Here is a 278,934-nt window from a genome sequence, read left to right as displayed (position 1 = left end):
TGAAGATGGCCGTTGAATCTTGAAGTATTTAGATTTAGATTTTGTTTTCGTTAAACAATGTTTCTCATTTCATGAGAACTTGGTTTTTATTTTATGCTTTTATTTATTTGGTTTTCTTTTTATAAGTAAATATGTTTACTTTTCGTTTGATTTTGAATGATCACGGTTGATGTTCCTTATTTTTGAATCGATTTTTACTTAAGTTTTAGTTACAAAATAGGTACAAATCATGTATTTTAAAATTGAAGAACAAATTTTACTCATGTTTTGGTTATAAAATAGGTAAAAATCAGGTACTTTTAAACCAAAAAACCGATTGGGACCCGAACCCGAAACTATATTGGGTTGTACCGGTTCTTTGAAGATTTACTAACCCCGACCCGAACCCGATAAAACCCGAACCGGTCCGGAACCGAACTTTCATATAATCCGAATGGGGCTGATTTTGATAAACCCGAAACCCGATTGGATAAAACCGAAACCCGTTTGGGACCCCGAATGCCCAGGCCTACTGAAATCCATTAAAATAATTATATATCACATATATGCTCAAATTAATTTATAAGAACAAGCTTATCAAAACCCAAAATGACATCTAACCAATGTTTTTAAATTCGACTCGGACACTGAACCAAACAATTTACCAGATCGCTGGGTCACTGGGTCGACCACGGGTGAACTGCGTGTTAATAAATGATTCTAAACTTGAATAATGGTACCAACAAAGTGATAAACATGAAAATTCCCATAAAACCATTTCAAGCTAACCTTTCTGCTTTTACTCCAATATATTTTTATAATATATTTTTTTTTTTTTTAGAAAAATAGAAAATGTTATTTTTATTCCTATATATATAGATAAAAATAATATTTTCTATATATATTCTTTTAAAAACTTTCCATTGTATACAATAATTGGAGCAATACTTCTATAATATATTTTTCTATTTTATAGAAATATTTATAGATATATACTAGAAATGCTTGGAAACCTCTGCTAAAAAGTTATTTAACAACACTCCTAGAAAACACATGAACACAAAATCACACAACAAAAAGTAGCACCACAAATGCCCTTAGGTCCAAACAGTATTAGTCAGCCCAAATCCACATTTTCACATCTAAAGGTGGTTTAAGTGGGGGATAAACGGTGTGACTTTCATAGGTCCAATATGATGTTCCCTGCATTTGAGTCTAGTTTAAAATATATATATATATATATATATATATATATATATATATATATATATATATATATATATATATATGTAGTTTTATAAATAAAAAAAAAGGTACAAAAATATTTTATTTGAATATATTTTTTGTTTTCATCACATAATTTTCACCAAATATTTTTTGTTTAAATATATTTTTATTCAAAATTTTAAAGTAATATTAGTTTAAAGGTCTTAAAAATTCTTTTGCCCGAAGGTCCACAAAACTATTGATCCAGTCTTATTCATATTCAAATTTCAAATAGAGCTAATCATCCAACTACAATAACAAACCTAAGACAATACTGCGGATAACACCATGGCTCAATGCCACTCTCAAAGCTTCAAGGTATGCATAGGGAAATTTAAGTAGAGATCATTTCACGAGTGGCATTGGTTTTGGGAACAAGTTCGTGGATCATCATGGAGAGAAATTCGGGTTTTGAAAAAGCCACAACAGATCTTCGCGTCTACAAGAAAATCAAACCACAACCACTGCCAGTGAGTCCACTGCATCGCTCACAAGTACAACGACCTTATGGAACGATGTTTTGCTAATGATAACTTGGAGACACGTTGACAAAAGAAAAAAACTTGGAAACACATTACATACGAGGAATACAACAATATCTTCATAAAATCAGCATCGACAAAAGTCTCATATATCTTCACATAGCAGCTGAAGGTTTGTATGATAATGTTATTTAGCTTTATAGTTAAATCATGTTAGGAAAAAAAGAACTAGAGATCGGTAACCCAATGTTGGATTCTCTCGGATGGAATATCAACAATGGCCAGGAGGACAATTTCTTGAAGGCATAAAAAATTCACAAAGTTAGAGTCACTAGACTTAATTGTTACTTGGAAAACAACAACACCACGAGAGGAACTATAACCTTTGACTTATACAACATTTACAAATACAACATTTACAATCAATATGACACATTTTAGTGTTACAAGTAAATGATCAATTTTTTTTTTTGAAAAGGTGTAAATGCTCAAATTTGTTTTCTTCATTTGAGTAGAGTATGTATCCTCACTACAACAAATATGGCTTTTCATAGCATACGGATAACGCTATTATATGGTTTTTATAGCGGTTTTATAAATGCTATTATAGTTGACGCTATAATAGGGTACCTATATACGATAGCGTTTTGAAATGATGCTATTGTAGAGTGACCTATAATAGCGTTACGGTTATGCTGTATTAATGCAATTTATGACACATTACTCGTGTTATAAGAAATTATATAACAGCTGTTCTCTAACGCTGTATTAATTATATTTATAACACGTTATCCGTGTTATAGGAAATGATATAACAACTGTTATTTTTTGCTGTATTAAACTTAATAATAACATCTAATTCGTGTTATATATAATTGTATAATAACATTTTTTTGCTGTTATGTATATTTGTAAAATAGATATATGATGTAGCCATGAATTACGTTGTAGTAGCTCTGCATAGATGCTATTTGGTGATGTGGTTTTGATTATGTATATATGAATTGTAGCTTCTATTTTGGATACAGTTTCAGACAATAAATCCATCACATGTTACAGCAAATTCTCATAAAGAAATAAACAAAGTCTGAATCCATTTTCATTTCTCCATAATAGAAATACAATGTCATAATTAAGTTTGAAAGAAAAAACACAAATACCATAGGTTCATTAGTAATACTAAAGGAAAGAAAGTAGAAGACCATACAGTTCTTATTCCACCTCAAACGATGACAACTTTATCTTCAGGCCATGCTACAGTAGTGCCGACAGCATCCTCCATACACTCAACTGCAGACGTTGGCCTCCAAATCTTGGCATCATTCACCTTCACTACATCAACCCACACACGAACTGCATTATTCCCCAACGGAACGAAATGGACTAACTGTTCAGGGTTGTTCGAAGACCAGCGTCCTTCTGCAACAACTACTTTTCACCGGTAATATCCAACAGTTTGCACTTCTGACCCTCTTTCACAATCTGTATAAAAGAACGATGTCAAATAGTGTAAGTAATATGTAACCATTAGCAACTTTATCAGGTCAACGATCACTACCTACTAATACACTTACACTTACCTTCTGAGAACTTGAAGGAGGTTGTGCAAATGATTTTGAAATCTTAGCAGGAGCTGGTGGAGTGTGAACTTGTGAGTGCGTATGAGGAGTAGCTGTAGTTGGTGACTCTGTGTCTGAATTCTCGAATAAAACTCTGCTCACTGGCCATGCTACAAACGTCTTCAAACAGTCGCGAAGGTTTGAGTGTTTTTCTGTTGGCCGCCAAAGAAATGTCTCTGTTACCGTTACCACATCCACATATACTTTAACAGCATTTGGTCCAAGAGGAAGGCCATCCACCAAGGCTTCGGGATCACGACTCTCCCAACGACCTTCAGCAACTGTTTCTTCATCATCTGTTAGCCAATGTAGCAGTTTGCACTTGTTCATTTCTTTTTTCTCTGGGCTCTGACAAACAAACAAATCCATCATTGGAAACACATTAATAGATATTAGAAAAAAAACTTAAGATCAAAATGAGATGAGTAATGAAAACCTTACATTACTTGGAATGTCATTTGAAGAGAACTCATCGTCAAGAACTAGAACCTCATCCTGAGGCCACGCTACTGTTTCTCCTACAGCCTGACCAATAGTATACATTTTCGGCGCCGGTCTCCAAAGAAATGCATCTTTTTCAAAAGCCGTCTCAACTACCACCTTAGCTGAATTAAGGCCCAAGGGTACATTGTTAACAAACTCCATCACATCAGAAGACAGAAAACGACCGTCTGCTACTTTGGATTCCTTGTCACACCAATCGTATAGAATACACTTAGGCTGTGGAAACCTTTTGTTTACACTCTACAAATATTAATCAACAAAACTGTTACATTCCGTTCAAGTTCAGCAAAAAATAGTTAACCTAGAAGAACTTACTGATGGTGGTGAATTTTCACCCACTTCCGAGTCTGACCGCTGCAAATAGACATAAAAATTAGGTTACCATTTTGCAAAAAACAATAACCAAAGGACAGTTAATCTTTAACACTTACTCGACTATTCATTTTTGCAAGAGCCTCTTGTAATTCGTGGACCTGCTGCTTCAACTGAACTTGTGTATGTTGCATTTCAGTCATTTGCTTGCTCTTCAAGCCGAACAACGCAAGTCTGCTCACACTCATTCCTCTACCCATTGCCCTTTAAAATCAAAGAGCCGCTTAAAGAATGTGTGTTTCTCTGACTTTGACAAAGACCATGGAGCTGCTGGGAGTAATGTCCTTTTACCCTGAGCTTTTGTATGCAAATCCTTCCTGATACCAAGACTTTCAAGATCCTTTCTAGCCTTTAGACCATCCTTTGAATTGCCACAATGTAATAATGTGGCAATCAAGCTTGCAGCCACATTCCGCTCCACATGCGTAACGTCTAGATTATGTCGAACAGGTAGCTCCTGCTCATGTGAAAGCAAATAAGGAAATCAATCAGAACAAGTGTTATAGAATTAAACATCTTGTAAATCGAATTTTTATCCATACCTCCCAATAAGGAAATGAGAAAAAAATCGAACGTTTCTTCCATCTAGACAATTCCTCTTCGTCTTTCTCTCCTATATCTTCATCTTCATCAGATTCACTTAGTTCCTCCTCGTTATCAGATGGTATGTCAACTCGAGTAGCTCTCTTTTTCCCAGACTGTTTTCTATTACCAAACACATTATTGTAATTTCTCAGGACAAATGAGACATTCCTACCCGTCAGTATCCTTCCCTTTGTCCCGTGTTCAGTTTTCCCATCAAACCAAGTCTTCTTTCCTCTGAAACTATGTAAGGGAGGCAAACATTTCCGGTGGCCCATAAATACAAATTTCCTACTATTACTCAGACACAAACTATATGTGTGCTTCCCGCATATAGGACAACCCATCTTACCCTTCACTTTACAACCAGCAAGATTCCCATATGCGGGGAAATCACTAATAGTCCAAAGAAGCATTGCCTTAAGCGTAAAGGTTGTCTTACTAACTGCATCGTATGTTAACTCGCCTATGCACCACATATGTTTTAAATCTTCTATCAGAGGTTCTAAGTATACATCAATACTATTACCCGGTTGATGGGGTCCTGGAATCAGCAGACTGAGCATTATGTTCTCCTCCTTCATACATAGGTGAGGAGCCATGTTGTAATTCACCAGTAATACAGGCCAACAACTGTATCGGCTGTTCTTCATACTGAATGGATTAAACCCATCTGTTGAAAGCCCAAGTCGCAAGTTCCTCTCCTCCGCTGCGAACGCCGGATACTTGTCATTCATTGACTGCCAAGTAACAGAATCTACTGGATGACGCAGTTTCCCATCTGTGCTCTTTTTATTGAAATGCCATCGTAAATCCATTGCAAGTTGCTCCGATCTGAACATCCTTTTCAAGCGAGGTATTACTAGAAAGTATCTCAAAACCTTCTGTGGAACACCCTTCTTGATTTCACCAGTATGCATGTTGGTCTTCCATCTAGACGCCTTGCATTTTGGGCAACTCTCAGCCGTCTTCAGCTTCTTTCTAAATAAGCAGCAGTCGTTCACACAAGCATGAATTTTTTGATATCCCATATCAAAAGATTTCAAAAACTTCTTGACATCATAAGTTGATGTGTGCAGCACATGGTCTTCAGGTAACATGTTCGGCAAAGTTTGCAGTAAGTCATCAAAGCTATTGTCTGACCACCCATTCCGAGACTTAATCCTGAACAATGAAACTACAGCTGATAGCTTGCTATGACTCGAACAAGTTGGATACAAGGGGGTTTCAGCCTCTGCAAGTTTTGCTAAAAACTCATCTTCTTTCCTATCCTCACCCTCAACTGACTTATGCAACTCTGACCCCCGAATGGCTAAATCCTCAGCTAAGCAGTTTGCGGCTTCATATAAACTAAGGATCTCAGCATTCCAGCATCTATCTTTAACTTCCACTACATCAACTGAGTTACCATCTCCATGGTGAAACCAATCCGACCGTACCTTGTAAGCATCATCCATTCCATTTATAACCAAATGAGAGACAACCTCCTCACTTGTATGGCGATCTAGATTACGACATCGGGCGCATGGACATACAATCTTCTCATTAACTCATAACTTAGCCGTAACATCATTGACAAAACTCCTCGCACCTCTCTCATATGCAGAATCAACTCTTAAGCTCATGTCAAAAAAAAAAATAGTTATGATAAGAGGAAATGCATAAACTGAACACTTAAACAAATGTACATACCTACATAAATGCACCCATGACTTGTCCAACATTGTTAAGACCCTTGCCACAGTTCAAACAAGCGTACATGGTTCAAGCAGCAATGACAATATAAATTACACTTCAAAGTGGTAACCGCAAACAACAAACGCAATGTCTACAAAGTCTACAAATGATTACAAAATGAGAATAAGTTAATAGATGTGTCTAACCTCCACAGAAGATAGAAGACGCAAGATTGTGAAGACACGAACCCACATCTCCAAAAAAAAAAACTGTGATTAATGGAAACAAATATGAACCCAGAACCTAACTAATTATCACAGCATTGAGCAGCCAAAACCTATCTACTTTCAGAACATGAATCAATCGACAACATCATAACCTAACTAATCACAGCATTAAGGATTCACTTTCAATTTAGAATATCGGATTTGAAATTGGAGATGATGATGGCTGAATCGAATTGGAGACTCGGTTAGGATTAATGGAAACAAATATGAACTAAGAACCTAACTAATTATCACAGCATTGAGCAGCCAAAACCTATCTACTTTCAGAACTTGAATCAATCGACAAAATCAAAACCTAACTAATCACAGCATTAAGGATTCACTTTGAATTCGGAGATGATGATGGCTGAATCGAATTGGAGACTCGGTTAGGATGAGCGAAGAGATTAATGTTGGTGAGCGACGAGGAATCGAGTTGGAGATGGTGGAGAGAGCGTTGAGCTCGATCTTTTTTTTTCTAATGCTATGAAAAGTAAATTGAGAAATGTTGGCCGCGAAAACCCCCTTTATTTTCTAAGTGTTGCCGCTAAGTGTATAAACTTGGGTGATTACTAAGTTTTTAATCTCGTTTAACTGATTTTCGGCATAGCATAAGTAAAATGCTATATATTTCTTATCCAGGCTTCTAATTACCTTTCCATAGCAGTTACGAAATTTGTGCTATTATAATCTGCTATCAATACCTATATTTGTTGTAGTGCCTCATCTTCTCTGTTTTCTATTTTAAGTTTTATAATAAATTTTAGTCATGAATATTGTTAGACAATAAACCAAAAAAAAAAAAATAGAAGGTACATTTACTGTGTTTGATATTAGTAACTTAACTGAGGCTAAGAATAAATATAAACCACTTCAAGCAGGAAAAAACTCAATATCTAGATCAACATATGCGAGAACTCAAGTTTCTAATTCCTCCAAAAAATACACACTGATATGAAGATCATGTCCAAAGCAAACAATAAATCTACTCCAAACACGAACACACAATCTCACAAATAAACTTATAAGTGTGTATATGTTGAATTTCTAATTCCTCCAAACAATTTGATGTTCCCTGCATTTGGGTCTAGTCTTTTTTTAAATATATTTAGTTTATAAAAAAAAAATAAAGGTACAAAAATATTTTCTTTGAATATATTTTTGTTTTCATCAAAAAATTTCACCAAATATTTTTCTTTTAAATATATTTTTACTCAAAACTTTAAATTAATATTAATTTAAAGGTCCTAAAAATTCTTTTGCCCGAAGGTCTACAAAATTATTGATCCAGTTTTATTCACATCCCACTTTCAAATAGAGCTACTCCTCCAACCATACTAACAAATCTAAGACAATACTGCACATAACACCATGGCTCAATGCCACTCTCAAAGCTTCAAGGTATGCATAGGGGAACCCAAGTAGAGATCATTTCACGAGTGGCATAGGGAAGTTTGTTCAACGAGGTGTGCTGGTGTTGATACGTGATGCCACAAACCAATTAAAGATAATGTATAATATTTTACAAAAAAATATTATACTTAATAAAAAAATAAATATATATTTCAAGAGAATTTATATGTTTTATGCCCTTGACCATGGTTCGTAAACTTCCTAGTATTAATTTTAGACAATTTGCTTTTCCATACCATTTATTATGTTTCTGTTCTCTTAAAAATCTCATAAGGATCTAATCAAATGTTAAAAATGAATTTTGTAATTTCTAGTTTTTCATATATACCATATTTTCCATATGTAATCTTGATTTATGAAAAGCCGCCAAATTATATAGTCCAAATTTCAAAAGACAGATGTGATATGATTTATTTTTGAGTTCGAAAACATAAAAAATGATCCTTGTTTGTATAGATGTATTACACAAAAACTAATATATGACTAGGTTAAGATCCACATCTTGTGCGGGATGAACATTATGTATACAAATGATTTTTACATATTATTACTAGGGGCTACCTGCGCTTCGCGCGGGATATGCTTCACGTATGATATGTTTATATTACTATATTTTTCATTGCAGTTGTGCAATTCTAGGATCTGGAAGAGAAGTATATAAATCGGTTATGCGTCATAGATGATCAACATGTGGTGTACATTCTGCTAAAACTCAGTGGTTTTATAGTGAATCCATTTTTTGGACTCGTAAGAGTTAATTTATATGTTTTTAATCTGACTTGTACTATGTATAATGATGGTTGATCTTAATTTGTATCTTTTGTTATTTTTATTATAGATTATGTTTATCTTAATATTAAAAAAAATGGATTCCAATTTCGTGGTTATGTTTTTTCTTAAATTCAATTAATTTATTTGCCAATGAGCGAATAGTATACATACAACCACTGTGGTCTAAATATTTCAAGTTACAATTATAATACAAAAATTTTAATTATTTATGTAATTCAGAAACTAAAAATTACAATTAAATACTTTGCTAGTATTTTTTTTTTTGTAGTGTACTTTGTAAGTTGTAAAAATACGACCACTTCTGCTCTTACTTTTTTTAGGAAGTTTGTTTCCTATACAATATGTAATTCACTTATGACTACTTTTTATTTTTTAGAATAATTTATGTGTTTTTATTTAAAATATAATAAATTTGTATCGTAAACATGTATTGATTTTGCCCTATTTTTAAAGATGTAAATATATTTGATATGCTTTTGTAAGTATACTCTTAGTTATTTGTGACTGTGCGTGACGTTTATCTGTGGACTTTTGTGATGTTTATTGGTGGATTTTTATTTTGTGTTTGTTTTTATGTGTATAGAACTATATGTTGTCAGTTCATTTTAATATATATATATATATATATATATATATATAGCTTTATTATGGGTTCAAAGATTCATATTTCAATGAACGCCTGCCCATTTGTAACAATTGGTTACAAACTGGTTGTTAAAATGTTAGGTTGTCATATGTATCCTAACTTCGTATATGATATAAATAGTGAAAGTCATTGCCTAAATTTTTATTTTGGAGCTGGAATTGATATTAAAGTGCACGTTTTTTAAATTTTCATTTGGGTTTTACGCAGTTTCAGTTGTATTGTTGATTCTTATAGATATTCTTCTGAATTTATGCTCAGACTTCAAGTCTTTTTTTTTTCTATAAAAATAAGGAAATATTTATGGAATTCATTTTTTCTAGGAGAAAATAAAACAATCTTCAGCGAGCAATTACATATCATAATTAATTAAGCTCATTAGATCCTCAAACTTACAACACCACAAAATACTAAAAAAACACAACAATACAGAATGATCATAAGATGATTAAAACAATTCTGACAACAAAACGGAAGGAAAAAAAATGCAGATAATATAAATAAAAAAAAAGGCAAGGTTTGATAGATATTCACTCTCATGCACTACAAGAAAAAAAGATTTTGATAGCAGTAGAGTATAACGTTTTTTTGCCTTTGTGTTATGGTTGACATACCTCTTTACTTTAGATAGCGTTTGTATATTTGGAAACTCTATGATAGAGTATTTGAAAATGCTATAATAGCGTATTTTTAATAGCACATAATTAAAAACACTATATTTTCCTTTTTAAATCCCTAAACCTAAACAAATTTTCAAATCCTAAATTTAAACACAAACATTAAACTCTAGTATTCTAACATCAAATCTTAAATTTAACATAAAATATTAAATATAAACTCAAAAGTTATTTCTTTAGAAAAAATTAAGTGCAAATCTCAATACCCTAAACCTTTATCCATATATTAAACCTCTATTCTAAACTCATAACTTTAAAACTAGGCTCTAAATAAAAACTTTTCAAAATTAAATATAATTCTTAAAATAATTTATTTTCAAAATTTAACTTAAAATCTTAAATCAATACTCCAAACCTTTAACCCTCAAACACTATATATATCATACTCCAAATTAATCATATACCCTAAACTCTAACTAAAATATTAAAACTCTAATATTTTCTGTTATTTAACTTTAAGTTTTAAATTGCTTATAAAAGTGAAATCTAATCATTTTATTAATCATAGTTTTTTGCCTACTTTATTAATCTTAATTTCCTTTGACATAAATTGCTTATAAAAAGTGAAATCAAATCATTTTGTAATCTTCTATCATTGGTTTTTTAAGCTCTATATATGAATGTTAAATTTATATTTTTAAAAATTTAAGCAAATCTTAAACCCACAATTATAACATGAACTAAATTATCAACCACAAAATAAAATAACTATTAAATATACTAAATATTAAAAAAAAAAACAGAGTACAACAAAGAAAAAAAATAAAGAGAAAAAACCTTGACCAATAGGGTGCGGATAACAAAACTATTAATCTTGACCATTGATAGATCTCAATCTAACGGATATTATTATTCTTTTCTCTCATTATCTCTTTATTATTTTTGTTTCTCACGGAACAAATGTTGATATAGACCACTTGGCATAGAAAAAAAATCTAAAAAAGACCCCTTGTATTTTGATTTTTATTTTGAATTAGTTTTAAATAGAAAAATAGTCAAAAAGTCCTCAAAACCCAAAAACTTCTATTTATTTACCAACCCAACCACTACCTATCGAAACCCAATAATCCGACCCAACCCATTCCGGATCCTTAGATCCCCAAATCTCTCCTTCTTCTCCAACATCATTTTGACGCTCTTCATCTCCATTTTTCGTCACCATTTCTTAAAAATCAAACTCAAACTCAAAGTTAAGTGCCATACATCTAATCCCTTCCATATTATTCAGTTTTAATTTACTTCATCCCGATTCACAACCTTTAAAAGCCCAGATTTAAAATCTCCATTTTAACAAATTTCTCCATTCCATAATCAAAAAAAAAACTCTTCGAACCTTACAAATTTTCGTTCTTATCCCAAATCGGTCAATTCTTCATCATTCCCAATCTATTTTATCTCATATAAAATCAAATCTAAGTTCTAAATACAAAATTTCGACAATGAAGAACGCAAAGTGCTACTAGTACACATAGTACAACTGAAACTAGTATAACTAGTACAACTACAACGAGTATAATTATTATAATTAGAAAACCTACAACTAGTACAATTTTATAACTAATATGGCTATATTATGGTTTTTGTTTTCAGCGAATAATGTTATAGAAGAGGATAATGTAGAACCAATGAAAATGTTGGTCTAATTTTCCCATGCATGAATTTATCAATATATATTAAAATTTTGTTTTATATAATAATTATTTGAATAATTAGTTGTTTTAACAGTTGTACTAGTTTTACTATTTACAGAAAAAAATCATTTTTTATCTTTTTTGCTCTCGTAACCAAAGAAGACAATTGTCAAGCCGAAAAATGTTACAGTAGTAAAGGATTAGTAGAATATATTCCAGAAGAAGACACAAAAACCATCAAGAGTTCAAAAGGATGTATAAACATTCATGTTTGGTGTTTGGATTACGATAATAATAGTCTGACTGATACAACTGGTTTAACTACAATAATAGGATTACTAGTTTAATTTTGGCAACATTTGAGTTGCGTTGTTTTAACATCGGATGGTAGGTTTCTCTTCCCAAGATCTATTAAAACTTATGTTTCTTATGAAATAAATTATGTTTAGTTTATATATATATATATATATATATATTAGTATAACTAATACAACATATTCAACTACACAATAATATTTACAAATGGTACAACTAGTACAACTACGACATTAGTAACCACATAATTTAAAACATGATACATATTTAAAAATTGAAGCACATTTAAAACAATATTAAATAAAATAACAAGTAGTTGTTGTACTAGTTTTCTAGTTGTACCAACTCTATATAGTTGTACTAGTTTTTGAGTTGTACTAATTTGTGTATAGTTGTACTAGTTGAAGTTTCATTAACTTACCTTAGTTGTACCATTTCTTTATGTGTACATGTCTTTGCCCCAATAAAATGAAATCATCCATTTTGTTAAAGTACATTTCATATATGTTTTCCAAAAATTATATGGACAAAGAAGTTAACAAACCTTAAAAGTATAAGGTAGATCATGCAAACATATGTGATAGTGTTATAATTGCCAAAAAACATTTTTTTTTAAAAAGAACGTATCTAAACACTTACCAATTTGGCCAGCTGATTGTTTTTTCATATGCAGTACCCAATTGAATATTTAAATTTCAGAACTTGAATAGTTGTTTATACCAGTATTACTAATGTGTTCAACCCCAATGTTTAAAATATGATACACATTTAAAACTGGTCAACATTTAAAACAATATTAAATAAAATAACAAGTAGTTGTACCAGTTTTTTAGTTGTACCTTCTGTACATAGTTGTACTAGTTTTTGACTTATACTAGTTTGTGCATAGTTGTACTTTGACAGTGAAATCGAAAAATATTAGTTGTACCACATAACAAATATATTTACATCAGTTGTACAATTTATTTATGTGTACATAGTTTTTCCTAGTTACAATGAAATCATCAATTTCGTAAAAATACATTCCATGTATGTTTTCCATAAATTATGTAGACAGACAAGTTAACAAACTTTAAAAGTATAAGGTAGATCATGTTCATTACCCGATCTCCCATGTCCAATGGAAGAATACGAAGAAACAATGTCATTTCAAATGGATTTGCTATATAAATTATTTTGTCTGATAAGAAAACAAATATATCAGCTGGCCGAAATGGTTAGATAACTTGCAAAATTTATTTAAGGTTCAAGGTTTGAACCCTCTGTATTTGTATGCATTTAAAGTTTATATTGCGGGTTGACTCGTATTTATTGGATTGACCCTGTGGATTTTCGAGATTGTGGATAAAGTTGCAAAATCACATTGAGGATATTGTTTTGCAGAAACTCTATTTTTCTACTCCTAACACTTCCAAGTAAAACTTGCTAGATGAAATTTATGATTTTTGGTGGATACTTTCATCTCCACGGGAAAGCCTAGACATATAGAACAAAATATTAGATAAGTATGAGAATGAGCCTGTTAAAACTTATATCAAAGGTACTTCCTTTGGCTGAAGCTTTAGCTATTAGAGCAGCCATCTCTTATGCTCACCACCTTGACATCTCCAAAATCTGGCTTTTCTCAGACTCACAAGAGCTCATCCAAGCCAGCAATTCGATCACCAAACCGAAGAATCTCCACAGGGTACTCTCGGATATCAAATCACCATCTTCCTCTTTTGATTTCTTCATGTGTTTCTTTTCTGTCAAGAGATCAAAATGTGCATGATGATTGTTTGGCAAAGGTCTACCTATCAAACTATACCTCTTCTTGGGCATATATAGGAGCCTTCAAATTTGGATTTTCGGTAGTATGCTTATAAGTCAAATAAGAAAATACATTAGTAGTTAGTTATGTTGATTATTTCATTACTTAGAAAATGAAAAAGGAAAAGGAAAGGAAAGACTTACAATGAAAGTTTGCCACCACTTATCTTTCCGCTCATTTGGAAGAAATTTCCAGCTGGACTACTGCCCCCAGAAGTATGCCTGCCATGTTACTCGGATGAAACCATGTACCAAGGTATCTACACCGAAACTGAAAAAGAGACAGAAGCACAATACAATACAAGATGGATACATGAGTGCAGACAAGGCATAGGTATTCGGTGTCCCGTTTGGGTTCGGTTTGGTTGATTCTAATTTTTGGTAGTATGCTCATAAGTCTCATTCGGGTTTTACTAATTTTTAGATCAGATTTGTCCGCTTCCTTCCGGGTTCACTTCAGATCGGGTTGTAAACTATGTTTGAACTCCTAAAAATATTTTAAAACTAACGAAACTGAAAAATACTCAAAACATATAAACTATTCAAAAATATAATTAAAATAGTTAATATTTTAAACTAACAAAAAAAGTATTCAAAGTAACAAAAAAATACAAAATTTCTAAATTACCTTAATATATGTAAAAATTCATAGATTAATCGGATGTTTTCATATCTTAATACCAATTTTGGTTCAATTAGAATTGTACCCAAACCTTAATATACCTAGCTCTTAGTCTCCATACAGGTATCTTTATAACGATTCTGATTTGGTTTCGTTTTTTTTTTGTTTGCATTCATTTCGGTTTTCAGATTTTGTTAAAATGCTCAGGCTTAATGCAGACTTTAGAAAGGTACTTGCGATAACTCCATTGATTTTCCTTGAAAATTTGAAATTAACATAAGACATATTCAAAAAAACATAATATAACTAAAGTGAACAGAAGACACTGAAAAAGAAACAGACCGAATTTAGACGGACACTTTAGACGGACATATGACCGGATTTACCAAAGTAAATGTCAATAATTGCTATATTAAATGATTAAATTAATGGAAATGGTAAATATTCTAACTATAGAAAACAAAAGGGAGTGATGAACAATCCAGTGTAACGGAAACACGAGTAATATAGTCCATCTGAAACGTTAAATCCAAATCAAAATCCTAATTAACATAATACAATAATCAACTTAAACTCTTACTGTGTAAATTTAATACATGTAAATAATAAACCCCAAATTTATAATAAGTATAATAAAGAGATGAAAATAAAATATTAACCTAACTTTCATGATTCAATTATATTGTACAAATTCATTTGTTCAGATAAATGTGGAATTTGTTTAGATAGGTGCGGCAGCCCGGCAGATGAATCACTTACTTATATATTTTAAATAAAAATATTAGACATTGTATTATATATTTATATTGAACAACAAAAATCTTATACATAAAATTTATATATATACCAAACTAAAATAAAGTTCAAAGTGAACAAAATTTGTAACTATTGCTTGAAATCTTTTGATCTATGTTAATTATATTCTCACTAGATATGGAACCGTGCAACTTTATGGAAAAATTGTCAAAAATGACTCAAATTTTGATTTTGAATACAAAAATGTACCCAAATTTAATTAAATTCAAAAATAAAAAAAAACTAGTGAAATTACAACAACATCATTATGACCAAATAAATAACATGTATTGAGTTTTACCATTATAACCCTCTGCGTGAGAAGACTTACAAAAAAGTCTTCTCTTCTCCTTGTTCGGTCGATTTTAAATATATTATAATTTATTTTTATTTTTTTTTTAAATATTTTGATGGGAAAAAAATGATATCATGTAATAATAAACATTTTTAAACGATGTAAATTTAGTTTTACTAAAATTGAATTATTTTCAACATAGTTGAGTGAATGTTGAGTCATGATAGTCTTTGGTTTAGTGTTGGTAACAAATATTGTAGTATTGTTAGTATTTTTAGGGTAGATTTTGAAATCTTATCCTTTTTTTTTTAATTTGACCACTACCTGTTAGTGACTAATAACTAGATTTAAACACTTTCTAAGTATCTTTTAAGTTTAAAGAAGTATTTTTTGCTTCTGGCATATCTTGTCTAAATTTTAGTAGAATTTAGGGTTTCTGCCTAAATTTTAGAATTATTTAGGTTTCCCACCTAAATCGAAGTCTTCTAGAAGTCTTCTCATGTATTAGATCTTAAAAGTAATTAATAAATTTTATAAAAAATATTTTGAAAAGGAAAAAAATCAAAATCATGTATTAATAAACATTTCTAAATTATGGAAATTTAATTTTCCTAAAATTGAATTATTTTTAACATAGATGAGTGAATGAAGATCAAGTCATGATAGCCTTTGGTTTATGATTTGGTAACATATGTTATAGTATTGTTGATGTTTTCATGGTTAGATTTGAAATATTATCTTTTGATTTTTTTAAAAAATTTGACATATATGTGTTTAGTGACGATCTAATAATTTGATTTAAACATTTTCTAAGTTTCTTTTAAGTTTAAGGAAATATTTTTTGTTTACTTATTTGATTATAGGGTGTGGAAGACTCCCAGAAGACTTTGGTTTAGGGTTTGGTAACATATGTTATAGTATTGTATATGTTATAGTATTGTTTGTATTTAGGGTTAGATTTTGGACTCTTAACTCAAATTTTTTTACTTACATGTGTTTAGTTTTGTGTATATTAAACACTTTATATAAGATGATTTTAAGTTTAATGAATTGTGCTTTGCTATTTATTTAGTTATTTGATTAGGTTAGGGTTTGGAAGACTTCTACAAGACTTCCCAAAAAGTCTTCTGACATATTCCCGCCCGAATTTTTGTAGTAGGTAGGTGTCCTATCTAAAATTTAGTAGAATTTATGTTTTCCGCCAAAAACAAAGTTTTCCAGAAGTCTTTTCATGTATTAGATCTTAAAAGTAATTTATAAAATATATTTTGATAGGGAGAAAAATCTAAATCATGTAAATATAAACATTTCTAAATGGTGTAAATTTAATTTTACTAAATTGAATTATTTTTAACATAGATGAGTGAATATAGATTGAGTCATGATATTTTTTGGTTTAGGGTTTGATAACATATGTTATAGTATTGTTGATTTTTTTACGGATAGATTTGAAAATCTTAACTTAAAAGAAAACAATTAAATTTGGCATATATGTATTTAGTTTTGTGTATATTAAATACTTTAAATTTTGATTTTAAGTTTAATGAAGTGTTTTTTGCTATTTAGTTAGTTATTTGATTTTAGGCTCTTAGAAGACTTTCCAAAAAGTCTTATGTATCGAAAATATTTAACTTAATTGGAATTTTTGTTTCCATATATAAAGAAAATTTACATATTCTATTTTTCCTCTCAAATAGCTGCAAAGAAAAATGTAATGTTTCTCAGTTTAAAACTCTCTAACCTCTCTTTAATCTCTTTGAACGTCAAAACACCAAACTTTAAATCTATTTCTCATTTTTTTTCTTATGTCTTCTCACTAATTTATCTTCTTTTTGCAAGTTTTTCATTATATGGTTCTCATCTTTCACTCCTTCAAAGTAGATCTATAAATTTTGGATATGTATTTTTGTGTGTTTTACATATTAGATTCTAAAAAGCTATAGATTCAACCTAATATTACTGTTTTGTTTATTATTTAAACATAAAAATTATATTTTTGAAGTTTGTATGTATTTTGAAGCTATTCGAATATTTTTGAATTTGCAGGTTTTTCAGATCTAGACAGACTTTAAAAGATTTCTCAGAAGATTTCTCGGAAGATTCCTTGGAAAGTTTTCTAATGCATTTTATGCTAGAAGACTTTCCACGAAGTCTTCGGGAAGTCTTCCGCCCAAAGTGGTACAATGTTTTGATATATATTTTTGTGTGTTTATATATTAGATTCTAAAAAGTTATAGGTTCAACCAAATGTAATTGTTTTGTTTATTATTTAAGCATAAAAAAATTATTTTTTGAGTTTTCTCTGTTTTGAAGCCATTTGAATACTTTTGAATATGCAGATTTTTCGGATCTGAATCAGATTTTGAAAAACTTCTAGGAATACTCTCAGAAGACTATTGGAACACTTAGTGGGAAGTCTTCTAATTTATTTTATGCTAGAGACTTTCCACGAAGTCTTCAGGAAGTCTTCCGAAGTCTTCTACCGAAAGTGGTGCAAAGAGATGATGTTAAATGGATTCCAATATTATCTATGTTGAGGAATGATATCTAGCTCCATGTGTAATATTTTTGTTTATGGTTTGTTTTATGATTTGTGCAAATTATAAAAATCATATCTAGCTCCTTGGTCACTATGCATACCCTAAATTTGTGCAAATTATAAAAATCAAAAATGTAAAATAGCCGGGTTTTGCATATGGTTAATAGTTCGGTTTAATCTATTTTACAAAAAAAAAATTATGTTAGTTCCAGTCGGTGAAAAGTTATGTAACCAAACACATAATTCAAAGTCATAGTTTATGTGAACAAAAAAATAATTTAAATCAAAATAATTAAAACGTATTACATTTCTTGTCACTTAATGTTTCACTCCGTATAACTATTTTACTAAATAAAAAATTCTTTTTATTTCCTTTATTTTAGCCAAATATATAGAAAGAGTTTTTAAAAAAATTTATTTACAGAATCAGAAGATATGGACATTCAAGTATTCATTCAGGTACAAGTTGTTTCTTGCGGGATCAATTTTCTTGGGTTTTGAAATTAGGCTCCGCTTGTATATTATAAATTTATGTGTGGGGTTCGAGTTAGGTCATCCGGGTCTGATATTACGTGTATACCCACACCAATTAACCTAATGTGCACACTACCACAATCGAATGGTATGTCGATGTAGCACTTTAGGATCGAATCCACATAGACCAACAATTACACTTTATCCTTATGGGATCAATACTTAGCTAAAACAATAATGGGGTTTTGATTTGTGGGTAACGTGCAAAACAAGTAAATAATGTAAATGTGAATTCAACTTAAAAGAAGCCAGCCTAGGGTTACTTCATCAGGTGCTAATACTTGTGAGATAAACAATTATTCAAGCGCTATAAGAACAGGTCCAGAACTCGGATCACTCAAGTAGAACAGCCCCCTATGCTGATCGATCTTGATACCTAAACTCTCGTTTGGGTCAAGCCGCGACAGCAAGCAATAGAGATCAAGTCCGATAGGTTCACCAAACACCCTAATATCTACTTTCGCTGATTATGGATGCTAGGCTCATTCATAACAGATCTAGCAACCTATTACACGGTTAATAAACAGGTTAAACCTAGGATCTAGCATTAAGCGGCCAGATTAATGCAAGCAGTAAGGATGGATATGAGTGAAGACAATAATATGATTCACTTATCTATGTTTAGCTCACATGATTAACACCCTAGAACCCTAGACTAGCTAGCCGACTACTCAGCCATGACACAAGAAAACACAAACATCAATATTGAATAATACTGCATAAGAATAACAGAAACAAAAAGAGGGTTCAAGATAATCTTCTCTAGGCGAGAGAGATGGAGCCTTCTCCCTTTACAAAGTAGCAAATCCTCAAATCCTAAAGTCTCCAGTGGTTTCGTGGGTCAACTCTAGTTTATCTTATTATCTATGATATATTTCAAACATGTCACCATTTCAAAATTTTAAGTGCACTGTGTAGTGATAGTGTTAATTATTAATTTTAAAGAACTAACCTTTTATATAATAAGATATGTTACTAACTTTAGGAGAGAGAGAGAGAGAGAGAGAGAGAGAGAGAGATAGAGAGAGAGAGAGAGAGAGAGAGAGAGAGAGAGAGAGAGAGAGAGAGAGAGAGAGAGAATCTTGTTAGATCTGTTTTTACTGTAAGCAACCGATTTTAGGACAAAACTTGTTGATGAGAGGAAAACACTGGATCTTGACATCTTCTAATCTATATTTTTATCCCTGAAATTTTGTTTAACCATAACGGGTAATCAGTTAACTAAGTATTTTCTTAACAGTCGGTATTAGTTAGTTTTTGTTGTGAGCATTACACATTTATTTAAACCCATTCCATCATCCCAATAATTCCATCATCCACAAGAACCAAAGTTCATTTTCCATTTTCATACTCTCTTCTATTAATTAATTTCATTGTCTTGCAATCATAGTGAAGACGATGAGTTCCTCTGGAATAGAGAAAGGTGTTGTCACTGCAGAAGCCGAGGCGCCGAGGGGGAATAGAAGCCGGTTTGCTTTTGCATGTGCAATCTTAGCCTCCATGACTTCAATCATCCTTGGTTACGGTACGATTTTATTCTAACGATCCATGTCATAGTTGGTTTCTGTAATCGTCCTTACATATCTATGGATGTTGCAGACATTGGAGTGATGAGTGGAGCTGCAATTTTTATAAAAGAAGATTTGAAACTGTCAGACGTACAGCTTGAGATTCTCATGGGAATTTTAAACATCTACTCCCTGGTAGGTTCAGGCGCCGCGGGGAGAACTTCTGATTGGATCGGGAGACGATACACCATAGTGTTGGCAGGAGCCTTCTTCTTTTGTGGTGCCCTTCTCATGGGGTTTGCCACAAATTATCCTTTCATTATGGTTGGCCGTTTTGTAGCTGGTATTGGCGTCGGTTATGCTATGATGATCGCACCGGTTTACACGGCTGAAGTTGCTCCTGCTACTTCTCGTGGTTTTCTCAGCTCTTTCCCTGAGGTCTAATAGATCTGACCTTTCTAATTTTAGATATAATAAAAAGCACATTTTAAATGAAACTTAGTGCTTGTATGTTCTTTTGTATGCAGATATTTATCAACATTGGTATACTTCTTGGGTACGTATCGAACTACTTTTTCGCCAAGCTTCCCGTGCATATTGGGTGGAGATTCATGTTAGGTGTCGGAGCGATTCCCTCAGTGTGCCTAGCCATCGGAGTGTTGGCAATGCCCGAGTCTCCGAGATGGCTAGTCCTCCAGGGTCGCCTTGGGGATGCTTTTAAAGTCCTCGACAAAACCTCAAACACCAAAGAAGAAGCCATCTCTAGACTTAATGACATCAAACGGGCTGCCGGAATTCCCGAGGACATGACAGACGATGTTATAGTTGTTCCCAACAGGAAGAGTGCCGGAAAAGGCGTGTGGAAGGATCTTCTTGTCCGGCCAACCCCTGCTGTCCGACATATCCTAATAGCATGTCTCGGTATCCATTTCGCTCAGCAAGCCTCCGGAATTGACGCGGTCGTCCTTTACTCTCCGACCATCTTCCAAAAGGCTGGACTGAAATCCAAGAATGACCAGCTCTTGGCAACTGTCGCTGTTGGAATTGTCAAAACACTCTTTATCGTTGTAGGGACTTGCGTGGTCGACCGGTTTGGACGCCGTGCCTTGTTGCTCACGAGTATGGGCGGAATGTTTCTTTCATTGACCGCGCTTGGGACTAGTCTTACAGTCATCGACAGAAACCCAGGACACACGCTCAAGTGGGCTATTGTGCTTAGCGTTACAATGGTAATGACGTTTGTAGCAACATTCTCAATAGGTGCCGGCCCAGTGACGTGGGTCTACTGCTCAGAGATATTCCCTGTGAGGCTAAGAGCTCAAGGGGCAAGTTTGGGAGTGATGTTGAATAGATTAATGAGTGGTATTATCGGAATGACATTCCTATCGCTTTCTAAAGGTCTAACCATCGGTGGTGCATTCCTTCTCTTTGCCGGAGTTGCTGCTGCTGCATGGGTCTTCTTCTTTACTTTCCTTCCAGAGACACGAGGTATACCTTTGGAAGAGATGGAGAGTCTTTTCGGGAGCTACACTGCAAACAAGAAGAAGAATGTTACAAAGGAAGGTAAAGAAGTGGTTGAGAAACACTGATAAGAAATAATGAAATATGTTGTCGTGAATTGGGGAAATTTCATTAGAAAGAAAAGAAAATTGCTTTAATAATGTAAGTTTCCATCTAGCTCAACTTGTTAACTAAGCTCAACTTTATTTTGATGAGAATGTGAATTCAACCTACCTGATGCTATTTCTTTAATTGACAAGAACGTAAAAACCTTACAAAGATATATTCATGGAAATTGCACTGTATAGCACACAAAAAATTATAATTAACTGTATGACGAATTGACCTACCTCTCACCTATATATTGCATATTTTATATAATATTGTTGTTATACCCTTTCATATGACCGGTTCAACCTGCAAAGAAAACAAAATACATTATTAATTAGTTACTGTGAAAAGTATCGAACACATAAACATTATCTTCTTTTTTCTTTTCTATCTTGATTTTTCGTTGATAACTACACATAAATCGTTGGTTACTCTGCCTTAATCACCACCGATCGATACAATGGGAACCACCATCACCATTGAGCTTTCCATTTTCACCACCATATTCGTTTTCATCGGAATCACCCCGTCTTCACCTCACATCTCACACCTCTGCTTATTCTTCTCTTCCATCTACTGTACCAACAGCAAAATTATTTCCTCTATCGCATGATAAATGTACCATCTCTACTGTTACAGCCACATACACTAATTTTCTGTCTCTGTGAGGTACCAGAAATTGATAAAAGAAGATGAACAATTTATTGTGTTCTATACTATTATATACATATAGAATAGAACGGGTTTAGTAATCAACAAATAGAACCAGTATTAAATTGTGTGTCCTTAACAAGAACATGTTCGGACAGCAGCTGAGAACCACAAAATTGAAACATTGGATATGTGTCATGCAGTCGCACCCACTGATGAAGAGTAGTCACCATATAACTGTGATTATAATTTCATTTATATGTAATGGTGCAATATATATATAATTGGAATAAATCATGTGAATATGTAAATGGAAAGATTATACATCAACAATGGAATATCATATTTTTATCTACCACTATAACAAAATTAAAAATAACTGAAAATTTTATTTTTATATATCTATCTTATTAAAACTCAAGTACAAAATTGGAGTGTTTGGAGACTTGAATAGGACTATTAAAAAAATTTAGAGTGTTTGGAAACATAAATTGTAGTCTTTTAAAAAAAAATTAATTTTGTTTGGAAACAAGGATAATAGTATTAAGAAAAAAAAGTAATGGGCTTATGTTTTTAAGAAAAATTAAAAGTCCATCATATTATAAAAAACTATCTATCTGGACGAGATTTAAAATATACGAAAACGGGTCAATCTAATCGCCTAAAACTTTTTCTTATCTAAACTAACCATAAAAAAAAATTTAAACTTTATACACATATTTCAAATCAAAATAATAATTTAAAGTTGATTTATATCAAAAATTGATTAAAAACTAATATATATATTCAAAAATGGATTTTTACTAAACTATTTTTCAATAACCATTATACAAAAATGTTGTCAATATATATAATAAAAATACAATACAAAGCCCAATTTGAAATACCAACTCAAATTATCGTTTTTATATTTCCTATTAAGTTTTATAAATATAATATATATAATTATTTATATGATGGTACGTATAAAATACTATTAATTATATGATTACTTATATGATGGTAAATATAAAATACAATTAATTATATGATGACAGTATACGATATATAATAATGAATAGGGATGAGATTTCGGGCACCCATACGGGTTTGGTTCTGATCGGTTTGTGTTTCGGGTTTTCGGAGTCAAAGATTTAAGCCATGTTAGGATGTTTCTAAATTTTGGTTTGAGTTTGATTCGGATCTTTGCGGGTTTGGTTCGCGTTTGGATAACCCATTTAAATTATTTTTAAAGTTTTAAATCATTATCTATTTTAAATTTCTCAAAATCTATAAATAAAATAATATATTACCTATAAATTTGAATAACATATGTCAGAATACCTAAGCTTAACATATCAATTGGTTTGATTTAAAATTTTGGATACGGAATCAATAATTATTTTAAGTATTTTTGGTGATTTGAGTATACTTTAACTATTGCATATATTTACTTTTGACTATCTATATATATATTTTCAAGTATTTAAACCAATTTAAAAGTATCATTCTTAATGTTTTATATACGTTAAATCTAAAAATAATTAATATATATATAAGTATATAAATCTATTTTTAGATAAATTCGAGTACCCGAATACTTCGGTTCGGATCAGATTTGGTTCTCTAAATAATAAAATTTTGAATAATTCGAATATTTAATCAATTTATGTTCGGGTTTGGTACTATATTTTCGGATCGGTATCGGTTATGTTCTTTGGATTCATTTTGTAAAACCTTAATAATTACATGAAAAACAAATATCAACATATTTTTCAAAATGTACACCCGCGCGCCTGCACAGGTCAAAATCTAGTTATAGTTTATATTTGAGTTTGGGTTTACTGATTCTGGTTTAGGGTTTAGTATTTTGAAGTTGGGGTTGAGTTTGATATTTAGAGGTTGTAAGTGAGGTTTGGATTCTATACTATTTTGGTGATGTAGAATACTTTATTGAAAATTCTTCTATTTCTATTCACTTTACTACTACAGTGATTAAGTATATATGTGGTAAATAATGTTGTAACGTTGGTTTCTTTATATTTACATGTAATATTAAATAGCAGGCATTCATTTATGTCCATCACAAAACATTGATGTCATCCACTCTTCTTAAATGTAACCGGATACTTATTACAACTGAGGGCATAACCGGTTCAAAATGGTGTTAAATGTTAATTTATTAATTATGTCAAAATCAATGTTAGTTTCTTATATTCATCACACCTAGGGGAAAACGTTCTTCAATAGACTCGTCGCTTTTTATTTTCTCATAAACAAACATATGTACATATAATGAGTGTTTTTCATCAAATGGTTATTCTATTACTCAACTTGAGCTGGTCTGGAGAACTAGACCGGAATAGAATAATCAATGTAGTACAAATCCCTATGAAATGATCTTGCTATCTCACCTCCTTTAATTTTAGCCTCTCAGCAACTCCTTTAATTTTTTGAAAAGCATGGCCATGCTCTTGGGCCTTGAATCATTGAGATTAGATCCTTACAATCGGTATAAAAAAACTGACATGTTGCTACTTGTAGAACACCTTCCGTTGCCTAAGAAATCGTCTCAAGCTCCACAGGTAAGGATGAAACTCTTCTCCTTTGGTTTCTGGCTCCTTTTGTGTCCATCCATAACCACTGAAGAATAAGTCATGTGTCCATGAACTTTTTTTTAAGAAAAAAAATTTCAATTCGAATATTTTTTCAATTTTTTATTTTCAATTTTTTCAATTATTTTTTAAATTTTCTTTTTTTGTATTTTTTTTTTGAAATCCAATTTTTTTAACTATTTTTAAAAATATATTTTAAATTTTAATTAATGGTTTATTAATCTTAAACCCATCATCCAACCTTCAAATCTAAATTCTAAGTCTATATTAATTAACCGTTGGGGTGTAAGTAATTTGTTTTTTTTTTTATCTTTTCATTGAAACCTATTTTCGTCGTTTTGACCCTTGTCTGTTATTTTTTGATAACATATTTTAGAGTTATTTTATGGTATTTCTCTATAATTTATTTCTCAGCATCTTATTTTTTGGGTTTTCTGAGTTTCTCTTTTGCAACTTTATATGCAATCACGAAAATAGGATTCAACCCGCAATATTAAATTGGGGTTTTTGCCAAAACTAACCCACAACTTGATTTTAACCCTAAACCTATACCCAAACTTGAATCAAATGCAAAACTAACCTAAAAGCCTAGTGAAATTACAGCTCAGCCCCTTGTGACATACAAAAAAACAGAAGCCATTTTTACGAATATAGCCCCAATAAATCGTCTGAGTCGTCTGAGATGTTGGAAGTCGTCTGGACGACTGAAGTGTAAGTCGTCTGGTACCAGTTTATTTTAAAAATAATTTATAAATCTTGTAAAATAATATTTTAATGCGTGAAAAATAAAAATCAAGTAATTATAAACAGTTTTAAGTGATATAAATTAAGATATGATAAAATTGATTTGTTTTGAAGATAGATGAGTGGAAGTAGTGAATCATAATATTCTTTGGTTTAGGAGTTTGGCAAACATATGTTGTAGTATTGTATGTATTGTTAGGGTTAGATTTTGGAAAACTAAAATGTTTTTTTCAAAAATTAGTTTTCACCTATATGTGTTTATTTATGTGTATAGTAAACACTTTTCAAGTTTGATTTGATTTTATGAAGTGTTTAATTAGATAATTAAGTTTAGGGGTTATGTTTAGGGTGTGGACGACTTATATTTCAGTCGTCTGTTGAATAATTTACTCGGACGACGTATATTTCAGTCGTCTACATCGTACCGAACCTTTAATTTTACCAATGTACGTTTTAACCTAACCGGATCATTTACCGGACATATAAAAGCTAATTTAAGGGTTATGTTTAGGGTCTAGACGACTTACATTTCAGTCGTCTGGTGAAGAAATTAAAACAGACGACTTACATGTAAGTCGTCCAAATATTCCAGCCTAAATTTTTTTTAAAAATTATTTTCTCGCTTAAATAATTTAAACCAGACGACTTACTTGTAAGTCGTCTGGAAAGTCTTCTATTTTAGTTTCCCGCTAAAAATATTTAATTTCCCGCTAAAAATATTAAACTCTTCTGGACGACTTACATGTAAGTCGTCTCGTCTGTTTTAGTTTCTTCACCAGACGACTGAAATGTAAGTTGTCCAGGAAGTCGTCTGAGTCAAAAATATTTAACCTAATTGGATTTTTTGTCTCCCTATATAACGAAAAATTTACACATTCTCTCTCCTCCTCTCAAATGGCTGCAACAAAATTGTAATATTCATCATTCTAAAACTCTCCAACCTCTCTCTAATCTCTTTGACTTGAAAACACCAAACTTTATATGAATTTTTCAGTTTTGTCCCATGTATTTCTTACTAATCTATCTCTTTTGCAGGTTTTTAATCAAATGGTACTCATATTCCACTAATTTAAAGGTAGATCAATTAATTTTAGATATGTATTTTTGTGTGTTCTATAAATGTAGATTTATCTAATCTTCCACTCATTTTCTCTATTTTTAAGTCATTTGAACGTTTTTGGATATGCAGGTTTTTCAGATCTGGATTTGATATGCAGGTTTTTCAGATCTGGAAGACTTCTGGGACGACTTACCTGTTAGTCGTCTGGAAGTCGTCTGGACTTCTTCGAAGTCTTCTGACAAAGTCGTCTGGACTTCCAGGAAGTCGTCTGGACTTCCTGGAAGTCATCTGCACTTCATGGAAGTCTTCTCACGAAGTCTCCCTTTCATAATAGATCTGAGCATTTTGGTAAGTTCTTATGTCTGATTTTTCTTCATTTGGTAACTTCTTGTTGTATAAAGTTCTTACTTTTTTCCCAAACTAAAACTCTCCAAACCCACTCTAATCTCTTTGACTTGAAAACACCAAACTTTATATGAATTTTTTAGTTTTGTCTCATGTATTTCTTACTGATCTATCTTTTTTGCAGGTTTTTAATTAGATGGTACTCATCTTCCACTAATTTAAAGGTAGATCTATTATTTTTAGATATGTATTTTTGTGTGTTCTGTAAAGGTAGATTTATCTAATCTTCCACTCATTTTTTCTGTTTTTAAGCCATTTGAACGTTTTTGGATATGCAGGTTTTTCAGATCTGGATTTAATATGCAGGTTTTTCAGATCTGGAAGACTTCTGGGACGACATACCTGTTAGTCGTCTGCACTTCTTGGAAGTCTTCTGACAAAGTTGTCTGGACTTCCTGGAAGTCGCCTGGACTTCCTAAAAGTCGTCTGGACTTCCTGTAAAGTCGTCTGGACTTCCTAAAAGTCTTCTGACAAAGTCGTCTGAACTTCTTGGAAGTCGTCTGGACTTCTTAAAAGTCGTCTGGACTTCCTGGAAGTCTTCTGACAAAGTTTTCTTCCATATCAAGTGGACTCCAAGCTTGTCTTTGTAGAGGAATGATCTATAATAGTTTTGTTTGTGGTATGTTTTGTGAATTGCATGTCTACTCTTTTAGTTGTGAATTTTTTGTAAAATCAGTAATAATGTTTTCCAAGATGTATTAAATGTGCTAACAATGTGTTTACACATTTACAAATCAATGAAATAATAGATTTCAGTAGTTTTTTTTCTTATCTTTGGATCTCTTATATGCAATAATAAACTCCAATGGCCTTTTTCTCATCTTAATAAACAAGAATGTTGGTAGCTTCATATTGATACAACATTTTAAGAAGCATTTTAACCCTTCTTCCAACTCATAATAATAGTCATCATTATTGTCTATAACAATAATACTTAAGAGATGGAAACAAACAATGGTAACTAGTCAAAGCATATCATATTTTTTATAAGTTTGCGTTGAAAAACTTAGTCAAATTTAGTAAAACTAAGGAAGATAACATATTTTGTAAATATGAGTTTTACATATCTTGAAGTTACTTATCACTCTTAAAAATACAAGTTATTCAAAAACTAACGTAGAAGACTTAAAAACTAGCGGAGAAGACTTCCATGGAAGTTTTCTCGGATCAGTTAGAAACTTTAACTAACGTGAATATTGGTAACCTCATAAATATCACCAATTAAGTTATAAATTTCATTCAGTAGCCCAAATATTCATTAATAAACATGAATTAACAAGAAAATATTAAAAAGTCTTTATAGTTTTAGAAAAAATGCAAGTTTATTAAACATTGACGAAGACGACATCCACGGAGGTCATCTAGTAGACTTCCAGAGACGTTGTCCATTTAGGACGACGCGGACGACTTCAATCTAAGTATTCCAGATGACTAAAATATAAGTCGTCTGGTCAACGCAGAGGTTATTTTCAATTGACTTTGAAATCTGTTATTTCAGACGACTGAAAAATAAGTCGTCTACTATTGTTTGGTTAAAAAAAAAACTCCAAAAAAGCTAGACGACTTACATTTCAGTCGTCATAGGTTAGTTTTGCATTTGACTGGATTATTTCAGAAGTTTGACTTTCCTGGACGACTTACATTTCAGTCGTCTAGTGAAAATTAAAATAATAATATTTTTTAAAAGTAGACGACTTACAGTTAAGTCGTCATAGATTAGTTTTGCAACTGAAAAAAAAACTTCAAGATTTAATTATATACAGACGACTTATAATTCAGTTGTCCACGAGACGACTTACATGTAAGTCGTCTAGGATTTACGAGGTTTGACCAGAATCTCGGAAAAAAATCCTGGACGACTTACAAGTAAGTCGTCTCGTGGACGACTGAATTATAAGTCGTCTGTGTATAATTAAATCTTGAAGTTTTTTTTTTCAATTGCAAAACTAACCTATGACTACTTAATTGTAAGTCGTTTACTTTTTAAAAAATATTATTATTTTAATTTTCGCCAGACGACTGAAATGTAAGTCGTCTGGGGAAGTCATACTTCTGAAATTATCCAGTCAAATGCAAAACTAACCTATGACGACTGAAATGTAAGTAGTCTAGGTTCTTTGGAGATTTTTTTGAAACCAAACAAAAACAGATGACTTAACTTTCAGTCGTCTCAGGTTACAGATTTCAAAGTCAATTGCAAAAATAACCTATGCGCTGACCAGACGACTTCCAGGTAAGTCGTCTACAGCCAGACGACTTCCCAAGTAAGTCGTCTGACGAACAGATCTGGAAAAAAACTCGATGTCATACCTTAAATTGGTGAGATAAGTTCCTTAGCATACATAAGGCTTCTCCAAGCACACAGAATCACAAACGAAAGTGACCCACCCAGAAACGTTAGCTTCTATGACTCTATGAACCATAAAAAATTTAGAATCAAAATCTTGGTTTTTTTTAGCTCATTGTGGAGAGAAAGTGAGAGATATGTTGTGTTTAGTTCACAAGAATGGAAAAAGAAGAAGGGTAAATCGATTTTGGGAGAATTAAGAGCTTCAAATTTCTTGTTCATGGTGGTTGTGGTATTGATGACAATGGCAATCTTGTAATTACTTGAAGATGATGAGGGTGAGAGAGTAAAAATGTCATTTTCGAAAAAAAAAAAAATTATGGTATTTTCGTAAATTATATAAACTTGTGGGGTGAATAGGACAAAACCAATTTTCAAAAAAAAGGGAGGTTAGTTTTGTGTTTGACTTTAAGTTGTAGGTCAATTCTGCAAAAAGCCCTATTAAATTTGGCTGTATATATGTGTGTTTGACTTTGTATAATTTTAACATTGTTCAATACAACATCGTTTCGGCATTATTTTATAATATAATATGTAGTTGAAATAGAAGGCTCGAACCTTGAACCTTAAACACATTTTGAAGCTATCTAACCATGTCGGCCGCTGATATATAATTATTAAACGAAATTAATTATATAGCAAAGCCATTCCGAAATGACCTTGTTTCTTATTTGTCCCTTGGACATGGGAGCTTGAGCAATGAATGTGGGATGACCCTTTGGAGTGCAGCATATCTTTCTTCTTTGATATCACCACAGGAGCATACCATATCTTTTGTTTTTGTTCTCGCCACGATACACTCGAAGAAGGTGGAGCTGAGCCAGAAACGATAATTTGATTCAAATTGTTGTTCAAATCATGTGAGATAATAACTATAAGTAAAGAAAATCGAAAAGAGTAGATGCTTGAGTAAAAATCAAAGGATCGTATTCATTACCCAAGCTCTCATGTCCAAGGGATTTAGAAGAAGAACCAAAGTCATTTTGGAATGGGTTTGCTATATAAATAATTTCGTATGATAAGAAAACAAATATATCAGCTGGCCGAAATGCTTAGATAACCTGAAAAATGTGTTTAAGGTTCAAGGTTCGAACACTATTTATGTGTATACAATCAAAGATTATACTGCGGGTTAACTCGTATTTATTGGATTGACCTGTGGATTTTCGAGATTGAGGATAAAGTTGCAAAAAAATCACATTGAGGGTTTTTTTTCCAGAAACCCATATTTTGTTTTCTACTAGTAACCCAGTAATTCCTAGATGAAATTGATGTTTTTGGGGGACACTTTCATCTCCACGAGAAAGCCTAGAAATATACAAAAAAAAATTATTAGATCAGTATTAGAATGAGCCTGTTAAAACTTATATCATAGGTACTTCCCTTGGCTGAAGCTTTAGCTATTAGAGAAGCCCTCTCTCATGCTCACCACCTTGGAATCTCCAAAATATGGCTTTTCTCATACTCACAAGAGCTCATCCGAGCCATCAATTCGATCTCCAAACTGAAGAATCTAAATAGGGTAATATCAGATATCGAATCGCTCTCTTCCTCTTTTGATTTCTTCATATTCTAGTTTCTGTCCAGAGATCAAAATGTGTGCATTCTGACTGTTTGGCAAAGGTCTACCTATCAAACTCTATATCTTCTTGGCATAAGAGCCTTCAAAATTGGATTTTCAGTAGTATGCTTATAAGTCAAATAAGAGAAGACATTAGTAGTTACTTATGATGATTATTTCATTACTTAGAAAATGAAAATGAAATGGAAAGGAAAGACGTACAATGAAAGCTTGCCACCACTTATCTTTCTGCTCATTTGGAACAAATTTTCAGCAGGACTACTGCCCCCAGAAGTATGCCTACCATGTTACTCGGATAAAATCATGTACAAAGGAATCTACACTGAAACTGAAAAAGAAACAGACAAACAAGACAATACAAGATGGACACATGAATGCAGGCTAGGCATGGCCATTTGGTGTCCCGTTCGGGTTGGTTGATTCTAATTTTTGGATTTTCGGTAGTATGATCTCCCATTCGGGTTTTACTAATTTTTAGATCAGATTCATTTTTTTCCTTCCGGGTTCCGGTTGTAACCTATGTTTGAACTCCCAAAAATCTATTACTAATGAAACTGAAAACAATTCTCAAAATGTATAAATTATACAAAAATCTAATTAAAATTAGTTAATCTAGTTAAAATAACTAAAGAGTATTCAAAATAAACAAAAAATAGAATTTTTTTAAAATATATAAATTACCTTAATATATGTAAAAATTAATAGGTTTAACTAAGTTCGGATGTTTTCAGATCTTAATTCGGATTTTGGTTTAGTTCGAGTTGTATCCAAACCTTAATATACTTAAATCTCATTCCCTATCCAGGAATCATAATAACGATTCAGATTTAGTTTTGTTCTGTTTTTTGCATTCGGTTCGGTTTTCGGATTTGGTTAAAAAAGGTATGGCCTAATGCAGACTTTAGAAAGGTACTTGCGATAACGCTCCATTGATTTTCCTTATAAATGTGAAATTAACATGACATATTGAAAAAAACTAACATAACTAAACATAAGACACTGAAAAATAAATAAATCACTTTGACGGACACACATGACCGAATTTACCAAAGTAAATGTCAATAAATGCTAAATTAAGCGAGTAAATTAATGAAAATGGTAAATATGATTTTCAAATACAGTAAAAACTCTGTAAATTAACAATGTTGGGATTTTGATATTTTATTAATTATAGAGTTATTAATTTGCAAATAGTTTTACTTTTTAGATTTTTCTATTTTAGAGGATATCTTTTATATAAAATAACAAAATAATTAATTTTACCATATATACATTGATTAAGTTTTTGAAATTCAACTTCATATTATTTTTCTTATATTGTTTTGTGTGTGTGAAATATGTTCTATAGAATTTAATTGCAGTTTTAGATATAATTTACTAAATATTATAAAAATATATTAAATGTTAAGAAAAAACAGAGCTAATATTATTTGAATATGGAAAAAAAAATTTCTTGTTTGTACATATAGAAAATTTATTTACATATAAATTATTAATTTATGTTTTTAATGGGACTATACATTTACACACAGTTTTCTAGAATATATTATTTTATCGATTTGGGTCATATTTTGAACATGACCAACTGAGGACCGAAAGAATTTATTAATTTATTGTGTTATTAATTGATTGAGTATTATTTAAAAGAGTTTCTACTGTATATACAACAAAACGTAATGATGAACAATCGAGTGTAATAAAAAAATGAGTAATATAGTCCATCTGAAATGTTAAATCCGAATCATAATCCTAATTAACTTCATACAATAATCAACTAAAGCTCTTTCTATGTAAATTTAATACATGTAAATGATAAACCTTAAAATTATAATAAATAAATGAAATAAAATATCAACCTAACTTTCATGACTCAATTATATTGTACAAATTCATTTATTCAGATAAATGTAGAATTTGTTCAGATAGGTGCGGCGGCGCGGCGGGACGAAGTTATATATTTCAAATAAAAATATTAGATATTGTATGATATATTTATGTATCTATAAAAAAAAAATTGATAACCGTGGGAATCCTAAAGGCTTTCTAGGTCCAAATACTATTTATATATATTTATATTCAACAACACAAATGTTATACATAAAAATTACATTTATCAAACTAAAATAAAGTTCCAAGTGAACAAAACTTGTAACTATTGCTTGAAATCTTTAGATTTATGTTAATTATATTCTCGTATGTTTCTAACTTCAGGATAGGAAAAAACAAAGAGAGAGAAACGAATCTTGTTAGATCTGGTTTTACTGTAAACAACTGATTTTAGGACAAAACTTGTTGATGAGAGGAAAACACTGGATCTTGACATCTTCTAATCTATATTTTTATCCCTGAAATTTTGTTTAACCATAACGGGTAATCAGTTAACTAAGTATTTTCTTAACAGTCGGTATTAGTTAGTTTTTGTTGTGAGCATTACACATTTATTTAAACCCATTCCATCATCCCAATAATTCCATCATCCACAAGAACCAAAGTTCATTTTCCATTTTCATACTCTCTTCTATTAATTAATTTCATTGTCTTGCAATCATAGTGAAGACGATGAGTTCCTCTGGAATAGAGAAAGGTGTTGTCACTGCAGAAGCCGAGGCGCCGAGGGGGAATAGAAGCCGGTTTGCTTTTGCATGTGCAATCTTAGCCTCCATGACTTCAATCATCCTTGGTTACGGTACGATTTTATTCTAACGATCCATGTCATAGTTGGTTTCTGTAATCGTCCTTACATATCTATGGATGTTGCAGACATTGGAGTGATGAGTGGAGCTGCAATTTTTATAAAAGAAGATTTGAAACTGTCAGACGTACAGCTTGAGATTCTCATGGGAATTTTAAACATCTACTCCCTGGTAGGTTCAGGCGCCGCGGGGAGAACTTCTGATTGGATCGGGAGACGATACACCATAGTGTTGGCAGGAGCCTTCTTCTTTTGTGGTGCCCTTCTCATGGGGTTTGCCATAAATTATCCTTTCATTATGGTTGGCCGTTTTGTAGCTGGTATTGGCGTCGGTTATGCTATGATGATCGCACCGGTTTACACGGCTGAAGTTGCTCCTGCTACTTCTCGTGGTTTTCTCAGCTCTTTCCCTGAGGTCTAATAGATCTGACCTTTCTAATTTTAGATATAATAAAAAGCACATTTTAAATGAAACTTAGTGCTTGTATGTTCTTTTGTATGCAGATATTTATCAACATTGGTATACTTCTTGGGTACGTATCGAACTACTTTTTCGCCAAGCTTCCCGTGCATATTGGGTGGAGATTCATGTTAGGTGTCGGAGCGATTCCCTCAGTGTGCCTAGCCATCGGAGTGTTGGCAATGCCCGAGTCTCCGAGATGGCTAGTCCTCCAGGGTCGCCTTGGGGATGCTTTTAAAGTCCTCGACAAAACCTCAAACACCAAAGAAGAAGCCATCTCTAGACTCAATGACATCAAACGGGCTGCCGGAATTCCCGAGGACATGACAGACGATGTTATAGTTGTTCCCAACAGGAAGAGTGCCGGAAAAGGCGTGTGGAAGGATCTTCTTGTCCGGCCAACCCCTGCTGTCCGACATATCCTAATAGCATGTCTCGGTATCCATTTCGCTCAGCAAGCCTCCGGAATTGACGCGGTCGTCCTTTACTCTCCGACCATCTTCCAAAAGGCTGGACTGAAATCCAAGAATGACCAGCTCTTGGCAACTGTCGCTGTTGGAATTGTCAAAACACTCTTTATCGTTGTAGGGACTTGCGTGGTCGACCGGTTTGGACGCCGTGCCTTGTTGCTCACGAGTATGGGCGGAATGTTTCTTTCATTGACCGCGCTTGGGACTAGTCTTACAGTCATCGACAGAAACCCAGGACACACGCTCAAGTGGGCTATTGTGCTTAGCGTTACAATGGTAATGACGTTTGTAGCAACATTCTCAATAGGTGCCGGCCCAGTGACGTGGGTCTACTGCTCAGAGATATTCCCTGTGAGGCTAAGAGCTCAAGGGGCAAGTTTGGGAGTGATGTTGAATAGATTAATGAGTGGTATTATCGGAATGACATTCCTATCGCTTTCTAAAGGTCTAACCATCGGTGGTGCATTCCTTCTCTTTGCCGGAGTTGCTGCTGCTGCATGGGTCTTCTTCTTTACTTTCCTTCCAGAGACACGAGGTATACCTTTGGAAGAGATGGAGAGTCTTTTCGGGAGCTACACTGCAAACAAGAAGAAGAATGTTACAAAGGAAGGTAAAGAAGTGGTTGAGAAACACTGATAAGAAATAATGAAATATGTTGTCGTGAATTGGGGAAATTTCATTAGAAAGAAAAGAAAATTGCTTTAATAATGTAAGTTTCCATCTAGCTCAACTTGTTAACTAAGCTCAACTTTATTTTGATGAGAATGTGAATTCAACCTACCTGATGCTATTTCTTTAATTGACAAGAACGTAAAAACCTTACAAAGATATATTCATGGAAATTGCACTGTATAGCACACAAAAAAATTATAATTAACTGTATGACGAATTGACCTACCTCTCACGTATATATTGCATATTTTATATAATATTGTTGTTATACCCTTTCATATGACCGGTTCAACCTGCAAAGAAAACAAAATACATTATTAATTAGTTACTGTGAAAAGTATCGAACACATAAACATTATCTTCTTTTTTCTTTTCTATCTTGATTTTTCGTTGATAACTACACATAAATCGTTGGTTACTCTGCCTTAATCACCACCGATCGATACAATGGGAACCACCATCACCATTGAGCTTTCCATTGTCACCACCATATTCGTTTTCATCGGAATCACCCCGTCCTCACCTCACATCTCACACCTCTGCTTATTCTTCTCTTCCATCTACTGTACCAACAGCAAAATTATTTCCTCTATCGCATGATAAATGTACCATCTCTACTGTTACAGCCACATACACTAATTTTCTGTCTCTGTGAGGTACCAAAATTGATAAAAGAAGATGAACAATTTATTGTGTTCTATACTATTATATACATATAGAATAGAACGGGTTTAGTAATCAACAAATAGAACCAGTATTGAATTGTGTGTCCTTAACTAGAACATGTTCGGACAGCAGCTGAGAACCACACAATTGAAACATTGGATATGTGTCATGCAGTCGCACCCACTGATGAAGAGTAGTCACCATATAACTGTGATTATAATTTCATTTATATGTAATGGTGCAATATATATATAAAATTGGAATAGATCATGTGAATATGTAAATGGAAAGATTATACATCAACAATGGAATATCATATTTTTATCTACCACTATAACAAAATTAAAAATAACTGAAAATTTTATTTTTTTATATTATAGTTTATATTTGAGTTTGGTTTTACTGATTATGGTTTAGGGTTTAGTATTTTGAAGTTGGGGTTGAGTTTGATATTTAGAGATTGTAAGTGAGGTTTGGATTCTATACTATTTTGGTGATGTAGAATACTTTATTGAAAATTCTTCTATTTCTATTCACTTTACTACTACAGTGATTAAGTATATATGTGGTAAATAATGTTGTAACGTTGGTTTCTTTATATTTACATGTAATATTAAATAGCAGGCATTCATTTATGTCCATCACAAAACATTGATGTCATCCACTCTTCTTAAATGTAACCGGATACTTATTACAACTGAGGGCATAACCGGTTCAAAATGTTGTTAAATGTTAATTTATTCATTATGTCAAAATCAATGTTAGTTTCTTATATTCATCACACCTAGGGGAAAACGTTCTTCAATAGACTCGTCGCTTTTTATTTTCTCATAAACAAACATATGTACATATAATGAGTGTTTTTCATCAAACGGTTATTCTATTACTCAACTTGAGCTGATCTGGAGAACTAGACCGGAATAGAATAATCAATGTAGTACAAATCCCTATGAAATGATCTTGCTATCTCACCTCCTTTAATTTTAGCCTCTCAGCAACTCCTTTAATTTTTTGAAAAGCATGGCCATGCTCTTGGGCCTTGAATCATTGAGATTAGATCCTTACAATCGGTATAAAAAAACTGACATGTTGCTACTTGTAGAACACCTTCCGTTGCCTAAGAAATCGTCTCAAGCTCCACAGGTAAGGATGAAACTCTTCTCCTTTGGTTTCTGGCTCCTTTTGTGTACATCCATAACCATTGAAGAATAAGTCATGTGTCCATGAACTTTGTTTTTGAGAAAAAAAATTCCAATTCGAATATTTTTTCAATTTTTTATTTTCAATTTTTTCAATTATTTTTTAAATTTTCTTTTTTTGTATTTTTTTTTTGAAATCCAATTTTTTAAACTATTTTTAAAAATATATTCTAAATTTTAATTAATGGTTTATTAATCTTAAACCCATCATCCAACTTTCAAATCTAAATTCTAAGTCTATATTAATTAACCGTTGGGGTGTAAGTAATTTGTTTTTTTTTTTATCTTTTCAATGAAATCTATTTTCGTCGTTTTGACCCTTGTCTGTTATTTTTTTTATAACAAATTTTAGAGTTATTTTATGGTATTTCTCTATAATTTATTTCTCAGCATCTTATTTTTTGGGTTTTCTGAGTTTCTCTTTTGCAACTTTATATGCAATCACGAAAATAGGATTCAACCCACAATATTAAATTTGGCTGTATATATGTGTGTTTGACTTTGTATAATTTTAACATTGTTCAATACTACATCGTTTCGGCATTATTTTATAATATAATAAGTAGTTGAAATAGAAGGCTCGAACCTTGAACCTTAAACACATTTTGAAGCTAGCTAACCATGTCGGCCGCTGATATATAATTATTAAACGAAATTAATTATATAGGAAAGCCATTCCGAAATGACCTTGTTTCTTATTTGTCCCTTGGACATGGGAGCTTGAGCAATGAATGTGGGATGACCCTTTGGAGTGCAGCATATCTTTCTTCTTTGATATCACCACAGGAGCATACCATATCTTTTTTTTTTGTTCTCGCCACGATACACTCGAAAAAGGTGGAGCTGAGCCAGAAACGATAATTTGATTCAAATTGTTGTTCAAATCATGTGAGATAATAACTATAAGTAAAGAAAATCGAAAAGAGTAGATGCTTGAGTAAAAATCAAAGGATCATATTCATTACCCAAGCTCTCATGTCCAAGGGAATAAGAAGAAGAACCAAAGTCATTTTGGAATGGGTTTGCTATATAAATAATTTCGTATGATAAGAAAACAAATATATCAGCTGGCCGAAATGCTTAGATAACCTGAAAAATGTGTTTAAGGTTCAAGGTTCGAACACTATTTATGTGTATACAATCAAAGATTATACTGCGGGTTAACTCGTATTTATTGGATTGACCTGTGGATTTTCGAGATTGCGGATAAAGTTGCAAAAAAATCACATTGAGGGTTTTTTTTCCAGAAACCCATATTTTCTTTTCTACTAGTAACCCAGTAATTCCTAGATGAAATTGATGTTTTTGGGGGACACTTTCATCTCCACGAGAAAGCCTAGAAATATACAAAAAAAAATTATTAGATCAGTATTAGAATGAGCCTGTTAAAACTTATATCATAGGTACTTCCCTTGGCTGAAGCTTTAGCTATTAGAGAAGCCCTCTCTCATGCTCACCACCTTGGAATCTCCAAAATATGGCTTTTCTCATACTCACAAGAGCTCATCCGAGCCATCAATTCGATCTCCAAACTGAAGAATCTAAATAGGGTAATATCAGATATCGAATCGCTCTCTTCCTCTTTTGATTTCTTCATATTCTAGTTTCTGTCCAGAGATCAAAATGTGTGCATTCTGACTGTTTGGCAAAGGTCTACCTATCAAACTCTATATCTTCTTGGCATAAGAGCCTTCAAAATTGGATTTTCAGTAGTATGCTTATAAGTCAAATAAGAGAAGACATTAGTAGTTACTTATGATGATTATTTCATTACTTAGAAAATGAAAATGAAATGGAAAGGAAAGACGTACAATGAAAGCTTGCCACCACTTATCTTTCTGCTCATTTGGAACAAATTTTCAGCAGGACTACTGCCCCCAGAAGTATGCCTACCATGTTACTCGGATAAAATCATGTACAAAGGAATCTACACTGAAACTGAAAAAGAAACAGACAAACAAGACAATACAAGATGGACACATGAATGCAGGCTAGGCATGGCCATTTGGTGTCCCGTTCGGGTTGGTTGATTCTAATTTTTGGATTTTCGGTAGTATGATCTCCCATTCGGGTTTTACTAATTTTTAGATCAGATTCATTTTTTTCCTTCCGGGTTCCGGTTGTAACCTATGTTTGAACTCCCAAAAATCTATTACTAATGAAACTGAAAACAATTCTCAAAATGTATAAATTATACAAAAATCTAATTAAAATTAGTTAATCTAGTTAAAATAACTAAAGAGTATTCAAAATAAACAAAAAATAGAATTTTTTTAAAATATATAAATTACCTTAATATATGTAAAAATTAATAGGTTTAACTAAGTTCGGATGTTTTCAGATCTTAATTCGGATTTTGGTTTAGTTCGAGTTGTATCCAAACCTTAATATACTTAAATCTCATTCCCTATCCAGGAATCATAATAACGATTCAGATTTAGTTTTGTTCTGTTTTTTGCATTCGGTTCGGTTTTCGGATTTGGTTAAAAAGGTATGGCCTAATGCAGACTTTAGAAAGGTACTTGCGATAACGCTCCATTGATTTTCCTTATAAATGTGAAATTAACATGACATATTGAAAAAAACTAACATAACTAAACATAAGACACTGAAAAATAAATAAATCACTTTGACGGACACACATGACCGAATTTACCAAAGTAAATGTCAATAAATGCTAAATTAAGCGAGTAAATTAATGAAAATGGTAAATATGATTTTCAAATACAGTAAAAACTCTGTAAATTAACAATGTTGGGATTTTGATATTTTATTAATTATAGAGTTATTAATTTGCAAATAGTTTTACTTTTTAGATTTTTCTATTTTAGAGGATATCTTTTATATAAAATAACAAAATAATTAATTTTACCATATATACATTGATTAAGTTTTTGAAATTCAACTTCATATTATTTTTCTTATATTGTTTTGTGTGTGTGAAATATGTTCTATAGAATTTAATTGCAGTTTTAGATATAATTTACTAAATATTATAAAAATATATTAAATGTTAAGAAAAAACAGAGCTAATATTATTTGAATATGGAAAAAAAAAATTTCTTGTTTGTACATATAGAAAATTTATTTACATATAAATTATTAATTTATGTTTTTAATGGGACTATACATTTACACACAGTTTTCTAGAATATATTATTTTATCGATTTGGGTCATATTTTGAACATGACCAACTGAGGACCGAAAGAATTTATTAATTTATTGTGTTATTAATTGATTGAGTATTATTTAAAAGAGTTTCTACTGTATATACAACAAAACGTAATGATGAACAATCGAGTGTAATAAAAAAATGAGTAATATAGTCCATCTGAAATGTTAAATCCGAATCATAATCCTAATTAACTTCATACAATAATCAACTAAAGCTCTTTCTATGTAAATTTAATACATGTAAATGATAAACCTTAAAATTATAATAAATAAATGAAATAAAATATCAACCTAACTTTCATGACTCAATTATATTGTACAAATTCATTTATTCAGATAAATGTAGAATTTGTTCAGATAGGTGCAGCGGCGCGGCGGGACGAAGTTATATATTTCAAATAAAAATATTAGATATTGTATGATATATTTATGTATCTATAAAAAAAAAAAATTGATAGCCGTGGGAATCCTAAAGGCTTTCTAGGTCCAAAGACTATTTATATATATTTATATTGAACAACACAAATGTTATACATAAAAATTACATTTATCAAACTAAAATAAAGTTCCAAGTGAACAAAACTTGTAACTATTGCTTGAAATCTTTAGATTTATGTTAATTATATTCTCGTATGTTTCTAACTTCAGGATAGGAAAAAACAAAGAGAGAGAAACGAATCTTGTTAGATCTGTTTTTACTGTAAACAACTGATTTTAGGACAAAACTTGTTGATGAGAGGAAAACACTGGATCTTGACATCTTCTAATCTATATTTTTATCCCTGAAATTTTGTTTAACCATAACGGGTAATCAGTTAACTAAGTATTTTCTTAACAGTCGGTATTAGTTAGTTTTTGTTGTGAGCATTACACATTTATTTAAACCCATTCCATCATCCCAATAATTCCATCATCCACAAGAACCAAAGTTCATTTTCCAGTTTCATACTCTCTTCTATTAATTAATTTCATTGTCTTGCAATCATAGTGAAGACGATGAGTTCCTCTGGAATAGAGAAAGGTGTTGTCACTGCAGAAGCCGAGGCGCCGAGGGGGAATAGAAGCCGGTTTGCTTTTGCATGTGCAATCTTAGCCTCCATGACTTCAATCATCCTTGGTTACGGTACGATTTTATTCTAACGATCCATGTCATAGTTGGTTTCTGTAATCGTCCTTACATATCTATGGATGTTGCAGACATTGGAGTGATGAGTGGAGCTGCAATTTTTATAAAAGAAGATTTGAAACTGTCAGACGTACAGCTTGAGATTCTCATGGGAATTTTAAACATCTACTCCCTGGTAGGTTCAGGCGCCGCGGGGAGAACTTCTGATTGGATCGGGAGACGATACACCATAGTGTTGGCAGGAGCCTTCTTCTTTTGTGGTGCCCTTCTCATGGGGTTTGCCACAAATTATCCTTTCATTATGGTTGGCCGTTTTGTAGCTGGTATTGGCGTCGGTTATGCTATGATGATCGCACCGGTTTACACGGCTGAAGTTGCTCCTGCTACTTCTCGTGGTTTTCTCAGCTCTTTCCCTGAGGTCTAATAGATCTGACCTTTCTAATTTTAGATATAATAAAAAGCACATTTTAAATGAAACTTAGTGCTTGTATGTTCTTTTGTATGCAGATATTTATCAACATTGGTATACTTCTTGGGTACGTATCGAACTACTTTTTCGCCAAGCTTCCCGTGCATATTGGGTGGAGATTCATGTTAGGTGTCGGAGCGATTCCCTCAGTGTGCCTAGCCATCGGAGTGTTGGCAATGCCCGAGTCTCCGAGATGGCTAGTCCTCCAGGGTCGCCTTGGGGATGCTTTTAAAGTCCTCGACAAAACCTCAAACACCAAAGAAGAAGCCATCTCTAGACTCAATGACATCAAACGGGCTGCCGGAATTCCCGAGGACATGACAGACGATGTTATAGTTGTTCCCAACAGGAAGAGTGCCGGAAAAGGCGTGTGGAAGGATCTTCTTGTCCGGCCAACCCCTGCTGTCCGACATATCCTAATAGCATGTCTCGGTATCCATTTCGCTCAGCAAGCCTCCGGAATTGACGCGGTCGTCCTTTACTCTCCGACCATCTTCCAAAAGGCTGGACTGAAATCCAAGAATGACCAGCTCTTGGCAACTGTCGCTGTTGGAATTGTCAAAACACTCTTTATCGTTGTAGGGACTTGCGTGGTCGACCGGTTTGGACGCCGTGCCTTGTTGCTCACGAGTATGGGCGGAATGTTTCTTTCATTGACCGCGCTTGGGACTAGTCTTACAGTCATCGACAGAAACCCAGGACACACGCTCAAGTGGGCTATTGTGCTTAGCGTTACAATGGTAATGACGTTTGTAGCAACATTCTCAATAGGTGCCGGCCCAGTGACGTGGGTCTACTGCTCAGAGATATTCCCTGTGAGGCTAAGAGCTCAAGGGGCAAGTTTGGGAGTGATGTTGAATAGATTAATGAGTGGTATTATCGGAATGACATTCCTATCGCTTTCTAAAGGTCTAACCATCGGTGGTGCATTCCTTCTCTTTGCCGGAGTTGCTGCTGCTGCATGGGTCTTCTTCTTTACTTTCCTTCCAGAGACACGAGGTATACCTTTGGAAGAGATGGAGAGTCTTTTCGGGAGCTACACTGCAAACAAGAAGAAGAATGTTACAAAGGAAGGTAAAGAAGTGGTTGAGAAACACTGATAAGAAATAATGAAATATATTGTTGTGAATTGGGGAAATTTCATTACAAAGAAAAGAAAATTGCTTTAATAATGTAAGTTTCCATCTAGCTCAACTTGTTAACTAAGCTCAACTTTATTTTGATGAGAATGTCAATTCAACCTACCTGATGCTATTTCTTTAATTGACAAGAACGTAAAAACCTTACAAAGATATATTCATCACACCTAGGGGAAAACGTTCTTCAATAGACTCGTCGCTTTTTATTTTCTAATAAACAAACATATGTATATATAATGAATTTTTTCATGAAACGGTTATTCTATTATTCAACTTGAGCTGGTCTGGAGAAGTAGACCAGAATAGAACAATCAATTTTGAAAAAAATCCCTATGAAATGATCTTGTTATCTCACCTCCTTTAATTTTAGCCTCTCGGCAACTCCTTTATTTTTTTGAAAAAGCATGGCCATGCTCTTGGGCCCTGAATCATTGAGATTAGATCCTTACAATCGGTATCAAAAAACTGACATTTTGCTACTTGTAGAACACCTTCCGTTGTCTAAGAAAGCGTCTCAAGCTCCACAGGTAAGGATGAAACTCTTCTCCTTTGGTTCCTTGCTCCCATAAGTTAGATTTTCTCTGAGCAGTTCTTTTGTGTCCATCCATAACCATTGAAGAATAAGTCCTGTGTCCATGAACTTTGTTTTTGAAAAAAACTTTTCCAATTCGAGTATTTTTTTCAATTTTTTGTTTTCAATTTTTTTTTGTTTTCAATTTTCTTTTTGAATTTTCTTTTTTGAATTTATTTTTTTTGAATTTTTTTTTTGAAATCCAATTTTTTTAACTATTTTAAAAATATATTTTAAATTTTAATTAATGGTTTATTAATCTTAATCTCATCCTCCAACCCTCAAATCTAAATCCTAAGTCTATATTAATTAACCGTAGGGGTATAAATTTTTTTTTTATCTTCTTAATGAAACCTATTTTCGTCGTTTTGACCCTTGTATGATATTTTTTTGATAACAAATTTCAGAGTTATTTTATGGTATTTCTCTATAATTTATTTCTCAGCATCTTATTTTTTTGGGTTTTCTGAGTTTCTCTTTTGCAACTTTATATGCAATCATAAATATAGGATTCAACCCGCAATATAAAATTCAGCTGTATATATGTGTGTTTGACTTTGTATAATTTTAACATTTTTGAATACTACATCGTTTCAGCATTATTTTATAATATAAAAAGTAGTTGAAATAGAAGGCTCGAACCTTGAACCTTAAACACATTTTCAAGCTATCTAACCACGTCGGGCGCTGATATATAATTATTAAACAAAATTAATTATATAGCAAGGCCATTCCGAAATGACCTTGTTTCTTATTTGTCCCTTGGACATGGGAGCTTGAGCAATGAATGTGGGATGACCCTTTGGAGTGCAGCATATCTTTCTTCTTTGATATCACCACAGGAGCATATCATATCATATCTTTCTTTTTTTGTTCTGGCCACGGCACACTCGAAGAAGGTGGAGCTGAGCCGGAAACTATAATTTGATAATTCGGATTGTTGTTCAAATCATGTGAGATAATAACTATAAGTAAAGAAAATCGAAAAGAGTAGATGCTTGAGTAAAAATCAAAGGATCGTATTCATTACCCAAGCTCTCATGTCCAAGGGAATAAGAAGAAGAACCAAAGTCATTTTGGAATGCGTTTGCTATATAAATAATTTTGTCTGATAAGAAAACAAATATATCAGCTGGACGAAATGCTTATATAACCAGCAAACTGTAGTTAAGGTTCAAGGTTCAAACACTCTTTATGTGTATACAGTCAAAGATTATACTGCGGGTTAATTCGTATTTATTGGATTGACCTGTGGATTTTCGAAATTGCGGATAATGTTGCAAAAAAAATCACATTGACGGTTTTTTTTTTTGCAGAAACCCATATTTTGTTTTCTAGTGGCAACCCAGTAAATATTTCTAGATGAAATTGATGTTTTTGGGGGGGACACTTTCATCTCCACGAGAAAGCCTAGACATATACAGAAAAATTATTAGATCGGTTTTAGAATGAGCCTGTTAAAACTTATTTCATAGGTACTTCCCTTGGCTGAAGCTTTAGCTATTAGAGCAGCCCTCTCTCATGATCACCACCTTGGCATGTCCAAAATATGGCTTTTCTCAGACTCACAAGAGCTCATCCGAGCCATCAATTCGATCTCCAAACCGAAGAATCTAAATAGGGTAATATCAGATATCGAATCGCTGTCTTCCTCTTTTGATTTCTTCATATTCTATTTTCTGTCAAGAGATCAAGATGTATGCATTTTGATTGTTTGGCAAAGGTCTACCTATCAAACTCTCTATCTTCTTTGGCATAAGAGCCTTAAAAATTGGATTTTCAGTAGTATGCTTATAATTCAAATAAGAGAAGACATTAGTAGTTACTTATGATGATTATTTCATTACTTAGAAAATGAAAATGAAATGGAAAGGAAAGACATACAATGAAAGCTTGCCACCACTTATCTTTCTGCTCATTTGGAACAAATTTCCAGGAGGACTACTGCCCCCAGAAGTATGCCTGCCATGTAACTCGGATAAAAGCATGTACAAAGGAATCTACACCGAAACTGAAAAAGAGACAGACGCACAAGACAATACAAGATGGACACATGAATGCCGGCTAGGAATGGGCATTTGGTGTCTTGTTCGGTTCGGTTTGGCTGATTCTAATTTTTGGATTTTTGATAGTATGATCATAAGTCCCATTCGGATTTTACCAATTTTTAGATCAGATTCATTTTCTTCCTTCCGGGTTCAATTTAGATCGGGTTGTAACCTATGTTTGAACTCCCAAAAATCTATTAAAACTAATGAAACTGAAAAAAATACTCAAAATATATAAATTATTCAAAAGTCTAATTAAAATTAGTTAATCTATTTAATGTAACTAAAGAATATTCAAAATGACAAAAAATAGACAAAACTTAAAATATCTAAATTACCTTAATATATGTAAAAATTAATAGGTTTAACTAAGTTCAGATGTTTTCGGATCTTAATTCGAATTTTGGTTCAGTTCGATTTGTATCCAAACCTTAATATACCTAAATCTCATTCTCCATACAGGAATCATAATAACGATTCAGATTTAGCTTTGTTCTGTTTTCCGCATTCAGTTTGGTCTTCGGATTTCGTCAAAAAAGGTATGGCCTAATGCATATTTTAAAAAGGTACTTACGATAACGCTCCACTGATTTTCCTTATAAAGGTGAAATTAACATGACATTTGAAAAAAACTAACATACTAAATATAAGACACTGAAAAATAAATAAATCACTTTGACAGACACACATGACCGAATTTACCAAAGTAAATGTCAATAAATGCTAAATTAAGCGAGTAAATTAATGAAAATGGTAAATATGATTTTGAAATACACTAAGAACTCTATAAATTAACAATGTTGGGATTGTGATATGTTATTAATTATGGAGTTATTAATTTACAAAAAGTTTTATTTTTTATATTTTTCTATTTTAGAGTATATCTCTTATATAAAATAACAAAATAATTAATTTTACCATATATACATTGATTAATTTTTTGAAATTCAACTTCATATTATTTTTCTTATATTGTTTTGTCTGTGTGAAATATGTTTTATAGAATTTAATTGCAGTTTTAGATATAATTTACTAAATATTGTAAAAATATATTAAATGTTCAGAAAAAATAGAGCTAATATTATTTGAATATGAAAAACAATAAAATGTTTTGTTTGTACATATAGAAAATGTATATACATATAAATTATTAATTTATGAATGAGACCATACATTTACACATGGTTTTCTAGAATATTTTTTTTAATTATTTTATCGATTTGGGTCATATTCTGAACATGTACAACTCACGACCAAAAGAATTTATTAACTTATTGTGTTTATTAATTTATTGAGTATTATTTAATAGAGTTTCTACTCTATATACAACAAAACGTAATGATGAACAATCCAATGTAACGAAAAAAATGAGTAATATAGTCCATCTGAAATTTTAAAATCCAAATCATAATCCTAATTAACGTCATACAATAATCAACTAAAATTCTTTCTATGTAAATTTAATACATGTAAATAATAAACCTTAAAATCATAATAAATAGATGAAAATAAAATATCAACCTAACTTTCATGATTCAATTATATTGTACAAATTCATTTGTTCAGATAAATGTAGAATTTGTTCAGATAGGTGCGGCGGCGCGGCGGGACGAACCACTTGGTTATATATTTCAAATAAAAAATATTAGACATTGTATGATATATTTATATATCCATAAAAAAATTGATAATTGTGGGAATCCAAAGGTTTTCTAGGTCCAAAAACTACTTATATATATTTATATTCAACAACACAATTCTTATACATAAAAATTTACATTTATCAAACTAAAATAATGTTCCAAGTGAACAAAACTTGTAACTATTGCTTGAAATCTTTAGATTTATGTTAATTATATTCTCGTATGTTTCTAACTTTAGGATAGGAAAAAACTGAGAGAGAGAGAGACGAATCTTGTTAGAACTGTTTTACTGTTTAGGACAAAACTTGTAGATGATAGGAAAACACTGACTCTTGACATCTTCTAATCTAATTTTTATCCTTGAAAATTTTGTTTTAACCATAACAGGTAATCAGTTAGCTAAGTAGTTTTTGCAGTCGATATTAGATAGTTTCTGTTGTGAGCATTAATTACACAATTATTTAAACCATTTCCATCATCCCAATGATTCCATCATCCACAAGAACCAAAGTTCATCCGTCAGTTTCATACTCTATTCTATTAATTAATTTCATTGTCTTGCAATCATAGCGAAAACGATGAGTTCCTCTGCAGAAGTCGAGAAAGGTGTTGTCACTGCAGAAGTCGAGGCGCCGAGGGGGAATAGAAGCCGGTTTGCTTTTGCTTGTGCAATCTTAGCCTCCATGACCTCAATCATCCTTGGTTACGGTACGATTTATTCTAATGATCCATGTCATAGTTGGTTTCTGTAACCATCCTTACATATCTATGGATGTTGCAGACATTGGAGTGATGAGTGGAGCTGCAATTTTTATAAAAGAAGATTTGAAACTGTCAGACGTACAGCTTGAGATCCTCATGGGAATTTTAAACATCTACTCCCTGGTAGGTTCAGGCGCCGCGGGTAGAACTTCTGATTGGATCGGGAGACGATACACCATAGTGTTGGCAGGAGCCTTCTTCTTTTGTGGTGCCCTTCTCATGGGGTTTGCCACAAATTATCCTTTCATTATGGTTGGTCGTTTTGTAGCTGGTATTGGCGTCGGTTATGCTATGATGATCGCACCGGTTTACACAGCTGAAGTTGCTCCTGCTACTTCTCGTGGTTTTCTCAGCTCTTTCCCTGAGGTATAATAGATCTGATTTTTCTAATTTTAGATATAATAAAAAAAAATTGTATATGAAACGTAGTGCTTATATGTTCTTTTGAATGCAGATATTTATCAACATTGGTATACTTCTTGGGTACGTATCAAATTACTTTTTCTCCAAGCTTCCGGTGCATCTTGGGTGGCGGTTCATGTTAGGTGTCGGAGCGATTCCCTCAGTGTGCCTAGCCATCGGAGTGTTGGCAATGCCCGAGTCTCCGAGATGGCTAGTCCTCCAGGGTCGCCTTGGGGATGCTTTTAAAGTTCTTGACAAAACCTCAAACACCAAAGAAGAGGCCATCTCTAGACTCAATGACATCAAACGGGCTGCTGGAATCCCCGAGGACATGACAGACGATGTTATTGTTGTTCCCAACAGGAAGAGTGCCGGAAAAGGCGTGTGGAAGGATCTTCTTGTCCGGCCAACCCCTGCTGTCCGACATATCCTAATAGCATGTCTCGGTATCCATTTCTCTCAGCAAGCCTCCGGAATTGATGCGGTCGTCCTCTACTCTCCGACCATCTTCCAAAAGGCTGGACTGAAATCCAAGAATGACCAGCTCTTGGCAACTGTCGCTGTTGGAATTGTCAAAACACTCTTTATCGTGGTAGGGACTTGCGTGGTCGACCGGTTTGGACGCCGTGCCTTGTTGCTCACGAGTATGGGCGGAATGTTTCTTTCATTGACCGCGCTTGGGACTAGTCTTACAGTCATCGACAGAAACCCAGGACACACGCTCAAGTGGGCTATTGGGCTTAGCGTTACAACGGTAATGACGTTTGTAGCAACATTCTCAATAGGTGCAGGACCAGTGACGTGGGTCTACTGCTCAGAGATATTCCCTGTGAGGCTAAGAGCTCAAGGGGCAAGTTTGGGAGTGATGTTGAATAGATTAATGAGTGGTATTATCGGAATGACATTCCTATCGCTTTCTAAAGGTCTAACCATTGGTGGTGCATTCCTTCTCTTTGCCGGAGTTGCTGCTGCTGCATGGGTCTTCTTCTTTACTTTCCTTCCAGAGACACGAGGTATGCCTTTGGAAGAGATGGAGAGTCTTTTCGGGAGCTACACTGCAAACAAGAAGAAGAATGTTACAAAGGAAGGTAAAGAAGTGGTCGAGGAACACTGATAAGAAATAATGAAATAAGTTGTTGTGAATTGGGGAAATTTCATTAAAAAGAAAAGAAAATTGGGGGCGAGTCACAAAATAAATACATAAATAATATGTGTAAATAATGTATGTATCCATATAGCTCAACTTGTTAACTAAGCTCAACTTTATTTTCATGAGAATATGAGTTTAACCCAACTGCTGCTATTTTTTTTAATTGACAAGCACATAAATACCTTACAAAGATATATTCATCACGCCTGAGGAAAAATGATCTTCATTAGACTCGTTGTTTTTTAATTTTTTTCATAAACAAACATATGTACATATAATATTTTTTTTCATCAAACAGTTATTTTATTGTTCAAACTTGAGATAGTCTGGAAAACTAGACCAGAATATAACAGCTAGTGTAGTACATATCCCTATGAAATACTTTTGTTATCTCACCTAATGAATCTGACTTAACATTTTAAAAACAAGAATGAAACACGATAGAAAAATCAGTAAATTTACTCTTCAATCTCGACAAATTCTTTAAATTTATGGAAAAACTTGGCCATGTTCATGGGTCTTGAATTATTAAGATTAGATCTTTACAATCGGTACTAAAAGGCTGACATGTCGACAGTTGTAGCATGCATTCCATAGTCTAAAAAGCGTCTCAAGCTCCACATGTAAGAATTAAACTCTTTTCCTTTGGTTTCTTTCTCTCATAAGTTATATTTTCCATGTGGAGTTCTTCCATTTCAATTCACAACTACTGAAGAATGAGTTATGTTCTATGACCCATCAATAATACATATGTAAGAACCCATCCCGTGGACACCGGCTGGCCCTGAAGAGCATCGATCTTAACCTCCACATGTGAGCCCCTCACGGCCATACATATAGGTTATTGGTGTGTTTGGTGTCACTCGAATCAAAGACCTCACCCTTAAACAACTCTCCCATAAAACAAGTTGTCACCAATTGATTATTATGTAACAATCCGTCATGTGGACCCTGGCTGGCCTTGCAAAGCATCGACCCTAACCCCTCACATGTGAGCCCCTCACGGCCATACATATAGGTTATTGGTGTGCTTGACGTTCCTCTAACCCGTTCCTCTAACCCAAGACCTCACCCTTTAACAAGATCAATTGGTGATAGATTGTCCTGTGGGAGAGTTATTAAAGGGTGAGGTCTTGGGTTCAAGGAACGCTAAGTGCACCAATAACCTATATGTATGGCCGTGAGGGGCTCACAAGTGAGGGGTTAGGATCGATGCTCTGCAGTGCCAGATGGTCCATGGGACATGTTGGTACAACATATCTATGAGGTTACAGTTTGGCTAGGAGATTTGTCGTTCCACATGTATTTCCTCTTTTGTACTATTATGCTCAAACCAAGCATAGCATTTTAATTCGGCTTGTCTAACCGTTTCCAAAGAGTTTGTTTTTTTCTTTGAACAATTATGACATAATAGCTAAAACACCATAAAATTATGATTTTTGTTCGGGTCAAAATCGGTTATCTCGAAATAAACGTCTGTGAGAACCGAAATTGGCACTGTCGATTTTCGTTTAAATAAGAAAAGTAGGAGAACCCTAATTTCCCACAGGTTTCAGATATCTGCTAATACCACACGCCAAGCAATCAGAACATGAAATAAAGACGAGAAAAAATAATAAATCGAAAAGGGAGCAAAGTAGATCTTATTCCGAATTCGCGTTTGAGCGTTACAACAAGGTAAGAGCCTGGGCTACGGGAGTTGTCGGCGAGATTCCTAGTTCTAAAACCTTAAAGCTGCTAAACCTAATTGAGTCACAGCTCGAATAACAAAAACGAAAAATTGCCTAAATTGCTCTAACTGCTAAGTTTGCTGTGTATCGCGGATCTCCCTTGTGCCTCTCGCCTAGGACTCCTTATATACTCCTCCAAAGTTGGTTTTAGCTTTTCCCCTTCTGCCCTTAAGCCGTCATAGCTCAAAAATGAAGATATTCTGATTTTCCCGATCTTCGTGATTATCTTCAGAAATTTCACATTTATCCGCGGAAACTTAACATTTATCTTGCCTTACGAACCAAGCATAAACTGTCATAAGGCTTATGGGCTTTCGGTTAGGAAATCGTAAGTGGGCTTCGAGCTGCGTTTTAGGTCTCTTTGGGCCGTCTTTGACTCGAAACGTTTATTACGGTTTCTTCGATAAAAACGAATTTCCCGTGGTTTTTATCGTAAATTTTGACTGATAACTTTGAGTGATGAGTAACTAAGAATGATTTAGCCATGGATTACGGGAGATAGCATTAAAGAGTAGACGAGAATGCATGGATTCGTGTCGTATCGACGTTTTGGAAGAGTTCGGTCGCTACGTAGCGATCGAGCCGTGTGCACGTTCATTGATATAAAACACTCATCTAATTGTTTTATACGTTAGCCAAATAAACAATCGTATTAAGCTACTAAATTATAAGCTATTGCTGCAATAACAAGCAGATTTATTTCAGCATTTACAAAACGAGTGAATAGCAAAACGAGTCAAAATGAGAAAGTACGTTTTTCTTCGTATGTTATTTAAAACGTTAGGTACAAAGACTCAATTCAAATAAGAAAAAAAGTGATAGCTAGAATCAGTTGCAACTTACAGTCGAATCAAGGAATCAAGGACGACATTGCAACTGAAGTCCACCTATTCAATACTATATAAGACAGAGAAATGGAACAATTAGTAGAAAATATATCATTATGATCTAGACTGTGGTATCTTTATTTTAAAACTATAAATAACGAGTCATCTTATGAAGTAACATGCAAATACAGAAAAATATAAACTTGAACACTGTTTCAGAAATTGTCCATAACAAACTACAAAGCAAAGACTCAATTGAAATAAGAAGAAAAGACCCATGTTTCTACAGTACCTGATCATCTTAATCATATCGTTTCTATGATTATTCCATGTGTAGATCGGCCAAATCACAGTTCATTCTGCAGTTACAGTATTTGTATAGACCTTAAAAGGAGAATGAAACTAAATGACTCAGTAAAACTAATTTTATATTTTTTGTATGGTATACTAAGTCTTGACAAAAAAAGGTACGGTATAATAAGTCATAATTCTCTATTTCTTCATATTTTTAATTAATAATTTATTTATAGATCTGATAAAAAAATTAATTATATAAATTTTGAATTTGTTTATATGATACCGAATATCGGTTATACATTAGATGGTTTAAACACAAAAAAATGACTCATTCATAATACTACAAAACATTACAAATATATTTTAGCACAAGTTGAAAGACTAAAAGAATAAAATAAATATCCGCGCGGTTGTTCGGGTCAAGCTCTAGTATATCTTATTCGATAAGCCATCTATATGCCTAGTTTAGTTAATGAGCTTTACTGGTTTGTAAATTTCCTAGTATTTAACTTAGTCACTTTCCCTTTCCATATCATTGATTATGTTTCTGTTGTCTTAAAAATCTCATAAATAATTGTTTTTTTTTAAGTTTTTTTTATTGATAATGATTTTCACCTATTATTATGTAGAAGACGAATACGACAATATAATAATTTAAAACTAATGGAATTCGAGCACCAGAACCTAACAAAAGCAACATCAATGATGCCATGTTAGCAATAACAAACTAATCTTATTTCGAAATAAGATAAATTAGGGGAAAATCCGCTAATTCCTACATCAACAAGGGCCAACGGTCCCGATCAGTACATAAACATGTTACATGTGCGAAAACATACATCAACTAGTACAAAATTTAATTTTCATACACGAACTTTCAAAATTTAGTCTTATCATACATTGACCTAATTTGTGTTAGTCAAACGTTGAGTTGTCGTTAACCAATAGCAGAAAATCGGCTAATTCCAACATCAACAAGGACCAATGGTCCAGATCAATACATAAACACTTCACCTGTGTAAAAACATACATCAACTAATAAAAAAATTAAATTCAATACATGAACTTTCGAAATCTGGTTTAAACATATACTAAAGCTTGACATGTGCGTCCGCGCGGATATACAATAAAAACTTTACTTAATCAATACGTGACATAAAATTTAGCTTCGATATTATTTTAGTGGAAATTAAGTAAATATCAAGTTTTAGCATATGTTAAAACCAGATTTCAAAAGTTCATGTAGTGAAGTTAAATTTTGTATTAGTTGATGTATGTTTTTGCACAGGTGAAGTGTTCATGTATTGATCCGTACCATTGGTCCTTGTTGATGTAGGAATGAGCTGATTTTCTATTACCGGTTAACGACAACTCAACGTTTGACTAACGGAAATTATGTCAATGTATGATAAAACCAAATTTTGAAAGTTCATGTATGAAAATTAAATTTTGTACTAGTTAATGTATGTTTTTGCACAGGTAACATGTTTATGTACTGATCGGGACCGTTGACCCTTGTTGATGTAGGAATTGGCCGATCCAGCAGAAGCAAACAGACTTGTAATACCTTTAACGGAAACAAGAACATAATTCTCATATTGTAGATAAGTATTTTTCTTCGATTGCTTTTTCTTTTAATTTTGTTTCGAGCTAGCTTCAGTTAAGCTACCGTTGAACAAATTTGAACTGCAAAGTACATATCATATAGATAGTCGATCACATCAATTAACACCACATTTAGAACATGTCCATAAAGACAATGAAAACGTGATATCAACCACTATCTGCGACATGACACGTCCCCACCATAGAACGCAATAGAATGAATAAAAACCTGACCACCACTATCCACCATGCGCCACCACCCGGAAGAAACCAAAGCAGTTAAGAAACATAGAAACAAATCTAGTAAACCATCACACTGGTAAACACCGAGTCTTTGACCAATGAAAATGCCGCCTCTAAAAACAGAGACATGTGCCTGGAAAAAGGAGGACGCAAACTTTGCACGCCGCCAAACCACAGAGAAACCCAAAATCTAACCCAAAAATCTCACTGATGTGACGTAGCAGAGCCTTTGTCCCACCGAGACAAAGACAGGGACCACCAAAGAGAGAACAGAGACGATATGGAGAAGGTAGGGAACGCCTCTGACGACCTCGAGAAGACGAGGCAGCCACCGGAGCAAAACAAAGTTGACGGCTGACTATGAACACCCTAGTTTAGTCTCGTTCATCAACCTCATAAGGATATAATCAAATGTTACAATGAATTTTGTAATTTCTAATTTTTCATGTATACCATATTTCCCATATGTTATCTTAATTTATGAAAGAAGTTTCCAAATTATATAATCCAAAGTTCAAAAGACATATATGATATGATATTTTGAGTTCAAGGAAACATAAAAAATGATCCATGTTTGTATAAATGTATGACACGAAAATAATATATGATTAATTGATTCATTATTTTAACTCAATAGACACATTTCATATTACAATTTTGAGCAAACCTTCCAAAAGAGTCTAAAGAAATATTTTTGACCAAAAGAACACATAAAGAGAATGACCAAAATAGATTTATAAACAAAAATAATAGACCATTATACCATCACTATATAGATATATAAATAACAACTTGAAAGCTCTAAACTATTTAAATAAATAAAAAATTTAGACCACTTCTAATTTGGGTAATAAAATAGTTAAAAATAAATAAATAAATTATAATAATAAAGTTGAATTGCCTCTCTCCTCCTGCGTCCACGTCATCAAAGAAGAAGGGGCGTTTTCGGACACTTGGCACTCTAGGAAATTGATTCTTTCGGATGCTTTTGTGCTTTCATCTGAACTGGGCTTTTTGTTTGCCTTTTGTCTTGGCCTTTATAGATTGTTTATGTTTGGGCTTATACATAACATTGTTTTGAGGTCCGGATAGGGTTTCATCTTCTTCTCTTCAACCTGCTCCTAGCTTTGTATATCAGCATCCGTATTCTTTAGATAACGCAGACGTCGATCAAGTTACCGTAACGTCTCCAGCTTTTAACAATAAGCAATTTAATCGGCGGTTTAACGTGATTAACCCACTCCTCATCGCCTCCCAAAGTAACCGACTTAGGCTCCGAGTATAAATCTTCCAACCTTTAAGTGATGAGCATAACAACTTCAACGAGAGCGATACGAATAGACTGTCCTAATTACAACTCTGACAATGGTGAATTCCTTCACCCTCCTTGCCGATCTGAAAGCCGGTGGCTGCTCCAACACTGCGGAGGTTTGTTTGCTGAGGTTTTGAGAGGCTTGCAATGTGAGGAAAGGCGGTGAGCTCTTGAGTTTTGACATCTGCTCATTGACGAACAGGTAATCACGTCAGTCTCCTATTAGATATAAACCTGCGTTGGTATCCATACCGATTGTCTAATCTTTTGATTTATTTCTTTCAAACAGTCGACGCTTATGCATGGGTTGGTTAGTGCGAACCGTCAGCTCAGATTCAGACACCGTTTGAGCGAAGGTTCGGTGTACACGCGAAGCAGTTTCATGTAGCGAGAAGCAGCAACAATTTTTGTTTGTCTAATGCGCCCCTATCCATATGTTTCACTAAAAGCACTTCTTTTGAAAAACTAACAGACGACGTTAAGACCATACCTACTGAACTGTTCTGATTCCAACCTTACGATTACCTACTTACGTTGGCAAACACCAACAGACAGCTCCCTGGTATGTATATTGAATTTGAGTTGTGTATTTGGTTTTTGTGATATCATCTGTAAACATTTTCCAATTAAACAATGTCCTATACATACTTGGTGAGCTAAGTGCAATCAGGAGCACAATCACCGACCGTTTACCGGGGCCACAACGTGTAATGCTTAATTTACGTCTAGAGAGGTAGTTTCGACTGTTAGGTCATCATTTGTTATCCTCTATACTCCAACCTGTACCTGATGTGACTTGATATCAACGCTTCATTGCAGGGATGTAAACGTTTATGTTAGTATGTTCGATTCTTTAGCTCTTGCAATCCATAACAAATTTGAAAGTTACTGGAGAGAGCCAAAAATTGTGCTTGTCACCAGCATCAATCCCAAGATAGTTGGGGGTAAGAAAAGTAAATGTTTATGACTATTATTGCATTTACAAATAGCTTTCGTCTAATTCATGGCATAGACTATTTTTATCCTTCTAACTTCTTAAATAAACTCCGTATGTTTTTGACAAGCCGGTTATATCTTAATGCCACCCATCTCTACTTTGATTGGAGACAGCTGCAGGAAAAGAAGAGTTCGAAAGGACAGTCCCGTTCATACTGGTTAGATAAAGTATCACTGTCGAGCCTCAGGTGAAGAAGTGTGGTTAGTCTAAATTATAGCTCCTTTTAGATTTATCTGCTGAATTAGATGCTACTTCTACAATACACAGATAATTGAGTTTCTGTTCATAGCTAAAATTAACAGGAATTCAGCAAGATGATAGTTGGTGTTATATTGGCTACCAAATGGGGTTTGCTAATGATGTGGCTTCCCTCAGGTAAAAAGCTTTGAACTATGCCTCTTCCCCATATTGTAAATCAGTGGCATATATTACAAGAGACTAAATTTCGAAGATTTATTCTTTCATTGACAATAGCTACATGGTGGCATTGTCTGTGTCTGACCACACTGATTCAGCGGCTTTCCTAGCTTTTGATATGGAGGTTGATAAACTTACAAACATTCAAGCTTCTGAAGCTGTACAAATTGTGGTATGACCTTTAATCAAGTACACTACCTATTAACTTTTGCTATTATTTTGTGTCTTGATTTTGTATATAAAGATGTTTCCCGCTTTGCAGGGTTCAGGTGTTGATGCTAAGGTTGATACTGATCTCCCTCAATCCCTTGCTGATATTGTAGGGAATACCTACACCTTCCAGCTCAAAGTAACCGACTTCAGTTTCAATTCAAACCACAAAACCTAAACCATTTCCCGCATATTTCCTCAGAGAGAGCTTGCATCTATGCCTGCCTCTGTTGTAAATGTTCGTCTCTTTCACTGCTTTGAGTTTGATGTGACTACAATATATAATCTTCTTATTCGTTACTTTGTAAACAGGAAGGTGCAACTGTCCTTGAACTTGAAGCAGCGCTGTCTGAAGTTGATGTACCGGACCAGATGCCAAAGTTGATAACACGTTCAATGTTGCAGCTGAGCCATCTACTTCAGATGATCCACCAGCTGGACGTTCAGCTTCGACCAAAGAACAACTTGCTCTGGATGAGAATGTCCCAAATAAAGCATGTCTGGAATAACTAAAACCACCACAGCATCTCCTTAAATAATGCTTTAGCACTTTTTCCAGTATCGTTTGAATCTATTTCTCTTTTATTTTTAAAACGTGATGTAATGGTTGGTGTTTTTGGATTATTAATGCGAATCTTTACATAACAAAACATCCACATGTCGTGGTTTTGTTATCTCTATATATAAGCATCCTTTCATATACATATAGACTTACAAGCACTTTTAAATCATTAAATAGTTTGTATTACATTCAAATGTTCACTTGCAAAAAATAGACATAATTCAGGTGCAGAGATCCCAAAACATGTTTTTCCCCATCATCTACGTTTTCATGGCAAGATTATGAACATCAGACTAATAATAATTAATACATAATCATACATTCAAGCAGTTTACGCATAAAGATTTCACCGCACAAGATCAAATGCCAGTATTATGCAAGTTCCATTACTATCGTGTGGGCTACTCCGTCCACTCACTGTTAAATGAATATTACAAGATAGAATGCTAGATATTAACATGTTCATTATGAGAGAGTAGATGATCGATTCTGAGATTTTAATATTAAGGTTTAAAACACACGCCCAACTCATACCTCTGGCCGTATGCACAGATCCACACTTTAAGCATCAACATGAGACTAAGACAAACTGATATAGAATTTGTTGAGTGGATACTCGGAGTTGGTAACAGAACTGCAGCAATTGTGGAAACAGAGGGAAGAAGTCAGGAGGACGGTGAGCAGATTTTAGTAGCAGATAAATTCATGCTTCCCATGTCTGACCAGCCGCATCAGACAATATCAGATGCTGCCTACCCCAACTTTGTTAATAACTACCTCAATCGCAGTTACTTAACAGGAAGAGCTATCTTAGCACCAACTAATGCCAGTGCGAATGAACTTAACTCCTAACTATTGTCTAAAGTCACTGCTGCGGAGAAAGAATATTTAAGCTCGGACAGCGTTGCCTTTGGGTCCACACCAGAAGATGACTGGACAAATAACTACACTCAAGAATACTTAAACTCACTTGAGTTTGCAGGTTTGCCAAACCATAAACTATCTCTGAAAGTCGGTGCTCCAGTGATGACGTTACGCAATCTAAACCGGTGAAATGGGCTTTGCAATGGAACAAGAATGGTGATTTCACGTCTGGGATGCAGAGTTCTAGAGGCAGAGCTTTTAACGGGAACTCATGTGAGAGAGAAATTCTTGATCCCAAGGATTCAGTTAACCCCAAACGACACTACCCAATCAGATTATGTTATGCAATGACTATAAATAAGAGTCAAGGTCAGAGTCTAAAAGCAGGTTGCCCTCTATCTCCCAACACCAGTTTTTAGTCAGTGCCAGTTCTATGTTGCTGTCTCACGAGTAACCCTGGAAGGACATCACATACTTGATGATACTGAAAGTACAACAAGAAAATATGCTGTTACTAACATTGTTTACAGAGAAATATACAGAAATCTCAGAACAAGTAAGTAACTGACAAACCTGTCCGTGTTTACAATATTCGTATGAAGATGCAATATCTAACCAACATGGTCAGGCTCCAACCCCCACCAAGTTGCCACATCTTCAACATGGACCATCTACACAAGCATTGTTACTACTTTAAGCAAATGAAGCAATTTATCCTTTACATTTCAAATAGATAATAAGAAAATATCAATTACTTTAAGCAGATGAAACAATTTATTATCTTTCTTCAAACAAGATAATAAAAACACACACAAGCCTTTACATGTTTTCATTTTCGAACACCATCTTTACTTTATGTTTTAAGTTCTACTTCATTTACATTGTTACAACTATCAGCTACCTATTCTATTTTAATTAAATCGATAAATGAAAACCACTTATGCTATCCAACCAAATACCGAAATAAAACAAGTCAACACCCCCAACATCCATAAAACACATAAGAAGCTACAACAAAACACAATTTGAAATCCATTATCCGAAGATCAAAATACAAACGTTCATAGCACAAATATAATAAAATTCAGCAGACTAAAATTGGAATATATTAAATCACACATATATTTTTATACATACATTCAAATTTTGATTATTCTAAGATAATTTCAAAACCAATTGCAGAAACTGAAATACAGTAAAATATCTTCATATGTCTGCTAAATATTTTCTTTACTAAAATACCAAAAAAATTTAAAATTATACAATGTATTATTGTACCACCCCTGGTATATATATATGAGAATAAGTAGAGGAAATGAGGAAAAAAAAAATTAAAAACCAGGACTGAAACACTTAAGACCGTCAAATACAAGAGATATGACGTGGCGGAAGATCGGGCAGTTTGTACATAGGGAACCACGTGTAGTGCGGATGCAGCAGATCGTTGCTCTCTTTTCATCATCTCAACTCTCTTCTCGAGTCTCAGCAATATTCTTCTTGAAGGGAAGAGAAGAGATCTGAGCAAATCAGAGCGATGGCACAACCACTCGTGAAGAAAGACGATGATCTCGACGATGAGCGTACGTCTTCCTTCTCTTCTTTCTCTTCGGTTCAACCATTTTTCTGGTTTTTAGATCTGTATTTGTAATCGATGCGTAGATCTACCCAACCTTGGATTCGAATCACTGTGAAGAATGTGATTCGTTTTTGTGATTTATGGTTGCTTATTGCTAATGTATGTGGATCAGTGGAGTTTTCCCCATTCATGGGAATTGAGAAAGGAGCAGTGCTTCAAGAAGCTAGAGTCTTCAATGACCCTCAGCTTGATCCCAGAAGGTGCTCCCAGGTCATCACGAAACTTCTTTATCTGCTTAACCAAGGGGAGTCATTCACCAAGGTCACTTTTTTTTTTTTTTTTTTTTTGTGTTCATCTGAAACCGTGATACCGTTTGTAGCGACGTTTATTCCTTGTTTTTTCTCACATTTTGCTTCATGTGCAGGTTGAAGCAACAGAAGTTTTCTTCTCCGTCACAAAGCTTTTCCAATCTAAAGACACTGGTTTGAGGAGAATGGTCTACTTGATCATTAAGGAACTATCTCCAGGCTCGGACGAGGTTCGTGGTCCAGTGGAAATCTTGCACTTCACTTGCAGCTAGAATTTCTAATCAGGTGTTTTCTTTCTCTATAGGTTATTATTGTCACAAGCTCCCTGATGAAGGATATGAACAGCAAGATTGATATGTACCGTGCAAATGCTATTCGTGTCCTCTGCCGAATTATTGACGGAACCCTTCTTACACAAATTGAGCGCTACTTGAAACAAGCTATCGTCGATAAGAACCCTGTTGTTTCAAGTGCAGCTTTAGTCAGTGGACTTCACATGCTAAAGGTATCCTTTGTGCACCATATGAGGCCTGTTTCCTAGTGTGAGATTTAGACTGATACACTTCCATTCTTTGTTTCCAGTCAAACCCAGAAATTGTTAAACGATGGAGCAACGAGGTTCAAGAAGCTGTGCAGTCAAGAGCTGCCCTTGTTCAGTTTCATGCCTTGGCTTTGCTTCATCAGGTACATTATTGTATCTTGTGTTAGCAGAAAGTGAATTGTTTCCTGAGGATTTAGTCATTCACTGACAAGTAACATCTTTATGTAGTCCTGGTAGCATATTACTAAATGTATTATTTAGAAACATAAATAAGCTTTATAGTTATATACTTCTATATAGTATGGTCGTTGCTGCATACCTTTCATATGTTTGTGTGGATACGTATGCTTCATTTTTTTGCTAATCTTTCATGAGACCATGCCACATATGCAAAGCTGAAATCCTGAGCTGCTTTATCTTTTACCTATATTGTTCACTCTGTATTAGCTCCTAGTGGCTACATATCATGTCAGTCTGCTGTAGGGTCTTGTAGATCATAGGAGGTGTGGTCTAATGAACGTTTACGAGTATTGATTATCTATCTTATCCAGATACGCCAAAATGACCGCCTGGCTGTCAGCAAGTTGGTTGGTTCTTTGACCAAGGGCGCTGTCCGTTCTCCTTTGGCCCAGTGTCTCTTGATACGTTACACCAGTCAGGTTTGGCCTCTATTTTTCATGATAATATGATGTATGAAAGTCTTGGCATGACAACTTTAATTTTTCTATTCAGATAATCCGGGACATGGGCAACCATAGCCAGTCTGGGGAACGTCCTTTTTATGATTTTCTGGAGAGTTGCCTTCGCCATAAGGCAGAAATGGTGATCCTTGAGGCTGCCAGGGCTATCACAGAGCTTGATGGTGTGTCAAGCCGGGAATTGACTCCAGCAATTACTGTCCTCCAGCTCTTTTTGAGTTCCCCTAAACCAGTGCTGAGATTTGCTGCGGTCCGGACACTAAACAAGGTGTACAATTCGTTCTTTGTTTTCTTGGACACCTCTCACTACAAAACTATTTTCTTTATTTCCTGACAGACAAATTGAAAGCCTGTTCCTGAGTTTTCCTGAGTAGCTTAATCATTGTCTTTAATAGAGGATAATGAGATGCTGTACAAGGATATACATTGAAAGATCTTCCCTATATACACTGTATACTGAATCGAGGTCTGAACTGTGCAGGTTGCAATGACTCATCCCATGGCAGTCACCAACTGCAACATTGATATGGAGAGTTTAATTTCTGATCAGAATAGAAGCATTGCTACACTTGCAATCACCACACTTCTGAAAACAGGGAATGAATCTAGTGTGGAACGGTTGATGAAGCAGATAACTAATTTCATGTCAGATATCGCAGATGAGTTCAAAATTGTGGTAGTGGAAGCCATAAGATCTTTGTGTGTGAAATTTCCGCTGAAGTATAGATCATTGTAAGCGAACATTTAGGTTTCATTATTGGTAGTTTTGGTCTATAGAAGTTACCATTCTGTCGAGGTGTCAAGATGTGTATCACTGGCATTTGGTAACTTTGCCTCTCTTTTTATTTGTAGGATGAACTTCTTGAGCAACATTCTTAGGGAAGAAGGTGGATTCGAGTATAAAAGGGCAATTGTTGATTCTATTGTAACCATTATCAGAGATATTCCAGATGCAAAGGAAAATGGATTGCTCCATCTTTGCGAGTTTATCGAAGATTGTGAATTCACTTACCTTTCAACTCAGGTAATTTGCTTTTCGCCATCTTTTACCTGGGATTGCAGCTGTTAATGTTTTCATTGTTATTTAAATATATCTTTTCCGCGTAGATCCTTCATTTCCTGGGAATTGAAGGACCGAACACGTCAGATCCTAGCAAGTATATCCGGTATATATACAACCGTGTGCATTTGGAGAATGCAACTGTTCGAGCAGCTGCTGTTTGCACACTTGCGAAGTTTGGGTTTATGGTTGAAGCTTTGAAGGTATAGTTATCTTATTAAGCGTCATTAAGGTTATTATTTATCGTCCTCGGTTGATGACAAAGATATTACATCAATAATTGTCTTGCAGCCCCGGATTACTGTCTTGTTGAAGCGCTGCATCTATGACAGTGATGACGAGGTTGGTGCCTAGTCCTATTGAAAAGTTGCCTTCTAGTCATTGGTTGCAGTAGTAAATCTGTGGTCCTGTGGATATCAATATATCATCATGTCTCGTTCGTTATATACAGATTGCATGCATGGGTTTCGGTCTGCACAAACTGTTGTTTTTAATTTGAATTTCAATGTCTTTATCTCCAGGTTCGTGATAGAGCAACACTCTTTTTGAGTATACTTGGCAACGATGATGGCCTTGTTGAAACCGACAACGATAGCAGAGAGTTTCTGTTTGGTTCCCTGGAGGCCCCTTTAGTCAACATGGAGACAAGTCTGAAAAACTATGTGAGCTTCACATATCCTAGCTTTCTACTCTATACATACTCTTTAGGAAGTCAGTTACCATATTATATCTTTGATGTTGCAGGAGCCCTCTGAAGAAGCTTTTGATGTTGAATCTGTGCCTAAGGAAGTCAAATCGCAGCCACTCGCAGAGAAGAAAGCCAAGGGCAAAAATCCCACTGGTCTTGGTGCTCCACCACCTGCACCTGTTTCTGGGTTTGATGCATATGAAAGACTTCTATCATCTATTCCAGAGTTTGCTACCTTTGGCAAACTTTTCAAGGTTTGTATACAAATTTTCCGCACACGCTTCTCGTTTGAGTTTACACTTATTCACTCATCCTTATTGGTTAAACATGTGGTATTTTCAGTCTTCTTCACCTGTGGAGCTAACTGAAGCAGAAACAGAATACTCGGTCAATGTTGTAAAGCATATCTTCGAGAGTCACGTTGTCTTTCAGTATAACTGTACAAACACAGTACCAGAGCAATTGTTGGAGAGGGTAATGAGCATGATAATATATTAGCTGAAAGCCTTTCCCTTTTACAATTCCTTTCCTCCTCCCTTGTTTTGCAGGTCAATGTCATTGTAGATGCTTCAGAAGCAGAGGAGTTCAGTGAACTATCTTCGAAGCCACTAAACTCGCTCCCTTACGATTCTCCCGGTCAGGCCTTTGTGGCGTTTGAGAAGCCAGAAGGAGTCCCCGCTGTTGGAAAGTTCTCAAACACATTGACTTTCGTTGTCAAGGAGGTACGTACATGCCTCATAAGCTTTCAGTTTCACCCACTTTTAGTTGACTAGAATAAATAATCACATGATCAATGTATGAACAGGTTGACCCAAACACAGGTGAAGCAGAGGAAGATGGTGTGGAAGATGAGTACCAACTCGAGGACCTTGAGGTTGTCCCTGCTGACTACATGGTGAATGTCGGTGTTTCAAATTTCAGGAATGCATGGGAAAACATGGACCCAGAGAACGAGCTTGTAGATGAGTATGGGCTTGGCCCCAGAGAGAGCTTAGGCGAAGCAGTCAAAGCTGTAACTGATGTTCTTGGCATGCAGTCTTGTGAGGTTAGGCGCGCTTCTCCCCAATCTTAATACAATTCTCGATTTGTCCTTCTTAATGCATTGTTTTATTTGTGTCCTCAGGGGACAGAGACAGTTGCAAGCAATGCAAGGTCACACACAAGTTTACTGTCAGGTTTGTACATAGGGAACGTGAAAGTCTTGGTGAAGGCACAGTTTGGAATGGACAACAGAAAGGAAATTGCAATGAAACTGGCTGTTAGAGCAGATGATCAATCTGTCAGCGAAGCTATTCATGCGATTGTTTCTGGCGGCTAGAAGTGTTCTTGCGATCGATCAAATACATTGAGAGTTTTATAACTATCCTTTCCTTCGGATTTGTTGGGAACGTTTTGCCCTTTTGGTCTTTTGATGGTGCTTCATTTCTCAAAACAATTTTTGGATTGTTATTTTTAACACTAGTACAAATATTCTTCCAATTATAATCATCGTTCTTTCTTTCGTTGATTAGACAAGTTTTCTTAATTATATACATGTAAGAAAAATAACTATTAAGTTGTTCAACAGATTCAGTTGCTGAAAAATATTCCAATACTAGAAGATTCATGTAACTTCTTTTAGATTTATGCAGATGTACACAGTTCATTTATGAACCAAGAATTAGTTTTTTTTTTTTTTGAGCAACTGAACCAAGAATTAGTATAGTACTGAACTACGTACTTTTTCTAGTATGCATAAAAAACATATCTTCTTTTGTGGAAGCACATTGGTCTAATAGATTATAGGAAAAATTACGAAATCAGAACAAAAATTTAGAATGGATGTCCTTCTTATTATAATACCATCACTAAGTTGTATCTATAGTATAATATTTTTCATAATGCAAAAATTAACCTTTCATTAATCAAATTAAACATACAATAAAACTATTTTAAAAGTTTAATGAAAAAAATAAAACTAAAATGTTTTAGAAAGACAGAAGAAATGTAAAAAAAAATTAAAAAAGGGAACAAAAGGTACTGAAGTACGGAACCAAATATTCCTACTAACCCTATTCTTCTTCCATATCAAAATCCTCCATAACCATTTTTTAAAATCTTCTAAGATAGAACTTGATTCCAATAACAGTAGCCTATCCACTTTGTCATCATCCGAAAAAACTCATCACGTGGTTACACTAAATTCCCAAACACCACATGTTGTATAAATATGCATCATAGAACAAGAGTTTGTGAAAATCACAAGACAGAGAAATCATAGATTGATTAAGAAGAAAAGAAAAAATCGTTTTTTTTTAATATTTTGGCAAAGAAATCGATCAAGACACGTTTTAGGGAATTATAATATTTTCTTAACAGAAACTTCCTTAATTTTCGAAAAAACATATTTTCTTATCAGTAGAAGGCACATTCTACAATGAGTAGAACCATGACAAAATCTTGAATACAATCTCAGAGCCAAAAAAAAACTTCAGGTTTGTATTATTCCTTCATTGTAGATTCGTATAAGTATATAGTCACACGCTGACTAATTTTCATGTTTAGTTTTGTAAGTTTTGCGAGGAGACTATGTTGCGGAGAGAAAGTTGTGTCGAGAACGACGTATGGTAGCTTGATGTATAGATTGCACCGCCGAGAGAGAAAACAATATTCACAACACAAGGAAGTAGCGACGTGATTTCATGGTAGCATGCTTAAACCCTAATTAGTTTACTTTTCACTTCCCGATTCCTTTCATTGCTTATTTTCTTCTATTACTTCGGTCTTTTATCAAATTTTGTATGTGTTTTTTGGGTCGTCTATCTAATTTTCTATGTTAACATATAGGTCTCTGCTTCTTTTGTTCAAACCTTTTCGGACAGGTAGAAACCATCCGCGCCTGAGTATATATAATAAGTAGGCGTACTAACTCATGTCTGTGATTGTTTTTTGTAGGAGAAATGTATATGTAAACATGACTGCATCGAGATTATTGAACTGGTCACTCCACTACCATCTCTAATAGCTTGAGTAGAAAAGGATATTCGGAGATTTATACATCTAAAACTATGGTGGTGTTCTGTGTTGTACATCTCAGCATCTGGAGAAATATATATTCACTGAAATGTCTTTGTTTGCATGCCAAAGAGTATTGTCTTTTGTTATTTGCTTATATGGTTCAGGTGTACTATATTTAGCTCTGAATTTCTATAAAATCCTTAAGTTGTTTGGATATTTCCTTCCAGTTCTTCAACTAATGTTGCTCATGCTATGGTTTGTATCAGATACCTCAATATTGACACATCTGGAAGGTAAGCCCAGGTTCTGATATATTACCCCAGCAATAAAGATTTGCTAGAAAAGGTAGGACTTTTTGTGATGCCTCCTTTCGATCTTTAATTACTTACTAGAAATTTAGACAATACTAACGCCAGAGAAGGAAGATGGGATTTTACATCCTGGGTTGTTAAGTTAATCTAATTGTTCTTTAGTTCAACCATGGATGTTAGGGTATTCAAATATAATCATTCTTAGTTAGACAATAGTCTTGAAATAATTTATCACCTGTCTACTCTTTGTTATCTGAATCTTGTGTTTAGTGGACGAAGAGGATCCGTTGCTACTTCAAGCAGCAAGAAATGATGTTGTACAGACCCAACTAGGAAATATTTTGATATTTACAGAAAGAAAATATCAAATGAGAGTTTTTCAGAACTTTGTAAAGCGTTTTTAAGATTTCTTTCTCATGTATACAATTGGTTGGAGAGTTGGACTCATGAAAGATGAACATTGTAAGTTTGTTCAATGATTTAGAATTACAGAATTCTGCTTAAGTTATCAATAATTACTTCTGTTTTGTAAGTTTCTACTATTGCAAGTACAAGCTACATATGATGATTAATTTCAGTTATTTTAACAAACTTAATATTATGGATGGTTCACTCAACGTACACAAACACTGATTTTTTTGTTGCAAGGTAAAATAGATAATAATATGATACTTCGGTATGATGAACCATGGAGATTATAAGAGTAATACTGGGGTTTGAATTCTGTGAACCCCCCTCTCTACAGCCCCAAGCCTAAATATTAGAACCAGAATTCCATTAGTGAGCATGATTGAAGGCAATCATTGAATGTCGATTAAAAGACATAAATTGTCAATCTTTTTTAAAACAAAAATCAACTATATTCTTTTGATTTTCTTAGGTAAAAGATACAAATAGCTCTTATAGAATATTATTATATTTTAATTTTTTTTATATTTTATTTTGCTGCATGGAAACAAAAGTATTTGACATAATTTATTCTTTTGATGTACATCACTTTTAGATTTCAATTGTTCTTCATTTCATCACTGTCTTAACACTTAGTACAAATTCATATAAATTTCTTATCACCAAATAATAAATAATCAATACTAAAATTTAAAATATATATTGGTTGATTTTAACATTAAAAAAAATTGATTTATATGTTAATTTGACCATATTTTCATAAAATTCAAATAAATATGATAAAAGAATAATTGAATTTGAACTATTTTTTAATTCAATTTGGTTACCAACTTATATGTATTTACATATTGAAAGAAAAATTTAATTTTAAATAATTGTAAAATTTTAGACACCAAAAATAATATAAAAATTTGAAAATTTGTTAATAATTTATATAGCATATTCAGTCTAAGTATGAAATATGTAGTCAGATAAAGAGTCTATTATAAACTAAATAAAATTAAAATATAGCGGTAAAACCCGGGCGTATGCCGGAAAAAATCTCTAGTAAATATAATAATGGATACATGTGAACCGAAAATGCATATGATAGAAGCACTGATGATCTATTCATCGGACAATTTCTCCGATGACGATGAAGATCTGGGACAATATCTACATGGTATCATCTGTTACAGTTAAAAAAGAAGGACAGATGGCAACAGAAGAGTGGAGAGAAAAGTTGTTAGAGTCGTTAAGAAGCGTAGCTAAAGAAGGGCAGATGGCAGAAGCTCATTGGACGATCAAAGAAGGTTGTTACGAAGTTGTTACGGAGGAAAATAGAGTATAAAAACAGAGTGTTGTATTCTTTTTCATTCATTCAGAATCATTGTAAACATTTTTCTCAAATCTAATAAAATTCTTTGGTGTTCTTGAGTTTACTGCGTTTGAAGATCCTTCTCTTTCGAGATCTTCTACAGGTAAACTTCGATTCAACTTTTTTTTGTAGAGATTAAACTCACGTTTAACTCTGTCAGTGGTATTAGAGCTCTCTATCCTCGGAATCAATGGAGCGTTACAGAAAGGTGTGACAGCTAAGGAAACCGACGGAGTGATTTCCTGCCGTTTCAACGCAATCGAGAAAGAGATGATGTTGCAGCGAGAAAGAGTAGAGAGACGAGATGGAGATTTGCGTCAAATGCTCACAATGTTAACAAAGATGGCGAGTAATCAAGTGATGAATGTGTTGAGAAGTGGAACAGCTGATCAAAACGAGTTTCCACAATGGCTGAAAATCTGGGTGATCAGATTCGATTTTCGCCAAATCAACAACAATCGCAATAGGGAGGTATGACTCGCTTAACGAAGATAGAATTTCCTCATTTTGATGGTGAAAATACAAGGACTGGTTGGGAAATGCGAAACAATTATTTTTGATAGATAATACTCCAGAGGAGAAGAAAGTAGGCATCGCTTCAATGCATTTCGATGATGAAGCATCGACTTGGCATCTAGCTTTAATGAAAGAAGATGAAGATGCAATGATATTTAGTAGTTGGAGGAATTATAAGAGTAGGCTCAAAGAACGTTTTGAGGAGATTATGGATGATCCAATGGCCGAGTTAAAAGAGCTGAAGGAGACGGAGGGTATTGTTGAATATCACAAGAAGTTTGAGCTTATAAGAAATCGCTTTAAGATGTCTGAAGAATACTTGTTGAGTGCCTATTTGGCAGGATTGCGTCTTGATACACAGATGCATATCAGGATGTTCAACCCTCAATCAACTCGTCAGTGCTTAGTATTGGGAAGACTAAATGAGAAGGCACGTCCAAGAAGAGATATGAAGAGCAATTGGACTCCAAGTAAACCTCAGCTGAACAATTATCCGAAGAAAGGGATATTACCGGTGAAAAGAGAAGAAGGTCTGAAGGAGAGTAATGGCAACTTAAGACCATTTCTATCTCAAGCTGAAATGAGTGAGAGAATGGCTAAAGTCTTGTGTTATTACTGTGATGAGAAGTTCACTCCAGAGCATTTTCAGAAATACAAGAAAACGACCCTTTTCTCAATGGACTTTGAGGAGGAAACGGAGCTTGAAATGGTACTAAACAACCAGGAGGAAGTGGAGCATCTAGATAGAGAAGTAGTTCAGATATCCATCAATGCTATTGCCGGTATCAGTGATTATACTACAATAAAAGTGAAGGGTATGCATGGGAAGAAGACCTTATATGTGTTAATTGACTCGGGATCTACACATAACTTCATTGATAGTAAGGTGGCAGAGTTGTTGGGATGTAGAGTCAGAAAAGCTGGTAGAGCGAAAGTGGCAGTTACAGATGGTACAAGATCAATGTCTCTGGACGTATTGACAACTTTAAATGGAATTTTCATGGAACTCAGTTCATGACAGACTTCTGGTAATTCCTTTGGGTGGTCATGACATTGTATTGGGAGTGCAGTGGTTATCTACTCTTGGTCATATCACTTGGGATTTTCAGAAGCTTGAGATGGTGTTTAAGTGGGGATCAAGTCAGGTGTTATTGAGAGGAATTTCACCTGGATCTGTACGAGAGATTAAGGCAAAGTGAGTAAAGGAAAAGAGAGATAGTGTGACATACAACTGTATATGATATACGCATACGAAGATAGTGAAGAAACACATTTGCAGTTGAATGTAATACAATCTCAAGAGGGTGAGAGACTTGGAGTTGAACAAATTACTAATCTAACAGAGCATTTCAAGGATATATTTGAAGAACCAAAGGCTAGTATTCACAAACCATAATTTTCGGGTATTATTAGAATCAACGGATCTAGTTCTATCCCTAGAAGCTTCCGCTATATCAATGACAAACAGACACCAGGAGCAAAGAGTCACGGTTTGAGTTAGAGAATGATTGTTTGTAGTTTTTGAAATGTTTTTTGTTTTTGTTTTTCAAAAACTACTTTATTATCCAATCAAGATTTTGAAAAAAAATTGATTCTCTAAAAAATAGGAAAACTAGTTTTTAAAATAACTGATCAATTGTAAAAAAAAAAAAAAAATCTGTATTTTACTAGGTTTACAGTAGTAGTTGACGTTGGCTTTTGTATATATTTACTTTTGAATTTTAAATTTTAGTGGCAACTCCTTAATTTTAAATTTTAGTGGCAATTTTAAATTTTAGTGGCTTTTGTGAATGTTTCCTATTCACGTTCACATACATTTATTCACCATTATAATCTATAAACTTTATTAAAATAAAATAATAAAAATTTCAACATCCAATGAAAGAACAACAATATTTTTTTCCAGAACAACAATTTTGTTTTCCAAAATAACAATATTTTTATTTATTTGATTATTTGCTCTCATACTAAATTTGCACCACTAACTAATTTGTGCAATCAGATACTAAAAATGAAAATATTTTTTTAATGTTTAAAATCAACAAAGATAATTTTTGTAAGAAGGTAAGTGTAATTATTATTTTATTTTATTTCTAAAAAATACTTTTTGTTATTAATCATTTATTTTATTGTAAAAACCCAAAAATTAAAAACTAAAATCTGAAATCACCATTTAAGTTTTTCAAAGAACCAAAATCTACAGCAAAATCAAAAACCAAAAACTAAAAACCAAAATCTAAAAACTAAAAGAAAAGCCAAAAACCAAAAACTAAAAGCTAGAAATATGAAAACAATCATCTCCTTAGTTTTCTTTTGCGTTAGGTTAAGCCTTTAGGTTTGGTTAACCAGTTTATTATTTATATAAACCATTTTGAAACATATAATTAGAAATGAAATAATTTCATTTACTTTTTGGTATTGTTTTTTGGTACTTATTGTTTTTATTAATTTACTAATTTGATTAAACAAAAAAAAAAATTTAAATTAAATTTTAAGATTGCTACAATTATATAAGTGGCTAATTGTGGTTATAATAGCTACAAATATGGTTTGTTGTTAATTGTAGATATTAGCTACAAATATAGTTTGTGGATAGGTTGTAGAATGACGGCAACGTTTTGCAAATAACCACAAGCTCATAGTCAACAAAATCGATTTGTGGCTATACATAGCTAGAAGTCAAATAGCTACAAGAATCAATCGATAGCCACAAAAATTTTGCGGCCATTTTCAGTTTTTCTTGTAGTAAGTGGAGTATATGGGGAATTTTATCCAAGTCAGTGGTGTATCAACTGATCCTGCAAAGTTAAAAGCAGTAAGAGAGTGGCCAGTTCCTAAGAATCTGAAAACTTTAAGAGGTTTTCTCGGCTTAGCAGGGTATTACAGGCGCTTTGTTCAACATTTTGGGACAACAGCAAGACCTTTTACGGTACTAACCAAGAAAGATGCGTTTACATGGAATGAGGAGGCACATGAAGCATTTATCAAGTTAAAGGCGACGTGCAATGCACCGTGTTGTCTCTGCCTCGCTTTGACAAGCAGTTCATTGTCGAAACTGATGCCTTTGGAGTTGGTATTGGAGCAGTGCTCATGCAGGAAGGTCATCCTCTTGCTTATATAAGCAGACATCTCAAGGGAAGACAGCTACACCTTTCTATATACGAAAAGGAGTTACTGGCAGTAGTATATGCAGTACAGAAATGGTGCCGTTACTTGCTTTCCAACAATTTTATCATCAAGACTGATCAACGTAGTCTTAAATATTTGTTGGAGCAGAGGTTGAATACACCAATTCAACAACAATGGTTGCCAAAGTTACTGGAATTTGATTATGAGATCCCAGTATAAGCAAGGGAAGGACAATGTAGCCGCTGATGCTCTATCACGTGTGGAGAGTTCTAAGATATTACATATGGCAATGACGGTATTGCAATGTGATCTCTTGAAACAGATTCAAGAAGAGTATGGGTATGATGAAGCGTCGCAGGAAGTGATCCAAGGATTACAGAGGGATCCAAAGTTTAAGAAACATTACACTTGGTTTCAAGATATTCTCTGGAGGAAGAATAAGATTGTAGTACCTAACAAGGTGGCGTTAAGGAACTCAATCTTGGAATGGTTACATGGTTCTGGTCAGGGTGGACATTCAGGAAGAGATGTAACGATTCAGAGGGTTAAAAGTCTATTTTACTGGAAGGGTTTGGCTAAGGATATACAAGCCTATCTCAGGAGTTTTGTGATATGTCATAGTTGTAAGTACGATACAGCTGCGTGTCCTGGCTTCTTACAACGATTACCTATTCTGGAGGCCATGTGGATTGACATATCCATGGACTTTATTGATGGATTACCGGTCTCTTTTGGAAAATCTGTAATCCTTGTGGTGGTAGATCGATTGAGCAACGAAGCTCACCTCGTGGCACTATCACACCCATATACTGCAGCTTCTGTGGCACAAAAATTCTTGGATAATGTGTACAAGCTTTGTGGGTTCTATTGTCAGTGATACAGACTCAGTCTTTCTCAGTGAGTTTTGGCAAGAACTGTTCAAGTTACAGGGTTGTTCTTTGAACACATCAACAGCTTATCACCCGCAAAGCGATGGTCAAACAAAGGTTGTTAATAGGTGTTTGGAGACCTATTTGAGGTGCATGACGAGTGATATACCATACTTGTAGAGAAAATGGTTACCAATAGCTGAATATTGGCACAACACCAACTACCATACGGCTACTAACTCCATGCCTTATGAGATAGTGTATGGTCAACCGCCAACAATTCACTTGCCCTACCTTCTTGGAGAGTTTAAGGTACAGGTAGTAGCTAAATGTTTGGAAGAAAGGGAGAAGATGCTGCTGATACTCAAGTTTCATCTATTGAGGGCTCAACACAGAATGAAGCAATTGGCAGATCGCCATCGAAGTGATAGAAGTTTTGAGATTGAAGATTGGGTGTTCTTGAAGCTTCAACCGTATAGACAACAAACGGTGGCTCATAGAACTTCAAACAAGATATCTTCGAAGTACTATGCACCATATAAGATCCTGGATAAGTTTGTTCCGGTTGCGTATAAGCTGGAGCTGCCTACGACATCCCAAATTCATCCAGTCTTTCGTATATCTCAGTTAAAGAAGCTGGTGGGTAATGTCTCTACTACTACACAACTACCGTCGATCATATATGAGCCACTGATAAAAACATTGGAGTGTATTTTGGAGAGGAAGATGGTGAAGAGGAAGGGTCAAGCTGCTACTATGATACTTGTTAAATGGGAAAATCAGTTGGAAGAAGAAGCCACTTGAGAGTTTCTGTTTGAATTTCAACGCAAGTATTCACACTTCTCAAGTTAGCCTTGTGGTCAAGGTTCTTTGGAGACGGAGGATGTGTTACAGTTAAAGAAGAAGGACAGATGGCAACATAATAGTGGAGAGAAAGGGTGTTAGAGTTGTTAAGAAGTGTAGCTGAAGAAGGACAGATGGCAGAAGCTCAATGGACGATCAAAGAAGGTTGTTACGAAGTTGTTACGGAGGAAAACAGAGTGTTGTATTTTTTTTTCATTTATTCAAAATCATTGTAAATATTTTTCTCAAATCTAATAAAATTCTTTGGTGTTCTTGAGTTTACTGTGTTTGAAGATCCTTCTCTTTCAAGATCTTCCGTAGGTAAATTTCAATTCCACGTTTTACGAACGTTGAATCGATCGTAGAGAGTAAACTCAAGTTTAACTAGACAACAACGAGTTGATGTGATGATGAAGAAGATGTGATGACGAAGAGGAAGAGATACGAATATTTCTCCGATGACGAGTTGATGACAGAGGAGCTGCGGGAGATCGTCAACGACGAAAGCATAACTTATCAAAATTAATATTTTAAATATAATTTAATATAATGTAACTAGAAAATTGTGAGTGAGAGAGAGAGAGAGAGAGACAATGGTAATTACCCTATTTAATGAAACTTAAATAAATCAATTTAAGTCTTGGGTGTTTTTATGAAGAAAAACCTTATTTATGGTCATTCGAGACTATTTCTCTATAATTTTGAATTTAATCACGTACTACATATATGGTAAAATTAAGACAGAAAACATATCAAACTAATTTGATAATAATGATTTTTAGAAAAACAAAACGTAAAAAATTTATGCATGGTTGGAAGAATAAATAATTTAAAAATCAACAAAACGTAAACAATTATGGACATGTTCACTCAGATCTATTATAATACCAGAAAATAAAACAGCATAACAAAGTGGTTCTATGGTCTAGCGGTTAGGACATTGGACTCTGAATCCAGTAACCCGAGTTCAATTCTCGGTAGAACCTTCTTTTTATCATATTGCGAAGCTTCCCACGTGTAAATAAAATAGTCAACGGCCATTTTAATTCACACGTACGGTAGCCGATCAGATGGAATCAAAACGAAGAAAGTGGAACTGACAAATTTAAACGAAACCAATCTTCCCTTTTAACCAGCCGAGGAAAACCCAATCTCCAAGAATTAAAATTTACAAAGATCTAGAAAATGTGAATTACAATTCTAACCCCGCCAATCCTAACCCAAAAAAAAAAACAAAATAAATAAGGAGACGAAGAAAAATAATAATCTTGAAGAAAAAACCATATTCTATGCTGCTACCTGAGAGGACTCACTTTGCCTCTGGTTATTAACGACGCAAAGAATCGATGAACCAATCATAAAAATCTTATCCTCTCTCACCTGAGAACTTCTACATCTTCCCCATAAGCTGCAGGTTCAGGCACAATCTCACTAGACTGCCTTCTTCTCGACGATGAGTTCCCATTGTTATTATTCCTTCCACTGCTCCCTTGCGACCCCGAGTTTATCAAACCCCCACCACCACTTGTTGTTCCTACAGCTTGAACAGCTGTTACATCAGACGCGCTCTGCCTCCAGCTCCCGAATATAGCAGCGTTCCAAGACCCTCTCGACGAGTTTGTTCTCAACCGTGAAGAGCCTGAGCCAGAGTTGGTATCCTCTCTCACTACTTTCAACGGATTCTCAAGTGCGTTCACTATGTGTCTCATCAACGGCCTTCTTGTTGGTTTTGGGTTTAGGCATGACTTTGCGATGATAGCCATCGCCCAGACTTCTTCTAGAAGGTCCTCGTCCACCAATAACGACGGGTCTAGGATCTTGGTCACTAGCTCCTTCTCGTTTGTGCTGATGTATTGCAAAGCTTCTTCCATGTATGCTTTTGCCTCTGCGTTGTCCGGCGAGCTGATCCCGAGCTTCCCCGTGACTAGCTCAAGTAACACTTTGCCGAAGCAGTAGACATCATAGGCGCATGTTGCATTTGCTGCACCTGAACAGAGATAAAAGCAATCAGATGGCTTCAAAGAATCACAAACATATTGGTTCAGACACTAAACTACAAGTCCCCTACAAATACACCTACGAACCGGCTACTTTGAAACACATGTTACGTTCCTACTAGAGCCTAACAAACTATGTTATACTAGAGAAGAAGCAATTACACCTCTTACATACAGATTATACTCCAAAATGTAACAAGCTTTAAACTGAAGTTTATTTTGTAATGAAAGTTTTATGATATCCAAAGCATAAATACCTGAAGAGGATGCTTCAGTCGATCTGCAAGAGTAAGAAACGAATAGGGAGAAGCATTAGTAAAACTCGAAATCGCTTTTTTTTTTAATGTTTTTGTGACGATACAGCATACAGAGAATGGTTAATGTCATGGAGCATACTTACTGTGGTAACCGAAGTAAACGAGAAATCCTGCTCTGATAAGCATCACCTTGAACATATGCCTCGCTTAGGCTTCCAAGACGTACCTCAAACTTATCATCAAGAAGTATACTACTTGCTTGCACATCTCTATATCACATTGACAAACACACACACACACACATGAGTAAGTACTCTCGCTTACTAGACCAATAGAGAAACAAGTAGTCAAGGTGTTGCTTCCATCTATGAAGCTAACTCTAACAATCAAGACTATATGATACTTGGAAGATGTAAACACTTTCACTACAGTAAACAGGATTCTCTATGTCAAATCCTTTCAAGAGTTAATTTACGAGAAGTTGAGAGTACCTATGAACAAGAGGTGGGGAACACTCGTGATGCAAGTAAGCTAGCCCCTCGGCGGCACCAAGAGCGATCTTCAACCTCGTTATCCAATCCAAAGACTTCAACCCATCACCTTCGTTGTCCGACTTCCTAAACAAAGCGCTAGCCAGATCTCCGTTCCTCATGAACTTGTACACCAATAGCTTCTGCCCCTCATTCTCCAAGCAGTGTCCAAGACATGGAACCAGCCTCTGGTGTCCAGCTTTACTCAACAGCTCAAGCTCCGCTATATACCCTTCGTTTTTACTCTCCTTGGTATCGATCTTCTTTATAACAATGGGCGTTCCGTTATCCAAGAAGCCACGGAACAAGCTCCCGGAGTGGCCACGTTTGATCAGATTGGCGTCATTGAAGTCCCCTGTCGCTTGGAGAAGGTGATCATACGTAAACGCATTCCCAAGACGCGACAAATCAAAGGTCTGTGCTCCTTTAGGTGGCTGCGAAGCCTCCGTTGCAGGTTTGGGCCTGTCACCGCCCCCTCCTTGACCCTCTCTGCCTCTTCGACGCATCCATAGAGCCACAAGAATGGGCAAGAGAATGAATATCAGAATAAACCCAATACCTCCACCGACTGATGCTAATATAATAACAGTCCTGCGGCTTAACCCTGTAGAAGAAGCCTTTTTAGAAGTAGGCTGTGTAGAGTTAGGACGTCCGAAATCATCAAAGTCTAACCCTTTAGCTTTGTAGAAGGATGAACAATCTTCTGAAGACTTCTGTCTCCTCTCGTTTTGAAGACAGTTTCTGGTCAGAGACGCGTTTGCTCTGAGGACGTAATCTGGAACCTTCCCTTCAAAGTAGTTACCAGAGAGGTACATAGCACTGAATCTTGTGAGAATCTGCGTGAGCTCACCGTAGAACATGTTCGAGGAGATATCGACCACATCTGCATTCGGACCAGAGCTAGAGTTGGGTAGCATCCCCGTGAAGTTGTTCTTAGCGATGTCGAGGATCCGTAACTTAGGCAAAGACCAATACGCGTCAGGTAGATTACCAGAGAAACCGTTTTCTCTCAGAACAAAGCTCTGAAGCTGGCTCTTAGCACCAAACAGATCAGCTGGCAAAGTTCCGCTCAAGAGGTTATCACTAATCACCATGTTCCGCAGATTCGTTAACTTTCGAAACTCCAGAGGAACTGAACCAGACAATGAGTTGATGCTGAGATCAAGATCAACAAGATTAACAAGATCTCCAATCTCTGGAGGAATCGAAGACGAGAAGCTATTGCTTGAGAAGTTCAAGTAGAGAAGCTTCGACAGCAATCCCACACCGGGAGGGATTGGACCAGTGAGGTAATTAGAAGAAACATCAAGACTCGTGAGGTTCAGCAACGAGCTGAACGAAGGAGGAAGAGCTCCGGTGAGCGTGTTCCTAGAGAGATCAAGCTCCGAAAGACTCGACAGCTCCCCTAAACTGCTCGGAACCGAACCGGTGAGACTGTTACGAGACAAGTTCAAACTCACCAAGCGAGTGAGATTACCGAGTGTTACGGGAACAACACCGTTCACGGAACAAGAGCTAAGATCCAAGACGCGCAATGTCGTCAAACTAAGACCAAACCAATCAGGAACAGAACCAGGCAACTCAAATCCAGAGGCGTTGAAATAAGCTAAGCGAGTGAGGTTAAGGAGCGGATCAACGGCGAAGTGAGGACTCTGCTTACCGATCCTGGTCCTCTTGAAACCGGAGATGTTGATCCCGACGATGCTACCGTTGCGGTCGCATTGTATCCCTCTCCAGACGCGACAGGGATCGCCTTTGATAGGCCAATCGGTTCCTTTTAAACCGAGAGTGGACCTGAGACGAAGCAGAGTGAGCAGCTCGTCGAATCGAGTCCGTGGTTTCGCAACGGCGACGCCGTCGAACAGTAACAGAGACAAGAAGAAGAAGGATGAGACGAAACACAATGCGCTTCTTCGATCCACCATTGTTTTTGGACAACACTCTCATCTTCCACTCTCACACATCATCATCATAAATCACTGACAGAAACAAACCCTAGATTTTTTTTAAGCAGAATTAAAACCCTAAGAGATGGTTTGGAGAAGACAGAGACAGATACGGTTCCTACCTTCACATACATTAATAACCCCACCTCTCTCTCTCTCTCTCAAAATCCTAATTACTAATCTCAGAGAAAATCATCACTAGTCCTTAAAATTAGAACTGAAATAGTAAAAAGTCTTTAGTAGAGAGAGAAGAAGAAGATCGAGATGGTTGAGAAAACACTGTCACACTCTTCTCTCTCTCTCCCCTCTTAAACTTCAAAATTAAAAAAAAAAAAAGAGAGAGAGAGAATTAAGTATAAAATCAATTAATTATCACTGTACATAAATGACGAAGAGAAAATCTTGTTTAAATTAAGAGAAAATTACCCAGAATAACTCTAATCTTTTACCTAATTACTAGTCTAACTCTATATAATCAAAACAATCTAAATAGGTAAAAAAAGACTAATAAACCTCAATGGTTCCTCTTAACTACAATTTTGCCATTATACATTAATTCATTAACTAAAAACACACAAAATATAAATAAATCGTGAAACATCTCTCGTCGTCGTCGTAACAAGAACGAACAAAAGCTAGGTTTGGGACATGTCTGATTCTTGTCGCCGGCGGCTTGATCTTCTACCTCCGATTAGAATCAACTTCGCCGGTAAGGGATTTGATTTCTCCGGCGAGTGTTGGTAACCTTCCTTCGACGAGGCACGATTTGCCATTGTTATCTCCGCTCTTGAGTGTTGAACACTCCACGAGGTTTGGGAGAAACAAATCTGTGGTCAAACAATAAATACATCTATCAAATTCTAACTAAGTCTGTCAGAATTAAATAAATTTGTGGCTAAAGAATAATAAATCAGTTGAATCCAAATTAAATCTGTCAAAAACAAGTAAGTCTGTGGCTAAAGAAAAATTAAATCTATCAAATCATACGTAAATCTGTTAAATTTAGGTAAATCTGTGGCTAAATAAATTAAATTTGTAAATATTTAATAAATTTGTGGCCAAACGTGATAGATTTGTTATAACAAGTCTGTAGAAATCATATTAAATCTGTTAATTTTGAAATAAATTTGTGGCTAAAGAAGAATATATTTAAGTTTGTGGCTACATAAAACGTAAACAAAATAACTCTGTTGGTGGCAAAATCGTAAATATTTTGAAAATTCAGTAATGGTATTTTCGTAATTATTTTTTTATTAACAAAAAAAATAGGGGTAAATTAGGTATGAAAAATAAACTAATAATTAAAATAAAATTAGAGTTAAACTAGTAATTAATTGATAAATAAGGGTTAAACTAGTTTTTTTCCCATTAAATTAATTTCAAATTTTAGATATTTTAAGAAACTTCCGTTTTATGGTTGGGTTGAGTTTGACCTTCCCGGTCATCCCGCCGGGAGCCAGCTAAGCGCCGCAATTAATATTCCAAAAGAGTTTGGGTACAAAAGTTACTTTTTCTAGTTTTATTTTTTTTAAATTATTATATCAAACTTATGGTTGTGCAGTTATATATATCATTCATGTAGTAAATTCAGCTTTGCCTGGAAGAGTGAAGTAAAAATCTATTGATAATACACTCTCTTTTTTTTTAACTGATAATACATACATTCTTCCGACCAAAAAGCAGAGTTATATTCGTTTTTAGTTTGTTATCTTGTGATAATATGGATTAATTATACGATAAGGAGTCACCATTAATCTTTGGGTGATTAATTAATTATATAAACTGAAATGTTCAAATTTCCACACAAAAAAAATTACTAATAACTTAAACTAAGACAATTCGACAAATTGAACGGAAAACCAATGTTTTTAAATCCGATCTGAACATTCAACTGAACTATTTCTGGATAATTGGGTTAATAGATAGACCGCGGACGAACCATAGATCAATAGTTTAATAAATTTTAAATAGAATTATATATATATCAAAATTGTAACAAATTAGGAATTAGATATATAATAAAAATATTTAACAAAACCAAAATTAATAAATATTTAATTGTCTAATGTAAATAATGAAATAAAAATAAATCAAAAGCAAAACATCAAAAGAATTCTAATAACATGTCAACAACAAAAAGTAAAATAAATAAATAAACAAACGATTATTTTTTGCAAACATAAATTATATAATAGACGTATATGAATCTTTGATGCTCAAATTTATTCTTTTTTAATATGATCATCTCAAATATTGATACACTAGGCTTACAACTAAATGAAAAATTAGTTTGATTAAAAATTTATATAGCTAAGTTTTGAAAACCGGACCATCACATGGAAAATAGCTTCACCATTCATCTAAACATTCATGAATATATAATATAATATTCTATACACAAAACTTTAAGTCAAATAAGATTACATATCGGATCACCCATGAGTTCAATTGGTGATCGAGTCTTGGATTTTAAGGTTTTTTTGTGGATTTTATCAAATTGTTAAATAACAATTTTTTCTTGAAATCCAGATCGAATTATATATCAGGTCACCGGGTTCGCTGGTTCGAACGTAAATTTGGTCGAGTTTCAAAACATTAGTTGGAACTATATAATATTTAAATAGAGCAAAACATGTGAATGGAAACTTTTACAAGTATATTTATTCAACGAATCATGTGTCGTTACTTTTTCAAAACCTTTACAAAATCACGATTAGGAAGATTCATGAATAGTGAACTATTTTGGTAAAAAGAAAAAGATTCATGAATGGCGAATGTAATTGCTGCCAAATCAGTATAGGACAAAATAGTGTCGTTACTCGTTCTTAGCCTTGTTTTAGAAAACATACTCTCTTTGGCTCTTTGTATAAGAAAAACTGATATTTAACTTTTTTTTCTTATATATAAAAATTTGATGTTCAAACTTTTCCAAAGGTTCTCCAAAAGTTCCTTGGTTCCGAGGGGTATGGTTTTCTGCTGCAACGCCGAAGCACTCTGTTCTGGTCTGGATAGCTGTACGTGATCGGTTAGCGACAAGAGATAGGATGAAAAGATGGAACGTACAAGTGGATTATACATGTGTTCTATGCAATGCATCACCAAAATCTAGAGACCATTTATTTTCAGTTCTACGTATGCTACAGAAGTATGGAGCAGTATGTCTCGTAAACTGATGGGAACGAGATTTACAACGACTTGGAGTAACATCTTAAGTTGTTTGGTCGACAAGACGTGGAGTAGCTCTACTCTGTTTCTACTCCTCTATGTCTTTCAAGCAACTGTGTATGCAATCTGGAGGGAGAGGAATTGGAGGAGACTCCCTGGAGTCTAATCAAGATCAAGCTAGCTTAATTAAGTTCATCGACCAGCTTATATGAAATCGCATTGACTCACTCAGAGGAGTAGGGAATGGGAAATATTACAAACTGTTTAGGGTTTGGTCTGCTCATAGATGAGAAGATGGATAGTTTATGATTCTCACTTTTTTAAACTATGTCACATATATTGTAAAAAAGTTTGATATGAATAAATTTAATATTCATTCAAAAAAAAAAGATGTTCAAACTTTAATTAATGCAATTTGGGTTAAAACTAAAACATAAATCTAAATTTCAAAACATGAGTGGTAAAATATTATTAGAATGTAAATAAACTAAGAACTAGACAAATGAACATTTGTCTCGGATGTGTTGGAAACAGAAATATAGGCGCACTTTTAATTATATGTTCAAATAAATAATAATATAGTTAAAGGATAAATTTTCTAAATAGTCTTTGTTCCCTAAATAGCATCTAAAGATCAAAGTGCCAAATTAGATTTTAGTAAAAAGATAAATAACAATTTTACTCTTATTTATAATTTCTAATTTTACTTAATTATTTATTAAATATATAAAATAAATAAATATTTAAAACCGAAAGTAATAAGATCAAAAATATTTTCTGTCAAAATTACCTTATCCGGAAACTTTATTTTTCTGAAAATAAAATTTCCCAATTATTATAGAAATATATTTTCTTAAAATAAAATAAAGAAGGCCTTCATGAATATGTGATATATTCTTAATTTTTTTTAAGAAAAAAGTCTTGAATTTAAGAATATTTTCATAAATGTGTAATTAGTTTTCCTTAGTTATAACTTTAATGAATACTAGATTTTGATCCGCGCTTAGAAAGCGCGGATTTGTTTTCGTTAAAAATATTGTTTTGAATGAAGTTTTATATGATGATGTGTATGAGCATAATCATTTGTACGGAACATCGATTAAGAAGCAAAGCTTGAAAATACAGTATTTAAATAAACAATATTGGTATATACGGAGTCGAGCTAATGTGTTTTTTGGATGTGTTTTAATTTGAAAATAAAATTTGTATATTTAGTTTCAAACATATTAGTAAACCTAAGTAAATTTATATAGCAACAATTAATTCCAATTACAAATAATTTTCCTGTATATTAACTATCAATATAAAACCATTAATATAAAATATTATTTATTTTTGATCACGAATATAAAATTTTAAAAACAAAATATTGTTAGATGTTTTATTTTGTAGACATATATCTCATTAGAGTTATTATAGATGTGCTTTTGGTTTTATATACTTTTAACTAATTGTTTTCTATAGATTTTTTTAAGCCCAACATGTTTTAAATGTATTGTGTTCTATAATATTGTGTAGAACATCTTTGGTCTGTCAAATATATAGTTTTTTATTAGTGGTTTAGATGTGGCGTAAGAAATATAGGTAGCTTTGTATACTGTTATATTTTGTTGCTGGGTTAATAGATGGTATGACCAAATAATTGTTACTTAAATAAAAGGGTGCAATAAACTTGTATAAGTAGATTTTTTCAGAATGATTCTTTTTTAATATAATAGATTTAGAGAGGTTTTCGTAAATGTGTACCACATCTTCCGGGATCTGACTTTTATGCAAATTTAAATATATATATATATATATAATATAATGTTGCCTCTTTTGTTTTTGGATAAATCTTTTCTCCGTTGAAAGTCATTTATTAAAAAAAATATTATGATATCTTTATAAAATTTAGATATTAAATTCAGGAATGTTTATAAAACTTTAAGAAGATGTAATTTATATTCAAGAATATATTTTACTAAATATATACATAAATCAAATTTACTAACTTATTTACAAATATGTCATTATTAAGATCTTCCTAAAGATACATTTTAAGAAATTATTTTTAAATACACATTATGAAAGATTTCTTAAAATTTCTGAAGATATTATACATATTTATCAATATATTTCTAAAATTTAAGATGATGTTAGACCTATTTATTAATATTGCTTCTCTAAATATGTATATAAACTAGATTCAAGAAAATATCATACACATCTAGGAAGACCTTCTTAATTTTTCTCTTAAAAAATGTTTTCTAAATTTTTTATAGAAAATGTAGGGAAATATTAAATATATATTTAATATATGTGCAATAACTTGAATAATTATCATTTACCAGTTTAATAAAAAAAGAATTGGGTCACTTTGTCCCTTTCTAATTAGTTTGAAAACGAAAACATGGTTTGAGACCATTTCACAAAAATTAGTAGTTTAATTAATAGTTTTATTTATATATGTTTATTTTTGAAATTATAAAACCTAGTTTTAGAAAATTGGTCGCATATTTGTTTGGGTAAAACATTTTTCATAAGTGTAAATATATTCTAATTAATTTAAATAAGTATATAACCTTCTATAATATTGTCTAAACATGATTTGGTAAATAATTTTTCTGAAATTTTCTTACATATTGGTATGGAGATTATCTTTGGAGAAAGTGGAGCAATCGAACACAACCTTAATTTTTTTTTAAATTAATTTTTAAAAATAGATAATCAAATCGAAGTATAGAAATTTTAATTTTTAATTATATTAGTTTTAGTACAAGTTAATTTGGAATACTAGGACATGTTCTGACCACCACATCGTCAAATTGGGTGGCCACATGTTATGCAATAAAATCAAAAATAAATAAAAATAAAGAGAAAAATCTTATTAATGGAAGATATTTTTATAAAAAGTTTAAAGTATATTTTCATTCCCCATTCGAGAAAGTTCTCACATCACAATCAAATGATTCGACAAATGAACTTTCAAGAAGAATTAGTCAAATACTATGCGTTGGTCAACTAAAATAGTTTAGGATCTGAATTTACGGAGGTCAGTTGTTCAAATCAGTTTACTCTCGGCCTAAATCTATATTTTTGTTTATCAAGTTCTTACTTTTTTTTACAACTTAAAAACTAGGCATAGGCATAAAATCTGTCAACTGAAATTTAAACCAATCCTGAATCGGAAAATCTGATTCGTATCCGGTTCAAAATGTTAAAAAAAAATATTTGAATGTGTTTTGTTAGAGTGTTACAAAACATATCCGAACCCGGAGAATTATTAACCGAATCCGAGTGGGTAATCCGAAAACCTCAAAAACCTAAAATAATATCCGAAGAAACCGATTCGAATGTTCAAATTATTATGCAATATAAATATTTGAAACGTAAATACGTACTTAAAATATTCAATTTCATAATTTATTGATATGGTATCTATAGAAAAGTATTTAAAATTTAAATAAGTATATTAAATACTAAGTTCTATTTAAATAAGTATACATATTTCTTATGTTTTACTTTTAAATTTTAGATTTTACCTCTGGTTATCCGAACAAATCCAATATAACCCGAATCCGAACAACATATGGTTACTTTATAGGTTATAAGATGTGATACAAATTAGAACCAAAACCGATGTGTTATATCTGAACCCAATTCGTACTTACCACTTTACTAGAATAGGACCTAGGATGTAATAGCAATTAGACCAAATCCGAAAAATCCAATTCTAATCCAACAGGTACCCGAACGCTCAGGCCTAGTAAATACTTTTGTAAGTAGGTTGTTTGAATTCTGGTTTACTTTGGTTTATTCAATTAGGCTCAAATTGGATCAAAAATGGTTTTTTTTTATAATTGGTTTTCACTTATGGTATTGAGTTTTAGTGATAAAAAGATTAGGCAAAAATCTCAATAAATGAGGACGACATTGTTTTGAAGAAAGTTTCATCTGCTTAACGCGAAAAAAATGAATTTTTTTTTTACATTTTTGTTACACATATAAAAGAAAAAGCGCTAATAAAAAAAGAAGGAGAAAGGAGAGCGATAGTGCAGGAGCTTCAACTTCTCTTCTTTCTCGGATCTTGTACGGTTGGATTATGATCAGGGTACACCACCCTTGAGGCTGCTTTATTGTTAATCAAGCTGCAAACATAGTAAAATGGTGTAAGCTGTTTAATCTGTAAATGTGATCTAGTGTAAAATTGAGAGTTTCTCTCTTTGCAGATAGTAGTAGATGAAATCCGGATCAACAATCATATGTGTTTTCTCTTATTCATCTAATATCTAGCTAAACAATGAATTGGAACCATTATCAATCTTGATCTGAATAACGAGTTAGATCGAAGAACAAACATAGATTCTAACTAAGAATTTTAACAAGTGGTATCAAAGCACAAGGATTTGGGTTACACATCCTGGTTTTTAGTACTTATTAATAGGTTTCTAGTGGTTTTCTATATATTTTTGGAGTCTTCTATCTATGTTTTCAGGTATTATAGGTGTATGGATGCTTTGGGAGACCTGCTTTACAGGGATTTCAAGGGATTTTGTGATGATTGGAAGCAAAAGAAGTGCAAAACATTATATGATCAAATAATCAATCGACTGGGTTTCAGAGCACATGTGGATAAATCGATCTAATGCAGAACAATGAAGTGGACGACTCAAATGATCTGATCGATCGATGGATTTGTAAAAGATCTGATGGCCAAAAAGAAAGATATAAGAGAAAAAACATGATATGTTCTAGTCTTTCAGACATCGTTTTGAGGAAGGTCATGAGGAAACACGTCTATTGGATTGTGGAAGGAACTTCAGGGAGATTACTAGACAAACTCTTCCTAACCGCATATACCCCAAACAAAGCTTTGCAAGCTTCAAGATGATTAAGCATAAAACCATTGAGGAAAACTTCGATACTTTCCTGAAACTAGGGAATGATCTTGCAAGTCTAAACATCATTGTTTTAGAAGATCATGCAATCCAGATCTTAACCAACTTACCTAGCTGAGTCCAAATTTCTTTACTCGAAAGAACCAAAACCGAAAAGAACTAATCCGAATAGAGCCGGATCCACAAAGAACCAATCCAAATAAACTCCACCGGATAAGAACTGATTCATACCTGATCTAAACATGTGTATCCAAGACTATGATGAAACTTCATGTGTTTTATTTTATACATTTTACCTAGTGATTTAGTTGTAATGTCATTTTGTTTGCAATCTTTATTACTATATTTGTAGCATTTTGAGGTAATATAAAACTTTAAATGTTATATTTAGTGGTTAAAAATATTTAATTTAAATTATTAGTAGTTTATTTTTGGTGATTTCAAAATCTTAGAAAAATATGACAGATTTCAAAAAATATGGATGGAGTTAGGGTATTTTGAGACTTTTCCGGTCTTAAATACCCTAACAAATCTGAATCCGCTACATACCCAAAAATTACATGTGTTTTACATGTATTTTAGTTATTAGACCTGAACCAGCCTAAACACAAAAAGAACTGACCCATATCTGAAGCAAAAAAATTTAAATAGGGGTGGGCACTTCGGTTATTTTCTCAGTTCGGTTCGGGTTTGGTTCAGTTAGTCTGGTTATAGTATTTTTCCAACTGCAATAAACCATAGTTAGTTTGGTTTGGTTCGGTTTGTGTTTGGTTCGCTTTATATTCGGTTTGATTTATATTCGGTTCGGTTTGTTTTTGAATCATTTTAATTAGGTTTTTCTTAGTTTAATTTTTTAAGAGAAATTATGTTTTAAACATAAATTATTTAAACATAAACTATGTGAACTACATTCAATATAAAACTGAAACAAAAACCTTTAAAAAAGTCAAAAAGTATATAAGAATTAAAACAAATGAAAGTTAACTAATTTTTTTTAAAAAAAACAACATTATTTGCTTTAGGTTTTAGGTTTTAGGTTTAGATTTAACATCCACGTTTACATATATAAGAATACAAAAATACAGATTGTTCTATTTTTTTATAAGTCAAATGTTTTGATGATTACATATTAGGTTAAAAGATATATGTTAATGAATGAAAAATGGAAAATATGTTCTTTAAAAAAAAATGGAAAATATGTGGTTTGGTATTAGAATTTTAGTATATTAGTATTATTACTAATATTTTTAATTTAAATAATTACAAAAACACACCAATATCTCGGGTCGGGTCGGTTCGGTTTTAAACTGAACCATTCGGGTTGGGTAAAGTTTCAACCGAATGGTTTGAAATAGACTTTGGTTCGGTTTGAATCGGTTTCGGTTCGGTTGGTTCGGTTTGACTCGGTTCGGTTCGTTTTTTTGTCCACTCCTATTTTTAAATACCTATTTGGGTCCAAATGTTTAAACCCGAAGACCCAAACCTGAATACTTGAATGTCCTTGTCTATAAAAATAATTTCTTTTTATCACTTGCTTCTGGATTGTAGATCAGGTTAAATAAAGCGGGTGAGCACTAGGAAGTTGCTAACCTTTTGGTCATTCGTTTTCAAATTCATACATAATCTTTTCTGACATGAGATAGAGTGAGAGGGAATGACGTATTCCATAAAACAATTTGGCAAATCTTGATCCGTATTCCACCTCAGATGGTAGAAGGAGCAACTCAGCCTTGTCTTTTTCTTTGAGCTAGGAATCTAGGAAAATGCTCAAAGCTATAAAACATGTCTTCTTAGAGAAGCTTTTGCCACTCTCCGGTTACAGCTCTTACAAGTTTTTTAAAGTAAGGTAAGCACTCAATTTGTACAAGATGTCGGATTGCCAAATATGTCAGATCCAACAGCAATGCAATTTATTCAATCTTCAATAACCATACCAATGAGTTATTATGCTTTCTTTAAAGAATAGCTGGCTGCTTCCAACCCCGCCTTCTATAAGTTCCAAGAAGTTCTTGGATAATCGTTTCAGGATAATGCCTGCTGCATCTTCTATCCGTCGAAATAGACAAATCTGGGTGGGACAAATCCAATGCGTACACAAAGTAAACAAATTTTAACACAGTGTGGGAACTTTATTTTACTATCATAGGACAACTGATATTTGAAAAGAATAATAAGAACATAAATTAGAATTACAATACTGAAATATAAGAATAAAGAAGAATTGAAGAGTCAGAGATGTTTAATTTCTTTCTTTCAATCTTTAAACGTCCCGTAGTGTGACGGTTTCATAGCGCTCAAATTCCCAGGATACAAATGCAGTAATTTTTCTGTTTACTATCACCGAAAAATAAAATATATCGAACATATTTCTATGATGTACTCTCAGACTCAAAAAATAAAAATAAAGATAAAATATCACTATTCAACATAGGATAACTGTGTTGTTGCTCGTAGCAATGTGTTCGTTTCTTTCCTTATGGCTAACAAGCCTTATTTATAGGAAATGAAATGACATTACGTTATGGTTTTTAAAACCAAACGTTGAGAACAATGAAGTCCTTTAAGTCAAAAATCAATGTTGTCATTATGGTATTTGATTCCCTTTGACCTGATTTTTTTTAATGACTTAACAATTAAAAATATACTAGGTGACCGGTCCGCACCCTGTGCGGGCATAAGAACATGATCGGTCCGCATCCTGTGTTTTCTCTCGGTCCGTACCTCACGAGAGGGAACACGGTAACGTTAGTATGAAGAAGCAGATATTGTGTGTATGTATAATAGCAACGTCACAAAATATTTTGTGTGTTTACGAAGATACTTTCATTCAAAAAATGGAATAAATATTGTATAGTTTTAGAAGTAACAGATTTTATATTATCATTAATTAGAATTGTATTGTATATGTTTCATAATTCTTTATTTTAGGTGAATAATATTATTTTTCCATAAATAATAAACAAACATTTATGTAGACATATTAAAAGAAAATATAATAAAAATCAAAATATTATCCATAAATAATATAAATTATGAAGTACATTTCTCGATAAAGAAACTAAATTCAATTAGAAACGTGCAAAAAATTAATAAATTTTGTAAGCAATTTGACGGGTTAACATTATTTGATAAATTTTTAAATTTATAAATTTTATTGAACATGAAATAATATTAAATTGACATACCGTCATCGGTCTCCTAACTCATCACAACCCATCTGGCAAATACAAAAAATAAATAATTGTAACAGTTTATATATTTTAAAATTTGTATTTGAAAAAGTAGATTAAAATTACGTACCGTGACTACGGAATATTCTGAAAAATTTGTTTGTAGACAACATTCAATGTTTTTGTCTTCAGCTTCCCTTCTTTACCAGTTATTAGGATTTTTAATCCAGATCTCGACTTAACTCTCGAAAGTGCAACTTTGCCTTGCATTTTGTAAGCATTTTATAAATTATTTTAAAATTATGATAAATTTATTCTTTAAACAACGATAAATAATTTAAAAATAATATTAATAAACATTTTTGGATTTTGTAATATTTAAAATAGTTATTATATAATTATATTCGAACACAGTTCATCAAGTAGAGGATAAAACTATTATAATTATCTTATATAAAATTTCGTTCATTTTATTTTATAGGTTATAAATATTAAAAGTAATAAATAAAACATTATTAGTCTTTCAATAATTTCGAAAATAGTTTCCATAAATTGTTATTTGTAATATTGTTAGATTATATGGCAAGTGATGTTAAACGTCAATAAGTTAAACAATTCTTCCATATTTGGAAAACATATATATATATAACAATGACAAATTAAATGGTAGAGTATGTAAACACCTGTTTTCTACCTGCGTGGGTTAGAACACCGCCGTATTTAAGAATCATAAGGGCCTCTACAGATCTTTATTATTCGCCTTCACCATCCCACTTCAGCGGCTTCAGTTGAACCTTCCTGTATATCCCTGAGAAATTTTCTTCATGCGCCATTCCAAAAGGTTCTCTGCTGTGAGAAAAGGACCTCATGAATTAAATAAAAAATGCATAATGCTAGCTTACTTATAAGATAGTATATTCAACAAAAAAAAATGATATAAGATAGTATTACTAAATGATACTATGTAATACTTTCCCGGACAATATTCAACAAAGAGAGAGAAAGTACTAAAGAACCTCTTCAAGAACTGCTTTAACTTGGCGAAGCTTCTCAGCATGTTCAATCAAGGTTTTCTGGATCACTATCACTCTCACGACCTGGTCTACATATAAAAAAAGGAAGACCATATTGTCGTTACCAGTATTCAACACATAGAAAAGATAGACAAGACATGCTTTTTGGAGACAAGACACAAAGAGTTGAGTTCAGGGTTCCAAAGATGAGGAGCCTTTGCGTCTAAACACATTTTTTTAGCACACAAGCAGCATTGTCGTAATACTTTAATAGTATGAGAGGAGAGATTTGTGAATAATACTTTAAAGAATGAAAAGAAAATGTTTGTATTTTAAGACCTTGGGTGTCTCCTATATATATACAGTCGATTTATTGTCAAATGTGTATTGTCAAAAAATGATTTGCATATGATATGATTTTAACTTGCGCAAGTAATCCATATTAGAAAGGTAAGTTATTAAAAATAAACAACCTAATTAGAAACATTAAAATAGTTTGTAGGCAATATAATAAATATGATATCAACATGCGCAAGTTTACCGTTTGAATAATAAAGAAAGTTTTTAATATTTGTCTTAATTCTAAATCTTGCCCAAAGGTAAACTAAATTGATAAAATTTAATGATTTCAACTTGCGCAAGTAATCCATATTGTGAATAAGTGATTTGCATATTTAATGATTTCAATTTGCGCAAGTAATCTATATTAGAAAGGTAAGTTATTAAAAACAAATTTTGTCAATAAGTTATTTGCATATTTAATGATTTCAACTTAATCGATATTAAATGTGTATTGTCAAAAAATGATTTGCATATGATATGATTTTAACTTGCGCAAGTAATCCATATTAGAAAGGTAAGTTATTAAAAACAAACAACCTAGTTAGAAACATTAAAATATTTTGTAAGCAATATAATAAATATGATATCAACATGCAAGTTTACCGTTTGAATAATAAAGAAAGTTTTTAATATTTGTCTTAATTCTAAATCTTGCCCAACGGTAAACTAAATCGATAAATTTAATGATTTTAACTTGTGCAAGTAATCCATACTGTGAATAAGTGATTTGCATATTTAATGATTTCAACTTGCGCAAGTAATCTATATTAGAAAGGTAAGTTATTAAAAACAAATTTTGTCGATAAGTTATTTGCATATTTAATGATTTCAACTTGCGCAAGTAATCCATATTAGAAAGGTAAGTTATTAAAAACAAACAACCTAATTAGTAGGGGTGGACACTTTATCCGATATCCGAAGTGGCACCCGAACCCGATCCGAAACACCCGAACTGAAATCCGAACCGAAGTAGCAAAATACCCGAACGGGTATAGAATAAGGAGAGATTGGATACCCGAACCCGAACGGATAATACCCGAACCTGAATGGATATCCGAAGATAACCAAACATATGTATAATTAACCTTATATTTTTAGTTTACATCTCTCATTTTATATAAAATATTTATATTGATACTACACATACTTTAAGTTCATATGATATACATACAATTACGAAAAAATGATTTGCTACTCACTTAAAATGCATGTCAAGTTTTTTATTTAAAAAACTAACAAAAAGTTACATCCGAAATTAAAAAAAATAACTAAATTAATGCCTTTTTAGTTTTAAAATGTTATGTCCAAATCTATTAACTATTCAATCTATTAAAAATAAAAAATTAGTTAACTGAAAGTTATATTTTTAAATATAAGAAACTTGAGATGAAAATTTTAATTATTTTTTTTAAATCTAAATATCCGAACCAGATCCGAAATAACCGAATCCGAACTAAAAATACCGGAACCCGTCTCGAAGTACAGAAATAACCGAACGGGTTCTACACCTCTATACCGAAATACCCGAAAATCCGAAATACCCGACTCGAACCCGAACGGGTACCCAAGGCTAAACTAAATCGATAATTATTATCCCCTAGCTATATATGGGCTTAATGAAATCGACAATAGTTTTGGGCCTGTCTACATAAGCGATTGATTAAAATAAATGAAAAAGAAAAATTCAAAAAAACCAGCCAATAGAATTATAACGTTTTTTCTGAGAAGCTCTATATGAGTGCCACCTCAGCAGAAATCACTAAAGTGACTTCTCTTTTAATGTATAGGGGGATTATTTATTTGATCAAATCAAACATAAATAATATTCTTTTTAATTTGAGTTTGCATTTTATGTTTTACAAACATAAAGATAGTCATCAATAAAATTTATATGAATAAGTAGTGGACACAATATCCATCAAACAAATTCAAATCCAAATCCAAATATTTAATTTGTGACATTTGCTAATTTTTATATTTAGCCAAATTTTAAAGTTTTACAAGCTTTGTAAGTCACCAAATTTGGACTTCCATTTCTCATTCACAACAACTTCGGTTTTGACATGAGGTTACACTACTTCATAGTGTTTTTCAAACATTCGGTTATTCCGACGAACGTCTTCGCCCAAAAACTTACCGAAAATGGTCTGAAACCATTTTTGTCAAAAACGAGTTCCAACAATCTCCCACATGAATAGAAATGACTCTAGACACTAGACGACTCGACAGACTTGACTTCCTAGACAAGACTCGACCTAAAGACTTTTGAGAGTACAAACGAAAAATCCCTGCATGATGAGTTGGTAGCAATTTTTCAGCCTTGAACCAGTCATTGTTAATAGCTATCGGATTTACTCGGCCAGGAGGTGGCCATGATGTCTTGAACCTCCCGGGCTTTGGTGTAAACCTAGACAATAGCTATAACACAGCTTCATTCTCTCACAGAACTAGGTTCTCTATTGTGTTCATTTTAGCCGTGAACAGTCCTGGTTTATCATGAGTGAACTTGGAGAATATAGCCTTTCCTTCATTCTCCTAAAAACGGCCCCATTTCACACTCACAAGGTGATTTGCCATTAGTTTTGTTTAGAGGAATATCATGTACTACTCTATTCATATCTCAAAACAATGGACACAAATCATCAAAAGCTAATGCTTATCCTATATTCCTTACATGTAGCACTGTTTCATCATCATAGGAACTGGGTATAGACCGAAGTCTTACAATGCTTTGGACAGACTTAGTTTGACTTAGTTGTCTCCTTGAACCTATTTCTTGGGATCTCCAGTCAGTTAGGTAGAGTTACCGCCAAATCTCATCTTAATTCACAGGCAACCCATTCCTTTAGATATAACAATTTGATCTCATGACACACCTTTAATATAAGGATCCTAGGTTGTCATCATAAAGAACATAATCTCTTTAAGATACAATTAACCATTATACACAAAACTCAGTGAATGACACTAGTTTTTTTTTTAAAATCATATTGTGATAACTATCACTTAGTTCATTTAGCCTCTTGCCAACGATTTTAAATGGTAAGCAAAGCTTCCCCCACATTTCTTGAGATAACTCAAAATATGCATATTTGGATTTAACATCTCTTAAGAGTTAAAAAAGTTAATCTGCAACTCTTTTAGATTTAAATGAATAAAAACAATTTCGAAAATTATTACAATTTTCTTTAAAATGTGTTTCATTCTTAAAAATTCACACTTTAGATACAACTATTTTCATAGTTCTCTCAAGTTTATTTATAAATCCAACTTGTATATGATTTGAATTTTTCCAAAGCATATTTTTAATTTTTAGCAAATATACATATCATTATTAGATATTATTTGTTCCATGAAAACTAATTTTATATAATTATTCTCAACCATATTGACTTTAAAAACTACAATATACATGTTAGTTTTAGTCATGTTGGTCTGAAAATTCTCATTATTTTTGCATGGTCAATCTTTTTACAAATTGCATTTAAGCATTTATGAAATATAAATGTTTTTGATCAATATCAACAAATATTTTATCCTATGGCAAATTATTTATATGTGACAGACCTCTTCCAAACTTAATTTGGGGCGTCAACTCGCTAAATCCATTTCCATATATATACCATTCGATCTCTTAAAAATCGAGATTTTATTAATCACTTTGGTTTAGCTATACTGAAATATGGGTTTGTTCACTAGAAACCAAACCCAGATTAATATACTACTCAATACCAAACATATGACTAATAAAGTTTAAACAATAACTCCACAATAACTAATCCAAGAAAACGTTTTATTCCACATATTGTTTTACTAATTAAATACCAATAGTTAAAACATATCTTTGACCAAAAGCAATAAACCTTTTTCCTTTGCAATTTATAACGGTTTGATATAAAATCTACATCAGTTTTTTTTTCCTTTTTCTTTTCAAAAAACATATTGAAAATGATAAAAAACTGACATAATTTTTTTTTTAAAATCATCAAATTTTGCAATTTAATATAATCAATAATCAAACACCACAACCTGCAATTTATTTTCCCGTTCGATTGCTAGAACCCACGATCAGCACCTGTTGACTAGTTTCATAAAACTTAAACCAATGTTACTATCATTAGTGCTGAAAACAAGATCGATCACTGCTATTGACTGAACATGAATAAAACTAAATCATGCAAATCACAACCGAAATACGTAAGTGCAGGAAAATTATTTTAAATAATTCAACCGATCCTGCAAAAAAAAAATATTAGTTCAAGAACAAAAGCTTTACACAATATCAAAAGCTGGTTGGAGAAAACACAAATCCAGATTGTTGGATTTCTATTTTTCATGCACAACAACTTCGGTTTTGAAATGAAGTTACACTACTTCATAATGTTTTTCAAACATTTGGTTATTCTGACGGACATCTTTGCCCAGAAACTTACCCAAAATGGTCCAAAACCATTTTTTGTCAAAAATGAGTTCCAACACACTAAACCATTGAATGAGGCAACACATTTATTTTGATTATGATGACGTGGAAGAAGTCATGCGGTGCGAATCGTCACCCACACAACAACAATATCTACGCATCGAAAGTGACAATAACACTTATGTTTGGATTCAGATCTAAGAGTGTGAATGGTGAGGCAGATCGTTAGCAGATGTCCTGCACATTAGTATTTTTTGTACTGCCACAGCCAATCACAGTTTTTAACTTTTCCAGAAAAGAAAAGCAGGAGACCTGCCCAATGGTAACTTTTTTTGTCTTTATCTATGTAAAAGCAGATGATCTGCATGTCCTTCTACCCTCTCAACTTTTGATGCAGTTCACGGATTCCACCATTTTTTCATCCAATAGAATTTTTTAATAAAATTAAATTAATTCTGAAAATATTAATAATTCAGGAAGATGATGCTGCGTGTCTTCAGTTACTACGAATGTCTCTTGGTATTTTCAGATCTTTATGTGTCATATTGGAATCAAAATATGGTTTACATCCCACTCTTAATGTTAGCATTGAAGAGAGTGTGGCAATGTTTTTGCGAATTTGTGGGCACAATGAAGTTCAAAGAGATGTTGGATTACGGTTTGGACGGACACAAGAGACAGTGAATAGAAAATTTTTTGAAGTTCTTAGGGCGACAGAGTTACTTGCTTGTGATTATGTTAAGACTCCAACAAGACGAGAACTACTTCGAATTCCTGAAAGGCTGCAAATGGACAGAAGATATTGGCCATATTTTAGTGGATTTGTAGGAGCTGTGGATGGAGTTCATGTATGTGTTAAAGTGAAGCCTGAACTACAAGGAATGTACTGGAATCGACATGATAGGACATCATTTAACATCATGGCGATATGTGATCTCAATATGTTGTTTACATATGTTTGGAATGGAGCACCCGGATCATGTCACGATACAGCAGTTCTCACGATGGCACAAGACGGTGATTCTGATTTTCCTTTGCCTCCAGGAGACAAGTATTATGTAGCTGATTCTGGGTATCCGAATAAGCAAGGTTTTTTGGCTCCATATAGATCTTCTCGGAATGGTGTTATTAGGTATCACATGTCTCATTTCAACAATGGTCCTCCTCCTAAGAATAAACAAGAACTGTTTAATCGATGTCATGCATCTCTACGTTCCGTTATTGAAAGGACATTTGGAGTTTGGAAGAAGAAATGGAGGATTTTGAGTGAATTTCCGAGATATGATATCGCAGTTCAAAAAAGAGTGGTAAGTGCTAAAATGGGATTGCATAATTTTATCAGAATTTCAAATTATTTTGATGAAGATTTTGTTGAAGAAATGAGACATACAAATACCAGCAACGAAGATTCTGAAAATGAAATAAGTGACATGGAGACAACAAATATGGCTGATGGAGATCATATGACAAACATTAGAGACAACATTGCCGATATGTTATGGGCAAATCATTAAATTATTTTACCTTTGTTTATGTATTTTTTATTATGTGTTTTGATATTTTGGTGTAATCTTTATTGTTTCAATATATGATCTGCACTTTTGAACTGCTTTTGCCATTCATAACTTTGAAACATAACTTGTTCTGCTTGATCTGCATCTCTCCTGCATGATCCGCTTGATCTGCACTTGTCCTGCTTGATCTGCATGATCTGCTTGATCTGCACTGCTTGATCTGCTTTTACCATTCGGAACCTAAATATATCTCGAGAAATCTTTGTACATGTAACCAAACACACATGTTATGATGTACCTATTCAGTGTCATGGTATCGTCGTCATTGACGCCTATATCTATTTAGAAACGACGTCTCTACACTCTAGGCTTCGGACACGTCATCTCCCTCGTAATTACCGAACCACCAAAATCTTCTCAAGAGTTTTGTTTCTCTGTCTACCTTTTGAGTTTTTAGGAGAATTTGAAGATGGATTCTGCAGAGAGCGAGTACAGGTGTTTCGTCGGAGGCTTAGCTTGGGCCACCGACGAGCAATCTCTCGGAAGAACTTTCAGTGAATTCGGAGAAGTTCTCGATTCCAAGGTCCGTTCAAGACGACCCCGGATCGGAATAATCTGACCCGGCTCTGTTCTCTTTTTTTCGTGTTAACTTTTTTTTTTTCACTCTGTTATTAGTTTTGTTAACTCGTTACATCAATCGGTACGTTTCGTCATCTTCTTATTAGATTCTTGTGTTGTGTGATACGTTTAATTTAAAGATTTAATGTTTTTTTTTTTGTTGGATCAGATCATTATTGATCGTGAGACAGGGAGGTCCAAAGGGTTCGGATTCGTGACTTTTAAAGATGAGGAATCGATGAGAGCTGCGATTGAGAGGATGAACGGTCAAGAACTTGATGGTCGGAACATCACTGTCAACGAGGCTCAAGCTCGTAGTAGTCGCGGTGGTAACGGCGGTGGATATAATCGTGGAGGAGGTGGTTACGGAGGTGGCGGTTATGGAAGTGGTGGGGGTGGATACGGAGGCAGGCGTGATCAAGGTGGATACGGAGGTGGTGGTTATGGAGGTGGGCGTCGTGAGGGTGGTTACGCTGGTGGTGGCGGAGACGGAGGTTATAGTGGCCGATCCGACAGTGGAAACTGGAGAGAATGAGCCTTGTGTCTCTGTTTGCTTTTGGCTCTGGTTTTGATCTTTTGTTTATTTGGTTTGCATATGTAAAAAAATAAAATAAAACGTTTGCTGCTTTGTTAGATTGAATCAACTTTTGTACAACACAATAATACAATTAAGTATTCTACAAAACACAACATAATCTTCATACTGCGTCTGGAAACGCTTGGACTAACTAATTAATGTTTGTATCATTCAAGAGACAAGGAGAGAGCAACGTTCAGACCTATCAACGTTTATTACAACTCGCAAGTCTTCCGTCTCCACGGTGAAAACTCCTTTAAAATTTTCAGTTTCTACTCGTCAAAATGCAGCACATCCACATGTTCATCTACATCGCATTCTCGTATCTCCCATTTGTCTCCGTCAACTTTGAACACAAAGAGAAGCTCGCTCGCTCGAACTCACTTTTCCTCTAACTTGGAATGTGAACAATGATGTTACAAGTTACATCTGCCATAAACCTCATGGGTGTAGGAAGAGGCCTCTCATCCAACTTCACTGTCACTGAATCTCCAGTAGCTCGGTAAGTGAAGTAGGCAGGCACTGATCCATTGGGTAAGAAGCGCATGTCTACAAGCTGATGCAGTGATGATGGGCGTCTGTCGCATAATTATTCAGGTCAGAGCAATTGGTATAGTTAATATGTGTCTCTAAATGTTAAAAGGAGCATTCTACTCATGGACTTACAAACTCTTGCATAGAATAATGATAGAAACTCCGGAAGCTGTGGGAGTAACGAAAGCTGTCTCCACTCGTTGAATATGACTAGACACGACGACAAGAGCTGTTCTTTACCCATGCTGAAACCTCTTGTATTTCTGTATTTTTCAAGTACAGCATTGTGATGAGATCAAGGGCAAGCAGAGATTTCTGAAGGTTTTCATAGTAGGACATATGTAAATCATCAAGACGAGGCCATGACCTTATCGAGAGAGGCACTTCTTCTATTGCTGTTCCACTGAGCTTGAGGACTTGAATGTTTGTGGAAATATTAGGAAAACATTTCAGCAAAGAGCAATCAGTGAGATCAAGTTCACTGAGAGATTCCATGTTGATGTTTGTTGGAAGAATCCTTGAAGCTCCAATTCCTTGAGATTACTGGTGGTAGTGAGAGATCAGGGAGTTCCATCAAGTTAACTAAATAACACAACCATTTTAGATTTTTTCTTCTAGTGACTCATATGAGAGAAGTTGTAGCCTAGAAGGTTTCTGACTCGGCTTGATGCTTTTTTGGTTCTTCCACACACAACGATTGTGATTGACACAAGGGAAGCAAACTTCATATCCAAACAAGTTCGGTTACAATTCAAGAGATTAGAACACTCGTAAGAAAGCTAATTCTAAATTCATCTGAAACTAAAGATTGCAGCAGAGTGGTGCAATGACTAGAATAGCATAGAAGAAGGTTGGTGGTGTTTCCTGATTCGGCTTGAACGTCTCACAGGTGTTATCATCTCTTCCTCTCCATCCCCCTGCAGATATATATATAATATAAAATTTGTTGGTGTTAAGACGATGCAAAACTCTAAGAAGTGAAAAAGCTTTTTTTAACTTACACTTTTGATGGGTATTTTCTCATAAGTGGTGAAACTTCCGTATGAGAAAGAGCCTACGGAGTATTCTGATGCTGATGATGCCATTGATTCTCTCCTCAACTTGCTGCTGCCTCCTAGGCTTTGATGTTCCTTAGGATCTTTGTTGTTGCTGAGGGATGAGCTCTTTTTATGAACACTGTTACTTATCCTGTCATCAACTTCTTCTGCTTGGATATTCAGCTTTTCTTTCACCAGATTCTCCACTGGCACATGAGCCAAGTTTAACTCCACTGGTTCAGGAGCTGATGGAGCCCCGGGCTTTTCCTTCTTGGTGAATAAGAAAGCAACCGCTGCGAGTAGAACAACCATCACGGTCGAGGACAATACTATCATTGCCTTATTAAATGATCTTGCTTCAGGATGAACATCTTCACTAGTTTCTGCTGCAATTTTCCCAAGGCCATTTTCTGATCCACTTTCAGCAGCATTAGCCACAACTTCATTCTCTTGCAGTTTAGGTTGAAGACCATCATCACTTGTCTCTGCTGTGATATCCCTAAAACCTTCTTCTCGTCCACTTTCAGCATCAGCTAAGACACTCTCTACTTGCTGGTGCGCTTTGATGATGGCAGCGGTTTCAACATCATGCTGGTTAGTGTAGATAGCTTCTATCTCAACCTGGTCCGTTTTGATTGATCCAGTTCCAAGATTTTCTTGAGATTCAAGACCTTGTGAACCATTGCTTACTTCAGTAAGAATCACCTCAGGTTCTTCAATCACTATAGCTTCCAAGTTCTCTTCTCCTTCCTTCAACTCTATGTCTGTGCTTGGTGACATCTCAGTCTGTTCATCAACTGAGTTTTTCTCACCACCACTTTCCTCCTCAAGTTCATAGTCATCCTCAAGACTGTTTTCACCTCTGACCTTCTCTTGTAATGGTTCTCCATTGATTTCAACTCTTGTTGGCTGGAAAACAGTATTCTCCTCTTCCAAAGTATAGGTCAAGTTATGAAATTGCAATGGAGCATATTCCTCTGTTCGCCCTCCTAGACGTGAGATCATCTTACCCACGCACACAAGTGATGATTCTGTCGAAGTCCAGAGCCTTTCACTCAACTTGTTAGCTTCTGCAAACTCTTTGATGGCTGTTGGGAGATTGAACTCGTACGAAGGTGATTCTTCAAGGATTGAAAGTCCAGAAAAGGTCGCTGAAACCAACAGATACCCCATAGACATAGCCAGAAACCAACCAAGGAACCTGAATGGTCTGAAACCTGACTGTTTTGGAACTCGACTTGTCTCTTCAATGCTCTCACAAACAACTTCTTCATCACTCTCTCCATCCTTCTCTTGTTTCTCGGCGGATGACGACAGTTCAGTGTCGGAAGAAGAGCTTTCAGAGATGAAAAGCTCATCCAGCTGCTTCTCAACTCTTGGATTAGGCCTATAATGAAGGAACTGAGGCCTCGGCGACAGATAATTCTTCTTGGGATCATAAGGAGGCAGCACTGGACCAACTTCACGATCTGCAAACTCAGGAGATGAGTATGGAACAGAAGGGCGAGGGCTAATCCTGAACCTTGGATCAGAATAAACAATCCCCTTGTCCTCATCGAAATCAGTGACAGTCATGTCATGTGGTCGCTCAAACGGCTTCTTTTCAGCTGAAAATGAAACACATGAGTGATGGCTTTTGGTGTCCTCCTCAAAGGTTAGGCCCTTCACGTCAGACAAGGATCGAGTGACTTGGTTTTTATCAGACAAGACTCGCTTCCTTGGAGATGGGTTGATTTTGGAAACAGCAGAGATTGTTGGGGACATGAAGTTCTTGGAACCTTTTGGAGTTGGAGGGGCTTTGGTCTCGTTCTCTTTGTCGCTAAAGTCTCTGCCCCCAAAAGATTTCCTCCGAGAAACATCTGACCAACACACACATCACAACACCCAACTATAACGAAGCTTTTAAGTAAATAAACTTAAGAAACCTTATCATAATCAAGTAAATAAACCTTATCATAAGCTTTTAAGTAAATAAACTATAACCCAACACCCAACACCCAATACTCAGTAATCAAGAAACCTTATAAATCCTAACCTGAGGGGACGTTGACTTTAGAGTTGACCGGAAAAGGGTTGCCTCCGAAACTCCGGCGCAAAGGATCACCGGCCTCGGAGTTTCTGGGTTTAGGGTTTGGTCTGTTTGGGATAGGAGGAGAAGCCATGAGATGATGAGAGATCTTTTTCTTGTTCGTTCAAGTAAAGAATTAGACCGACCAAGAAACCGCAAGTTCTCAAGCACGACAGATCTGAGGATTTTGGAAGAGGGAGAGATTGTGGAAAGTGAATCGTAACGGCTACTTGGAAAGACGGATCTTATGATTTTAAACGACGGCTTTGGACTTTTTTGACCGTTGGAGGAATACTAAAAAAATAGTTATTCAAAATGTAGAAATCTGCTCAATCAATTTTTTTTTTGTTGAGAAATTGGCAAAATAGACATAATAAAAATGTATTTGTACCTTAATACCTTTGTATTACTTGATCAATTTTGAACATAACTACCTGCATAATGATTAAAAATTATATATAAATCAGAAAATATATAAAAAATATCAATATAATCATGAGAATGTTTTATATGTTTTGATATACAAAAATTGAATTCCAAAAACAAGTTGGATATATTGATTTAGATTGGTTAAAATGTATGTTAAACCCCTTTTTACAAGGATAAAATAGAGGTTCAAACTTATTTTCTAATGTTTTATAAAAAATAAAATTCGTATTGTAATGTATGTGGTTGATATTCTGTTTCTGATCTAATAATGCAATTTCTTCAACAAGTCTTGTGATTATTCTAGATTCCAAATTCTTCACAGCTAAGACACCATTTACGTCGAGGAATAAATAGTGTTGCAATCTGAAACTGACAATATCGTATCAAAATTACATTGCAATGGATCTTTTTCACCACAGAGCTTAAGAATGCCAGAGTAGAACCACCGTAAAACTGTCTCACACCAACATTGTAACTGAATTGCAATAACCTGTTATGTATTAGGGATAAATGTCCCACATCGGATATTGAAAAAATCCTAAGCAATATATAAGATAGATGGGTCACTCCACTTAGTACCAATTGGTTTTAAGTTGGAAGCCCATCTAGCTTAACATGGTATCAGAGCCCGATCCACGCAGTCCAATCCGATCCATTATCGATCCAGCCCAAAGTCGGCCCATCGATCCTTGCCCGAGCATTCCGAGATTGACGCTCAAAGAGCCTTCATCTCGAAGGGGCGTATTATGGATAAATGTATGGATCACTCCACTTAGTACCAATTGGTTTTAAGTTGGAAGCCCATCTAGCTTAACATTATGTACTGAACAATGATGCGTTGGACTTGTCATTGATGATGTTTGAACTGGTCTCAGATTGTGAAATCTCAAATTGTGATTGATGATCATCTCCGTCAAGGCCATTCAAAACTTTGGTTATAAGAAAGAGAGAAGAAACATCATGTATGTGTTTTTCGGATAAGATCCAAAGCAATGAACATTATCAACATCGAGATCATCATGAAGATGGTTTAGATCATAGAAACATCACCAACATACAGTATTACTGCCTTGATCAAAGCAAGATTCGAGCAGTTGAGAGGAGAAGATAATCGCTTTTATTCTAACCTTATGTATCTGCTATATCATTTTTTAAGATATATATTCCATATTTTTGGTTATTCTATTTTTTTAATCTGAGAAAATCTAAGAAGCAATTATAACTAATTTTATTCAAACTTATCTTGTTCTTGACTGTGAGTTACATTGAATCACATTGAATTCAACTCTTTTTTATTCAACTATCTTCTTCATTTCTTCTTCTTCCCTATCTCTTTCTCATCAAATCAAATGGTTCATATCTATGCAACATGTGGTGCTTGGAGACATGATGTGAATAACGAGTGGAGTTCACTTTTGATAAGGAAAAACGAGACATATTACTCACCTTGGAATCAAGTACTATATTAGAGCAATTGAAGATGATGGTTTTCGAGGATTTTTACTACTGAGTTGAGTTATTCCCAAGTTCATAGATCAATAACTTAGGAGTTCCCCTGGTTATTATTACTTATGATAGACAAGTTAACATCTTTATTGGATATACGAAGAAGAATTTGTCCATCTACTTGTGTGTGTTATTTGCAGGTATAGTTGGAAATCGAAACAACAAATTCAATCTGAATAATGAGCCTTCTAAAGGAAAATCATAAATTTGGCCATTCTCCAAAGATGAATGATTGTTTCAAAAGCAAAGCCGAAGACAATAATGTTCACAGTGATTGTTGTGTTGACGACTTAGTTTCAGAAACCAAGGAATATCATGGAAATTGTCATTTTTGGTTGGCTGATTACGTAAAGAAAGAGCAAGTTTTTAAAAGAAAATATGTATTGAATGCAACTGTGGAAACTAAGGGTATGAAATATAACTTTGACTACAAAAGTTGTCAAATCGACAAGAAGATGGTGGTGTGCTTTCCGTAAAGATCGCAAATGTTGTTGGAGTCTTTTGCATAATATTTAGCTGGATCTACATGCTAGATATTTAATAAGTGCATGGACGAACATACTTGTGCTCTTTCAAATAAAAGTACATTTGGAAAAACAACTTATTCGAAAAAAAATTGAAAACCTGATAATGCATAAATACGAAGGTGACAAAGAAGAGCCAAAAATGAACGAGATTATAGTTTATCCAAAAGGAGAAAGATTCTGAAATATCTTATTCCTAAGTTTGGGAATTCCGTGAGTATGCAGTTGTAACAGTAAGCAGTGGCGGATCTAAAACTATATGTATCAGGGGCAAAAATAAAAACTACTAGATAAAATATAAAAAAACGTTGTCATAAAATCGTACAAATCCTTACAAATGAACCCTATGCCTCTCATGGATTGAAATCGTTTTACCACTGTTTCATTTGTAACAGACTCAAACAACTCCTTTTTAATATAACATACTAAACAGTCACTTAGAAAGTCGTCTCCAATTTGATTGCGTGTGGCTGTCTTCACTAGTTTCATTGCAGAAAAGCACCTCTCAACACTTGCGGAGCAACATGCAATGTTAAAACCAACTTCAAGAGCCTATAAACTAAAGGATGTACAAGGTGCTTTTTTGCTTCCACCATCTGACGAGAAAGATCTCCAAGATTCTTCAAATTCTGAAAATGCATCGTTTCTTATATTGTCAATGTAGATTCCAAGTTGGTGTTCCATAGATAGACGCTCTCCAAAGCTAAAATCATATGGATAGAACTTAACCAGTCTCAACAGCTTTGACTTATCAAACTCACAGAAGGAATTGGCAGGACTTAAAGAAGCCATGCAAATAAGCAAATCCTTACCTCAGTAAATCGATCATTAAGCTCTTGAAGCTGCAAATCCATAATAGTGTAGAAACAATTAACCTTGTAATGATGCAGATTGGTTACACCTGTTTTTTCCTTGGCCTCCTTAAATCCACAAATTCTTCATCCATCACAAGTATATTAGCATTGTGCTTTTCACATAATGATGACACTATACCCATTAGCAATCCTATACATCTTCTTGAAAATTTTGCAACTCCCGTTTAGTTGAATCTACAAGTGACATGGCATTTGAAATATCTTGATTCTTCATCTGCAAAGCATCGACAGATTCTCAGTTACTCCAAAAATAAACAGCATCAACTGAAAATAGAACACACAATCGAATGTGTGAAAATACATGAGAAGACCATATGCTTGACATATTTTTGAGTCATAAGCGCCTTCATCTTGAATACAGTGAATGATTTTAATGACTGAAGGAAACAAATCAACCAAACGCAACAACGTTTTATAGTAAGAACCCCACATAGTATTTCCAGGCCTTGGAAGAGAAAGCTCTTGATTTTATCTTGTTCCAGTGTTAATGTCACCACTGTCAATCCCTTCCTCCACCTTCTTTCTATTCATATCAAGAAGCGTATAGTTCCTCTTGCAAGACGCCACAACCACATTCAGCAAATTGGAAAACCATGTCAAAAAAAATTACTAACTTCAAAGCTCTTTTTCGCAACTGCCACCACAACTAGCTGAAGTTGATGATCAAATTAATGTACATAACAGGCTGAGCTATTTTCTCAAGCAACCAATGCTCTCAGCCCGTTAAAGTGTCCTTTCATATTGTTTGCTCCATCATAACCTTGTCCTCTCAACTGTTTCAAGCTCAACCCATGTTTTGCAAACAAGTCATCAACTGCAGATTTCAGAGATAAAGAAGACGTTTCTTTTACATGAGCAACTCCCACAAATCTTTCTTTTACTGATCCACTTTTATCAACAAACCGAAAGACAACAGCCATTTTCTCTTTGTTAGAAACATCCGCAGACTCATCAACCATCAAACCGAACACTCCATGATCAATTTCTTCTATGATAGATTTCAGTACATCTTAAGCAAAAGAATGTACAATATCTTTCTGAATCACTTGAGAAACCATCTGGTTATTTTTTGGAGCGTTCTCCAAAATAACCTTACTTACAACGTCATTTTGTTCTCCAGTGTACTTCAAGAGCTCTACAAAGTTTCCTTTATTAACATAATCTTTTCCGTCATCATGACCTCGAAAAAGTAATCCTTGTTGTAACAAGTACCTCGAAGCATCAACTGAAGTATTTAACCGAATGCGATATTCATTTTTCACCACATCGCCTTGCTTATAAAAAGCATGCACAATTGACTGACTTTGATTCATCAAATCATCACATCATCTCTTAACAACAATATTGTGAAAGCTATTAATTCCACCTACATGCTCAGATAAAGCCTCAAGTTTTTTCCAACAAGAAAAGCCTTCAGTCACAAAAGCATAATTTCCACCCTGTTTTGGTATGTCATCTCTGAACAAATAGCAACACAAACAGAATGCTTTGTCTTTGGAGACGCTGTACTCTAGCCAATTACCATACTTCTCAAACCAAGCTGGATTAAACCGCCTCGCTGCTCTTCCAATCTTTTTCTTTTGGAAAACATGACCATAAGGTTGACATGGACCTCTAGTTAAATATTTCCGCCTTACTTCGTCTCTTTGATTCGGAAGATATTGCGACATCTTTTTTCTTTCAGCTGGATCCCATGGCAAACCATCCAAATCATCTGAGTTATCCAATTTATCCAAATTTCTTTTAGAATCGGAAGCACTCGTTTTGTTATAATATCGCTCCATTTATCTGCAAAATCAGTAGAAATAGTAAATTAATATAAAGTCAACTCAATTAAACCTTCTAACATGTTATTAAACTAAACACAATTCATCATATTAGCTAATACGTTTTTCACGTTAAGCTCAAAACCAGTACTGCTCAAAACCATATAAAATAATATTGGCTGTCTAAAATTATTCTACATTCACATCAGAAGTCACAACCCTAACGCATATCAGCACTCAGTAGAAAATTTTACAGTACTGTAATTTTGGAATAGAAAGTAAACAAAAGAGAATCAAACAAAAATTTAAAATAGATATAAATTAATTAAACAAATAGAAAAGAAACTTACATGGACAGGAGACCTTGTCGTAATTTGAAGCAGTAGAAAATAAATCACAGGGGAAGAAGAAGTTGAGAAACACGACGAAGACTAAGTGACCTTTGAGTTGCGTTTCCTAACACAAAAATCTCTATTTTTCCTATTTTTTAATGAGTAAAAACTATTTTCATTTAAACTGGATTAAATCTGTCAATTAAATAAAGCTCACTTCATTAACATATGAATTGTAGATATAAAAACAATAACAAATTGAGCTTTTGTTTTATATCTATATGATTTAGAATATTTTTAATTATGTCAATTATTTAGAGTATAGGGGGCAAAAAATAATATAACAACAGGCCCATAACTTCATTTTGTTATAAAACTAAACTAACTTTAATATTTCTATGGTGGACAACTGTCCCCCCTACAGTCAACGTACCTCCGCCACTGACAGTAAGAGAAAGGTCATAGAAGGGTTTTGGTAAAATAATAAAATACTTGCACATGCTGAAAGAAGCTAATTCAGGTACGCATACTCACTACATAACTGAATCTGATGGTAGATTAAAGTATTTGTTTCTTTCATTTGGTCAATTTATGAGAGGAACAAGGCGATTTGGAGGGTGAATATAGTAGATCATACTTTTCTTAAAAGTAAATACAAGGGAGCTCTACTTATTTCCAAGGATGTAGATGATAACTCTAATATGTATCTAATTGTATTTGTGGTTGTTTATTCGTATAATGACTATTCATGAGAGTGGTTCTTCGTGCAGTTGAAAGTTGTTATTGGTGATGATCCTAGTTTAGCATTTGTGTCAAATAGAAACTCAACAATTGTCAAATTACTCGACAATGTTTACCCACGAGGTGGACATGGAATCCACATCCACCATCTGTTAAATAATGTGGTTAAGAATAATAGGATAAGAGGAGTGTCAGAGTTGGTTTAAAAAGTTTCAAAAGCATATAGGTCTGTCGATTTTGTGGAGATTTTTGACTAAATTTGCAGAATGAGTCATGTTGTTGGAAAATACCTTCAGAGCAAAGATGTAAGAAAATGGGCTTGTTGTTACTTTCATGGATCCAAGTATGACATAAAGACGAATAATCCAGCATAATCAATAAATTTTGTACTGAAAATCTCTAAGAGGTATGATATGATTCACATGTTAGACAATATAAGAGAAATGCTAACCATGTGGTTTATTAGCGTAGATTGTTGAGCTCAAAGCAAAACGATCCTTTAATGATAAAAATGTAGAAAAAGATCGATAGAAAGATTGGAAAAGCTAAAGGAATTAAGTTTTTTTTTTTTCAATTAGTGAGTACAACTATCTTGTTAAATGTGACAAGTATGAATGTGTCATTGATTTGGCTAGAAGAACTTATACATGTAGAAAATGCCCATTAGGGGGGGTTACATACAAAACCGAGGCAAAGTGGTCCATGGCCTATTTCAGGTTCACTCGTGATTTAGTAAAAATTCTTTGAAACATGCTATTACAGCTATTTTTTCAAGAGGTAAGGAGATACACATATTCACAGATGAAATATACCTGCTTCATATTAAGTTTTTTTTTTTAAATCAACAAAATATATGATTACAAATCAACCAATGTCTCATCTATTGTGGGAGGTCATTTTAATTACTTGATATGTTTTTTTTAGAGTACAATTAATAATAATTATCCATGCACTTTATCTATATATGGTATCTTAAAAAAATATCATAGTTTCCTTTGTCATTGTAATAAATCTTTGAATTTGAATATTCCACATTTAAGTTTTCTTTCATATTCCACTGATTTCACATGAATTATCGTCTAATAGTATATATTAGGGTAATAAATGTGTGTATCATCCCGAAGACACATGCAATGCACATAATGGGATTTCAACAATTTAACTCTGTGTTTACAAGATACTTACTGAACTGATTTTCAGGATGAAAAGCTTTTACGATTGATTAATACGTTCTTGTTTTGCTCTTTTGATTATGCACTTGAGTAAATAACATCTGAGAACTAATAATCTGAAAGAAGAAACCACCAGTTTTTAGTAAAATGGGATTCATCTGAATATGTTAATGTATCAATCAAACTGACCTGGTTTGTTGTAGCAATCAAATTGGACATGTTGTCAGTTTTTGATTTCATATTAGCGGTTCAAACATCTCAAGGGCTTAGCAAGGTTATACACACTTTATTACTATTCAGCTCATTCTTAATAGTTTGAGATATCGGCAAGGCAAAATAATTTATGAGAAATAAAATGATGGCAAGGGTTTGGAGATATGCGACTTCTTTTGGTTTAATGCAGAATGAGTATTTCCCATACTTTTGTTCTTTTGGTTTAGCAAGTTGTTACTTTTTATCTTTAACATCGTAAAATAACTTTCAGTAAGTAGTCTAAGCTTTGGTTATTTCGGTAAAAAGTTCAAAGTTAAGGGGTATCTAATCTTAAGCATATAAGTCCCAAAATTCAATTTTATCTAAGATGTCGTTCCAGAAAATTCCTAAACAAGACAAGTCATATGTTGAATTTGCGATGTGTTTCTCAAATCTTGTTTATTTATATTATCTAAATGTTTGAAATATAAATTAGGCAAACCAAGTGTGGATCAGATAATCAAATGTTAATAAAATACATAACAAAAACTATCATGATTTTTTTTTGGATACCTAAAATTGTCAATCTGGTTAACACAAGTGAAATTTGTGTGCAACGATCCATTTCTTATTAATAGAGAAACATTTTAAGAAAATGACCTTTAATATGTAACTTATTTACACTCATGCCATGCTGAGGTGGCAGTCCCACAAAGCTTCTCAACCTAAATAAACTATCCTTTTTTACTAGAGTATTTACAAAATATGCCACTGCCATTGAACATACACATCTGCGTATTAATATAAAATACTTCAATAGTACAATTAGCCTTATATTTGGTAATTATATATGTGAATCCTAACATTTTCCTATAATTGTACATAGATTTGAAGTCAACGTTGTAAATTTAGATAAGATTACGGGATATATGTTTGATGACCAAATATTTATTGAATGAGCGGTTCACAAGCAAAATATATGTTCATAATTGTCAAATTGTAGGAATATATTCTAAAGAAGGACTCTTCAACCTATATAAGCGAAGGTGAAGTGAGTCATTCGCTAAACCATAGCATTCTCTTCGCGATTCCTATAACTTAAAGATTCCCTATGGCTGCGATGAACCTTATCTCATAGTTGAAGACATTGGAAAAGATTAGAAGAAAGGTTTCAGTTTTAAGTTTCCAAAAAACTTGAAGTTTGATTGAGATAACTATATGTTTTTGTTTCTTCCATATGAATTTGGCAACATGTTTTCTATAGGTTTTAGGATATTTTTTTACATATGAGTCCCTAAATTCAATTTTATCCAGGGTATCGTTTAATAAAAGGTCATAAATATTCATAAACAACGCAAGTCATATGTGGAATTTGCAATTTTTTTCTCAAAATTTGTTTATTTATACTGTCTAAATGTTTGAAAATAAATTAGGCAAACCAAGTGTAGATCAGATCATCCAATGTTAAAAAAATACATAACTACGACTATTCGGATTTTTTGGATACGAAATTATCAATATGGTTAACACAAGTGAAATTTGTGCAAATAGTTTGATTATCTAATGTTCTTTTATTAAAGTGAAACAAATATGGTTAGTTTAGATATCCATAATATGTAAAGATTTTATCAATAAAATTTCCATTTATATGCGATCTTGGCATAGGTAGTAATCTGCACCTTACCTCTATCCAATACTTTTAAAACACAAAAATAACCGAGTTTCCCCGTAAGGTACCTCTAGAGTGAGGTCTCTGAGAACTTTCACTTTCAAAATAGGGTTTCACAAGAATAAAATTTAAAGATCAGAAAAGAACCAAAGCAAAAACTCTCTTTTGATAAAAAATTAAATATATTTTTAATCAATGTGCATAAATCTAAAATGACAACTAAAATGAAACAGAACAAGTAACTTTTATACTTTTTACTGCGACATATTAAATTTAGTAAGACAAAACAAATAAATATTGATGATTCATCATATCTATTCTCTGTAATCTTGTACCACACGTAACATAAAATTTTACTTTTTGTATTAATTTCCTACCTACAAAAAATAAACAAAAACGGGTTCTGCAAGCACACTACATTAACAAGGCTTAAAGAAAACAATGATAGGCCCACTACAGAACTGCAGTCCATACCTGACTAGTCACTACTCAAAAGCAAATTAAATGAAAATAAATTCGTTTTGATACCTAAAAGATTTGATTGTGTTGTCAAATATAATAACGGTTTCCCACTTTCTACTTGGACTTGACCCTAAAACTTTAATGCAAGCCTTATCTCACTCTCCTTGATTACAATCACTCATTACCCTCTAACAGATCGTCAATGTGACTCGTGACCAATACCCTTTTAGCTGTATATATAAATACATCTTCATATATATCGTACACAAGAACACAACACACAAACACTCAGAACAGCTAAGAAACAAATATATATTATAATAAAAGACATAAAACACGAGTTCTCGGCAGATCAACTGTTTTCCTCTTTTCTCCATATACGTGTTCATCAATGTCTTCTTCTCACTAAACACACTTGTCCAGTTTCTTCCCCTTTTCTACATTTATACCCTCGTCCACCATGGAGCCCGTCAATGGAGGATCCGTACAGATCCAGAACGAGAATGGGTCTCGAAAGCTTCCCAATTTCCTACAGAGCGTGAACATGAAATACGTCAAGCTCGGTTACCATTACCTGATCACACATCTCTTCAAGCTCTGTCTTGTTCCGCTAATGGCTGTCCTAATCACCGAGATCTCTCGATTAACCCCAGACGACTTCCACCAGATTTGGCTTCACCTCCAATACAACCTCGTCGCGTTCATCCTCCTCTCCGCTCTAGCCGTGTTCGGCACGACCGTCTTCATCATGACCCGACCCAGATCCGTTTACCTCGTGGACTACTCCTGCTACCTCCCTCAAGCGAGCCTTCAAGTCCCGTACAAGAAGTTCATGGATCACTCTGCCCTCATCGACGATTTCAACGCGTCCTCTCTCGAGTTTCAGCGCAAGATTCTCGAGAGATCGGGTTTAGGAGAGGAGACGTATCTCCCCGAGGGCTTACACTGCGTCCCTCCTCGTACCACGATGGCGGCGGCGCGCGAGGAGGCGGAGCAGGTTATGTTTGGTTGTCTCGACAAACTTTTCGAGAATACCAAGATTAACCCTAGGGATGTCGGTGTGTTGGTCGTGAACTGTAGCTTGTTTAACCCCACTCCTTCTTTGTCCGCCATGATTGTTAACAAGTACAAGCTTAGAGGGAACGTCAAAAGTTTCAACCTTGGTGGGATGGGGTGTAGTGCTGGTGTTATCTCCATTGATTTAGCTAAGGATATGTTGCAAGTTCATAGGAACACCTATGCTGTTGTGGTTAGTACTGAGAACATTACTCAGAACTGGTATTTTGGTAATAAGAAGGCGATGCTGATCCCCAACTGCTTGTTCCGGGTGGGTGGAACTGCGGTTTTGCTTTCCAACAAGGCTAGTGATCGTCGACGGTCCAAGTACAAGATGGTTCATACTGTTAGGACTCATAAAGGAGCTGATGAGAAGGCGTTCAACTGTGTTTACCAAGAGCAGGATGATAATGGTAAAACCGGTGTTTCTTTGTCCAAAGATCTTATGGCTATCGCCGGGGAAGCGCTCAAGGCGAACATCACTACTTTGGGTCCTTTGGTTCTTCCTATAAGCGAGCAGATTCTCTTTTTCGTGACTTTGGTTTGGAAGAAGCTCTTTAATGCGAAGCTGAAGCCTTACATCCCTGACTTCAAGCTCGCATTTGATCATTTCTGTATCCATGCTGGTGGTAGAGCTGTGATTGATGAGCTTGAGAAGAATCTGCAGCTTTCTCAAACACATGTCGAGGCGTCGAGGATGACTTTGCATAGATTTGGGAACACTTCTTCGAGCTCCATCTGGTATGAGCTGGCTTACATAGAAGCTAAAGGCAGGATGAAGAAAGGGAACAGGGTTTGGCAGATTGCTTTTGGAAGTGGGTTTAAGTGTAACAGTGCGGTTTGGGTGGCTCTCCACAATGTCAAGCCTTCGGTTAGTAGTCCTTGGGAACACTCCATTGACCGATATCCGGTTAAGCTTGATTTCTGATTCAATCACAGAAACCATTTTATTTTGGTTTCATTGGGGTTAGTCCTAGTCTACTACTTCACTCTGTCTGCCTTATTTATTGTTTATTTTCTTTTCTTTTCTTAATTGTTCTATTGTTCTTCTCCTTTTAATGTGATGCTTCTTGGATTATTACTCTTACGTTGTGTTCTTTGGAAAGTGGAACGATACCCAATCTGCATCACTCTTTGACATACCAGTAGGATCAAATAATACGACTTTATGGACTTGATTCGATTGCCATAGGTAGTAGGTGTGTAACTATTTGCTAAGCTTCGGTAACATGTACACCACATACTGTATTAAGTAAGAGGCAAATATATATGTTTCTTGACAACATTAGGTTCATTGCGGCTTCACGAAGATTACATCTGAAATTTTTATTCATTACTTTTTTCACATCTGAAATTTTCATTAGATTGACGCAGAAACACAATATTCTGCTTGAATTACATACTTCACATTATGTTTGGACTCTTGAAATTAAACACTTTTTGATTAGATTTGGACATACGGATATGGGATAACTTCAAATTCCTTTTGCATACTTTTATTTGCACCCTTTAACAAAAAAAAAAAAAAAATACTTTTATTTGCTACTATACTATTTCTGCCTTCCCATAACAAAAGGAACTGCTTAGAATCCGTTTTAAACATCTCCAGTGGTTTCTTACTTTAGTTTCTACTCTAATAATAAAGCTTTCTGAAAACAGAGACGTAGTTTGCTTTAATTGTCCCCTCTCTTTTTACTCTAAAACATACAAAAATACCATTAGTGTATCACTAAAACACACTCGAGATAAATGTTGGATGCAATACTAGCAATCAACCAAAATATTATAACAGATGTTCAATAAGTCCAAACGATGTTTAAACTTGTTATGAAAAATCAGCTTAGTGAACATATCAGCAGTTTCTACATTTCTCGCTCGAGTCCTCTTCTCATCTCTCGAAAATAATATCTCATTTCAATATGTTTGGTCATTTTATGATGAACATGATCATGCATTTCAAGATCACTGAACAACTTTCTCAAGCAGATAGTACTCAAACTACCACAATACATTGTAATGATCATGATGCATATCAAGATTACTTAACAATCCTCTCAACCATCCCCTATTTTTTTTCTTTAATAGTTTCAATCAACACCATATACTCTACTTTAGTAGTACATTTGACTGCAAATTTTCTTTTTAGGTAGCAGTAGAACCACCCAAAGTAAACACATAGGCAGTCATAACCGATTTAATGCATATCAAAACTACAAATGAAAATATGGATACAACACGTGCAAACTGTGATATCACACAACTTGCAATCACATCTGAATTTGATCCAGTTTGAGGTCACTTAGGCCATGTTCCTTTATGTATTTGATGCAACATCTAGATGCAGTATCTGAATACAAGATATGGATGTTGCATTTGACGTTGTTCAGTTTATAATTAGTATTTGCGTCGAAATAAAACATCTAGATGCTAATTTGTTATTTTTTTAATTCTTCGATAGCATTTGAATGCTATTAGCTGAAAAGAGTGTGATTGATATTATTAATAATGAACTAATTATAATATTTGGATAAATACATATATAATTATATTTGTAAAAAAATAATTAATGATTTTCAATTTTGACAGAAAACCTAAATTTTCATTTTCAAGAAAAACCTGGTTTTGTTATTTCGACGAAAATCTCAATTTTGCAATTATGATCGGAAAATATGATTTTGTCATTTTCACAAAATTGATTTTGCAATTTTTGACAAAATAGTCGATTTCCCAGTTTTTAGAGGAAAGCCTTGTTTTCTAGTTTTGACGAAAACCCGATTTTACATTTTTACAGAAAAAAATGTAACTATCCGGTTTTGGAGAAAATTTGATTTTTTTTTTTAAATTACTTGATTTTGTGACACTGGCGAGAAAATTCATTTTAGCGATTTTGGCATGAAAATTCATTTTTTATGTTTTTGCAGGAAAACTCAATTTGCCGATTTTGGTTGGAAATTTTGATTTTTGGTTATGGGAGAAAGACTTGTTTTTGCGGTTTTAGCGAGAAACCCCATTTTCTATTTTTGCCCAGAAAACTCATTTTTGTTTTGGCGGGAAAATGCCATTTGCAGTTTTGCCAAAAAAACTCAATTTTGTGGTTTTGCCAAGAAAAATTGATTTTGCGGTCTTGGTGGAGACACTCATTTTACGGTTTTGACTGGAAATTTTGATTTTGTGATTTTGGTGGGAAAATTTATTTTTAGTTTTGACGGGAAAACACGATTTTGCAGGTTGAAAGGAAAAAAATGATTTTATGGTTTTGGCAAGAAAACTCCATTTTTGATTTTTTACAGAAAACTTGATTTTATGTATATGAGGAGAAATGTGATTTCATGTTTTGACGGAAATACCTGATTTTACGATTTTTGTGAAAACATGATTTTGTAGTTTTTGACAGAAAACATGATCTTACAATTTTGGCAGAAAAACCTGAACTGTAATTTTTGTGGAAAAGTTTGTTTCTACGGTTTTGGCAGGAAAATGTAGTTTTCAAATTTAAAAATATTATATAATAATTACAATAACTAATATAATTAATTCTCATATTTGTATAAATAATATTTATATCTTTTGGATTTTGAGATGCAAATGTTCCTCTAAATTTTACATTTTTATGCATCTCAAATATTTAAAAACCCTGATAAAAAGGACGCTGAAACACTGAGAAAACCGCGAGAACTGTACTACCAAAATAGTGTCAGCTAAAAACACCACCGGTTATAAATCTTTAAAGCTGTAACCGAATAAAGCTTGTTGCTTCCACCAGAGAAAAGAAAAATGGACCAGAAGCAAAGGGAAAGAGAGAATGCAGAGGACACCCTTCACCGCATAAAACTCCACCACACAAAACTCCACCTAAACACAACATAATGACCACATGAGAGAGAAACACCCCATGACCGACTCACCGCCTCTAGTGACCACCATCTCGATGCTCCGCCTACCACCCTCAAAAGATGAAAGGGGGAAAGAGAAGAAAACTGGAGGTTTCAGACCAAAGCAGGTTTCGGCCCCTCTGATCTCACTCAAATTACCCTATAGAATAAATTATTCTCTTAAATAAAATGTTCAGTTGTAGTACTTAGGGACTGAATTCTCATAGAGATAGGAAACCTAATAAATCTAATCAGATTTATTAAGTTAGGTTGATTATGTTTAAATGTAAAAGACATGTTTGTGAGCAAGGTAGTTGCTCGATTGATTGATTGACGTTTTGGTACTTACATGAAAGTAGCTAGACGTATGGTTTTTATTCAGGTAATGAGGATTATAATCCTACAGATGCCTAATAAGTTGTATGCATGATATTGTAGAGCTCAACACTTATAAACAAACCATTAGGCTCTCGCTTTCTAGGTTTGTCTATTGACCAGTGTCGATCGATGATTCTATAGGAATATCGATCGATACACTTGTTGAACCGTCAACCGATTATTCTATTGGAATATCGACTGACGCGTTTGGTCAAACTTTAATGTGCGGGTTGAATATCTTCACTAAGCTTTCTAGATCAGCTCTCGCCTTACTCTAACAATCTTAGCTCAGTTAGGATGGATTCAGGGTGAGATGCAAGCTGTCGCTTATGTCTACAACTCCTAGGGTAAGTTCTAGGTAGCTAATCTAGAGATATACATTAATGACAATCCTAATGATGAATATCACAACTTAGCAATCTATAGTTGGGGCTAATCCCTCATAGCCTATTTAAACCCTAAATCTAACAAGAGAACTACCCAGACATGGCTAAGTAATTCATAACAACAATAAGGTATAAAAAGCTGCATAGATAAATAGATAGATATCAATGGAGTTCCAATTATAAATCTCTTTGGATCTTCTCTCCAATCTACTAAAAATCCTAGGAAACCTTTTGCTATGAAACCTTTTGCTAGGTCATTCTTTTCTTGGGATCCCAAGACTCCATAAAACATCTCACTGATCTCATCTGTGGTGTAGATCTCTGGTACTAGCTTAGTTTGTGTGAATGACCTTGCATGTTCTGGAAGACATAAGTAGCTGTGCTCTTCCATTGAGGCTCTTTTCAGAAGACTTCTGATATCATCCTTGGATACACGGATGATGTGTCCATCTAAATCTCTGGCATGTCCATAATCATCTCTGTAGACTTCATATCCATCCTTATCCTCCCAGTGGAATCTCTTAATGCCATCACGGTCATAGGTTTTTTTCCAAACTCGGGGCGTCTGTCGATCGATGTTGGGACGTCAACGTCGATCGAAGGTCGAGTATGTTGATGATAGTTCGGCTTGAAATGATTATATACTCCACCACAAGTGTCATAGAACTCGTTTGGAACCCTCTGCTGGTGTGTTGGACTGTTGTGTTGTTGTATGAAGAGATTTTCTGCTCCATTAGCCATCTGAAGAATTTCTGCAATGTCCTCTCTGGATACTTGCAGTGCATGTCCATCCATTGCTCTTTCATAGCCATCTGGATCCTCGAAAATACCAAACTCATCCGGTGTTAGATACTTATTATCATATTTAGCTTTTTTTGCTTACAGCGGATGGTGATTGTGGACAGATGTTGATCAATATTGTGGCTCTGCCGTCGATCGATGTATGACTAGCTCTGGCGATCGATTGTTGTTTTTGCTTGTCGATGCTGTGCGTCTGTCTGCTTCACTTATTGGATTGAAACGAGTTCCTTTCCCTCAGGCTTTTGTAAGAAGTGAATTTGTTTCTCCTCGCGCCTGGTAGTTGAGAAGTTCTTCATATGTGAAACTTTCATGAGGTTCATCTACCCCTAGCTCATGTACCATTGTTTCTAATGCATAGCTCTCGTGATAGTGATCATCTGCCCAACTTCCAATTGAGTAATCTCCTTCTCGTGCACGGTCGACTTCACTGTCGATCAATGAGTAGTTGGCAATGTCAGTCGATGCTCATTTGTAGCTTGCCTGATGAAGATGAGTGTCGATCGATTTTGAGACGGTTCTTTCGATCGACGTCGCTTTCCTTTTCCAAGAGGAATGATGAAGAAGTCTATCTTTCTCAGCAAGGACAACTCTGTACTCTATAGCTCGTTCCTCCTCATAATCCTCATCATACTCCTCTGTATGCAGGGTAGCAGTGTGCATCACCATGGTGGGATTGTAGTAGTCATTCTTCCAATCGCTTGGACTACTGTTGATCTATTCTTCCTTACTAATGTCGATCAATTTCTGATTGGCACTGTCGATCGATGTTGATGTGTGAGTTTCGATCGACGTAGAGTACTCTGCTCCACAGTGGCATGCTGCAATGAGTCCTGGATCATTAATTCTTCTGGAGGACGTCTATGTCTTCATGAATGGAATAGGATCCTAGTAGACATGGGGGTCTATGAGTGTCAGGCACAACTGTTTGGTTTGCATGTTGCACACTGCTCCTACTGTTGACAAGAAGGCTCTTCCAAGCAATATAGAAGAATTCCAGTTTAGCTTGATATCCGAGACATGGAAATAAACTGGAACTAGGGCATTACTAATCTGCACCTCTAGATCTCTTACAATTCCTCCTGAGCTCCTTTGAGAACAATCTACAAAAGTGAATTATTCTTTGGAAAGCTCCACCTGCAGACCCAGATGGTCTACCATAACTCTAGGTAAGATGCTGACTGATGCTCCTGTGTTGCACAGTGCATGTGGGAACTCAATACCCTTCACCGTACATGGTACTGCAAACTTCTCAGGATCACTCTTCTTCTTCAGTGTAATCCTATTCTTCAACTTTTCTGTGGCCTCACAGAACATTCTCCTAATGTCCTCTTCAGTTTATCTTGTTTCTCTGAAGCACATCCATAATCTGTGGGAAAAATAGGCCTCCTCGAATAGTTTCTCTAAAGGAATTATGAAGACTCTCTTTTGGAAACTTTTCATCTCCTTCTCATTAGCTGCCCTTTTCAGCTGCTTAGCAACCTTTCCTTTTCTCTTCTTCAAGGTTCTCCCCATACGAGCCTTATCAACTTCCATAGGCTCTGTTGCATCATCTGAATGTGTGGTGGTGCTCTTTGGAGGGTTAGATGAAGGTTTGGGTTGTGGCATGAGTGCATTGAGACGGGTAACGTCTATCTTTGGCATATGCACTCAATATGTGAGAGGTGCGCGTCGATCGATGGGCGCTGGAGATTGTCGATCGATGGCGGTCTCTCTCTGTCGATTGATGGCAGGGCCAGTTTGTCGGTCGATTTTGACATAAATAGGGCTGAGCGGATGTGGGTATTTTGCCGCGAACTCTTCGTGTGTCATGATCCTCACAGCATTGCAAGATGCGGTCGACTCCGTAAGTGTTGTCGATCGATGCTTTGTAATGGCTGTCGATCTGTTTTGGTTGACGTATGTCGATGATGTTCGAGATTTAGCGTCGATCGAAACCAATGCGATCCGCCAAAACTCATCGAACTCTATACTTTGAAATCTCCTTCTTGCAGCTTCTACTGCTTCACCACTTGCCAAAAATCATCATCTATGATGGCATTCACGTGGTGCTTCATCACATTATCTCCTACCGCTCTTGTCAAGGCTTCTTGCCTCTTAACAGCTTCTCATGTTTGAACAACTTTCATCTCCAGCTTCTTCACATGAGTGCTCAAAACATCAAACTTTGTGTTCAGGTTGTTGTAGACAGAATCGATCTTCCCATTGAAGTCCACTGTCATACTCTGCTGTCCCTCAAGAACCCTAGTAAGCATTGCTTCAATCTTGCTCTCCTGAGTAGGTGGTGGTGGCTTCTGGTAAGATGAGTTTCCATAACTCGTGTTGTTGTTGTAGTTGTTGTCGTAGGGTTTTTGGTACTGCGAACTCTGGTTGAAATTATTCATCTGTCCATTGCCATAGAAGTTTCAATTCTGGTTTCCAGACCTCTGAAATCCAGTTCCTCCAATGAAGTTCACATCTATTTCTACCTCTGCTCTACCCTATGTGTTTATAGCTTCTGTGTCCTCTACTAAGCAAGCTTTCTTCCTGAGAAGCATGTGAACACTGTCCAGCTTTGCTCTGACCTCATCCATCTTGTCATTCCCAAGGATGGTTGCAGATCTCTTCATCTCAAAATCAGTGTTCTTGGTGTTGTTGCTGGATGCCAAATTCTCAATAACTCTCACAGCCTCCTCTGGATTCCTTGTGTTGAAGTTCCCATCGCTGGAAGCTTCAAGAGCCATATGATACTGCACTGCGATGCCTCTGAAGAAAGTGCTGAGCAGCTGCACCTCGTTGAATCCAAGGTGTGGACAATCCCTCTGATAAGACTTGAATCTGATCCAGGAGATTCTGTATGACTTTGTAGGCTCCTGCGCAAATGTAGCAATCTTGCTCCTCAAGTCTTCAACACACGCCTCATCAAAAAAGTTGCATAGGAATGCATTCTTGATGTCGGTCCAGGATGTGAGAGATCCTGGTGGTAACTTCTTAAGCCAATGCGAAGCCTCTCCAGGGACTCCCTTGACTTATATAGCAGATATAAGATCTTCGAACCTCTCCATATGGTCCATAGGATGCTCATGGGATAACACATAGTAGGTTGTTTGTCCCACGAGTGTGTAGTAATGCGGCTTCAACTCGAAATCGCCTATCTAGATAGCTGGAAGATGAATAGCTGATATGTTGGCATAGAACTGATCTGGACGGTTGTAATCAGCCAACGTTCTGGGTCGAGCAGCCTCATCTACAGGTAGAGTAGTTCCTGTAGCATCAATATCAAACTCAGGGATTGCAGCAGCCTGAGCGTATATCCTCTGACATGCTGCATTACGTAGATGACCCCCCTGGTCATGAATGTCTTCCTTCTCATCACGTACAAGAATCAAAGTCGCAACCATGTCTCGCGGTTCAGTATCGATCGATGTTCGGACTGAAGTATGGATCGGTGTCGGATGGCAGATATCGGTCGACGAAAGAGTGTCTTCGGTCAACTGTGGTAAGCAAGTATCGGTCGACGAGACTGGTGTCTGGGTCGACGGTGGTTGACGAGAATCGAGCGACGAACTGGTGTTGTTGTCGATCGATGAGGAGCGTTTTCCTTTACGGATCGAACGTTCCAAACTTGCAGGATCTGATGAGAATGGCAGTTGAATTTCCTTGTTGCTTCTGGTACTGCTAGGCATGCACCTGAAAAGACAAGAATTTTTTTTATCAGAAAGTGGTTTTAAGAAAAAACCTAGGCTAAATCAGACTAAATCTATTCAGCGATCAAAGCTCCCCTGCAACGGTACCAAATTTGATCTCACTCAAATTACTCTAAGGAGTTAATTACTCTCTCAAATAAGATGTTCAATTGTTGTACTTAGGGATCGAATTCTCATGGAGCTAGGGAACCTAATAAATCTAATCAGATTGATTAAACTAGGTTGATTATGTTTAAATGTAAAAGACAGGTTTGTGAGCAAGCGAGTTGTTCGATTGATTGATTGAAGTTTTGGTACTTAGATGAAAGTAGCTAGACTTAGAGTTTTTGTTCAGGTAATCAGGATTATAATCCTATAGATGCCTAATAAGTTGGATGCATGATATTGTAGAGCTCAATACTTATAAACAAACCATTAGGCTCTCGCTTTCTAGGTTTGTCTATTGACCAATGTCGATCGATGATTCTATAGGAATATCGATCGATACACTTGTTGAACCGTCGACCGATTATTCTATTGGAATATCGACCGACGCATTTTTTCAAGCTTTAATGTGTGGGTTTGAATGTGCTCAATAAGTTTCCTAGATCAGCTCTCGCCTTACTCTAGCAATCTTAGCTCAATTAGGATGGATTCAGGGTGAGATGCAAGCTATCGCTTATGTCTCCAACTCCTAGAGAAAGTTCTAGGTAGCTAATCTAAAGACAGACATTAATGACAATCCTAATAATGAATATCACAACTTAGAAATATATAGTTGGGGCTAATCCCTCATAACCTATTTAAATCCTAAATCTAACAAGAGAACTACTCAGACATGGCTAAGCAATTCATAACAACAATAAGGTATAAGAACTGCATAGATAAATAGATAGATATCAATGGAGTTCCAATCACAAATCTCTTTGGATATTCTCTCAATCTACTAATGATCCTAGAATACCTTTTGCTGTGAAAATAGTAAAACAAGAAAGCACAATTTGTCTCTAACATGTTGGCAAAGCTTATATAATTAGGTTAAAATTCATCAGGGGTAATCTTGTAAATTGGTGAAGACTTGGGCTCTAAGTCGACTGGTCCAAACGGGCTTTCTACGCGCTTCGCTGTCGAACGATGTCAAGATTTGAACATCGATCGATTATTCTTCTTAATATCGACTAATGGTCGTGCTCAATGGTCAGCTCGGATGCTTTCTCCAAATATCTCCAAAATGCTTCAAATCATCACTTTCTTCCAAATCACTCATGATCCTATAAATATACTAAATATACTCTAGAATATAATAAATAGTAGTTAAAATAGTTATGAACCATGGGTAAAAGTGGGTCAAATCCATGGTCTATCACCCTCTATCACGCTCTTAAGCCACGAAGACACCACACCACCCTGAAAAAGAAACCTTCTATGTGGATCTGTGAAATGATCCCAGAGAAGGACATGGTAGCAGATCCAGTCCTCAAAGATCTACATTGTGAAGCCGGGAGAACCTCAGATCTGCATGCCGACCACAACAACAAAAAAACCCCCTTAGATCTAACCAATAGAGACGAGCATGAGAGAGGATAAGACTTGCATGAAGCGCATGGAAAAGGAAAAAAAAAACGAAAAAAAAAAACAAAAGAAAGAGAACATGGTGGGCAGAGAGGCGAAACAAAAATCGTTTTCTTTTTCCTTCTTTCGAGTGTTGCAAAGTTGTAACGCCCCGACCGCCTAGGGCTAATGAGACCAATGCCAGCTCGTGGGATCCATTCCATGCAACAGGCGGTGCGTTAATTTTTCAAGGCTTTAAAGTATTGTTTACTGATCCTGCAATCACAATAATATTTTTCCTTGTTCTTTGGCTTCACTTGCACGGTATGGCGAATTAGTTCCCGATAGGTCACTCATTCTTCCACTACTCCAACTCAAGAACGCTAAACTCATTAGTTCTAAATAGATGTGTGCCAGAAAAGGTAAGTGCACTTTGGTGACATAAGTAGCCAAATCAATTCTTTTAAGCCATTCCATATCCCACAAACTGGGGTGTTACAATTCATACATTTTCAAAGAACGCAACGTCTTTGTCCACAGGTCTTAAGATGCCTCTTGGGTCAGAACCGAGATGGCTAACAATATCTGATACCACTTGTATTGCCCCAATTGCCCACGGCTAGTGGGCCATCCATGCTCGTTCACTCGGCCCGGATGCCCATTCCATGCGACAAGCTGTGTGTAATTTTCCAAAGTTTTAAAGTATTGTTTACTGACTTTGCAATCATCACATGATATTTCCTCATGCTTTAGTCTCATTTGCACGATATCGCGAATCACTTCCCAATCGGTCACATATCCTACTACTTCAGTTCAAGCACGTTTAACTTCGAAGTTCTAAACGGATGTATGTCCGAAAAAGGTAAGTACAATTTGGTAACACATCTAATCAAATCAATTTAACCATTTCCATATATCACAAACCATGATGTTATAAAAATGGTCTGGAATTTAAAAACCGTATACCGTCAGAATACATGTAATTGATTTAGTTTAAAAAAGAAATCATATTTAGGTTCTGCATTTTTGTTGTTTTATACGTTGTTCTATTTGTTTTTTGGATTCTTCATTATATTTTCTTTCTTACACAATCATTTGTGCTCGTTTATAATCGTATTTAAAAAAAAAAATCTGGTTCTTGTGGTTCTACAAGACTGACTCTCTTGATTCTCATTAATCTCTCATGATTGCTCTGATAGAATCAAATGATAGATGGAAGTAAAAAAATGCATAAGGAACAAACACTTGAAGAGATGAACATCAGCCTCTAGATGGAAATTACAAATTAACCAAAGTAGAACATAGTAGAACACATGGACAAACGATAGATGAAAAGAAGCGATTTTGGAACTCACTCCGTCATATATAGATTGTAATTGGTGGATCTGGAAATGTCAGAGTTCCACATAACACCAAAGATTCTCGATTTTCACCGAATGCGCCAATAAAGCCTCAGCACGTAGTAAACACTCCAGCTAATACTGCAAAACTTTTACCATCAGTACTATCTAGTGGAAGAAACACAATTTTCTTGCAATAACTCTCAACTTGTTGTATCCATTGGAGTTCTAAACTTTTATATATGTATGTGTGTAATTATAGAATCCATTATTTTACGGAAAATCAATTAGAGGTACTCTAAGGTGTACAAATTTATGGAGCTTACAATTAGAAAATTTTTTTTTTGCATTCTTATTAAACTATTAATAATATATTAGAATAAAAGATTTTAAGTAAGAAAAATAAGCATATTAATTAATGTAACATATTGGTATATGAAAATATATGTTTCAATTGATTTTTTTTTTTAAATGTACTATATTAGATAAAATTTTGTATAATTATTTAATATATGTTATGTATTTAATTATTTTTAGTTTTGTATGAGGCCTCTAAAGTGTTAAGTGTCATGCCGGCCATGATTAGCCGTTTAGAAAAGATGTCAACTATTCTTAACTGGATGGGAAGAGAAGATATTTGTCACATGACACGTATAACAAAAAAAAAATATCTAGATACATGTACAGTGATTGTTGTGATATGAATCATATGATTGAGCCCATTTGCACTAAACAAGGCAGGAAAAGGAACACGTCATTTTTTCACTTAAAATAAGATTTTGAATTTAATAAAAAAGAATTCGGAAATAATTGTAACTCGATGATATACGAAATACGAGGTTTCTTTTTAACACCTTGTTGTAGAAGTGGATTGGTGATATTCTTAGCCGTCTTCTTCTTCTTCTTTTTCTTCCTCGTTTCCATTTGATTGTTTGGATTTTTTTCTTTAAGAAGAAGACACTGATAAATTGTAGTTAAGACTATTACATTTCTTCGGAAAGAGAGGGAATAAATCGAGCTTTCATCTTTTTATATTCGTTCTTTGGACAGTGTCTCTCCACGTATTCTGGTCTTTGGTAATAATCTCAACCTCAGATCTGTAAATGGTAAAATCTGCTCATCGCTTGCATAGATTTGTATGTTCTCTAAGTGAAAACTTAAAGCAAATTGCTTGTCTTTTTATGTTGGAGAGTTGATTGAAAGACAAATGTGTTGATATTAAGTGTAATAATCCACGAATTACGTATCAAAGTTTATATATTTGGGTGAAATGTTGAAACTTGTTCTTAAAAGTTTTAGAATTGAGAAAGAAACTGTAATTTACATCATACAGGTGGTTTGGTCAGAACTTTTGGAGAAGATCTCTGTTTGGTACAATGTCTGAACATGGTAATATGGTTATGGAGGAAAAAAAGATGAGCAAGGCTTCTTCAGTCCAAGGTCATGAATCTACTTGGTTAGGTCGTTGGAGTCAGTTAGGTAATGAAGTGAAGTTTCATGATCAGTCCAAGGACTTGATAAAGCCTGAAGATAAAAGACCTGACCAAGAGGTCTTGCCGTTTCCTATGTTCAAGGTTTCTCAGAAGAGAGATGTTGGTTCAAGCTCGAAAGCTGTGGTGGCTAATAGGATGCCTTGGATGAATGCGCTAGGAGACAAAGAGAAGTTCAGTTCTTCCAGTAACCGTCTTGATTTCCCGGTTCAAGAACAGACTACACAGAACCTTCTAGAGCTGATAAGACCAGTGAGGTTTTACGCAACTGTTGATTCGGTTCAACGAGTTTCTGGTGAGATCAACTTACCAGAGGAAGATGGTCACCAGCTACTGAAGGGCTCCATGAAACTGAAAGGGAAGATTTTTGGTGGGTATCTTGATCTGTTTCCTAATGTAGATCACCAACATAGAGGTGGAGTAAGGCTGCAGTCTCTAGAAAGCTCAAAGGACACCGAAGAAGATGGGCTGATCAGACAAAATGAATCATCTGCAGAGACTGATATCCTGGAAATGGATAAACTTCAGACAATACATCTTTCCGGTATATAGAAAGTCTTTTCATTAGCTGCTTTTCTTTGTCTATTCTCATATGTGTCTGATTCTCATTCTCCTTGGCAGGCTCCATTTCATCATCGTCAACTAAGGTATATATATATATTATTCAATCTACTCAAAATCCCATTTTTGGCTATGAAAGATGCAGAGACCTTTCCTTTATTTATTGGTCTTGAAAATATCTGTAGGGCAAAGGAAGAATAGGCGATTCAGGCACTCCTAGAACTGAAATACCTGACATGAATGAAGAGCCGCCTCTAGTTCTGGATGGAGAGGGTGAAACAAGCAACTCGGCTACTCAAAGTATGAACGTGGATCACTTCCTCTCAAGAGACTGCAAACGTGTGCGGTTAGAACCAGAAGTGGAACCCAGCAGTAGATGGGTGAAGCGTCTGAAAACAACAGCCGCTGCCTCCGATTCAAGCGGCCAAGGTGAAACCAAGAGCTTGATGAAGAATGAAGCAGCATCTCCGGCCCAAAAAGAGAACAACAATAACCTGTTCCTTGAAATCTTGAAGTCTGGGATCAACAATCTCCAACCAAGAAATCAAGAACCCGTCACTCCAGAAATCAACCTGGGAGGAGAAGGCGTTACGCTTCTGCATCCATGGATCCAGAGGTGGTGCAAGAAGAAAGCTACATCGACAGATCGATTAGAAGGGCAAGAAGTTCGCTTTGAGATAGAGAACCAAAAGGAGTTGGAGAAGAAACAGTATCCGAGTATTGCAGCCATGGCACTCATGGGGAAGGCTTTGAGCGGTTTAAACCCGTATGGTCTTAAAAAGACCGACTCTCTCATGGTCTGGAATGCTCGGGATTTAAGGTAGGAAAAAAAAAAGAAGTAAAATAGTCTACGTAGAGACAAGATCTCAGAGACTTAAGTTTAATTCGAAACATGTAAGAGTTTGACAGGACCTCCTATATCATCTTAGTCTACGTAGGCGTCAGTGTCATTATCTTATTATATTTGTTATTTTTATCATATAACTTCTTGTATATATAGCAGAACAATATTCCATTTGTCACTGATGCAGCTACTACCTACGCAATCAGCATATCACATTTCAGTTAAGGTTTTGCACTAAGAAAAGCAAGAAACTTAAATGAACCATCAAATCTCGAGAATGTTGATTGAAGGGAAATGGATCAACATCTAAACTTTGTGTTCAAGACTTGAGAAGCACATGGGACAAACGAGAGAAAACATTGAAGGAAAACTTAGTTGTGGTTAGCCCTAGTGTAAATCTGCTGGCTTGAATGCGTTGAGACCATCCTGATCATTCTTTTAGCATCAAATCTCTGATCGCTTTCCTAGCAAGCAGTGGTGGAGTCAGCCAAAAGATTCACCAGAGACAATATAAAGTTTGTACTTCAAATTATTGGAGGGTATTAGAAGGGATTTTAACACTTAATCATAAAACTTGATTTTGATCCGCGCAACCGCGTAGGTGTTTTTAAAATTGAATTGAAGAAACTGTAAGCTATGTCGATTGCGTATTTCGGCTTTGCATGTTGTAGTATCAAATTGATATGTTAGATAGGGAACTTGTAATTTGATAATTCTATACAAAGCAGAAAATTTTCTAGTGTTTTTGTTTGTAGAACATATTCCTTTTTTTAGAACATATTCACTTTGTTTTTAATATATAAAATTTTAGAGAATTTTTTTCACTTCAAATTAGATGACATTTTCAATTTTCAATTTTCAATGCAAGTTTATTCATTTTTTTCTTTTTATATTCTCTAGTTAGCTTTTTTATTGGTTGAATTATGATTGGGTGAATAGTTTATGATGTTTTTGGTTAGATAAATAGAAAATTAATTTTTTCTTTAATTTGTGTGAACAGATATATATTTCAAAGTAATAAAAATGAAAATTAGTGTCATTTAGTTGATTATATATATTAGTACATCTATATTTGTAAGTACATTTGTTTCTCAGAAACAAATATGCTATATTTTTCTCTATTATATAGATTACAATTTATTTTGTATGTCAAATTATTTTTCATTTTAGATTTAACGTTTGAAAAAAATTCTAGAAAATGGTTTTAAATATATATTATTAAATATATTTAAATCTAGTTATATGATTATAGATGAATTCTATTATATGTTTTAGAATGGTATTAATTTGATAAAATTGTTAATAATATTAAAGAACAATCACATGTTGTGATACTTTTTTGACATCATCAAAATACTAACATTAATCATATGTTATGGTTGCATAATATAATATTAAAATAATATACACGATCATATGTATATATAATCATATATTATGATTTCATAACATATGAATTTTTTTAATGGTGTGACCTACAAAATAGTTAATGGCCTACAAAATAATTATGTGATGTTAATAATTATTAGATTAATAGGTAAAGATTTTTTTAATATAAATAAGTTGGTATATTTAATTTATTGGTTTTGAATACATATTTTTGAATTTAGTATATATTAACAGTAAACAAATTTGAGATTCTCCTTAAAGATAGTATATTGTTGATATATTAAGATATTAATAAGATATATTTGTGATTATATTTATTATAAAACTAAATGATATGATAATGTAATCTGATGATTTTTTAAGAGATAGTAAAAAATGAAACATCACACATGAAAAAAGTTATGACTTCTGTTTTAATAGATAAAATATTCAAAATATCAATAAAAATAAAAATTATTTCAATAATTCATATGAGGCAGCTTCCTCCTTCCCCTTTCTCTACTTCTGCCACAGCTAGCAAGTGACCCATTAATATGCATAACACACATATATTATCATACTAGGGGAAACCCGCCCTACGGGTGGGCAGCGAATGAATGAATAATATAAAAGTATCTTAAATTGTAATGAAAAGATGAAACTATAAACTTATTATTAATTAAAATAACATAGACTTTAATTATTTGTTTTGTTATTTTTTCTCATCATTTTAAATAATTCGATGAAAATGATAATGGCTACATTTGATTTTTTTTTTAAAATATTTGTTTTACTTGGATATGAAAGTACGTTTACGATTAGGTATAAAAAGTTATTTCTAACTTTTTATAGTTGTTTCATTTCATTTATACATAATATTTAATTTTTTTAGGACGATAAATATTTGTTATATTTAGTTCATCCATGATCTAAAATCCTTAGATTAAGATATTGAAATACTTGATGACAAAAAAAAAAAAAAAGATATTGAAATACTTTCACGCAACTACATAAAGTCTTATAATGGTGCTAATGATTCTTTAATCGAATGTTTGACATACATTCAATCGATGAATGATAAACATTATTTTTGCTTTGAGTGCTGTTCGGATGGTTTGATCAAATATTGAAAATGGATTCAAACAATGTTATGTTTCAGCATATTTTAATTTTTTTCAAATATGTTACGATGGAATTTAAAATATATCATTCATATAATATGAATTAATAATGTAAATTTTTTTTTTCTCAACACAATAATGTTAACTAAACAAATTTTTTAAAAGATTGATCGTTGGCTTCCTTTTCTCCAGCAGAAGAATCTTGTTTCTTACTAAGAAAACTGGTCACTCAAGCAGAGCCGGCCCTTGGGCCAAGCCCATCAAGCACTGGCTTCCGGCCGACAAATTTATAAAAATATTTCGGCCACATTTTTGTAAGTGTCTTTGTGGTATGGTGGCTTAGTGTTAACATTTAAATGTGGCTGGTCTCGGGTTCTATCCGCGGAAGCCACAATAACTTTTTTTTTTTTTACTTTACATAAAGTTAAATTAAGTAAACGAAAAGGAAATTCTCATTAAACCTAAAATTAATCACTTTTTTTTTAGTTACTGCTGCCGTAAAGCTCTAAAGTCTGAACATATCCTTAATTGATATCATCTTCCTAATTCCTATAATCCTATTACTTGAATCGTTGCTTATTTTCTTCTGCAATTGTAAACTGAATTGTCATCTCCTCTAGTCCTCTTCTTCTTGATCCAACGTGGTAAATTCACTATTTCATACTTATGTAATATAATTTTGTTTGTTACTTTTAAAACTTATCAACTTCTTTTGGTGTTGTAGAGTTAAATACATATATTAGAATTGACGTTCTGTGGAAAAGTAGTCAATTATATAGTAATATAATTCTTTTGGTTTCATATTTTCTATCTGCGTGTATATATATATGTATATATCTCTACTCATGATTATATATATGTGTTTATTTATAGCATAGCCATTGATTTTTTAATCTTTGCAGAAAGATGGGTCCTAAAAGAATTAGAAGAGAGATGGGAGGTGCTGAAAAAGAAAGATTAAAGAAAAGACAAGAAGCATTAATAAAATCTCAAACCAATTCAATGTTAAGGTACGTTACAATAACTGAAACTCCTAAACTTGATGAGGTTTTAGAAGATGAGACTATAGAAGATGTGGAGGATGATATTTGACACACTGATGAGGACGAAGAGAATTTGGATATGACTCAGAACATGAATAATAATAAGAGTGACGGTGGTGGTGGTAGTGAAAGCAAAAGAGAGACTGGGAATAAGGACGAAGAAGAGAAAATGGATGGTGTTAAAAAATATCAGATAAGTGGAGATGTCGATGATCCTGGAAACTGGAAAAAAGTTGATAACAGAATGAGAGATTTTCTTGTTGAGAAAGGTCCAACAATGCGGCTACCGATTGATTATCATTTTCCAAGAGATCATGTTGGTAGATGTTTTTCTCATTCTTCTTATACAAGAGAAATAAGAAATGGAGAGAAGCAAGATAGACAATGGTTAGTTTACTCCAAAGTAAAAGATAAGGTCTTTTGTTTCTGTTGTAAACTGTTCACCCAAGACAGAAATGCTAGTCAGATTGCAACCAGTGGATACAATGATTGGAGAAATCTTTCAAAAATGCTAAAGGAGCATGAAAAAAGTCATAAGCATATCATATGCATGACTCAATGGATAGAGCTAGAAGTGAGACTAAAGACGAATCAGACCATTGACAAACATATTCAAGAAGAGGTTAACAAAGAGAAACAATACTGGAGAGATGTATTGTTGAGGATAGTTGCACTGGTGAAAGGCCTTGCTAAACAGAATATGGCATTTCGTGGAAGGAGTGATAAGATTCGTGTTGCTGGCAATGGAAATTTCTTGGGTATGATTGAAGTATTTGCAGATTTTGATGAAGTGATGAAAGAGCACATTAGACGAATTGAAACACATGAAACTCGTTATCATTATCTGAGTTACAAAATCCAGAATGAGTTGATAGAGATGCTTGGGAGTGAGATAAAAATATGATCTTAAAGAAGATCCGTTGTGCAAAATACTATTCAGTTATTCTTGATTGTACTCCTGATATCAGCAACACAGAACAGATGTCCCTGGTCATCCGATGTGTAGATATTTCTGAGACCTCACCAAAGATCGAAGAGTTCTTTTTGACATTTTTGGTAATTAAAGACAAAACTGGTGAAGGTCTTTTTGGCACCCTTCAGGATGTATTGGCTGATTTGGGATTGAGTATTGATGACATTAGAGGGCAAGGCTATGATAATGGGTCAAACATGAAAGGTAAACATAAAGGAGTACAAAAGAGATTGCTGGAAATTAATCCACGAGCAGTTTACACACCGTGTGGTTGCCATAGTTTGAATCTTGCGCTTTCAGATATTGCTTGCTCGTCAGACATAGCAGTATTATTTTTTGGTGTTGTTCAACGCATCTACTGTTTGTTTTCCTCTTCAACAAATAATTGTGATATTTTTAAGGAGATTGTGAATGGTATTACAGTTAAGCCATTTTCACAAACTCGTTGGGAGAGTCGCATCAACAGTATCAAAGCAATACGGTTTCAAGCTCCTAAGATACGAGAAGCACTGTTTTACTTGGCAGATAATAGTGACAATCCGAAAACAAGAAGTGAGGCTGAGTCTCTTGCCATGAGTGATACCCACGGAATTGGAAACTTTGAGTTTGTGTTTGGAATGATTATTTGGTATGATCTTTTGTTTGTTGTTAACAAAGTAAGCAAGATCCTGCAGTCAGAAGATATGGATATTGATATTGCTATTGCTCAAGTGAAAGGACTTGTTTCTTTTTTTTAAGGATTATAGAGAAACAGGCTTTCAAAAAGCCAAGAGAGAAGCTGAAAGGATTGCTACTGAAATGGAAATTGATCCTATGTTCTCTAAAAAAGCAAAACGTCCTACTAAAAGAAAACAGTTTCATGGGGAAGAGCCAGATAAAGTTGGAGAAGTTGTGGTGCTAACACCTGAAGAAGATTTTAGGATCAACTACTTCATCAAAATTGTGGATCAAGGTTTGGTTTCTCTGGAGACAAGGTTTGATCAACTTCAAGGTTATGAAAAGACTTTTGGATTCTTATTCGACTTCAAAAAACTGAAGCTAGCTGAAGATGACAAGCTGATGGTTTCTTGTGCTAACCTTGAAGTTTTTCTGAAGCATGGTAATTATTCTGATATTGATGGTGATGATTTGTTTTTGGAGCTGAAGCTTTTGAGAGGGGGTTTGCCTGAAGGTATTACGAAGGCTGCTGGAATATTGGAGTTTTTGAAAAGGAGGGAAAGTTGTTATCCAAACACATGGACAGCATATCGTATAATGATGACAATTCCTGTTTCCGTTGCCTCAGCAGAGAGAAGTTTTTCAAAGCTGAAACTCATAAAATCGTATCTACGGTCGAGTATGTCACAAGAGAGGCTTAATGGATTGTCAATGTTATCGATTGAAAGGGATATGGCTGAAAAGCTTGATTATACAAACTTGATGAATGAGTTTGCAGGAAGAAATGCAAGAAGAATCATATTTCAGCAGTAATGTATTGGTTTTCATGTTTTTAAATGTTTTTGTTTAACACTTTTTATTTAGTTATTTAAAAACAATCAATTGAAATTTTTTTTTTGAACCAGCCTTTTTTTTTTACTCGCTTCTAGCCACCAAAAAGTCAGGACCGGCTCTGCATAGACGAGATGGTGTTGACGAACTGTCGCGGACGAGTTGTCGTAGACGTGATTTTTATTCTAATAAAACTTCTTACTCAGTGGACACATACGCAAACGGTGTGTGTGGACAGGTTTTTCATTTAGTGTTTTGGATGAGCCACCTGATAAGCCATCATAGATGAAGCATCTGTTGACTAGCTAACAAGGATAAGTCGTCGTAGACAGGGGCGAAGCCACGTTAAGAGGTGTGGTGGCCAGAGCCGGTCCTGACGTTTTGGTGGCTAGAAGCGAGTAAAAAAAAAAGGCTGGTTCAAAAAAAAAATTTCAATTGATTGTTTTTAAATAACTAAATAAAAAGTGTTAAACAAAAACATTTAAAAACATGAAAACCAATACATTACTGCTGAAATATGATTCTTCTTGCATTTCTTCCTGCAAACTCATTCATCAAGTTTGTATAATCAAGCTTTTCAGCCATATCCCTTTCAATCGATAACATTGACAATCCATTAAGCCTCTCTTGTGACATACTCGACCGTAGATACGATTTTATGAGTTTCAGCTTTGAAAAACTTCTCTCTGCTGAGGCAACGGAAACAGGAATTGTCATCATTATACGATATGCTGTCCATGTGTTTGGATAACAACTTTCCCTCCTTTTCAAAAACTCCAATATTCCAGCAGCCTTCGTAATACCTTCAGGCAAACCCCCTCTCAAAAGCTTCAGCTCCAAAAACAAATCATCACCATCAATATCAGAATAATTACCATGCTTCAGAAAAACTTCAAGGTTAGCACAAGAAACCATCAGCTTGTCATCTTCAGCTAGCTTCAGTTTTTTTAAGTCGAATAAGAATCCAAAAGTCTTTTCATAACCTTGAAGTTTATCAAACCTTGTCTCCAGAGAAACCAAACCTTGATCCACAATTTTGATGAAGTAGTTGATCCTAAAATCTTCTTCAGGTGTTAGCACCACAACTTCTCCAACTTTATCTGGCTCTTCCCCATGAAACTGTTTTCTTTTAGTAGGACGTTTTGCTTTTTTAGAGAACATAGGATCAATTTCCATTTCAGTAGCAATCCTTTCAGCTTCTCTCTTGGCTTTTTGAAAGCCTGTTTCTCTATAATCCTTAAAAAAAGAAACAAGTCCTTTCACTTGAGCAATAGCAATATCAATATCCATATCTTCTGACTGCAGGATCTTGCTTACTTTGTTAACAACAAACAAAAGATCATACCAAATAATCATTCCAAACACAAACTCAAAGTTTCCAATTCCGTGGGTATCACTCATGGCAAGAGACTCAGCCTCACTTCTTGTTTTCGGATTGTCACTATTATCTGCCAAGTAAAACAGTGCTTCTCGTATCTTAGGAGCTTGAAACCGTATTGCTTTGATACTGTTGATGCGACTCTCCCAACGAGTTTGTGAAAATGGCTTAACTGTAATACCATTCACAATCTCCTTAAAAATATCACAATTATTTGTTGAAGAGGAAAACAAACAGTAGATGCGTTGAACAACACCAAAAAATAATACTGCTATGTCTGACGAGCAAGCAATATCTGAAAGCGCAAGATTCAAACTATGGCAACCACACGGTGTGTAAACTGCTCGTGGATTCATTTCCAGCAATCTCTTTTGTACTCCTTTATGTTTACCTTTCATGTTTGACCCATTATCATAGCCTTGCCCTCTAATGTCATCAATACTCAATCCCAAATCAGCCAATACATCCTGAAGGGTGCCAAAAAGACCTTCACCAGTTTTGTCTTTAATTACCAAAAATGTCAAAAAGAACTCTTCGATCTTTGGTGAGGTCTCAGAAATATCTACACATCGGATGACCAGGGACATCTGTTCTGTGTTGCTGATATCAGGAGTACAATCAAGAATAACTGAATAGTATTTTGCACAACGGATCTTCTTTAAGATCATTTTTTTTATCTCACTCCCAAGCATCTCTATCAACTCATTCTGGATTTTGTAACTCAGATAATGATAACGAGTTTCATGTGTTTCAATTCGTCTAATGTGCTCTTTCATCACTTCATCAAAATCTGCAAATACTTCAATCATACCCAAGAAATTTCCATTGCCAGCAACACGAATCTTATCACTCCTTCCACGAAATGCCATATTCTGTTTAGCAAGGCCTTTCACCAGTGCAACTATCCTCAACAATACATCTCTCCAGTATTGTTTCTCTTTGTTAACCTCTTCTTGAATATGTTTGTCAATGGTCTGATTCGTCTTTAGTCTCACTTCTAGCTCTATCCATTGAGTCATGCATATGATATGCTTATGACTTTTTTCATGCTCCTTTAGCATTTTTGAAAGATTTCTCCAATCATTGTATCCACTGGTTGCAATCTGACTAGCATTTCTGTCTTGGGTGAACAGTTTACAACAGAAACAAAAGACCTTATCTTTTACTTTGGAGTAAACTAACCATTGTCTATCTTGCTTCTCTCCATTTCTTATTTCTCTTGTATAAGAAGAATGAGAAAAAACATCTACCAACATGATCTCTTGGAAAATGATAATCAATCGGTAGCCGCATTGTTGGACCTTTCTCAACAAGAAAATCTCTCATTCTGTTATCAACTTTTTTCCAGTTTCCAGGATCATCGACATCTCCACTTATCTGATATTCTTTAACACCATCCATTTTCTCTTCTTCGTCCTTATTCCCAGACTCTCTTTTGCTTTCACTACCACCACCACCGTCACTCTTATTATTATTCATGTTCTGAGTCATATCCAAATTCTCTTCGTCCTCATCAGTGTGTCTAATATCATCCTCCACATCTTCTATAGTCTCATCTTCTAAAACCTCATCAAGTTTAGGAGTTTCAGTTATTGTAACGTACCTTAACATTGAATTGGTTTGAGATTTTATTAATGCTTCTTGTCTTTTCTTTAATCTTTCTTTTTCAGCACCTCCCATCTCTCTTCTAATTCTTTTAGGACCCATCTTTCTGCAAAGATTAAAAAATCAATGGCTATGCTATAAATAAACACATATATATAATCATGAGTAGAGATATATACATATATATATACACGCAGATAGAAAATATGAAACCAAAAGAATTATATTACTATATAATTGACTACTTTTCCACAGAACGTCAACTCTAATATATGTATTTAACTCTACAACACCAAAAGAAGTTGACAAGTTTTAAAAGTAACAAACAAAATTATATTACATAAGTATGAAATAGTGAATTTACCACGTTGGATCAAGAAGAAGAGGACTAGAGGAGATGACAATTCAGTTTACAATTGCAGAAGAAAATAAGCAACGATTCAAGTAATAGGATTATAGGAATTAGGAAGATGATATCAATTAAGGATATGTTCAGACTTTAGAGCTTTACGGCAGCAGTAACTAAAAAAAAAAGTGATTAATTTTAGGTTTAATGAGAATTTCCTTTTCGTTTACTTAATTTAACTTTATGTAAAGTAAAAAAAAAAAAGTTATTGTGGCTTCCGCGGATCGAATCGGAGACCAGCCACATTTAAATGTTAACACTAAGCCACCATACCACAAAGACACTTACGAAAATGTGGCCGAAATATTTTTATAAATTTGTCGGCCGGAAGCCAGTGCTTGATGGGCTTGGCTCAAGGGCCGGCTCTGGTGGTGGCACGTGCACCCCCTTATTTATTGATATTAAAAATTTTACACCTAAAGTTACCATAATTTCAGTGGATCAATTGGTAAAAAACAGGGTTTACATCCATAATGTCCTGAGTTCGAAATTCATTGCATGGATTTACTTTATATCACTAATAATGCACCCATTAAATAATTCTTCTAGCTTCGCTCCTGGTCGTAGACATACCGTCATGGATAAGCCTTCTCGAACAAACCATCACAAGTCGATATGTAGGACGAGTTCATGGTATTGATTCGATCATTGTAATGGCGCGATCAGTGTGTTGCATAAATCGGCATGGAGCTGTAATTGATGTGATGCTGCGATAATAAAATCAACTAGATTTTGACCCGCGCAGGCGCGCGGGTGTATATTTTGAAAAATATGTTGATATTTGTTTTTCATGTAATTATTAGGATTTGGAAAAATGAATCCGAGGAACATAACCGATACCGATCCAAAGATATAGTACCAAACCCAAACATAAATTGATTAAATATTCTAATTATTCAAAATTTTGTTATTTAGAGAACCGAATCTGATCCGAACCGAAGTATTTGGGTATCCGAATTTATCTAAAAATAGATTTATATACTTATATATATTAATTATTTTTAGATTTAACGTATATAAAACATCAAAAATGATACTTTTAAATTGGTTTAAATACTTGAAAATATATATAGATAGTCAAAAGTAAATATCTGAAATAGTTAAAGTATACTCAAATCACCAAAAATACTTAAAATAATTATTGATTTCGTATCCAAAATTTAAATCAAGCCAATTGATATGTTAAGCTTAAGTATTATGACATATGTTATTCAAATTTATACGTAATATATTATTTTATTTATACATTTTGAGAAATTTAAAATATATAATGATTTAAGACTTTAAAAATAATTTAAATTAGTTATCCAAACCCAAACCAAACCCGCAAAGATCCAAATCGAACTCAAACCAAAATTTAGAAACATTCTAATAAGGCTGAAATCTTTGACCCCGAAAACCCAAAATACAAACCGATCAGAATTAAACCCGTATGGGTATCCAAAAGCCCATCCCTAGTCATTATTATATATCGTATTTTATCATCATATAATTAATCGTATTTTATATGTACCATCATATAAGTAATCATATAATTAATAGTATTTTATACATACCATCATATAAATAATTACATATATTATATTTTTAAAACTTAATATGAAATATGAAAACCATAATTTGAGTTGGTATTTCAAATTGGGCTTTGTATTATATTTTTCTTATATATATTGACAATATTTTTTTATAATGGTTATTGAAAAATAGTTTAGTAAAAATCCATTTTTGAATATATGTATATTTTTGAATCAATTTTTGATATAAATCAAATTTGAATTATTATTTTGATTTGAAATATATATATAAAGTTTAAATTTTGTTTTATGGTTAGTTTAGAAAAAAAATTTTTAGGGAATTAGATTGACCCATTTTGGTATATTTTAAAAGTGGCCTAGATAACTTTCAATTTTTTAAAAAAACATAAGCCCATTACTTTTTTTCTTAATACTACTATCCTTGTTTTCAAACAAAAATATTTTTTTTTAAAAGACTGCAATCCATGTTTCCAATCACTCCAAATTTTTAAAAGTCCTATTCAAGTCTCCAAATACTCCAATTTTGTACTTGAGTTTTAATAAGATGGATGAGTTGTCATAATTGAACAACGAGTCGAAGTTGTTAAGCTTTAACTATATATAGAAAAAAAAGTTTTATGTTATAAATGATGACTATTCATTTCACGAGGACACTTGTTCTATTCCTATAAAATATGTCATATTTGTCATCGTATAGGTGTCAATACTCTATTTAAAATATGAGTGAGTGATAAATGTCAATAAGATAATTCCAAGTAAATCCTTTTGTATTTTATGATAGATTGTTAAATCATGGATGTTTTAAGTATAGCTTCAAGTTTAGTTTTGAAGTCAAACTTTTACCCTGATGTTGGCTTTTGACGATTTATTTCTGATATATTATCTAGTCAAGTAATAACTAATCTACATATTAATTTGCTGGTTTACTTTCACAAGAGAATATATAACTGCAGCTCTTTATTGTTATTCTTCATCAAGCTACAAAATCATGAAACAATTGTGAAGGGCCAAGCCGGTGCTGGTGATTGCCGGCTAGGTTGCACGGGTACTCCAAGTTGGTGCCGTCTCACGTATCGGGTTCGTCGGGGGGACGGGGACGTCTCGGGTACGCCTAGGAAACGTCCCCAATATGTGTGAGGTGAACCCGGGACGTCAAGACTCATCGGGTACGGGCTTGGTCAGAGAAGGAGACGTTCCGGAAACGTTTCCGCAGAAAATAGACGTATCCATCTGTTTTTTTTTTGTGTTATAAGAAGTGTAAAAAATTAAACCATATATGTTTTTAACCTTTAATGTGTTTATTCTATTAATTTTGAAAAGATCAAAAGTTGTAATTAAAAAAAAATATTAGTGTCTCTGTCTCTTCGATTCTTCCACTCTCACTTTAGTCTCTTGCACTTCCATCTTCTTTCTCTTTGAAACTCAAGTCTCGACCATATCTCTCTCTGTGATATATCAGCAACAGAACACAGATGCACTTTCCTTCCCTTCTTGTCTCTTTGTTGTTTATATCACAACCAAAACGCGTAAGCATTTTCTTTACCTTCTTTTTGTAATCTTATCTTACAAAAATAATTCATATACAATGTTTCTGTGTTTTATACAAAGATGTGACTGTCAGTTTATATGTATCATATATTTTTTTAGCTTATTCTGTTGCTGTTTAGTATTTTGATCAATTGTGTTTGCTGCTGTTTCTGTTGCTGTCTAGTACTTTTATCAAGTGTGTTTGCTATTGTTTCTGTTGATGTATAGTATTCTTATTAAGTGTGTTTGCTGCTGTTAAAACTTATGTTTCAAATTTTAACATTTTGACTTATGGATATTTTTATATTTTCTTATAATATGGTCGCCGTTTCTATGCCGTACCCGTATTTACAAATTTAAAGTTTGACGTTTCCCGTCCCCGCTCCCGTCCCAGTTTTCGGTCCCCGTCCCGGTCCCGGGGCTGCTTAGATTGCCGGAGCTTAAGTACTGAAAATCATTTGCAGGAATGGTATTCTTCTAGTTATTTATCACACCGGACATGGATACATCGCTGTGAGCGTCAGAGTTCTTAATCCCCAAAGTTAAAGACATCCCACCACTACCATGTCTTGTCATCTCGGTCACCATCATGAACCGGTCACCAGCATGTGCCACACTGTTCTGTCCCATGCTACTGATTGCCACAACATTGTTGGAACTAGACTCCATTTGATGCTGTTCTTGAATCTCGGTGGTTGCAGGTGTGTTTCTGGAAGACAAGTTGGGACCACTCTCCTTCAATGCATCTGTGAATTCTTCCTTGTAGATCTCCTCCACCATTGGTTTCCAGAGACGCACTCGCGCATTAATGAACCAGTTCGACACCTTTAACAATAATCAAACAAACCCATGGAAAATGAACACAACAAAAAAAAGGCATCTGGATGAGAGAAAAGACTCTAAAGCTAACAATGCAGTACCTGGCCTCTGCTCAACCCTGTTTATCTAGCTAGCATGATCTTGTCCGAATCCTTTGGATAACTAAGTTCAGAGTTTTCAAAACGTAGCTGCTCAGACAGAATCTCTCTTGTGATGAAGTAGAGAGACTTACGGGTGGAGGAAATGCTCAAAGAGCCAAGCACGAAGAATCAAAACAGAGGAATCAGGTAAACCGCGTTGAGGCCGCCAAGTGTGAGGTTGCATCACGCCTAACCGCTGCAACGCTCTTTGTTGCCTTACCTGTTGATCAACATTCCTTAACCTGCTTATCCCAACTCCTTTCCCATCTAATCCGCCATGTTCACCTCCTAAACTTTTCCTTATCACCAAGATCTGTACGGATATCGCATCCCTTACGCAACGGAAATGCCTCGAGATGGTCTGGAGCGAAAGGGCCGTGTATGGTTTAGTTGCTCCACATCCGGCTATTACATCGAAAGATGACACAACTATCTGCATTTGATGGTAATACTGCTTGTATCTCTTATCCACCTTTATACAAAATAGAAACAAACAATCATTAAGAGCATAATAGATGAGAAGTTTTAAAAGCCTATTTACCTCGTCTAGTATCGATAAGAGTTTTGTCAACTTGCTCTGCAATTCTTGTCTCTCTCCTTGAGGTATATCAGGATTCCTGTTTGATTCTTCAAGCTTATACTCTTTCTCTTCATTAATCGTTTCTCCCTCTGGCTGAAATTGCTTCAGAGCTTTCTTAACATTAACGGCTTCACCGAGAAGCTCCTGAGCAGCCTTGAGATACTTTGAGTTGTGAATGGTTCGAGTAAACCCGGAAACAGCCTCTGTTGCATACTCATTATTATTTCCTCTCATTGTCTCAGTCTGTGAGCTGAGGCCAAGGGATAGTCCCTGTTCTGTGGTAGGACGCATCATAACCGGGAAGCAGTTCCTGTCATTGTCTTCTTGATCTCTCCAAGAACCAGAATCTTGAATCTCAAACATTTGTGAAGCTCCTCCACCAAAACTTGACAATACTTGAACATCTTTTGAAGCTGAGACATAGTTAGCTTCTCCAGGAAACGTCTCTGGGTAAGAAACCGCAGGATTTGTGTAGATCATTGCGTTTCCAGGGACAAAGTCAGATGCAATTGGCCTGGAATAAATGTCACTTGAGCCACTACTTTTGTAATAAGTTGCCATAGTCACTCCTTACCTGAAACGGGAAATTCTCTCTTTCAGATACAAATACAGTCAACATACTCTTATAGAATCTTGATTCATTGATGAATTTTTTAGAACTTTAAAATGGGAACTTTTCAGAAAACTTTGAGCAAGGATTGCAAGAAACATGTGAAACTACCTCTCTGCATGAATTAAAGAATTTAAAATCGAAAAAGAGAAAAAAAAAGGAAAGATTTAAAAAATTACCAGGAACTCATCAGCTGGCTACTACTGTAAATCTCTTGATGATCCCAATAATACAAAATTAGCAACGAACACTCATCTCACCCCTAGCAAAAATTAAAGAAACAAAAGTTTTCGCTTTTTTTTTTCTTTTTTTTCTTTTTACTTCTTCTCTTCCCATGGGTAATATATATATTCATCATCTCATTAACACCACACGTGAGAGATACATATCATCAGATGCCCCATTTACTTTATTTTAGAACTTTCCTTTTTGGGTAGGAGATAATAGATATTGCTGTAAAGCCGGTTGGTGCTTGAATTTGCTTCATTGATTTTTCTTCTTCTTAGAGATCTTTGGTGAAGATGAGAAAACACATGAAAATGGCTAAAAGTAAAAGTATGTTAAGGAGCTTCTCAGGTAGATCTTTTTTTATTTTTATCAAATAGTAGATCTAAATCCCTTACATAAACCGGGTCCTAAATCAACATTACAGGTAAAATACACATTTACCAAACTATAAAAAATCAGGGTCATTGTGGCAGAGGTTTTCAGTTTGAATAATTATTCCGACGAAACTAATATTACATGATATGGTTTCGGGTATGGAAGGATTATGGATTTCGGCGCTGAGCTTCTAAAATTCAAAAATATATATACATATTTAGATATCATAAGTATAATAATTATTGTATTGCAAACTAATTAGATAATTAATTTTTATTTTAATAAAGCTAAACTAATTATAAAATAATTAACATTACAAGAATATTTTGTATTTCTAGATATTTTGTATTTTAAAAGTGTATAGCTATAGATTCTATTGTTGTATATTAAACTACAATGTAATTTATCTCTTTTCAATTTTTTTTCGTTTTTGATTTAGAATATCTGTAAATTTTTCTGCTATAACTATAGATTCTATTGTTGTAGATTTATATCAATAAATTTTAAAACACTAAACATAAGGATTTGATAGAGAGGAGTTGTTTTTTATATTTTTTTGCTGTAAAGATTAGGATATAAAAAAATTTCTTGCAGCTGTAGATTTTTGGCTCTAAATTTTATGATGTAATATAGATTCTTCTGTATTTTTTTCTAAATGCAAACACAATTAGTAAATAAAATTCATATAATGAATTTCAGAAAAGGTTATAACATTTTCATGTTTAAATATGAAATTATAGAAAAATAACTATTAATTTAAAAAAATTTACATGCTATATTTTTATTATTATTTAAATTCATTCATATAATTATTTATATTGTTATTTATAAAGTTGAAAATTATATATATTTTAAATTATATAGAAAATAGTACATAGGTTCTATATTTATATTATTATTTATATTCATTCATATAATTATTAAAATAAAAAGATATGAACTAGGAACTATCAAAAACTCTCGTCAATATATATATCATATATGTTACTCAACCAAGTTATTTTGGCCTAGTGTTAAAAGGGATTTCAGGTGGAGTTTATGCCCTGGCTCTATTTCTTTCTGTTTTCATGGCTGCAAAAAAATGGATTGGAACAACATCAACCATAAAATACAAAATCGCAATTGGTTACCAAAACTAAATATATTACTAATTATTTAAAGATGAGGTGTTCATCAGGCATAGATCTGGATAAAAAAGACAAGATTACTTGAGATTTTCATATCTAATTTTGGATCAGTACAACTTTTAGATGTAAATCAAATCTGATTTTCCACTCTTCTTATTTGTAGCTAGTTCCCTTTTATAAGATTAGAGTGAGACGTGTCGAAGTTTACACACGAATGCTCACTTTTTAATTAAAAAAAGGGCTTATTTGTGATATAGCCATAAAAAAAGGTAAATTAGTTTTGTAGAAAGAGGTTAGAGAGAGATAGGAAGAGAGAAGAGGAGAGCGAAGATGATTTTGGTTATATAATGAATTAGGGATTTTTATTTGGTTATACCACCTAATTTCCCTTAAAAAAATCACTTTTTTGGCAAGCTTTTACAGTTTCTTCTTCTTTGTTTTTTATTGTCATTTTTTTACATTTTTTATTATTTTCAAATACTATTTTGTAATGATGGACATGGTCCTCATGCTACTAAATAGTTGCATTTGCAATAAAACTTTTTTTAAAAAAAAAGAATAAGTACCCCTTCCACCCCCCCCCCCCCCCCCCCCCCCCACTCAGTTTTGTCTTTTTTTTTTGCTAATAGTTTAAAGAATTGGTGAATACTTTCTTATCAAAATATTTATGTTTTAACTTATACTTTCTGTTTAATGAGAGTAGGTCATATCTTGTGACATGGTTAAAACTGTTTATAACTTTAATACTCATTCTGTTCCTAAATATATGATATTTTAGATAAAATAAGTGTATTAAGAAAACTAGAGTCGGTCCGCCCTACGGACGAGATATATTTTACTTGTGATCTAAGTTATTATTCTTTTATATGATTTTGTGATTTGTATTTTAGGTTTATCTTTGCAAGAGATGTGTATGAGATATACTATTTTATTAATTTAAGTTGTTGGTTAGTTTGTTTGTTACTAATTTCTGTTTTGAATTTTTGCTTATATGACATCACCATGATTGAGTTGTTATGTCAATTGTCAGGTGAATAATTTGTATTTAACAACTAATGTATATGACTCTTTTTGAGGTTCTTGCCATGCGTAAGGCCTTTGAATGTATTTTATTAAAGTAGAAGTATTTTAAGCTTTTGTTTAGCAACATAGATAGCAGTTAAAAAATAATGTTGTTTGAAAACATGGATAGCAGTAAGTTCGGAAAAAAAAGTAATGGGATTATGCTATTAAAAAAAATAGAAGTACATTACATTATATTAAAAAAAGTAATATATCCTATTAAAGTAGAAGTACCTTAAGCTTTTGTTTGACAACATAGATAGCAGTTAAAAAAATAGTGTTGTTTAGAAATATGAATATCAGTAAGTTAGGAAAAAAAAGTAATAGGATTATGCTATTAAAAAATTAGAAGTACATTACATTATATTAAAAAGTAATGGGCTTATGTTAATTGATATACATATTCAAATCAAAATAATAATTTAAAACTGATTTATATCAAAAATTCATTCAAAATATACATATATTCAAAATTTGATTTTTAGTAACATATTTTTCAGTAACCATTATAAAAATGTTTTCAATATATATAAGAAAAATACAATACAAAGCCCAATTTCAAACACCATCTTAAATAATGGTTTTTATATTTAACACTGAAATTTAAAAAGATAATATATGTGATTATTTATATGATTGTACATATAAATATTATTCATTATAAGATTCTTATTTGATGGTACGTATAAAATACGATTAATTATATGATAGCACATATTTTTTGTAACTTATGATGAAACATATAGGATATATAATAGTGATTAGAGGTGGGCGTTCGAGTTCATTTTCGGGTCTGTTTGGGATTTTGTGCTTGGTTGAGATTTTTGAGGATTCAGTTCGGATTTGGATAACCAATTTAAATTATTTTAAAAGTTTTAAAATTTATTATATGCTTTAATTTTTGAAAAAATCTATAAACAATATAATATTATATATATATATATATATATATCTGAATAACATATGTCATAGTACCTAAGATAACATATAAATTGGGTTGGTTTAAATATTTGGATAGAGAATTAATAATTATTTAATAATTTTCGAGTTTTGAGTATATTTTAACTATTTTAGATATTTACGTTTGATTATTTGTATATATTTTCAAGTATTTAAACGAACTTAAAAGTATCATATATATTCTGGATATTTTTATATATATTAAATCTAAAAATAATTAATATATATAAGTATATAAATCTATTATGGATACCCAAAATACTTAGGTTCGGATTGGATTAGGTCTCAGTTCTTCAAATACCAAATTTTGAATAATTCAGATACTTAATTCATTTCGGTTCATATTTGGTACAACTTATTCGGATTGGGATCGGTTCGGTTCTTCAAATTCAAGTTTTTTTCTCAATCCTAAATAGTGACATAAAAAAATAGCATCATATTTTTTTTTTTAAAATACAGCCGCGCGGACGCGTGGGTCAAAATCTAGTAAATTATTAAAGTAAAGTATTTTTTGGTATTGTTTGGAAACATAGATAAATAGTATAAATGAAAATTGTTTGAAAACATGGATAGCCGTATAAAGAAGTATATTGTCTTTTGAGTAATTATATAATTATATTAATTGTCTTTCATATTTCACTCATTTCAACAATTTCATTAATTATATTACATCACATTATAATTATATTACCAACGCAAGTTAAAGCTTGGTACAATAAAATATATGACGTATATTCACTAATTTTTTCTTATTTTATTTATGATATTTTGTTATTTTATTTTTAACTGATTTTTGTAAAATTACTGTTCTGATAATTTGTTAATTTTTATTGTGATTTTCATCATTTATTTTTTGTCAATGTTTCTAATTCTGAGCTTAGTTAAACCAAATTTAGATTCTGTTTTTCCCCCTTGACCTTGGTTTGATGAAATATAGAAAAACCAATATTCTAGACGAGTTTTCCTCTTTTAGATATCATTATTCATTGGTTTCTCTATTTTCCCTAATGTATTTTTAAATTATATTTATGGAAGTTTTACCTAATATTATATGTTGACTAAATTTTTCACTAATCTCAAATTATATTGCGTATTTCCCCTAAAATTAGTGTTTTTTTTTATATTTCTATATCTTGTTAGTTTATGTTTTTCAAATTGATTTGCAAAAATCTCACGTACCATTCAGTGGGAGTGGCTTTTCCTATATTTTTTTGTGCTGCTCTTGTCTGTTTTTCTGTGTTCATGGTTGTTCTGTACTTTTCAGAGAGCTATGGTCTTTGTCGTCCCATACTCTCTTCACCCATGCAAGCTGCATATTCTCTTAACGCACAAACTTAATGATCATTTATTTTTTTTGCTAAACTGTAAATATTATAAATGAATAGAAGATTTTACAAGAAGATCTTATGTCCGAACCATCTTGGCAAAAAGAAATTAAAAAACAAGATGGATCTTTAAACTACAACCTGAAAGGCAATATCTCAGCCTGCAACCAACCCTGAACCCAATTATCTCAGCCACATAACCATGAGGGATCCAAAGTGCTTCCTGGTTCTCCTTGCGGAGATGATGTTGCGAATCTCCCTGTCGATTCCATGGAAAAGCGCAGCAGTCGTGAGTGAAGTCTGGTTATGGATGAGGTTATTACGCTGTTTCCATAGGTGATAAACGACAGTCTGAACTGCTATCTTCCTGAGAATAGATAGCTTCTTTGATGTTGAAGCTCTGATCCACGACAGGAGCTCCGACCAGTTGAGATGTTTGTTAATGATCATTTATACCCATAGTTGTTGATACGTTAGAGGAGGTGTGGGGAATCTTGTACCATCCACTGAATGCTTACCATTGCGACGGGCATCATTGAAAAGACTCCACCGGCATACATTTTGTCATTGAATCTTTCGTTAGGGTGAACGGTTGTAATCATTAGTTGAATGCATCCGTGAGTGAATTATGGTACTATTTTTAATTTTTGCAGAACTTTTAATCACTCTGGTGATTGTCACTTTCCTTTCTTAAGACCTTTGATTCGTTTAGATAGAATAACATTAGAGTTTAGTAAAACATCGGTTTAAAAATGATTTTATTAACTTTATGTCCGAAAGCACAAAAGATACAGATCCCTGATAGAATAACTTTAGAAGTCTATATTTGATTGTGAAAGTTTGCATTAGCTAAAGACAATGCCCATACAGCAGCACACAGGAAGATTTAACTTACATTCACAGTAAATTGTCAAAAGTTTCAAAGGATATTTACATTAAGATATCATGAAGAACATGGACTCAGATTCACCTGAAAGCCAAGAACATCACCATCGCAAGGTTACAATGTTAAATGTGAGGAGGGAAAATGTTAAAATGTAGCTTATTATGGCTTACCAAGTGGACTCTTAGACAATTTGGTAGAGTGTCCGCGACAGGTTCAGGAAGCTGCAGCATCACCGTGGTAGCTTGACCATGTAAACCTCTCAGTTGATCTGATACTTCTTCTTCAATACAGTTGGCGATTCAAATATTCCCGATAAATATTCCTCCGACACCCTTACAGGCCCGTTCAGTGTTAATTTCGACTTCATTTTCTATCTACACACAAAATTTTAAAAATTAAGAATCTGCTTATACATATCTATAAGTCTTAACAGGAAAATTAAATACCATGTTTAGCTGATTGACGTCAGTGGTTTCCTTTGCGCTAGACTCTTTAATGACAGTGTCCATATTTGATAGACTCACAAATGATGAAGAAAAGCTCCTGCCACAGTCCCAAACAGGTAGAAGAATGTTTAGAATCTCAAGATATAAACTGAATGTTGATGACCAAGATACAAAGTAAGAAAATTGCTCGAATATATACTAAGCAGCAAGTGACGCATGGTGTTGTATCCAAACCACTCAAAACTCCATCTGCCTTCAAGATAAAGAGACGGGAAGGCTAGTAAAAACAGTTAATGGCATTGTTCTTTAAAACTTAAATTGGAGAACCTATGTGGTTGGTGTAAGAGTCAGCAGTCTGGTTGAGCCGCTCAGGAGACGTTATCCCGTAAATCCTTTGTAGATCAGTGATAATTCCTGTAACAACAGAGGAAAATTTTGAAAATGGTTTCAGCCACTAAAACAAAGAAAAATCAAAAACAACTTAGTGCTTCTGTTTCTTGAAACCCAGAAAAGAAAGCTGTTTTCTTTTTCATAATCACAACTTGTGTGAATCTTGGGAAGCAATCGTAAGACTAAACTCAAAAAAGTAATAATAATAAACAACAGGATTCAAATCATACCGAAAAGAGGATAAACATAATACCAAAAGCATAATGCTGATAAATATGAATCTAAACACGATAGTGTGTTCAAAACAATGATGAACATGAGCTAAAAGGACAAGGAAAATCACCATATTGTTTGCTTCTCTCACAGGCCTTCATGTCGTGGAAAATCGCGCGTCCTGGATAACTGATATAATAGGGCTCATGTTCATCATTGATAACTGATATAATTAAATCATATGGTGATTTTCAGGGTATAATAGGGCTCTAATCAGTGATAACTGATATAATTAAATCATAATTAATCAGACCAACTATAATTTTTAATAGTTTCCATGAATAATTTTGGGTTTTCAAATGAGAATTATGTTTTCTTTCGTACGTTTTTTAACAACATTAGATAAGACCATTAGCTGACAAAGTGTTCAGTACAACGAATACGACACTAAAGCCAATCTCGCAAGAGAATCAGCTACACAATTCTATTTCTACTCTTTATGGATAAACAAAAAAGCAATGAAAGAAAAAAATAAAGATAGAAACTCGATATCTATGAGAATTTTAAAAAGCTTCGCCGCTGAATATGATTTTAAGTTTATAGTTCTAGTGAGCTCTTGAGAGTCAAATGGGAACCAGACGTTTAGGATGGAGAGACAGTTAGCTTCCGCGGCGGCTTCTCATGTTGCCATCACTTCAGCCAAGAAAGGTGATTTAACATGATGTATCCTCTTTGAAACCCCCGATTTTCCCAATCCCCTCATCGGAGGATGAGACACCATCCTAGACCTGCATTTAGGGAGTCGCGGAGCCACGAAGCATCTGAGGTACTAATTACTGTTCCGAGAGGAAGAGAAAATGGGCTCTCTTGATCAGTACCGACCCTGGGCGGAAGCGGTACAAGCATGTGCTTCCGGCCCATTTTACAATATCTAAATATCGGCCGGTTTTTTGGTTAAAGCGTCAGTAGCATAGGTGGTAAAACGTTGTTGTTTTACTAACATAAGATGAGAGGTTCAAATAGCCTGTACTATAATATTTTTAAAAAAACATTAATAGGCCCATAATGATTATTTGCTTCCAGCCCAAAGTTTTCTCAGACCGGCACTGCTCCTGATGCTGATGATGAGGTTCTAGTCCTGGGTTCTTCAAGCTGAGCCGCATGCCATACTTAACCATATTTTTTTATATCTTTCAAATCCACACCGATCAATCGTATCAATTCGTTAAGTGGAGATACGGTTGGCTTTAGAAGGTACTCTCGGGATGACCCAAGGTCCATTTAGTATCATTATCTTTTCTTGACCATTCAAACAAAATGAGCCCATACAAATAATTATAGGAATGAAAACGGGTTGACACGGAAAATGGACAGATACAATTTTGTTCGTCAATCTTAGGTGGCGCAGTTGCGAATTTTGTCCAACATAAAAAAGTAAAGAACCTTAGAATGAAAAAAAAAAGATTTATATGCAAAGTGACAAAGTATTAGAGGGACCGAGTAAAGGACTTTGGATCCTCAACTAGATATTCTTATGATTTTAAACGGCCTTGGCCCTTGGTTTTTGAAACAAACGAAACAGGGACTTTGGACTATTAGGCAAAATGAACTCTCCGTTGCCGGTCCTTGAACCCAGGTCTCTCGGGTGATAGCCGAGTATCCTCACCAGCTAGACAACAATCGGATTTATGTAAATAAAAACTGCATTATAAAATATTTCTCAACTAAATCTCCTTACGCTCATGCTGTAAACTACGAACTGATTGTATGAGAAGTGTAATCTTTTATTGACTGGGTTATTTTGATTTGTCATTTATCTACCGGTGGAAGAGACTCCATGCTTAGCTATGGACAATCTCATTCTAAACGTGTCTATAGATGATCCAATCAATCAATCAAGAATCATCTTCGAGGTTTTCACAATTAGAGCTTATAAACCAAAATTCACACGGTTAAGATTAGTGATACAAAGGTGAAGCAAGAAACCAAAATCCTTTCCTGGCAAAACTGGCGGATTTGGATTCGTTTATAATGATTATAGACAAACCTCATGAGCTTGTCTTTGCTCTTTTCCATACAATAACAACACCGTAGAAATCAGACGAGGCCAACAAGTTCTCTCCATGGTTCCACGCAACGCACATTACTGGAAACCTGTGACCCTGTAGCATCCCCAATTCTCACAAGTCGTGAGCCCAGTTCCAAACTTCCAATCCATACACAAAAAGTTTCAGATGTCAACAAAAGAATTGTCTCACCTGTAGCTTGTTTACACATGTGTGTTTCGGTTTGGTTAGATCGTAGAAGTAGACATTCGAGTCTTCGCTCCCGGCAACTATAGTTTCAAACAACAGGAAACACAGATGAATTGCAGTTTTCAAGAGACCCATGCATCCTCCATATGTTAAACTATATGTTAGTAAAAGTTTGGAACACAGACCTATGTACTCTCCTTTTTCTAGGGATAAAAGCGGGCAAAACGATGCTTGGATTCTGTGTATTCTCGGGGCCAATTTGAGGGAGCAGCGCAATGTCAGGTAGCCTTTTATCTGAAGCGCAACACTGAAACACCAACGTACAGCAGAACAATCGAATTATTACAAGGGTCTATAAGGAAAAAAGTGAGCAAATCAGGAAAGAAAGAAAAAAAGTTGTGTTGCCTAACCTGAAGAAACATAAGTTTCCATCCTGAGTGCATGTGAGAAGTACAGGACCTGATGCCAGGAGGGAGAAGCTTCGATACTTCACAGTTGTGACCGGGGATTTGTGATTAGTACGATGGCGATGAGACCGGGATAATGAACCTGTATGAGAATCCATGCTCACTGAATATACAGTTCCCTGCAATTTGTATTCAATCCCTTGTAAAAAAGGACACTCAAATGATAAATATAATTTGATTTCAGATTTGACCCAACGTAGGTAATGGGCATAAAACATTGGCATATCTACCATAACAGACCATCTCCCTAGTTTATACATTTTGGTCAATATAGAGAAAGGTTACCTGTCCATCACCACAGAAAATGATTTGACCAGTGTGGTCATGGTCCATAGCTGTCACCTCACCATCGAACGACAGTGTTTTAATAGTTCTCCCAGTGCTGAAATTGAACACCTAGTTTGTCAAGCAGAGAAGTGTTAGTTCCCAAACAAGTCAGCAACTGGAGAACACAAAAGCAATACACTAATATACTTGGCTACAAAGTAGGGCGGAGTTACCGAGACTTCCTTGTTTGCATTTCCAGCAGAGAGGAAATTGTTATTAACCTGTATTAAAAAAAAAGTGGAGAATATCTTCAATAGAGAAGCAAGAGAAACCATAAAGTTCCGAACTCAATATCTTATAAATGAGAAGATGTTCACTAAGAGATGAGGAACTTACAGGGTGAAAACGTATACAAAACTGTGCAGAGACTCCATATATAACTCTAATACAAACACCTCTTGACAACTCCCATACTCGTATTGTCTTATCAAGTGATGAAGACGCAATGTACTGATTGTTTGACGAGAAGTCAAAATCTGAAAGTATTTTAGAGAAACAATTAAGTTTAAGATTCTCGAATTATAATTTGTCAAATAGGATCCAATAAAATTAATGTCATAGTAGCAGGCAGGTTTACAGATAATTTCTGGTATAGGATCCAACTCAAATCTCACTACAAAACAAGCCATGAATTCAAAGAAGCAGGCAGGTGTTTAACCCAAGATACAGGAAAAAGAAGAGACAAAAGGAAACAATACGAGAGAATCGAACCTGTGACATCTTTGGAGTGGCCTGTCAACTGCTTGAGGACAGAAGGCTCTTGCGAGAGACTACAAACAGTTAAGGTCCCATCTGATGCTCCATATGCAAGTAGATCAGAACTCATATGGCCAAACTTCAGAACAGTAACTACACAAGAGTGAAGGAAAATCACAAACAAAGTCGATTAAATCCAAAAGAAGATGTAAGAAAATACCAGAAGATTTGCATTGGTCGAAGATGCAATGCATTCCAACGAAAGAATAAGCATGTTCAAAACCACCACCACCACGGCGAAAGGAATGATCACCATCACTGAAACTCGAGCTAAAACTCAATCTCCGGCTCGAAACCTGATTAGCACTCCGTAAATCCTATGAATGAATGAATGAAAAGTTAAATGAAGTTCCAAGAAACTGAATATTGCAAAGCAAGTCTACTACTTACTCTACTAGAACTGAAGCTCTCTGCTTCAAATTGAAGGGAGAGTGGAGCTGGTGAAGGTAACCATCGACCACTGTTCCCTGGACTACTTAAGAGGCTTGGCGTTCTCAGATTCTCCCATTTTCTAGGTCTGCTTATGAAATTACGATACGCAACGTATCCTTTGCCATTGCATCTCCAATCCTTCAACGAAACTACAATCAGATAGCAAGCTTTCAAGTGAGAGGTTAGAGAGAGAGAGAGAGAGCTCACATAACGACGAGAGATGGCGCCGGATTCCGACTTCCGGTGGAGAAGAATTCGGCGGATTCCGATGTACTGTGGATCTGATTCGGCTGTTGCCGGCTGCATCATACAGCTCAGAAACTCTAGATCCTTTGATTGCTTCGGCTTCGGCTTCTCTTCATCTTTGTCGTTGATCTCTACCAGGATCGCCTCCTTCTCCATTCGGAAAATAGATGATGAAGATTTACCATCAGAAACGATACGAAACTAACTGATTGAACTCGACGTATCATCATTAATTAATTCTTATTTACATATACAACCCCTATACTTTCTTTTAGTTCGTTTTATTCTCTCATGTTTTTATCTGATTTAATCAGGTTCCTTCAGAGTTTTGCCATATTCTCAAAAAAAAGTCGTGATTATTTTTTGTTGTTCGTTTTGTTTCAACTACAGCATTATTACAAAACTAGTGTTACCCTCGTGCTACGCACGAATTAAATTAACTGTTTTTAAAATTATTTGATGATAAAACTGCAATTTCAGAATTATCAATCAAAAAATAATTATATTAATTAAATATTCTATAAGTATGGATAACAATTTCATAAAATAGTTGCATTCAAATAAAGACCTTGTAAACGGAAAATAGTTCAAAATAGATATATGTTGAAAGTATTTTATATTTAAAATTTGAGATATATACAACACATAAATATAGTTTAGAGTTCTAATTTCAACGTATACTCATTTTCTCCATCTGTAGTAAATACTAAATAGATAACATAATTTTTTTCCGACTAAATAACTGAAACTATGGACCAAGAGAAACTTTTCAGAAGAGACGATGTTACCTTTCCAGAACAAATTTGTCTTCTTTATAGTTCTGATCTTTCTCATGCTCTGATTCCTAACAAATAAAGAAAGAAAAAATGTGAAAAAATGAGAAACCTGTCCCAAGAAAACTGGAAGTGAGACTAAAGAGTAAAGAGAGATATAAAGCAAGTTACGTATTTCCAGCCAATATTATCTCCGCAACAGCAGCAGAAAATATCAGCAACGGTGTGCATACCCGAAAGTATCATCCTTTCCTCTAAAGGACCCATATTTATGTTCACTCTGAAAAATCAAGACTTAGCATTGGAATCAGCTTCTACAATATATCCAACTCTATTGCATTAGAGAAATATAGTTAACATAATTTTTCTAAAGAGAAGTCACAAAACAGATATTAAAACCAATTTATAAGTAAAAAGAAGGTAAATACTTTACCTTTGTTGCTGATAAAATACTTTACCTTTGTTGCTGATAAAATTTTATTTCCCATTTAGCTTTGTCTCCTTTTAGAATCTGTGAAACAGAAGTATATATACACAAGTGTCATTTCCACTCTGAATTATTTTACTGTTTGGGCTCATATTACATCTGACGAATACAGAGTGGAGTTTGAGGTTTTGAAGAAACTGTGAAAATAGACAAAAGGAAGAGCATAAGTTCTTTACTCTTTTGACCGTTTTAAAAAGTTTTGGAAATGATATTTAAAGCTGGAAATATACAGAAGAAAACAGTTGATAATGAAACGTGGGTGAAATTTTGAGAAAATTTAGGAATTAGATGGTTGAAATTGCAGAAAAATAAGGGGTGGAGAATATTTTTTCAACCGGTTGTTTTCGCTTATTTGTTTTTAGTTTTTTTTTTTTGTAAAACTAATGCCATGTGTCAGACTGTTATTGCTCATGTGACTTGTGATTTAGTATATAAGGGATACAAAGCCCATCAATTTACACTTGGCTCACTCAACATAAGATTTGGAAGACTTTGCTTAACAAGCCATCTAGAAACATGACTTGGAGTTTCCTTTTGGATACAAATCTCATACATTGCATGGATAGATTTCACATAGGCAGACCAGATTTGGCTTTGTTTGCGGTTAAGACACAACATGCTAACATTTATGTGTTATATTAACAACATCAACATCATTATGATAATTGGAAAATGTGTCTGATTTAAAATCCAACAAAAATTTAATGAGAAGTCATTCAACCAAACTCTGAAATGCCGTCTCAAATTAATTTTAGGTCTTGTTCAAAAAAAATATTAATTGTACATTTTATCAAGTAATTTTAAAATTTAATAACTTTGTCTAATTTTTTTAAATTATAAGTTCTAAATTTAGCATTATATCTAAAATTTTAAAGTTTCATTTATCTATATACTTTGAAAAATCCTTAAATTTTTTATTTTTATATTTCGGGGCCCTGTTCGACCGCTTCACTTGCGCATGCTGTTAGACGGTCCTGTCTGAAAAATAGACTATAGTACACATGCAAAAGATTAAGGGGTTGAATGAGAATTCAGAATAAATGTAGATTAATGAAGATTCTTTTATATACAGATTGTATTGCATGTGTTTTCCATTCAAGCTTTAAATAACGGAGCAAAAAAGTTTAATTGCATGCAGATTATTAAGGAAAAGTGTCATGAATCATGGGAGGACCAATCAGATAAATTTAATTTTTTCTCCTTATTATTTTTTACAAATAATTTGTTTAACCCATTTCACTTGTTTTTAAACCAAACATCAAATCTTTCAAAAATTATTGTTAATTTTTTTTTCATTTTTTCGTTTTATGTAATATTCAATACAGCCAACGCGAAAAAGTTTTAAAAGTTTAGTTATTTTTTTAGTTTTATTCTTTGAAGGAAAAAATAATGTTCAGAAAAAAAATATTTGTATGCAGTTTGGTTCATCTTAATTTCCAGAATACATTTAAATTATTTGATATGGTAAGGTATGAAACTCAAGTAAAATTATGTTAGAAATGTAATACTTTATTAATTTATTTTATAAACATATTTTCAAATACCCTGAGCGAAATTTCCAACCAATATATTTTTATAATAAGTTCAACAAATGCTAAAATAATTTACAAAAAAAATAATTATTAAAACACTAAATAATTATATAGTTTTTTCAACTATATAAAATTGAACTAGAAATCAAATAGAAAATATAAATCATTACATTTTCGTTACATTTTTAATTTAATAATTTTGTGATTTCTAATCAAAAAGTTAGTGATCTTTTTAACTCAAACCAACAAAATTTAATAAAGTTTTGAATATAATTTTAGAATAAAAACAGATTATATTTATTGTTTTGAGTATAAAGTAAAATTTATAAAATTAAAATATTTTAATATTATTTTTTTTAGTGTAAACTTATATCCCGTAAGGCGGGTCTACCCTTAGTTAATAGTATAACAAATATATTTTAGCTTTTCAAAATAGATAGGATGACACTGCGGATGATTTCTCCTAAAAATCACACACAAAATTCATACTGGAAAGCAAATGATATGAATTATGACTTCGATTATAAGATGAGGATATATTGTTGTGACCTCTTTGATGGTTCAATCTAGAGGGCCAAGAGGGGATAACAGAGCATAAACCCCATCGCGACAATATACATAAACATGAATATTCAAATACAGTACAAGCTGGGTTAAGTTGTGTTCTCTCTCGAATCATTTAGTAAACATAAGGAAAAATGGCATTTCGGTTAGCCGGATAATTCTCAAACTTTCGGAGATACCACCGGTGTGTTTCTCCAGCCGCTAATGTCAGATTCCCAACCTTCAAAGAAAGGACATAAACAAAATTTGTCTGAATCCAAAAGAAAGCATTTCATTAGTCATCTTGAGAATAAGAAAGTGCAGTGTACCACGAAACCATGGAGTAACCAGATTGTTATCTCTGTTCCTCCACTAGCAATCAGCAAGCCCAAGTATAAAACCTAAATCACAGAAGCATCCTACCATTAGCAAAGGGATGGAAAGAAGAATACAAAGATGACTGACTAGGGCCTAGGGGGAGTATAATTACGATTTCGGCTAAATAATGTGGACTGGAGACGATCTCAAACCAATCTCCATGTGGGATTATGTACTCTTTCGCTTGGCTAGGATTTTCCCGGAGCGATCCCTGCATTTAACATTTTCGTATCTCTCTAGTGATGTGATGTTAAAAGAAACAAAACAATGAGACAAGAATGTTAAGAACTTACAAGAATTGCGTGACAGCAGCGTTGATGTAACCATCCCCAGAGAAAAATGACGCCACCAATCAACTGGCTCCATCCAAGCTTCATCAGAGGGCTTAAAGCTGATAAAATGTCAAACTCAGGGGCCGAGGTATGACCTTTTCCTTTGGCAATGAACTCAGCCATTAAACTTGCTGCGAATCTTGCTACCTCTGGAGCAACGTTGACGCAGAGTGATAAAGGCGCTACTGTGTAGAAACTAGAAAACCCAAATCAAAGCCAATAAAACTATGAATGTGAGAGGAGGAGAAACTTATAAGAATCCGACGAGGTAACCAAGAATGTGAAGCCGAGCAGAAGGGCTATACTTGAACACGTAGAATGACTCTATAAGGCGTCTCAGAACTTGGATTTCCATCAGAACAAGTAGAAACACTGCTCGCCACACTTTGAAACGGTGCTCCACAGGAGTCATATGCGATTTATGAAAGGAGAAAACATGGGAACCCCCGGTTAAGTGGCTTGCAATGTCGGAAAGGTGGAACTCCTCTGAGGATAAAGGGGCTGTTTTGCAAGCATACATCCAAGTGGTTGCTAGCAGAAGAGTGGTCCACGCCGCTCCGACAACATAGAAATGAGCAAAGTATTTTTGAGGAACTGTCCACTTCTGCATCAAAAACAAAAACAAAAACAAGCAAACTGAAACAGAATGGTCTGAAACTAAAAGTAACATGCTTTTCAATGTGAGACGAACATGTTTACAACGAAGGGATGATTCTGTTGGACATAAGGGTCTGAAGAACAATACCAAATCTTTTATACAATCAGCAGACCAATAGGAGCAATTCTGAGGCAAATTTGAGGAATCCTGGTAACGAGGACGGCAAGAGTGGAAACCTGAGAGGAGAGATGAAGAATCTTGCCTCTTCCGGCGAAACCAAGAACGAGTTGATGAAAGGATGTCAGCTTTGAACTGGGTATGGAAGCAATCAACATAGGAAGTATAGATGCGATCCAAGCGGCTCTAACCAACCAGACGATCCCTACTTCCATAACTATCGAAGCAATCACCATAATAAACCCCCTATAAGACTCTCTTTAATCAAAATTTAGAATCAAGAAACTTGAGATATTTCTGGAAATGGACGGCACAAGGAAAAAAAAATCAATGATGGAGAAAAGTTGGATTGAAGTTAAGATCTGTTTCTATTTTCTTCGAATATGGTGCGAGGGAAAACCATTTGTGAAAGTTAAATTAAATGTGACTTCGCTTCGGTCACAATCCACGTGGGAATTGATCTCCCTAATCTCTTCAATTAAGGAAATTACTGTTATGTTATTAGGCACGATGTTTTTGACGCAATCATGTAATCAATGGTTTCGTTTGGTATTCTTATTGCCACAAATCATGGAAGATCAATCGACTAATGACATTATTTGACTATCCCTTATCTTTTTTTAACAAGATTATCCCTTATCTTATCTGATATCTTTGACTAATCACAAATTTAAATTTAAAACATAAATTTAGAATAAATAGTTTTTAAGTGCTTCCCATCAACATCATGTTTTGGTAATATGCTGAAATGGATCGGTTCGTGGTTGATTCAGCTTATACTAACTAATCTAAACAATGTCTTTTTGAATCGGAAAACAAAACGCAAAACCCGCTTACCACAGATCAAACTCGGGTTCCACCTATTTTCAATAGATCGTTAACCACTTGTGCTTGAAAAATCACAAAGAAAACTATTTGTGAAGTCATTTATGTGACTTCGCTTCGGTCACAATCTACGTCGCAATTGATATCTGTAAACTCTCCAGTCCCTAATTAAATTAATGAATGTAAATTTTAGTACAACTTGGAGATAATGAACTGTCTTTGTAACTTCTGTACACGATGCGGGATGCTGAATCATGAAGTTAAAGATTTCCCTTTTGGTTTTTATGAAGATGGTGATGACTCGGATGATCATCAAGGGGATGATGCTCCTTATCATGGTGATGCTGAAGAAGCGCCTAACCAATAAGGTATGTTGATAACGTTTCAAGAATTAGATCATCTTCTTTCCTCTCACTGATGATCATAAAGGTGCACACTAATGACAGATGAATGCCTTTTCCTTTCCAAGTGATGCCGAAGAATTATGCACGGGACCCTTACAGAGTCTCTTTCTACTCTTAATGTGGATTGTTGCAAAGAAGCAAAGATTATGTATTTCATTCAAGCAAAATTTGCTTAAGGCAAATTTAAAGACGGCCAATTTGCTCACTTTCTCCGCCAAAATGGCTAATGTTAACTAGAATTCTTAGAAGTGACCATGAATCTCTATCCTGACAATGCTCGTCTCTGGTCACCTACGCCGTTGGAGGACAATACGATATATATTTTTGGATTCACAGTTAATGTAACATATTCACTGAATCAGGGTTTTCTACTATGTCTCCTGGTTTGATTCCATGTGCAAAATGATGTTCCAGTTTACAATCCAATGGAGAAGTATATATATATTAAAGAGGAGGATTATGAGGCTGGGGTTTGATAAGTACATACACGATGCGAATGAAGTTTTTGCAAAGAGGAGGAAGAGAATTGTGAGTCCTCATCAATATATACATGATTGAAGTCCACTGCCAAGCCAAAATCAAAATGAAACTTTATTCAAAATCTTAGAACAACATTTTTGAAAACAAGGTTGAAAAAAGTATTCTTCCCCAAGTAGAAACGTTAGTTTAGCAACCAAAAGATTTTAAGCATAAGATCACACGGATAAAAAGTAAAAACGCAAGCATAGACTCTGGAACGTGACTACAGTTCTTCGGAGGCCTCAGTCTATCGAACCCAACCTGCTTCGATATTGTCAAAGCTTCCAACAAGACCATCGTCAATGAAATCTCCTCCTCCTCGTTTGACCTTGACTTCTGCAGGCTTCACAGGGTAATCACCGGTGAAGCACGCATAGCAGAAGCTCTTGGAGTCATCCCCTAAGTGTTTCTTCAAGGTATCAAACGAGAGAAACGCAAGAGAGTCACTCCCGATGAAATCACTAATCTCTTGAACACTCATTCTGTTGGATATCAACTCCTCGGAGCTAGGCGTGTCCACTCCATAGTAACAAGAAGCTACAATAGGAGGACTCGCGATCCTCATATGAACCTCTTTCGCACCAGCTTCTCTCAGCAGACGCACAATCTTAGACGAGGTCGTACCTCTAACAATCGAATCATCAACCACAACAACTCTCTTCCCTTCCAAAACACCGCGGACAGGAGACAGCTTCAGCTTCACACCAAAGTCTCTGATCTTCTGCGACGGCTCGATGAACGTCCTCCCAACATAATGAGACCTAATCAGCCCCTGCTGAAACGCAACACCAGACTTAGCAGCGTAACCCAGAGCAGCGACAACGCCAGAGTCAGGCACAGCGATCACAACATCGCAGTCAACAGGGGACTCCGTAGCCAAAATCTCCCCAAAGACATGCCTGGACTCGTAGACAGACCGACCGAACACAATGGAGTTGGGCAAGGAGAAGTAGATATGCTCGAAAATACACTGCTTGGGCTCGTTATGAGGCATCAGACACTGCGACTTCACGCCGTCTTTGTCGACGACCAAAACCTCACCAGGATAAACCTCTCGCTCATAAGTAGCCTCAATCAAGTCAAGAGCACAAGTCTCGGAAGCGAACACAACAGCTCCGTTACTTCGCCTACCCATCACTAAAGGCCTAAAGCCGTGCGGGTCACGAACAGCGACAAGCTTATCCTCAGTGACAAAGACCATGGAGTAAGCACCTTGAAGCTTCTCACAAGCATCAACGATCCTCATGAAAAAGGGTCTAGCTTTAGAAATGGCAATCAAATGAAGCACAACCTCAGTATCGGAGCTAGTGTTGAAGATGGAACCGTTCTCCTCGAGCATGGCCCTCAGCTGCTTGTAGTTCACCAAGTTACCGTTGTGGGCAACGCCGATGGAGCCGAAGCGGTAGCCGGCGACGAAAGGCTGGACGTTCTTGAGCATGGAGGCTCCGGCGGTGGAGTAGCGGACGTGTCCGATCGCGAATTCGCCGGGAAGCTGGTCGAGTTTGGACTCGTTGAAAACCTCGGAGACTAAGCCGACACCTGTTATGGTCTGGAGGACCTTCTCGTTGCTGACGGTTACGATACCCGCACCTTCTTGGCCGCGATGCTGAAGCGCGTGGAGGGCGAGGTAACAGAGACGGGAAGCTTCCGGATCGCCGAAGATTCCGACCACTCCGCACTCCTCTCGAGGCTTCTCGTCGCCGTCTTCGAAAGAGGGGAGAGAATGTTCTCTGGAGGACTCGGAAGAGAAATACTGGGAGACTCCATGGACGAGGAGAGGAGGAGAAGAGGAGCTGAGGGAGAGAGGGGAAGGTTTAAGGAAGGGTTTTGGGAGGAGAGAGAGGGGTTTAGTGGTACAAGGGTTGTTTGGTTTGGGGATTAGAGAGAGTGAAGAGGAGAAGGTGGTGGTGGTGGTGGCTGCCATGGATGATTGAGAAAGATGGGTTTAGAGACGAGAATGAATGAGTTCCGTAGGTTTGGTTTTTGTTTGTTGTGAGAGTGATTGAAGCCGCCGAGTAGGGGAAGTCTTTTGACCACCTGCCGAATCTTTTCCTTCCTTTAGGGTTTTTCTTGTTTTATTTTGTTTTTTTGAAATTCGAAATACAATCTCGAGCCTCGAGCCTCGAGCTCCAGTTTTTAATGTCTTCAGCCGGTCTATATAAAACTATTATCGGTTTAGCTAGTCAAAATAAAATTATTATCGGTTTTAATTGTTTTTCCAAAAAAAGATTTTGCTGGCTCGGCATTCTAGAGCATTGTCTCATTAGTAGTCAGTCTCTCAAATAACTATTTTTAGGATTATTATACTAAGTTGCCCAAACAAAAATTATTATACTAAAATTTAAAATTATTTAATTATATAATAAATGATGAAATAAGCTTAAGAAAACTTCAAACTGTATTACATGCAATTTGACTGAACATTCATTTAGCTGCAATAAAACAGAGGCCAACCCTAAGAAAACAGCCCTCACTTCTTGTCTTTTCCACCGCCGCTGAAAATAGTTCTGTCTCTTTTCTCTTTGGATGTCTATGTCTTTAGTTCCGAGAAAGCATCAACCTTTTGAGGTTGACTTCAGATATGAATGAGTTAATAAATAGATTCTATGACTGTGGTTTTCAATCTTTTTCGTTGCTGTTTGGATTTAGTAGCGTTATGGGTTGGATTCGTCGGCTTCAGTGCGGTGGTCATGAGTTTGTCTATGTGTTATGGCTCTGTTGAAGCTCGGTGATCAACCAAGGCTACGTGCCGTTCCTTGGTTTTAAACCGATGGGCTTTTTCGGATTTCTTGGTAAAAGATTGCAGAGCTTAGCTCAATTATGTTTGGTCGTTGAGTAGTTTGATTTTTTAACCGTGTTCTTCGTCGGCTGCTCAGGTGAAGATCCGCTTTTTTGTAACTTCCATCAGTTGAAGTTTGTTTTTGAGTGGCGTTTGCTCGGGGTTCATGTCGGATCATGTCTTGGAGCTCTTCTACCATCCCAATAATTCGATCATCAACGCTTTCTCGTTCATTCCGGCTTCCCTTATCAACTTGCTTCACCTTATTGATATTTTTTCCAGTTACTCAAGTCTCCATTGATCTTGTTCCTTCTTAGCTCTTGTATTGTTAGTTATTTTCTAGATTATCATTTAGCTCTGGATAGTATTGTTTGCTATGCTAGCTCTTAGCTCTATAAGGGATTTTTACCTTACCAGCTAGGTGTAATTCACGTTTAAATTTGAATATTAATGTAATAGATGACAAAAAAAAAAGAAAATTAAAGGAAACTTATAACATCAGTTTAACATTAAACCGGTATAGACCATATAGTTTCTAAGCCTTTGGTCATACAAAGTTGTTTTCAAGAGTTTAGTCTGGACCGTCGAGTGGTTTGCAAGCTACCACATTCCTTATATATTAATTGAGAAACATTACAATATTGTTTTGTAGCCACATGTCATCATGAGAATGAAATTCAGAGTTGTCAGAGAAATAGGTTGGTCCATCTTAACTTATATTATACTTTTTATTAAACTAACTATAAAATTAATAAATAGTGTACAAAAGAATATTCTCGCACTTTTCTTAAATAAAAACTACGGAATTGCCTAATATGGTTAATGTATATATGACAATTAATAATTATGAATAATAAATATTTGATAACAATTTTTGTATCTTAGCTCTTTATGTTTAATTTTATATTATTAAAAGATATTAAACAACCACATTAACCATATAATAAAAAATAATTTTTTTTCTTATATGGTATATTTTGAATTTTTAAAACGACTATAAATTACTAAAACGTTAAATGTCTCACACTAAAATTGTGTGATCAATGGTTTAACTTTTTTGGTAATAACAAGATACAATGATTATAAATCATATGAATATAAAGTCTCATTTACTAGACATTCATATTATATATTCATATAGTTTAAAATTAAACTGTATAACATAGAAAAATACTTAAACATGATCATTTCTAAATTTGATTTGAAAAAGTATTGTAACCTTAATATTTTAATTTTGAAATTTTCCATTAAAGAATTGCAAGAAATTTTGTGTTTATCATATGAGTATGAATTCTCGATAATAAATATTTATATTAAAATATACTCCCTCCGTTCCATTAAGATAGACTTTTTAGAAAAAAAAAATTGTTTCACAAATATGTACTTTTTGTGTTTTCTATAAAAAAAATTGAAAACTTCAAGAAAACTAATTGACTTTATTGAATTATTATTGGTTAAAAGTTATTGAAAATTACATAAAACGATATATTTATTATGATTGTTTAATGTGTTTTTTTTTACTATGTGTGAAAATACTAAAAAATATTATCTTTTTTTGTAACGGAGGGAGTACTATATATCTATGTACATGTCATTGAAATTTAGTTATATACCATATAAAATAAATAAAATGTTTTTTTATTCATTTACCAAAAAAGTATCGTAAATAAACAAGATGTATTGTTTTGATATATGTGTTTACTTTAATTTAACTAGAGATGCTTTGAGAACGGATTGTAAAGATTGATAGCAATAATTCAAGAAGACTGGCCCAGCTTTTCAACAAAAGTGAATGAATTAAAGGTTTTAAAGCAAAGCTTCTAACACTTTTCAATTGGATATCTTCCTTGAGGTGGAAATACAACAATAGATTTTTTTGGCTAAAACTGCTGGAATATTTCATAAAATTTATTTGATTGTTTTATTCCGGTTTAGTTATCCAAAACATTTTTAGTTTAAATAATAAAATAGTCTTTCAATGTCAAAAAAAATTATATTCATATCAAATATATATATATATATATATATGTATGTATGTTGTTTTACATATTGATTACAGATCACATATGCATTAAGGAATGGCCCAAACAGCCTACTAAGTTATGAGTTTATCACTACATTATTGTTCTTTTTCTATTTAACGTATCTATTTTGCATTTAAATATTTAATATATATATATATATATATATATATCACCTTTTGATCTTAAATGAACTCATAACAGTACTATATATAGAAGCTCTCCTTGTCCCTCAAGCCACTTTCTGTAGACTTTTGCCACTTTGTTTGATAGAGCTATGTTAGAAGTAAAAGAAAAAAAACAACAACATGGGTCTGATGAGATCGATGATTCCGAACGGGAAGCAACTTTTCAAATCACAATCTTTGAAAAAAAGAAACCAATGCCCATCAGCACCAAATTTAGAGCTTGTTCCAAAGGGTCATGTCGCGGTCTATGTAGGAGAACAAGTGGAAAAGAAGAGGTTTGTGGTTCCTATATCGTACTTAAACCATCCTCTCTTCAGAGATTTTCTTCGCTGCGCTGAAGAAGAGTTCAGATTCAATCACCCAATGAGCGGCTTGACAATCCCCTCTAGAGAAGAAACCTTTTGTAGTCATTATCATCTCATTAATTCTCAGTTGTATTGAAGAGAACGTTGAACAAAAAAGCTACTCATTCTTAAGTTGGGGTTTTGATGAAGGTTCTTACTCTTTGAATATAATAAACAGATCAGTAATTAATGTATGTATATGGTAACTAAAGCTAATAATGTCCGTTGGAACTTAGTGCAAATATATGACCGTCTAGCTCAGTTGGTAGAGTGCAAGCTTCTTAACCTTGAGTTCCTGGATTCAAACTCCCTTACGGGCAAAAAAGCAAGTTATTTTTATTGTAGAAATTTTTAAAAAGTTGAGTCAATCGTCTAATTTTTGAATTTTTTTTTTGTTTGTTTTCCATCTAAACAAGTATGTAGTAATTAATTAGCACAAGAATTGGCCGTTAATGCAATCCTGAAAATGACCGTTAATGCAATCCTGAAAATGATTTCAATGTGTTGTGTGTTAATACTATTTTGTTAAAACGATGTCATTTATACTATCCGGTCTTAAAAGTCCAAATGGTCTTGTTTCTTCTTCGTCCACCGTTAGGGCCTGTGACGAAGCATAAAGTAACCGTCAAAGACAAAACACCTTTCTTGTCTTCTTGCTTTCTACGCCTTTTACTTCAGAGCAGGACGATTGAGTTCGTAACCATCTCAAAAATACCATCATGAAGACGATTGTTATTAGACTTCTCTTCCTCGCTTTCCTTCTCCTTGCTTCACCTTTCCTCCAAGGTTCTTAACACCTTTCTCTGCTCATCCGTAGCTTGACATATGTCTACTGTTTACTGCTGATTCTTCTCTCTTTCTTATCGCCGATGCTCTTAATCTTGCGTTGAGATTTGCTTTTATGGGTTTTGACAAACTTTGAGTTGTGTGTTCATAGTTGCGTTGGGCCAGTCGGATTCGGAGGATTCTGGGTTTGAAGTTTCCGATGTTGGCGAAGACGAGAGCGAAACAGAGCAAGTGTTTGGTTTGGAGCTTACCTCAGCTCCTGGAATTGAAACCCTCTGCGTTTTCCCTAATAACAGAGCAAAAAGTATTTGATTTTTCTTCGGTCCTGTTTCTGATTCTAAGTTCCAAAACTAGGGTTCTTGTTCTGTATGCTAACGCCCTGTGTTCTGCAGTAATTAAAGCTGGAACTGAGACTGAGGTGCTCGTTGGAATGAAAAATGATGGTAATGAAATGGTTTCATATCATACTCATAACTTGAAGTTAGCTGAAAGTTTCTAACTTTCCTTTATTGGATCATATTATATGATTAGGTCAATCCGATGTAGACATCGTTGCGGTTAAAGGCAGTTTACATCTTCCTTTCGATCAAAAGCCTCTTGTTCAGAATCTCACCGCTCTGGTAATTATTTAATGCGTCTTGCCTCTGTCAAGTGTAAGAGCATTTTTAACTTCATTCTAACTTTTCCTCCGAAATAGAATTTAGAATACAATTATACTCTATTTTCCACTTCATAATAAAATAAAAATGAGTTTACTCTATGGATAATTAAATATTGTAACTTTTTTTTTATTTTTTTGTTCCATAACTTTGTTTTTTACTAGGAAAAATATAATGAACCATTGGAGATGGTCTTTTACAGTAATACATTGTTACTTGCTGTTTCAATATTGCAAGACAGTTTAGTTTTGTTCATTTATGTTTTGACCGTTGATATATTTCTCTAAGCCGTAATGTTATTCCATATACCTCATTTCCAGAGTTAGAAAATTATTATGTAGTTAAATGTATCTTCTATTTGTAGAGCTTCGGCAACGCTTCTGTGCCTGTTTCAGCGCAAGCTACCTTCCCATATATCTTCGCTGTCAGCAAGTTCCTGGAGGTCTATTTGCTAATCATATTGTTTTTCTAGTCATGAATTTTCGCTCCAGAAGATTGAAAAGTTTTAAACCATTTCCTTGTGCAGGCTGGTGCTTTTGATCTAGTTGGCACCATTGTTTATGAGATGGATGGTAAGCCCTACCAAAGCATATTTTACAATGGAACCATCGAAGTTGTTGAAGACGGTCCTCTCTTCAGGATGGAGTCAGTCTTCCTTAGTGGTCTTTTGATTTCGTTTATTGTTGTTCTTATCATCTATATCCAAAATGGTCTAAGGCATATGACCAAGGTACAAACTTTTACATCCCACTTGGCTATCTTATCGCACTTTCATTTGATGTTGTGTCCTTTTGTCGTTAAAATACAATACCAAAAAGCGTTATTAGATTTGAAAATGGTTAATGCAGCCTAATCCTTCCTTTTACATGCGCAGAAAACAAAGAGAGCAACAAAAGCAAAAGTTGAAGTTGGAACTGCGGCTAAAGATGCTTCACTTGATGAATGGCTTGAGGTACTTGCGTAGACAAGCTCTAATAACTTCTCCATAATGGGTTTTTGCATTGTTTGAATGTTTTGAAACCGATGCATTATTGCTCTTGATTTACAACGCAGGGCACTGCCTATACTCAGTCTTCGAGTAAGTCAAAGAAGAAGAAGTAGATCAGACCAAATCTCACAGGCTTTCTCTGTATCTCCAGGGACTTGTAAAACCAAAACCACACGAACGAGATAGTAACGGTATAGATAGAGAGAGAGAGAGAGAGAGAGAGTAGTTGGTCGAGATCATCCTTCCTAAACTTGTAACTTCATAAAATCTTAAATGCTTTTTTCTTCTTACTGTGGTAGATGTTACAAGGAAACTTGTTACCTTTGTTAAAAATGTCAGAATACTTTTTTATGACTTTCCATGAGTCGTGGTTACTTTTGTGATTGGGTTAAGAAAGTTCCAAAATGCATGATCGCAAAAAAAAAAAAAAAAAAAACTAGAAAGTATCATAAGATTAACGATACAAGTTAAAAGTTCCAGAGTTGTGTCATTGCATTTGTTCAAAGCTATATATAAAGAGAGATGAGAAAGAGAAACTAAGAACAACAAAATCAGAAGTGATCAAAGGTGCGGAGAGTAAAGTTCCAAATAAGTGGACGATACAAACCTGAGAAATTGGTTTCTTGGAATATTGTTGAAGAGTGCACGGTATGGTCTTTGTTGGAGTCAAAATTGGTCCTACCGATATCAATATCTATAATCACTTAAACATAGCAAAACATATCATCTACGTAGTCGAGTCGAAAATGTTGAGTGAATAGCTCTACATACGCAACGTCGGTTTAAATGATGATACATAGAAATAAGCATCATATAATTCTTCTAGAAGATGTAATAAAACAATTTTCATGCAAACTAGAATTATTTGGAAAACATTCCCTCACAATGGATTAACTAGAACTTCCTTCTAAAATAACCAGGACGAGTTAATCTGTTGATAAACGGTTTGCGGTTGCAAGTACGGCCCCGGGTTCGACTCGCACTGGCCACCAAAGAAATTTATATGCGGACTTGTTTTGGCTCCCGAGACCGAAGACCGTTGCCTGGCCATGACCCACTCTCGGGTGTGCGTCCGCGCTGCTAAAAGGTTCAGTCTCTAGTCTGGACCACCACGGTGGGGCCAGAAAACTCGGTTATAAAAAAAAAAAGAACTTCCTTCTAACGAAGCTAAACAATTTTACAAAAAAAACTAACTTCGACAAAGTTGTATGAAACAACTTTCATAAAATTAGTTAAATAGTTTTATACCAAACAACAATTTTATTCCATAAAATTAACTTCGAAAATGTTTTACAAAACAACTTTCGTGAGATTAAATAAAAACTCAACGTTTTACGAAATAACCTTCGGAAACAAAACATGATTACAGGAAACAATCAAGACGAGAAGATCCAACAAGGAGGAGAAAGAGAGAGGAGAGGAGAGAGAGAGGAGAGAGAGGAGAGAGAGAGGAGAGAGAGAGAGAGAGAGAGAGAGAGAGAGAGAGAGCGAGAGAGAGAGAGAGATCTCTCTCTCTCTAGAGTCTCTCTCTCTCTCTCTCTCTCTCTCTCTCTCTCTCTCTCTCTCTCTCTCTCTCTCTCTCTCTCTCTCTCTCTCTCTCTCTCTCTCTCTCTCTCTCTCTCTCTCTCTTAGCTCTCCCACCAAAAGCTGCTCGCATGTTCCTCCTCGCCCACTCGTCCTCACCATCTATTCTTCTCTCGTGTGCTCGCCCAGCTTGACATGCTCGCCTGTTGCTGCTCACCCAATCGTGCTTGCCCCTTCTCCATTGTATCGGCACGAGTTGTCACTGAACGTTTTATGGTTTGTGTTTGGAAATCCATTACTTTCACCAAAGTGGCCAAATCTTGAGTCGAAAACTGTTATTATTTAAAAAATATATTGAGAATTTTATATCCAAGACAATTATACTATTGTTTAGTTTAAATATTGTTATAATACTCTATAATATAGGCCTTGTAATAAACTTTTTGACACTAATCTTCTCTTTTTTGGTCAAATGACACTAATACTTATCTAAATTTGTCTTTTCCATCCAACATTGTAATAACCCTCAATAAGAATAACTATATGGACGAAGCCAAAGAATGGTGGAAGAGAAAAATGGTCGTTGTATGACCACGAAAATGGCCGATGGATGAACGAATAAGGAAATTCGAGCCTAAATGGTTTTGATGAGCAACCATGATTCTAACGACGACTGAATAAATTTGGGCAAAGCTTTGGAATTAGTTTCACACAAGAAAATATTGCATGAACTCGAATGCTCAGAAGAGCATTAAGGTTTCAGAAAATTCAAGCACCAGGAAGCCACAAGTAGAAATGGGAATGTTCGAGAATGAGAAGTCAAAGTCCAAAGGACAAAGGACTTAGAAAATTATTTGTTGCCAGAGTACACATCGAATAAGTCATATTATCAGTTGCAATGGTGGAGAAACTGTTTCTTCGATAGTTCAGAAATGATTGCAAAACATTAGATTGGGAAGACCGCAAGTGATGTCGAGAAAACAACTTAATATCATGTTATGGGAGGCCAAGTGATGTTAAGCTTCTTAAGAGGTGCTTCCATTTGAAGTTGAGGTTTGTAAGAAATAATGGCACATGAAGATTCTTAGGAAAATTTAACGGGTTAGAAACGCTCGCGGTTCGGCTAAGATCGTTCTAGAAATTTAGGAAAATTTTAATTTACTTTTTTAGAGTAGGAATGACCTTAGAACTATTTTAGAAGTATTTATGTCTGTGAAAACAAGGTTTTTTCCAAGGAGAAAAATTTCCGGCAATCCGGATCATACAACGGGATATTTGGAATTAAATGTGGTTCGTTCGGGTCTTGCTCTTAGCTCGCCCACCAAAAGCTGCTCGCATGTTCCTCCTCGCCCACTCGTCCTCACCATCTATTCTTCTCTCGTGTGCTCGCCCAGCTTGACATGCTCGCCTGTTGCTGCTCACCCAATCGTGCTTGCCCCTTCTCCATTGTATCGGCACGAGTTGTCACTGAACGTTTTATGGTTTTTGTTTGGAAATCCATTACTTTCACCAAAGTGGCCAAATCTTGAGTCGAAAACTGTTATTATTTAAAAAATATATTGAGAATTTTATATCCAAGACAATTATACTATTGTTTAGTTTAAATATTGTTATAATACTCTATAATATAGGCCTTGTAATAAACTTTTTGACACTAATCTTCTCTTTTTTGGTCAAATGACACTAATACTTATCTAAATTTGTCTTTTCCATTCAACATTGTAATAACCCTCAATAAGAATAACTATATGGACGAAGCCAAAGAATGGTGGAAGAGAAAAATGGTCGTTGTATGACCACGAAAATGGCCGATGGATGAACGAATAAGGAAATTCGAGCCTAAATGGTTTTGATGAGCAACCATGATTCTAACGACTGAATAAATTTGGGCAAAGCTTTGGAATTAGTTTCACACAAGAAAATATTGCATGAACTCGAATGCTCAGAAGAGCATTAAGGTTTCAGAAAATTCAAGCACCAGGAAGCCACAAGTAGAAATGGGAATGTTCGAGAATGAGAAGTCAAAGTCCAAAGGACAAAGGACTTAGAAAATTATTTGTTGCCAGAGTACACATCGAATAAGTCATATTATCAGTTGCAATGGTCGAGAAACTGTTTCTTCGATAGTTCAGAAATGATTGCAAAACACTAGATTGGGAAGACCACAAGTGATGTCGAGAAAACAACTTAATATCATGTTATGGGAGGCCAAGTGATGTTAAGCTTCTTAAGAGGTGCTTCCATTTGAAGTTGAGGTTTGTAAGAAATAATGGCACATGAAGATTCTTAGGAAAATTTAACGGGTTAGAAACGCTCGCGGTTCGGCTAAGATCGTTCTAGAAATTTAGGAAAATTTTAATTTACCTTTTTAGAGTAGGAATGACCTTAGAACTATTTTAGAAGTATTTATGTCTGTGAAAACAAGGTTTTTTCCAAGGAGAAAAATTTCCGGCAATCCGGATCATACAACGGGATATTTGGAATTAAATGTGGTTCGTTCGGGTCTTGCTCTTAGCTCGCCCACCAAAAGCTGCTCGCATGTTCCTCCTCGCCCACTCGTCCTCACCATCTATTCTTCTCTCGTGTGCTCGCCCAGCTTGACATGCTCGCCTGTTGCTGCTCACCCAATCGTGCTTGCCCCTTCTCCATTGTATCGGCACGAGTTGTCACTGAACGTTTTATGGTTTGTGTTTGGAAATCCATTACTTTCACCAAAGTGGCCAAATCTTGAGTCGAAAACTGTTATTATTTAAAAAATATATTGAGAATTTTATATCCAAGAAAATTATACTATTGTTTAGTTTAAATATTGTTATAATACTCTATAATATAGGCCTTGTAATAAACTTTTTGACACTAATCTTCTCTTTTTTGGTCAAATGACACTAATACTTATCTAAATTTGTCTTTTCCATCCAACATTGTAATAACCCTCAATAAGAATAACTATATGGACGAAGCCAAAGAATGGTGGAAGAGAAAAATGGTCGTTGTATGACCACGAAAATGGCCGATGGATGAACGAATAAGGAAATTCGAGCCTAAATGGTTTTGATGAGAAACCATGATTCTAACGACTGAATAAATTTGGGCAAAGCTTTGGAATTAGTTTCACACAAGAAAATATTGCATGAACTCGAATGCTCAGAAGAGCATTAAGGTTTCAGAAAATTCAAGCACCAGGAAGCCACAAGTAGAAATGGGAATGTTCGAGAATGAGAAGTCAAAGTCCAAAGGACAAAGGACTTAGAAAATTATTTGTTGCCAGAGTAGACGTCGAATAAGTCATATTATCAGTTGCAATGGTCGAGAAACTGTTTCTTCGATAGTTCAGAAATGATTGCAAAACACTAGATTGGGAAGACCGCAAGTGATATCGAGAAAACAACTTAATATCATGTTATGGGAGGCCAAGTGATGTTAAGATTCTTAAGAGGTGCTTCCATTTGAAGTTGAGGTTTGTAAGAAATAATGGCACATGTAGATTCTTAGGAAAATTTAACGGGTTAGAAACGCTCGCGGTTCGGCTAAGATCGTTCTAGAAATTTAGGAAAATTTTAATTTACTTTTTTAGAGTAGGAATGACCTTAGAACTATTTTAGAAGTATTTATGTCTGTGAAAACAAGGTTTTTTCCAAGGAGAAAAATTTCCGGCAATCCGGATCATACAACGGGATATTTGGAATTAAATGTGGTTCGTTCGGGTCTTGCTCTCCTCCTTACAGTAACTGGACACTTGTCTTAACTTGACTGGACCTCCTCCAAGTTGGTCATGTTTTATTATGATTGGTTGAATTGGTGGCTGACCACAAATCTGTTTCTTATTGGGCAGAATCCGGCTGGACACCAATCTGCCTCCTATTGGTTGTTAAGGTCGGCCAGGCCACCTCCAGCCTGTTACCCATGACCTTAAGCTCCCCTTAGTCATTCCATCACCTATAAATACGTCCACACCCCTTAGTTTAGTTCCGACACTAAAACTCGACAATAGGAAAACGAAAGAACCTGAGAGCACCCAAACCTTAAGGTAAACCTTCTAGTCTTTAGCTTTCCTTTTAAATTTATTTTTTACTTCTTTATTTAGATTCAGATTTATATCCTGGTTCAGAGTAACAGAACATCAGAACTCTTTTTATTCTAGGATTAATTTGATAGAAACTCTAAGTTGTGCCGGCCGCGCGATAGAGGTGATAGAATCCCATAAGGATATCGTGCTAAGGCTAAACCACTCGATCACCCTGGTGAATCTCCGCTATGGGTTATGATTGTTGTGTGTGCGGTTAGCGCCTGCAAAACAAGAGTATTGGTTGATGCATTGTTAGGTTGCACATTTAGATATATAATGATATGATAATGATTGATACTTGTTAAAGATATTGAGTTATATCGTTCGGGCCTCGTCTCGGGGGTATAACATGTTTGTGATATAATGATATTGTGTTGCATAGACTTGTTTGATTGCATTATATCGTTTCGGTCTCGGCTCGGAAGGTATAACATGTTTGATCATATTATAACAGGGAAACCCCTAAAGCCACAAAATTTAGTTAAGGAATGATCTGTGAGAGTCCGACACTCGGTGGAGTGTCATGAGAGTCATTGGTGTCCACTCGAGGCCCATGCCTTTTCTGGGGCCTTACCAAAATTAGTTCCGAAAAGGACGCAAAGATAGGGCTAGCTACCCTCGACCGTGTAGCTGCATGACAATGCGGCTAGTGTGTTATCCGGGCCATCTGCTTTTTAGATTTTGTGTTTAGAGCCAATGGGTGCAAGAAGGGATGTGTTATGGACTTCGTATCGAGATAGGAACTAATGGCAAGAGGCAGTCATCGACGATCGATAATGATCTAAACACCTGTGAAGGGTGGATGTGTGGGTTACTTGATTGCTTTCATTTTTGACATTGCATATTGTTAGAAATAGTTGATCTTTACTGTTTGATAATTGATGCATTGGGGGGGGGGGGGGGGGGAGAGATGATTTAATTGTTAGGGAACAAGGACTCACTGAGCAAATTAGTTGTTCACTAAACTCTTTGTTTTGTAGGTAACCATAGGGGTATTTTGGGTTGCGAATAAGGAGTGCTGCTAGCGTAGTGTTTGTGCCTTTTGCAAATAAGTATGTTTAACAATTACCGGCCGGATCTATTGATATTGTTTGGATGTATTTCAAAGTATTACATGAATAACAAAGGATTGTGAAAGTGTTTGGGTTTCCATATGATATTAGTCCTAGTCCGGGACGAACTAACTGACGATTTTAAACTTGGGTTGCAAAGCCTTAACTTGGAACCGCTAGAAAACCTGTTCCTGGACATTTAACCTTGGGGATTTCGGATATGATATGGGAACGTCGGGTCTAATGTTTTGGAACAGGTAGTAGCATCTTTGATCTGGTTAAAGTTCTTTAGTTCGTCGTGCATGTTCTTGTTTGTTTGATTGGTGCACGGAAAATTCATTAACTTTCGGGGACGTTACAACCATGGGGAAAGCATTAATGTGAATAGATACATTTGGACTTGAACGAAACAAACATCTCTTAATTTTTGAACAAAGGCTTATCATCGCTTAGTTCTTTTGTTATATGACTGTTGTAATCAAGAAAATTTCCAAAGATCTCTAACAAAATATATGGACATCTACACAATAAAAACATCTTTTGTTGATTTTAAATCAGTGTCATGTTTTTTCTCGTTTGGGTTTGAAATTTATGCTTTATCATCGTTAAGTATAATTGAATACTAGAGTTTGATCCGCACGTCCGTGTTGGTGTTCATTTTAAATAAATATATAAATATATAAATATTTCAAAATACAACAATGTAATGGGTACACTTACACAATAATATAAGAGGCATAGAAGTTTAAACTCCATTCAGATATTTATAAATTTTGGTTCGTTTTCGATTTGCATAATTGCATTTTCAATTTGAATATCCGTTTAATATATAAAAATAAATTAAAATATATTTTAAAATCCACAAATTATAAAATAAAATAATATATAACATAGAAATTTGAATAAGTATGACCAAATATCTAAAATTAACAAAAGGTTAGTTTGATTTGTATATTTGGGTAAAGAACTGTACGTATATCAGATTTTTTTTTTTGTGTTTTGTGTTATTTGGTTATTTCTAGATAGTTATGACAATTTCTAGTATTTTTAATATTTTATGACTATTAAATCTAAACATAATTAATATATTTAAGTATATAGGTATGATTTAGGTATTTTCGGATAATCGAAATATATCGGTTTAGTTTGGATTCAAATTTATTTCCATTCGATATTTTACCAGTTCGATCTGGGTTTAGTACTAATTTATTTGTTAATATGGTGACATGTGTTTAAATATATAATGATTAAATATATATATAATAAGATAATAAAAACAAATTTTGAAAAAATACTTTTAAAAAATATTTAATAGTAAATACGATTTATGAAAAATATATAGTAGTAATGTTTTTAGAAATTTTCCTTTTACAAAATCCTAAAAATAGATATGAAAACAATTTATTTAATATAATTTTTCTTTTCTAAACTTTTAATAGAAATTGCTAATTAACATGATAGTGACATATTGAGTTTGGTTCTTAAAATTGCTAATTAACATGATTGTGACACATGGTAGTTATATATTTCGAAATGTGATATGTGTTAAATTATATCATAATAAAAAATATATATACTAAAATAATAAAAAAAAGTTTTCTTAAAAATTAATTGTAAATATTATTAAATAGTCTTATTATTATTATTATTATTATTGTTATTATTATAATTTTTTATTATAATGTTTGTTTTAAAAGATACTAAAGGTAGATAATTATAAAATATACAAATTAAATTTTAAGAAAAAATGTTAAACAAAAACGAATTGTAAACCCTACAAGTACAATAAATTATTTAATAAAAACATGAAAAAACTGACTTTAAAATAAATAATATTACTTTTTAAAAAGCATAATTAATTTTTTTTGTGAATATACTCTTATTATTTTCTTATAATTAAATAACTTTCTTTTTTAATAGATAATTGTATGTTAAACAATTATGACAAAAAATAGCTACAAATATTTCACATCTATATTTAGGTTTAAGCTTCCACATATTTTTACAAAACACAATAGTATTTACATGAAAAGTATACCTAAGTATTTTCTTTTAATTTATTGATACAGCTCAACTTTTTATTATCTTTATTACATCTTATGATGCTATCATAACTTTTAATTTTGATGTTATTGTCGTACATATGTATGTGTAAATATGGTAAATATGTGTTTGTATGTATAAGACAAAATATATAAATAATTAAACATAATTTTTCTACTAAAAATAAAATAGTTTTATAAAAATCTAAAAAGATAATAATTAATTTTATTTTTAAAAATCTAAATAAAATAAAAACGTAAAAGTAATCTTTTTTTCTTATAATTAACTAACTTTAATTTTTAATAATTTTGTGTTAAAAAATATAAACTAAAATTAACTTCAAATATTTCACCTGATATGGTTGTGATATGTGTCAATTAAAAAATTAGATTGAGAATGTATCAATATTTTTTTTGTCATCAGCATTACAGACTCATATTGACTCTGTGAACCAAACCGGATTGAGAATGTATCAATAAAAACTTCCATTATGTGAAAATAACTTCTCTTTTTCCATTAAGAATTTTTATTTTTAAAAACAATATTCTGGTCAGAGAGAATTGAAAATTTTTATTTGATAGTAATTTTTACTTCAAAAATTTAATGATAAACATGATAGTAACAATTATTCAATTAACAAGAAAATCATTAAAATATTAGTGATATTGAAAAAGACGAGTTTTGAAAATTGCAACTTTTAAAAATAATTAATGATAACTGGAAATAATTATTTGATATAATTTTTTTTTTAAATCCTAAACAAAATATAATTGTAAAAGATTATGTAATATTAATTTCCTTTTCTAAAATCCTACAAAACTGTAAAATAATATTTGATAGTTGTTTTCCTTATTTATATAAAAAGAACCTAAAAAAAAGAAATTTGTATAATATTTTTAAGTCCTAACTAAAACAGAATTGTAAAAAAATATTTGATATTTTTTTAAGAGAGTGTTTGATGATGAACATGATGCTAAAAATTATTTAATTAACAAAAGAAGTGTAGAATTAGTATTGATATGAATTGTAAAAAATAACAATTTTAAAGATTTTTTTTTTGAACAACGACAATTTTAAAGATATTTATTAATAACTAAAAATAATTATTTGATAGCAATTGTTTTTATCTAAAATTCTAAAGAGATGATAATTGTAATAGGTTATATGACAGTAACTTACATTTTCTAAAATCTTAAACAAAATTATAAAACTATCATAATACTATAATAAATGATTTATTATTTATTGTATTTATTAAATTAAAACATCAAACAAAATCCGTTGCAACGCAATGATCTCATTACTTTATGTTAAATATATACCCTTAACTAAAATTAAAGAACTAAATAACTAATCTATTATTTTAATAATGAATTCAATTTATTTTAACATTACTTTTAAGTAAATAATCAATTATATTTTATTTATTAATATAAACGAATTATATATGCCTACTAATTCATATATACAATTGTACTTTAATGCAAATGCAAAAAACAATTCTTTAAAACCCTCACCAAATACATAATAATATAATTTTTATAGATAAAGTATTAAAATTAGATATATATATATATATATATATATATGTGATAAAATAAATAGTAATAGTCGTTAATATTTAATGATATGCTGGAACATGTTATCATTGATATTTCTTATGAGTATAGTTTTATGGGTTATTTCAATACATATAAAATATTTATCAAATATAAAATTAGTTGAAAAAAACATAAAACATACTTAAACCTAGGCTTTAGTGTTCAGGTACCCGTTGCGATACAGATTGGATATTTGGAATTTTGGTTCTAATTTATTTCACATCTGAGGACTTATTCTGTTAAATTTGTAAGTACAAAACAAGTTCGAATATAACACATCGGTTTTACTTCGAAATTGTATCACATCTAAAATCTATAAAGTAACAATATATTGTTCCGATTTAGGTTATATGGTTCGGTTCAGATATATCCGAAGTTCAATCCAAAATTGAAAAGCAAAACATAAGAAATATGATTGGATATTTAAGGTACTTATTGAACATTTAAATACTTATTTATATATATAATTTCAAAATAAATATAGAATTGAATTTTTTAAGTACATATTTATGTTTCATATATTTATTTTGCGATTAATTTGAAATTTTGGTCTGTTTTTGTATATTTAAGGTATTTATTGAACATTTAAATACTTATTTATATATATAATTTCAAAATAAATATAGAATTGAATATTTGAAGTAAATATTTATGTTTCATATATTTATATTTGCGATTAATTTGAAATTTTGGTCTGTTTTTGGATTTTGTTTTGGATTTTTTGGTTTTTCGGGTTCGGCTAATAATATTTCGGGTTTAGATATTTGATGTACCACACTACAAAACCTATTATGGGATTTCTTATATTTCGGATTGGGTACTGATCACGTTTTTTTTGTTTGAGTTCGGTACGGACTTTGGATTACAAATATTATATCTAGACCTACTTAATGCGATTATATAAAAAATTTACCAAGAAATTATCTCGCGTTTATATTGGGTTTATTTAAAAATCTAATAATGACTTTAATATTGGGTTTAAGACGGATTATAAATACCCTCGTCCGTATATTTTTCTCACCCATTCATATGTGTAGAAAATTTCCACTATACCATTTGTTTGTTGTGTTTTATGTTTTCTCTATCATAAACAAGTTCTAGATCGTTTTTCTTTAACCATAAAAATGTTGGATCAACTAAATGCGTTTGGGCTTTAATTAAATTGTGAATGTAAATGACATGGGCTTTAGATATAATAAAACCCAAGGAAATGTCAATTAAATGAATAAGAGGTCATGGGGAAGTATCCCACATCGGCCAAGAAGGGTGAGAGAGAGTGATATATATGTGCTCTCCACGCGGGTGCCGCCGTCCCGGCGGCGTGGGTACGGGTCTTGGCGGAGGACAAGAGATTATTGTTTTTGGACCAAGCTAAACTCAATATTTTGTCATTTAAATTCTCAAAAACCACATGCATTTTATTTTGAAACGACAAGCAGTTTGTCTACCAAATAAAAACGTCATGCAGTTTATCCTCTTGAAATTTTTTAAACGAGATAAGAGAGAGTTTTGGGGAATAAGTTTCGCAACTCAACTTTCCTCGATCTCCGCGAGATTATCGCCCATGTGCATCAGCTGTTGCAGGAAGTGGGTTGTCTCCGTCTCTTTAAATATCGTCTCTCCTTTTCATTCATTTCTTAACTTTTGTCACATCGAAACCAACAGCAAAAAACCCTTAGCGTAAGTCATAAATACGAGAGTGTTTTGTAGAGTTTATAGTTCGATAGGGCGATCACGAGTGAGGCGTGATTCGTCTGCCATGGTTGTATCCTAAGACTCTATATTCGTACAGTCTCGTCTCACTAACAGAGCGAATATTTTGAGTTAAGGAAATAGATCATATCTCGACTTCATGTCTCTTTGCGAATACGATTTCTTATCGTTCTTGTATTCGCCTTTTACATTCGTATATTTCCTTAACATCGTTTTTATTTTATTTTTTTATGTTAGTCCGGTTTTCTGGATTCTACAAAAAAAAAAAAAAAAAAATTAAAACAGTTGTAGATATGTATTTCCTAGACCTAATAATGTAGTGGCACTAATACTAATATGATCAATTGTTAACCTCGTAAGTGCACAATAGTGCATAGTAATACTAAACTATCGAATCCACAAAGAACAATGATATTACTATTTTTGGAGAGAAGAGAAAACTAAGACAAAAATGGTTGTTTTGTTCCTGGGAATAAAATCTAAAATCCGAGATCCAAACCAAACCAAAACTCGATATCGATATGTTATCCAATATGAAATGCGAGAAAATATCCGAGTGGATTTTATAGGGTGTTACCTCAATTAAATATTTACTTTATATGATATATAAAATAAGTATTAAAACTTAAATAAATACATTAAATACCCAATTACATATAAATCATTACTTTATAATTTACTTGTTAAAATAACAAGTCTACTCTGTCTATAAGTTAATGCATATTGTTTACAAATGATATTCTTTTTATGCTTGATTTAACATTTTTTGTTATTTTATAAATTTGATGTGTGCTAGATTAACTTATATTCAATTTTTTTACTTTCGATATATCCAAACCGAATCGATATAACCTGAATCCGAATGATATATAGTTACTTTATGGCTTTTAACATGTATGTACAAATTATAACCGAATCCAAAAAGTTATTAACCGATACTTATAAAATATTATTTTTGACCAACAATTACCCCCTATATATTAATAGATACACATTTAGAAAATTATAACATGTAATTTGTACTAATTAAAAAGTGTCATGCTGAGTTGTCACGTAATTGAAATGCTAATTGAAATGATAATTTTGCTTACGTGGCGGCTTGAGAATCAGTTGAGAAATTTTTTATTCCAAAAGTAAATTTTTAGGGAATGTTATATTATATAATATGTCTATTATGGACCATTCATTTATCAAATTAAAACTAATTATTATATATTCTTTCCTTAAATAAAACCTACAGAATTATCTAATATGATTAAGATATATAAGACAATTAATTATTTTAACTAATAAAGATTTGCTAACAATATGTATACTTTATATCATTTTTAATTATTTATAATTAAAATAAATTACATATTACATTAATCATATAATAAAAATTTAGATTTTTTTTTATATAGGTTGTATTTTGAATTTTTCAAAATGAGTATAAATTAATAAAACTGTTAAAAGTCACACATACACTTTTGTGATAAGGTTTATTTTTTTCTATAATAAAATACAATGATTATAAAATCATATGAATAAATAATTTTATTTTAATAGGTGTTTATGTTAATATATATATATATATATATATATATATATATATATATATTATATCGTTTAAATTAAACTATACATCAAATGAAAATACATACTTATATTTTAATATCTGCGTTGATCATATATTGAAAAGTTAATATTTTAATTTTGAAATCTTCATTCTTGTTTTTAAATGATTGTAAATTATTGAAATCACTAAACATTCCACATTGAAAACAAATCGCTGGTCTAAAATTTTGTTACACAAATATGCAAATAATCATAAAATCATATGAGTAGAAACCTTATTTAATAAATATCCATATTAAAAGTATACTATATATTTATGTTAATATCATTTAAATTTAATTATATATCATATACGATATATAAGATTGATTATTTTGATTTATTTATCCTAAAATAATTGCGAATAAACAAGAGCGGTTGTTTGATTTTATATATGCAAGCCAATTTATTACATAATAGTAACTGATTTTTTAGTTATTTAATATATAATTATTAGTTTATTATTTCATAATATGCATAAAAACATAAAAATAAGTAATAAATATAAAATATTTATTCTGCACAAGGCGCAGATCTTAACCTAAATATGTATTTCTTAAATAATTTTAAATCTTAAACATTTTCTAAATTTTAGGCCAAAACAGCATAACGAAATGAGAATAAACTCAAAAATCAATATTTATTTCGAGCAATAACCAAAATGAAAAAAATGATACAAAATTTGAAAAATATTGAAGATATATAGGATTGACACGTGAACGTAAACTTCTCGTAACCATAATTAACTTTTAAATTGCTAAATCATGATATAAAACCAAAATGACATAGTTTCATTGTAACCAAATAGTAGGCATGAGATTTTTCAGCCTCAACGTTAGGTTCTTATGCAATAAGTGAGCTTTTGAAATATTTTTAAAAATGAGATCAGCTCATCAGTAAATAAATTATGTAATTAACAAAAAAACTTTTAAAAAATTTTTAAGGGCCAAAAATATTAATTCAATCAAGAATATAAATTTTATTTTTTATACGATATTTTTTAAATAATTTTCATATAAATTCGTCATGCACAAGGTGCAGGTCTTATCCAAGTAAAATATTATAGTGAGAGTTAGGAGAGTAAATTCAAAATTTGAAAACCCGAAATACCCGATCTGAATCCGAATGAATCCCGAACGTCTATGGCGCATGAGGGTTAAAATTTGTAAAATACATGCACACGTCGAGTAAAACTTTGTTGTTTTTAATTTCACACGTCACGTGTTGCGTGTGAAACTGTGTTCACATTAGTCACAGCTCGACACAACTATATTCATACAAAGTCTTGATAGTATTAACTGCGTGGAGCCAATACCTTTAAAACCAATAACTATAACTTTTTTTTTTGTAACACACCAATAACTATAACCCAAACCCATTATCAAAAAACCAAATTAATTATTTTGTTATATTTATTGCTCAGCACAAAAGGTTGGGGAGATAATTAAGGAACATTAATGTTCTTGACTCGTACGAATACTCTCATGTTCAGACCATGAGACCATCATAAACTATTACTACTTTTTTCTTTTGTCTTTGTCAACAACCTCAATTAATATTTCAGCAGTTGAACGTTGTATGATTTCCTTTTTATCTACTGGCTTTTAAGACTACCATAACTACTCATCTTCTCTTCTTGTTCTTTATTGCTTATAGTGCTGAGAAATCAAATGGATCCAAATCATAATCTCCTATTTGTCTCCTTTCTTGTTCTATGCTTAGCCGTAAATGGAGTTACTGGATATGCCACCGTCACAGGATCAGTGTTTTGTGACCAATGCAAGGATGGAGAGAGATCTTTATTTGATTTCCCTGTCTCTGGTAATTAATAACAACATTTGTCAATACTTTGTTTTTGCTGTATCTCTGCTTAAGATGTGTAGTTGATTTCTTAAAGGAATCAAGGTTAGTGTCACATGTGCTGATGAAAGTGGACAAGTCTACATGTCGAGAGAAGAGACAACTAACTGGCTTGGAGGATATGTAATGAGGTTTGACGGGACACCGGATTTGAGCAACTGTTATGCTCAGGTTTCAGACAATGGAGCTCAACAACAAGGCTCAAGTAGTAGTTGCAGCGTTGCTTCAGGTCCTGCACAGAAACTTAAACTATTGTTTAGCTTTTTTGGATTTGAAACGTTCGCTGCGGATGTGCTTCTTACTCAGCCGGTTCAGCCAATGTCTTATTGTCCTAAACCACCACCAGCTCCAGTAATGTCTCCTCCTCACCAAGCCCCACCGCCTCCTGAGGTTAAGCTTCCACCTTCGCCTCCTAAACCTCAAGTTCCGGTCTTGCCTCCTCCTCAGGCCCCGGTCACGAGTCCTCCTCCAGCTACATCGCCTCCTCAGTTTAAGCTTCCACCTTTGCCTCCAATCCCTCCAGTTCCATTTGTAGATCCATCAGCTTGTTCCCACCAGTGAGTTTCTCTCTAATTTATTTTTTGTTGATTAACTCTGTTTTACATACTTCCTTAACATTTGGACTTTGTGACTTATATAGGCTGTGGATAAGACCTGAGTACAGATGCTATTGGAGGGTGATAGGTCCAGACACGAAGGTGGCAGTTGCGTTCGGACTAATAGCTGGAAGGATATATGGTACTGATATGACAGTACGTGAAGCACTAGACGGGCGAGGAGAAGCCTACAAGACTCTCTTAAGGGAGGCAACAACTGCATTACTCAATTCATACAACTCTCTTGGCTTTCCTTATAACTCCATCGCTGTCATCACACACACAAATTTGGCACTCCTCGGTAATTCGCAGCACGATGTTCTCATGACCGCTATCCGTTTCATCAAGGCTAATTCAGGGACTTGCAAGTTCACAGTTTGCAAGTGATTGGTTGTGCGGTCTTCCTATTTATATACTCCACACCTTTTTTCTTCAATTGTTCTTGTTTACGTTGGTAACACCTACTGTAAAAGTCTATCTTTGGATGCATTGGGGAATATTATTATATATGTCCTTCTAGTATATGGATTATGGACAAACAGAATCAATTCTTGCATTTATGTTAAAAAGCGTAACGAATTAGGAACTAGAATTTGAATTTAGACTATACTAATACAAATTCTTATGCTACCTTCATGTGAGTCCTACGCTAGTCAATGATGCGAGTCCTAAAAATGAATGTATTTGTATGACTGATCCAGAGGGGGAGACATGAACAAACATATGATAAAAGCTTTATTCATAACAGAGATCACAAGGTTTTTAGAAACAAGAAAAACAACCATGGAACTATTTATCAGACAAGTAACGTGTTATGTTTTGGCTATTGGAAGACACATGCTTTCCTACAACGTCTGGTCTTTGCTTCTCGGACAGACATACTGTTCAACACGGTTTGAGGGAAAATCAAAATCAAAGATAATCAATCAGGTTGTGTACCTTTTCAACTCGCTCTAGGGTGTATTTATTGACTAAGATTTCCTCATACTCCATTGGCATTATCAAATTCATCCTAAGCGTTTGTTAAATCTTAATTTGGTACGTACGTAATGAATGTACAAATTTGATGATGAGTTATTTGAAACACCATTATTATATAACTAGGTGATCTGCGCTTTTTCCAGAGTGAATAGATTAAAATAAATTATAACTTTTCAATTCGTAGATATTAAAAAGTAAAAAAGACATATTGATTCAATATATAAAAACTGCTCATTATGAAACTTATAATAAAATTATTATGATATACAAATCAATGCAAAACAAACAATTTGGGTTTTCTAGAATCCCTAATTGATCGTCTAATTATTTAAATATTTGAAAAGTATACAATTTCAGATATTGAGTAAACGACCTATTTCCACACCATAAATATCGTATATCAACAATTACACACAAATTTTCATGTTCGTTCTAACTATATGCCTTATAAGTATACAAACCTATTTACCCCCATTTTGGAAGTTCAAAACCTATTTATACACAAAGTTTAAGATGAAACAGATATCCACATATAATGGTTTAAGTTTGGTTTAATATTCAGTGATTTAAATGAAAACTAATGACTACCGTAGTTAACCAAAAATGACCCGATTAGAAATAGTAAACCGGGACTACATAACCTAATGACCCGGAATAGTAATCGGACCCTTAACCCGTAAATAAAAATCCCTAAATTCCTAGTTCCCAAATCATCTCTCTTGCCATGAACCCTAGCTCACTCAATCCAAATCTAACGGATTACCTCCTCAGTCTTCACCCCATACCGACTCGATAACTTGAAATCCTCCACCATCCTCGACACCACTAACCTTCTTCGATTCATATCCGGGAACCACATAATCTCTTAAAATAATTAATTATGGGCCAAAACTCAATCTCTCACTGCAATGTATTTTGATTATGTCGGCCATGTTCGTTTGTACATCTGAAAGGTGCATCCAGATGATCCATCTGGATGTCTTATTCAGATGCTCCATCTTGATGTTGTTTGTTTGTACATTTGGAAGGCGCATCCAGATGAAGCATCTGGATGTAGATGTGTTCGTTTGATTTCTTTTTTTGAACATGCAGTTGCATCCAGATGCATTTGATGATAAAATGCCTAAAATGGACATGTCTTGTAATCTTACTCTTAACTCATGTTTTTTTTTATTAATCCTATTAATTTTAATATCTTATCTAAATTATAATTACAACAAAATCATTTGAAAATTATTATTTTAACATTTATATATTTATTTTCATGAAACTATGACAATGAAATTATAAACAATGACTATAATTTTACAAATTGCAAGTATTGTACCTTATCCCAAATTTTCTTCATGGAATTTTTATGCGAAATGCCTCATAGAACATGTCCATTATCGCCTATCTCCCAGCCTCATTAACCATCTGTTTTCTTATGTTTCCTTTCAGATTCTCATAAAGTCTTAGTTGAAGAAAGAAGAGTGTTTGTTCGTCACTCCATGTAAGATTCTTATTTGAAGATTCAAGACAATAAGAAAAGCATCTGACAAAACCGAGATCAAATAAGAGATTAGAGGGGAAGATACTCACATCAGTTCCAGGGATGGATGTCATTGTTTCTCTTCAAAGCTTCTTCTTGCACCTGCTGACAAATGGTAAATGAAAAAAATTAAAAGACAAACAAACCTATATAAACGTAAATCACAGAGATAACACATAAACAAGACAAGTCTAAGTAAACACATTCTTTGTAATGAAAACGTAAGACCATACTTTCAGACATGAAACAGAGAAAATAAACACATTATTTGCAATGAAAACGCAAGACCATACCACTCAAAACAGCGGAATACACATTGCAAAGACAAACCACTCAAAACCAAACCCATATAAACTTAAATAACAGAGATAGAACATGAACAAGATTACTTACTTGATAGAGAGAGAGGTCGCCGGAGAGAGGTCGCCGGAGAGAGATCACAGGAGAGACGTCGCCGGAGAGAGATTGCAGGAGAAAAAAATTGGCCGCCAAGAGAATACGTGAGAGATGAGAGTGAAGCTCTTTAATTTTAGGGTTATGTGTAGCAGGGTCATTTTAGTCATTGACTTTTTTAACTGGACCAGCTGCAGCTAGATGCATGGTGAAGACTCAGCCACCTTTAAAAAAAAAATTCAGCTGATTTTTCGGAACTCACCCAGCTGATCCATCTGGATGTACCGACTAATTGCACTAAATGAACACCGAATTCACCTTCACCCTAGACGGATCAGTTGACTGAGCAAACAAACATCATATTCTCTCAAGTGCAACTGAAAATCTTTCGTTCAATAGGTCTCTGCAGTTTTAGTATTTTTTTAATATATATATTTATTTTGTAAATATATTGTCTAATTATATCTTAGTCCGGTAGTTCACATTAAGATATATATATATATATATATATATATATATATATATATATATATATATATATATTATTGGTCGCGGGTTCAACACCCAGCTGTGTGCAAAAGTTACTTTTTATGTCTCTTAATGAAAGAGAATTCACAAAAATGCCCCCATCGTTCTTCTCTTCCAATCTCTGCAAACCTGCAATTCGTCAATGGCTTCCTAAGTTTTCATTTTTTTCTTGCTTTTCTAGCTGTTTTTCATCTGAGTTTTATTAGTTGTTACATCTTTCAAGCTCTCATATCTTTTTTTTTTGAAAAGAAAGTATGATAAGGAGAAATATGTACATGTAGGAAGTATCTTTTTTCTTTCGTTTGTTTTTTTTTTCATTTGGTTTAGACTTTTTGTTTGGTTAAGTTCTTTTAAAAAAAAATTGGTTTGCTTTAAATTTTTAGTTAATGTTCTTAACCACTAAAACCAAGCCAAATCTTCGTGTATGTGGATTTGGATTTCGATCTTTCTAATTAGGTAGTAATAGGTTTAGAAACTTAAATTGTGTGGAATTATGACGAGGATGAAAGTTTATGTACATTTGTTACTATATGATAGTTATGGTGTAAAAATACGTCGTTAACCCTCGGATATTTGACCATAAACATTTTAAATACATTGGATACTCTCATATATATCCCTTTAAATCATGCTCATAAAAACATAAAATATCAAAACAAATATGCAAAAATAAAATTTATGAAAATTGCTTAATATCAAAACAATCTGCGAATATAATTATTTAAATTATGGAAAGAAAACATTCGACTTCCCATAATCAAAATAACACTAAACTAGTGGAATTATCAGTGTATTCCAATAGGAAAATATATCTTAATCAAGACATTAGTGGGATTATTTCCGATTCATTCGCAAATTTAAAAATTTCATCTCTAATTATTTTTCTATTAGCATTTATGAAGATTTCATAATTACGAAGTCTTGGTGCTAAAGTTAAGAAATTGAATTTACTATGTCCTTATTTTTTTTGAATTTTCTGTACTATCAGTCAAAGTTTTCTTTTACAATAAATTCTTACTGTGAAAAATTGTATAAACGATAATTTTAAAAATAGCATGTTAAACATTACCAACGTATAATGTCCTATTGGACCCATAAGACCTAATATTATGCATGATCAAAATACTATATGGTGATACAATCTCTTGCGAATGCTAATCTTCTTTATATCATTCACATTTATTGGACCCAAACTACATCACTTACTTACGCACATAACACATACATACATCGTAGGGAACATATAGCATAATATATAATACAAAAATACAAATATTATGCTAACTTATAATGAATAATCACTTATATACAATAATACAAGATACACATCGGAAAATATTCGAGTTAGTTTGGGTTTCATCATTGGGATAGAGAACTGAAAATGGATATTTCAGATTAGTTAATGATCGAAAGCGAAAGTACAATTCGAATGTGCCATATATGAAACCATCAACACACTGATTAGTTCGGGTTTGCAGGGGAAGGAAGAAAGATCCATAAAATGAAACATATACTATAATCCTTTTCTTGTATTATTTGGCAATGGCTTTACATGTAATCAGTCTAGGCAAGAGAGGACTATTCAATACATGAGGTGAGGTGGATTCTAGTGATGACACTGATATATGGTGTTTTTAACATCATTGTATGTATGTTTTCAATTGCTTTTCAGTCCTTTATCGAGTTTATCTAGTCGTTTTTATGTCCTTTCAGGTCTGGAGTAGGTTGCAGAGTCTAAGAAGAGTGCATGAAGAAAAGATGCCATAGTTGGAGAATTTCCCACAGAGCAGTACGAGTGATTGCTCCCACCAAGGAGCAACCCCAAGCGATTGTTACCGACAATTAAGGAAACCCCTAATTATTTTGGAAGTTGCCCTAACCGCCCCACCTCTTCTCTATCCTTTTGGCGCCTCCATATAAAACCGTATCTATCCCTATTTAATTATGTATGCTAGTTTTTGAAAGAGACCTATACCTGTTTTTGCGATTTGCTACTTGTAAGGGAGAAGGCTCCATCTCTCATAGAGAAGATCATCTTGAACCCTCTTTGTTTCTATTCGATTTATATGCAGTATTATTCAGTAAACATGCTTTTGATATCTTGTGTTATGGCTAGCTTGTCTAGGGATCTAGGGTGTTGATCGCATGAGTTAAACATAGATAAGCAATCAATTAATTTGTCTCCATTCATATCAACGCTTACTGCTTGCATTAACCTGATCAATTAATGTTCGAACCTAAGGTTAATCAGTTCGCTAACCACGTAGAAGGTGACTTGAATCTATATGAATGAGCTTAGCAACCCTAATCAGCGAGAGTAGATATTAGGTTGTTAGGTGAACCTATCGGGCTTGATCTCTACCGCATGCGATTGTATCTTGTTCCAAGCGAAAGCTTAGGCATCAAGACCAGTCTGCATAGGGGTCAGTACCACGATAGAGGGCTGATCTAATTGAGTGATCAAAGTTCTAGATTGTGCTTATTTCGTGCTTGAATAATTGTTTGACTCAGTTGTATTAGCACCCGATGAAGACATCCTAGGCTGGCTTTTTATTAAATTTGCATACTTTAACAAATCTTGTTACTTGTTTCTCACGAAACCACCACTTGAAACTCCATCATTGTTTTAGCTTAAGAGTTGAACTAATAAGATAAATTGTAAACTGATCCTATGGATTTGAATCTAAAGTATTACAACAACCACTGTTAACTTGACAATAGCAAAGATTCATTTTTAGTGTATCAGACACCTAAGCAATGATAATCTTGTTAATCCCACATAAGGGCAAGGTTTAATATTAATAATGCACCTCAAATATAAATAGGGGATTAAAGTCGACTACAAGAAAAGGACTATGAAATCGTAGTGTTGATGAACTTTATAAGAACAATAAGAATGTGTAAACCTGTGCCGATTCATGTTTGTTTATGAAAGCCCTCTTTGTACTCGATCATCTCCTTCTATAACGGAATTCTCTCTTAATTTCCTCAAGGTGACGCATTTGTTCACAAACTGGGTCGAGTTTAGTTTATTGATGGGTCTTATTTGAAGGATGTAATCTCTCCAAGTTCATTGTGAGAGATGAAGTCATTCTCAATAAATTTGCATGAGTAGGTTATTAAAGTAAAGAACTTGACGCTTGTCCTTCAAATGATGTCGGACTTCCATTTCGGCACGTCCAAGAGATCCGATATGTTTACCATGAACCGTCTAAAATCTCAGTTCATTAAGCATACCGTTTTTGATCCGTAAACTGGATCCTAGTTTACTCTGAAAAGTGGAATCGTTGCTCCTGAAAAAGCGGGAAGCAAGCCGCCGTTTTAGATTTCGTAGACCTAATGTGATGACTTTTCGTTTGTCGTGCCATACTTCTATAAATAGATGATCATATTCTCATTTCCTCACTTCTCTTCGCGATTAAAGGTAGTTCTCACGCAAACTCTATGTTTGTGTGTAACAGCAACTGCTCGAGTTAGAACATACGAACACTGACCGCAGACGCATTGAAAGGATGAGAGAAGTATGTTAATGTCACTAAGTACAGGCTGGAACCGAGGATATTCTGAGGGATTGAGAGTGATTCCCTTGCCAAAACTCTTGAAGATTCAAAGATGATCCTTTGTTAGTGAGTGTGTCTCATGTTTGTTATCGCCCAATGCAAAGCTATCAGCTCTGCTTCCCTAGTCGTCTGTAACTTTGAAAAGGCTCTATGACTGTGACGAATAGTTCTGCCCTGATATCTCTAAGAATCCACGCTGCTATGCTATTGACATGATTTTCAGTCCATGAAACAGCTATGCTACATTTAAGCATTCCTGGTGGCGTGCGGTTTCGTCCATCTATTCAACCGGGCAGAAGCCAAAGCAGAAGCGGACCTATCAGTCTCCTCAGGATAGTTTACCTCAAGCCACACTTGCTTCCTCCCTTACTTTTAAAACATCAATCTTTTAAAGACAACAAATCCAATAAATCAATTTTTTTTAACACAGAAGGATTATAAAATATGAATGAAGCATACGAGGTCAAACCCGAATAACTAGATCTGGACACTTGGTGGATTTTGAAACAACAAAAATGTAATTTTATTTTCTTTCTAATGGGCAAAAAGTTCAATCCTCTCTCAAAGATGCAATGTTTTTTTTTGTATGTAATATTCTTCCCGGAACAAATAAAAATAAAATAACAGTCTCAACAAAGAACACTGGATCTTCAACTAGCAAGATACAGCTAACAATGGCTCTCCATTACCAGATTCCACAATCTCAATTCTCATCATTACCTGCAGCATCACATGAACTCAAGAAGCTGTTGTTGTTAAATATACTAAGAACTGTCCCCATTTTCAGAAGTTTCCAGCTTTCCATTAATCTTAAGTGAATCCAAAACACTTCTTCTGCTAATACACATCCAAGTTCTTGAAGACTCATTGTTTTGGCTTGCAACAGGAACATGCCATGACCCTTTCTCTGACTCCTGATATGTAATCAAGATTTATTCAGAAAACTCCATTTCTTAAAAACCGGAAAAAAAGAAAAAAAAAACATGAATAGGAATAAGATGGTGAACCTGAATGACAACAGAAAAGGGAGGCGGCATTTCAAGCTTCAGATTACCTTTCGTAAATGTATACCGAACCTACCACCAAAACCATAAACCATAAGGTAATTTTACATTCACAAGATTATATATTTTTTTACATAAAGGGCTCATTCAGGCTTATTATACTTTATAAGGGTTTATAGATTTTTACCTGATGCCTTTCTTTCCACTTTTGGAAAAAACTGTTGCTTAAGAGTTCAAAAATGTGATCTCTCATCTCATCATTTGTCACAAGCAAACACTTGAGTTTAGCAGCTGCATAGAGCCAATACCTGAAATAGAAGGAAAATGCCCAGGAGATGAGTGTAACCAGACACTGTTTAATAATGGGATTTTAAGAGAAGCTAAGCTAAGTTCATACCAATCATCGTTGAAACCTGGTGGAGTCGCATACAGGACGCCGTTGTTAATCCATTCATCAACCAGATTCCTGTGAGTTGGGTTCTCTAAAAGCGTCCTGACCCGTTTCTTATGCAAGAGAATCAGGGGCCATTTTTTATCACCACTTTTATGATACAGTTCGTTTACCACACCTTCAAGCTGTTCGGTCGCACACCTACGTTGTTAGTCTTGCACGAAGTGTATTCAAAATTTTGAAAGAAGAAAGTGACAAGTAAAGATAGATGAGAGAACCTGTGAAAGACTGAAACCGCCGTCTGCAAAATTTTGTTGATAGAGACCAATATTTGCTCCATCTACTATAGCTTCGTAATCTCCATGTTTCTCAAGCCAGTCCTGACAAAGATTCGTGTAACGCTCAGACAAAGATCAATATTTGAATACTCAAGATACTTTGTATTTTCAGTTTTAGAAAACTACATTTTAAGCACCAACTAAGTAGAATTCCACAATGGACAATAGGAGATGCATACATTAACATATAATGAAATCTTAAAACACAGAAGCTAATAAGAGCATTTTCTTCTTCCTTTTTTACTTCCATATTTTGATTAATTCCTGAATAAAACTCCACCGTAATTTCCTTCTTTTTTTTTTTTGCTTATCAAAGTTAAAAGTAAGCAAAAGAAAATCTTGCAAGATTCTATGTCCTAGACTTATTAGAAGCAATCTAAGAGAATCATTAATTCATTCTCTAACCTGAAACTCGCTGAAGTCCACCTTTGTCTCGGAAGAATTCATCTTTGCCTTCCTCTCCATAGCCAAAGCCACCAAAGAATCCACAAACTTCTGTGTTTCTACCTCATTGGTATCAACACAAGCCAGCTGCTCATTGCAGCTCAAACATCTTCCGGTCGAGCTAACATTACCTTTCTTCACAATCCATTTACCTTCCCCAACCCATCCACGCCCATGCCACCCACCTCCATTCCTCAAAACAGCTTCCCTAAGCATCTCAACATCAGAGCCAATCCCATCACTACTAACCTCTCCAGCTTTCTCTCCACAGAACCAGTCCTCTATAACTTTCGATGTCTCTTCACAAACGCATCCAACAGATTCCCTAAGTTTATGTAAATATCTATAAACCTTGTTTTCTCGGCTCGTGGCAGCGCTTGCCTTCAACAAAGCCGAGATCTCAGCCTCCTCTAGTGCAATGCCTGCAGCTTCCATGTGCTCTTCCACCTCATAACCCTTCTCAGCCTCCAACCTCTCGCAGAAACAGAGCAAAGCAGGCGCATAGGTTCTGAGACGGGGAATCGATGTGCCGCCAACAGAAGCAAAGTCCTTAACAATCTCGAAAGCGTAATCTCCATCACCCTTAGCAGAAGCCAGACGAGCGACTGAAGTGACGGTTGCCTCATTAAGAGTTAACCCGGAAGTGACCATACGGTCAAAAATCTGGTAGCCACGTTCAACAGCAAGGGTTTGAAGACAAGGGTCGCTAATGGAAGCCGAGCATAGGTAAAGAAGGGTCTGAAAATGTTGCTGGTTTAGTCGGACTTCGTTGGAAGCCACGGCTGCATCATAAAGAGCTAATGCAGCTGAGAGATCCTTAGACTTGGAGCATGAGTTGAGATTGAAGAGGAGATTCTTTTCCGGGTTCTTGTTTGCCTTCCTCTTCTTGTTGGGGTTTGAAGGGCTTTCGTCGTCCTGGCGAGAGCGGCGTTGACCATTAGCAGCCATCAAATAGTAGCACAAGATTTGCACCCTAAACCCTCCTGACCAGCATTAAGAGAGCTGAAATAAACCAATAAACAACATATATGCTTGAAAAGTCTAAGTACTCAGCGTTATCAAGGCAAGTTTATCAAAGAATATAAATCTGAAAGTATCAATTGAATTCATAACAAAGATCCACCAAATATCAAAACTTTTTGAACTGTATATATGATTCCACGGTGTATTCTTGTTCTTGTGGATACTATGTTTCAATTTATATGGGCAGTTTTTAGACAGAGCATGCAGTAGTAATACTATTTCTTGTTCCTAAGACAGAGCATAGAGAGTTTACCGTGTTTGAAGTAGACGATACACTCGAAGAAGAGCCGGCGGGGTTAGGTGATTAGACGGTGGAACAACGTCGACGGGCGGAGAAGAGAGAGACCACGAATTCGACTCGAGACTACGGCGGCGACTCGCTGAACAAAAAAAAGAATTTAAAGGTAACCGGATCGCCTATCTGGTCACTGGATACATAACGGGTGGATCATTAAGGCGACCCGGTCTGCAGATTTGTGGTTTTTTTATTAATTAAAACTAAGGGAAATTGCACCCCATACACTAGACTTTTACCCTAATTAACCAAATACTCTAAATCCCACAATGTTATACCATTCTCCATAGACACAAACTACTCACATCATAGGTATTTTCATTTTTTTGGGGTTTTAAACCAATTAACCCTAAAACTAATTAGAGAAATTGTATATATTATCACTTTCCTAATAGGCTAATACCATTTTTGGTTACTTTTAATACACGCTTATATATTATTTACGGATCTTTTAAATAGTTATAACCTCAATTTTATATTAACTAGAGGACTTTTCCGCACTACGCGTGGATTATATACTATAATTTTTTCTACAAATGTTTTTTTAATATTCTGTTTTACTTGTTTTATTTTCTTTTATATTTGAAGTATAGTTTTCATATTTATTCTGTATGTATAATCATAAAATTCACATAAGGTTCCAACATTTAGAGAATGAATTGTTTCATTTAGAACTTTAACAAATTTTTTGTATGTTATAATTTTATATGACATGATAGTCATTGTTACTCTAAGTTTTGAGTAGTTGCATATTCACTTAAACTAAATATTTTAAATTTAAGTAACCCACAAGAAAAAGGAAAATTTGAATATTAATTTTACTTTTGGCATAATAGAGAAAAAGAATAATAGTATGCGACTTTTGTTTTGAGAAAGGGCATTAGTATGTGACTTCATGAGTTTGAAAGATTTATAAGCATTATTGTTTATTCAAAATGGTTCAATTTGTCACCAAATGAATTACGTAAGGATTTGGTATAGTCTAAAAAACTATAATTTTTTACTTTCGGTGTGTTTCTATTAGGTGAAGTTGGTATATAATATTTTTTGTTGGTTATGATGTTTTTTTTTAAATATTTTTTAAAACTTTTTGTAGACAACATGCGAATCTCTTTCCAAAAATCACATAGAGTTTTGATTCCTTCTTTGGTAATAGAAAGTTAAAAACTTATATTTTTGGTAAAATAAAGTTACAAAATATTTTGGTAATGGTTATTTCATAGTGATTTTTTGCATTTATGAATTTCACTTTTTGTTTGTTGTTGTGTCTCATATTTATATTTCTATAGCTTTTAGCAATTCTTATTGAATCTGGTGTTAATTATTAACTGTACACTATTTAAATATATGAGAAATATAGTATTGTAATAGTGTTTGGAAATTTTTTTATCCAAAACACTTAAACATTCATCAAATATAAAAATACATAATTATTTAATTGTGTATATTATATTTTTTAGTTATTTATTATCTGCCATTTGTCATTTATGTTGTTTAATACTTTTATCTCCTTTTATATTTTGTTTTCTTTAATTATTATGATAATGTTTGTGTATTATATATACATAAATAAAATTTAATGTTCATCAAACAAAATATATGCAGTAGGAAGTTTGTTTATTTTAGTTAAGAGTGTGAATTCTTAATATTCATAATATTAATGTTAAATATTTAGTATAAGTAAAAAAAATTTATCTTTTGGGCTTCTATTTAAAATGATCCATTAAATTATTACTTATCATATTAAAACTAATTCATTATAATTTACTGCATATGTTTTGGTTAAATTATTTTATTCATTAAATTCTTTATTTCACCCACTTACTCATATCAAATAAATAATGTATTGTATTTTTCTTTATTGTATATGTGTTACTAAAAACACAATATTAAGTGGTCATCTTGATATAGAACCATAGATGAAATTCTATTTGGGAGTTGAGGAAACCAAAACTATTATTTGTTACTTAAGCTTAAATCTTGAACAGTTTGAATAGTTGAGTATTATTTTACATTCTTTAATACTTAAGTCATTATATAAAGATAAAATTTAGCTTTTTCAAGCAATAATAAAATTCTGTATAGGAATACAAAACCGGAAAAAAAAAAACAAATTGACAATCTATAAACTGTAAAATCTCATTGTTCTTCTCCGACATTAGCATGATCAAAACATGAAACACATATTTCTTATTCTTCAAGTGCAGCATTCACCAGATGTTTTTTTTTTCACCAGACGTTTCTTGTAATACAATTGTTCAAAAACAACAAAGTGAATGTCTATATAATTGCCTATCCCCAAGCCTTTGGTGAATGCTTTCTTCTTGGTGTGTTATGTTCCATTACCTAACATTAAACCAATTTAAAAAAGCAAAACTATATTTACCTACTTACTCAATATACTCTTATGGAATATTATTTGATTACTACAACATAAAATCACTAAAACTAATCACCTTGGAGCTCAAAGATGTAAATTAAGAAAATATACATTTTCTGTTATCATTTGAAGAAAATAATTTATAAAATTATTTTAAGTTCTCAGAATGTATATTACATGATTGTTTTTTACTATTTTTAATTATATGGAGTTTCAGAACCCTTAGATGCTTAGCATATGTGTAATAGTCTGTATATTTTATATTTATATCACATGTTTAATTTTCAGTTTGATTTCTTAGTCAGGCTTTTATATACAAAACACTGAAAGATTTTAAACCAAACACCAATTTGAATTGGAAAGAACACGTAACTGGAATTTGAAGACTCTTTATATAGTTTTCAAATTTGATTGACAAAATTTGTTTCCAAAATAATCTAATACCACTTGAAATTATAAGTCAACCAAGTCATATGGTCGTTATATATATTAATATTTGTCTTTTTCATAATGTATAGATCATTGTGAATGTGAAATTTTCATCTTTGTATTTATATATCTTAGCTTCAGTTCCTTATTTAGTAAAGAACTTATGGAAAATTATGACGAAGATGACATATACGCAAACAACTATAAAGCATACACACGTCCCGTCATGCCATTGCAGCACACAATTCTATATAACATACACACTGATGTGTTTCAAAAATAAACATACACACTAACGTCATGCCATTGCAGCCAAAAACAAAGAAGCAGCAAAGAGGAGTTGGTTCGTCGAAGTCAAATAAGTTCCAATATATATAAAAGCTGAACAAAGAAAAAAAAAGTATAAATGCCCTTTTACAGTTAAAAAAAAAATAAATTAAACTTATTCCAGCAAACATAATTTGTCATGTTTCTAACTGTAGGAGAAGACGTGAAGTGGTCTTTATTACTCTCTTCATGAAACTCTTCACCTCTTGGATCCATACACAATGATTTTGTGATTCTTGAGCTTGATTTTACATATTATCAACTTTGCTTTCTGATTCTCCGAGCATTGACAGCATCTTATGAAATTGATTCCCAGCTAATGCATTTTCCTCTTCAATCAGTTTGACTCCATCACTTTAGGTTTTCCACAAGACACTTATATATTCATCAAATATAAAACAAAATAATAACCTGATTTTTTAGTCCAAAATCATTATTTATGTTTTGCTAGTGAAACCGGGTAATCAGGATGACACAACACACCTCCTGACATTACTTGATATGCATCAGTTTCTTGGAACGCTATTGCTACGTTATCTCCAGCTCTTGCAATGGTGAAACCCTGAGAGTCATGCTCCAGAGAAGCAAGATTTCTTGATCTCCCGATGTCATAACCATTACCTAGCAGAATGTTCCAGTAATGTAAGCCATTAGTTGAAGCAGACTCATTAGTATCATTAAACAATATACTAAAAGCACATCCATAAGAAAGTTTTTCGATTTAAAGCTAATGACAACAAAGAGAACTTGTAAACCCATAACACCAAAACATAACTTGTACACGAAGTAGTAGTTCTGTTTAAGGATACTAATGAAAAACAAACGAAGTGAGTGCTCTGTTAAACCCTTGTTGAGCGAATCTGGTCTGAGTCAAACTCTCTCAAAGACTGTAACTTTAACTGTCTCTGTGTCTCTCTTCATCTCTGTTGCAAACTTGTGTTCCAACTTTCCGACATGTCGTTGTGTACATCTAATCTCCACCCTTCATCTTCTTCTATCAATCTCTTCTCCAACAACAACAACTCCCCAAAACCATCTCTCAGCTCTCTCCGGTTCTCCACCTCTACTTCTCCCTCTTCCTCTGTTGCTCCTCTCAGTTTCGCCACCACCAACCACGCCCTTAGCTCTCCGTTCCCTTTAAACCATATCCAAAGCCGCCAACTTTGGCTTCGTTGCGTCACGTCAGAGTCCGAGCCCTCTATTTCAGTTGCTCCCGGCGGTAACGGCGGCGCTGGTAAGTTCCAGCGATACCCTTTTGCTCGCTTAATATTCAGTGTACTAACTTCGTTTCAGTTACTGCAGAAGAGAGAGTGATAGTTCTTGTAATCGGTACCGGAGGGAGAGAACACTCCCTTTGTCACGCCTTGAAACGCTCTCCTTCCTGCAACTCTGTGCTATGCGCGCCTGGAAACCCCGGCATCACGAGCTCCGGAGACGCTACATGCGTACCTGACCTCGACGTATCAGACAGCTCAGCTGTCATCTCCTTCTGTCGAAAACAGAATGTGGGTTTAGTCGTTGTTGGTCCTGAAGTGCCTCTTGATTTCGATCGTATCACTGAGATGCGTTTCTACAGCCAACTTGATTTGAAAGGATTTAGGTTTAGACGTAGTGCTTTATATAGGAGGAGGATCAACAGGAGGTGAAACAAAACAATCAAGAAGAGTTTATAGATCATCATTGATTGATCAGTAGTGTCTCAAGGTAACTGAAAGTTCTGAGTTTCAGAGAAGAAGACGGAGTGGAAGAGTCGGGGAAGATCATTGATTCTCAAAAATTTAGAGGAAAAACAAAGGTTTGGCAAAGCGGAGCTGGTATGGGCTGAGTTAAAACGTTAACTAAAAAAAAAGAGAAAAAGACCAAAATAGCACTAAATCAAGTTTTTGTTTCCAAACTAGCACTCAAGGCCAAAAGTCACAAAATAGCACTCAATGGGTGGGGTTTAGGGTTTAGAGTTTAGGGTTTAGGGTTTAGAGTTTAGGTTTTAGGGTTTAGAGTTGAGAAGTGAGGTTTTGGGGATAAGATTTCAAATTTTGAAAAATAAAAAAAATTTAAATTTTTCAAAAGATAAAATGCTATTTTGGTCATTTTAGTTTTTGAGTGCTATTTTTGTGATAAAATGCTCTTCATCAGTAGAAACGATTCTGAAATGGCGGAGATCTAATCTCTTATTGGTCGATTTTTTTTGAGGACGTGGCAGCCTCTTCATTAAATATATTTAGCTTTCAGTATTGTTAGATTACAAAATGAAATTACTTAGGTATCATTTCGTAACTTATACTTATTGCTTTTTGTTTTGTGCACTTTTTTTTGTGCACACTTATTCTTATTGCGCATTCTTAGACAAACTATACAAAAATTTTAGTCTAAAATTTTAGTTTTTTTTATTTTTTTTTACGTCGTCTAAAATTTTATTTATCTAGAACATTTATTAAGGTTACATTAAAATAGTACTAATGCATTTTTCGGACCAAACACATTAACTCATGTGTACGTACAAATCATGTGGACCAAATATTAACTTTTACAAGAATGTAACGTAAATATTAACTTTCAAGCAAATAAAGTAAAACCACTATCGAACGTATATCACATCTTTTTCATATATCGTAACTATAATTATAGTGATATATATATAAGATATATTTTTTTTTATATTAGATACAACTATATGCATCGATTGTCACATATTATATAATTATTTTGTACATATATGTTTGTTATTTGAATTCTCATGTATCCTCTATATTGACTATACCATTGAAAAATGCTTAGCTACTAATTATAAATAGTAATTATGGTTAGTTAGGATTCAAAATTAAAAATTAACAGAATATGTAATAAGTAATGAATATCTTACCTTATGGACAACCAATATATAATAAGCTTTTATTGTGTGTTACATCAATATTTTAAAAGATACTGCAGTATTCATTATTAGGTTATAGTATATATGCTTTAATACAAAATCATCTATACTATTATTTGCGAAGTAAAATTTTGGAATCGAGCTCTCACATTGAAAGTTAGAGCGGTTAATATCTATAATACCCTTAATAAATTTTATATATAATTAATTATATAATCAAAAACTAATTTTTATTAATAATATTAAATTTTAAAAAATAAGATAATTCTTATATATTGTGCTGCTATCTTAAAACATATTTTTCAATTATAAAATTTAGAAATAAAATATAAAACAATTATAATAAATTCAGTAGTTAAAGTCAATGTTATCTTTAATAAATTTTAATTAAACATATATATTTAATTAGATTTTGTCATATATTATATATATATATATGTTTGATTTAATTTTTTTGAAAACATAAATAACAAGATATTATTCTGGTTTTTGAATTAATAAAAAATAAACTAATAAATATTTTTTTTTAAAAAAGAACTAATAAATATTTGTAAAACGATTAAGCCCGCATATGCGGGTAAGACACCTAGTTTAAAATAAATACCAAATGTGGCGTTTTAATTTACCAAAATGGAATTGTGATCTGAAATTTACCAAATGTGGTTCTTATTAATTTGCCTCACAAACCCAATCCCCCTTCAGCAAAATGACCAAAGTTTCTATAATACACAAACTTAAATTATATAGTTACAAAAACTTAATTCTAAGCCCATCGTTCTACAAGACTTTGTCCATTAATTATAAATCCTTAACTGGTCCATTAATTCAATGCACGTTACTCATTTGTCCAAATAATTATTTACAGCAACCGATATTTCACTTTTATAATGTAACAATAAATTATATGCTTGATTCTACGATATTTAATGGGAATATCGCATAAAAATTTTGAAAGTATCACTTACTCACACTTTAAATTTTAAAGTTTTTTCACGAATACTTTTAACCTTTAAAGTGATATTTGCATCACAAAAAAAAAACATCCAAAGTAAAAAAATTGACAGGTTGTACGGGTAAAAAAATCATGTGTCGAGTTTTTATGAAAAACAATTATTTAATTAATGAAATTGACAAAAAAATTAAGTAAAAAACTCATAAATTAAATGAAAATAAATAAAAATAAATAAAAAATCGTAAAATTAAATAAAATTCAGAAAACCAAAAAATTAAATTAAAAATCAGAAAATTAAATAAATATTTAGAAAACTAAATAAAAATAAAAGATTAAAATAAAAAGAATAAATTAAAATACAGAAAAACTGAATAAAATTAAAAAATTTAGAAAATTCAAAACAATTTTTTTTAATTAAAATATTTTTTTAAGAAATTATATTAGATTCAACAATAACAGTTTCAAATATATCATTAATACCAATGATGGTTTCTCACGTAACCATTAACAATGAAGGTTTTTGGCATATCTCCAATGATAATTTCAGACATAATCGTTGAAAATGATTTTGTTTTTATTTTGAATTTTGGAATTTTCAAATTTTTTTTGAAATTTATAATTATTTTTAATTTTTTTTCGTATTTTAGTTTGATCTTATTTATTTTTGATTTTTTAATTATTTTGTACTTATTTAATTGTCTGATTTATAAAAGAAAATTTCTGAATTTTTATTCAATTTTATGAGTTTGTTGTTAAATTTTCTGATTTTATATAATTTACCAATCCGTGTTCAAAAAAAAAAATTTACCAATTTTTACTGATTTTTGTTTATTTATTAATTGAATTACTATTTTTTTGAAAATCATATTGACACATCATTTTTTGCATGTACAGTCAGTCAACTTTTTTACATTTCGAGGTTTTTTATATGAAAACGTCAATGAAAATGTTAAAAGTGTAAGTCAAAAAATTTCAAAGTTTAAATTGTTAGTAAGTGGCACTTTAAAAGTTTAATGTGATTTTCCCGATATTTAATTAAAACTCTTATATAATTTTAACCCTGCACAAAGCGCATACCTCTATCTAGTTTACACTTAAAAGTTTAGATTTGACGGGTATAGTTTATGATTTTAATAAATATTTAAAAACAATTTTAAAAAAATTAAAAAATAGTTTGGAAAACAATTTCGAATCTCAAAATATAAATCTCGAAAATATTTTTTTTAAAACTCTCGAAAAAATAAATTTAAAAAAGTTTGAATTTGAAAATTATATAAAAAGATATTTTCTTTTCTTTTATTTTATTGTTTGTTGAAATAATTATTTATTTTATATATCTCCAAAACAAGTTAAGAATGGTTTTGAACTCCTTAACAAAGAAGACATTTGCGAAAATACTTAATGAACGAAACATGAACAATGGTACCAAATATGCTGTAAGTGAAATTTCCCCAACTAAATAAGGTGTTGATTGGTTAAACTAGTTTTTGGTTTCTAGATTTTAGCTTTAGATATTTAGATTTTTGTTTTTTTTCCAGATTTTATTTCTAATTTTCAGCTTGTGCTTTTGGTTTTTTTATTTATTTTCAGAAAATAACCAGTACATTATTTGTTTGCCAAAAATAAAAAATACATTATTTTGAAGTAATACGAAATATAAATAAAATATTAATAAATTACCATTAAATTTATAAAATTATAAATATTTTAATTTAAAAATAAATAAATTAACATGTTTTAAGTTATTGTATTTTAATATTATACTAAAATATAATCATTTAAAGATCTTATAATATCAGTAAATTAGTAAAAAAATTATAATTTTGAAACTAATTATACATTTTCATATATTAGTATTTAAAAAAAACTTGAATATTTTACTGTCAAGATTAATAAAATATATTATTTTATTAAAATACATTAGGTTTTATAATTTAGTTATTTTTAATATGTCTAATAATTATTACAAATTGGTTTATAATTTAATTTATAGAAATTAATAACTAATTATTTACAATTAATTAATATTATATGTAAATATCTTAATTTATTTTACATATATGAAATAAAATAGATTATTTTACATTATTCTTTAAATAAAATTTCTGTCCAAAATGTTTTATGAGAATTTTATCTTTGTAAAAATATTATTTATTAACTCATAATTAATTAAAATGTAGTATGTCTACAAAAAGAAACATAATTCGTTTTTTTATAAAATCTCAAAAACTTGGTTTTGGATTTTTCTTCATAAATTTGGTTAAACTTTTCAAAAAAACTAGTTTCTCTATTTTTTAGAGAATCTATTTATCAGAAATATGGATTGGCAAATCAAATGTTTTTTTACAAAAATTTAAACTAAAAGCTAAAACTTGATTGGATGAAAAATGGTTTTTGGAACAAATAAAATAAAACCACAAACAAGCATCACTAAAAATATAATCTTGCGTCATCTACATAAAATATTAGTATTGAGCAGCACTGTTTAATATCATATGCAAGTAGAGCGGTCGAATAAGACTCTTATCTAATAAAAATATTATTATAGATCCCTTATATATTAATAGAGAAACATTAAAAAAATTATAACATATAGTTTGTATTAATTAAAAAAGTGTCCAGCTGAGTTATCACGTAATTAGAATGTTAATTTTGCTTACGTACTTGAGAATCAATTGAGAATTTTGTTAGTCCAAAAATAAATTGCTAGGGAATGTTTTATTATATAGTATGTCCATTATGGACCATTCATTTATCAAATTGAATTTTTTTCTTAAATAAAACATACGAAATTATCTAATGTGATTAAGATATATATGACAATTAATGATTTAAATAATAAAAATTTGCTGACAATCTGTATACTTTCTATCATTTTGTTTAATTACTTATTATTAAAATAAATTACATAATTATATTAATCATATAATAAAAATTTAGGTTTGTTTGTATATGTTGTATTTTGAATTTTTCAAAACGAGTATAAATTACTGATACTGTTAAAAGTCTCACATAAACTTTTGTGACCAAGATTTAAATTTTTTTCTATAATAAGATACAATAATTATAAAGCCAAACAAATAAATAATTTTATTTTAATAGGTGTTTATGTTAATATATATATATATATACATATTTCATATCGTTTAAATTAACTATATACATCATATGAAAATACATACTTATATTATGATATCTACGTTGAACATATGTTGAAAAGTTAATATTTTAATTTTGAAATCTTCATTGTTTTTTTTAATAATTATAAATTATTGAAACCACTAACATTCAACATTAAAAAAAACTCGTTGGTGTAAAATTTTGTTACACAAATATGCAAATAATCATAAAATCATATTAGTAGAAACCTCATTTAATAATTATCCATATTAAAAGTATACTGTATATCTATGTTAATATCATTTAAATTTAATTATATATCATATACAATAGATAAGATTGATTGTTTTGATTTATTTACCCTAAAATGATTGCGAATAAATAAGAGCGATTGTTTGATTTATATGTGCATGCCAATTTATTACATAATTGTAATTGATTTTTTAGTTATTTAATATATAATTATTATTTTATTATTTCATAATATGCAGAAAAACATAAATTATGTAATAAATGTAAAATATTTATTCTGCGCAAGGTGCGGATGTTAACCTAAGTATGTATCTCTTTAATAATTTTAAATCTTAAACATTTTCTAAATCTCATGCCAAAACAAAATAACGAAATGAGAATAAACTCAAAAATCAATATTTATATCGAGCAATAACCAAAATGAAGAAAGCGACACGAAAATGAGAAAAATATTGAAGATATTTAGGATTGGCACGTGAACGTAAACTTCTCATAACCATAATTAACTTTTAAATTGCTAAATCATGATATAAAACCAAGCTCTCGTATTTTCATTGTAACCAAATAGTATGTCTGAGATTCTTCGGCCTAAACGATAGGTTCTTATGCGATAAATAATTTATTGACCTAAAATATTTTTAAAATGGGACCAGCTCATCAGTAAACAAATTATATAAATAACAAAAAAAATTTAAAAAAATTATTTAAGGGCCAAAAGTATTTATTCGATCAAGAATATAAATTTTAATTTTCCGTATGATATTTTTAAATAATTTTCATATAAATTCGTCATGTGTAAGGCACATATCTTATCCTAGTATACAAATTGAAACATAAAACTTTATATTTTTATTTAAAATTTATGATCTTGATTTCAAAAAGAAAAAAGTTCAAACATATATTAATTGAAGCTATTCACTTTTAAAACTAGATCATTACTTTTCATATATTATATTAATTGTTTTAATGAGATCTGGCAAAAACAAAAATGACACAAAACTTGTAGTGAAACACAAAATAATCTTTTTTTTTAATTTTCATTGGTCATATTCACCCTACAAGTTTTTGTTATTAACGAAAAATACCATCACTTTCCCCCCCAAAATGATTGTTTTATCCAATCATCTTCGTTTTCATCTCTTATCTACAACAGTATCATTGTCTTCTATGGGCTAAGTGTAGATTCTGTTTCGGCCAATTTAAGTGTGTCTTTGGGATCAATGTCCAGATTATTGAAGACTTTGTTATTCTTCTATATCTTTATTTAACTGTGTATTTCCCATTTTGTGTGAAATGCCAACCATATCTATCTCCCATCTGACTCCTACTAAGTCTTCAATAATCTGGACATTGATCACAGAGACACACTTAAATTGGCAGAAACATAATCTACACTATGGGTTAAGGCACAAATATTGGACACACAGCAGACACCACCACACATAGAGCCAGTGAACCTACCCTCATTACCAGGAAAATGGTGTTTCACAGGTGGTTCTTGGAAAGAAAATGATATCTCTTGACAAGGTTGGTTTAGTACTCTAACGGGTTTTGATGGGTTGATGGGGGAGAGAAATGTTAGGGCTAGTCTCTCCCGTCTTCATGCGGAGATGGAAGCGCTATTAGGGGCAATGGAATGTACATGGAATTTACGATAATTTCAGGTTACGTTTGCAACGGATTGTTCTGAATTGGTGAAGATGGTTTCAAAACCACGAGAATTTCCAGCTATTGCAAGCTATTTAGAAGATATCAAGACCTTGAAAGGAAGTTTTTTTTCAGATCAGATATCATTTATGTACCAAGGACGCAGAACTTAAAGGCGGATAGCCTAGCACGTAGTGTCAGGAAGCAACCGTCTTTCATCGTTCACATGGATGCAGATCTTTCGGTTTGGTTTACAGAGTCAGTATGAGTCTGTATAAGTTGATGACAAAAAAAAATCATGTTCCATCAATACACTAATGTTTTAATTATACTAAATACTAGGTGATTACCCGCGCACGTGCGCATAATAAAATGTATATTCTAATATAAATGTTAAATACAAACTTTGATAGTTCAACCATAATTATATCATTCATAAGGCCCTATATAAATATTAATATGAATATCTATTAAATCTGATTTGTACTCATATGGTTTTATGATCATTTGTATTTTTTTATAACAAAAACATTTAAACTATAGATGATAAAATTTTCATTGTGAGATTTTTAACAATTTTTGTTATCTATACCGTTTTTAAAAATTCAAAATATAACATATACGAAAAAAATCTAAATTTTTATTATATGGTTAATATAATTGTTTAATTTAGTTTAATATTAAAACATTAAAAATAATAGAAGATATGTAAAATGTTGTCAAATCTTTATTATTAAAATCATTAGTTGTCAAATATATATTTTATTCAATTTTGGTAATTCCGTAGTTTTTATTTAGAGAAATAATAAAAAATAATAATTGTAGATTGTTAATTAATTTTATGGTTAGTTTAATGAAAAGTATATATTATACGTGTAGTGGACCAATATATTTATCTAGAGACTTTATAAATCATTCTAGTTTTGATACATGTCATAGTTAAAAATGTTGTAATAATTCTCTTTTAATATATATGAGATTTGTATGATCCTAGAGAAAATGAATCTTACAATATAAATACTCTAAAATAATTGAGCCATATATAACAGATGAAATATTACACTTTTCATATTTTATACTTTTTCAAAGAAAAAGAAAACCTTTCATATTTTATGAGTTACCTGGGCCTTTAACACATTTTTCTGAAATCGTTCCAAGACCAAATGGTCATTTAATCGCTAAAAGGTTTACTAACTAAAATCATTTATTTTGGGTGGGGTTGGGAGAAAAACATTTATTTATATATATTACTTGTAAATAACTGCATTACAACCACACAGAAGAGAACGATAATTTTGATACATGATCGAGGCCTTAATCATTAGAAAGGCGTAATTACAGAGAACCAATGTTGAGATAGAAACAGGGCCGGCTCAAGGACAGGGGCCAGCAGTGCATCCGCCCAGGGTCCACGTACAAAAGGGCCAAGACCAACGTACAATAGGGGCCCATATATTCCAATCGTTGAATAATTAAAGGGCCTTGTCTAAACTGTTCCAACCGAGTTCCTCTTTAAATTTTTAATATAATTGTTTGTCGGCAATGTCAAAGGAAAAACATCAAATTTATGTTCAACATATTGGGCTTTATGGACCATTGCGGTAGACGATAGTACATCATTTTTATAATTTTCTTGTGGATTTGGGTTTTATACACATATAAAAATAAATAATGAAAATTGAGTGATTTAATTTGGACCAATGAATAACTAAAGGGCATATTTTAAATCTCGCCCTAGGGTCCACAATACATCTGAGCCGGCCCTGGATAGAAAAACAAAGACATGAAAATGTTGAACTTGGTGTTGAATGCTGAGACTGAGACTCTAACGGACCCTCCTGCAATTAAGCCTGACCTCGTTACCATTCCCACTGATACTACTCATCTTGATCATGGATTTCACAAAAGCCCTCTCATACTCTTCCATGGAAGTTGCGTATTTGGCCACAAGTTTCTTTGTAGAAGGTGTTGTGAGAAGTGCTTGGTCTGATGAGAATAGCGATTTGCCTTGCATAAGCATCTTGTAATATATGTTGTCGAATGATGTCGTGCTACCGTCCATAGTCGCTCCAGCGTTCTTAGCCTTGTTATGGGCTGGGCAAATTCCTTTCAAGCTGGCCGCAAATGATGGGTTTAATGTTGGGTCAACCTGTTTTTGTGTGCTGAAGTTGTTAATCCTATTTTGGAACGATGAGCAGTGTGCGAATCCAAGTGTGTGTCCTCCTGCAATATCATAAAACATTCCATGTTAATACTCTTGTATCATAAAAAAAAATAACATATTGAGAAAACTATTATGGTATTTGTACATTGAAACGTTAAAAAATATCACTAGACACACTGATCAGTATCCACCTAATGCCTATGTTGTTTCGATGACAGCCTAAACGCCCATTTTCTGAATTTTTCTATTCATAATGTATGTTCTAGTTTTTGGCATTTTTAACATACATATTATAATGAAGTTTTGCAAGTGTATTATTGGACTGTCAAGGACATCAAAATCGAGGCACTCTGTTGGTTGACACGGCTGAGCATTTAGGTAGCAAAGCGATATGATCCTTGCGCTGTATATTTAAAGGATAGAGAAAATGTATAATACCAGAGAGAACAACAAGATCGTGCATAGAAAGGCCTCTTTGGCTAAAGCTTTGTTGCAGCTGAGAGATGTTGAAAGTAGGAGCTGGTAGTTGTCTTGTTTCTATTGCCTTTGATACTCTTCCATCTTTTCTCCCTTTTGGCACTTCCCATGTAGGCCCTCCAGACTATCAAAACATCCATACAAATGAATTATATGGATTATTAGAATTATTAAATAGTATATAATATGTAAAATGGTAAGAGACTAACGAGAGCGACAGCATCTCTTGCAGCGAGTGAAACGATATCCGCACACGAGACGACACCAGGACATTGCTCTTCTAATGCCTTCTTTGCATTGTCAATCACATAAAACGCATGGAGTGAGATGTTAGGAGGTCCATCTTTCTCTGCTTTGTTCTTTCCCTTCGAGTCTAACAGCACTGACGCATCACATCCCTTTAATCAACAAAAATATTCTCCAACAGCGTTACTTCTTCACTATATATATATTATTGAAAGATTACAAGAATGTGGTGTGCAAGTAGTAGCTACCCTAACAAAGCAATCGTGGAAATGCATCCTCAAGAGCGCGGCAGGGACAGTTTTGTCATTTGACATGGCTTTCTTGACTGCATTGGTGACTATTTGGTCGGCTTGTGGACATGAATGGTCGTAGTAGTGAGGACTAAGTGCTTCAGTGTTGAATGAAATCACTAAAATGACTGTAAGAATGAGACTGAGAAAATAGACATTCATTTCGGCCAACTTTTGGAAATCTTAATTACTGACAAGATTCTTAAAAATATTTCTTGATAAAAAGAATGTATTTAGAGCGAATAGTTTGTGTTGCTTAGGTGATGGAAGATTAACAAGATTTTATAGGCATAGCTAAAGGTGTTTAAGTTTTGGGTGATGGAGTTGTTAGTGAGACGATAAGGTTGTTAAGCAAATTAGGTTATGAAGACAAGACTTATTTGGTTGGTTGTGGTGGAGTAGAGTTTAAGCATTTGTAATATAGATTCATGAAAATGACAGATCAAAACAAAGGAAAAATGTTCAATAAATATATTATAACTGTAGTATGAGATATTAATTGTCTACGTCAAAATTAACGAACTTTTAAGAATGCTGATGGAATTTGACATTCAATAATTAATACCGAAGTAGACATGATTTGGTTTTGGTGGAGTAGAGTTTAAGATTTGCAAATTAGATTCCTGAAAATGACAGCCGAATACATACAACATAAAAAAGTTAGTTCGTTACAGCAAATATAGGTGTGTGTGGTACAATTGATCTATTGTCCACGTAAATTTCTTAAGAAAGTTGATGAAACTTGACATTTGATATTACATCTCTAAACAACCATGTCTGCTTTTTAAATATTCGAACAGCTAATAATTATGTCTGGAATAATATTATAACAACCTACCAAATCATGTCGAAACAAAAATCACGGTGTGCCAAACATTATATCATTTACTCATTGTCCACATGTAAATGGCTAGCTTGATCATGGAGATGAGTTTCGCTAACTCCTCAAAACCTATCAAACAATGATGTAACAGCCGCCTCTCCCAACATTACCGGGGATTACCGAGCGCGGGGTTAAGGACACCCATATCTACACATCTGACATTTCCGTCTGTCCTGTTACAGGTCTCAAGAACTTCAGGTGCGTTTCTTTTGTTACAAACCATCCATCACGGCCATTTCCGACACTTCACTTACAGTTTTGCTAAAATGGAAAAAAAGAGAGAGGTGAATACGACTACTCAGTAAAGTGATTCTAGACCAGTCTCTCCGTATGAACCTTTATACCGCTCTATGCGAAAGAGAATTGACTAGCCACTGTCTATCATCATTTTGAGGCAACTTAACTACAAGATTATATAATTTTTTATTTCACTCAACCAATCATTGTGGAATCTCAGTCACCACTCAAGCACACACTTAGTTTTGACTTTTGTTTATCCTAGAACTCTAGGTTCTCATAACACTTGGTTCTTATAACCTCTAGATTCTTATAAACTCTAGATCTCTGATGCACACCCAAGGAATCACTTTCCGGTCTTACATGACGTGCATCCTTGCAATCGGCCGCTGGTATGCGCAAACATACAGGTCCAGATAAGGTTCCACCTCGGCTGATCACTTACTGCCACTACTCGGCATTGACTCGATCTTAACTGGTGCCATTGAAACCGCCGTCGCTGTCGCCGTCCTTTCACGGCCCTCAGCCCCGCTTTCTTTTTCCCACCGCGGTCAGCGTCCCTAGACATCACCTTTACCGGTGTCTAGTTCTATACCTATTTTTATTAACCTTTATATTTCTTTTAACCGGATTCATTTCCTTTTTTTTTAACCTTACTTATACACTTCCATTCAATACTAGATGCCACCTGTTCTCAGTGTCACACTCAATTCATACAACTTCCAATCACACGGTTCTTAGCATTCATCTAACTGGACCGGTTAGCAGTGTTCTAGGAACCTACATTTAATTCTTTCTAAACACCCTAGCTTTCACAAACATTCAAGTCACACACTCAAATCAGAAATCCACATCAACACAAGTTAGTCCATTAAGGTCCTTTAACAGTATGAGTGTTCTTATGCAACATGATCTACCATCTTAGCTTTCAATCAGGGTCTAATCAATCCTAGATCCACATACAACAGTATAAAAGGGCATGAGAACAGATCTGGGTTCAAAACACCTCACCTGGGATTAGATTTGAGTAGATCTGAAACAAGGAAGAATGAGAGTTCGAGATTGGCAACAACACACCACACAGCCACCACCACCACTCGCGGTTTCTCACGGCGAGGAGAGAGGGAGAGAGGCGCAGCAAAGAGAGAGAAAGAGGAGAGAAAGAGACGACGCGAGGAGAGAAAGTCGACGGCTAGGGCTTCCTGTCTCTGGGGTTTTCCTGCATAGCTTCGCTTCAAAGTTTCTGATGAGAGAAGGGGGTGGGGGTGGGGGGGGGGGGGGGTGGGGTGGGGTGGATGCTTGTATTTATTAGAAAGAGGGGTAAGAAACCCTATGTTTTTCTCATTGGGGCGTAGAAAGACCCATCCCCTAAATTATTTTTAAAACAAGCTGGTTTTGGGATGTTATAAATGAGTTCAGCCAATTTACATCATTTCCAAACCTGGCGATGAATATGATCAAAACAAAAAGTCACTATTAGGAAGAAGAAAAAAAAATGAAGAGAAAAGCTTATTCGACTTACTCTTATCTAATAGGGAGTTTACCAAAATAGAACAAAAAAAACACAATCTTTGTCCTTTTGTTAGAAAACCAACCTTAATTTGTCTTTACAGTATATTTTTTTCTAAGGATCCAAAAATTAGCCATTGATTAATCAAATAAAATATAATTTAAATTAAAACTACTTTAAATATTAAAAACGGAAATACATATAATAAACAATTTAAAACAAAAAGATCCAAATTAGGACCTAACCCTAATTCTAATTGTTTTATCCGCCTCTCTCTCTTGACGAACACGAAAGCAATTTCAGAGTTTCCCTCGGTAAAATCAACAGCGAGATCAGCCACCGATGAAATCAAGAACGGAACCTCTTCGTCTTTCTCCGACATCGCTAGCACCGAAGGTAAACTCAAAACTTTCTCCTTTCCAATTTTATCTAGTCTCTATTTGTATGCTCTTTTCTCCTACTAAATCTAATTGGTTTCTCCGCCTTCCTCTCTCGACAAAGTCGATTTTGGAGCTTCTCTCGGTGAAATCAACGTCAAGACCAGCCACCGGGAAATCGAGTCTCTCTTCCAGCAGAACCCCTTGGTCTTTTTCCAACATCTCTAGTACCGAAGGTAAAGTCAAAACTTTCTCCTTCCAATTTGATCGAGTATCTCTTTGTATGTTCCTTTCTTAGGATTAATAGTTATGTTGTTCTATTTGTTAACTGATTTCGTTAATAGAATGAAGTAATCGGGTTTTCGACTTTTTTAGTTTGATTTCATTCAATATGTGGTTGTGACTTTTTAACTGAATGAAGGAATCAGGGTGTTGAGTTGTTGTAGTTTTAGTTTGATTTCATTAGTTTTATGATCAAAATGAAAGTGTGTGTTTTTCCCTTCTGGATTTGTTTGATTTTGAGTTATCTTAATTCAAATTTTGTAGGAAATTTGTCATTTATGTGTCCATTTGTTTGAAACCGTGTTTAAGGATGTATATGTTGTCATGAACATAATTTTCAAAACATTATTAATTGAATTGAAAGTGTTTGTGTTTGTGAATGTTTATTGATGTATTTTTTATTTGTCTTGTGTTAGTTTTTGTTTCACTCTTAAGTTTGGTCCTTTTGACTTAAATCAATTTCTTTTGTCTTTTGTAGATATATTTTCAGAGCTACCTAAGTGTTTATACTAAAAGGGTTTCGAACCTCAGATCAAGAAGATCAACAAGAGCTGCCGCATAACACTTCTCAAAATTCTGAAGAAAGTTATGTCTGAAGAATACATAGAAGTGAAGAGAGATCATGTATTCCCATCTATATCAGTTTACATAAGTGATTTTAATATATGTATCAGTTATAAAATAATAAATATACTATTTTCTTATATAATTATAATATTTTATTATATAATTATAATGAATTTAAACTAATTTATATTAATTTCAAACCCATGTTAAAATATCAGAAAAACATTGTTATACTTTAATAATTTTAAATAAAAACAACGAAACTAAAATTGTTTACTAAATAATAATTATGAAATTATTAATTAATAATAGTTCTTTAATTTGTGTCTTCAACTTAACTACCATTTCAGAATTTTCTATCTCTAGTCTAGTTGTAGTTGAGCATCTCACTAATTTTGATGGTGTTCTCCTCCTGAACACTATAGACCAAAAACTTGAACAAGTTTATCATCCAAGATAATTGTAACATTGTTGTGTCGTGCGTGCGGATTTTTTTAACTCATCAAAGTTGTAAGTGCTTCCTAGAAAAAGCATAAAAAGGTGCCAAACTAATCAACTAAGAAAAACAAGGAATGGTGCAAGACTAACTGCTCGTATTTGTGCATCCTCTCATACAAAGCTGCCATTAAGTTTCGTGCAAGTCTCAGTGAAAAACTCTGTTTGGCATAGTGCTTTTTCCTGTCTTTATTTTATTCACAAAAACAAGAAAAAAATATATACATTATCAGTATAATAAACTAGTTTTATATCATAATTACATGTTACTTACAATCTCACTTATTCTCCTTGAAAATATATTTTCCACATAAGTGAGGCATAGTAGGCTTTTTTTTTGTTCTTTGTATTCCGCTTTTACATTTTCTGAAACCTCACATATTAAAAATTTGCATTTGAAACCTCACATATTCCATTTTTAGGAAATCTTATGTGAACGAAATTTTCTCCCATTGATCTTAAGGAACATTTTTGAGTCGATCTTGCAATGTTTCACTTAGATCATTTTGTTTGTGTGTTTTCCAAAGATGTAGTTTAACATCTTTGCACTTTCTTCCTAGTGCATTCATTGCATATTCTTTTCTCATCATCAGATAATCAAACCATAATTTGGATTGAAATGACAACGAATACAATGGTTGATGAAGAAAAAATATTGTTTCAGAACATTGCTTGTTTAACATATATATAGAGATAAATAGATGGTGAAAGTTACTGAATTACATCCCATGATTTCCTTTTAGTGTAAATATTAGCTAACCTCCGATTGATGTAATTGATAGGCAGCAAATTCACATCATTACTTAATTGACCTAACCATGATCCAACTAAACCACAAGAACCTCGTAATTCGCTTCCGCTAATTCGTCACTGCATAATAATCGCTTTGCTATTTTGAAATTTTCAAACATATTTAGATGTCACTATTTTGTCTTTTGTGTAGATCAAAATATTTATATTAGTACAAATTAAACTTTTATCACTTCTAATGTATTTAAAATACAAATTTTATCAGTTTTAATGTAAATTTAGTCTTAAATATATAACAGTAAAAAAAAACTTTTGCAAAGGCCAATTTCATGGAAACACCAAAACATCACATTTAGTATAATTTAACTGCAATAAAACATTAAAAAGTGAGACATTCCCACCAAATTTGGTGTTTTATGAGTAATATTATACTAAATTTGGTTTAAACTTTAACACAATTCATCACGCCAAATACTAAAATAATATATTTTAATACTTTTCATTTGATTGTAGGTATATTGGTATTATTAATTAGTTTTAAGTTATAGTTAAAATAAGTATATCATACTATTTTTTATTTTCCTTTTTTGCTTTTATTTTACTCAACATGAAATATTATTATTTTATTATTAATTAAGAATATAAGTAAATGCATCTTATAAATTACATCAAACTGTTACAAGATAAAAAATCATTTATTATGTATTTTAATTTTTAAATGTATAAATTTTAATTTCAACTAATATTTTATATTAAATTAATAAAATAATATATCTCCCAATAAGCATATCAGGGTTACATTTTTAAATCTTAAAAAAATTAAACAGAAATTATATTAAAATAAACTAATTATAAGTTAACAAAAAGAGATAAAATAAAAAGGAATTAACTTGATATGTATATATATATATATATATATATGAAAACTATTTCAAAAACTAATGTGAAAAAAATTAATTAAAATTGTGTACGAAAGTATGCCAAGACATACAAATAGCTAGGGGTGGGCGTTCGGGTACCCGTTCGGGTTCGGGTCGGGTATTTCGGATTTTCGGGTATTTCGGTATAGAGGTCTAGAACCCGTTCGGGTATTTCTGTACTTCGGGTCGGGTTCGGGTATTTTTAGTTCGGATTCGGTTATTTCGGATCGGGTTCGGATATTTAGATTTTGAAAAAAAATATTAAAATTTTCATTTCTCAAGTTTATTGTATTTAAAAATATAACTTTTAGTTAACTAATTTTTTATTTTTAATAGATTGAATGGTTAATAGATTTGGACATAACATTTTAAAACTAAAAAGACACTAATTTAGTTTTTTTTTTTTTAATTTTGGATATAACTTTTTGTTAATTTTTGAAATAAAAAACTTGACATGCATTTTAAGTGAGTAGCAAATCATTTTTTCCGGAATTGTATGTATATCATATGAACTTAAATTATGTGTAGTATCAATATAAATATTTTATATAAAATGAGAGATATAAACTAGAAACATAAGGTTAATTATACATATGTTCGGTTATCTTCGGATATCCATTCGGGTTCGGATATTATCCGTTCGGGTTTGGGTATCCAATCTCTTCTTATTCAATACCCGTTTAGGTATTTTGCTACTTCGGTTCGGATTTCGGTTTGTTTTTTTCGGATCGGGTTCGGGTGCCACTTCGGATATCGGGTAAAGTGCCCACCCCTACAAATAGCGGACACATCAAAATAAAACAGTTAGCTAATATAAAAAAATTATACCAACAAAAACTAATAATAAGGTAAACATGAATTAAGAATTTAATTTTTTTTTGTTTATTTTCTATTTGTATCAACTATAAATTATAATTTAAATAACACTACTTTACTATGTTTTGATACAAATGTTTTTATATAATTATAATTCAAATCTTCATAGAAACTAATCAAATAGCTAGCTATAATGAAGCAAACATAAAGATTATTGTAATCTACGAGTTGAAAAAATTCATAAACAATAAAGCAAAGTAAATGATCTTATATCTTTAATCCAATTCACCGATAAATATTTGGGAGTTAAATTTTATAAAATTTTAGCAAGAAACATAATATATAAAATTAAAGATGATCTCACATGATTCAATCAAAGAAAGATATCTGAAGAAAAATATCAATAAAATATATAAAAACATATTAAGTCAAAATATGCTCCCGAAAATAAGCTTCTAATAATATTTACTATTAATACGCTAACATGAACTAATAAAATAACATAATCTTGACATTATTATTTTATATTTTAATAAGAAGTAGAAGACAGATCTAATATTTTAGATTTATATATTCTTATTTCAATAAAATAAAATATTACTTAACATTATTTAAAATTATATATATTTATTTCCCTTCTCTTATATTTAACATGGAAATTTTATTGGTATTTCAATTAAAAAAATATTTGTGATGATTAATAATGGAATCTAAATATAATACTATTACATATACATTCAAAAGAATTAAATAAGAGTAAGCTAAGTATCTATGCATATAATAAATATACAATAATCATACATTAATTGTAAAAGTGTACTTAATATTAATCAAAGTTAAAAAAAAATATGAATAAAGATTAATTATTCATTACATTCAAGGGAAAATTACATGTTTACCACTTTCATGGTACCACTTTTCATTTTTACCATCACTAAGGAAACATTTTCAAAAATACATTATTCATTAAGTGGCAAAAGACTCTTATGCCCTTGTTATTTATATATATATTTAACCATTATTTAAATAAAATAAAAATAAATAAATACAAAAAATAAATATATATTTAAAAAAAAAATTATGTTTTCGAATTATACTTTTTCAAATTCGAAGTTTTTTATAATTTTTTTTTTGAAATTCGAAAACTATATGAAATTTGAGATAAATTAGAAACCTCTATTATTTAAAGAGTATATTTGATAATATTGTAAATATAAAAATAATTAATCATATTTTGAATACATTTTCGTAAATATAGATAAATAATTAATAATATTGTATCCGCGTACTAACTTTATTAAGCTTAGTTTGTTCCACTGAGGAAGAATATAGAGATCTTACTGAAGAACATAAAGCCTTATTGAGCTTAGTTTGTTTGACTGAGAAAGACCATTGATATCTGATTGAGCTTTAAGCTAAATATTTTTTATTAACTCGATCCTAAAAAATTTACGGACCACCTATATAAACTGTATTGTCATGTATTGGTTCATGTTTGTTCCAAGAACATTGAGAACATAGAGATCCGTTGCAAATATATCGTTTTATGTATTTTATTGAGCTTAGGTTGTAAAGTATTCCACATATATATGTTCTCTTTATCTTTATCTTCATCTTAAGAATCCTATTATTCCACGTAGCATATGTAGTCATGATAATGTTTGTAAAGTAGTTCTCATTTCTTATATATGTTTCGGAAATTATATTAAAAATTTGACGAACATCCCTTATGTAAAATACAAGATCACTATAATCATTTTTAATAATAAATTAGGTTATACGTAATTGATGAGCTGACTAATTTTTTTTAGAACTAAATACCGACTAATTTGTTTTATTATGCTTTTTGTTTATAATTATTAGACCCAAAAAATTATACGCTCCATGAAGAATGTAATTCACTGTGTTTTCTATAAAAGTTGAGAGAATGTTATTGTTTCCTAAAATACTTTACAAAATTATCAATCATGTCATTATAACTGATTTCACGATTTTGACTACATTCTAATAAGAAACTTTATTATTTTCTTAATCTCTTTAATGTTTGTATATTTATGTGGATACCCAATCACGTAATCCTTCCATGACAATTTCGAGCTTCAAAATATTTGGTAATTAATGCATGATTGAATCAAATTTCAACTTTTGCGTTGAATAATGATCTAATACAAGATTACGAACATCCCTTATGTAAAATACAAGATCACTATAATTATTTTTAATAATAAATTAGGTTATACGTAATTGATGAGCTGACTAATTTTTTTTTAGAACTAAATACCGACTAATTTGTTTTATTATGCTTTTTGTTTATAATTATTAGACCCAAAAAAATTATACGCTACGTGAAGAATGTAATTCACTATGTTTTATATAAAAGTTGAGAGAATGTTATTGTTTCCTAAAATACTTTACAAAATTATCAATCATGTCATTATAACTGACTAGATAGATATCTGCGCTACGCTGCGGAATGTTTTGTATCTTCGGCTTTAACATCTTTAAATCTTCTATATCTTATATTTTTATGTTTTTTTTTATATTATGCTATGGTAAAATTGAATTATATAAAAATAAATATTCTAAATGTAAATCTATTTGATGTGATATTAAAAAACTTAATTTAGTTATTAAAACTAAATAAAACCAAATAAAATGAGGAGTAGACATGTCTTCTTTATAAGAAAACAAAATATATGTTTTATTATTTTGCATATAACCTCAATTCTCACGGCTAATCCAAATTGATTATAAACCTTTAAAATAAAATAACATCGTGTATGTTTTTCTTTTAATTTTAAAGTTTGAATATGTCACTTTTTTTTAAGTCATCCCATGTATATTATTACATTTTGATATTTATTACAAAGAACTGATGTATTTCACCAAATTCAACAGTAGCCTATGTTCTTCAATTTGTTATAGCTCTATTATCTTGATCTCCACCATTTTTTAGACTCCAACAGTCCACTGAAGAAATATTTTTTTCTTCTCACTACACCTTTAAATGTCATCTCTCTTTTCTAATGTCTATATCTTTGTATGATATGAACAAAGTTCAGTGTCTTTTTTTTTTATCACCCATGGTATTATTTTCATTTAAACTGTTATTCAATTTGTTTATCTTGGGTTTACATTGAGTGCAAAATGAGTTTGGATAACTTCTTACTTTTATTTTAACATTTGTCCAAAGGGAAGATTTCTCATAATTCTTATGTTTTTTTTTTCCATTTTTAGTCATCTAATAGTGTCATTGTATTTCTATGAAATGACAATGTATCATATTCCTATCTCATATATGTTCATCTATTTTTTTTTTAATTTGCTGTCGTTCATCTTCCACTTTTTCTTTGACAACTTTCCAGGTGTTCTCCTTCCTTTTGTCTTAACTCAATTCATTATCATCATACAATTCAATCATAAAAATTGCTAATATTATGTGTTTATCTCAAAATAATATTTTAATATACTTTAAGTTTAAATTCTGAAACTTCAAATATTAAATTGCGTTAAAATAATTTCTTAAATAATATTAAATAGATATGAAAAATATCAACGTTTATGGTTTCACTTGCATCTATACTATTAAAGCAGAATCCTTTTTATGATTATGCCCCTGAATTTTTTTAAAAATTACAAAACATACCATAACTTTTTTTAATATCTTTAATGATCTACAGAAATTTAAAGCCCATTGGATAGGTCCAAATTGAACCATTGTTAACCCATTAGGCTATTTTGGTTAAAATATATTTAGTGAAAATCATTAAAAAGATTGTTTTATTTTTTATACAGGAATTATACATTTAAGAGATAAACAAATATATTAACCCATTATGCCAATTTGTGTAAAATATCTATACTTAAAATCATAAAAAACCTGTTTTATTTTTATTGAGATTATACATTTAAGAAATAAACAAATTAATATATGTGATATATTTAAGAATTAAACAAACAACGAATTTGCAGTCCTATATGTGTAAACACAATTTTACTAATAACAAATAAATTACATTACAATTTATAAAAATAAAAACCATATTAGATAATAAACTATTCAAACACATACTCGCACTAATTAGAATTACAATTTATAAAAATAAAACCATATTAGATAATAAAATATTGAAACACATCTAATTAGAAATAATATTAAAATTGAAAAATGACATTTTAATAGATAGAATACCCGCCCTTTAAAAGGGCGGGTCAGTATCTAGTTAGTAATTATTACAAAATAATCTGAGCAAAAAGATGCTATCCACACATTCCTGATTTTATTAATATGCATGACAAATTTTCTCTCGGTAGACAATTGTTGAATTTTGAAACACCATAACCTAATCACCCTACGTTTGACAAATTTAAAGGGTTATAAAGTTGTAAAAATGACCAGTCAAATGTATTCTTTGAATTGGTTCCATGACCATATAGTGTTTTCTTGGATGAGTTAAATATATGCCATTGCTTTAACGAACCAATAAATGATGGTAAAATCTTAAGAAAAATAGAACATTCATCTATCAAATATATACATGTATTGACTTTTTACTAAACTTTATGTGAGCGAAAAATCCTTTAAATCTTCATCTTCATCTCCTTCAACAAGCCTAAAAGCAGATCACACAAAGCTTATATAAAAATTATACTCAATGGCTCACTGTGCCAGAACCTGTTTCTACAGAACAGGAAAGAGAAGCAGCAGTCGGTAACAAATGGATTTTTGATGTAAGATTGTGTTGTGGTTCATTGACACAAGAGCTCGTTAAGCACCACATTATCAACTCTATTTCCTTTCACAATCAGATCCTTAGTGGCTACCGCCTTTAAGACGTTGGGACGAGCCAAAATCATACTCATGATAGTGGTTGTGAATACAACAACATGTTTTGTCAGACATTGTTGTCTTGCTCACCAATCTCGTCGAGAAATATGAGTTGGTTTGTGCACAACTGTCACAAGAACGTGACTTCTCACATGTAGAGGACCGTAAACAAACAGATTCAGTGGAGAAATTGTGAAAGACTTAGTATACAAAAGAAAAGAGACTAACCAACACTTTGGGAATGTAGTTGTTATTATTATTATTATTATTTTTTGTTCACCAGGGAACGTAGTTGTTAGATATTAATTTTTTTTACTTTATCAATGTTATGAACGTGAATAAAACGAATAAATGAAAACGTTTGATATATAAGTGACGTGTAAGTTTCTTTTGTTTTCATTGGAAGCATAATTTTTTCATTAATTGAGTTGTCAACTCCACAACACTCGAAAATGCTGATGTGTCAACTTCTTGAGAAGCACTTGTGTTATTATTGTGTTGATTTCACGATTTTGACTACATTCTGATAAGAAACTTTATTATTTTCTTAATCTCTTTAATGTTTGTATATTTATGTGGATACCCAATCACGTAATCCTTCCATGACAATTTCGAGCTTCAAAATATTTGATAACTAATGCATTATTGAATCAAATTTCAACTTTTGCATTGAATAATGATCTAATTCGATAATATATTAAACAAATATGGTGTAAGCTGATTAAGCAGTAATTAGATTATACACCTTCCTTTGTGACACTCTCAATAATTGACGTAGCACCATTGTTCTACTATTTAAATACAACTTGCATCTCCATTTAGAAATCATTCATCTTTAAACGTTTTCCAATATCCTACTTTATCATGTTTTATGCCGTCATTAAAACCCTAACCCATATAAAAGATTTAATAAATGTGCATGTATAAACAGCTTTGATAGGCCGTTGCATTATAAATTTGCCCATATACATATGATCGTAGACCTACTAGCTACTTTTTTATGGAGAATTCATAGGAAATTGTTTCATACGAATATGCTAAACTATTAAAAGTTGAAGGAATATGAATAGTTCATTTTTCTATAAATATATTTAATTATGGTGTATAAATGTATTTAATTATATTTATTATTTAGGTAGATCCACTTATTGGAATAGTTCAATTTTATATAAATTATTCCTGAATGTTCGGTATTTCTAAAATGCTATGTGAATGTGAATCTCATAACGTAATGTAATATTTCGTTTTTATCACTATGAGCTCGGTGAATGCACATTCTTGATCTTCAGTCAAAGATCTGTGTAAGGTAAATATATAATGAAAACCGTAAGGATATAAATGTATTAATTCACGGGATCACAATCTTGCATTCAAATATTGAAGAATATTTTTTTCTTGCAACTAAAGATTGAAGAATATTTGAATGCACAACAATATATATGGCATTGATTCAAGATATATAATTATATCATTAGTATTAAAAGAATTAATATAGAAAAAATTTAGTCAAAAGTCAAAACCAATTCTGTACGAAAATTATAACAATTTTGTATAAATGATTTCTGTATTTAATGTCGTATATATGTAATTTATTTACATTTATTGTTGCATTAATAGGTTAGTCATTGGTTCTTCTATACAAACACCAACCTATTTCGTATTACATTTCATCACAAGCATAAACTCTTACCTCTCTATACGATTTAGTTGTTCTTAAGTATAAAATGGTTGATTTTGATTTTTTTGGTGATTTGAAGCCTTTAAAGTCTATATGTGGAAGATAAGAGTAATTGTTTGAACAAGCCTTTAGAATAAAGTAATACCATTTGTCCCCTTATTTTTTAAAGTACATATGTTTGTATGTTTACTGAAACATTTTATTTATTTTGTTAATGGAATTCCAAGCAAAGCATATTGAATACCAAATTTATAAACGGTTAGTTCAAAAAAAAAAAAAAACCAAAATTCCGAGATAGCTTTATACAATCTCGGTCAACCCACAATTTTTTGTGTATAATTCCCTTTTGGTTTGGTTTTTTCGGTTTCACTATTTTGGTTTGTAAAAATAGCTACTATAGTAAAACCATATATATATTAGTTTGGTTCGGTTTATATACCATTAGTTTTTGGGTTATTCGGTTTTTTTTAATCAAAAACCTATAAATATATTTATCTTTTATAGCATTTTTTGATTTTACTTTAGATGATTAGATATCGGTTTTAATAAAACATGAAAATATTTCAGTTTTTTAAATAGACCATTTTTCTTTTCTTTTTTACAATCTAAATTAATTAGTAAACATATTGTAAGCTAATAATAACTTTTTTTTTATAAAATAAAAATAAGAAAATTAGTAATCCATAATATTATTAAATAACTAAATACTAGCACACATATTTGTCAACGGAAAAGTAAAAAATATGTTTTGTTTAAGAGAAATTGCTACACATACCACATTCATAGTACCACTTTTCATGTCTACACTAATCACTTTTACCCTCACTTTTAATAAATAGTAAAAGACAGTTATACCCCTAGGAGTAACTAATATAGACTTAGGGTTTAGAGTTGAGGGGTAGGGTAGGGTTTTTGAAATATGAAATTTATGATTCTAATAAATATATAAATAAATACTTAAAAAATATAAAAAAATTTTAAAATAGTTTCAAACATAAATTTTCGATTTTCAAGATGAAAATTTGAAAAAAATAAAAAAAATTCAATTTTTTTTTTATTAAAAGTTCAAATTTGAAAAAGTATAAGTCGAAAACATTAAAAAAATTATTATTTTTTCTTATTTTATTATTTTTATTTATTTAAATAATGATTCATTATATATATAACAATGGTATAAGAGTCTTTTGACACTTAATAAAGAATGTAGTTTTGAAAATATCTCTTTAGTGGTGGTAAAAATGAAATTTGATACCATGAAAGTGGTAAACATGAAATTTCTCCATCTTATATCAATTTTTTTTTTGTAAACTAAACATATAAATGATCAATCATTGAAGTTCCATCTTATATTAACATGCATAATTTCTTTACATCTTTTATTATATAACATATAATATTTATGATTACAACTTTTACATTTTTAACACCTATAGATTAAAAATAAATAATTTATATTACATCATTCACTCCGTGCAGGGCGTAGGTTACCACCTAGTGGGTAGTTATAAACATCATCGTCGACATTAGCGTGCGTGGAAAATATGCAAGTGAAACGTAGAAAGTTCCTTTGTACAATGTGGAAAATTCAAAAGCTTTTTGAGTTGAAAGTCGTCGTTTTCCAGATCGGTCCAAGTTGGGTTGCTGTATTAATATTTGAGAACAATTTTATCCACAGAATATTCAATATATGAGAATATATAAATACATCGCTTGTGCAAATTACTGACCAAATTAACTCACAAGAACCATCACATTCGCAAGGTACATATATAGAGAGAGATGGCTCCTACGTACACGATGGCCGGAAGCAAGGGTCCAAACAGCTATAGTCAGCACTCAACGTATCAGGTTAGTAGTTTTTAAAAAAAAATTCCGGACGGTCAAAAATTCTCTAAAACGGTGTATTACTAATGGATGGTCCGAGACTGAAGGAGAATATGGTGCTGGAATTGTTGAAATTGTTGAAGTTTGAATCAAATTAAATGTCGACGATGTTTTAAATTGTTTAAGTCTTTTTTTTCAAATATATTTAAATTTGACGAACTTTGAAAATATAGAACATATTGTTTTATTGATATAACTGATCATTGTCTTTGGGGTTATTAATATATTTAATGTTAAATTTGGTTCTTCTTTTTAATTGAGCTTTAAGTTAATTTGAGACATGAGAACTTTAAATCTAAGAAGTATGCTGTCCATTGATGATGGGGTTGATCATTGTAGAGAGCGTTACTTGAAGTCGCAAAGGAAAAAATCAATGAAGCTATCTCGACCAAACTCAACGTCAACTCAGCTTCCAGTCGCTTTAACATAGCGGATTTCGGTTGTTCCACTGGACCTAATACTTTTCTTGCAGTACAAAACATAATAGATGCTGTGGAAGAAAAGTATCGCAAGGAAACTCAGCAAAATCCGGACGGTAACATTGAGTTCCAAGTTCTCTTTAACGATCACTTCAAGAATGATTTCAACACTCTTTTTCAAACACTCCCTCTGACCAAAAAATACTTTGTTGCTGGAGTTCCGGGTTCTTTTTTTGGTCGTGTTCTTCCTCGAGACAGTCTCCATGTGGGACATTGTTCTTATTCGCTTCATTGGTTGTCCCAAGTTCCTAAAGGGATCGCGGATAGAAACTCTCCAGCATGGAACAAGGACATTCATTGCACTGGATTCTCGGAAGAGGTCGCGGAAGCGTACCATGATCAGTTCAAGATCGACATGGGAAGTTTCTTGAGAGCAAGAGGAGAAGAACTTGTCTCAGGGGGTTTGCTATTCCTTCTTGGATCATGTCTACCTGATGGAATTAAAATGTCTGAAACAATGAAAGGAATGCTTCTTGATTTCATGGGAAATTGCCTCCATGATGTGGCTAAAGAGGTAAAAATATTGTCGCTCAGATCCTTCACTAGAATTGTAGTGTGTACCACGGTGCAAAAGTATTATCTTTTATATTTTTGACGCTTTTGCATCATTTTTTTGCTTAGGGGCTAATTGACCAAGAAGAGCTAGACTCTCTCAATTTCCCAATCTATCCGGCACATGTTGCGGAGTTCAAGAGTGTCATTGAGGACAGTGGGTGTTTTACGACAGAAGCGTTTGAGAGAATTAGTCATGCGAATGAAGAACTTCCCTTGGACCCAGAGTTCTTGGTGACCTCACACAAAATTACATTTGGAGGAATTCTTGAGACGCGGTTTGGTAAAGAAGCAATGGAGAAGACAATGGAGCGCATTGAGGAAAAGTGTCAAGATATACTTCCGCAACTTGCGAATGCCAAATCCGGAATGCAATATTTCATTATGCTTCGAAAGAATTGATTCCTGTCAAATAAAATATTGGTGATGTTTGTTGATGGCTTCCAAACTCTTTTGTCGATGAGACCGAGTTATTGTTGTTTTTTTTTTGGTCAACAGAATTATTTTTGTTAATTGGGTTGTTCCATGCATTTCAAAAAGTCTTAGGAGAGAATGAATTCAACTAAGAGTTTCAGATAATTTGTATTAAAATAACAAATCTACTGTTATTCATCCACTATTATTGTACTAGGGTGTTTGAGAATAGTTTCTTAGTTATAAAAATAAAAATAAAAATCTCATAGTTTTAGATAAGATTCTAGAGTTGTTTAACAAAAATCATACCAAATTCTAATATTCACCTAAATCATCTAAAACTCATTAAAATCAAATTACTTCAAATTTCAGATTAACACCCACTTATAATTTGAATTTTTTTAATATAGTGAAGGCAATGGAGAATCTATATTAATAAAGTTGCTCAAAAACTCTCCTCAGGCCTCCACCTCAGCGTTGCATATCTGAAAACATGACACCTGTCATCTCTTAAAACTATATGAACTTCCGTCTTCTTCCTAACCTCTGCGATACGGCCTTCTTAACGCCTACTCTACATTCACGCTAAGTAATAAAGCTTCTCATTTATGGGCTTCAACCCACCCCTCCCACTATCTAACATTAAATTCTCTGATTCCGATCTTTTCATCCTATATATAGAGAAATTTGTACAAATAACTCATTGATTGCAATCAGATGCGCTGAGAAGATATCCCTTATATATTAATTGAGGAACATTTGAAAAGATGTAACCTCAATTTTGTATTAATTAAAAGAGGCCCCAATGCATAGGTGGCACTCAATTAGGTAGTCAATTACATTCAATTGAAAAATAAGTAGGTCCACATTCGATTTTTATATGTTGTTAGATACATAAGTTGGTCAAACTATATGATATAATGATATGATATGATATTTTCTTTCCTTAAATAAAACCTACGGAATTACCATAAATGACTAATATATATATATGACAATTAATGAGTTTAATAATAAAGATTTGATAACAATGTATATCTCTTCCATCATTTTTTGTTTAATTTTATATTACTAAAATAAATTAAACAATTAAATTAGCTATAAAAATAAAATTTAGATTTTTTTCGTATATGTTATATTTTGAATTTTTAAAAACGAAAATAAATGACTAAAACTATTAAAATTATTATGTTAAAAATTAATGATCAATGGTTTAACTTTTTTATTATAAGAAGATACACATGATTTTAAAATCATATGAGTAAAAAATATCATTTAATAATAAAATAAATATATATATATATATTAAACACTATGTACCATAAGATTACATAAATATTTTAATATTAAAACTTTCAATGAATTTTCAAGAACATTTATAAATTATAAACTTATTAAAGATTTCAGATTGAAAATTTTGTTATAGATGATTTAAATATTTTGTTATAAAACAATATGAACGATCATAGAACCGTATGATTATAAATTCTTATTTAATAAATAACTATACAAAATATACTATTTCTAGAAAAATAGGTTGGTCCATCTTAACTTATATTACACTTTTTATTAAACTAACTATCGAATTGATAAATAACGTACCAAAAAATGTTTTGCACTTTCCTTAAATAAAAGCTACGAAATTACCTAATATGATTAACGTATATGTGAAAATTAATTATAATGAATAATAAATATTTGATAACAATTTTTGTATCTTAGTTCTTTTTTTAATTTTATATTATTAAAATATATTTAAAAATCACATTAAATATATAATAAAAAAAATTTAAAATTTTCTTATATGTTATATTTTGAATTTTTCAAAACGTCTATAAATTATTAGAAATTTGAAGATCCCCACTCTGAAAATTTTGTGATCAATAGATTTTTTTTTTGTCATAATAAGTTACAAATGATCATAAAATTGTATTAATATGAACTTTTATTTAATATTATAAGAAGATACACATTATTTTAAAACCATATGAGTAAAAATATCATTTAATAATAAAACATATATATTTATATATATATATATAGATTATACTATATACCATAAGATTACATAAATATTTTAATATTAAAACTTTCAATGAATTTTCAAAAACATTTATAAATTATAAACTTATTAAAAAGATTTCACATTGAAAATTTTGTTATCGATGATTTAAATATTCAGTTATAAAATGATATGAATGATCATAGAACTGTATGATTATAAATTCTCATTTAATAATGACTATATAAAATATACTATTCTTAGAAAAATAGGTTGGTCCATCTTGACTTACATTATATTTTTTATTAAACTAACTATCGAGTTGATAAATAATCTACCAAAATTGTTTTTGCACTTTCCTTAATTAGAAGCTACGAAATTACCTAATATGATTAACATATATATGAAAATTAATTATTATGAATAATAAATATTTGATAACAATTTTGGTATCTTAGTTCTTTTTTTTAATTTTATATTATTGAAAGATATTAAAAAATCACATTAAATATATAATAAAAACATTTATATTTTTTCTTATATGTTATATTTGAATTTTTCAAAACGTCTATATATTATTAGAAATTTGAATATTCCCACTCTGAAAATTTTGTGATCAATAGATTATTTTTTTGTTATAATAAGTTACAAATGATCATAAAATATAACGCATATGAATTTTTATTTAATAAATATTCAAACTAAATAATATATATAAATATATATATATATATATATATATATATATATATATATATATAAACACTAATGATTTAAAGCAACAAGATTGGCTGATCAATTTAGTCGTTCAGTTGAAATCTTTCAAAAGTATGTGAAAGACTAAAGTCAAAGTACATATGGATTTAGAATAGTAGTTATATTTTACTAACCAAATACCGAAAAAAACCGAACCGAAACCAACCCGATATCCGGATTGAATACCCGTAATCCAAATGAAGCCAAACTATTTTTTCATTCTCCAAAATATAATAAAAATAATAACTTAATCTCGCGCAAGGCGCGGGTCTTATCCTAGTGTATTTAGTAAGAGGGAGTGGTGGCTACGGACAACCGGTAACCGCCGTACGGTTCTCAATTGGGTTATCCTCACAATGTAAGATCAAACTTTATCCATCAAAATCCAATTTTTACTACTATATTTGATTGAAGCTAATCGTCATTTCATTGCCTGTTTCTATTCGTTGCTGATTGATGAATTGCTCATTGTTCTTGATAATAATTGGCTGATTGGGTTATATTAATATGCAGCTCATCCAGGAAGAACAGTCAGTCGGGCAGAAGGGGTATCTCAGATTCCTTTGCCTTTCGCCATCCATCATTAAATAAAAGAAATGTCCTCAGAAGACTGACATTGGTGCCTACAGATATCATTTATCCACAGCCACTCATTACGGAACGCAATATGGGTCGGTCTATGGAGCTACTTCTCTTACCAGCTCCCATCTTTGAGCACACAAGTCGTCGGATTATCCGGATATGTCCCCACTCTGCCAGTCACCAAAGTATGCTTCTGGAAGCTATTTGTCTCCCTCGAGCAACGTTTATGGTCAAAAGGTAGAAGATTTGTATTCAGATAAGCTGTCTGGTTACGTTTTCGTTGACAGAAGGCAGTTTGGTGAAAGGTCAAGTATTTATCTTGGTCGGGAGTTGCAAAGTGACACAACTACTCGATATTCTGATTCACAACAGCCGTGACACTATTCTGCACATCCAAGTACACAAACTTAATCTCTACGTTGTTGACTTGAAATAGAGAGTATGGAGAAAGAAAATGAACATTTCACCTCCGACTTCTCCAAAGTCAGTATCTTTCTGTTTCAAAAAGTCATATGGTTAACAACATCCAATGCTGTATCTGTTGATTTACTGTTTTGAGTATCTAACAGCCTTAGAAAATAAATGCAGGAATACTATGAGGACATTGTTATACAATGGAAGGCGAAGCTGGAGAGAAGTGCTTCGGGTGAGCAGAAGCGGGAACTTTTTATAGCATTATAGCCAACAAAATTTATGAAGTCTTTCACTTTTATATGTACGTTTGCTTCTTCAAATATAAAAATATTATTTCCCTTTGGCAATGATGTTATGTGGACTTGTGTGTTGTGTTTGATTTCGTTTGTCTTCACTATTTTCGGTTTGATATATAAACTGATTTTCGTTTGGTTCATTCTTTGTTTCCCATCATTATTTGTGTTAAATTTGAATAATTATAATATTTTTTTTTGTTTAGATTTTTGTAGCAATGTGTTTGATGAAACCGGGTTATTCATATTGAAATGTGGCTACAAGGTCTTTAGCCTGTGGGTCTATTCAATCTTGTCTGAATTGGGCATTGCTTGATATCGATTGTGATGGATCCATGGCTAATAAGTCTATTTCTATCTTTATCTTAGAATTAGACAACATTTAAAGTATTGTGGGCTTTTAGGCCTAAAAATATTAAAATTAATCGAAATTGTAAATTCTGAAAAAATCAGAATTTTTGTTACAGCGTACAAATAGAACACTATTGTCCATAATACCTCACCATAATATTAATTTTTTGTTTAATTATACCACATTTTCTCATCTTCTATTATTTAAACCAAATCTATCTAAAAACCCAATTAATAGTTTGTTTTCAGTTCAACAAATTTTTTGACATCAATATTTCTAACAATGAAAATACATAATGTAGTCTAAAAATACATCAAATTAAGAATAGATAGAAAATATTAAGAATAACAAAAAGAGAGGAATTCATTTACGATTTTGTTTTTTCTCACTTTTATTGAACCCATCTATCAAAAAAAAAAGGTGGATCTCACTGACTTTTTTTCCTTCATCAAACAGATTAGAAAAACAACAAAAAAACATAGAAATCCACATTCAAAGATTAATACACGATCCAAAAAAAAATAGTGTGGAAAATGAAGGTACTAGACACAAACAGTAAAAAAAATAGTAAAAATACATAATCTAACTTGAGTTCGGGGAAAACTTTAGTCAACAAATAATAATTTGTGAAATTACATAATATAATTTAAAATACATAAATGTTATAAACTGATTAAAACATTCAGAAGAAATAAAATGAGAAAATTCTGTTTATGCTATTTTCTTTTCCACCGTTCACTAAACCTAGGGCAATGAAGACCAAATGGAGTAAATCTCATAAAATTTTCTGTAGTTTTGAAAAATTAATAAAAAGAAATGATGGAACTACAATCAATGATGAATACATAATTAAATCATAGGTTAATAAGATCATGAATATCAGAGAATACTAAAGGGTTTCTTGACTCCTGGGCCCCACAAAAAATTTAAAAATCAGTTTCAAAAGGCGTGAGATAAGGACCGATTGTCGTGGTTTTTTGTATTGTTTGCGAACCCACCGACACGTGGCGCCCCGCGATTGATGCATTTTTTAATTTTAATTATTTTTAAATCAGACAAAAAAAATTATTAAAAAAATTCTTAAGTGGGTTTCGGGAATAATCATGGTCTAATATAAAATAAAACACTACTTTCTCATGATGACACTTCATCAAGAAACTTGCTACAAACTTGAAATATCACCATATGTTCAATTATTAATTATTCCAGTTTTCTCCTCTTTTATTATTTAGAACAAATATATTAATAACTCATTTAACAATTTAAACTCATTTTTAATCAATATTTTATTTTCAGCTCTATAAATCTTTTGACATCAATATTTATTAAAAAAAATAATTAGTGAAAACATAATATAATTCAAAAGTACATAAATTAGAAAATAGAGAAAATTAATAAAAACAAAAAAGGAGAAATTCATAGGCTATATATCCATGCTTCATCAACCCACCCTAATAAAATAAAATAAAAAGTGAATCTCACATCTTTTCTGTTCACCAAACTCAATTTACAAAACCAAAAAAAAATAATAATAGATAACCACATTTGAAGATAAATACATAACCAAAACTAAAATTTTAAAAAGTTTGGAAAATAGAAGTAACTAGATATAAAATAGGAAAATAGTATACTTGAGTTCGGGGAAAAATTAGTCAGCAAATAATAATTTGTGAAGATCATAATATTATCTAAAAATGTATAAATTGAAAATCGATAAGAAAAATTCAAAACAAAATGAGAACAGATATCGCAGATCATTGAAAAAACTATTAGACAACATATCATGTCCACTCATCAAAAACCAAAGCTTCAAGGGCTACTGTAGTGTTGGTTTAGTGCTCATATGAGGGGAAGTTAGCTTTTTTTTGCCATTCTATTAGCTTCTTGGTTGTATATAATTTTTTTTATATTGATCAATAAATTTAATATTTTATCAATAAAGTAAAATAAATAAATAAATACAAACAGTTTTTGTCTTTAAAAGTAGTGTATCTTTGGATCTTTTTCTCTCTTTTATGGTCCCAAACTCAAATTAAGGAAATATTAAAAAAATCATGCAAAAAATCAAGAGTTAATACTCCATTAACTAAAATTTTATTCCAAAAATAGTTGGAAAACCAAAAAAAAAAAAAAGACTTTTGCCCAAATTTGGAAAAAAATAGAACATATGTAAAATAAAATAATTGATATAAAGTATAACTCTAAAGTTATGCTATCTAATAAAATATTTATAACTCACCAGACTTCTTTATTCAGTAAGTTAAGAGACACCACATCTCTAATAAATACTCATATATTACTAAAATCGTGAAAAGTAAATATAATATACATTAAAAGCACATGAAAAAAGGAAAAATAGAGTACACAGTTAATCAAAAGAAAAAATAGTTAAAGAAAAAAATACATTTTCCCTTTTCGAACAAACTACATCAATATATAAACAATTGTTAAATCATAAAATTAAAATAAAAAAATAAAATATAAATATAAAATTCCGCGCGAAGCGCTGACAAACCACTAGTAATCTCAATAAAAAAATACACACAAATGCACACCATACCATATACAAGCTCAATCCTTTAGCTTAAAAGCTAACTTGAAATTTTGAAAACGATCAGTTTATTTCATTAATACTTTTAAGACGAAGAAATTTGATCAAACCTGATAAATATATGGAAAACAAAGTGTACCATAGAGACGCTCATGCCTTTAATTTTGATTAAGATAAGGCTTTGGTTTATTCTTCTGATAAAAAAAAATTATCAAAAATATCACATTCATAGTAATTTTTTTTATGTTTACACTAACCACTTTTACTCTCACTTTTAATGAAGGGTAAAAGACATTTATAATCCTAAGTTTATTTAATTTAGACTTAGGATTTAGAGTTGAGGAATGAGGTTTTTGGAATGTGAAATTTAGGATTCTAATAAATATATAAATAACAAAATAGTTTCAAACATAATTTTCGATTTTCAAAAAAAAGTTTGAAAAACAAAATTCGAAAAAGTAAAAAAAATAATAAAAAAGTTTGAATTTGAAAAAGTATAATTCATAAAAATATATATTATTATTATTGTTATTGTTATTTTTGTATTTCAATTGTTATTTATTATATATATATATATTTATTAAACAAGAATATAAGAGTCTTTTGCCATTTAAAAAAAAATATTTTTTTTGAAAATGTCCTTTTAATAATGATAAAGATGAATAATGGTACCATAAAAATAGTAAACATGAAATTTTTCTATAAAAAAGTACTATTTTGATAAATAAAATAAACACTAACTATTGAAGAGGTTTAAAACACCAGAGAGAACCATTGAGGACCGCCACAGCGACCACCGGCAAAACGATCGCCGACAAAAAAGTCCATGAGGATAACTCTTCTGTAAAGGAGTCTTGGCATCTAGTTTAGCTTTTTTCTTAGAAGGTACCTCTTTAGTCAAAGTTAGGCCTGGGCATTCGGGGTTCCAATCGAATTTCGGTTTTATCCATTCGGGTTTCGGTTTTTCGGATTTATCAAAATCAGCCCCATTCGGATTATATGAAAGTTCGGTTCGGGACCGGTTCGGGTTCTATCGGGTTCGGGTCGGGGTTAGTAAATCTTCAAAGAACCGGCACAACCCAATATACTTTCGGGTTCGGGTCCCAATCGGTTTTTCGGTTTAAAAGTACCTGATTTTTACCTATTTTAGAACTAAAACATGAGTAAAATCGGTTCTTCAATTTTAAAATATCTGATTTGTACCTATTTTGTAACCAAAAGTTAAGTAAAATCGATTCAAAAATAAGGAACATCAACCTTGATCATTCAAAATCAAACGAAAAGTAAACATATTTACTGATAAAAAGAAAACCAAATAAATAAAAGCATAAAACGAAAACCAAGTTCTCATGAAATGAGAAACATTGTTTAACGAAAACAAAATCTAAATCTAAATACTTAAAGATTCAACGGCCAACTTCAACCATCAACCTTCATGCAATAGAACCACCAACATTCATGTAATAGAACCACCAACCTTCATGTAATAGATAAGTATTTTAGATGTTCAATATTTCTTAGTGTATTTTGGATACATATTAGGAATTGAGATCATGTTTGGTATAAGATCTTTTCGAGGTTTTAAATGTTTCAGGTTCTATCGGATATCCATTTAGATTCGGGTTCGGTTCGGATAATACCCATAACCCAAAATACCACAAAACAAGATCCATTCGGTATTTACATCGGGTTCGGATTCATTTTTATCGGATCGGATTCGGTTCGGGTTATCGGATTCGGTTTATTTGCCCAGGCCTAGTCAAAGTGATCAACAAAGCCAATCTTTCAATCATCTCCTTCGTATCAGCCAATCTCTAAAGAATGTGTAATAATATAAGTTTTCACATTGAAAATTTTAATGAAATAGTATATAAATAACTTCTACCAATCCGTTAACCATCAATTGGTTTTAAGTTGAAAGCTCATGATATATTCGAAAATAACAAATGATGCACCACTTGAGTACAAGGTAAATGTTTCTTAACCTGATGAGCATATAAGACGCACACAAACATGTTTGACATGTGAACTTCTTATAAATCCTAGGAAGTACTAATAGAACGATCTGATTGCAAGTAAACTTGGATGTACTCATCTTAAGGTCGGTGTATAAACATACAGTATTATGTATACTTAGATAAATAACAAAAACCATCTTACGCAAAAACTGAATAGATAAGTTAGGAAGCAAAACTAAATCCCTTGGACAAAGTATTTAATCAATCAGTATTTCAAATCAAAACTGTAATCCGTAGATAGGCATTGTAATTAATAAATTCAAAAATGGAAGAACAATTGACACATAAGTTTTGTATCGACTAGTCAAAAGTATAAAACCGTTCAAAGCAAATAAAAGAATTATATTCCTGATTCTTAGTTCTTATTGGTGCGACCGCACTTGACTTGCACCGCAAGCATCTTCACGACTTTGGGGCATGAATCCTTTTTATCTTGCTGGAATGTGCTCTTGTTCACCGGAATGTCACACTCCGATTTACCCAAACAATACTGCACCAATAACAAAAACAGTTTTATTATTTCAATTGCAAGTAACGTTAGTTATAAAAAAAGCAGACAAAGTTTATAATTGTTACCTTCTCGATGACTTGCTTAGAGGCAGGAGCATTACAAGATCCAAGGGTGAAATTTCCACAAGTCCCAGTTGGGTTTCCGAAGCTAGCAAATTCTACAGCGGCAATCTTCTTAGTACCGGAACACTTGAGATTAGCCGTGAGAAAAACATCATCAGCGATGGCTTGGACTTTGTCATTTTTCTTGGTCCAGTGTCGTACACTAGGAGTGTAGTTTTCTCCGATGTAAGAACACACAGTGTCTCTGTTGATGATGACAAAGTCGATAAGCTCTGGTTTCACATTTGGTTCTTCCTCAAATATAACCAGAAGATTTTTCTTGGGCTTCAAGAAAGACCTAGGTATATGATACTCTACTTGCGTAGGATTTTTTAAAGGCGATAAAAACGACATCCAATATCTACCAACACCTTCTCCATTCACCCAAATTAAACCTTTCCCCATTCCATTCATCCTAACTGCTACTGAGCTTTTGCTCTCTGGCGCATCAAAGCGTGTCTGCATTCACCTCACACGTTGTTCAGTAGTTATATATCTTGCTACCCAAATCATCTCGAATATATGATTTATGATCATAAATCCTTTTATTTTATTTTGGATGTTTTAGTATTTCTACCTGATACCATGTAAGCCCTGGTGCTTTTCCTGAGAATTTCTGCCATTTAACCTTCTTTAATCCTTTCTCGGCGTGGATACCGAGCTTTTCGCCTTCCATACCCACCTAAAGATTACGAAAACCGGATCAAAATCGCCAAAAATGATCGAGAAAGTAAGATTCTTGTTAAACCTTGTTTCCCCATTTGTTTTTCTCGGTGAGATCAAGTGGTCCAGAGCTGAGGCCTAAGATGGAAACACTACGCGGACCTGTGTATCTATGCTCCAAATAAGATCCACTGTCCTGTTCACACAAGACATTCATATATCTCATCATCGTAGTTTAAACCTTTTTTTCTTTGCTACTAAGGCTCTTAAAACGTCTATGTTTCTTACCGGAAATCCTGTTAAAACGCCTAACATAGTTAGGTGGTTCTCTCCTTCTTTTAGAGAAACCTGCTTCTGAAAAACAAAACTCTTCTCTTCATGGCTACCATGTCCGTTTCCTGAACAAATTCACTAGTTAGACCAACTTCTTTTAGTTTTTCTCAGAACTTCAAAAATTCACTAATTCAATGCTTACCAAGGTATTCTCCATTGAGCCAGACATGCAACGCGTGTCCAAGACTTGCAATTCTCAAAGTAGTCTTACCTCCTTTCTTCTTAAGGTCATTGTCATCTATCTTGAAGCTACATAGCAAATTAAACAGGAAAGTTTTTTATGTTTACTTTCTTGTTTTTCTTAAATTTTCATACATAAGAACAAGTTCGGTTCTATCCTTACTTTGTTGTGTACCATCCGTAATCAGTCACGTCTTCCGTCAAGCCATAGAGCTCAACGGGGATAAAAGATTCACCTTTAAGCTCACTAGGAACTGTCTCGGTGAACACCTTAAAATCAAACTTCTTATTAGCCTTCTTCGACTTCACATAGTTCCTAGACGTGTGCTGAGAGATGACCTGAAACAAATATAAAAAACGTAATTCAAGATTCATTTTCTTTCTTTAAGGAACAACTTGATTCGCAACAACAATTTCTATTTATCATCACCTCCGCTGTGCTGTAAACAACAGTTTTGCAGTCCGGGAGAATACTGATGGAGCGAGGCGGTATAACATGTTCCTTGCCCTTGAATTTGATTGTTTCTGCAGCTTCTGTGTTATTGTTAGCTAGAAACGCCGCACAAACTTTCGTTCCAGGCTGCTCGTAGTACCGTATCTGTAAGTACAACAATACATCAAAATCAAGAAACTTTGCATTTCTATGTATTATGTGAGAAATATTTAAATGTTTGTACTTGTTAATGCATATATACAGATACAGTTACCTCTGTGTCTTTGCCAGGCTTCTCAGTTCGGGAATGGCCCCATAGAAGTGCCTTCTTGCATAAGTTAAGCGCGTTGTGAAGAAGTTTTAGATGACCGTACTTAGGCTCCCTTTCCAATCCTATATGTATAACAAACATTCAAATGAGAAACATACATATTAATCCGCAATTCAATTTTATTTATTCACAAAAGGTTTGTTTTGTTTATTGTTACCGAATTCATCAAGAGGTGCATCATCATAGTAACGAGTGGTTACATAATGTGCAGAGGTTCTTCCAAAGTTAGTACCTCCATGATACTACAAAGGAAAAAAAAGAAAAAGTTAAACAAGTTGGTCACGTTTTTCAAAGATATAAACCCTTTTGATTGTTCTTATTTCAATCTATACCATGTAGTAGTTAACATGGCTTCCGTTCTTGGAAAAGAACCGAGCAACAGAATAGGCGATGTCTTCTACAGATCTGTGAGCTGGCGGATCGCCAAAAACTCGAAACCTACAATCATATTACAAGAACCTCTCGAAATTGAGCTTATCGTTTCCTTGTTTCTAGAAAATGCTGACTAAGTGAAGAACTCACTGAGTAGTCCAATTCTCTGTCCACAAAGATGGCTTATTCTTTTTGTTGGGACCAGGGAATGTATCACCACAATGTCTTCCATTGCAAGCATTGATCTGTTAGAAGATTAAAGTTCTAGGTCAAACAAGTTCTTGTTTATCTTGTTGTAATCATCATTTAATGTGTTACGAAGATGACTTACCATAGGATCAGGAGCATTATTATGCTTACACATAACCCATGGGATCCCCAAATTCATAGAATCTACTAATTTAGCTGCCCACTTAATGTAGTTTACTCCATCTTCTTTATATGCACGTTCAACCGCGCTATATTCATTCTCTATCTGCGTCAAAGTTTAATTTAATATACAAATATTTTAAAACTAAACATAGTTCCAAATTCTTGTTCACAAAATGTTGGGATCAATGTACCTGTCCTAAAATAATGGGGCCTCCTTGTGAAGCAAAAAGCTTCTCTTCCTTCATCTTATCAAGTATCACCTTCACATACCTCTCTGTATGTTCCTGCAGTTATGTCAAATTCTTTTAAGTCTTTTGGTTGTTCTATCATTACACACATGTCAAACATGCACGTATATATATAAAGATACCTTGAATGGTTTGTTGTCGGTACGGAAGAAGATCCCGGGAACTTCTCTTAGCCAGTAAGGAAGTCCTCTGATGTTTCATCATAACCATAACCATGAAATATGTCCCATAAGAACTCAAAACACTGAAATATGTTATGACTATGAAGAGTCAAATAATGTAACACATAAAACTTACCCATGATTCCATTCAGCCTGAATAAAAGGTCCAGGCCTCAACGTTACATACATACCATTCTTCTCGATCAGTTTAATGAACTTCACTAAATCGGCTCTACCCGAAAAATTGAACTATTCCAAAAAAACATAAATAAAAAAACTTAAAACAAGGATGAATCTTATCTTTTTATTGTTTTTTCTCAAATAATCTCCAAAATTACCTTCCCCTGCACAGGCTCATGAACATTCCAAAAAACATATGTCTGAATCGTATTCAAACCGCCTTGTTTTGCTCTCTTGATGATCTTCGGCCACATCTAAACAAAAAGTTATCGATGATTCAGTAAATAAAATAAAATCATATGATTAAACAAATAATTTACTATGGTTTACGGATGATTTACATCAGGAGTGCTACGAGGGTAATGTATGGAGCCAGAGTAAAGTAACTCTCTCTTTCCATTGATTATTAAAGACGTTCCATCATAAGTTACTTCTTTCTTCGGATTCTTTGAGGTTGTCTTCTCTTTGTGTATGCTTGAGAGAGCTCCAGAGAAAGAGAGGAGAACCACGAGGATGGCTAGTAAGAACCATGGATGATTAGAGGAATGTATTCTCATTTGAATATCTTCTTTTTCTTTTTCTTTTTCTTCTTTTCTTTTAGAATATTAAAACGAGGAATAAAAACAAGGATAGCTAAGAAAATAGGCTCTGAATGAACAATGAAATAAGAGAATGTTTCGCAAAGAACATAAGGTTTGAGAGAAATTCACGCGTCTCAATCTGAATCTACCGTTTCAATAACACTTTGAATAACTTTCCTTCTTTTCTCCTCCAATTTTATTTTCTTTGTTTCGTTGAGTTTTCTAATTTTAAGGTTTTTGTTTGAAGGGCCTCATTTGGCGGGTATGCACACAACTTCTTTCAGTAAAAAAAAGGCTCTCACCGTCAACTTTTTTTTAGTCTGAGCTGATGAATGCGTTGAGAGAATGACAGAATGTCAGCGTTCATTATATACAGTACTTTTGGATCTTCTTAAACCTACCAAAACCTTACGGAAATATGGATTCAGTCCATGAGACATCTAACACAAGTTTGTTTAACTAGTTGACAAATTTTGTTTGTTATCTTCTAGATTAAAATCGTTGCTTCACTAGTGCCGATCAAAGATCATAAAGAATAAGATTGTCAAAGCTAGGGCTTTCTTGATGTTCTTTTAACACTTGGTGTTTCTTGATGTTAAAATGGAGAAGAGAAAATTAAAAAAAAAACGTAAAGAGATGACAAAAATTTACGTATTTGGTTTACCAATGATATATTGACTATTAGCATGCCACTTACATAAAGTATATATTGAGTACTAGGTGTTTGTCCTTGCATGTGAGCATCTTGTGAAAACTTACAAATTGGACAAACTTTAAGTTTTAGAACGGTACACAATAAGTTTAAATAGGGTTATTTTACTTTTTCACCACTCTAAAAATCCATTATGCCCTTTGTACTCATAATAACATGTATGGTATCTTATTCGATTGCCATTTTCAAAACAAAAAATGACTCGCATGTTTATTGAAACTACAAGGACTATTGTATCTCACCAAGTTTGTTCAATCAAAACCAGCTTCTTATTCTATGCCATATCTCCTTTGTTGGATATCCTTCCATCTCTTCTCCTATGATCTCACTTGTCCTTCAAAACCCATCAAGTGAATTCGAGGTGACAATGAAGAACGTGCCGGTGACGGTTATAAGTCAGTCGCTGCAGACGACGATGCAGTAGAAACGGCCAAAGTTGCATAACATGCAGGAAACAGGTCTTTCAACCGGGTTCAATTGCCAATGTGGGATTTTTTGGTGGCTCTTGCTTCGAGAAGCTATTAAAAATTGGCGAAGACATTTACGGGTACCTACTTACTTGACCTTAGGGTTCAGCTACATGAAATTTGAGTGGAAACGGCTTTTGAATTGTTTTTTGCTGGGGTTTCCAGATACATTGAGTGGGAGTGGGGACTGAAAGATTCAGTCTTTGATTACTTTGAACATTAAGTCATGGTCGTTTGCAGTTTTTGAAGTGGTGAACAACGTATAAAATGGTCGAGTTTAGGTTAACATCAAAGTAGTATTAGGTCCAAGCTATAAACTCTGCTAATGTTTGTATTTGCTTATGAACTAAAAGTTGGAATATATTAACCCTCTTTGTGGCCTTTTTTGGCAGCTAATTGCATGTTTCATGTGATTATGTAGATTTTCTGATGTACTGAATATTTCTTATTGTCTCGGTCACTCCTTAAGAAAATGTTTTCAGTGAAAAACCTAATAAGGTTTACATTGAGTGGGATGAGCATTAAATGATTCAGTCTCTGGCGATTAGGCCATGGTAGTTTTCAGTTTTTGAAGTAGTACTGGACAACTTCTTGCTGATGTAACTGTTGGATTTGCTTATGAACTAATCGTTGGAATGTGTTAACGCTCTCTGTGGCCTTCTTTTCGCAGCTCATTACATGTTTCATGTAGTGATATCGATTCGGTTATGACTAGAATCTTCTTTAGTGTTGTGGTCACTCCTTGACAAAGTGTTTTCAGTGACGAAATGTATTGGTTATCGGATCCAGAGTGTAACATGCAATGTTTTTGCTGATTGAAATGTATGTGCGGTCTCTTTCTATAGATTTTGTTGTATACTAAATTAAATTTGTTTTATTAAAAAAACAAAAAATTTGTTGCAAGATACTCAGTTGCAAGATACTCTCCTGACATTGGCTTTTGATTATATAATTTGATTTGCTCAATCTCTTATTTCTATGTAAGAGTAAACGCTGATGATGTTTGTGTTATATATTCTTCGTTTGTACATCTGGAAGATGCATTAAGATGATTCATTTATATGTCTTATTCATATGTCATATATGGATGTTGTTCATTTGTATTTTGGATAGTGCATCCATGTGAAGCATCTCGATGAAACTGTGTTTGTTTAATTTTTATTTTCTGAATTTCTATTAACATCCAAATACACTAGTTAATCAAAAAACTAAAATAAACATGATTTATATTTAACTATATTTGGATCTTCATCATACTCTGGTTATATTTAAAATAAATGCAAACTGATGTAATTTTGCGAGAAAATGCAATTTTCCAGTTCTGGTGAGAAAATATGATTTAACAACTTTGGGCGGGGGGGGGGGGGATTTTGCGGGAAAAATAGTTTTAGAATTTTATTTTGAAAAGACGGTTTTGGTGGAAAGTATGATTTCACGATTTTAGTAGGAAAAGTAATTTTCAGTTTTGGTGGGAAAAGTGATTTTGAGGTTTTGGTGAGAAAATGATTTTCAGTTTTGGGGAGGGGGAATGTTATTCAACGATGGCGAGAAATTTTTATTTTGCGGTTTTTGGCAAAAAAATGTGATTTCACGATTTTGGTGGAAAATTGCTTTTGTGGGGAAAGTAATTGTGTTATTTTTGCGAAAAAAGTGATTTTACGACTATGGCGGGAAAATGTGATTACACGATTTTGGCAGAAAGTGTTTTTTTTGTGGGAAAATGTGTTTTCAAGATCTTTTGCGAGAAAAAAAAAATATTTTGCAATTTTTGTGGAAAAAAGTGATTGGAGGATTTTTAAGGAAATATGATTTTGTAGTTTTGGAAAGAAAATAATTTTGTGGTTTTAACAGGAAAAATGATTTTGTGATTTTGGGGAAAAAATATTTTGCGGTTTTGGTGGAAAATATGATTTTCCGAAACCATCTTCACCAACTAAGAACAATCTGTTGCAAATATGATACTGAATTGTCAAAAAAAATTCATACACTTCATCGCCTAAATTAAGGCTTCCATTTCTGCCTGCAGTGGTGAAAGAGTAGGGACATCTTAACATACGGGTATTTGCTTCTGGTTGTTGTTGAACAAGCCTCATGACTTCTCCAATGCCTTCTGTGTATTCTTCCGTAAGCAAGTTGGTGTTTGGATCCAAATGTATTTTATCCATCCATGAACGATAATAATTTCCAGAAGACATGATTTTTTTTGTTGGAATTGTAGTAAACAGAATGAGGAGAGAATGAATTGTGAATGAGGGAAATGAGGTAGAGCACGTATTTGTAAAGGAAAGTTGCCGACAGAACCGACAGAATTCTGACGGAAAAGCATCAAACCGTCGGAAATTCGTCGGAAACTGTCAACGGTAATAATATTCGTCGGAATTCCATCGGAAATAAAACGGTTAAAAATCTTCCGTCGGTATTTTCCGACGAACTTCCGACGACAATATAAAATACAAAACTTTAAAAACACTCGCGTAATGGTTATATACTTTTGTCGGAATTTTGTAGGAATTGTTCGACGAAAGTTAAAAAAATAGAAAACACATAAAAATGTTGCGTAACGGATATATTCTTTCCTCGGAAAGTGGTGGGAATTTCGTCGAAAGTTACCGATAAAGTAATGTTCGTCGGTATTTCGTCGAAAATTCCCGACGAAATACCGACGAATGCGAAAATAAACAGTTCATCGGTATTAGGTCAGAAATGTGTCATAAAGTTCCGACAAATTTCGTCGCCGTCGGAATTTCCGTCAGAATGTTTCGTGTTTTCTTGTAGTGCCTTGTCCTGAGAATAAGTCTTTGTTTTTCTAGGAAACATTTTTGTAGCACCATCACCCAATCCTACGTGGAATAACATAAGTTTCTTCGTTCTTATGAGTTGAATTCTGAGTTCCTATGATCCCTTTATCCAATTGCGCGTCCCTCCAAAGAGTTGTTTCTGTTTCCACCACCTGTAAAGTATCTCTAGGGTCTCTGTCAAAACCATTAAATATTTTATCGTTTCACCCCTTTCAAATATACCAATTAAAGAATCCAAGCAAAATGGTGATCTACAATATATGATCAATTCTCTAAAATAAATAATCTATATTTGCAAAGACTGATTGCATATGAAAACATCCTTGATTAGTGGAAATCCCAAATAGAGCCCATACCTGAATAGCCGGTGGAAATTCAAACATAATATGATTTATTGTTTCTTCTTCTGCCCACACCTTGCACATTATGTATCACACTTTATGCCCCGTTGTTTGAGATTATTCTGTAATGGCAGACATCCTGAGATGATTTGCCAAAGAAGGTGTTTCAACTTTAGAGGACATTCAATCTTCCATGAATAAGCCTTCAAACTCTTTGTATCTGGGCCAAAAACTGGAGCCGGTATTCTTGAGTGTGGAAAACGAACTTCAGTGTCATAATCTAATTTAAACATGTACCATCCTGACTGAATAAAAAACCATCCATCTCTATCTTCTTAATGAAACCGACTTAACTTAAATACTCTCAATAAGCTAGGTATCCTTCGGTTTAACCAAAGATCTAATGAGCTGTGAGTTCCACGTATGTGATGTGAACAACACATTATATATACTAGATTTTTTAACCGTGCTACGCGCGGATAAGATATTATATGTATTTCATAATTCTAAAAAATAATGTATAATATTGTATTATATTATTTAAAGAATATAAAATAAGACTACATAACATAAAAATATTTTTTATTTTTTCTTTGTGAAAATCATTATGTTGTTTGATTGTTGTACTTAATTCACATATTTGCATAGATATTTGTGATAGATGAATAACTATATTTTTATTATCAGTAAATAATATATATTTATTATATAATATAAGAAAAATGAAATTATTTACTTTTTAACAAACTTGTCTCATGTTGGGGACTCGGTTATAGACATATCATATTCGAATGAAACATTTTTACACTTATCAATCTTCTTAACAATTAAGAAACAAATCTGAATATCAAAACAATATCTCATACGATCTCTTTGTGGAATAACTGCTCTGAAGAAATTGAATTTATGCATCAAAAAAAACTGGAAATGGATGTGCATATGTGTTATCTAAGTCAGCTTTAAAAAAAACTATTTATAGTTCATATATCATTTATGTCCATCCTATTTTTTTGTCCATCATTTCTTAAACATCTTGAAATAAGTAATGCTAATTAATAATAAACTTTTTGCTCACAAAATAAAAATCAAATTTGTTTAATTATCGCTAAATTTGTCTAACTGATATATGTATTTCTCAATTCTAAAAAAATAATGTATAATATTGTATTACATTATTTAAAGAATATAAAATATGACTACATAACATAAATATACTTTTTAAATTTTCTTTATGAAAATCATTATGTTGTTTGATTGTTGTACTTGATTCACATATTTGCATAGATATTTGTGATAGAAGAATAACTATATTTTTATTATCAGTAAATAATATATATTGATTATATAATATAAGAAAAATAAAATTATTTACTTTTTAAACAAACTTGTTTCATGTTGGGGACTCGGTTATAGACATATCATATTCGAAGGAGACATTTTTACAGTTATCAATCTTCTTAACATTGAAAAAACAAATCTACATATCAAAACAATATCTCATATGACCTACTTGTGGAATAACTACTCTGAAGAAATTGAATTTAGGCATCAAAAAGGACTGGAAATGGATATGCAGATATGTTATCTAAGTCTGCTTCACAAAGCACTATTCATAGTTTATATATCATTAATGTTCATCCTATTTTTTTGTCCACCATTTCTTAAACATCTTGAAATAACTGATGCTAATTAATAATAAACTTTTGCTGGAAAAAAAATCAAATTTGTCTTATTATCACTTAAATATTTTATTAATATGGTCTAAGAAGCTTTTAAGTGATATCATAGTTTAATTTATTAGTTTTTTGTTACTTTTTAGAGGTTTTTGTATTTAAGATTTTTTTCATATTAAACTTCTATTTCTTTCACATAATTGATATATATATATATATATCATAAAAATTACCATCAAATCAGTTTTACTTATTTATTATTTTGTTTGAACGAAAATACACTTTTTAAATAATTTAATTTAAAATAAAATTATATATTAATTTGCTGTATTTTAACAATTTCATTGATTTAATTAATTTGCTTTGGTGGATAACTTAAAAAGTTTTCATATGAATCTGGGAAAGCAAGTTTATGTTGTTATATTATATTTATTTTGTGTATATAGAATCTATATATAATGTTAGTTTAATAAAGAAAGAACATTATTTTTTTTGTAACTTCAAAAAGATACATTATTACAATTTGAAATGAATCAAAATTGAATAAAATGGTAATTAAATATTTGTAAATCTAATTGTTTAGTTGGATTCTCATGAAAAAAAAAATCGATTGGTTAAACAAATGTTTTAAAAAAATTTGTGGTATTTTTTTGTCTATAAATTATAAAATTTATTGAATTAATATATTTAATTATTGCATCCTTAAATAATATTTTATTAAGACATTAGAAAAAGATGTTTTGAGTTGTTTTGTCAAATTGTACAAAAATCTATACTTTTTCATATTTGTAACTTCAAAAAGATACATTATGACAATTTGAAATTAATCAAAATTGAATAAAATGGTAATTAAATATTTGTAAATCTAATTATTTTTTTATCTTGTTTAGTTGGATTCTCATGAAAAAAAATCGATAGGTTAAACAAATGTTTCAAAATTTGTTGTGTTATTGTTTTGTTTATAAATTACAAAATTTATTGAATTTAATATATTTAATTATTACACCCTTAAATAATATTTTATTAAGACATTAGAGAAGTATATTTTAATTGTTTCCTATGCTTTTTCATATTTGTCACGAAAATTTATATGTTAAACTTACTTTTACAAAATTCTTAACTTTGTCACGAAAACAAAAATCTATGCTTTTTCATATTTGTCAACGTTCTCACACTTTCTAAGAATATATTAGCTTAGTCACTTACTTATTTTTTTTTTACAAAACAAAGTATCGGAGTCTTGAAAGTTGAATTTATATTATTGTAAATGTACATAAAAGTTTGTGATTATATACTTAGTGGTTCTTGTATATGTGTCCAAGAATGTTTCAATGGCTTAGTGGTAACTGTTCTATATATATATCATACTAACCCGGGTTCGATTCTCACCTTCGCATTGTTTTTTTTATTTTTTACGAAAAGTAAATGAGATGACATGGCAATTTCGGGTTCTCTGATTGGTTGATTTTTCTATCTTATGTGGACACCCTCTCCATGGCTTATATCCCCCTTTTAGTATAGTATAGATATATATAGGTAGTAACCATCTTTTTATTTATAAGATACATAATTATTTTTGGCCAGTTTTATTATGTTAATTTATAATCATTTTTATTATATTTCTATGATAATAATTCATAATATAACGATGGATTTAATTATTCAAGTGTAACAACAATTTTAATCACTTTAATTTTTAATGTGAGAGCTTAGAAACAGAAAAAATCATTTCGTAAATAATAGTGTATAATAGATGAATGCCAAGGTGCTTTTCGATTCTGTTAAAGGTTTCATTGACCCCATAATCGTTTCTTGCATATATTTAGTTAAGGATGAACGCCATGGTTCAAGTGTTCAGTCGAAACTTCCCTCTCAATCAATATACATAATTTAATTCCATAGTGCAACATCTATATATTCAACAACATTTATACAGCTTTGAAACAAAATATCACATCTTAATATAAAACAGTAACAACTAAGAAACAGTACCACTATTTTGTTTGGTTGGGCCTAACTTGAATTAGACAGAAGCTCAAAACTCGCAATCCCATTTTCCGTTTGACCCTATTCATCCTCTTCGTCGCCCTTTTTCTCACTTAAGGGTTGTATTGCGTAACTTCTCAACTGTAAATTGAAGGGAAAATGTGAATCAATTGCAAGAATATCTGAATCTCTGTATGTATGCAGAACATAATCGTGTTCGACCTAACATACCTCACAAGTCAAAATGACCTAAAGCGTTCTGCTGTGTTCATGAACCATCGAGTCTTTGGTATATTCAAAATGTACTCGATGGTCAGTCCTAGGATGATTCCAGGTGCTAAGCCTATTGCAGCTGCAGTCCAGCTCAGTATTCCTTCATCTTCTTCTTCCTCTGATCCTAGTACTTGTGATTGCTCTTTTTCCACGTTATCTCCGCATTTTTCACTGAGAGGAAGACCACATAGTCCAAGGTTTCCTTCAAAAGATGAAGCAGATTGCGTTTGAAACTGTGTGCTTTGTGGTATCGGTCCCACGAGCTGGTTGTGGGAAACCGTGATGTTGGAGATACTGGTGAGGCCTCCGAGAGCAGGTGGAATATGGCCTGAAAGCTTGTTATGTGATAAGTCTAGTGACTCAAGCTCAGTCAGATTCGCCAAAGATGAAGGGATGTTTCCAGTGAAAACATTACTTGACAGATTGAGCACAATAAGATCCTTCAGTAGACCAACAGATTCAGGGATCATTCCCTGAAGTTTATTTCCAGAGAAATCAATGGCTGTTAGGAGTGTAAATATCCGTTCAAGCTTCATCTCTACTCCTTTACTTATCAAAACCATTGAATCATGGTAATAGCTTCCACCGTCGCCAATGTAACGAAATCCTTTGAAATCTTTACTTGTTGTCATGTTCCATTCTGCAAAGTAATATGAAGGCAAGTTCCCGGTGAAGTGGTTGTTGGCTATGTCAATGATTTGCAGATTGGGATACCCAAAAGAATGACGAGGACGGTATAAGAGTCCTTTAAATCTATTATTTCGGAGGACCATAACTTTTAGTGTAGGCAAAGAACTCAACCAGAATGGAAAAGCGTCGTCGATTTTGTTACTTCCCACATTGAGCACTTCTAGGACCGGGCAGTCCTTCAAAGACCTTGGAAGTGTCCCCACAAATCTGTTGTGACTGAGGTCAAGTGAAGTTAACTCGGTAGCATTGGTAAATATTTCTGGAATATTTCCGCTGAGTTGATTGTAACGGAGGTTAAGCACAGAAAGGCATTCATTCAGATTCCTTAAACACCTAGGAATTGAGCCGGTGAAGTTGTTATTGGATAAATCAAGGACGTTTAGAAACCTATGCCTACATATGGATCGAGGAATCTTTCCTGTAAAGTTGTTCTTGCTGACAAGCATGGCTTCCGTAGTGACTGGCGGGATTACTAACGGTCCTTGGAACGCGTTTGAACTCAGATCTAGCATAAGTATATCCTGTACTGGGACATCATTTGAGGATCGTTGGAGCCTAGTAAAAGAGTTGTTGGAAAGATTTAGGTTCATCAACCTTGGGAGTTTCCAAATCCATTTTGGTACTCGACCTTTGATATTGTTGTTGGAGAGGTCTAAGTCAGACAAATGTGGTAGGTTTTGTACGAACTTTGGAAACTTCGTGATACCACAGCCCAACAATTGCAACCGATCCAAGTGTGGTGGTAGACTGGAATTTGAGCCCATCTTTGAAGTTGAGACGTGCTGGCCCGATAGATCCAGTTTAGATAGGGACTTGAGATGTGAGAAGAGGATACTCAGATCAACAGTACCGGTGGTGTTCAGATAGCTTAGATCCAGATCCATGAGCTCCTTGAGTTGCGAGAAGATGCCAAAATCCACTGACATCCCCGTGTTGAAATAGGAGAGATCAAGTTCCCTAACACTGACCAATTTTGATATGGATATTGGGATTGGTCCTCTGAAATGATTATGGCCAAGCAATAACCTTTCTAGTCTAGAGGGTGAAGAGCTATTCCCAAATTCAAAAACATGAGTGAGTTCATTGTCTTTCAAATCAATAAGAGTCAGAGAAGGAATGTTGAAGAGGGCAGAAGAGAGAGTTCCGGTGAAAGTGTTGTGACTTGCCTCAAAAGTCTTCAAATTGGAAAGTACACTTATGTTTGGAGGAAGTGTACCTTTGAAATGATTGTCGGTAAGTGATAAAAATTTCAACCTCGTAAGATTGAGTAGTGGAAGGGGAAAGTTACCACCAATCATATTGGAATCTAAACGCAAGCTAGTGAGTTGCTTAAGATTGACAAACGAAGATGGAATTTGGCCATCAAGTCTATTGGAGGAAAGGTCGAGATGGGTGAGATGAAAAAGGTTTCCAATAGAAGAAGGGATCTGCCCACTGAAAAAATTATTTGAAAGTTCGAGAACCAATAGTTTAGAAAGGTTACTAAGTGAAGATGGAATTTTTCCTGAGAAAGCGCTACTCTCAAGTCTCAAATAATTTAGATGTTTGAGGTTGTTGATGGAGTCAGGTAAGTTACCTGAAAAGGATGTGAAAGAGAGGTCCAACAAGACAAGAGAGTTGTTTCCATCGAACTCTGGAAGAGAGCCTTCCATACCTTGATTGTTGTACAAGTTAATGGATTGTATAGTAGGAATCAAAAGAAGATTGCTTGGAAATTTACCAAAAAAGTTGCAGTTATCAAGTGAGAGTGATTTGAGAGAGGATAGGTTTGAGATATTTTGGGGAATTTCTGAAGAAATGTCAACAAGACCTAAGTTAAGTTCATGGAGGTTTGTCAAATTCTGGACAAGTTTGTTAAGAAATGACTCTTCCGATGATAAAGAATTGTAAGAAAGATCAAGAGACATCAACTTGGTCAAATGAAGAAGCTCTGTCGGAATCTGACCGGACAACCAAGAGTTAGAGAGATTGAGTCGTCTTAACTCAAAAAGTATACCGAACTGAGTCGGTATCACAGAAGAGCTAAAATCGTTGTAAGCAAGATTGATAACACGAAGCTTTTGCAGCTTAAAAAGACTGCTTTTGGAGCTGAGTTGGCCCTGAAAGCAGCTGCAACTAAGATCTAGCTCGATCACTTCGCCAGACGTGGCCTCACATGTGATACCATCCCAATAACAGCAGTCACTCTGGATAGCCCATGACTCGGTTCTTGGATAAGAAGTAGAAAAATTACACGAGCTGGTAAATTCGCTCTTGAATTTCAGAAGGGCATTCCTCTGCTCAGGAGGACACAGTAACTGCCGTTTAGAAGAGGCAAACGTGTTTAGAAAAATTAAAACGAAGACAAGAAAACAGATTAAACAAGGAAGAAAGCCCATTCTCTGTATAGTTTTGAAGGCAAAGTATTCAAGTAAATAATCTAGTGTAGTGTATATATAACTTATACACGTAAGTGCTTTCGTGTTGCCGTGGATAAAACGTTTATTATTTTCCACCAAATTGTCTTTCTCTACCCACATAGTTTTTTTTCTTCCACTTATTGTTTTTCTATTTACAAGAAAGTTTGTCAAGTCAATGAAAAGAAAAGTACATCCTATTAAATTCTAACCCAAAACAAACGTGAGCACTGTCTATAATTGGAAAAAAGACAGCAGTCAGCATCCTTGATCAGAAGGATTGAATATCTAACCTAAAACTATTTAAAACAATGGTGGAAACCTCTTCGATTGTTTCAAGATTAATTTGTGTTTTTACATTGGAAACCCCAACGAAACGGGTTTATCATCTTTTATTTTACGATCTCTTGTTAAAAGAAACATTCTTTTGTACCCAACTTTTTTATAAGTTTTTAATTAAATATAGAGTAATTGGCGTAGATGCACTCAGAAACCCATGTAATTTGCCATATAACCTTGTTTCTTTTTAATATTTTTAGTGACTATAATATCCTTATCTCTATCTCTCTCTTCTCCCTTTTATGTGTTCTAATCTCTTTATCTCTCGTACAAATTCTTCAAATCATCTTCTAATTTAACATAAATTTTTATTTTTTTTATTCTGATTCTTTTGACACCCATAATGTTAATCTTATTATCTCATCCCAATTCCAATGTTTCCAATTTTGAATCACAATCAACTTTTAGATAATATATACGTTAGTAGGTATTTTATTACTTACCTGCTATTATTTAGATTTTAATGAATTCTTAATCGATACATGAAGTGTTAGCTGTTACAAATAGATTTGAAGCTATTTAATAGATAACTAATTAATTGTTAATAGTTTCATTAACTGATATATGATTTGTTAGTCGATACATTTGTTTGATACATAGATTGTTAGATGATACTGAAATTATTAGCGGATATGTTAGTTGGTATGTAGATTGTTACCTGCTATGTAAATATTTAGCTGATAAATCTAGAGTTACTTTTTTTCGACAAAGCATAAGGGCATTTTCGTCTGCACAGTGTCAAAAAGTTACTCCTTTTCGGGTTATCCATAATTATGGGCATTCAGCAAATTTGGACCTTAATTGAGGATATTCCACACATTGTCTCTTAAATATATCCATCTATCTATCTATCTATCTATCTATCAATCTATCTATCTATCTATCTATCTATCTATCTATCTATCTATCTATCTATCTATCTATCTATCTATCTATCTATCTATCTATCTATACTATTATTTGAAAAGTGATTTTGCTTACTTGTCATCTTTTCCATGATTTTAGTTAATTCGCTTACTTGTCATTTTCCGATGATTTTTAAGATAAATCATTAGTTTAATTAATATTATTATTTAAAACTTTACTTACTTCTCATTTTTTTTTCTTGATTTTAGTTAAAACAATAAGTATTCGTAAGATGATTATTTGTCACTTTCTCCATAATTTTAGGCTTACTCAATAGTTTTTATAAATATTTTTCATATATTTTAATATTTAAACATAATAATTACAGTATTTTATTTATAGAAAGATCTCATATTATGTTATTTATTGTTATATAAGAAAAAAAATCTTAGGTGAGTCAATGATTTTAATAAATAAATAATTTTAATAATATTAGAGAATTTTCTCATTTGTCATATTTTTCATAATTTTAGGCTCTATACTATTATTTGAGAAGTGGTATTGCTTATTTGTCGTTTTCTCCATAATTTTAGGCATAATCAATAGTTTTCATAAATATTTTATTTATGTACTTAACATTTAAACATGATAATTACAATATTTTATCTATACAAAGATTTGATATTGTAAAAAAAATTCTTAGGTGAGTTGATGATTTTAATAAATAAATCTATATATATAAAGAAATGTTCGCCTCTCTCCCGTGAAACCACGTCATCAATTCGTGCGTTCTGGGAGTGACACGTGTCCCATTTTATATTTAGGGCCAAAATAAATAAATGCAGTTAAGGGTAATTGAACCCAGCACCTCTAGCACTGGTAATTTCTCTTAGAACCACTAGGCTAAAGTCACTTTTTATAAATATGTGGCCGCAAAAATACTTATTATCGTGTCAGCTGGAAGCCCATGCTTCTTCTGCTTGTGGCCAGGGCCGACACTGAACTGACGTCAAGATGAAGATCGTGAAGTTAAAAACTTTGCATCAAACAGTTTTGCAATATTTCCAACCTTTATAACTTGATGCATATAATATATATCAAAATACATTTGTTGTACACGCTTTTATTAGTTTTGCTTTTAAAAGAAGGATTTACAGTTATAAATGTTTTGTGCCAGTGAAGTAATGGTTGAAAAATCTCTATACATATGTCATTTTAAAATAACACTCAACTTCTATATATAGTCAATACATATGTACATGTTATATTCTAGACTAAATATTTTCTCTTTTAAAAATATAGAAAACAATTTTTTTAGTCTACAAGCAAATGTTGTACAACAAGTATGCATTATACAAAATAATATATATTTAAAATCCATACACAAAAAAATAAAAGTTGTTATAGGCCTCTTTCTGACACATGCACACTCCACTATGAATAAGAATTAAAAAAAACAGTATTGTCATCAAACTTTATCACAAATCCACATTTGTACATCTATAATTATGAGTTAGACAATTAGTTAATTTGATACAATACCAAAGCAAGAATAATCGAAAAACAACTATAGCACCGCATACTAATAAGTAAGACATAACAGATAACCAAATTCTTGAATCTTAAAATAAATTTCAACTCGAGCATTTAGTGAATATCAAATTAACTAATATCCCGCCCGTAGGGCGGGCCGACCCTAGTAGTTTTAATAATAATACTATTATTTGAGAAGTGATTTGGCTTACTTGTCATCCTTTCCATGATTTTAGTTAATTTGCTTACTTGTCATTTTCCCATGATTTTTAAGATAAATCATTAGTTTAATTAATATTATTATTTAAAACTTTGCATACTTCTCATTTTTCTCTTGATTTTAGTTAATTTGCTACAAATAATTTTTCAGGTTTACAAAATAATTTCAATCAATATCAAATCAATTAAATTAAAAGATTATTTTGTAAGATTTTAATTTAAATCTTATATCAAATATATTATATTTTCATCAAAACTTATATCTCTCTTGTTAAAACATAAACATTCATTTGAATACATCCTTTTTTGTAAGATTTTAATTTAAATACACCCCTCCTCTATTACAAAGTCCTTATGGAAACAATATTAACTAATATCTATTTTCAAAATAACACAATAATTAATATTCTATCCAAACCATATAAAACATTAGGTGTACCTTTTTTATAAATTTTAATCAATTTTATTTCAAATTATTTAATAAATCAAATAATTGATTAAAACATTCAAATATTTCTGAAAAAAAATTGAAAATAATTATAACTTATTTTTGCAGGTTCAGATACTACAAAATAATTTACTATTAATAATTATATTATAATTAAAACAAATTTTATTGAAATTATAACTTTCATCTAAATTAAAAGATTAAATAAGTAAATGCTTTGACTATTAGTAATTATACTATTAATTATTATTATATTTTATCACAATAATGTTTTCGATGTTTTTATAATTTATAATGCGGCATTATTGGTAATTTATTTTTAAACCGCTGCATTATTTCACCAATCATAAATATTTCGTAAACGCATACCAGTCGTGCAAATCGTTTAATAAAACTAGAAATTGCAACCACCTACTCCCGCAACCCTACATTTCACTCGTAATGGATTGTATCACTCGTAAAGACATGATAAAAAAAAACAAAATGGATTGTATCACTCGTAAAGACGAGGCTACTAAAATAACCAACAAGTAGCCATGTTCAATATGGTAAAACTGAATTGTACCAAACCAAACCGAAATAGATAATATGGTTTGGTTTTGGTATATACCTTATAAACCGACTGAATATGATTTTATAAAAATCTGTAGGATTTGGATACGGTTTGGTTTATAGCTGATTAAACCAAATATACCAAAAACCCCGATCAAAAGTAGAAATATATATATATATATATATATATATATATATATATATATACTATGGCAAAACCCGCCCTACAGGCGGTTATACAAATGAAAAAAAATATTTGCTATAAAATATGTTTAAAATTAAGATTGAAAATGCTATTTGAATTTAATATATATTACTGATTCTATAATATTTTAGACTATTAGATTTATTAGTACCAAAATTATTTAAGTTATTACTTCTTATGAAATTACTTTGATTTTTTTTTATTCAAATGTTTATAACTGAGGTTGATTAAAAATGTCACTGGTTATTAAAATGTTTGTGGACTATTAAATGTTGTATTAAAATATATGGTTTAGATAACTAATGAATAAGATATACGCTAAACTTCAAAACATTCAAAAAAATAATAAAGATGGTGTGTTTATTTGTGGTGCTTTAATTGATTATGTGGCCAAATGAAAAAAAAAAATATCAACTATATACGATAAACACAAAGAATTATGAAAAGAGAAAACAAAGAATCAGATGTATTAAATTTAAAAACAACTATAGTTAACAATTGCTAGATAAGATTTTACAATTAAGAAAATATACATGTAGAACTTCCTAAAATGGTGGTAAGGGGTTTCCTCGATCACCACGGCTCCCTCTAACCATGGTCCATTATATTTCTTGGAACTTTTGGGTTGGTTTTACTGGTCTTCTTACTCGAATCCTTTGAGAAGGAGCACCCATCTCAAATCTTAAATCCATGTCGAAGACAGCCAAAAATATTCCCATTAGCTTCAATAACCAATGAACCATTGGTTATTGGTTAAAGAAGCTGGTTCATGTAAGTCATTATTTATTCAAAGCGCAAACACTTCAAACACATCTGCCTGGATCACTGAGAAAACAAAGAACCATCAATATCATAAAGAGGGAACAATTGTTGCGGTTATCAACGTTGATACCTCTTAGACTCTTAGTAGTAACTCAGAGCTTGTTCAATCTTGAGCCAAAGTGGACATGACCTTCAATTTAAGCTTGGAAAATGAACTGATTACTTCTTTCCCTACGCATAGTTTGAACAAAGACTATTATAAAAATCTGTAGTTTTAACTGGAGTGGTTAAAGAGTGAATCCTACCGTACTTCATATTCAGATAACCAAACCAAATAGGCTACACCGAAGTACATAAACAACTTAAACAACTCCAGCTAAATCCATACAGAGAAATCCAATGCGCATTTTCTTCCACCTTCGAAACGATTATCCGCGTACCTGGCTGATTTTGTATCACCATATTTTGTATAGCTCCTTTCCCCAGTGGAGATATCAAACACACACACACACTTTAACACTTAAGTGTCTGCAATTTAGAAAGTTCAATAATATTAAGGCAAAAGAAAAATTATCTAAATTTCTCTCTGTCGGTTGAGTGATCTCTTTGTAAAGTATTTCATTAAATGTACCAAAACTTCCAGCTCTTTGGCTAATATTTCGGTAGCTTTTGCTTTCTCATTTCTGAAATAAACATACAAACAATATCATTAATTCAAAGAAGAACATATCCAAATCATATAATCAAGAAAGAAATTAAAATATTAAATCATACTAATTGTTTGTGATGTTTGTATGAATATGTAACGATCTATGCTTGACTATCTAAACTGGGCTCTCCTAAAAAAAAGATCATTATTTCACATTTCGCAACAAAAAAGAAAATTAATTACCAAGAGACGAATTGCCAAAAGTTCCAAACCAGAGAAAATGCTTTATGTAAGTGATATGAAACTTGAGCAAACTAATGATACGCACAGAAAAGCCAAAGGCAGAGAAGCGAAGACGCAACGGTGACGTTAGAGTCTCGGTGGTTGTTGTATGAATAGCCATTTCCACCACCACATCCCCTTCCTCTGCTGTTGTAGTAGCTCCTTTGGTAACTGTTTCCACCGGAATTATCATAAGATTCATACCGCCCATTCGAGTAGCCACCATCACCAGCTCGACCTCCTCGGGCATTGGAATAGCCTCTTCGAGCACCTCGATGACCTCGTTGGTTCTGGAGGGATCCACGTGCCACATACTGTTGCTGGCAATCTCTCTTTGACTTCCCTCCTTCTACCTGAGTGTAGGCTTGTTCCTGCTGTTCATGAATCACATCTCTTTCCATCCCTAACTCATCCTTTAAACCAAAAACATCAAATTCAGCCTCGGGCAATTAATTCTTTAAAGATAATTTAGAACTTCACGTTTCACTGGATTACCTTCGGTTGCTCAAAATGATCATTAACAACAGATTCTTCTTCTTTACGGTTTAATGTATATCTTCTTCCTGCGAACAAAACAACAATCAATTCCACAGAAAGAACGGGAAGTTGCTCAAGAGAACACATATAAAGGTTGTATGTTTTCTAATTCACATAATGATACACTCAGAAACATGTCTATACATTTACTATAGTGAAAAAAAATATTGTCACGGTTTGTAGTCACCAGCCACATGAACAAACCAGAATATATTTACAACTCGTACAGTAGAACTACAAAGCTTAATCTAACCAGGGCAGAGTTTTCAAAGAGTTAAGACGAAGAGTTAAGACGGTCGTTAATGTGACGATTCAATGCATTTCATAACGGTTTGAAGAAAAGAATCCCAGACGAAATGGACTGAAATGAGCTCGAGCAAGAGAGTCAACATGAAGATGCTTCGCAGTAAAACTTCTGGAAAACACCATCGTCGCTTGAGTTTCAGATGTAGAAGAGAAGGATGAACGAACCCTAGATTGGTTCTCTTGCTTAATTAAAGAAGCCCAGCACACAAAACACAAAGAAGCCCATCATGATTGTGGTTTAATGAAACGTTGAGTTTCGTCTGAACTGGACACGTGTCGCCGCGACAGAGAACGACTTATCTACGTGGCATGCCTACGTGTATCAAGGAGAAGGGAATAAACAGTCTTTTATATATATATATAGATAAATTATAAAACGACATATAAAAATCTATTTGTTATATAAGTTAATTTGTTGTTACTAACTAACACCATACAATTACCATATTTTTAGAGAAATGGCCTCAAGTGACCATAAACCAAGATTTTCTTCCCAATCTATCCTCCAAGGTCCAAAATCACCAAACTATATTTTATTTAATAGGGAAAATTACCATAATACTACATCTCAAATACTCTAATTACATTAAAATAAAAATGAATTTTGAATCGAGTATCTCCACTATGTCGTGTCTCGACGCCGTCGTTATCTTTGGTGATCTCACTCAGCTCCGCCGTCATCACTTCCACCGTCGTCTATCATGTTTGATGATCTCAGTTTCGTCGTATCTCGTTTTCGTTATCATCATTTTCCAAAGTAACTATATCCATCGATGATAATTTTCAATTTTGTTTTTGAATTGGTGATTAGTTTTCGAACTAGTTTTTGAATTGATTTGGAAGGTTTATTCCATGATTTAGGATATCGATCATGAATACTCTCTGATTCACAGTTATCCGATGATCCATGTCATCCGATGATACATTTTGATGGATTTTTGTGATTTTGGTTTTCATTGCAGTGATTACGTTGTTTTGCATTGTTTTGAATTGATTTTTGAAATTGGTATATACATTATTGTGGAAGGTTATAGGAAACCTATCATCAACAGTTTCTATTTTTAGCAAAAGTCTTTGTTTGTTTGTATCTAGTTACGTCGGTTTGTTTGTAGATCAATATACTTTGTTGTAGCCAATGAACTCTATTTAATACCCTCTATATCCCACAAACTCTATTTAATTAGCGACCTCTGTAGCCAATGAATTAGAATCTAGAGTTTAATTGTTACAAAATACTAGGCTTATTTGATGGTCTTCTAAACATCTGCTAGTGAAAATTGAAAATTCTTTGGTTAAGTAATTATCAAGTTTTCCTTCTTAAGCTTGCTTTGTATTTGTTTGCGGAGAGTTTCGTTTTAATTACAGTAAATCAGTAAACAATGACTCAAATCTGCAAAGTTGCTAGGCTCCTTAATATGCATCAACTATGGAGAAATGAAAGAATGACTCAAATCTAAAGAGATCACTAAACAATTCATAATACAACATGGGGGTTCATATCAATTAGAAACAAGCATGGAGAGTGAAAGAAGAAGGTAAGAATTTGTGAGAGGAAAACAAAACAAATAATTTTATTTTATATTTCAGTTGTCTTACGAACTTTTTTTCATGTGTCATTTAAATACTATAAACATGTTTTTATTCTCTTATTTTTAATGTTTTCTCGATGATTACATTTATATGAATAATATCTAGATGTGAACATTTTAGCACAAATCTTATATGTAAATCGAACATGTCCGATACTTGTCAAAATATTTTGGGAAGACTTCCTAACTATGTTAGAAGTTGTCTTGGATATGTGATATGATTGAATACACTCATATTTTGTTTTGGAAACTCTTCCTAAACATGTAAAATGTCATCCAACATAATGTATATTTACGTTATCGTCTATAGTTTTAATTGTTATTGATGATTACATGCATAAATGAACATGATTACGTGATATGTTATGCACACTTATATTTTGTTTTGGAAACTCATTCTAAACATGGTTTCATACATAACATATATTTAAGTTTGTTAATAGATATGTTTATGTTTTGATACTAACTAAAGATCCACCGTAGCCTTACACATCTGCTTTTGATTTCCCTCGGAATAAGAACATTTTATATTTTTTTAATTAAATAGAAAGTTGTTGCTTATGCTTTTTTAAGTGCTAGGTCCAACAAATATAACACCATGGCTCATCGGGTGAAAACTATGATACCATTTCCAAGAGTACTCGGCATCGTTTCCTTAGTCTTATAAAACTTTTCTGAAAGCAAATTCCTAAAAATTATATAATACAATTTGAAACTTACCGATTTAGATATCAAATAGTTAATTTTTTTAAATCTCATTTCATATTTTTAGTTGAGATTTTGCATGAAAGACTCTCATATTTTGTTTTGGATATACATTATAAACATGTCATATACTATCATATTACAATCAAACCATATTCCGACTTTCATTATTACCTTCCTGGAAATGTTCAATAACCAACATAAATAAAACAAATCTCTTCATCATTCGTTATAGTCTTCAGTTCTTAGAAAAATTATAGTACTTGTCCAAGTAACATTCATAAAAAAGTTTAAAACATAGAGTCTTAGATAAACATAATTTATTACAAATATTCATCTTTCTCTTTTCTTAAACCTTTTATCCATACACTAATTGAAGATCTCATAAGATAGATTGCTCGTTATGTCCAATGCAGCTTCGAAGACACAACATGAAAAAAAAAAAAATTAGAAAGATACATCATCAATCAACTGAGACAATAAACAAGTTTAAAGACATATGGATTTACACAAACAAGAACAAAATCATGAGCAAAGTATTTTGGAATACCTTCGTAAATATTTTACAGTAAATACCATAATGGTTAACACATACAAATCTTAAGCAAACAACAAAGAATATTATGGATAAACTCATGAGATTAGCAAAAAGATAGAAATGAAATTAACCATGACATATAAAGACACTTGATCAGCCAATTAAATTACAAGAAGAAAAAAATAAAATCATGAAAGTAATCACTTGATCTTACTAAACACAACTCTCACTCATAGAACTAATAGAGGAATCATGATAAACTATATATGTAATCTTAATCTCCTAATATTCAGAAACACACAATAAACATAGTGAGTAAAAAATGAAATGATGGAATATAAACAAAACTAAAATATAGAATTAAGAGAACACAAGCAAACAAAAAACAAGGTCATGAGCAAAGTCACGAGACTGCCAAAGATAGCAATATGTGAAATTAAAATGATTAAGGTCACGAGCTTACCAATGAGAAACACACTAATATTTTTTGTAAAATCATCCTAAACATATCACATGCTATCATATATAAGATATAGTTGTACATTTATGTTTAGATATTCAAAGAGGATCCACCATAATTATACTCATTTCGTAAGTTATCAAAAATTAAGGATTCTTAGGACTTGCAAAACTTTTCAAAATTTTTAATCAAAATAACATAATTTGAAATTTACCAGTGTGTGGATCAAATATTTAATTTTTGGCTAATCTCATTTCAAGTTTAGTTATTGAGAAATGCACACACATTTTATTTGGAAACTCATCCTAAACATATAACATGTTATCATATTACTATCATAGCACATTAAGATTTCCTTGATAGATTTCCTGAAAATGCTTCAAGTTATCCTGGAAATGAAACAACGTCTTCATCATTCCTTACAATCTTCTTAGAAACATTCATGTCCAATATAAATGGAACAACCTTCTTCACTTCCTTATAATCTTCTCAGTAACATTCTAGTACATGTCCAAGTCAACATTCATAGCAAAAAAGATTTAAAAACATTGCCTTAGGTAAACATAAATTGTTTCAAACATCTTCATACTTCTCTATACTTCAGTTTTATTCACAAACTAGTCGAAGATCTTAAACATGTCCAGCGCATATCCATAATTAATATTAAACATGCCATTCACTCCGAGTGACTAGCATTTGAGCATCTTGACAACATGTTAATATCATGCCTTTCCAAAGCCCTGTGAACTCTTTCCTAAATTGTTTACAAATGTTTCATGAAATTGACATAACACAGCGTTGAAGAAACAACATGACAAATAATGTTTATGTATATGTATTCTTTAGTAATGTCAAATTGTTAGACAGCTAATATAATATATATATATATATACACAGTTAAAAGATGAGTTACTTGAGATAAAAACTGATTTGTAGGTAATGTTAAATTGTTAGACAATTGATATAATATTTACACGGTTAACAAATAAATTATATGGGATAAAACTATTTGAATTCTCGTATATCACATTCCTCGATACCATAAGAATCAAGATCATAGCTATAACATATGAAATGAGGATACAAATATCGTTCATGTATATGTGTTTGTTGGTACATGTCAAATTGTTGGACATCTAATATAATATATACATGGTTAAAAGATGAGGTACAGATTAAACAAAGTTTGTTGGTAATGTCAGATTGTTAGACAGTGAATATAGTTTTTTACACAGTTAATATATAAGTTTCTCCATTTACTTAATTTGGATGTCTCTTATTCTCATATTTGATTGTAGTTTGTCTACTTCGACACAAAATCCTTCTCTCTCTCTTCCATCAACATGTCATATCTCATATATGGGTTGTCGAAATATTTTTTCAACGCTTCTATAAGCACATCTCGATACCTTCAATTGTCTAGAAATAATTAATCGACCAAATCGATCCAAGAAAAAAATATTTTCCGCGATCTCTACCAATTTCCTGAATGGGGGATGCAGATAAGGTCTATTTCATCAGCCTTGAGTGCGTTTATGATTTTTCTGATAGCGCAGGGTTTGTGGTACTATCTTACTCTGACTCCAACTAGTTATTCTCCTAAAAACTTCTTTCACATTTTTTCAAGAGTTACCACACCATGAATGTCATATAAGTTTTATATAATAATATATATCAGGTAAAATGGCTAGATCTGTAGAAAATAAATCAAGAAAATAAAATATTTTATTTATTTATTGATTTGTATACCTTATTATATAAAGAAGAGTTTGCTCCTTCATGGTGCTGCCACGTCACTAAATCGAGGCACCACAGCTTGACATCTGTCAATTTCATGAAAACGATGCGTCTCATTAACGAACTTCATTTATGGTGAGTTTTCTTACTGGACTTCATATTGGGTTAGTTGTTTGATTATCTATGGGCCTTTATTCCACTTAAAATTGGATTTCTTTTACGACTTCTCGTTGACGTTGTTATGCTTCGGTTCATCTTACCGGAGACCTAGAAATATGAAAACGTTACAGAATCTGGCTGAATTCAAGCGTGTCTTTAATGCAATCATGAGCGATAGCTTCAACTCCTATCACGATTCATCAATGAATGCATCCCCTTAACTTTCTTTCTCTGAATCTTAGACTATAAAAATGTAAGTCCTATCCCTAAAATTCAGCTGTTCAGTACTCTTAATCATAAACTTAAAAAAAAAATCCAGTGATAACAATAGTTATCTCTGCTGTTATTATTGTTTGAGGGTCATCAAGCAACTCATGTTCTTCGATATATATCTTGAAAAGTTGTTGTTCCCGATTCACTAATGATCTTCATTCTATTTCTTCAAAAGTTGTAGATTCCCGATTTGAATGATTATTAAGGTTTTGTTTTTGATGTTTTGCAGGTGGAGATAAGAAGAAGATAGAATGGAGGAAAGATCAGATCTGTTTTGAAAGATCTGATTACAATGCATTTTAGAAGCAAGATCTGGGAATCTTCTATGACGGCTGACGTTATCTCCAGAGTTATCTCCAGAGATAGCTTGGTGGGTTTGATCTCAAGCTCTGTCGTTGAGAACGGTGGCTCTGTCGTGAATCAGATTGATATCTATAAAAGTTGCCTATACAGAAAATCTGCACACCTTACGCATGGTTGCTGGAGCTATTGATGATCTTTGTGGTAGGTGAAAATAACACAATAGTTTGATATCAAAATAATTTTAACTTGCAATCTAATATTCTAGGATGATTATAGGAGGCAACAACATCTACTGACAAATGAGAAATTTGAATTTTTCAAAGAAAGCATTTAAAAACCATTCCCATAGTCTATGTATATTATATGCTCAAAGAACCAAATACGTAACCACATTTTAGTGTACATATTCCTTCTTTCTTGGTTTATCTGCATATGAAACTTGATATTAAGTGACCCACAATTTCCTCACTGAATTAGGGATAATGTAAGCCATAGTTGAAATAGATGTTTGCTTGATCATATCATATATAAATTGCCATTTTCTATATTTTACATTTATTTTGTTACTGAGATAGTTTTTTTTGCAGGATGAGTCGAGCTTCTTCTTACAGCGTTTGAGGAATGATTGCTGCAGATGTTTCTGATTAAGTTCTTCGTCAAGTTGATAAATTGGTCATGAATAATAAGCATGCTGCTGCACGTGATAATTTGTCAGTCAATGTAATAATTTTAATTCTTTTTTTCGACCCTATGCTCATATGCTTATACATCAGCTTTGATGCCTATACATAAGATTTGATGACAAAGAAAAAAAAAGATCACTGTTACCAGTACTGATTCATGGAAAATCTACTTTTCAGAATAACCAGGCGATTAATCGTCAATAGTCTTGGAATTTTCAAATAAACTAATAATGCCTCATATGCTTATACATCAGCTTTGATGCCTATACATAAGATTTGATCACTGTTACCAATACTGATTCATAGAAAATCTATTTTTCAGAATAACCAGGCGATTAATCGTCAATAGTCTTGGTATTTTCAAATAAACTAATAATGCTTCTAGGTGATGATGAATCAATTGATGGGGAGTTGCTCAAAGGCGCTTACACCGTAACACTAACATCATTTGATACTTATACATTCTCTCTGGTAACCATGCTACTGACAATGGGTTGACTCCAGTGTGTCAAATAGTTTTAGTTATTGGTGCTCTACTTGAAGGAGGCATAGAAGGTGCATCACTTGAAATTCTCATTTCTAAGCTTCATCCAGATATGAAATTTTATAACTTCAATCTAGGCTAGGATTTAACCATTTATTAATGTTCATGTATAATATTATTTTGCAGCGTGAGCCTCCAATGTCATTTTCACAAACCCAGTGTTTATCATATGGACATTTTGATGAATGTGAGACCTCCTTGAGCTTCTTCAAGGGTACATGGAAAAGGGGGTCATCAGAAAGTGTTTCATTTGGCGCATAAACATGAGATAACATTGTCTCCACTGTTCTGTTGTTTTATATATTTTAAAACCATACATGATGCATATTATGCTTTAGCATGAATTTGTTAGCAGAATTTGGTTTATAAATTGAAGCTGGTTTAAATTAAAAATGGTTTACAAATTCTTATAAATACAAATCTTGAGTTAAAAGATTTTTCTAGTCAAGTTGGATGTTTGTATCCTTAAATAAGTATATAGGTTGGTTACCTTTTGTAACTTTTGACATTGACACATCAGTGTTAATTTTTAAAATTGATAATAAAATTTACATTTTTGTTAACATTTGAACTATATATATTAACAATACATTAAATTTTCCATAAATAATCTTAATAGCTAACAATAAATTAAAAAAAGGAAACAATTGCATTTTAGGCCTGGGCATTTTTAATCTGGACCCAAAAACCCAAACCAGAACCGACCCAAAAATACCCAACCCGGAACCGAACCAAAAATTTACAAGTACCTTTTGGGTCTAAATTTCTTTTACCCAAAAGAACCGGAACCGAAATGAACCGGCCCGAATAGACCCGGACCCGAAAAGAACTGTTCCGAATATACCCGACCCGATAAAAACCGATTTGTACCCGACTTAAAAACATGTATATTCAAAACTATTATTTTTATGTTCTATTTTATATATAGATTATTTTATGATTTAGTTGAAATGTTTTTTGTTAACAACATTTATTATTATTTGTAACATTTTTAAGTAATATGAGCTTTATAATGTAAAATTTAAAGTTTGAAAATGTTATATTTTAATTATTAATATTTTTATTTAAGTTATTTTGTAAAATTTTAGAAAGATATGACAAATATCGACTAAATTTGATGGAGTTGGGTATGGCATGTCCTTTTCATATCCTAAATACCCGAACCGGACCCGATGTGGACCCGGAAAATTACGGGTATTTTATGGGTATATTATTTAAAGACCTGAACCGACCCGGACCCGAGAAGAACCGACCCGAACCCGAACTGAAAATTTCTATGTATCTATTGGGTCTGAAATGTTTAGAACCGAAGGACGCTGACCCAAAAGGAACCGGCCTGAACCCGACCCGAAGATCCGAACGCCCATGCCTATTGCATTTTACACATTTTTGTTCATGTGAGTTTGAGGAAACATAAAAAAAAATAAAAATCAATATCATATTTTAATGCTACTTGCTTTTTTAAGATAATAAAAATTGGCTTTCTTTTCAAATTGTTTAAATTATAAAATTTAAGAAGAAATATATTAAAAATCTATCAAATTCAATAAAAGCAAATATTTTGAACAAAGTAAAGTAGTTATATTTTAAATTAATTATTTTAATATCGTAACAAATATATAATTTCTATAAAAAGAGAAATAGTAAAATTTGTAGTGAAAATATTTAAAATTATAATTAAAATAAACTAAAAATTCTATTTAAATTTAAAATATATTTATATCATTTCGTTCATTTGCTTACCCGTCCGTAGTGCAGGTTCGGCCCTAGTCTTATATATACAATAACAATATGTATACCGAGAAAACATATCTTTTGACTCTTTGTATTCCAATAGTGGATTTTATGTCATTTATCATTATCATTTAGTTTAATTTTAATTATGTTTAAAATCCTCTCCGAGATTGGACAATGTTGTGTTTGCGCATCCTTATGCTCCATTTAAGGATTAGCTGGTGGAAATTTCTAGGGTTTTATTGAAGAGATTGGGAAATAGTTACCGAGAAAAAAGATTGTGGAATGAAAGAGGGAAAGAGAAAAAAAGTTAATATTTTGAATTTTAAGTTAGTTATTAGAGTATTATGGACTATCTATATTTTCGATTTGACATAAGATGATTACAACAACGTATTTCCGAATATGAATATACAGAGCGGTGACTACTAAAAGAAATTTAATGTTGTAGACAACAACAAACAAAATAATAACTAGTTCAACAAACGCAATATACCCCAATCTCATTCCACATAGGCTTTATGTGTAAATGTCACATGTATAGTTTAATGTTGAATACAACAACAAAGGAGATTGTAACTAGTTCCCGATCACTAAACCGATTTAATAAATATATTTGGCTTATGGCATCAAAACACCTTCACACAGCTATGTGAATATAAGAGCATGAGTAGTGATGAGTTATTGACACAGTTCTTTAAGAAAAAAACTAATAAAAAAGGATAAAATAGAATGTCACAAGAATTACAATCGCTTCTTTATGAAGAAACGTTGACAAATATTTGAGAGATGAGCTCTCCACTTGGCTTATGTTTAGTGGACATCTGCATTTTTGATATATAAATTTAATCATTAGGTAAAAATATATGTAAATCAAACAAGTAATAAAATGAAGATATAAGGCTTAGATATAGTGTTCACGTAGACAAAATAATCGGCCAATGAGAAACTATATTTTTGCCATGTCACTTTCTCTATTTATTTTTAAAAAATGATCCTTTAACTTTTTACTTAAAAAATTATAACCGAAATATTTTTTTAGTGAAATATATTATTTATATAATTTAATTATATTTTTTATTTACATAATAGTTTGTAAAGAAATATTTAGTGTAAATAATATCATAATTTTATAAAATACTAAAATAAATTGGGTTGGTTTTCAACTTTCACAAATAAAAAGTATTATTTGTAAACTTAGAAAAGAATATATCAAGAATATTCCTTTTTAGCAGAGAAAATAGAAAAATACATCGGAGACAAATCCATCTCTATTATGAATCCTCTATTTTAGAGAAAAAATAGAGGAATACATTGGAGATGGTCTAAAGCATGCCCGACGTAAATGATCGACGTTGAGATTTCAGCTTTTCTGATTCTTACTATTTTAATATTTCAATATAATTTGAATATTCTCTTTGATTTATAATATATTGGTTTAAAAGTTGTTTTTGTTTCACTATATAAATTGTTTTTATATTTCAATGTAACTTTATATTTATTAGATATTGTGTGGCCAATTAAATTATGTAAATTATTGTGTAATTGATTAAATTTATATATTAAATGACAGTTTTCTAAAGTAATAACTTTTAAATATTACATATTTTAATTAAAACTGGAGGATATAAGCCTCATATAAAGTGTCCACGTAGGCAATATAATCGGCCAATGATAAATTATATTTTTGCCATGTCACCTCCTTGATTAGTTTTTACAAAATGATCCTTTAACTTTTTACTTCAACAATTATAACCGAAAATATTTTTTTTTGTGAAATCTATAATTTTATAAATATAATTATATTTTTTTATTTACATAATAGTTTGTAAAGAAATATTTAGTGCAAATAATATCATAATATTATAAAATACTAAAATAAATTAGGCTGGTTTTCAACTTTAACAAATAAAAAATATTATTTGTAAACTTAGAAAAGAATATATCAAGAATATTTTTTTTAGGAAAGAAGATAGAAAAATACATCGGAGGCAAAGCCATCTCTGTTATGAAATTCCTGTATTTTAGTGAAAAAAATAGAGGAATACATTAGAGATGGTCTAAGGCATGGCCGACGTAAATGATCGACGTTAAGATTTCAGCTTTTCCGATTCTTACTATTCTAATGTTTCAATATAATTTGAATATTCCCTTTGTTTTATAATATAATGTTTTAAAGTATTTTTATATTTCAATATAACTTTATATTTATTGGATATTGTATGGCCAATTAAATTATGTAAATTATTGTATAATTGATTAAATTTATATATTAAATGACAGTTTTCTAAAGTAATAACTTTTCAATAGTAAAGATTTTAACTAAAACTGATTACATTTTGAAACAGATAGAGTAATTTATAAACTAACTCTATATAGATATGAGAAAAAATAGTAAAGTGGTCTCACCTTGAATTTCTCTCATTCTGTGCATTCTTAATTGCAAGGAGATAATCAACATCTAATATTATGTTACTCTCAGTATATTAGAAATGGTCGAACCGTAAACCAATTAAGGAAGATGTAAGAAAGACATAAATATATATTTTCAGTTATCACAAATATAGAATCAACTGACAACAACCTAATTATATTCAGCGTAGGACAACAAAGAAGGGTTTTCATACCTTCTAATATTATAATATCTCACTATATTAGTGGCTAAATCAATTTTCTCGTTGTAAAAAAAAAGAATAAGTTGTCAAAAAAATCAATTTTCTCTAGCACAAATACTCACTCCATTCTTTGAGTTTAAGTTTTTCTATCTGATGATATTAGTAGCTTGATCCAAAAAAAAAAAAAAACGGTCGAACTGTACATTGTAATTGGAGAAAGAAAACAAACAAAATCAACCGAAGACTTTTAAGGAATATGAAACAAAATTTGGAAATAGCAATTCTCTGAAATTAAATAATAACGCAATAAAATTGTAAAAATACAAAATAAAACAAAAAATATACAGAGAAAGAAAGATTTAATAAAATGAAATCATAATATAATTTCCATAATTGATAGTGCTTAGTTACACTGAAAAGTCTAAATTTACAAAATACACAGTTTTATTTACATCTTTAAACCCATCATCCAATTAAAATTATTCTAAAAAAAGTGCTAGCATGAAAAGTTAGAAAATATACGATAAAATATAATACATAACGTTAAAAATATATTATCACTGATCACTAAAAAATCATGGTAGTAGTAATAAAAATGAAATGATAACACATTTATTAAAACCATAGAACGGCACGCAACAAGGTGTTATTAAATATACAAACTAAAAATTAAATATGCTAAACGCAAACACACATAAAAATGAGAAATCATATTTGGATATATTTAAATAAATAATTTTAATTATATTATACTCTTGATCATTTTAAAATTACTTAAAAATAAACTAAATTATTAAAAAAATAATATACAAATTAAACTAAAGCAATATTTTGTAACATCAAAATAATAAATGAATAAAACATATATTATGTGAATAAAATAGATTTTCGATTTTAAATACTTCTAATTCATGTAATATTACAAAATTCAAAATTTGTTTATTACAATTAATATTTTACCATTAGATATATTAAAATAATATTCTAGATCGATATTCAGTTATCGGTTTTCAACTATTATACGTAAAAAAATATTATTAAGTACGCTTTTTTTTAAAAGGGGTTTTATATTTTAAGTAGGTTATTGTAGTACTTTTTCTTTTCGTGAATTTATTCGAGATGTGATTTTGATCTTTTAAACTAAGATAATTTATGTTCTATACATAATTATATTTTTTTTTACATAACTCTTATAAAATCTCGGATTTGATTCTTCATATTTTATTAGTTAATTGTGTTACATATAATAGAAATACTTAATTCAAACTAAAAATAGAAAAAAAAATTAAAAATTAGTTATATAAAATTTAATATACAAAAATTCACATACAAATAAAAATGATAAATGTAACAAATTTAAATATATTAACCGCGCGTAGCGCAGAGAAAGGATCTAGTATTAATAAAAAACGTTAAGAGACTTGAGTGTGAGAGATTTACCACTAATGTTGCTCTAGGATCTTACATATATCTCGTTTATTAATGTATAAGAGTAGACATAGGGGTATCAGAGTCCCAAATTATTATGTATAGTGTTGAAATATGGTTTGTTGGTAGTAAATAGTTGGTATGGGCGTTCGAAGGCCCGTCGGTTTCGGTTCGGTTGATTCAAATTTTTGGTATAATGTTCATAAGTCCTATTCGGGTATTACTCAATATCGGATCGGGTTCGGTTCCTTACGAGTTTGGTTTGGATTGGTCTGTAACCAATGTATGAAATCGTCAAAAATATTTTTTTAAACCCGAATTTTTTTTAAAAAAAATATTAAAATATATAAATTATTCACAAATCTAATTAAAAATTAGTTAAATTATTTTAACTTACTGAAAAGATTCAAAATAACATATAAAACAAACAACAAAAATCTTTAGAAAACTATAAAATACTAAATTACCTTAACATATATAAAGACATTAGCATATTTAACTAATTTTGGATATCTTCGGATCCTAATTTGGATTTCGGTTCGGTTTGGGTTATATACATACTCCAAAGTACTAAATTCATCATAAGTCTTGTTCGGATATTTTTATATAACGGTTTCGATTTTTTTGTTCGGATTTAGGTAAGTATTTTGGCTTGGGATAAAAACGTCCAGATCTAGTAAATAGATTAAAGAGTTTTTGTAGGAGTTCTAATTTCTCACAAAACTAAAGAAAGAAATAAGAAAAGTAAAAGAAATCGAAAGAAATGGAACAGAAAATTCAAGTCTAGAGTCGAAAAGACTTTCGGTTTCAGCTGCCCTTTTCTTTTTCTTTTTCTTTTTCTTTTTTTTGTCTCCTAGCTGCCTAAAGAACCTCTCTCTCTCTCTCTCTCTCTCTGCTCAAATCGAAATTAGGGTACGAAGTTGACGGCGAGAAGATGAGTGCTTCAAGGTTCATAAAGTGCGTCACCGTCGGTGACGGCGCCGTCGGCAAGACTTGTCTACTCATCTCCTACACAAGCAACACTTTCCCCACTGTGAGTTCACTCTCCTCTTTTTCGCCTAAAGTTGAGATCTTTCTTAGAAAATTTTGCTTAGGTTCTCTCAAAGGCTTTATCTTTTTGCACATCTGCTTGTCATCGTGATCAGTAGGAGATTTAGTAGCTCACGGAAGTGATGTTACTTTAGTGATGTATAGGATTGAGAATTGTCTGCTAGTCAATTGTGGTCTTTGGGATGTTTGTAATCTATTTATGTTATGTTCTGAGCTCTGATTGATCCATCGTTGTGGTTACAGGATTATGTGCCAACTGTCTTTGATAATTTCAGTGCTAATGTGATTGTTGATGGGAACACCATCAACTTGGGATTGTGGGACACTGCAGGCAAGCTATAGCTTTGCTTTGTTCTTTCTTTTTGTTGCTGTGTCTTATTTGTCTTTAAACTTTGTGTGTTTATGTTCTGCCTTGATGAAACATACAACACAGGACAAGAGGACTATAATAGACTAAGACCATTGAGCTATCGTGGTGCTGATGTCTTCTTGCTCGCTTTCTCTCTCGTCAGCAAAGCTAGCTATGAAAATGTTGCTAAAAAGGTTAATACTCAATCATAAATTTTCAATAGTCATTTTCATACAATAGATTTGATGTTTTGCTTATTATTTCTTCAGTGGGTTCCTGAACTCAGACATTACGCTCCTGGTGTTCCAATCATCCTTGTTGGAACAAAGCTTGGTTGGTTCTTTTCTTTATTTTTTATTTCATCTAGTCAAAAGATATAGTTCTGATTAACAGATTCTCTTTCAGATCTTCGAGATGATAAGCAGTACTTTGTTGAGCACCCTGGAGCTGTGCCTATATCTACTGCTCAGGTACCTTTCCTCATATTCTTCTGGCGGATCGTTTTCTTTAAGTACTTATGTTCCTTTTTATTCATTGTATTGTAGGGTGAAGAACTGAAGAAGCTTGTTGGAGCTTCTGCTTATATAGAATCCAGTGCAAAGACCCAACAGGTACCTCATATCAAATTCATCATCTTTTTATACCTTTGTTTCAAAATCTTGCTGACGATACCTCATTGGGTTATACAGAATGTAAAAGCCGTCTTTGATGCGGCTATTAAAGTAGTTCTCCAGCCACCTAAAAACAAGAAGAAAAAGAAGAGAAAGTCTCAGAAACGATGTTCTGTATTGTGATTCGCTAGAACAAGAAGAACCCAACAGTTATAAAGTTATAACTAATCCTTGTGTTCCGAGAGTGCTACGGACCCATTTTTTCTTATTTCCATGAAACAAGAATCTGTTGTTTTGTAGTCTGAATACTGACATATCAGAAGAAACTCATTGGTCTTGTTTGAGGTTGTATTCTTGTTTGCATTATGTAAATATATGATGATACCACGTTTTTCTTTCGATTCCATTTTAGAGACTATTTACTGCTTCGGTTGTGTTGTTGTTGTTACAAGAGAGGGTCGCAAGAAGAGATCAAGAACCAAGTTTTGGTTTTGCAAGTTGGCAAGTTCAGTTTCTAGTCCAATGAACGTAGACGAAAAGAGACTAACAAAAGGATATTGTAATAAAACAAATCTGATTCTTTATGGAGAACAAGAACTTTAAAGAAGTCCCATTAAAGACCGTTCAATAGATATGACATCAAGCATGTAAGGGCCATCAGCTTCTAGGTAAGTCTTCTCTTTGAGAATCAGAACAAAACAAGAGAATCTTTCTCCATTACCTTTATATGAAGACAAAGCGGGCGGCTCAAAAGAGACTTTTTTTTGCAAATGACACCTATATTGCTTAAGCAGATTGTAAATGGAACCATTAAGAGAATCGCCAAGAGGCTTACGGTTCACGCTTTGAAACACAGGCCTCTCATTTTGATATGTATCCCATTCTTTCTTATAAATAGAGATTTACGTTTTGGTTTGTGAGACCTATCCCAAGCAAGAGAGCTTTCGTTTCAATCAAAAACTATGGCAACGAGAAGGATTTTAAAAGAACTGAGGGAGTTGCAAAGAGACCCTCCTATGTCATGCAGTGCAGGTTAGAGAATTTTTTTTTTCATTTTGTGTATCCAAGTTGATTTTTTGGTTTGTGTATCATTACGTTTCCTCTAAAGGATTTGATCTTTATTTTTTTGTCTCTCCTTATTACTTCCTCCTTTCCTAAAACATTTATGTTTTAGAAAAAAAAAATTGTTTCAAAAAGATACATTTTTCATATTTTCAATGCATAAATTAAATGTAAATTGTAAACTTCGAAAAACATAATTGTATTTATTAAAATTCTATTGGTGAAAACTTGTGGGAAATAGTTGATTACAAAAAATAACGTATTGGTAACGAAAATTTGATATATTTTCTTAATAAGTGTGAAAATCCTAAAATATAGATATTTTAGGAACATAGAGAGTATTATTTTCTTGGAAAGAATCTTAAAATGTATTGGTAACTAACATGGTATCTAAGGTTTTTTTCTTCTCTCCTTGGTTATGGATTTTTCAGGTCCAGTAGGAGAAGACATGTTTCACTGGCAAGCTACAATAATGGGTCCTAACGAAAGTCCATACACGGGAGGTGTTTTCCTTGTCACTATCAATTTCTCGCAAGATTATCCTTTCAAACCTCCCAAGGTAAATAAAATAACGTCCACAACACGAAACTTATAATCTCCCTAGGGCTCAAAAAATAACCATCATGGTTTTGTTTATGTCTTCAGGTTGTATTCAAAACCAAAGTGTTTCACCCTAACATCAACAGCAACGGGAACATCTGTTTGGACATTCTCAAAGACCAGTGGAGCCCTGCCCTTACAATCTCTAAGGTTCAAAATCACTAAAAAATCTTCTTTAAATATTTCTATAAGCCTCATCAGTTCTTGTTTTATACCCAACAAATTTAACAAGTTACTAAACATGCTTGGTGTTACAGGTGCTTCTCTCTGTGTGCTCTCTTCTTACAGACCCAAACCCTGATGATCCTCTGGTTCCAGAGATAGCTCACATATGCAAAACCGACAAGGCCAAATACGAAGCCATGGCTCGAAGCTGGACCCAGAAGTATGCCTTGTACTAAAACTCACAACTCCTGATGTCTACAACTTGTGGTTTTGGTCTTATTTTATTATAATAAAACAAAGATGTGGAATGATATTCTGATCTCTATTGTTCCTTGAATAATTTAGAAACTTGTTTTTGTATTATACTAATAAGTGTCATTACTATATTAGATATCGATTTTGATTCCTGCCTAGACCTTTTCTGTATAATTATTGGCAGTAAAGCTGATTTGGATTCTTTGCTCTTTGGTGGTTGATCAATCTATTCATTGTAATAACTACTTCTCAATTGTAACCCACCAATTATTTGATCGGTAGATTACTTTAAACAGACATAATTCATCAGAGCACCTATGTGTAATATTTATGATAGGTGTGGTTGTTTTATGTTTGTGTTAAATGTTAATATATAACTTTACATTTACAATTGTCGCAAAATTTTATATTTTTTAATTTAAAATTATACATATTTAAAAAGCATCATTTCAATAACTTTAGATACATTTCATTTTCAAGTCTTTAACAATACAACGTTGTGGGCCTTGTGTTTATGAACTATGCTCGGTCTAGATGGTTCAAAATTATGCGGATACCACCACCTATATGGCTCCAAAAAGCCAATAGAAATGAAATAGATTATATATGTCAAGGTATTAGCTAGGTTCGATTTGATCTTAATCAGATTAACTCCTTAGCTTCAAGATCGATTCCTTCGTTTCTTAACTAGTGATCAGGCAATCGAAACTCACAACATAAAGAACAACACGCAATGTTTACCCAATGTTCACCGCACTTCTCCAATGTGGAGAAGCCGCTATACTCACCAGTGCTAGCTCAGCTAGCAATCCACTAGAATCAGTTTGAATACAAGTGTAGATATCACAACCTGATATCGATCATGTTTTCTGTGCAGCTATTATTACAAGCGTATACACGGAGCAGTAACCGGAGAGGAGTACGTCAGCGACTATGACGGAGATGACAGTCTTTCAACCTCTGAATCCTCCGAAGACGAAGGCTCGTAGCTTGAACCATAGATTGTACAGTGACTTCAAGAGCTGCGATCAACTACTGGATCTTCTCTATCTCAGTCACCTCAATCTCTTCTGGCGTTCATAACCTCTCCCTTTCTCTATCTCTCTATAAAACTCCTTTCTCGCTCTCCTCTGTTTTGGTGAGGAAGACGATGATCGTAACGGCCTGTGGGACCGACTCCCTTTTATAACAACCTTCACTTGCCAGCTCAGCTGAGCTGTAGATCAGATTCTTTTTATCACAAACGTTTAACAAACATGTCACAATCTCGAAAGGCCTAAAGACTTAGATATGATACGACAACGTTCTTCAAAAATCTCCACCTTGTCGAATTAGGTCTTTGAAACAAAATCTTTCCTCCGAACACTGTTCATACCAGAAGCGACAAATCATGTCGGAATCACCACATAACAGCCACACCGGCTCAAACAGCCATACTCAGACAAATCCCGTACTCAGTCTCCACCTTCTCCGGTGAACAGCCCAGACCCTGTCTTATTCATTCCAGATCGAGAACCTTCCCCGACACTAACTCTACCAGCTGATTTTACAATCTCGGATTCACTCCATGCCCCTATGCATAATATCCCAGAAGAACAGACAACAATAAACCCTTATGATCCTTCATCAACCCAGCCACACAAATTAACCAACCTCGAATATTGTAAGAATATTTATCTTCTCCACATTGACTTTAAGAATGAACTCGAGATAACAATTTTTCTTCTCAGACAACGAGAACCTGAACCTCTTCGACGAAGATCCAGTAACCCCCTCGTAAGTCTTTTATTAATCTGTTAGTTAACCTTGTTATTTTGTCAAAATCAAACCACTAACAAGTTTGTCTCTTACTTTTCCATGAACTCCTTCCAACGAGACGATCAAACAACAGAACCATCTCGAGGTATCTCAATGCACGCTCAAGCAACGACCCCCAGCGTTATGACATGCTTCTCGAACGCGTTACCAGGTAAACTCTTCGTTAGGATATCGGCAGGATTTAGGGTTGTATGAATCTTTAGAACTTTTACCATCCCAAAATAAATAATGTCACGGATGAAATGAATTTTATTTGCAACATGCTTGGTCCTGTCATGATGAACCGAGTTCTTAGCTAAGCAAATAGCACTCTGAAAGTCACAATGTAGCTTAAAGAGCTCTGAGTTAAAACCCAATTCACTGCAAAACTCCCTCAACCATAATCCTTCCTTCGTAGCCTCTGATAATGCCATATACTCAGCCTCTGTTGTTGACAACACCACAACATGCTGAGAGTCACAATGTAGCTTAAAGAACTCTGAGTTAAAACCTAATTCACCGCAAAACTCCCTCAACCATAATCCTTCCATCGTAGCCTCTGATAAGGCCATATACTCAGCCTCTGTTGTTGACAACGCCACAACATGCTGAAGACACGATCTCCAACTAATAGTATTACCTCTCACTTTGAACACATAACCAGTCACTAACCTTCGCTTATCAAGATCTATAGAGTAATCAGAATCTCTGAAGCCTTCAATATCAAAATGTCTTGACTTTGTAAAGGTCAAACACATTTCCTTAGCTCCTTGTAGATACCTCATAACCTACTTCACAGCTTCCCAGTGTTCTCTGCTAGGCTTAGACATAAACTTACTTACCAAACCAATATCAAATGCAAGATCAGGCCTTGATCCAACCATAGCATACATCAAACTTCCAACAGCGCTTGTGTATGGAACTTTATCCATATTCTTAAACTCAATTAGCCACTCTTTATCTAATAAACTCTTGAGCTTGAACTGGGCATTTGAAGGAGTTACTATTGGCTTGTTATACTCCATTCCAAACGTTTTCAAGATATGTCCAATGTATTTACTCTGAGTCAGCTTCAATGTTCCCTTCTTTCTATCTCTTATTATATTCATTTCGAGAATCCTTGAAGCTGCACCAAGATCTTTCATCTCGTATTCAGATTTTAAACTCTCCTTCAAATTTTGAATCTCTTTCTTGTTCTTTGCTACTACATATCATCCACATATGACAATAAATATATTCCTTCTCCTGAACTCAGTTGCTTCATATAGACACACGGATCTTTAACACATCGCTTGAACCCCAAGGTCTTGATGAAAGTATCAAATCTTCGGTTCCATTGTCTGGGTGATTGTTTCAACCCGTAAAGAGATTTTCTTAGGAGACACACTTTTCCTTCTTCTCCCTTCTTTATGAAACCTTAAGGTTGCTCCATATAAATGGTTTTATCAAGTTCTCCGTGTAAGAACACAGTCTTTACATCCATCTGTTCAAGCTCTGTATCAAAATTCACCACATATGACAACATGATTTGTATTGACACATGCTTCACAATTGGAGCGAATATCTCATTGTAGTCTACTCCTTCTACTTGAGTATACCCTTTAGCAACTAAGCGAGATTTGTATTTGGGATCTTCAACTCCAGGAATTTCCTCTTTGATTTTGTAAATCCACTTGCACTCAATGATTCTCTGTTTTAGAGGTGTATCGACTAAATCCCAAGTGTGATTCTTATCCAGAGAACTTTTCTCTTCTTTCATTGAGACGTTACATTTATCCCAATCTTTGCTCTTCAACGCTTCAGCCACAGTCTTAGGTTCATCAACAGAAATGTCAGCCACACTCATCAAAGTTTAAGCAACAAAGTCTCCACTTTCAAAGATAGCAGGAGGTTTAGTCTGTCTTCTGACACGATCACGAGCAAGAAGATAATCACTGAGAGATTCTTCAGCCCCTCCAGATTCCTGCTATGTTCCCTCCTCACTTTCTTCTGATTCCTGAGCTCCACTTTCTCCTGAATTTCCTGAATTCGAAGTAGAACCAACTTC

General features: G+C 32.9%; 25 protein-coding genes, 3 long non-coding RNA genes, 1 other non-coding gene and 3 pseudogenes across 34 annotated transcripts; 18 read left to right on the top strand and 14 right to left on the bottom strand.

The window, feature by feature from the left end:
• The first annotated feature begins 19,936 nt into the window (after positions 1 to 19,936).
• LOC125576678 (putative polyol transporter 1) lies at positions 19,937 to 22,046 on the top strand. Its single transcript, XM_048737243.1, has 3 exons — positions 19,937 to 20,337; positions 20,412 to 20,758; positions 20,848 to 22,046. Exons 1-3 carry the CDS (start codon positions 20,211 to 20,213, stop codon positions 21,907 to 21,909), a joined length of 1,536 nt encoding a protein of 511 aa, XP_048593200.1. The 5' UTR covers positions 19,937 to 20,210; the 3' UTR covers positions 21,910 to 22,046.
• Positions 22,047 to 32,798: 10,752 nt separating this feature from the next.
• LOC125576677 (putative polyol transporter 1) lies at positions 32,799 to 36,354 on the top strand. Its single transcript, XM_048737242.1, has 3 exons — positions 32,799 to 34,000; positions 34,075 to 34,421; positions 34,511 to 36,354. Exons 1-3 carry the CDS (start codon positions 33,874 to 33,876, stop codon positions 35,570 to 35,572), a joined length of 1,536 nt encoding a protein of 511 aa, XP_048593199.1. The 5' UTR covers positions 32,799 to 33,873; the 3' UTR covers positions 35,573 to 36,354.
• A 5,084-nt stretch (positions 36,355 to 41,438) lies between these two features.
• Positions 41,439 to 43,603, top strand: LOC106433674 (putative polyol transporter 1). Its single transcript, XM_013874498.3, has 3 exons — positions 41,439 to 41,771; positions 41,846 to 42,192; positions 42,282 to 43,603. The coding sequence occupies exons 1-3, from the start codon at positions 41,645 to 41,647 to the stop codon at positions 43,341 to 43,343; spliced, it is 1,536 nt and encodes a 511-aa protein (XP_013729952.2). The 5' UTR covers positions 41,439 to 41,644; the 3' UTR covers positions 43,344 to 43,603.
• Positions 43,604 to 46,687: 3,084 nt separating this feature from the next.
• On the top strand, positions 46,688 to 50,715 carry LOC106433675 (putative polyol transporter 2). Its single transcript, XM_048737241.1, has 3 exons — positions 46,688 to 48,352; positions 48,426 to 48,772; positions 48,861 to 50,715. Exons 1-3 carry the CDS (start codon positions 48,223 to 48,225, stop codon positions 49,920 to 49,922), a joined length of 1,539 nt encoding a protein of 512 aa, XP_048593198.1. The 5' UTR covers positions 46,688 to 48,222; the 3' UTR covers positions 49,923 to 50,715.
• A 9,730-nt stretch (positions 50,716 to 60,445) lies between these two features.
• On the top strand, positions 60,446 to 65,400 carry LOC106433681 (coatomer subunit gamma-like). Its single transcript, XM_013874505.3, has 17 exons — positions 60,446 to 60,602; positions 60,771 to 60,919; positions 61,023 to 61,136; positions 61,211 to 61,411; positions 61,489 to 61,590; positions 61,999 to 62,106; positions 62,180 to 62,413; positions 62,627 to 62,877; positions 62,998 to 63,169; positions 63,253 to 63,408; positions 63,497 to 63,547; positions 63,727 to 63,867; positions 63,950 to 64,147; positions 64,236 to 64,367; positions 64,442 to 64,615; positions 64,699 to 64,938; positions 65,017 to 65,400. Exons 1-17 carry the CDS (start codon positions 60,557 to 60,559, stop codon positions 65,209 to 65,211), a joined length of 2,664 nt encoding a protein of 887 aa, XP_013729959.2. The 5' UTR covers positions 60,446 to 60,556; the 3' UTR covers positions 65,212 to 65,400.
• Positions 65,401 to 75,237: 9,837 nt separating this feature from the next.
• On the top strand, positions 75,238 to 75,309 carry TRNAQ-CUG. The gene has a single exon. It is a non-coding gene; the product is annotated as a tRNA-Gln (tRNA).
• Positions 75,310 to 75,394: 85 nt separating this feature from the next.
• On the bottom strand, positions 75,395 to 79,399 carry LOC106433685 (probable LRR receptor-like serine/threonine-protein kinase At2g16250). Its single transcript, XM_013874510.3, has 4 exons — positions 77,069 to 79,399; positions 76,721 to 76,846; positions 76,578 to 76,600; positions 75,395 to 76,310 (listed from the first exon to the last, which is right to left on the bottom strand). Exons 1-4 carry the CDS (start codon positions 79,030 to 79,032, stop codon positions 75,700 to 75,702), a joined length of 2,724 nt encoding a protein of 907 aa, XP_013729964.2. The 5' UTR covers positions 79,033 to 79,399; the 3' UTR covers positions 75,395 to 75,699.
• Positions 79,400 to 96,114: 16,715 nt separating this feature from the next.
• On the top strand, positions 96,115 to 97,695 carry LOC111201264 (protein ALP1-like). The gene has a single exon (XM_048737239.1). The coding sequence runs from the start codon at positions 96,550 to 96,552 to the stop codon at positions 97,552 to 97,554; it is 1,005 nt and encodes a 334-aa protein (XP_048593196.1). The 5' UTR covers positions 96,115 to 96,549; the 3' UTR covers positions 97,555 to 97,695.
• A 136-nt stretch (positions 97,696 to 97,831) lies between these two features.
• Positions 97,832 to 98,812, top strand: LOC106433663 (glycine-rich RNA-binding protein 2). Its single transcript, XM_013874490.3, has 2 exons — positions 97,832 to 98,137; positions 98,342 to 98,812. The coding sequence occupies exons 1-2, from the start codon at positions 98,024 to 98,026 to the stop codon at positions 98,705 to 98,707; spliced, it is 480 nt and encodes a 159-aa protein (XP_013729944.1). The 5' UTR covers positions 97,832 to 98,023; the 3' UTR covers positions 98,708 to 98,812.
• Positions 98,813 to 99,851: 1,039 nt separating this feature from the next.
• On the bottom strand, positions 99,852 to 102,730 carry BNAA07G03580D. The gene is made up of 3 exons (XM_013874492.3): positions 102,356 to 102,730; positions 100,285 to 102,179; positions 99,852 to 100,200 (listed from the first exon to the last, which is right to left on the bottom strand). Exons 1-3 carry the CDS (start codon positions 102,480 to 102,482, stop codon positions 100,114 to 100,116), a joined length of 2,109 nt encoding a protein of 702 aa, XP_013729946.1. The 5' UTR covers positions 102,483 to 102,730; the 3' UTR covers positions 99,852 to 100,113.
• Positions 102,731 to 106,420: 3,690 nt separating this feature from the next.
• LOC106433667 (zinc finger MYM-type protein 1-like) lies at positions 106,421 to 107,392 on the bottom strand. The gene is made up of 3 exons (XM_013874494.2): positions 107,093 to 107,392; positions 106,819 to 106,996; positions 106,421 to 106,710 (listed from the first exon to the last, which is right to left on the bottom strand). The coding sequence occupies exons 1-3, from the start codon at positions 107,390 to 107,392 to the stop codon at positions 106,421 to 106,423; spliced, it is 768 nt and encodes a 255-aa protein (XP_013729948.2).
• A 4,867-nt stretch (positions 107,393 to 112,259) lies between these two features.
• LOC106433680 (3-ketoacyl-CoA synthase 9) lies at positions 112,260 to 114,195 on the top strand. Its single transcript, XM_013874504.3, has one exon. It carries the CDS (start codon positions 112,517 to 112,519, stop codon positions 114,038 to 114,040), a length of 1,524 nt encoding a protein of 507 aa, XP_013729958.1. The 5' UTR covers positions 112,260 to 112,516; the 3' UTR covers positions 114,041 to 114,195.
• An 11,715-nt stretch (positions 114,196 to 125,910) lies between these two features.
• LOC106433684 (F-box protein At2g16365) lies at positions 125,911 to 128,175 on the top strand. Of its 3 annotated transcripts, none has more exons than XM_013874509.3 (4): positions 125,911 to 126,178; positions 126,436 to 127,136; positions 127,214 to 127,239; positions 127,339 to 128,175. In XM_013874509.3, the coding sequence occupies exons 2-4, from the start codon at positions 126,479 to 126,481 to the stop codon at positions 127,975 to 127,977; spliced, it is 1,323 nt and encodes a 440-aa protein (XP_013729963.2). In that variant the 5' UTR covers positions 125,911 to 126,178; positions 126,436 to 126,478; the 3' UTR covers positions 127,978 to 128,175. The 3 variants fall into 3 exon arrangements, with proteins under 3 accessions (XP_013729963.2, XP_048593195.1, XP_022549199.2); XM_048737238.1 differs by having other exon boundaries at positions 125,930 to 126,178; positions 126,677 to 127,136; XM_022693478.2 differs by having other exon boundaries at positions 125,932 to 126,208.
• Positions 128,176 to 131,307: 3,132 nt separating this feature from the next.
• LOC106433670 lies at positions 131,308 to 134,308 on the top strand (annotated as a pseudogene).
• A 61-nt stretch (positions 134,309 to 134,369) lies between these two features.
• On the bottom strand, positions 134,370 to 137,596 carry LOC106433671 (annotated as a pseudogene).
• A 2,660-nt stretch (positions 137,597 to 140,256) lies between these two features.
• LOC106397092 lies at positions 140,257 to 143,219 on the bottom strand (annotated as a pseudogene).
• A 5,191-nt stretch (positions 143,220 to 148,410) lies between these two features.
• On the bottom strand, positions 148,411 to 149,726 carry LOC125576676. Its single transcript, XR_007315111.1, has 3 exons — positions 149,000 to 149,726; positions 148,724 to 148,927; positions 148,411 to 148,637 (listed from the first exon to the last, which is right to left on the bottom strand). It is a non-coding gene; the product is annotated as an uncharacterized LOC125576676 (long non-coding RNA).
• Positions 149,727 to 151,493: 1,767 nt separating this feature from the next.
• On the bottom strand, positions 151,494 to 154,299 carry LOC106433686 (WD repeat-containing protein 13). The gene is made up of 11 exons (XM_013874511.3): positions 154,047 to 154,299; positions 153,798 to 153,977; positions 153,568 to 153,724; positions 153,363 to 153,500; positions 152,988 to 153,127; positions 152,825 to 152,872; positions 152,610 to 152,720; positions 152,268 to 152,443; positions 152,043 to 152,164; positions 151,861 to 151,937; positions 151,494 to 151,764 (listed from the first exon to the last, which is right to left on the bottom strand). Exons 1-11 carry the CDS (start codon positions 154,239 to 154,241, stop codon positions 151,651 to 151,653), a joined length of 1,458 nt encoding a protein of 485 aa, XP_013729965.1. The 5' UTR covers positions 154,242 to 154,299; the 3' UTR covers positions 151,494 to 151,650.
• Positions 154,300 to 157,377: 3,078 nt separating this feature from the next.
• On the bottom strand, positions 157,378 to 159,371 carry LOC106433676 (polyprenol reductase 2-like). Its single transcript, XM_013874500.3, has 6 exons — positions 158,965 to 159,371; positions 158,436 to 158,734; positions 158,092 to 158,326; positions 157,911 to 158,009; positions 157,750 to 157,821; positions 157,378 to 157,661 (listed from the first exon to the last, which is right to left on the bottom strand). The coding sequence occupies exons 1-6, from the start codon at positions 159,139 to 159,141 to the stop codon at positions 157,557 to 157,559; spliced, it is 987 nt and encodes a 328-aa protein (XP_013729954.1). The 5' UTR covers positions 159,142 to 159,371; the 3' UTR covers positions 157,378 to 157,556.
• A 1,339-nt stretch (positions 159,372 to 160,710) lies between these two features.
• On the bottom strand, positions 160,711 to 162,760 carry LOC106433662 (amidophosphoribosyltransferase 1, chloroplastic). The gene has a single exon (XM_013874489.3). The coding sequence runs from the start codon at positions 162,575 to 162,577 to the stop codon at positions 160,901 to 160,903; it is 1,677 nt and encodes a 558-aa protein (XP_013729943.1). The 5' UTR covers positions 162,578 to 162,760; the 3' UTR covers positions 160,711 to 160,900.
• Positions 162,761 to 165,651: 2,891 nt separating this feature from the next.
• LOC125576675 (auxin-induced protein X15-like) lies at positions 165,652 to 166,303 on the top strand. Its single transcript, XM_048737237.1, has one exon. The coding sequence runs from the start codon at positions 165,762 to 165,764 to the stop codon at positions 166,080 to 166,082; it is 321 nt and encodes a 106-aa protein (XP_048593194.1). The 5' UTR covers positions 165,652 to 165,761; the 3' UTR covers positions 166,083 to 166,303.
• Positions 166,304 to 166,544: 241 nt separating this feature from the next.
• On the top strand, positions 166,545 to 168,772 carry LOC106423207 (translocon-associated protein subunit alpha-like). The gene is made up of 8 exons (XM_013863996.3): positions 166,545 to 166,771; positions 166,923 to 167,075; positions 167,164 to 167,214; positions 167,303 to 167,391; positions 167,795 to 167,872; positions 167,957 to 168,160; positions 168,305 to 168,382; positions 168,484 to 168,772. The coding sequence occupies exons 1-8, from the start codon at positions 166,705 to 166,707 to the stop codon at positions 168,529 to 168,531; spliced, it is 768 nt and encodes a 255-aa protein (XP_013719450.1). The 5' UTR covers positions 166,545 to 166,704; the 3' UTR covers positions 168,532 to 168,772.
• Positions 168,773 to 183,556: 14,784 nt separating this feature from the next.
• Positions 183,557 to 184,991, top strand: LOC106423198 (protodermal factor 1). Its single transcript, XM_013863980.3, has 3 exons — positions 183,557 to 183,834; positions 183,911 to 184,430; positions 184,514 to 184,991. The coding sequence occupies exons 1-3, from the start codon at positions 183,684 to 183,686 to the stop codon at positions 184,854 to 184,856; spliced, it is 1,014 nt and encodes a 337-aa protein (XP_013719434.2). The 5' UTR covers positions 183,557 to 183,683; the 3' UTR covers positions 184,857 to 184,991.
• A 593-nt stretch (positions 184,992 to 185,584) lies between these two features.
• On the bottom strand, positions 185,585 to 187,659 carry LOC106423199. 2 transcript variants are annotated; one of them, XR_002654702.2, is made up of 3 exons: positions 187,375 to 187,659; positions 187,032 to 187,086; positions 185,585 to 186,950 (listed from the first exon to the last, which is right to left on the bottom strand). It is a non-coding gene; the product is annotated as an uncharacterized LOC106423199 (long non-coding RNA). The 2 variants fall into 2 exon arrangements; XR_001284593.3 differs by having other exon boundaries at positions 187,032 to 187,083; positions 187,375 to 187,655.
• A 4,302-nt stretch (positions 187,660 to 191,961) lies between these two features.
• Positions 191,962 to 195,094, bottom strand: LOC106423205 (proteinaceous RNase P 2). 2 transcript variants are annotated; one of them, XM_013863993.3, is made up of 7 exons: positions 194,916 to 195,094; positions 193,601 to 194,622; positions 193,136 to 193,237; positions 192,864 to 193,042; positions 192,654 to 192,774; positions 192,470 to 192,538; positions 191,962 to 192,376 (listed from the first exon to the last, which is right to left on the bottom strand). In XM_013863993.3, exons 2-7 carry the CDS (start codon positions 194,585 to 194,587, stop codon positions 192,227 to 192,229), a joined length of 1,608 nt encoding a protein of 535 aa, XP_013719447.2. In that variant the 5' UTR covers positions 194,588 to 194,622; positions 194,916 to 195,094; the 3' UTR covers positions 191,962 to 192,226. The 2 variants fall into 2 exon arrangements, with proteins under 2 accessions (XP_013719447.2, XP_013719446.2); XM_013863992.3 differs by having other exon boundaries at positions 193,601 to 194,641; positions 194,916 to 195,092.
• Positions 195,095 to 208,152: 13,058 nt separating this feature from the next.
• LOC106423244 (peroxidase 64) lies at positions 208,153 to 210,381 on the bottom strand. Of its 2 annotated transcripts, XR_007315110.1 has the most exons (5): positions 210,069 to 210,381; positions 209,784 to 209,972; positions 209,536 to 209,698; positions 208,708 to 209,156; positions 208,153 to 208,296 (listed from the first exon to the last, which is right to left on the bottom strand). XR_007315110.1 is itself a non-coding variant. In XM_013864027.3 (4 exons), the coding sequence occupies exons 1-4, from the start codon at positions 210,270 to 210,272 to the stop codon at positions 208,759 to 208,761; spliced, it is 954 nt and encodes a 317-aa protein (XP_013719481.1). In that variant the 5' UTR covers positions 210,273 to 210,381; the 3' UTR covers positions 208,213 to 208,758. The 2 variants fall into 2 exon arrangements, 1 of the variants encoding a protein (XP_013719481.1); XM_013864027.3 differs by having other exon boundaries at positions 208,213 to 209,156.
• Positions 210,382 to 225,132: 14,751 nt separating this feature from the next.
• LOC106423269 (farnesoic acid carboxyl-O-methyltransferase) lies at positions 225,133 to 226,881 on the top strand. The gene is made up of 3 exons (XM_048737236.1): positions 225,133 to 225,301; positions 225,677 to 226,330; positions 226,438 to 226,881. Exons 1-3 carry the CDS (start codon positions 225,233 to 225,235, stop codon positions 226,768 to 226,770), a joined length of 1,056 nt encoding a protein of 351 aa, XP_048593193.1. The 5' UTR covers positions 225,133 to 225,232; the 3' UTR covers positions 226,771 to 226,881.
• Positions 226,882 to 229,820: 2,939 nt separating this feature from the next.
• On the top strand, positions 229,821 to 231,461 carry LOC111201465. Its single transcript, XR_007315109.1, has 2 exons — positions 229,821 to 229,898; positions 230,054 to 231,461. It is a non-coding gene; the product is annotated as an uncharacterized LOC111201465 (long non-coding RNA).
• A 3,753-nt stretch (positions 231,462 to 235,214) lies between these two features.
• Positions 235,215 to 240,388, bottom strand: LOC111201323 (beta-galactosidase 13). The gene is made up of 18 exons (XM_022693031.2): positions 239,977 to 240,388; positions 239,794 to 239,889; positions 239,592 to 239,704; positions 239,417 to 239,483; positions 239,238 to 239,330; positions 239,006 to 239,149; positions 238,825 to 238,919; positions 238,635 to 238,740; positions 238,460 to 238,544; positions 238,246 to 238,364; positions 237,969 to 238,136; positions 237,702 to 237,877; positions 237,501 to 237,607; positions 237,314 to 237,423; positions 237,111 to 237,221; positions 236,940 to 237,044; positions 236,327 to 236,821; positions 235,215 to 236,240 (listed from the first exon to the last, which is right to left on the bottom strand). Exons 1-18 carry the CDS (start codon positions 240,190 to 240,192, stop codon positions 236,106 to 236,108), a joined length of 2,541 nt encoding a protein of 846 aa, XP_022548752.2. The 5' UTR covers positions 240,193 to 240,388; the 3' UTR covers positions 235,215 to 236,105.
• Positions 240,389 to 248,051: 7,663 nt separating this feature from the next.
• LOC106394535 (receptor-like protein 6) lies at positions 248,052 to 252,716 on the bottom strand. The gene is made up of 2 exons (XM_013835107.3): positions 248,425 to 252,716; positions 248,052 to 248,334 (listed from the first exon to the last, which is right to left on the bottom strand). The coding sequence occupies exon 1, from the start codon at positions 251,673 to 251,675 to the stop codon at positions 248,433 to 248,435; it is 3,243 nt and encodes a 1,080-aa protein (XP_013690561.2). The 5' UTR covers positions 251,676 to 252,716; the 3' UTR covers positions 248,052 to 248,334; positions 248,425 to 248,432.
• Positions 252,717 to 271,749: 19,033 nt separating this feature from the next.
• LOC106423212 (rac-like GTP-binding protein ARAC3) lies at positions 271,750 to 273,426 on the top strand. Its single transcript, XM_013864002.3, has 7 exons — positions 271,750 to 272,031; positions 272,292 to 272,379; positions 272,482 to 272,591; positions 272,667 to 272,730; positions 272,803 to 272,867; positions 272,943 to 273,008; positions 273,087 to 273,426. Exons 1-7 carry the CDS (start codon positions 271,933 to 271,935, stop codon positions 273,189 to 273,191), a joined length of 597 nt encoding a protein of 198 aa, XP_013719456.2. The 5' UTR covers positions 271,750 to 271,932; the 3' UTR covers positions 273,192 to 273,426.
• Positions 273,427 to 273,802: 376 nt separating this feature from the next.
• LOC106423238 (ubiquitin-conjugating enzyme E2 29) lies at positions 273,803 to 275,365 on the top strand. Its single transcript, XM_048737235.1, has 4 exons — positions 273,803 to 274,040; positions 274,502 to 274,629; positions 274,716 to 274,820; positions 274,928 to 275,365. Exons 1-4 carry the CDS (start codon positions 273,971 to 273,973, stop codon positions 275,069 to 275,071), a joined length of 447 nt encoding a protein of 148 aa, XP_048593192.1. The 5' UTR covers positions 273,803 to 273,970; the 3' UTR covers positions 275,072 to 275,365.
• The last annotated feature ends 3,569 nt before the right edge of the window (positions 275,366 to 278,934 follow it).

The sequence above is a fragment of the Brassica napus genome, chromosome A7 (assembly GCF_020379485.1).
Source record: "Brassica napus cultivar Da-Ae chromosome A7, Da-Ae, whole genome shotgun sequence".
In the NCBI taxonomy this organism is placed as follows: domain Eukaryota; kingdom Viridiplantae; phylum Streptophyta; class Magnoliopsida; order Brassicales; family Brassicaceae; genus Brassica; species Brassica napus.
This window is presented reverse-complemented; position numbering and strand designations above follow the sequence as displayed.

Bases quoted from the DNA above. Each gene is read 5' to 3' on its own strand.
- LOC106433685 (XM_013874510.3), bottom strand. From the start codon at position 79,032: ATGGTGGATCGAAGAAGCGCATTGTGTTTCGTCTCATCCTTCTTCTTC. The intron at 76,601-76,720 runs GTAAGTATGCTC...TTACTCTTGCAG, and splicing joins CGTTTACTTCGGTTACCACA to ATCGACTGAAGCATCCTCTT. The intron at 76,311-76,577 runs GTATTTATGCTT...ATCTCTGTTCAG, and splicing joins GACTGAAGCATCCTCTTCAG to GTGCAGCAAATGCAACATGC.
- LOC111201264 (XM_048737239.1), top strand. From the start codon at position 96,550: ATGTCTCTTGGTATTTTCAGATCTTTATGTGTCATATTGGAATCAAAA.
- LOC106433676 (XM_013874500.3), bottom strand. From the start codon at position 159,141: ATGGTGATTGCTTCGATAGTTATGGAAGTAGGGATCGTCTGGTTGGTT. The intron at 158,327-158,435 runs GTATAGCCCTTC...TGGGTTTTCTAG, and splicing joins GAGTCATTCTACGTGTTCAA to TTTCTACACAGTAGCGCCTT. The intron at 158,010-158,091 runs GTAAGTTCTTAA...TGTTAAATGCAG, and splicing joins GCTGCTGTCACGCAATTCTT to GGATCGCTCCGGGAAAATCC.
- LOC125576678 (XM_048737243.1), top strand. From the start codon at position 20,211: ATGAGTTCCTCTGGAATAGAGAAAGGTGTTGTCACTGCAGAAGCCGAG. The intron at 20,338-20,411 runs GTACGATTTTAT...TGGATGTTGCAG, and splicing joins TTCAATCATCCTTGGTTACG to ACATTGGAGTGATGAGTGGA. The intron at 20,759-20,847 runs GTCTAATAGATC...TTTTGTATGCAG, and splicing joins TTCTCAGCTCTTTCCCTGAG to ATATTTATCAACATTGGTAT.
- LOC106423269 (XM_048737236.1), top strand. From the start codon at position 225,233: ATGGCTCCTACGTACACGATGGCCGGAAGCAAGGGTCCAAACAGCTAT. The intron at 225,302-225,676 runs GTTAGTAGTTTT...TGATCATTGTAG, and splicing joins GTCAGCACTCAACGTATCAG to AGAGCGTTACTTGAAGTCGC. The intron at 226,331-226,437 runs GTAAAAATATTG...TTTTTTGCTTAG, and splicing joins TCCATGATGTGGCTAAAGAG to GGGCTAATTGACCAAGAAGA.
- LOC106433686 (XM_013874511.3), bottom strand. From the start codon at position 154,241: ATGGAGAAGGAGGCGATCCTGGTAGAGATCAACGACAAAGATGAAGAG. The intron at 153,128-153,362 runs GTTCGATTCTCT...AAATACTTTCAG, and splicing joins CCACTCCAAAGATGTCACAG to ATTTTGACTTCTCGTCAAAC. The intron at 152,444-152,609 runs GTAACCTTTCTC...TACAAATTGCAG, and splicing joins TTTTCTGTGGTGATGGACAG to GGAACTGTATATTCAGTGAG.
- LOC106433662 (XM_013874489.3), bottom strand. From the start codon at position 162,577: ATGGCAGCCACCACCACCACCACCTTCTCCTCTTCACTCTCTCTAATC.
- LOC106433675 (XM_048737241.1), top strand. From the start codon at position 48,223: ATGAGTTCCTCTGCAGAAGTCGAGAAAGGTGTTGTCACTGCAGAAGTC. The intron at 48,353-48,425 runs GTACGATTTATT...TGGATGTTGCAG, and splicing joins CTCAATCATCCTTGGTTACG to ACATTGGAGTGATGAGTGGA. The intron at 48,773-48,860 runs GTATAATAGATC...TTTTGAATGCAG, and splicing joins TTCTCAGCTCTTTCCCTGAG to ATATTTATCAACATTGGTAT.
- LOC106433674 (XM_013874498.3), top strand. From the start codon at position 41,645: ATGAGTTCCTCTGGAATAGAGAAAGGTGTTGTCACTGCAGAAGCCGAG. The intron at 41,772-41,845 runs GTACGATTTTAT...TGGATGTTGCAG, and splicing joins TTCAATCATCCTTGGTTACG to ACATTGGAGTGATGAGTGGA. The intron at 42,193-42,281 runs GTCTAATAGATC...TTTTGTATGCAG, and splicing joins TTCTCAGCTCTTTCCCTGAG to ATATTTATCAACATTGGTAT.
- LOC106423212 (XM_013864002.3), top strand. From the start codon at position 271,933: ATGAGTGCTTCAAGGTTCATAAAGTGCGTCACCGTCGGTGACGGCGCC. The intron at 272,380-272,481 runs GCAAGCTATAGC...CATACAACACAG, and splicing joins GGGATTGTGGGACACTGCAG to GACAAGAGGACTATAATAGA. The intron at 272,592-272,666 runs GTTAATACTCAA...TTATTTCTTCAG, and splicing joins ATGAAAATGTTGCTAAAAAG to TGGGTTCCTGAACTCAGACA.
- LOC106433667 (XM_013874494.2), bottom strand. From the start codon at position 107,392: ATGTCGCAATATCTTCCGAATCAAAGAGACGAAGTAAGGCGGAAATAT. The intron at 106,997-107,092 runs GTAGGTGGAATT...GCTTTTTATAAG, and splicing joins TTGAGGCTTTATCTGAGCAT to CAAGGCGATGTGGTGAAAAA. The intron at 106,711-106,818 runs GTAAGGTTATTT...AATCTATCATAG, and splicing joins AGAACAAAATGACGTTGTAA to AAGAAATTGATCATGGAGTG.
- LOC106423198 (XM_013863980.3), top strand. From the start codon at position 183,684: ATGGATCCAAATCATAATCTCCTATTTGTCTCCTTTCTTGTTCTATGC. The intron at 183,835-183,910 runs GTAATTAATAAC...GATTTCTTAAAG, and splicing joins ATTTGATTTCCCTGTCTCTG to GAATCAAGGTTAGTGTCACA. The intron at 184,431-184,513 runs GTGAGTTTCTCT...TGACTTATATAG, and splicing joins CCATCAGCTTGTTCCCACCA to GCTGTGGATAAGACCTGAGT.
- LOC106433680 (XM_013874504.3), top strand. From the start codon at position 112,517: ATGGAGCCCGTCAATGGAGGATCCGTACAGATCCAGAACGAGAATGGG.
- LOC125576675 (XM_048737237.1), top strand. From the start codon at position 165,762: ATGGGTCTGATGAGATCGATGATTCCGAACGGGAAGCAACTTTTCAAA.
- LOC125576677 (XM_048737242.1), top strand. From the start codon at position 33,874: ATGAGTTCCTCTGGAATAGAGAAAGGTGTTGTCACTGCAGAAGCCGAG. The intron at 34,001-34,074 runs GTACGATTTTAT...TGGATGTTGCAG, and splicing joins TTCAATCATCCTTGGTTACG to ACATTGGAGTGATGAGTGGA. The intron at 34,422-34,510 runs GTCTAATAGATC...TTTTGTATGCAG, and splicing joins TTCTCAGCTCTTTCCCTGAG to ATATTTATCAACATTGGTAT.
- LOC106423238 (XM_048737235.1), top strand. From the start codon at position 273,971: ATGGCAACGAGAAGGATTTTAAAAGAACTGAGGGAGTTGCAAAGAGAC. The intron at 274,041-274,501 runs GTTAGAGAATTT...TGGATTTTTCAG, and splicing joins TCCTATGTCATGCAGTGCAG to GTCCAGTAGGAGAAGACATG. The intron at 274,821-274,927 runs GTTCAAAATCAC...TTGGTGTTACAG, and splicing joins CTGCCCTTACAATCTCTAAG to GTGCTTCTCTCTGTGTGCTC.
- BNAA07G03580D (XM_013874492.3), bottom strand. From the start codon at position 102,482: ATGGCTTCTCCTCCTATCCCAAACAGACCAAACCCTAAACCCAGAAAC. The intron at 102,180-102,355 runs GTTAGGATTTAT...TGTGTTGGTCAG, and splicing joins TAAAGTCAACGTCCCCTCAG to ATGTTTCTCGGAGGAAATCT. The intron at 100,201-100,284 runs GTAAGTTAAAAA...ATATATCTGCAG, and splicing joins AGAAAATACCCATCAAAAGT to GGGGATGGAGAGGAAGAGAT.
- LOC106394535 (XM_013835107.3), bottom strand. From the start codon at position 251,675: ATGTGGGTAGAGAAAGACAATTTGGTGGAAAATAATAAACGTTTTATC.
- LOC106423244 (XM_013864027.3), bottom strand. From the start codon at position 210,272: ATGAATGTCTATTTTCTCAGTCTCATTCTTACAGTCATTTTAGTGATT. The intron at 209,699-209,783 runs GTTAGTCTCTTA...ATGTTTTGATAG, and splicing joins CAAGAGATGCTGTCGCTCTC to TCTGGAGGGCCTACATGGGA. The intron at 209,157-209,535 runs GTATTATACATT...ATGATATTGCAG, and splicing joins CGATCTTGTTGTTCTCTCTG to GAGGACACACACTTGGATTC.
- LOC106433663 (XM_013874490.3), top strand. From the start codon at position 98,024: ATGGATTCTGCAGAGAGCGAGTACAGGTGTTTCGTCGGAGGCTTAGCT. The intron at 98,138-98,341 runs GTCCGTTCAAGA...TTGTTGGATCAG, and splicing joins GAGAAGTTCTCGATTCCAAG to ATCATTATTGATCGTGAGAC.
- LOC106433681 (XM_013874505.3), top strand. From the start codon at position 60,557: ATGGCACAACCACTCGTGAAGAAAGACGATGATCTCGACGATGAGC. The intron at 61,591-61,998 runs GTACATTATTGT...TATCTTATCCAG, and splicing joins CCTTGGCTTTGCTTCATCAG to ATACGCCAAAATGACCGCCT. The intron at 64,939-65,016 runs GTTAGGCGCGCT...TTGTGTCCTCAG, and splicing joins TTGGCATGCAGTCTTGTGAG to GGGACAGAGACAGTTGCAAG.
- LOC111201323 (XM_022693031.2), bottom strand. From the start codon at position 240,192: ATGAGAATACATTCCTCTAATCATCCATGGTTCTTACTAGCCATCCTC. The intron at 239,890-239,976 runs GTAAATCATCCG...CTTTTTGTTTAG, and splicing joins ACCCTCGTAGCACTCCTGAT to ATGTGGCCGAAGATCATCAA. The intron at 238,365-238,459 runs GTAACAATAAAC...TTATACATATAG, and splicing joins TGCACCTCTTGATGAATTCG to GATTGGAAAGGGAGCCTAAG.
- LOC106433684 (XM_013874509.3), top strand. From the start codon at position 126,479: ATGTCTGAACATGGTAATATGGTTATGGAGGAAAAAAAGATGAGCAAG. The intron at 127,137-127,213 runs GTATATAGAAAG...TCTCCTTGGCAG, and splicing joins TCAGACAATACATCTTTCCG to GCTCCATTTCATCATCGTCA. The intron at 127,240-127,338 runs GTATATATATAT...AAATATCTGTAG, and splicing joins TTTCATCATCGTCAACTAAG to GGCAAAGGAAGAATAGGCGA.
- LOC106423205 (XM_013863993.3), bottom strand. From the start codon at position 194,587: ATGGCTGCTAATGGTCAACGCCGCTCTCGCCAGGACGACGAAAGCCCT. The intron at 192,775-192,863 runs GTATGAACTTAG...CTTCTATTTCAG, and splicing joins CCAGGTTTCAACGATGATTG to GTATTGGCTCTATGCAGCTG. The intron at 192,377-192,469 runs GTTCACCATCTT...ATTACATATCAG, and splicing joins CCTTTTCTGTTGTCATTCAG to GAGTCAGAGAAAGGGTCATG.
- LOC106423207 (XM_013863996.3), top strand. From the start codon at position 166,705: ATGAAGACGATTGTTATTAGACTTCTCTTCCTCGCTTTCCTTCTCCTT. The intron at 167,076-167,163 runs GTATTTGATTTT...TGTGTTCTGCAG, and splicing joins CCCTAATAACAGAGCAAAAA to TAATTAAAGCTGGAACTGAG. The intron at 168,161-168,304 runs GTACAAACTTTT...TTACATGCGCAG, and splicing joins GTCTAAGGCATATGACCAAG to AAAACAAAGAGAGCAACAAA.